The following is a 283,195-nucleotide window of genomic DNA, read 5'->3' on the forward strand; positions in this document are numbered from 1 at the left end:
GAAAGATGCATTTAGATAAAATATTCTTCCTTAAGAGACTAAATATCAAATTAAATAGACCCGATACATATCACTATCAAGTTTTAAAGTTTGTTCACCCAAAAAACGTTCCTAAAAATCAACCACAAGATCAATAAGAACACAAAAGAGAAGGGGGGAATATTGATATTTCAACTTTAATCACATAATTAACAATTCTATGAGCAACATAAGGACTGAGCTCTGCCATCCTCTGAACTAGATACAGTATCTGGTGTTAAGTGGTAATCTGTATCGACGTGGTAACCATGTTCCTACAGCAAAAGCTTTCCTTCTGTGAAAAGTTTAACACACACACAGAATGACCAACTGACGTATTTGGCACCCAGGCCAGTATTTCCGTAGCTTGTTTTCGACACAAGCATCAGACAGACAAATAAGGAGACAAACGGATGAGCAAACAGCGGGGCAGTCATGTGTGCAGGCTGTGGTGCCCGGAAAGTTCAGTCTGAGTTGTACCGTCGCACCTGATGCTGTTAGGAGACAGTATTAATGTCAGAAGGCATTTCTTAGTTTCCTTTTCGCTTAGGATCCTCCTCTTGTTGTGTAAAAAAAACAGAAATAATAGAATGAAGGACGAAGTGCATGAGCAGCTGGACATGTGGGCCCATAGATCTACTCCAACACCACGGTGCCGCCTGCTGCCTCCAGGGCTGCTTTAAGTTTCTCTGCCTCTTCTTTGGATACATTGGCCCGGATTTCCTGTGGAAGAGACTCCACTAGCTTCTTAGCCTGGTTCAGAAAGGACAGAGGTAAAAAAAAAAAATAGATTAGATGTTACCAAATCTGTGTCCTCTATCAGGAGATGGACTGAGACTAACTGCAACACTGATAAAGAAGCGGATCTAAAAAATCCTTTAAACGGAACTATTGTTACTTAGGTAAATACGATCCAGCTCAATTTTTTTCTTATAAACTATGAGACTCTGAACACAGCGAGTGAGCTACCAACACGATCTTAAACTCTTCAAGAAACTACTAAATCTGCTAAAAGCTCCTAAAGTACAGTGCTGCTGAACTATTTAGGAACACAAAAAATAACAGTGACACCATGTTTTAGTACACAGTTTCATACCATCAGTATGCAATGCCGCAATCAGAGCAGATTTAAGTCTAAAAACCATTTAAAATGTATATTTATATTTAAGCAGTATTTTGAAGGTGACACATGACCAGCATTATGCTACCAGTGTGAAAACCTGCATTTGAAATTCAGTATTTCTACTGTGCTGTGTCTCGGTCAAGTGTCACTGTTCAGACATTCCTGTATTAATGGCTTAAGAATGATTCTCATGTTTCAACCTATAAAACAACAGACTATATGACATTAAACACTGTGTGGGAGACCACAAAAGTAAAGCTGTTATAAAGCCTAGAGCTGGGTGGTAGAGTTGAAAAATCTATCATGATTAAATTTAACAACCTTACTTTGAATTTAACCACTTTATCAAGGCCCACAGGTAATATTTTCAATGTTAACTTAAGAATGCAGTCAGGGACGATTCCACCTTCATAACCCTTAGATACGCTAATAATAAAACACTAATGAAACTCCTGAACCTTGCGCCACGTCAAACCTGTCAGCCCACAAGAAAAATGTGGCTGAGGTGAAGGTTGTGGGGGACACAGGGTTGTCTAGTTAGGAGTATGAAACCCAAGCTAAGGAGGCGTTCTTTGACCAAGAAGCCTGCTTCACAATAGTAACTGTCGGTTTACACTGGCCACAGCCTTCATCAGAGAAGGTCTGCCAGCCGCACTTTCCCTTTATATTATGAAGGATATGATGAGCTACCAATGAGCCAGGGAGGGAGCATGTTTGGGGCTCATGTAACCAAAATGTACACTAATGTTCAAAAGTTTGGGGTCACCCAGGCAATTCAATGTTTTCCATGAAAACTCACACTTTTATTCATATGCTAAAATAATTGTACAAGGGTTTTCTAATCATCAATTAGCCTTTCAACATGATTATCTAACACAATGTAGCATTAGAACACAGGAGTGACGGTTGCTGGAAATGTTCCTCTGTACCTCTATGTAGATATTCCATTAAAAATCAGCTGTTTCCAGCTGCAATAGCCATTTACCACATTAACAATGTCTAGACTGTATTTCTGATTAATTTAACCCTTTACGCTTCAGTGCGTAGTAAGTGTACCGCCGGCGGTACACTTACTAATTTGCATAGGAATTTCAAGAATGTCCGACGGCTGCAAACACGATTATACAAACACTATACGCCGATGGAAAGCTTAGATTCTCATGAATCCGCCGGTATAAACCACTTTCAGATGTGATTACCACAGCGGGTGAGAAAAACACATTTGTCCGACAAAAACAAATATTCATCCATCCGTTCTCTATACACGGCTTCAACGTACACAGCGCGACTCACATTTCCGGGTTCATTATTACACACAGAAAAAAAGATTCCACAAAAAACGGCCATAATCCAACCTTTTACATCCAGATGACACAAGCCAGTAAACTATTTTATCCAAAACATGTCCTGAAGTCGGTATAAAATCCCTGAATCGGTCATTTTCAAGGAAATGCACCTCGCGATGCGCGTCCAATATTCCCTGTATTTTTCGTCATTTTTTTTATTTAAAAATAGAATATTAGCGATTTTTTTGTACTGAAAACAGCTGGAATTGACTGAAGCTTAAAGGGTTAATGCTATCTTCCATGAAAAAAAAATCATTTTCTTTCAAAAATAAAAACATTTCTAAGTGACCTCAAACTTTTGAACTGTAGTGTATTTTTTCACTTCATGGCAGTTTGCATTAATGCATGTAAGCAAAATTACCAAACATCTTATCCAACTTTTTTTTTTAAATTGGTACTGATGAACTGTCTATTGCTAGTATACATCACTTGTCTCATCACCCACAAAGACAATGCATAATTTGGAATTTCTACAGAGATTTTAACTAGTTTAAGGGTCTGTACCAGCAGGGGTGCACGAAATATTAAAGGCGCTTCTTTTCTTGATGGATGACCACCACCAAATGTCGCCCTCACCTCCCACCTCATGAAGACCATGGAGAGGCTCCTCCTCCACTACCTCCGCTCAGTGGTGAGCTCCGACCTGGACCCGCTGCAGTTTGCCTACAGGCCCAACATGGGGGTAGAAGACGCTGTCATCTACCTGCTGCAGCGAGCGCTCACTCACCTGGAGAGCGCCGGCAGCGCTGTGAGAGTCATGTTCTTTGACTTCTCCAGCGCCTTCAACACCACCGCTGCTGCGGGGGAAGCTGGTGGACGCGGGAGTTGATGAACATCTCGCTGCCTGGACCACTGACTACCTCACTGACCGTCCACAGTACGTGCGGCTGCGCGGCTGTGAGTCAGAGGTGGTAGTCTGCAGCACGGGGGCGCCCCAGGGCACCGTCCTCTCGCCCTTCCTCTTCACCATCTACACCTCGGACTTCACCTACAACACGGACAGCTGCCATCTCCAGAAGTTCTCCGATGACTCCGCCACTGTGGGCCGTGTGTCCGAGGGGAACGAGCTGGAGTATCGGTCGGTCATCATGGACTTTGTGGACTGGTGTGAGCGCAACCACCTGTGCCTCAACACCAGTAAGACGAAGGAGATGGTGGTCGACTTCAGGAGAAGGACACTCCCACATCCACCAGTGAACATCCAGGGGCAGGACATTGAAACAGTGGACAGTTTCAAGTACCTGGGTGTTCACCTCAACAATAAACTGGACTGGTCCCACAACACTGATGCTCTGTACAAGAAGGGCCAGAGTCGCCTCCACCTTCTGAGGAGGCTGAGGTCTTTCGGAGTGTGCAGACCTCTACTAAGGACTTTTTATGACACTGTGGTAGCCTCTGCTTTCCTCTACGCTGTCGTCTGCTGGGCCCCGGGCAGCACAGAGCGGGACATGAAGAGACTGGACAAGCTAACCAAGAGGGCCAGCTCTGTCCTGGGCTGCCCACTGGACTCTGTGATGGATGTGGGTGAGAGGAGGATGTTGACCAAGCTCTCATCCATCATGGACAGCAGCTCCCACCCACTGCACCGGACTGTAGTGGAGCTGAGCAGCTCCTTTAGCACGAGACTCAGACACCCTCAGTGCAAGAAGGAGCGCCACCGCAGGTCCTTCATCCCCACTGCCATCAGACTATATAACACTACTGTGTAGTTATTATGTGCATTATTTATTATCTTGTTCTTGCACTTTCGTGATTTTTGCACTCCTCTATTTTTTGTTTCCAAGAGCCCTGTAACAGTAAATTTCTCCTTTGTGAGATCAATAAAGTCTATCTTATCTTATCTTATCTTAATCAGCAGATGTGCATGAAGCCAGCAGCCTATAATGTCATAAAAACTTTGACACTGCCGAAGGTCACAAGCTAGAAATGGCACAAATGATGAGACTTACCTGCACCAGATTCAAGCCTTGGATGCAGTTCTTCACTTCCTTTATAAGCTTTACTTTTTCAGCTGCCTTTAATTCTGTTAATTTAACTGTGAAGTGAGTCTTCTCCTTCTTAACCGGTGCCTCCTCCTCTTCTGCAGCCTAATTTTACAAGCAGCAAAAACACAAAACAGCAAATGTAATTTTGCAAAGAGTTCATGGTAGCCAACTTGCAACTCAAAAAGAAAGCTTTGATACAACTTTGATGGGTGTAAGGTAAGACATCTAATAAGATCCTTCTCTAGATTGTCTCAGGACTTCCTTTCAAAAACATCAGTGAATTCTTTTTTCTTTTTTTTTTACCTGAGCAGCAGGTGCGGCTGCTGACATCGCCCCCATTGGCATCATTCCAACATCCTGAATATTCAGAGTTTTCTGTGATCAAGACACCAAAATCAATAAAAAAAAATCACTCATTATGACAACACATGTTGATCACAAAAGTCTTTCTGATGAGGCATATGGTGGTTTAGATTGTGTATTTAAGACTTTTCCACAAACCTTGAGGAGCTCATTGAGGTCTGACACCTCTAACAAGGTGAGGCTGGCTATGTCATTAACAAGCTGTTGGATTTTGGGGGAATATTGTTTGGGTGCTCCGTCTAGTGGAGGGGTGGCGATGGCATCTGAATGGGTGGCTGGACTCGTTTTCAGAAGTCTAAGAGCACATACAGCCGGTGTCTGCCGCTGAAGCTGTTGCCTGAAAAATGAAAACAGTTAGGATAAATGACTGTACGTAGGCTGTAATCTTCAGATAGTGTTGGCATGGCCTGGATCCAGCTACAACTTTGGCATTAAAAAGTGTCTTTATTTACACATTATCAGTCAGATATTCCTCTGCTGCTTTGCTTTGACTTGATCTAGCACTTTATAAAAGAATATACATCTGGTATCTCACTTTGGTTCAGACTTCCAAACCTTGTCTAGCATTTCACACATAAAATAACTTTTAAACCGAGGTTGAATGATTTAGGTGATGGTGAATTGATGTAAGATCTATGCTAATAAACTGTACTTTAATTGTCACAGTGTCACAGATTTAAAACATGCAATGGACCACTACCACATGGGACACTATCAACAGCTGGTGGTCAAGGAGGATGGCAGGAACCGGTAGAACCACTGACAGCAGTTTGAACCCTGGCTCAGACATGCTACACAATGTATGTCCGTAATTTCAGCCTCTTCAATTTGCTAATCTGGACATTTGTTCTGTAGATTGCACACAAACTGTCACCTTAAGTCTTGCAAAAAGCAAATATTACAGGAAGGCCTGCAACAATAAAACTTAAACGAGGTGTTCTAACTGTCCAAATCACCTACTGACCAGTCGAGCCCAATGTTTTGTTGGACACCAGCTTGGGAAGCCACTGCTCTGAATGCTGTGGACAGGAATCAGCTAATATACTATCAGAGTGGCTTCGGCTGCATCTTCTTTGTTTTCTTGACATTTCACCTTGAGGACATATTAGCACCCAAAGGTTTGCTCAGTGTTCAAAAACGCACTGATAAATTAAGAGATGCAGCCTGAGATTATTTGTCCAGCAAATACAGGAACTCCCATTTCTATGAGCATGACCTCTACTGCCCGAAGAAAAGCTGCTTAATGACAGAAAACAGCTGCTGCACTTGGATTTTACACTCAAGCTATAGAAGAGGACAGTATGCGTTTAGTATGGTTAGCAAACGTGCAGAGAGTAAGGGGCTTAGGTTCATGGCCGTAAAGGGACGTTAACCGCCGGTTCCTTGGCGAGCTAAGATTAGCTAACTTACTAAACACGCAGCCGCTAAATGCACTCCTGACTGCAGATAAACTTCATATTCTGTGTTAACACGAGCTAAAGGGAGAACACCGTGTTCACCATCCTCAGTAACCGGCAGCAGTCATCGGCTCTCTGCCCTTGAAGAGGCAGACATTCATCCACAGATGAGGGGTGTCTCGGGTGTTATGTGACTCTCCGGTGGCCGTTACTTACCGGTGCGTGTTGGCTGCGGCCCGCAGCGCGGTCCGGAGGCAGCGTCTGGTGCAGTACATGCTAACGGTGACTGGAGCCGTTTGTCCCGGTATCCCTGTTTAAAAAAAATAAACACTTAGTCTATCACAGCCAGCTAGCTCTCCTTCCAGTCCTTCTGCCTCAAAAGCACATGGCGTCCCCTCTGCCCCTGACCTACCCACAATGCATTGCGTGAACTGTTAGAAAACCTACGGCGGCCCGGAGGGGACATTTACAGTAAATAGGAGGCTGTCGTACACATGGTCATACAGCTAAGCCTAAAAAAATAGTCAGATCCATGCCAACTTTTGATTTATGATAATTTTTATTCCACTGATCGGTTTCGTCTGGCTAGAAAACACCCAAACAAGTGAGAAAAGATGGTAAGACATTGTGTGATGATAGATTTGAACAATTTCTTTCTGTATGTTTATTATTTATTCACATTTCTACTAAAGTGACATGTCAAACTTATTCATGTTCCTTGAAAATGTTGCAAATTTCTGAAAAAATATGCCTACTATACAATTCCAAACAATCCTGGTTTCTAGTCAATACTTCAAGAAACCTTGTCAAAGTAAACAGCATCACAAGAGGACTATATGAATTCTGGAGGAAAACATTAGGCAGTCTGCAGAAGAAAAAGAAACTCGGCCTTGCCATCAGACCTTCATATAAGATAATGATTCAAAGCATACAAACAAAATGGTCAAGAAATGGGTTAAATAAAACAATATTGGCATTTTATGATCTCTAACACAGTGTCTTACTGTCTCTTGTCAATTTTGTGATTTCCAGCCAGAAAGAAGCTTTTTGGTCAAATAAAAATTCATTATAAACCAAATTTTTGGAATGGGTGAAAATAATTTAGGGTTTACTTTATATTACTAGTTTTGACAGCAATCTTGTATAAAAGGCCTTTATATACAGTAAGACACAGTGGCCAGTTCAAATTTTCCTTTAGCTATTTTACATTCACGCATAAGATCAAGTACTTTTAAGAAATAAGATTTGTGTCAGAGCAACACTGAGCTTTACATTTGCCTAAAATTTTTACTTTTAATAAAAAATTCTAATAATTGTTTCCCATAGCTACTTCTAGCATCCTTATACTGCCAAGCTTGTGATGATAAAGATGGTATTCCTCTTCTGTTGACTGCATTACGACCTTTGTATAACAATAGTCACTACATTCACACATTTACTTCATGAACAGATTGCTTTCTGTGTGTATATACCGTGCATGTGTTCTACCTGTACTGTAGCAGTGTTGGCCACAAGGGAGGAGCACAGAGGGAATCCTCTTAACAAGGTAATCTGAGCACCCATCTGCCGTTACAGTCATCCACCACATCTATTCTCCACCAATGTGTCATTTTACCCACTTGTCTCCATCACTCAGCACAAGTGAAGGTAAGAGGGATCCAGTAATAGAGAACATTTTAAAGTATAGGCTGGTAATGACCTTACTTTCCTTCTTCCAGATCATGCTGGTGTCTCCACAGGCAGAGAGGAACTGGGAGGGTCTTTGTTCAGTGCTTGAAGATGTTTTGGAGCCACAGTCCCACAGGCAGTTGTTCGCCTTAGAGCTGGGCTCCGGAACTGGGCAGCATGTCATACGGTTTGCCCAGAAGATGCCTTTTGTCACATGGCAGCCGTCAGACATCAAAGAAGAGTCTCGGGACAGGTAAGTGGTAAGACTCATTCAAAATCCATTAATTCAATAAAAAACAATCACTTAAAAGTAGTGCTGAAGTCACAAGAAGCAAAGGGAATTTTCCAGTGAATACATTGATAGGTCTATGAATTTGAAACAACGTGGGAGATTAAGACTGCACACTTTGTTTGCAGCATCAAGGCATATATTGCTGCAACCCATGCAAAAACTGTGCTGCAGCCTATCCACTTGGATGCCAATGAACCGTGGGAGAAATGGGCAGGCCTTTCTCAAAACTCCTGTGATGTCATTATTGCCATTAACCTACTGCAGTACAGCTCCTTCCAGACTGCACAGGTAAGCCTGGACATCCAAAGAACCATCCATCAGCTAATTTGCTTGAATAACTAAGACGTTGGTATATTTACAAGTAGTCTTATAACACAGAATTTTTAAAATTTCTAAATACCACTCTCTGTCTATGATTTCCCAAGAGTGTTTTCAGTGGAGCAGGTCAGATCATCAAACAAAACGGCCTTTTGATAACATATGGGGTAGGTTCAAGTTTGGTTTTTTCACGCTTTGATAATGTCCTCATCTGAGTGTCCAAATACATGACACAAAAGACTTTAAGAAGTGACACGGTTCAAGATCTTACATTTTCCAGGTGTATGCGAGTAATGGCATTATTACACCAAGTTGTAATGAGCTGCTGGATGAAGAGCTTCGGAAAATGTGAGTGGGGATCAACAGTCTATATTACACACTACTCATGATAATTTCCTGCATTTCTGTTCTATTGTTAAACAATAAAAAATCTTGGTAATGTCTTTACACAAAGGCCAACATGCAAACAGTTTATTTTGCATTGATTAGAAAATATTTGCCATTTCGTGATAGACTGAATTGATTGAGACTTTCCCCAAAATTAAACGAGCCAAACTGCTACATATGCCTTTTCTGGATCTGCTGGTACGTTGTACAGTTGAAAAGAAAATTATTAGCCCACCTATGAATTTTTTTTTAAAAAAAATCCCAGGTGCATTTTTAACAGAGCAGAGGATTTTCAACATAGCATTTCTAAATGTAAAGTTTTCTTCAGAAAGTATACTCATTTTTGCATGCAATTACAGAATAATTTTAGAAAAAATAAAAATTACGAGGGTCAATATTATTAGCCTCCTTCAGAACCGACCTTTTTATTGAACCAAACCAAAAGCCATTGTTGTGCAGTCATGTGCTTTAACTTTGTAATGCTCACAGCTTGTAATCAATCAACCATTTAGATTAAAACTGAGGGTTGTCCTATACTTTACACACAGCATAAAAACTTCATTAAGGACTTGACCTGTCACATGAGAAAGCATAATGCCAAAAACAACATAAATTAGTTTAGACTTGAGAAAAAGAATTGTTGATGCTGACAAAGTAGAAGAAGAGTATACAAAGTTATCAGTGTTCCCAAGTGTCATGAAGTGGTGTGAGAAGTATCATCAGGAAATTCAAAGAGAGCCAGCCACACAGTACAGAACAAGTTTGGCAGAGGAAGGAAGCGAAAGATTTCAATGACTCGCAGGAGATGTGTCTCAAGATGTTAGAACAACCACCAAAACATTAGTTTATGACTTAGCCAAGTCAGGAACTGTGGTGTCACAGAAGGCAGCCACTAGAACCTTGCACAGAAATGGACTGCAAAGACGCACGCCAAGAAAAACTCCACTTCTACAGAAGAGATATCTTCAAGCCAGACTGAAGTATGTTAAGGACAATCTGGAGAAATATGAATACTGGAAGCTTGTCCTTTGGTCAGATGAGACCAAACTAGAGCTCTTTGGCCATAGAGATGTTGCTTATGTTTGGAGAAAGAAGGAAGAGGCATATAACCCAAACAACACCGTCCCTATAGTTAAGCACGGTGGTGGCAGTATCATGCTGTGGGGATGCTTCAGTGCGTCTGGAACTATTAATCTTGTCAAGGTTGAAAGAATCATGAAGAAAGTAGTACATATGAAGATTTGGAAATAAAACCTAAAGCAGTCAGCTGCTAAACTGGGTCTGGTTGTCACTTTGTCTTCCAACAACACAATGACCTGACAAGCCGTGGGATTGGTAACTTTTCTGGAAGTTGCTGAGCCCAGATGCTCTCTCCTCCACAAGCAAAACAAATGTGCGCGCGGTTGCGTAGTACGTAGCTTGCCCACCTCTGCATGGGCTTGCTTGCTGTGCGCGTAACCGTTGATTGACAGCATGACAAAGCTGAAGCTCGAACTTGATTGGTCGGCAGCGACCGGCGCTTTTTGGAATAACATGGGGGTCTATGAGAGGAAGGCGGAGCTCAGGAATAAATTTTCAAATCGCGTTATACTAACTTTATATTATAGTATCGAACTAGACTAACACATTTAAGCTTTGTTAAAAAATGATACATAAATTGAAAACAAACGGAAACTCCGGACAGCAGCTTTAAGTCACTCCTGGTGAAGAATTATCTCCAGAAGACCAAAGTGAACGCTACTGACTTGAATCCCATTGAAAATCTGTGGGGTGAACTGAAGACCAGGGTCCATGCCAGAAGAACATCAACTCTGGAGGAGCTTTAGAGATTTGTCAAAGAAGAATGGGCTGGGATTCCTCATGAGATGTCAGAGACTCATTACAAACAACAATCAAGATGTTCTGAAGTAAAAAGGATACACAACTGACTATTAGTATCAAGGGGGCTAATAATTTTAACTCTGGTAGTTTTTGTTATTTGTTAAATAATTTTGTTTCTGGATGCAAAGCAAAATGATGTCAGCATCCAAAATAAAACTAGGATGTTGGAAAAAGCTGTGTTAAGAGCTCCTTGATCTGTTTAACAGCACTTGAGAATTTTTGGAAAAAAAAGACTGAAATTTTACTAAGGGAGCTAATAATTTTGTCTTTAATTGTATACACATTTGTAATGTTTGATTCTATTGCACAGAAACCCAGAGTGGGGTCTTCCAGACCTTGATGTGCTCAGACAGCTGGCCTACAGCAACGGGATGCGGATGGAGAGAATGGTGAGCCACATACCAGCATTCAAGGTACTGGTAATAAATACCACCAACAACAGTTCTGTCATACCTGTAATTTTTCATTGCAGATTGACATGGAAGAATGCTACAAATGCCTCATCTTCAGAAAACTTTAAAGATGCCAAACTACACAAAGGAGATTAACAACCCCTCCCCTCATATGCATGTATAATTCTAAGCTATGCATTATTCTGCCATATGACTATTTTGTAATGTTTAAGCCTTCACACTTGTAGAAGATACTTTAAACCCCTCTGATTTACACACATGTATTCAGGTACATATATACAATTTTGAAATCATCGCCATTCTTTTAGAAACCATGGAGAGGTTATAAAACACCAGCTAAAGCATGTGGACAATAAGAACCAGATATTTATTAAATATAATTTTAAAATTACTTTAAAGTCAGACAGATCAGTATGGTGGAATAAAGAAGTTCACAGATGGCAACTGAAGAAATGACAGAAATCACTGATTGGGTGTGTGACACATACATGCAGCACGTCATGTTCGCTCTGTAAGCATTTCCACATTTCTGAAGAGTCAAGCACACTTCAGAAAGAGAGCCATCTTGTACTTAATGTGTCGCTATCTATATATGTAACATTTTCAACCAAATGGATGTGAACCAAATGGGACACTTGCAGGCAGTTTGCAGTTAAATGCAGGTTAAGGTCATATGCTTCTGTCAGTCTTGTGATGGTGCTTTATGTTTGGCAACACGGGTTACTTTATTAAAAGGGATGCAGGATGCTAGTAGAATTGCTGAACTGCTTTTAGTATGTATAGTTTACTGTAACTAATGATTTAATCTATGAAAGTATATTCATTGAGCATTGAACAACCACCCAGCTAATTTACTATCACTCCTCCCACAATGCACAATCCCTGCAATGTGTTCCTTCATCATGGAAACTACATTAAAACACTCATTAGTTCAAGCAGCCCACAATAAATGAATGCCAAAACAAGACAACCTGTTTGTGTGCATCTGGGTGCATAAGAAGGGACGATCTGAAAACTACAACTGGAATGTTAAACTGTGAACCTGATGAAGATGCGAGTGCCGTTTATCCCAGGCCTTTGACTGTGCTTTCTCTCTAGATATCACTTTTTCGACACACCTACGACCTCTTAAACAGCACATACAGATGTTCTCAATCACTGCCTAAATGTTACAACAGGCTGCAATAATTCACTTCCATTCCAGAAAATAAATGAAATTTAACATGCAAATTTTGCTTTAGAAAAATATGAGACAAAGGATGGTCGTGTCTTCTAAATTATTATCATATTTTCATTTTAACTTTAATACCACTGACTATTTCTGCGCTTCAGTTATTCATTTAATGAGGAAATACTACATACATATCAGCTGGAAAGAAGAAGGGAGAGGGTGAAGGGTCTGGGGTATGGTGTCCTCCTTTGCGGCTTTACCCCCCCGATCCCCATACTTCAGTGGGGGAGAAGCCAGGAGAGCAACAGTTCTGCAACATCATTACAATATTTCACATTGCCACAACATCACAGCAAGGTGGAAGGTGGGAAGTATGTGTGTGTTTCCAGAGGATATCCTCAGAGTCCAGAGAGGGAGGGGAGAGACCAAAGGAGAAGAGAAGGTGTAGTGTGTTAGACCCGGCAGGACGTGGGCTTCTAGTCGAAGGAGATGAGCTGAGCCTCTGCGCTGCCCGGCACAGCCTGAGGTGCCTGCTGCTGTGCCTGCTGCTGTTGTGGGGGGCCACCAGGGGGAGCAACCTAGCAAGACAAGAATGCACAAGCAAAAATAGATTAGTGGGGATTGAGATTGAAATAACTCAGACGCTTTGACAAGTAAAAATAAACACAACAGTGATGAAAGCACAGAGGACTTTAATGAGTCAGTCTAGAAGGTGTTCTTACTGCTAGCGGGTCAACAAAAACAGTGCATGACTGACCTGCTGGTACATGGGCGGCTGGCCTGGCATGTACGGCTGTTGGGGGGGCATATTGGGGTCCTGTCCTGGCAATGCTGAAATCATGTTCTGCATGTTGTACGGCTGGTAACCCATGTAACCCATGCCATTGGTGGGTGCCGGCTGGGACATGGGGGGCATACTCTGCGCTTGAGAAACCACATTCTGCTAAAAAAAAAAAAAAAGACACAAGTTAGTGCAAATTCTTGTATTTGAATATTTTGGTAGTAGTGATCAGAAAATGAAAAGCAGAGTCAGTCAGACCTGGTAGGCCTGCGTAGGCGTGGGCTGATAGTTGGAGTAAGGTGGACTAGTTGTGGGTGGAGCCTGGCCTTGAGGTGGAGCAGGCTGCCCATTGGTGCCAGCTGCTTGGTACATGTATGCATTAACCATATTAGGATCTGGCAACAAGAGGGAAAAAAAAACACAAAAACAAAGAGTAACCCACTTGAAGTAAAACTTTAAAGCATCATAGAAAAAGTTTCATGACTGACTGTAATGCAATAAGTCAACTAAACATGGTCAACTTTCTACAGGGTGACCCCAAAAAAGTTTACACTCAGCTGATTGCTTGTTTAAAAGCCATTTAAGCATCTCTAACTAGGTTTTCATGTTCCAATGATTCCTTAAAGTCTCTCAATGCAGCTGGTAATCTCCTCTCAAATTCACGTGTTTCTGTTGAAAATGAAGAAAACTTTAGTTGTACCTGAATTGCTGCGTGCCGGTGTGACACCTACTGAGATTGCAGCACAGCACATGGGAATATCCAGATGTGCAGTCTACAAAATTAAAAAGAAGCTGAAAGATACTGTAAAGTATGCCAACACTACAAAACACCCAGCTTCTGTCATGGTTTTTGGCCTCATCTCATCAGATGGAAAGAAGATGCCTCCAGTGTTCATTCCTTCAGGAGTGCGTATCAACATGGACAAATATCTGGATATTATGAACGATAAAGTCAAGCCATGGATCCTTGCTAACTACCCAGATGGGAATTATGTGTTCCAGCAGGAAGGAGCACCAGCACACACCTCCAAAAGGACTCAGGAATGGTTGGATGCCAACTTGCATGCATTCTGGTCCAAGGATATGTGGCCACCCCAGAATCCAGATCTCAATTGGATTATAGCATATGGGCAACTGTGGAGGACAGTGCCTGTAAGAAGCTGCACCCTTCTGTGCCAGCCTTGGAGAGGTCCATTCTTAGATCTTGGGAGAAGATGACGGCATCCTACATAAATTAGACCTGTCAAGCATTCCGCAGGCGCCTGCAGGCTGTTGTGACACTTAAGGGGGGACACATTGAAAAGTAGAATCTACCACACATGCTCTTTACAACGATGTATAATTTGTGAATAAATTCTAATTCTAAGCTGAATAAATATGGTATTAAAGTTGTATTCTGCCAGTGTAAACTTTTTTTTGGGTCACCCTGTAGCGCTGAAAACAAAGATATTGCGGAGCATTGTTTCAATTTTTCATTTTATCTTCTTCTTGTTGACATCCTCACCTGTGGCAGCACTGGGCATGGCCTGATACTGTCCTGGTGCAGTCTGTCCTGGCTGGTTCATATAGATGTTGTGCATAGGTGAACCCTCCACAGAACCAGCAGGGCTGAAGGTGCCTGGGTAGCTGGGTGGAGCGCCGGGCTGGTACACCACACCACCCGCGACATTGGGGGGCAGAGACTGCATCTGCGTAACAGCACATACAGACATTGCTAAATATCAAATATATCAAAAAGGTTAAGATTTAAAAGGGTCGATATTTTTTCAGTTAAATGACAAAATATAATGTACAATCTTCTGCAGCAAGCATTATGGCCTGTGTGTGTACAGTCTATCTAGCCGACCACTCACACTGGGCTATTTTAACAATGTACCACCCAATCAGTCATCATTAATCTCAATTAGGGAAGTGACTGGGATAAAATACTACATTTTTGCATGAGTGGGACCACCGATTCTAGTTTCATAAGTTCGTATGTTTGCTGTTAAGGAAAACAGACGTGGCTGATGGTATGTTGTGTACCTGGGCGTAGGGCAGAGAGAAAGCAGGCATCTGGGCCCTCATCTGGATTGTATGTTTCTGCTGCTCCAAACGCATCTGCCTCTCTTTCTCCTGCTCCTGGAGGCGCTGAATGGCCAGCTGTCTTTGCATCTCCAGGTATTCCTGCAGTTCAAAGAAATACTTGTGAGCACATCAATGGACATAGTAATGACATCTGCACTCTGATTGGAGAGATTCGTTTCATTACCTGTTTCTTCTGCCTCATGATCTCCAGCTTTTGTGCCAGCTGGATCTGCCTCTGTCTCTCTGCTTCCTCTGCAGCACGGCGCAGCTTCTCTCGGTGCTCGTCCCGGAGTGCGTTAAGGGCTGCTCGAGCGTCACGCACCTGAGCCAGCTTGTCCTGCAGCCCCTCGTAGTACACTGGCAAAACACGGATTGTCACAGTCAGACATTGCACACAGAGGGAAAAAAACGCAAAGAAACACTTGCACAAAGCCACCACTCACATCGCTTCTCATCTAGCTGGTTGAGGATGTCCAACAGCTGGGGATGCATGTTGTTGATTGACTGAAAGAGTGAGAGCACGGCACTGTCGTTGGTGATGCTGCGTCCACGCATGTGGTTGCTCTTCATGCGGTTAAGGAATGTAGTGACAGCATTCTGCAGAGCCTTCAGAAACTGCTCATGGTTCTCCTCTGACTCTCCGTTCTGGTACTGCTGCTGAAAGCGGGGATGACAAGCGACACAATGAGCAGGGGGTCATTTGTGTTAGTCCACTCTAGTTCAGCTAAACATCCACATACCTCCACTATGCTGACAGGCTGGACAGGGACATGACTTTCTACAGGCTGAGTGATTGATGGAAGAGGCTCAGCCAATGGCACAGGGGCAGGAGCTGAGGGGGTAGGACTCTTGCGAGCCTCTTCTTGCTTCTTCTCCCAGTACGTTCTGTTCAAGTAACGGGCCAGCTGGAATTTTATGACATTTTCATATTAATATTAAAAGCATGTTGTAGCATTCACATTAATCTACCATCATGCAGATGTTTAGGAAGAGCAATAAGCAACATGTACCTCTGGGTCTACATCTTCCGCTGATGGAGCCGATGAGTTCTGCAATGAGTGTGTTGCATATTAGCCAATGACAAAACAATTTTCTAAATAGTAAGAAAACCTTTAAGCGATTGATAGTCATTAAAAAAATTTTGGTTAGAGAAACAACACATTCTCAAAAGAACTCTTACCACAGGGGAAGTGTAGAGGGTGCTGACTGGTGGTGCTGAGGATGTCACTGGGGTGGGATCAGTTTTGGGATACATTGAGTAGGAGTTCTTTTGTCTCTGGAAGTGAACATACAGCCATGTGTCAATATATCTGTGTTTTGTTTAATATAAACAAACTGCAAAAATCCAAATTAAAATGTCAGCTGTGCAACCCACCATCCGCTCCTTCTCCTCAGCCTCACTTTGGGAAAGTGCGATGGCCAGCTGCAGCTCCTCCTCCTCCTGCAGTGCTGCCTCATCTCTCTTGGGGGGCATCTGGTGGGAGAGATAAGCAGTGGTAAGATTTAAGGAGCAGAAACATTGAAAATGAACCAAAGATGAGTCTTCAATTGGCTGAAGAAAAACATTTCGTACACAGAAGAATGTAAAGACAAGAGAATCTTTAAAATAAACATATATTTTCCTCTTGAAGCGTCCACAACACATTTACTTGCAGTGTCAAGTCAACTCATTTTTCCTACCTACTGACAGCTAAGTAATTACCTGTGACTGTTGGGACAGTGGGCTGGTCAGGTACTCAGGTGGCAGCTCAGCAGAACCTGAGGAAGGGGCTTTTCCTTCAGCTTTCCTAAGTGGAGGAGAGAGGGAGGGGTGGCTGGTGAGGAAAAGGGATCAGGGAAGACAAACAGTCTTGTAAATCAGAGGAGAGCATGCTGATTGAAGCATCAAGAACTGTCCGAAAACGGAACAGTACATGAAAGCTTCTACAGAAATGTTTACATGTTACGAATCTACATTCAGATTTAGATTTGGATCTGCGTCTAAACACACATACCGAGACAATCGTTCTAGAAATGTTCAGTAAAATTTAACTTACAAGTTAGTGAAGCAAAAATGTAAGAACTTGAAGCAAAGTATGACTTTTATAGTACGTTTTATCAATGTCACCAAATGCTACTGGTAGTAAATATAAGCTGCTTGTATTATTGAACTATCTAAACACAGGTGCAGAGATAATTTATCTTTATATATCTTGTTATACTTCATACACCGAGTCTCATTTTCATACTAATCGTGGCATTTCCATGTCTTGGGACTCACTTGTTAAGCAGTTCAAAGCAGGGCTCGCACACGCGCACTTCCTTTTCGATGCCAAACTTCGGAATGGTCGAGTACTTAGACGAACACTTGCCACAGAAAATCTGGCCACAGGCTCGACAATGGTGCTGGAAAAGGATACAGCACAAATTTAGGTCAATTGTTCGCACATGCGCTTTAAGCAAATAATCCACACACACACACACACACACACAGTTTTAACTGACTGAAGGAAACCATAAAACCTCCAAGTGCCCCAGTTTCAAGAGAGCCCAGCCTACCTTTCTGGTCATAACTCCAAACTGAACTCTGCACCGGTGACACTCCTCAGCATCGACCCAGTCTGGAGCCTGGACAGAGCAGATAATGCACATTACTACAGGTATAGTGACACAACAAACCCACGGGAGTTCAATGTATGTATAGTATAACCTCTCTTAAACAGACCAACATTTATTTTTATGTGGCACATTTCCACAAAAAAAAACAGACAACACTCATTTAACAAACCACAGAAATGAGAAAAGCAAAATATCTCACTCTCTCAGCTGCAAACATCGCATCGCTCTCCTTAAACTCGGGGAAAACATGACCTGTTGAGGAAAGTACAAAATAAAGAAACCAAGCAGTCAAGCACACAGTATTCTAATTGTAAAAACTGAAAAGTAGCAAATAATATATAATAACGGCTTTTTATTCTCTGCAGGGCATTGTAAAAAAAATAAATCTGTCAATCAGTTTTTGTCATTACAAATTGTTTGAATTCTAATCACTATATCAACAATAATCTGAATAAATGACAAACATATAAATTGTTGTTCTAAATATAATTGTAGGTTAGGCAAGGATTGGAAATATTTATCTAGGTCAAAACATTTTCAGAGAGTGATAGTTTCAGATGAAAGGGACATTAAAACTAAAAAATGAAAACACTCCTTCCGCACACTTACCTTCCACCTTCATGATCTGGTAAGTGTCTTGAACCACTTTGTATTTAGGTTCGTTGCGGAAAGCGTGAGCCCAGGCCTGGATTAGGTACAGAATCTTGTTTCTGACATTTGGTTCTGTCTGTTTCTGGTGGTAAATTGACAACAACAACAAAACAAAAAAAAAAACAGGAAAAATAAAAAAGGAAAGTTTTTAGACCTTTAAGCTCTTTACAAATATTCACCTCTACATTGTTTTCTGTTGTCAAATAGCCATTAGACACAAACTGAATTAAACAACATTGTGTACGATGATAAGAAGCAAGGTGGGAAGTCCCTTGCTGTTGTCTGAGAAAATACTCCTGTCACAAGACAATGACATCACCAGGAAACTGAGGCCGTGCTGTGGCTGCACAGCCTGTGTCACATGATACACGGAGGATCCAATCAAATATTGCTAGCTCATGCTATAATGCAGTCAGCTGGCCGACAGCAGTGAGCAGTTATTGAGTCAAGAGAGAAGGTAGGAAAGGTGAGAAGGCTTAAAGTCAATATAGGGCCAGACAACTGTGTTAAAGGGTGAAAGGTCATATCCAAACTTTCCACTACATTTTTTCACAATACTTAGATGGAGCAGGATAGAGATCTGTTTCATACATGCACATATATTATCTAATATAGAAAAACAAATGTTTGGTTGCTTCAGCTTCTTAATCATTAAGATAATATGCAGATTTGAAGCTTGACATCATTGTAATCTGAATACATTTAGGTTTCCAGTCATATACAAACATATAATTTGTGGTGAGTTGTGGTGCAGAGCAGCTAAAGGCTCTGGTGTTGAGTCTAAAACTTGGGATTCATAGCAGTGCAACATGAGAAGATTTTAAAGCAAGCTTAAGAGTTTAGGAACGGAGAAGGTCTGAAAGGCACAGCGGAGCCAAAGACTTTACAGATTAATCAAAAGCAACTGTTTCACAGCATCTATGTCAGTGAATTCAGCATCACAATGAAAAAAGCTAAGGTCAAAACTCATGCAAAGTGGAGGTTAAACAGAGGAGGAGTGTAAAATGGAACAACTTCATAAAATGAATGTCACCTTGAGTAGATCCTTCAGTTCCTCCATAGTCTGCTTACTCGCCACCTCATCATGCACCGTCTGACCACAGTTTTTCACCACTGACTCCAGGACCTGAAGAGCGAGGCCACATTATTACGACATATTACCATGTCACTGACTTTACAGCAAAGCTACTTTCACGAATGACAGAAGAACACACCAACGCACAACTAATAAAAAACTTCATAAAGGGGTTCTAGGTATTATATAATATATCCTGTAATTTTTACATGGCAGAAAGTCATTTTGTGTTATTGCATTCTCAATTATCTTCGGTTGCGCATATTCTGCTTGTCTCACCTCAAGTGCATAAAGGGCCACATGTGGATTTTTATCATTCAGCTTCTTCTTAATGGCCCCAATGGCATATTTAGCTCTGCAAGGAAAGAAACGAATACTACAATATAAAATCAGGATGATAAATCCAGAAAGCGAAGTTCACAGTTTTGTTAACATAACACAAAGGAAAATCAGAGCTGAATGAGTTTTTTCCCCCACTTTTAAAGGCTCCGCATATGAACGTAGAGAGAAGGAGGCAGAATCACTTACTGTGTATCTCCTTGTCGAATGAGATCGCAGATCTGCAGAATGGATTCCCAGTCAGTTTCTAGGAGCAGTTGACTGGTGGCTTTATCTGCAGACATTTAATGCATAAACATGGATAATGTCTGGCAAACAGCTAGCACATAATAGCCTTTTCAACAACCTACCATGGAATAATAGATGACCTTTATCTATGGTGACCTCATGCATCCCCTAATTACAGTCCTACATATTGTAGGCTTTATGTAAACATTGTTTACTGGTGTTAACATTCTAAATTGTATGTATCCACAAATCTTGTGTCTCTCTAAATGTAGGTTCTCTGAATGTAACTCAGGTGACACTTTCGATGAGAATAGCTTTTACTGCTGAGGAAGAAGAGCTTCAGCTTTGATCTACTGAATTGTGTGATACTGTAGATATCAGCCAAGACTATTCTTTAATATAATTATGATCCTGCCATATCATAAAAACTATGTAAAATGTTAAGTGACTGTTTTAAAATGTTATCAGTCTATTTATAAATCATATCCGTCTGGCATCACTTATACATTTTTGTTTGTAAGGCACTCATTCTTCTTATGCTCCCTGTTATTGATTCCATCTTAAGTGTGACATTTAATTGTGTCAAAGCAGATAAAAGCTGTCCCAGATCTCAAAACTCGTTTAACTGTCCGGCAATTAGTTTTACGGTAATATGACTAACTGTGCTGACACATCAGCTTTCATGTCTTTCAAGCCTTAAGGTGGGATTTGTTTTCCCAAACCTTAATAACTAAGGAAATATATTGCTTATATGATGAAGCTTTTTAAAACTCTTCGATTTCAAATCTTCACACACCAGCACAAAACAATCTAAATTGTTGCTTTCTAAACCCATTAAGCACGGTGCTAATATATAATTATCAATTCACCTTTGGTGTAGATTTGGTGTAATCTGAGGTGACTGTTGGTTTCACCATGCAGTAGCTGCATGGTATGACACACTTACTTGTTAGGCTAACTGTTAGCCACCTGACGTTAACTTCGTCAGCGTCTTACAAAGGGAACGAATCTAATTCAGTGTAACATTGAGCTATTCAGGGTACACAGATTATGTTTGAAGCTAATTATATCCGCTAATCAACCTGTTGTGATTTGAAAAACTTAACACTGAAAGGCGAAGTCTCTCACAAATGACATTGTTGTGCTTGGCAGCCTGGTTTTCTTAAACAGGACAATGGTTACACAGTAAGCATTAGTACAAGTGGACACCAATTGCTAACGATAATATTGAAATGAAATGAACTCATCTGAAGCAGTCAACAACCTGGTTTAGGTCAAGTAAAACCACGGCAACCACACAATATAAATATAGAAAACCCAGTTCAGATTAGATTTCAGGTAAAAACAGACAAACAAGGCAGCATTAGCTAAATTCCCAGTCGGGTCGCTAAATTTGGGGAGCCTATCTGGGCCTTCGAACAATAGCAGCGAATTTGTTAGCAGGCTAAAACCGAGCTAGCTGGCCCGAGAGCCACAGCCCCAGCTCCTGTCAAAACAATACGCTGGAAAAACATCGCACTTTGACTCACAGTTGGCAAATAAACTATTAACTTGATGCGTGTGCCGTTAACTTACCGAGAAGCCTCTCAAATGTGCCTCCGCCTTTCCCCATATTTGAAGAAAAGTCTCAAAGTGGCTGTCGGAGCGTCTTGTTTGAGGAACGGGTGCTGATATTTTCACCGCTGAGGTTAGCCTGTTAGCTCGCCTCTGTTAGCCACAGAGCACAGCTGTACGGCTCTTCCTACTTCCCACTCCCCCCGGAGAAACAGCGACATAGATGGAATGTCTCCCTCTAGCGACGGATTCGTGGAATGACATGTGCATTTACAGATGAATCAAAAGGCCTGGCGAGCATTTAAATTGCAAAGTAAAAATGTGAAAACTATATTACGATCCTACAAAATATTATATATTGCTATGCTGTAAATCAAACTACTCAAACAGTGTATAAAGTGATTACATTACCTGGACCTTGATTGACATTAAGGAGTAACTTAACATACCTGAAATTCTTGTTCCTCCAGTGGATGAATTTATTACGTTGCTGCAGGAACATATGACTTCACTGTTGGGTGTGGTTACAGGAGCTGTCTACACCATAATCTCTATAAAAGTATATACAGTCTATGATTCACATCCAGTAGGAGAATAGTCTGGCTATACATGACTGACACCTAACCAATGTGATCAAAGGTGAAATAGAAGATAAATTTATCTTAAAAATGTTAAAATGCTTACATATTAATCAGTTACCTGCTGCTTATGATTTACAGGCGATATAAGAGGCTACTTTATGATAAAGCGCATATGGTGTGAAATATACTGTAAAAATAATTAAAACCACTTTAACTGTAATTTTTTTTCAATTTTTCAGTTTATTCCACTGTTGCACTGCTATTGTTCATTTATTTTATTTTTTACAATTTATATTAGAATAATTTCCCCACTTTTGTTAAATTATAGATAACTAACTAACATCACAGAAACTGGTAAATATTGCAGGGCTATCCCGAATGGTAATTCACTCTTTTCTATTATTTGACCATAAAATTCCATCCATCCATCCATTTTCTTCCAGGTCGCAGAGGCAGCAGGCGAAGCAGGTCGTTCCAGACGTCCCTTCCCCCAGCGACGCCTTCCAGCTCTTCCTGGGGGATCCCGAGGCGTTCCTAGGCCAGACGGGATATATAATCCCTCCAGCGAGTTCTGGGTCTACCCCGGGGTCTCCTCCCAGGCGGACGTGCTCAGAAAACCTCCAAAGGAAGTCTCCCTGGAGGCATCCGAATTAGATGGCCAAACCACCTCAACTGGCTCCTTTCGATGCAAAGGAGCAGTGGCTCTACTCCGAGCTCCCTCCGGATGTCTGAGCCCCTCACCCTATGTGCCTGAGTCCAGCCACCCTACGGTGGACGCTCATTTCGGCCGCTTGTATCCGCGATCTTGTTCTTTTGGTCACTACCCAAAGCTCATGACCACAGGTGAGGGTTGGAACGTAGATGGACTGGTAAATCGAGAGCTTCGCCTTGTAGCTCAATCCACCGGTTTCCAGTAGAGAACCATGGCCTCAGACTTGGAGGTGCTGATCCGCATCCCTGCCGCTTCACACTCGGCTGCAAACCGCTCCAGTGTGTGCTGAAGGTCACGGTCTGAGGACGCCTATAAAACCACATCATCTCCAAAAAGCAGAGATGCCATCCTGAGACTCCCAAACCGAAAACCCTCCCAACCACGACTGCACCTTGAAATCCTGTCCATGAAAACCACAAACAGGATTGGAGACAAGGGGCAGTCCTGGCGGAGTCCAACCCCCACCGGAAACGTGTCTGACTTAGTGCCGAGTATGCGGACACAGCTCTCACTTTGGTCGTACAGGGACCGAACGGCTCGTAGCAACGAGCCCGGGACACCATACTCCCGCAGTGCCCCCCACAAAGCCCCCCGAGGGACACAGTCATAGGCCTTCTCCAGATCCACAAAACACATGTAGACTGGCAGGTCATACTCCCATGACCCCCTCAGCAGCTCCGCAAGGGTAAAGAGCTGGTCCGCTGTTCCACGACTGGGACGGAATCCGCATTGCTCCTCCTGAATCCGAGGTTCGACTATCAGTCAGATCCTCCCTTCCAGCACCCTAGAGTAAACTTACCACGGTAGTTGGCACACACACTCCGGTCCCCCTTTTTGAAAATAGGGACCACCACCCCAGTCTGCCACTCCACAGGCACTGTACCCGATGCCCACGCGACATTGTATAGACGTGTCAACCAGGACAGTCCAACAATGTCCAGAGCCTTCAGCATCTCAGGGCGAATCTCGTCCACACCAGGCGCCTTGCCACCGAGGAGCTTCTTAACTACCTCAACGACCTCTGCCACGGATATGGACGAAGATTCCCCCGAGTCTTCAGGCTCTGCCTCCTCCATAGAGGACGTGTTTACCGGGTTCAGGAGTTCCTCAAAGTGCTCTTTCCACCGCTCGACGATATCCCCAGTACGGGCCTACAGTTCTCCACTCCGACTGTACACAGCCTGAGCGAAGCCCTGCCTCCCCTTCCTGAGACGTCGAACGGTTTGCCAGAACTTCCCCGAGGCGGACCGAAAGTCCTTCTCCATGGCCTCCCCGAACTCCTCCCACACCAGAGTTTTAGCTTCCACAACCGCCACAGCTGCCGCCCTTTTGGCCAACCGGTACCTGTCAGCTGCTTCGGGAGACCCCCGAGCCAACCAGGCTCGAAAAGTTTCCTTTTTCAGCCTGACGGCCTCCCTCACCACTGGTATCCACCAGCGGGTCCTTGGATTGCCCCCACGACAGGCACCAGTGACCGTCAGACCACAGCTCCTAGCAGCTGCTTCTGCAATGGAGGTTTTGAACATGGACCACTCAGACTCCATGTCCCCAACCTCCCCCGTGATGCAGGAGAAACTCTTCCGGAGGTGGGAGTTAAAAACCCTACAGACAGTGTCCTTCGCCAGATGTTCCCAGTTCACCCGCACTACACGTTTGGGTTTACCAGGTCTGTCCGGCAGTCTTCCCCGCCATCGGATCCAACTCACCACCAGGTGGTGATCAGTTGACAGCTCTGCACCTGTCTTCACCCGAGTGTCCAAAACATACGGCCACAGGTCTGACGATACGACTATAAAGTCGATCATCGACCTTTGGCCTAAGGTGCTCTGGTACCAAGTACACTTATGAGCAACCTTATGCTCGAACATGGTGTTTGTTATAGCCAAACCATTACTAGCACAAAAGTCCAATAACAAAACACCACTCGGGTTCAGATCAGGCAGGCCGTTCCTCCCAATCACCCCCTTCCAGGTTTCTCCATCATTGCCCACGTGAGCATTGAAGTCTCCCAGGAGAACTATGGAATCCCCGGGCGGTACCTCTTCCAGGACACCACCCAGAGACTCCAAGAAGGCCGAATACTCCGAACTGCTGTTCGGTGCATAAGCACAGACAACAGTCAGAGTTTTCCCCTCCGCAACACAAAGTTGCAGAAAGGCGACCCTGTCGTTCTCCGGGGAGAACTCCAACAAAGCGGCGCTCAGCCGGGGCCTTGTGAGTATCCCCACACCTGCCCGGCACCTCTCACTTTGGGCAACTACGGAGTAGGAGAGAGTCCAACCCCTCTCCAGGATTCTGGTTCCAGAACCCTTGCTGTGTGTGGAGGTGAGCCCAACTATATCCAGCTGGTATCGCTCCACCTCCCGCACCAGCTCAGGTTCCTTCCCCGCCAGTGAGGTGACGTTCCACGTCCCCAGAACCAGTCTACACCACCAGGGGGTAGAACGCCCAGGCGCCCGCTCCTGCCTACTGCCCGATTGACATAGCACCCGACCCTGACTTCCTGCCCTGTCTGTGGTGGGCCTACTGCGCAGTGGCCTCGTGTTACTTCTTTGGGCTGTGCGCGACCGAGCCCCACGGGACCCCAAGGCTCGGCCACCAGACACTCTCTTGCAAGCTCCCCCCCCAGGCCTGGCTCCATGGGAAGACCCCGGTTTCCCTCACCCGGGCAAGGTTGCGGCTTCACCTTTGTCTGTTATCATGAAGGTCTTCTGAATCGCTCTTAGTCTGGTCTCTCACCCAGGACCAGTTTGTCTTGGGAGACCATACCATGGGCTTATGCCCCGGACAACATAGCTCCCAGGACCACTGAGACACTCAAACCCCTCCACCGCGATAAGGTGGCGATTCGACGGGGGACCATAAAATTGCACTTTTTAATTTTTTTTTACAGTTTTAAAATCAAGTTTGTTTTGTTTTTGTTCTTTTTTTAAAAAAAAAAAACATTATTCTTATAGATATCTGCCATCATTGGAAAGAAATGTTATGTATATTCAGGACTGAAATTTGTATATTTTTAACTCTCTTTAAAAAAATTATTTTCCATGTTTTGTTAAATGACTGATAACTAGTAAAATCATTTAAAAATACTAACTTAAAAAACACAGGACAATGATCACACTATAAATATAGATAAAATAGCCTATAAAATAATATGTCTGTAATACAACACACCCAAAATGCATGCAGAATACCCTCTATAAAACAGTTAATTATGTGTATATATATATATATATATATATATATACACACTTGGCAAAATAAGCAGGGAAAAAATTATGTTGTCAAAGTAGTTTCTGGGTTGTTTTTTTTCATATACTGTATACCAAAATCCTGTTAGAGGGTTAGGGTTAGAGTTAGGGTTATTCTTTCTAATATACAGGCTACTGATAGCCTAGCCGCGCTAGACAACCCACGGCAACGAATTTAATTCACTGCCAGGGTAGGTCTAGTTACCCTCCATAAGGCTCGAGGTTGGATGCTCCTAAAACTGGCCGGACGAATCACCATGAAGTGTAGAGTCAGAAGGCGGGCGTAACTAAGTGACGACAGAGGCGCGACGATTCTGACAGAAACAACTGGAAACAACTAGCCTAGCCACGCTAGACAACCCACGGCAACGAATTTAATTCTCTGCCAGGGTCGACAACAAAAACAACAACAGTCGTTGAGCTCCATTAGCACAACTCTGAATAATCTTTCTGTTAACATGTCTGTAATATACTTGAGCTTCACCCATTGACTGTATAAATAAGGCTTCACCGAACTACCGCATCCTCTGATTTCCGGCGCTCTGGGAGCCTATTCGTTGCGCTGATTGGTTGTATACCTACCCAACTGCTGCAGAGGGATTTGATAGACAACCTTTTAGCCCGCCTCCCTCCCTGTCGAGCGTGCCTAGACCCTTGTGTTTTCAGAGCATGGGTCTAGTGAGGCTCGGCTAGGCTACTGATATATCAAGATTGAAATCTGTACAACAACCGTGGTAGGATTATATATATATATATATATATATATATGTGTGTGTGTGTGTGTGTGTGTGTGTGTGTGTGTGTGTGTGTGTGTAAAGAGAGAGAGAGAGAGAGAGAGAGAGATAGTATTATACATTTTCCATATGTTCACCTCTGTTGATTCACGACATTGCATCTTAAGTGGCTATATATTACTCTGAATCCAAATTCTCTCTTAAAGCAATCCCTACAACCCCTTAATTTCACCAGCAAACACTTGTGTTAGCATCATTGCTTCAAGCTGTGTTCTTGCTAGTGGTGTTTAAGATTTTTGATACAAGGTCTAATTTGAGAGCCATATATAAAATAGACCTCAGATGAAGAACTTTTTAGTGCTGTGGTCTCATCACTGGCTTCTATAGTTCCTCCTGTTGATGGTTTACCTCCTTGTGAATTATTTTATGAAACTGTTACTGTGATTTCTAAGAATTGTGTTTGTGTCATATATCTTAAGCCACTTTAAGACACTGCACTGATTATTTCCAACATAAATAGTGCACTTGTCTCACTCTATATTTCTCCCATTACCATTGTACAGTAAAATAGCACTGACTTACAGTATTCACAAAGATGCTATAGGCCTACTTAGGTCATGTATGAGTCACTACCTGGCACTTGGAACACTGGTGGCCATTGTTTTTGTGGTGCTGTAATGCTCTCTAAAGTGGCATTGTGTTGCTCTGTCCTCTGCTGTCACGGACAGAAAGGACAATAACTGATGGAGCAATGCAATGCATCCTCAACTGTGATCAAATTTACAGAAAATCCTACAGATATTTTTGCAGTTGAAGAAACCTAACTTAGAAAAACAAATGCTGTTTCAGAAATTTGGAAGAAAAAACAAACACGAACAGTAACCAAATTCCAAGGCTCTTGAAAACTGAAATCACTAACTCCAGCTTTCATTCTCTGTAAATGGTCACTTAGTTCAAAGTAAAGCAGCACAGTTTGTGAAGGACTTGAACAATGTCTCATGAATAAAGATGCTTCCACTGTTGCTTGTAACGTCCCACATCACATGCACACACAGAGACTCTGATAGATAGGCATGCACACATACTGTACATACTCACACAATCTAAAGGGTTGATCTGGTTTTTGTTTAACTTCCTGTAACTTCCTGTTAGAATATTTCTAAGACTTAATGAGAATAAAACTTTATCCTTATCAGGGAATTCTCTGGTGTGATTCTAATGAGGAGTAGGTGTTTTCACATCAGCTATGGTAATGGTTTAATTTACTAGTTATTTAAATGAAAACCAGAATTTTTATGTTTTGGAAGACAGACAATGTCTTTTTTTTTGTCCCTGGTACAGAGAGGCCATAATGATGAGATGGAAGATAGGACAACACACACAAACACGCTTCTCAACAATATGGCACCACAGGCAAATGTGCACACACCCTCATTGTTCTATTGTTCTTTTCCATTCAGTAGAATCCCCCGTACTGTTTACATAAATGAGTCAAAGATTTTTCATTTAAAACTGCTGTACTCGGTATAGTACTGTACACTTTGCTCAGTAAGAACATACAGCTGAAAGATTTTTCAAAAAACTCTATATCCGTATGTAGTCATAAAAATGTAAACAGACACCATTTCCCTCAGTAGAGGATACAACTTTTATTGTATTTTACTGGCAAACAGAGAAAAGGGTTATTGAAGGATATCAGGTATGAAATATTATAATGAGTTCAATTTTCCCTAAACAGTCTCATGTGGCTTTTCAAAAGAAAAAAAGCAAACTGGAGTAACATTAAATATAAAATAATTACAAAGGAGCAAATTCAATAAGAGGAAAAACAGGTTTGTCATCATTTGGGGTGGATTTGTGGAATTCTTTCAGACATTTTAGGACTTAGACGTAACCTTTGACTTGTGTGGCAGGTGCCCTGCGAGGACTACTTTCTCCACTGCTGAAGGTGGGAGAACCTGGGATGCCAGGGGGACTTGACCCCGCATAGAGCAGAGATCCCCCAATGAGGAGCAGGGCTGCTGCGCCCCAGCCGATGTAAAGGGCAGGGCCAAGCTCACGCTTGTGAGGAGCTGCCACATGTGGATCGTAAAAATCCCTGATGATGGAGTGGGCAGTCCAGCAGACGGGCACAAGGTAAAGGAACCCTGCAATGGCAAAAAGGGCGCCAGAAATGCGAGCGATGCGGGCCTTGACACTGTTTACACCGATGCATTTAGTGCACTTGACTCCTAAGACCCCCAGAGCCAGAGCCAGACCACAGAGGAGAATGGAGAACACTGTGAGGCCGCGGGCAGCCTGCATGTCACTGGGCAGAGCCAGCAAGCTATCATACACCTTACACTGGATCTGACCTGTGCTCTGCACTATGCAATTCATCCAAAGGCCTTCCCAAATGATCTGAGCCGTCACTATGTTGTTACCGATGAAGGCAGTGACTCGCCACAGGGGGATGGCGCAGACTACTAACCCACCTACCCAGCCCACAATGGACATGATCAGGCCCAGCAACTGCATGCCTGTGGTTGCCATGGCGAAGGTGTTGTTTGAATCAGATGGATTTGTCTTTGTTTTATATCAGTCTCTGCTGCACAGGGCCAACGTATAGTCCCACAAAGAGATGCAAACGTTTATGGTGCTAGGAATGTTATGGTCCACCCCTCGATCCTTTATCTGTGATGTTGATGAGGTCAGCTTGGGGAAGATAAGGATGGGTATCCTGAAGTTCAGAAAACACAAAAACATTGCAACCAATTGAATTATTTTCTCTGTCATCAAATAAGCAGTGCAGCAAAAATCACAAACTCATACTAAAAATAATCCAATCTTGGTGTTACTTACAACAGTGAGCTTTACATTAATAAAGAATGAAAAGTCTAATGGAGCAAATATTTATCATAAATATTTGGAATCAGGCTGAGAGGCCCGTGTTTAGTGGATTCCAGTGAGAACCACAGAGAATAGGTTTCTTTGACACAGCTGTGGGTGTCGAGCTACGCCTTGCCGGGTGAGTGGATTATCTCAGAAAACATGAGGAGATTCTGAACACAAGCAGCTTTCATGCAAGCTTGCAGAGTGGGCCAGGAGGACCTGTGTCATCTATTTATCACAGCTCTTAGTATCTATATTTGACCAATTCTGTGAATCAAGCTTAGGATAAACAAAGTTAGTCCAGGGGTTTTCTCATGACACAAAACATCAGAGCAATACCCTTCACCAAGAGACCCCTATTTCATAAGAATATATCCAATAGCTGATAATCTGAAAGATTTTCTATAGATTTGAAGGCAAATTTGATCAATTTATATGAATCCTTGAAACAAGAATAATCATAAAACAACCATTCTTCTATTGTGCATAATGTCATAGAGATACATTATTTCTTATTTTCCTGTTGTCCACTTGGTTGTAGCTGAAGCATTTCCCTTTAACCTGTCTTTAGAAGTTTCTGTCTTATACAAAGGAATAATTGCAAACATTGCAAAGGAACAGGATCAATCCCCAACAGCCTTTACACAGGGATAATAGTGGCATGGCTAAAAGAACCACAGAATAAGTATTAATATTCAAAACTGATCATGGCATGTCACAAAAGTTCACTATTATTAATTTGTCAGAGAATTTTTTAAAAACTTTTTTCAAAATGTCACTAATACACTGGATATTATCAAGGATATTTACCTCAAATGAAGTATGCTCCTCCCTGGAGATGATCCACAGGTTAATGTTTGTGTTTGGGTCCTTTTCTTGTTAGGAGACCTGAACTTGTGAGCCCTGAGAATTCAGTTCAGCCAAAAGAAAAGGCCAGAGGGCAGAGGAGGCTCTATCTCAGAGGTCAGACGAAGTGCAGCAGAGAGGGGTGATCAGCTTCGACACCCAGCACTGGACTGGAGATGAGGCTGCCCTCCGAGATGCCAGCGCGAGTCTGAGTGGCAGTGGGCAGAAGCATGCGCTTGTGTGCACGGCTGTGTCAGTGTGTGAATGCGTGAATGTGTTTGAGTGTATCTCCCAGTGCCTGGTGTTCGGGCACAATGCCCTGCTGTTCGGCTGTGCCCTCCCTCCCCGCTCCTCGTCAACCTCTGTCCCAACCCTGCAGCCCCACACATCCATCCAACTCAGCAATCCCATTTTCCTCCTCTTATTCAACTTTGACTCGCTTGTTCGTTTATGAGAGCCTTCTCTCTTCTACTATCCTGCTTTTTTCTTTTCAGTCTGTTTATGGCTTTCATTGAAGTTTTCGAGTGTAAGGATTCAGTCCTTATGCACCCTCTTGTTCACAGTTCTGACAGGGAAAATGTGGTTCGTTGTAGATTGTGAAATGGATTTTTCAAAATGAATAAATATTTTGGATGGATAAAAAAAGTATAAACATGGCAGTTCTACATTTTGTGGAACTGTATTTTGAGATTCAGATGCTGCAAAAATTAGAACTGATGGTTAAGGGAGATGCATTTTTGCCACCATGCAGGCGACCGGGACTGAAAAAAGGATGAAGCCTGTCAGTGAAGGTATCTGTGAAAGTGTGAATGTGGACTCCAGATTCTGCACAGTAGAAGGACACCCGGCCTTCTGAGTAATCCAGAAACACTCCCACCCTCTTGGGTCGGTGATCTACAACCACTGAGGTGACGGGAGAGGTGTTGGCAATGAACTGGCTTCCAGTCCTCAGGCTTAAAGTCCAAAAACCGTTTGCAGGGCACACAGTGAACTTGCCCTTCCTGTTTATGGACTGCCTGGCAACACCCAGGTGCCATTCAATCTTTTCGCCAACCTCCACCTCCCAGTAGCTCCTCCCACTGCTGAAGCTTTCTTTGGCCAGCACGTTTGCCACACGGTCGAATCTCTTCGGGTGATCCGGTACTTCCTGAAGCTTGTCAACATGCTTCACCTGCTTTCTGTCCTCTGAGACAGACAGGAAGGGGTGAGCTGTTTTTGCACTGAAGTTGACATCCACTAAGAAAAAGGGAGGAAAAAGAGTGAGCAGTAAGTGACAAAGTGCAAACATCTTTGTCAGTGAAGGACTGTAAAAAGATTTTACATTTGCTATATGTCAGCTTTAACAATTGCAGAAAAAAAACAATCTTCTGTAATTGAAAAAATGCAAAAAAAACGCAAAAACTTTTCTAAAATATCTGAAAATATTGCACTAATACAACTTATTCCGCTAATAGCAACAATAGGCAAACCATAAAGAATTTAAGACAGTGTAGTTTCAACGTTACTATTAACAATAATCACTAATGCACTGATCAGATGTAAAATTTGCAATTTCCAAAGTTATGTCAGATGTGACAAAAGACTAAATCTAAATTAAATGAAAATTAAATTCAAACAGAACAGGCGCAATTGTTGTTGGTACAAATAATCTGACAAAAAATAGATCACTGCCACAGAAATATTATCAGTGTCCACTAAGTATAACCCAGAGAGCACACTTGAATCCTCACTTTTGCCAATTTTAATATTTATTTTTATTTTCCCATAAAGAAATGCAAAACTAGGAACTTTGAATGTTTCTCGAAATAACTATTCTCCTTCACAAAACCAAATAAGACCATTCTCCCCTTAACAAAGTGAACACATCCATAACCCTTCTCCTTTTCCTCCATGGAAAAATTTGTATACAGGCCCCAATATTTATTTTCGCATTGACAAAGGCTTACCTGCATATTTCTCAATTCTCCGAAGTTCTGAGGAAGAGCAACAAAAAAGAATTCTTACTGTTATTTCATTTACTATCGTATGCTAATCGATCACCAATGATAAAAGTGACATTACCCACCAGCTTTGGAGAGTCTGTTGACGTCTGCTTTTATTTTTTCCAATACACCTGACAATGCTTTTCTGGTGACCCCAACACAAGGGTCAGTTTCTATGGTAACCTTGGACCAGTCCTTCATCTCAGAGAGCTGTTTAGACAGAATGATCAGCATTATATAAAATTAACACTTTACCATTATCCTCATGTTGTCTGCAGCGGATAAAGATGCTTACCGTGGATATCTGCTTTGTGTCGTCACTTTGATCGCCGTTTACAGAAATCAGAGGATCAGGTCCACTCATTTCCTTCCTCAGCTCCTCGATCTCCTGTTCGATCTCTTTCATCAGTGTTTCCACTCTCTTCTCCTCCTCTCTCTGTTTGTCCTCAATCACAGCAACAACCGCTTTGTGACTCTTCTCCATAGCATTTACGAGGGCAGAGAAGACCTTCTGACTCTCTCGTACCTCTCTGAGGTAGGAACTCTGATCGGACATCATCATTATAGTTTAGTGACACATTTTTACAACTAAGCAAAGATTTTAATTATGTTTTGTTTTATGTATATTATGGAGCTCACCCTCTGAAGCTCAAGAGAGTATTTCAGTCTTTCTATCTTCTGTAGCCTTTCCTGAATCATTTGCTCAACATCTATAACCTGCACATGTGCATCACTGACATTAGCACACACAAATATACTACATTTATGAGTACATGTGGTTTGAATGACTGATGAAAGAAAAAAAAGGTACCATTTCCTCATCTGGTGGTTTCTGCGGTCGGATCTGTCTATAGTTCTCAGAGACATCTGCCAGAATGTGGTTGACACTGAGGTCAGGCTTGTCAGCAAACACTCTCCTACAGTGAGGGCAGTATTTGGACTGGTGTCGTGTCCAGTAGTGGCTGAGGCACGACAAACAGAAGCTGTGTCCGCATGGTATGGTCACTGGGTTGATGAAGATCTCTCGACACAGAGAGCACAAAAAGTGCTTCTCAGGGAGGAGGCCGATGGTAGCAGCCATGCTCTGGAAACGATCATGACATGATATCAGCAAAGTAGCAAACAAACCTTTTTCCTCCTGTTTTTTTTTGTTCAAAGTCATCTTTGGTTAAGTTTGCATGTGCACGAGCATCATGTTAGACCGGTTATTAAGGCAACACCGGAAAAATCTAAACTGTAGCATGAGAATTTGTCCATTTTTTTAAAGAAATCAATGCATTTATGATATAAGAAGGAGCTTTTGGGACTCTCTATTGTGATTTAAAGTAAAAGTGCTGAACTACACTACTAGTCATAATTTTGAAATGAATCAAACTTCCAGTTTTGTATTGAAATTCAGGTAGTTCAAGTCCAGTGAATAGCTTGAAGTGGTACAAAGGTTAGTGGTGAACTGTAGGATTCTCACTTACAAATGTAGGTGGTTAAAAAAAAGGTAGTTACCCCAAACTGAAAAACAATGTACTGTACATTTCAGAATTATACAAAAATGCCTTTTTCAGGGAACAAGAAATAGGTTAACAATTTAAAGCTGTTCTGTAGCAATGGAGGTTGATCAAGCCTTGAAAGTTGATGCTACAAATCCTACAGGTTTCCCAACTTTTCTTGATTACTTCCAACTCCCTCTGTCTGCATTAAAGTAGAGCTGGAACACACCGTGGTATCACACCCTCGAGAGCATTATTTGAACAGTATTGTACTGTAGAAAGCAGTGTGCTGCTGTAAAATGGCGAGGAAAAGGCAATTAACAATAGAAGAGTGACAGATCATCATAAAACTTAAAAACAAAAATCTTCCCTACAGAGAAATTGTGAAGAAAGTCAAGGTGTCAGTGAGTACAGCTTTCTTCCCCATCAACTAGGATCTGTGGGAAACTCTGACAAGAAGAGATCTGGAAGACCCAAAGCCACAACGGAATCAGAGGATAAGTTTCTGAGACTTAGCAGCTTGGTGATAGGCGGCTCATAGGACAACAGATTACATGACAAACAAATGATACATTGCATTACATAAATCATTAAATTACACAAGTTAATTCTGAAGATTATTTTCTTATTGTCATTGTGCCTGGAATGCGAGTTCCTTGAAATCAAGGTCACATAAACTAACAGAACAGTAGAAACTGAGTCAAGAATGTAATGAAAAATATGTGGTCAAACAGGTAGCAGCCACCACTGTATTTCTTGCTAAAATTGACTAGAATCAAACAGTAACGTATCAAAAAATGAAAATACTCTACTCAAGTGTAAGTACCTTGAAACTTTGCTCAAGCACAGTGATAGAATAAATGCATCGGTTACCTTCCTTTATCATATGTTGTTAAATGGTTTTCTTTTGAAGCTACATATTGTAAATTTAACTGAAAGCTGACATTTGAATCCTGAGTCGATTTTGACGAATGTATATTACAATTCATTGAAAAATTCAATCACAAGTACTTGTCATTAACCATGTAAAGACGCAGCATTTACACAGAATTATGAGACAGAAATCTCTTAACCACAGATATGCAGCTTTTCCGGACACCTCAGGAAAAAAGGAACATTGCGTTCTTGAGCAGAATGATTTTACCTTCACAGCATAATGGTACACAATGTGAGTAATGTGACTGTGCTGTACTGTACAAACACTGAACCTCTCCTTCTGATTGTTCCCTTCCACCGTGTCTACCTTTACTGTAACCATTAAGACATTTAAGTTCTTTGTGTTCAAGGTCAGATTGAGAAACAGATAATGGAAGCGGCTATGCAAAGGATGTGATGTAAAATATGTCGTCAGGCAGGTAGCGACCAAATAGTTTTACATCACTGGGGAGACGTAAGTCAATACAAAGCAGAAACCACTAAAATCTTAAGGTTGTTGATTATATAATGCGTAATTTCTTTATTGTCCTCACTTAGGGACCAATCTCAGATGATGCAACATGATCATAAAATGATTTGGAGGACTGACGGTGAATCAGACACTGGAGAGCTTATTTTTTTTTAAAAAGTTAAGCAAAAATGTTAAAAGAAACTTAGTAACTGAAACGTGATCTTACCGAAGTTGATCTTCTCAGACAACACTGTCGTCAGTCTGTGCTGCTTCTTCTTCAGTTTGAGGTAACAATCCGTAAAGACTGCCCTGGGTTACAGTCAGCAGGTGCATTAAGGTATGTGTGCATTGTCGAAGAACAGGGTAGTGCTTCACACAATGGCATGCTCCGTGGAGTCTCCGCCCACAATGTTATCTGAGCTACACTTTAACTAACTCACGGTGCGACACCAGGAAATGCTGAAGGTTGAGTGAACACAAAGAAGCGCAGCTATATCATACCTGCAAAACTGTATTTATTGGTAATGGTTACAGTTTTAATCAGCTATGGGATTTTCTTTAGGTGCCAAAATTGCGTCGTATTATGAAAGGCTCCAAGTATAACATGCAGAGGATATTTGCACAAAAACAGGAAAACAGGAACAAACTTTGCATTTTAGCCTAAAGGTACTCAAACATCCATTTTTATTTTGATATCAGGTAAGCAAGAAAGTTACCTGAGTGAAACTTAAATACAAAAAGCATATGGTGTAAAGTTTTTCTTTTCTTTTTTGGAATATAGTCATTGGTGAAACACAGTGTCATGTCCGAGGAGCTGCAAAGAAGCGATTGATGAAGATGGAGTTGAAGTTGAGTCTGGCAGGTGGAGCCACTCTATTCTCTATGTGGTCTATTGCCACCTGTGCGGTTCCCCCTCCTGATCCACCCACTGCACCCCCAATAAAACCATAAAGAACCATCCCTCCCGGTCCTTCTATAGACCCAACCAGTGCACCCAGAACCGCCCCCACAACGAAACCAGTCCCCAGTCCTCTTGCCAGGGAAGTTCTGACCCAACTGTTGTCGATCTCTGCCTTGGCTCGGATCTCTGCGCTGATATTGGCAGTATAGGCATCCTTCTGGAAAAACAGATCCTCCTCCACGTATTGCTTTTCCATCTCATCCCATGCCTTCTCTATCTCTGCTGCCTTCTGCTTCCTGAGCCGCTTTTCCTCCTTCATCACGCTGTCCTCTGCCTTCTGGAAAGTGGTGCTGGAGAAGCAGGCCCCCGCTAAAGAGGCAACCATCCACTCTATCTTCTGCAGCAGCTCTCTCTCCTGGCTTCGGTCTCTCCAGTTCTTCATGAAGATGTGAAAGCGCCCGCTGTACTTCTCGATGAGTTCTCTCAGATACCAGTCTCTCTTCCGCACTCTGTCTTCAAGGGCAGCTCCCTCCAGATTACCTTCATAGGCCAGTAGAACCATGGAGTGTCGAAGGCACTGCCTCCCAAAGCGTTCCTTCATCAGTCGAGCGGTGTTAAAGTCGTTCAGGGAGATATCCTCCATATCAAAAGCAACCAGAAAGGCATGTGGACCAGGAATGCACAAGCACTTAGACCTTCTCAGCTCCATCTTCCTCTTGGCCTGAGATATATCCTTGTCATAGATGTTTGGTGCATTGATCACCACCACTCGTCTACCAGCCAGCTCTCCAGTGCTCTTCATGCTGCCAGAAATGCTGGTGACATCTTTGGGAAACTCCTGTCTTCCAAGTATGGCATTGGTTAGTAGGAACTGCGAGGGTCCGCTGCTACCGACCACCATGAGCCTCAGTTCTGTAGAAGATGCTGCGAAAATGCATTTAGAGGCACATTTTATTTTCATATTACATATGACTTTTTTTAGGTAGATGCTACTGACAACTGTCAACAATACCAGCTCCATCTGAACTGATTTAAACTACATGGCCGATCAATGGATCCCCGTTGGGTGCTCTTGTGGCATTATGTAACTGTTTGCACAACTGCAACATGGTGTTCCTACCAGTGCAATAAAGTTTTTATGGATGTGTGAGATGCAGATAATGTTTTAGAGAGTCAGGTTTATTATATGGGTCTGCATTTATGACTTATTCAGTATCTTGCTGGGTACTTTTTGTTCAATTACCAATTGATGTTGCACAGAGCTGTTAAAATTTGCATCATTGCCCAAGGCCAATTTACATTTAGAGGCAATAATATATATCTTATTGTATCTTATCTTATCTCATCTTAGTGTCAGCAACAAACTAGAATGCGAAAATTAATGGGCATTTGTTCACACCTATAATGTATACAAAATGTAAGCAAAAAAGTAAGAATGAATTTCATTTTCTCTCTTTTAAGGGACTGGAAGGGGTTCTTTTTTGCTCACTCTTTGTATATATTGTATTTCTGTGCATGCATGTGCACAATTGATGCATCCATTTTTAAAATTCTTCATGCTTTGCATTATTGTGTTATATATGACAAAATATCTTATATCTTTACATAACTAACGCGCTATTATGATATATTGGGGAAGTATTGCAGTTTTTGGCTTTCTTTGTTTGTTTGTTAGATAGACAAATTAGCTTTTTCTTTTCTTTTCTTTGTTTCTTTTTATTTGTGGAAATCTAAAGTTCAATCCCCATTCCTCCACTTCAGTAACTTTCACACAGCTCCATATCTGACAAAGCTTTTTATAGACCACCTTTGTAATGTGAGTAAAGTTCAAGCTGGTAATATTTGCAACACTTAAACAATAAATCTCACAGCTTACCTTTCTTCCTCTTCTCCATTTGGCAGATTTGCAGCACAGATTCACTCGCTTATTGCGAATCGTTGGAGAGTTTGCACCTTCTTAGTCTCCCATAGTCTGAAGCATCTCTACAGCACTGTGTAGCAGTTTCCCAACATGTTTGTATGTATTCAGTGAAAACATCTCCCTATGTGCCTCTCCTCTCTCTCTCTCTGTGCCTCTGCTGATTATATAATTAGATGCCAGAATTAATATTTAGCGGAAAATGTCCTCAGGGACACAAGCTGGCAGTGTGTGTGTTCAAATTTATTGACATCTCCATCTAAATGCTTTATTTATAGCTAAATAAATGACTGTGTGTTGTCTCATTGTGGAAGCAACACATGGAAGAGTGAGAGCAGTTATATACACTCACCAACCACTTTATTAGGTACACCTGTTCAATTGCTTGTAAACACAATCAGCCAATCACATGGCGGCAAATCAATGCATTTAGGCATGTAGACGTGGTCGAGACAACTTGCTGAAGTTCAAACAGAGCATCAGAATGGGGAAGAAAGACGATTTAAGGGACTTTGAACATGGCATGGTTGTTAGTGCCAGACAGGCTGGTCTGAGCATCTCACAAACTGCTGATCTACTGGGATTTTCATTCACAACCATCTCTAGAGTTTACAGAGAATTGTCCCAAAAAGAGAAAATATCCATTGAGCAGCAGCTGTCTGGATGAAAATGACTTGTTGATGTGAGAGATCAAAGGAGAATGGACAGCGTAGTCTGGTTCCAGATGATAGAAAAGCAACAGTAACTTAAATAACCACTCACTACAACCAAGGAATGCAGAATGCCATCTTTGAACCCACAGCACGTCCAACCTTGAAGAACAATGCCTACAGCAGCAGAAGACCAGACCGGGTGAGACTTCTGTCAGCTAAGAACAGGAACCTGAGGCTACAATTTGTACAGGCTCATCAAAATTTTACAATAGAAGAGTGGAAAAAAGTTGCCTGGTCTGATGAGTCTCCATTTCAGCTGTGACATTCTGATGGTCAGAATTTGGCAATAAACAGCATGAAAGCATGGATCCTTCCTGCCTTATATCAGCGGTTTAGGCTAGTGATGGTGTTGTAATGGTGTGGGGGATAATTTCTTGACACACTTTGGGCCCCTTAGTACCAACTGAGCATCATTTAAATGCCACAGCCCACCTGAGTATTGTTGCTGACCATGCCCATCCCTTTATGACCACAGTCTGCCATCTTCTGATGGCTATTCCATCAGGATAATCCACCATGTCACAAAGCTCAAATCATCTCAAACTGGTTTCTTGAACATGACAATGAGTTCGCTGTACTTCAATGGCCTCCACAGTCACCAGATCTCAATCCAATAGAACCTCTGTGATGTGGTGGAATGGGAGATTGGCGTCGTGGATGTGCAGCCGACGAATCTGCAGCAACTGTGTGACGCTATCATGTGAATATGAACCAAAATCTTTGAGGGATGTTTCCAACTCCTTGTTGAAAGTATGCCACCAAGAATTAAGGCAGTTCTGAAGACAAAAGGGAGTCCAACTTTTTACTAACACTTTAGGACGTTGACTGGTCCATTCCTCCACTTACACAAGTTACATCAAATAAGTGATTTTTGTGTCCAACACAGCCACAAACTCTGCAAACAAGATCTGTGTTCACTTTAATATGTCTTAGACTGATGAAAACTTTCAATTACCTGTGAACCAGACCAGTAAATTATTTCATCACCCTATGTATGATATTTGTTTTGCTTCTCTAATGAAAGAAACCCTCGAAAGAGACATTAAATGAATCCTACATGGTCATTTCACTGCATCAGACTCTGTTTTTTCTGCGTTCTGGGGAATCAATACCTCATTAAATTAGTTTGATCCTGTCTGAGTGCAGTGCAAATTTACACCCCAAATATAGATTTGTGTCTTTACGTACTGTCAATGTAACAACATTCAGAAAGACCTGCTGATGTTTGGCTCAGCATGTTAAAGTCAGTATTTAGATGTGCACATATGCTTTATGGTCAAGAATGTTTGTGTAATAGAAATACTAGGGACATAAATTACTTCTTGCATTTATTAAAGTCTAATTTGCTGCTTATATTCTTTCTATAGATATGTATCCTGTATGTGTTTGATATGAATAAATTAAAAATTGCTTTTAATAAATTAATTGTTCAAAAGATTGAAGAAACTGAAAATTAAAGTTCTCTAATTTGGTGCCTAACAAAGAGGTAATTCACTTGAATTTTAAAAAAGACAATATTTCTTGCTTTATTGAAAAGCAGAGTTAAGCCATGTCGAAGAGGTTTGGTTAGATTTGCCACTCAAATGGACACCTTAAGGTGCACCATTTACAAAGTATTTTTTTGTTCTCCTACATAGAATTTGTTTAGTCACGGTCTTATATTTTTAGGTATATCAGTAGAAAGGAAATAATTGTTTAGAATTTTAGTGACTCCAGTGGCTTCTGAAATGTAAACTGTTGCCATGGTTTTCTGATGTTTTTGTTGGAAATACGTGCAAAACTGCAGAAAAGGTTAACTTATCTTTAACTAACTGAGCTAATTACTCTGTCACACCTGCCCTTAGTTTGCAAAACACACTTTTATTGTAGCAAGCCTTGCACAGCAGACATTTGTGGACCTGGAGATCACAGCTTTACTGTGGTAAAACAGCGCTCCTGTGCGGACAAACTGTGAACACACAAAGAGGAAACCGCATTATATACTTCCTGGATTTGGAGTGACATCACAGACACGGGAAACAGTGAAAACAAACGGCATGACGTGACGCTGTTTTTGGCGTTACTTGTTGTAGAAACTGATTAAAATTGCTGCTTCAACGATGGACACAGACGCTGCAGCGCAAGAGTTGAGGTGACGCGTTCTGACAACAAACGTGCGCCAGGACGCACAAACACTCAGAATGTTCAAACTCACATGTCGTGCAGCTGGTCGTGTTCTCTCTCCTGGCCTGCGCTGTTTCTCCAGAGGAGTGACTGAAGATGCATCTGAATGGGCACAATCTCCACATCTCACAGAGCAGGCATCTCTCTATGTACACGTAAGCTGGCTGTGGTCTCTACATTCAGTATTTTTACGCACAAAAAGGCGCATCTGTAAATGAATATCATTCACACATCTACCCAAGTTATACTATCTTTGTCTTTTCTGGAATAATTTTGGGGCATCATTCCTTCATTTTCTGTTAAGATTGTGTGATGTTTTCTCTTAAAACCCTTCCTTCTCTCTCAAACATGCCCCTGCTCTTATATAAATCTGCTGTGTCACTGCTGAAAGCTACTTACACTGCTTTATACTGCTGCAAATGTGTCTCAGCATGGAGACGTAATATACATGCAGCCACACAAACTTTCTGTACTTCAGTTTGAGTTCGTCTCCAAGAGATCAGACTGCTTTTATGCACTTGCCTAACTTCTGATCTTAGATTTGTGCGCTGGCTCTCTGATCTTTATGACACAAGTGCCCAGCCAACAGAATGCCAGCAATCATGTTGGCAAATGAATTGTCACCACCTCCTTGCTGGTGCACTCACTTTTTTTTTTTTTTTTTTTACAGAATCCCTCAGGTTGTCCATTTTATTGTTTTTTGCTCACAGTGTGGCATTACTAAGCTTTTTCATAACATTTTAAATCCAAGCATATTATCATGAATTTTCCAAAAATATGTCTTTACCAGCTACAGTGATTGTACCATTGAAATAAAAATGCTTATTTGAGGTCTTGGTAAAATAAGTAAAGGGATGCTGTAGAACAACCTGTTAGACAGAAAGTGAAGTCCATACACTCACTGGCCACTTTATTATTACACCTTGCTAGTTAAAGATTCATCATGGAATGGAGAGCTGACAAATCTACAGCAACTACACGATGTCATCATGTCGATATGGACCAAAATCTCTGAGGAACGTTTCCAACACCTTGTTAAAACTATGCCACTGCTGCTCACTGGATATTTTCTCTGTTGGGCCCATGCTCTGTAAACCCTAGAGATGGTTGTGGTGAAACTCCCAGTAGATCAGCAGTTTGTGAAATAGTCAGACCAGCCTGTCTGGCACCAACAACCATGCCACGTTCGAAGTCGCTTAAATCCTCTTTCTTCCCCATTCTGATGCTCTGTTTGAACTTCAGCAAGTTGTCTCAACCACGTCTAATTGCCTAAATGAACTGAGTTGTGGCCATGTGATTGGTGATATTTGTGTTTACAAGCAATTAAACAGGTATACCTCATAAAGTGGCTGGTGAATGTACGCTCAACAAAAATATAAAGGCAACACTTTTGTTTTTACTCCCATTTTTTATGAGATGATCTGAAACATACACAATATCACCATTTCTCTCAAATATTGTTCACAAATCTGCCTAAATCTGTGACAGTGAGCACTTCTCCTTTGCTGAGATAATCCATCCCACCTCACAGGTGTGCCATATCAAGATGCTGATTAGACACCATGATTAGTGCACAGGTGTGCCTTATGGGCTCGACACATGGGGAGCGACAGTTGAGGGGGAAATGCGAAAGTCATCGCAACAGGAGATAAATTCAACACACGGTGCGTGGCAGCGGCGACACACGTCGCGCTGTGCAAAAGCACAGGTCAGTGAGCGAAACCCTCGCTGATTGGTTGAAGCTCCAGGCGACAGCGACAAAAGTTGAACGTTTTTCAACTTTCTTGTATCGCGTCGCAAGCCAGCGGGTGCACGTCTACGTGAACGCGTGTGAAATTTCACATGCACAAATGTCGCCGTCGCGTTGTTGGGAGGACACAACAGCCATAGAAAATGAATGGAGCGCGACTGTTGTCGCCTGCCGTTTGTTGAGCCCAAGAATGCCCACAATAAAAGGCCACTCTGAAAGGTGCAGTTTTGTTTTATTTTTTATTGGAGGGGTCCGTATACGCCGATCCAGAGCATCCCAAACATGCTCAATGGGTGACATGTCCGGTGAATATGCTGGCCATGCAAGAACTGGGCCGTTTTCAACTTCCAAGAATTGTGTACAGATCCTATCCTCCTGCAACATGAGGTGATGTTCTTGGATGTATGGCACAACGATGGGCCTCAGGATCTCGTCACGGTATCTCTGTGCATTCAAAATGCCATCAATAAAATGCACCTGTGTTCTTCGTCCATAACAGACGCCTGCCCATACCGTAACCCCACCGCCACCATGGGCCACTCCATCCACAACATTGTCATCAGAAAACCGCTCACCCACATGACGCCACACATGCTGTCTGCCATCTGCCCTGAACAGTGTAAACCGGGATTCATCCGTGAAGAGAACACCTCTCCAACGTGCCAGATGCTGAAAAGAAACCTGGGAATGAGGAAGAAGAGGAAGTTGAAGCAGAAGAGTATGATGAAGAGGATATTGAAGAGGAAAACGACTACATTGACAGTTATTTCGACAATGGCGAAGATTTTGCTGCAGACAGTGATGACAATATGGACGGTGAAGCAACATACTGAGACAATGCGACTCAGCCGTTGAAACTCAAGCGAGCGCGCACTGTGGAATTAAACCACCATTGTGTGTTTTTTTCTGTTGGTTAACTATTGTAGATACATTGGGAGTACTGTTTGAGCATTGTGTGGGCATTTGCCCACTCAAGTCGGTTACGACGACGAACTGGAGTCAGGTCGAGACCCTGATGAGGACGACGAGCATGCAGATGAGCTTCCCTGAGACGGTTTCTGACAGTTTGTGCAGAAATTCTTTGCTTATGCAAACCGATTGTTTCAGCAGCTGTCCGAGTGGCTGGTCTCAGATGATCTTGGAGGTGAACATGCTGGATGTGGAGGTCCTGGGCTGGTGAGGTTACATGTGGTCTGCGGTTGTGAGGCTGGTTGGATGTACTGCCAAATTCTCTGAAACGCCTTTGGAGACGGCTTATGGTAGAGAAATGAACATTCAATACACGAGCAACAGCTCTGGTTGGCATTCCTGCTGTCAGCATGCCAATTACACGCTCCCTCAAATCTTGCCACATCTGTGGCATTGTGCTGTGTGATAAAACTGCACATTTCAGAGTGGCCTTTTATTGTGGACTGTGCACTAATCATGGTGTCTAATCAACATCTTGGTATGGCACACCTGTGAGGTGGGATGGATGATCTCAGCAAAGGAGAAGTGCTCACTATCACAGATTTAGACAGATTTGTGAACAATATTTGAGAGAAATGGTGATATTGTGTATGTGGAAAAAGTTTTAGATCTTTGAGTTCATCTCAAAAAATGGGAGCAAAAACAAAAGTGTTGCATTTATATTTTTGTTGAGTGTATTTATATTGATCAATTATTGATACATTTAAGGCGTTACTGTGATTCTGATGCAGCCACCTCTTTCTGTCGTCACTGTGGTCTCTGAAATGTCTTTCAAGCGGCAAAAACTGAACAAGAAATACAGGATGTTGCCACGAACTGAGAAATGAGCTTCTCTCACAATGGCTAAGGCTACGCTAACAGCTAGTGGCTAAGTTAGAAGGCAGCCATAAATTACTCTGAAACAGAGCCTGGAAAGTGATCATTAATAATGCTATAAGGTATGGACCTTCAGTGGACAATGAAAGTGATACAACAGTGAAAGATTAAGAAAACAGACAGGAATGGCAAGAGAAAAACTGAATTAATCACAGTTGATCTCACATAAATAGAGTAAAGAGTCCTAATTTAATCACTACATATTCAGTTATAGTCACCCTTATTAATGAAGGAGCTTAGTTATGAATGACAGATTCTGTGCTATTGCATGATGTTAAATATTTTATCTTATGTATATCAGTTCCAAATATCGGTCATCGGCCTTTCTTGAGTGTTAGTAATCGGTATTGGTATCAGCCCTAAAATAAAACAAAAACCTATCTGTCGCAAAAAAGCAGCCGAAAGTACAGGACATTTGTGCAGCAAAAGTCATTCAAAATTCCAAATTCTGAACATGAAATGAAGAAATAGTACTGTCAAACTGAAAGACTTGAATAAAGATAGCAAACAAAACCCCTCTGTACTCCTTCTTTCTACAGTGGCCTTATTGTCTCAGGAGGTGCTCCTACTGCAATTTCAACAAGTACATACCCAAAAAGAACAACGACCACATCATGACTAAGTGCCTTCAGTGGGAGACTGACACATTGCTACAGCTCAGCCAAGTAGCTTGGTATATTGATTTTTTTGACCTTCCATTTGAAACCTACTGCTGGAACCAGCAGCCTCCAACTAATTCCCTCCTCGTGCTTTGATTTCATTTGCAGCATCACCTCTGTGTTTTTCGGTGGTGGGACTCCAAGCCTGACTCACCCATCCACCATTGCTGCCATCCTCGAAACTCTTTCCAAGCGAGTGAGACTTTCAGATGAGGCAGAAATCACGCTCGAGGTCAACCCTACTCCTTCGGGGATGTCAAAGCTTGATGATTTCGTCCGAGCTGGGGTGAACCGCTTCTCCATTGGGATTCAGGTAGATACAATCTGTGGAGTCACAGAATATGTGCAATCATTACAGGTTTAGCATCATTTTCATTCTTTTAGTCTTTGCAGGATGAGGATTTGAAAAGTCTGGGAAGGGACCACAGTTCTCAAGAAGCTTTGAAAACTATTGAAGAGGCCAGGAGGCTGTGCCCTGGCAGGGTGTCGGTGGATGTCATGTTCGGACGGCCTAAACAGACAGTTGAATCCTGGGAAAAAGAGTTGTCTGAGCTGTTGAGGGTTTGTGATGACCATGTGTCTCTGTACCAGCTGACTCTGGAGAGAGGCACTCAGCTTTTTAAACAGGTACAATGTGGGGAAGTGACCGTCCCTGCTGAAGACGTGACAGCAGAGATGTACCAGTGTGCTAGGAAGACTCTCCAGCAGCACGGATTTCTGCAGTATGAGGTCTCTAATTTCGCAAGACATGTAAGTTTTTCAGTAGAAAGACATTTCAATGATAATCTAATTTGGAGTTTTTTCCTCCTCACCTGTACGAGCTACTGATTCATTCTCAGAGATTATAGAAAAGGCAAGTTTATTACTTTAATTGAATACTGAAGCATATAATATACAACAATACAAGTTAGAAATTGAACAAATAATCTCAACTGCTGCACTACCCAAGAGCCCTAAACTTAGTAAAAACAAATAGTAACAAACAGAAAAGTATTCAGCTCAGATGTTAGAACTCCTGGAGTTGGTAATAATTCTTAATTTTCTTGAAATTAACCCTTAGGTGCATAAATGGGTGAAGTTGTTTTCTTGCATTATCTCTGTGATGAAAAAATTGTATCTTTTCATTTTCCAGTTATTTATCAAAAAACATCTTTTTAATATCATTGCACTTAAATTTATAAGCTTCCTTTGACACTTTTAAAGAAATTGTATTTTTTGTATTACTACTCCAAGGTCTCGATCACTGATAATATCATACAGCTGGAGGAAAAGAGTGGAAAAATGTCAACAAATTGGATATTGACATTTTGCATTGCTGTTCTGTGCAATATTCTTCTGTCTCAATTATCAAAATATTCAAAATCTATTATATTGTGAAAAATAAACATATTTCAAACTTGAAATCATTCTTGTGTGGACAAAAATATAATACAAACAATAATACAAATGATTATTCTGAACCAAAATGATTTTTTTTTTAAAAAGGCATAAAAACACATTGATTCTTATACAGGTGATTTTTGACCCACTTATGGAAAAGTGTAGGGTCCACTCACTTGTGCATCTAAGGGTTAAAATGTTTTGTTTTGGTATTTGTGGTTCCCACAATAGCCATTATGTGTATTTACATTTAACTATTTCTCTGTGGAGCAGTTTTCTTTGTCAGTAGCATATTGGAGATATAATTGATTGTTCATACACTGTTCAAATAATTCTGAGTGTTAGTTTGGATGGAAAAACATGGTGTGGCTCAAGCTTCTCATTCATGTTAGTTTGAGTAAAAAATTTGGATTCTCTGGACATTTTAAGGTAATGATGGAACGCTAATAGCTTGCCTTGATGGTTTTCAGCTTTTAGTGAAATAGATTTGAAGCATGCAATTATTCAGCCACTAACACTTATAGTCCTGTCAAAGCCCTGCAGATGTAGCCCTCCTCTGCTACTGAGCAGAGAAAATCTAATGAGTGAATGTTTCATATGTATTGTTTGCAAAGTCACGTATTGAAAAAGAAGCAACTACAACCTCTGTGTCAAACACATTAAAAACTAGAAAAGCACTCAGAGAGTGCAGACCTCCGCCAAGGATAGAGAGGAAAACAGGAAACCCATGCAGTAAAGGATCATGAGCTGGAATCAAACCTGCGTCTCTGACACAGTTCTGTTTACAAATCACCTTCTTAACCAGCTGAGCTATCTGAACACCTTGTTCCAATTTGTTGGACGACATACTAACCTATGATGTTTTTGTCATATTTTGGACCACATACTAAAATACTAAAAAATTCAAAGTGATCCAGAATCCAGGATCCTTTCCAGTTTGCCACCAAAATTAAATCAGCTCTTCCTCTTACCATAGTCTACCTCCCCTCCAAATATCATGTGAATCTGCCCAGGTGTTTTTGAGTTATCTTGCTAACAGACAGACAGACGGACAGACAGACACACAAACGCCGGGTATCACATAACCTCCTTGGCGGAGGTAACGAGTCAAATGGTAATGCGCTGTTGAACCTAAAAAAATACTAAAAGTAATTGCAGCTCACCTCCTTTGAAGACTGTAATGTCACTATTTAGTTAATAGTGAGTCAAAATAAAGCTTCATTCCTTCAAAATCCAAATAAATGTACTTTTGAGGCCAGTTATTACTTAACTGCCTAATTACAATAGCTTTTTAGAACCAGTGTGAGTACTTTCCACTCACTTGTATGAAAACAACCGGTTGAAACTAACAGTTCAATCCTAATGTTCACATTGTTTTCTGATGTTTTCACCCTCTTCTCCTGCTATGGTATATTTGTACTAACTGTTCGTCTCGAGACAGTTAACTTCGAATATCATCAGCATTTCATTGAGCATCTGTGGACAATAACATCATGGAACCTGTTGTAAAATCAGCACACCCCTGCCGTGGATGTATTTTGGTTTAAAAGCCAAATAATAATAACGAGGAAATGGAAAAGACAATCAGATTGCTGATTGCTGTTACCTTTGTAGGAATTAGTCATCGACTAAAATGTTGTCATTATGACAGCCCTCCCGCTTCTTTAATTTCGAGTGATGCAGTTGAGCCTTGTGAAGCTTGTTGGCTTTGATTTAGACGTGGGGTCTTCATCAACACTCCGTTAACAAGGCAGATGTCTTCTGTGATTTGCACTGTATTGGCTCATAAGCTCATCCAGAGAAAAATCCCACCAGCACAATGACGCTTTTGTCTGTTCTGTAGAATTCAGTGAGTCACCACAACATGAGCTACTGGAGAGGAAAACAGTACATCGGTGTCGGCCCAGGTAATAACAATAATAGTAATACATTTTATTTATAGGCGCCTTTCAGAGCACCCAAGGACACCATATAGGTAGTATACTCTACTTATTAAAGCTTTAAATCATGTTTGTTGTGTTTGTGGAACTGTATTTTTGTGTGTGGAACAGGAGCACATGGGCGGTTTGTCCCACTCGGGGAGGGTGGAGTTTTTCGGGAAGCCCGGACCCAGACTCTGGAGCCGGACGTGTGGATCCGTGAGGTCCAACAGAGAGGACACGGGACACGGAGGCGGATTCAACTCAGTCATCTTGAACTGTGAGTTGTTGCACTTACACTCAGTGGTGTTGTGTCTTGTAATGGACATATTTAGTAAATCCACAAGAAGACAGCTGCGATTTCCACAAATACTCTGCTCCTGTGAGTGGTGACAATAATGCCTCAGCCAATCCACTGAGTGTAATTTAACACAGTGTTGCTAACAGCGTGGAGATGGTGTTATCTGCTTGTTCTTTCAAACATTCTGTCCTTGTTCAAAGTTATCATTTAGTCCATTTACTCTCCCCGTTCTGTCCTTGAAGTTCATTTATGATACGTGTTTGTTTGACAGATTGCAGGAGGTGCTGGTGATGGGAATGAGAATGACCAGGGGCATTAGTCACAAGGTGAAACACACACGAATAATCAACTCTCATGTCTGTATAACCTTCTCTGTCACTGAACATTATGTCCCAGTATTCAGGTGTTTTTCTTCAATGTAACAATGTTGTTTGGCACCATGTTTTTGTACATGTGCAGCACTGGGAGCTGTTTAGCCCTGAAATGGGCCTCCATGACATCTTTGGTGCATCTATGGATGTCCAAGAGCTGGTGCAGAGTGGACAACTGATTCTTGATGACAGGTGATGTTATTTTCAAGTTGTGGAGTTTTACGTTTAATTGTACTGGCAAAACAAAGAAATTCCGTACGGTCTGGACTAGAAATTACTTTCAGTGTCCATTAATGCTTTCTTTCTTCTGAAAATACCTCTCATAATTTCCCCAAGGTAATTGAAATAACAGTTTAACTTGGCTACTGAGCAAAAATATTAATGCAACACTTTTGTTTTTGCACCCAGTTTTCATGAGTTTAACTCAAAGATCTCAAATATCGTTCACAATATTGTCTAAGTCTCTGTTAGTGAGCACTTTTCCTTTGCTGAAATAATCAATCCACCTCACAGGTGTGGCATATCAAGATGTTGATTAGACAGCATTATTAGTGCACAGGTGTGCCTTAGTCTGGCCACAATAAAAGGCCACTATAAAATGTACAGTTTTATCGCACAGCACAATGCCATAGGCGTCACACGCTTTGAGGGAGTGTACAATTGGCATGCTGGCTGCAGAAATGTCCCCCAGACAATGTTCATTTGTCTACCGTAAGCCGTCTCCAAAGGCATTTCAGAGAATGTGGCAGTACATCCAACCAGCCTCACAACCACAGACCACATGTAACCACACCAGCCCAGGACCTCCACATCAAGCATGTTCACCTCCAAGATGGTCTGAGACCAGCCACTCAGACAGCTGCTAGAACAATCAGTTTGCATGACCAAAGAATTTCTGCAGAAACCGTCCCAGGGAAGCTCATCTGCATGCTTGTTGTCCTCATCGGGGTCTCGACCTGACTCCAGTTCATCATAATAACCAACTTGAGTTGGGAAATGCTCACATTCGATGGTGTCTGGCACGTTGGAGAGGTGTTCTCTTCACGGATGAATCCCGGTTTTCACTGTTCAGGGCAGATGGCAGACAGCGTGTGTGGCGTCGTGTGGATGAGTGGTTTTCTGATGTCAGTGTTGTGGATGGAGTGACCCATGGTGGCGATGGGGTTGTGGTATGTTCAGGCGCTTGCTATGGACATCGAACGCAGGTGCATTTTATTGATGGCATTTTGAATGCACAGAGATACCGTGATGAGATCCTGAGGCCCATTGTTGTGCCATACATCCAAGAACATCATCTCATGTTGCAGCAGGATAATGCACGGCCCCATGTTGCAAGGATCTGTACACAATTCTTGGAAGCTGAAAACGTCTCAGTTCTTGCATGGCCAGCATACTCACCAGTCATGTCACCCATTGAGCATGTTTGGGATGCTGTGGATCAATGTATGTGACAATGTGTTTCAGTTTCTGCCAATATCCAGGAACTTCACAGAGCCATTAAAGAGGAGTGGACCAACATTCCGCAGGCTAGAATCGGCAACCTGATCAACTCTATGGGAAGCAGATGTGTGGCAAATGGTGGTTACTTCAGATACTGTCTAATCAGCATCTTGATATGTTGATATGTGAGGTGGATGGATTGTCTCGGCAAAGGAGAAGTGCTCACTAGTGGAAACTTAGACAAATTTGTGAATAATATTGAGAGAAATAGACCTTTTGTATACATAGAGAAAGTCTAGGATCTTTGAGTTTAGCTCATTAAAAATGGAAACAAAAACAAAAGTGTTGCGATTATATTTTTGTTCAGTGTATAATAAATGATGAACGTCCGCATTTGAGTCACTGGAAACAGGAAAGGTTTGACCCATTTCTGCTCAAATAATTACTAATTTATTAACCAAATAATTGCAGATTCTTTTTGTTGATCAGTTTATCAGTCAATCAAGTAGTTATTTAAACCCTGTGCTTAATCGCATCTTCTGTCCTTTCCAGGGGGCTGTGCTGCTCCTGGGATGGACTGGCCTTACTGGACAGCATACTTCCAACTCTTCTGGTGGAGCTGGAAAGACACTTTCTTCAGAGGCCACACAGAGACCACTCCGTGTTTACTGATGGACAAACAAAGACAACTTCCAGCCCCCAATGACATTAAAGTTATAGCGCAAATACCTTCATAACAAGATTGTTTTTGGGTTTGTATGTGGCTGAAAAAACATGTAAAAGGAGTAAAGACACCACTGCAAATCAGTCTGAAATGTTCTATTTAAATTTAATGTTACACAATTTAGCTTTCGAAATTTTCACTTTTCATTTTAATGCATTTTTCAATACATTGTCTTACCCTTGATTTTGACAGAAGCAAAGCAACACTCCACAGGCTTTTATATTCTAATATTCCAATCTTGTGCGTCACTCTTGAGACCTGGAATATTAGATTTTAATGTATTTTTAAAAGCCTCTGTGTTCTATGTGCAGTGATTGCTAGCACAGAAACATTTCTCGTTAAGCCATTAAACTGTCATCTAAACATGATTATCGCTCTCCCTGTGCACAGGAAATAGTCTGAATTTATGGGGACCTATTCAGTACATCTCTATCGAGAATTCATGTGGTTTTTTTTTTGTTAGTTTTTTCCCCCTGCTTTTAGAAATGCAACCGGAAAAAAAAGCCCTAGGCCTTATTTAAATGGCCACTATGGTCATCACACAAATGACGACAAATGAGGTTTTACCAAGAAAAGATTTGTAGAGCATATTTATTTCAGTCTCAGACGGAGAGTATTATGGCCACAAGCAATAACTGCACGTTTCATCACATATTATTCATAAAATTACCATTTGAATTAATATTAATTTCCTGTCTGACTCTCACTGGAGTCTCTATTCTATTCCAGGAGAAGTCATGGATGTTGGAAGCTTTTATATCTGTAATTTAATAATAATTTTTCCGGAGTTTTCTCAGATCTGTAAAAGAGAGGAAGTAGAGATGATGTGATAATGACAAAGTAATGAAAAAAATCTATATTTAGGTGTTGAAGCTCTAAGGCAGAAACCCCTCCTGGATTTCAGCACTGCTTCTAAACACAAGAAACTAAATTCATATTAGTTCGTTAACGGTCTCAGAGTTATATCATGGGTCATGAAGTACTCCTGTAAGAATAGACTTTAATGATGTAGCATTCAGTGTTACTTGCTGTTATTCAAAGAGGAGTAAAAAGTAGACTCTTCCAATATTTTTATTTATAGTTATTAGCTTAGGAATATTAAAAACTTTTTAAAAATGAACGGTTATTGTGCAGATTTTTACTGTGTTACAGTAATTACAGATAATAGCTAGTAAAGTCACAGAGAAAAGTATTAATTTACATGTTAGCTGTAAAAAAGCAAGCTAGAACTGTAGATAACATCCACACCAAAATCTGCATTTTTAAAAATGGCCAATCATTCTTTTGTCCTGTTTGACTAAACATCTTCTAGCTATTGGTCTTTCTCAACAAGCAGTTGGGTGGTTTGAAAATTATCTTACAAGTGGAACCCGGGCTGTTCAGATAGAGGGCTCTTCCTTGGAGGTATTGCAAGTGAAAAAGGGCGTCCCTCAAGGTTCTCTGCTGGGCCCATTGTTGTTCACTATTTATGTAAATACTCTTGGACAGAATATTCCAAACTTAGCTTTTCATTTCTATGATGATGACACTGAAAGCCTTTCAGTGTTTACAACTTAAGTTTCATAGAGTACAGGAACAACTTTGTCATCTGCAACTTGTTTAAATTCAGACAAAACAGAATGAAAGTTCTTTACTACTTGAAAAACACTGTCTGGAAAAAATGTAACAAGAAATGCTCAACATATTGAGTTGGTTTCTAGATTTAAATGTCTAGGATTTTTAATTGATGACCGTTTTTGGGTTTTTTCGGAGCACTTTCAGTATATGGTAAAAAGACTGAAATTCTTACTAGGATTCTGTTACAGAAACAAGCCTCACTTTTCTTTTTGTGTGAAGCAGATATTGGTAGAAAGAGCCTTTTTTCCTGTTATTGACTATGGAGATATGTTACAGGCTTCTGCCACTTGTCTTACCATGTACCACGGGACACTGAGATTCATTATCACATGCGGCTCCTTACTCACCATTGTGTGCTCTGTTCTGAAGTTAACTGGACATCTTTAGATCCCTAATGTCTCCGTCATTGGTATGTGCTTCTTTACAGAATCATTCTAGGTATTGTTCCTTCCTATTTGTCCTTTTTTCCCCCCAAGGAAACATGGAAGTCACAATCTCTGATCTATGGATACTCTGCAATTTGTCATCCCCAAAGTATAATCTGAACTGGGCAAGAAGGCATTTAGGTTTTTGGCACCTAATACTTGGAATTAATTTCAATCTCAACTTTGGCTTCAAGCCCTTGTTACACTGAATGAACTTAAAGTTCTGGTGAAATCATTATTCTTCTTTGTCTGTGTGCAAATATGAACACATTTTAATGTTGGTAATTTTATCTGTTTATTATTTTTAATGTGATTATTCTGCTGCCATCTTCACCAGGTCTCCCTTGTAAAGGAGATTTCTGATCTCAATGGGACTAACCTGGTTAAATAAATGCTTTAAAAAAAATTACACTTTTTTTTTTTTTACTGTTATTATATCAACAAAGTTATCATTATTTTACAGATATTTGCTGTTATTTGAAAGAAAAAAGTGCATATTCAGGACTGAAAAAATATTTTTTATTAATTGGTACTCTTATTTATTAAAGTGTGATTTCACAGTTTTTTTTCTGTTTTGTTGAATTACAGATATCTAGTAAAATCACAGATGAAGTATTAATTTTCATGTTGATTTGTAATTGTACACAGTTTCCGCCTCAAAGATCTAAATTTCGGCCAATAGCAATTTGTTCTTTTACAGTGTGTGACTGTAATATGACAGTTTTACTGCATTTAAATCAGATTTTAAAACCAATCACTATTTTGCATTTTTTCATCTTTTTCTTTTCAGTATTTCACCATATTTAACATGTTATTTTCAGGGATGCCCTTACTTCCACATTGCCACCGTTATTTATTTATTTATTTGTTCTTTTGTTACAGATAGTTAACTGGTACAATGTGTAAAATTCAAATAGACCTTTCTTTAACACAAATTGCAGCTTTTATTACAAGTACACTCCTCTCTAGTACTTAACCGTTTCTTTACCCTCTCTTGATTCTGGTATCATTTCATTTTCTGTAATTTCAAGTCATCATTATCCACACCGAATATTACAAGTCTTGCCTTTGTTTCTTTTTTAATGCAACCTTTTTTCATCCAAAGATATATAGAGCTATTTATAGATTTGTTACAACCAAGCACTTCTTGGAGCTCTGACAAACAAACTTCCTTAGATGTTTGTCCTTGCATAGCCCTCCTACTCACTCCCACACGATGCTCTCACTACAAGTCATACATGCTATTCTAGTCTATTCTAGTCTTATCTTGTATAATAGAGAACACATATTTGATCTGGTAGTCATCAACCATTATATGATGAGATTATGTATAGTGGTTGTAATTCTGATCACTATCTTATTTGAATAAGAGTATTTAAGTGTTGTACAGATCACATGAGGAAATCTGTCTGACAGGCTGCGGCCTGCTGAGTAAAGAGTTGTAAAAAGTCCATATAGTGTATTGAACTTCATTTCAGTTCAGAGCAAAGAGCCGAGTTTCTAATCAGTGTTCTCTCTCCATGGTGCTGATTTCTCTCCTCTCGCCCTCCTCCTCTCCCTCTTCAAATGATGCTGTGCCTCTGTCTCCTCGGAATAACCATGGTGATACGAGAGTGTGTAGACTGCTGATTTACAGCCATTGTCTCATCTCGGTCCTTGATGCTATTCACAACGTCGTGGGCGCTCTGGGTGAACAATCCCTCAAGTCTAACAGCATTAAAAGACACTTAAGGTCTCTGTTTGAGTCATCATCTTGCGTAGCTGAGCTCCCTCCCACACACTTATGATCGGGTTTTGCATCATCACTTGAGATGAAATGACTGCTTACGTCCATGACACAACAATGTCTCTCTATCTCCTTGTTTCTTAAATGGACTGTGTCTATAATTGACTGACTGATGGAATAGATGACAAGAAAGCATTTATGACAATAAGTAATATTCAACTTTTATTATAGGATGATATAATACACTCATATATATGTGTACAAAACAGAAAAAAGAAATGCACCACGGTCCAGCCAGGTGCTACGGAGTATAACTCCTTACATTTATGATATTGCAGCTTACTGCTACAATTTGTTTATCGAGAAGCCTCACAATTCATTGAATCTGACACTTCTCGGGTTTGTTGTGTTTGGTGCTTGATCCAAGCACCAGCCGCAGGTCGCTGGAGAAGCTCGGTCTGCGCGCCAGAGGGTCCACGGCGGCGCAGGGCGCACCGAGCTCCGGCGTGCGGCTCCCTCTCCTGCCTCGCTGGCGGACGCACAGCGACTGGTAAGTGGGGATGGATATGATCTGGTGTCGAGACGGACTCGTCTCGTCTGGCAGTCCGCCGAGAGAGGCGAGAGCTCTGAATACACTCTCCAGTCCGGTGCCGTTTTTAGCAGAAGTTTCGAAGTACGGGAGGTCCTCGCCGAGGATCGTTCCCACTTCGGACCGTCTCACCACTCTCTGTGCGTCCAGGTCCGATTTGTTGCCACATATCACGGCTGGTACTTTGGCTGGATGTTTTGATTTCAGTAGTTTTGCCTTTGCAGCTTTGATCTCTCTGAGCAGCTCACAGGCTTCATTCAGAGAATCTCTGTCATCCAGACTGAAGACGAGCAGGAAAATGTCTCCTGGAGGGGAAAAAAACATCAGTTTGGTTATTAAATATCCATTTAAGGGCATAATTATAGTATATATTTAACTTTAAACACATAGAAAAAACTAAATATCTCTACAGATTCCTCACCTGTCAGTATGGATAGCCTCCTCTTCGCAGGGAAGTCCTTCTCAGCCGCTGCGTCCAGAAGATCAATCTGATACGTCTCCCCTCTTATGTGGAACAGCTTTCTGTGGAAATCCTCGATTGTGGGTTCATATTGCTCTTGAAATTCTTTCCCCAAGAACCTCTGCAAGATGTTGGTTTTGCCTACTTTGGGCGCCCCAAGCACAACTATCCTGTGACAGTTCCTGGGCTTGGTCAGACCCAACTCCAGCCGATCCACGGACCGTTTTTTGGGGAGTCGATCAGTTGATACTTGCCGGTTCCCAGAACTCGAGGATCTACTCGATCCAACTCTGCCATCCTGTTGCCTCCAGCAGCCTTTGACGGTTTTGATGATGCCCATGCCCGTCTTCGTTATGTTTGAGACTTTGGGGTGCTGCAGGACTGGGGTGAGGGTCTGGTGAGCTGTGTGCGTAATGCGTGATTGGTGATGCTCGGGGAGAGAGTTGAACATTTTGAGGATGCCGTCAACGGGAAGGTGAAACTTCTCGGTTGCGTTCATCTCTATGTTCTTTCAAGCGTCTCCTAGAGGCTCTCAAAAATCTGACCGACCCAGTTGCTTGCCCATGTGTCCACTGTAAGAGCGCACAGCGTCCTCTCTTATAAACCCTCACCAAGCACACTTTCTGCGTCACCGCGGGCTCATCCAGAATACATTCCTTTTATAGAAGCATGAAGCCCCCTCACCCATTGCCTCTGAAAAACATTGCAATTTTCCTTCTCTGTATAAATCTGGGAGTATTACTATCACTTGGTGCACTGCAGCTCTTCAAATATGTCCAAAATTATCCAGCTTCAACTACATTTGGACGTTTGTTTCGGAGAAAAACACACAGAGAAATAAAACATTCTGGACTGTTCAGACCTAACTAGATGTGCTTTTTCTATTTTTGGTAGCTTTTAATGCAGGTGTTACCTGTCTCATTTCGGATAAATGGACAGAGATAATTGTTCAGTAGTCATGGACACTGGAAGTGATGCGTAAACCCGAAATAATTACGTTAATTCTACGTTCATTGTTTGCAAAGCTGTCATGGTGACAGTAATTATTTGCTGGATTTTACATTTTTCAGCTCTCAGTATGTTCACCTACCACTTGAAAATACATCCACACACAGTAGCATAGTTGACATGTCATTATTAATGAGGCCTATATGAAGAGCACTTCCATACAAGCTCCTTATTTTTCAGCAATGATCACGACTTTTTCTCAGTGTTGAAACTCAGGGCACAGCTCAGTCTGTGCTCTATGATTCACTGAGCCTGATGATGATGAGTCCTCTGCAGCATCACCGGCTCCAACTAACCTGATGTTGTTTTCCACTGGATAAAGACACATCCATAGCAGCTGGGAGCCTCTCAGGGGCCATAAATCAAACTTTTACATATATTGAGAATAGCATGAGTGCATTCATTTGAAACAAAATAGTGCAAAGATGAAGGAAGAGAACACAGTGAAAGCTGAAGGAAATGAAACACTTCCCTACTAAACAGCACCAAGTAACTTGTCAGTTTATTGCAGAAACCAGAATATGCTGTAAAGCTGTGGCTTCTCTTTTATAAATGATCCTTTTCAAAAACCAAGGGCACGCTGAATGAACAGCCCACATATTGGTTTCTTCATGGAAAACTGAAGAATTGGCTGGATAAGCAGCAGTACAGAGAAGCCTGGCTGATTGCCATGGATGGAGCGGAATCATTTCAACAAGTGCAGTTAATGCTGCAGCTGAAAGTTATGTTGTGATGGAAAATGCAACAGGAGTAGCTGCATTTTGTAATGTGTTTGAAGCATCTAATGCAATGTTATTTGCAGTAAACACAGAGAATGGGGCAAAATGTTCTCTAAAAAATTAGAAATATGTCTACTGATACACACTGAGATCTAAGAGTTTGAGCCCACTTTGGATACACTGTAAAAAAAAAAAATCCAGCAAATGCAATAAAACTCTAGAATCTATGATGCCAGAAAAAAATATGTTTTCACATTTACAAAATCTCTGTAAATATGTTTAAAATAATGGTATTTTCAGCAAATTTCAATACAGTAAAATAGTGTAAGTTTATTGTCACATGGTGTAAATAGAGAAATTACAGTCTATAAAAATACAGATTTCAGATTTAGGCTTTTCTTTTGCAGTCTACATGAAAATTAATACTTTTTTATCTGCAATTTTACTAGATAATATTTGATAATTTACTATTTATTATTATACATATTTATGTTTCTTTCAAATGACAATAAATATTTGCATAATAGTTGTATATTTGTTCATTTAAATACAGTAAAAAAAACAACAAAAGTGTGATTTTAAAATCAAATGTAGCACAAAAAACATTTTAAAAAATGCAGATTTTGATGTGAACAACACTTACAGTTTTGGGCTGTGATTTTAGAGTTAACATGTACGTTATTTTTATTTTCTGTGTTTTTACTGGTTGTTATCTCTAATTTAATGAAATGAAAAAGCCTTTAAAAATGGTTAAAACTTTCATTTTTACAGTGTACTTCTACTTTGCATTTGTTTTGAATTGTTTAATGAATGACTGTTTTGTTACAGTTACAATACTAGCTTTTAGCAATTTGAATGAAAAGTTAAATCTCTGAAAAATGCACACAAATTTCCCAATCCTCAAGTAGTTGTTGCAGTGGTTTTAAATGTGACTGAGATTGTTATCCTTCTGTGAATCATTCTCCATGAAGATACAAACTAGAGCAGATGGAGCCTGGAGTGCTGCTTGGTCCTGGTGTAGTCCACTGTGAAATGCTGCTATGTCTTGTCCAAACATTGGCCTTATTTCTTATCCTGAAAGTGACTGAGAGACTCTTCAGCTCATCTCCTATATGTGGCAGTATTCTTTTGACAGGACTGTTGTTATTAGTAGTCTTATATTCTCTATCTGTGATGAAGTTCTAAACCTCTCAGTGAAACCAGCACCATGGATTGATTTTCTGATGGTGTGGTAACTTTTATTCTGTTTGGTTGTGCTTTGGATAGCACTGATCCACTTCCTGTAGGTTTTAGAGACCTACAGTCTTACCATGAATTGACACTTTTGATACAATGCTCTGCTTGTAACATAAAGCACGGCAATACACGACTGCTCAGAAGTTTGGGATCACTTAGAAATGTTCTTATTTTTGAAAGAAAAGCAGTTTTTTTTTCAGTGAAGATAACATTAAATGAATCAGAAATACAGTCTAGACATTGTTAATGTGGTAAATGACTATTGTAGCTGGAAATGGCTGATTTTTAATAGAATATCTCCATAGGGGTACAGAGGAACATTTACAGGAATCATCACTCATGTGTTCTAATGCTACATTGTGTTAGCTAATTGTGTAGAAAGACTAACTGATGATTAGAAAACCCATGTGCAATTGTGGTAGCACATAAATAAAAATGTAAGTTTTCATGGAAAACGTGGAATTTTCTGGGTGACCACAAACTTTGGAAGAGTGGTGTATTTATAATGGATACAAAATGGCTGCAAGTTGATTCACCTGAAGAAGCCTTTGATCCACAGATCAGATTCACTTGAGTGTCGCGTAAATGCTGATTTAACCTCTTAAGACCTGCCGTCCACATATGTGGACATGTTTTTGTTTTTTGATTTTTTTTTCCCAACAGGGCATATTGTTAATACTAATAATAATACTAATATTGCTGCTTATACTACTACTACAAATAATAATAATAATAATAATAATAGTAATAACAATGTAAATCTAGTAAAATGTATATATGTAAATGTAATAAACATAATAATCAGATATTAGATATTATCCAGTTATTATATTTATTGGTTACTTCTTATTCCAAGTAAGTAGAAAAAAACTAAAATGCAAACCAAACCAAAGCTTGGATCTGAGGAGGTTAATGGAAGGATACAACATACAACTGCAGAAAACACTTGTTTCTCTTTTTTTTAATCAAAGAGTCAACATGGTCAGTCCCACAGATTTGCTTTATTTGATTGGTGACTTAGAAATAGTGCAGAATCTTTGATATTCCACCTTTATTTTACTCATCTTGCATTTTATCTGTTTCGAAATCAAGGAATAATCCTGTTCGTCCAGGACTTACTTGTGTGTCCTGTAGGGTTTTACTCAGCAATCTTTAATGACATGCTTCAGACTATATCAACTCATTTTAGATGATGTCTTTGCTTAGAAATTAACATCAGAGCAGCGTGAGGATTTATTATTTAAATATCACAATAACCACCATAGCAACAACAACAGCAACAAAGCATTGCCACTAGAGGGCAGTAAATAAAAAAAGATACAATGAAGCTTCTTGATCCTTGAGTCGGGCTGCACAGTGGAGTAGTTGTTAGCAGTTTTGCCTTGCAGCAAGAAGATCCCTGGTTTGAGTCCCGGCCTGGGATCTTTCTGCATGGAGTTTGCATGTTCTCCCTGTGCATGTGTGGGTTTTCTCTGGGTACTCTGGCTTCCTCCCACAGTCCAAAAATATGCTGAAGTTAATTGATGACTCTAAATTGTCAGTAGGTGTGATTGTAGCCCTGTGACAGACTGGCGACCTCTCCAGGGTGTCCTCTTCCTTTGCCCGAGTCAGCTGAGATAGGCTCCAGCACCCCATGTGACCCTAGTGAGGATAAAGCGGTGTATAGAGAATGGATGGATCCTTGAGTGGACAGAAACTGACCACATCAGGTGTCACTTTTAAGGCAACAACCAGTTTGTTAAATTATGGAAAGAAAAAAAAAACTTGATCTATCACAACTGTGTTTCATTTCATTGTGCTTCACTCATTGATACTCATTTCCTTGACAATTATCCCAAACATAATCACGTTTTGTCCATCCCTAAACTTACAAACATATCTGCACTCTTAATTTTAATGGTTTACAGAATGGGGAGTAACTTTTTGTCCTCAAAAGGAGATGTGTCCCTACATTCTGTCTGTATAAACAGATTTATGTTCTTACAACATGAGTAATGCATGTGCTCTTACACACACTCACACACACCCAAATAAAAAGTCAGATTTCCTCTCCTGTGTGATGTCACTGTAGGCCGTCCACTCTCCACCCCCTCTTCTGTTTTCCCAGACCTCGCCTGCATGTCCCCCCTGCACTGACCTCATCACGCCTTTGTTGGGAAACAAAGAAGGTTCAGGCATCTGTTTTCAGGAGAAATAAAGACATAGGGTGCCAAGACATAGGAGGAGGGACAGAGGAGGTATATAAAGTTTAGCTCCACTGACCTGATCAGTGAGAGTCACATGGAAATGAAACAGGGAGCAGCAGCAAGAAAAATGTGAAGTCAATCTACACTACAAATTTCTTTCAGACATTATTAGGAAAAAGTTTTCCGAGCCTTTTTCACTCTGCTTCTTTATGATTTCGTTGTACTTTGCCCTCTTCATGTCTCCAAGAGTGTGTTTGTTGTTTCAAGGTGGAGCTGGTATTTCCTGTATATCCTGCTCACTCTACCATAACTCGACCTACTGTTCTTCCCCTGCTGCTTCTCCCTCAGCCAGTTAGGAAATCACTCCTCGCTCAACATCACAATATGATTTTCCTTGTATGTATATGTAGACAACTCTGCGTTTCTGATTGAATCGGAGCCCAAGTGAACACGCAGAGAAGACTTTGGCCTTATATAATGCATAAAGATGTGACTCTGGACAACATCCCATTAGTGGTGATAAATAAGTAAAGAGCAGAAATGCAAGGATGAGGCTGCTGAAAAGGAAGTGTGGTTCTCTGTAGGCCTCCCTTGAGAAAACATGTTCACTCACCAAGTGTTGTAGCCTTTCTATTATATCTGTGGGAACTTAAAGGGTACCTTATCTCATTCTGTGGTGGCATATTTGCTTTACTTCCCAGAGCAGTATCATTACATTTTATGCCTGTAGGGCGTGTGTTCTGTAATATTTGATGTGATGGGATTTTTTTGGGCACAGATTTCTTGCAATTTAATACAAGATGGTTGTTGTCCTGTGGGATATTAGATACAGGATGTTGTTGGGTTTACCTGAGCAGATGCAAGCTGTTGTTCAGTCAGTGATTTATTTTCCTTTGAGCCTCTAAATACATAGACTCTGTGCGTAATTTCAAAGTAGGTGCGCTTGGATCACCTGCTTCAGTCAGCACGTTTTTCCATGCGGCAGTGAAAGGGTTAAGTCTGACTCTGCATACACCGAGCAGGCCTCCCTCCCTCCCTCTCCATCCATTTTTTACTGTGTGTGTGTGTTTCCAGGGGGGCTGTGCCATCTGCAGGCTCAGTATACGCACACGCACAACTTAGTTTTGATAACAAAACAGCACCGCCGCGCTTCGGATTCCTCCCGAGCACTTCTCTTCGGATCTTGTTCCCCTTCCTTTGTGCTCTAAATACCTCTCCACACTCTGTCCGAAAGCTCCGGGACATGTCGAGAGGCGGAGGCGTCTCTTATTCCGCCCGAAGCCTCCCCAAGTTGGGACCCCGCTGACGCGCTATGACATGAAGGTAAGCAGGGGGGAAAGTGGCAGCGACGGAGCGGCTCGTTGCGGTTTTTTTTACCGTTTCCTTTTTGTTTCGTCGAAGGTTTTAACTTTAAAAACTCGGAAACATGGCTGAGTCACGGTCGCACACTTCAGCTACCCCCCGATCTTCCCACTTGACGCAATAATGGCCCCAGTCGTCCTAGTTTGGGACAGAAAGGACATGTCAGGGAAATAACTCAAACCCGTGTTTTCATACAGCGGTTCCGTGTTTTTCCACATATTTTTTTAGGAGATAGTTAAACATACCTGGCGAGCATGTAGGCCTGATCTGGGAGCAGTTTTAGTTTGCTTCCTATATAAAGAGGAATCGGCAAGACGCCCACAGATTATCCAAATAATCCAAACTATATATGAAGAATTTAGCAAAATATCAAGGTCATAAGTTAAACAATTTGAGAAAAAAAAATTCTGGTGTAAATGTTTTAAGTTTGATAGTTAATAAACCTGTGGGGCCTCTTCCACTTTACTAATATCTTCATTATGGCTGTGACAGTAATGGAGGCATCCGGACTGAGTAAGAAATCCGGCCAGGGGGAGTGTTTAACTGCCCCACAAATTCTTTGATGCCACTGTAAAAGCATTGCTCGCTCTGTCATTATATGTATTAAAACCCCTTTCTCTTCTTAACTGACTTTCATGTACAGGAAAGGCCCATTTACACTCTAGGTATTCCTCACATGGAATCCAGCTGAGCAATCTGAGGAATCTGGGTAGCTAGGCAATAATGGGGCCTGCACTGGTCACCGCTTAAGTTTAACTGGTTGCGATCCTCTGAGCCACAACCATTTTGACTCTCACTACCACTTTGTCTATTTACAGTCTTCTTGCAGCACACAGAAGCCTCTCATGGTATAGCAGATATTTCAGAGTCAGTGCTGTCATCCTATATGTAGGTACACCTGGTGTTTTTTGAGAAAAGTTAACATTTGCACTGTTCACTGAATCACAACAGGAATTTTACACCTGTTTTGCTTTATTTAATATTTCGGTGACTCAATGGGTCGATATGGTGCATTAGAATCTCATGTCTCATCCCTTTCCCCCTTATTAAAGTTTTGAAAATGCTTACTCATGGCACAGGCTATTGATTCCTAAAGGTACAGACTCCTCCTTCGTGTTCATGCATTTCAGTGCTTAGTTAAGTTGAGGAGACGGCTATCAGTTCCACTGACTACTCCCCTAACTATGTAAGACAAAGCAGTCTAATGTCCAGGTCAAAGTGACAGGAAAACATTAAACGACTGGTGACTCTGGTGAGTATTTGTGTAGGAGTTCAGCTGTGAGCCTTGAAATGCTTTAAAGCTCGACTGCTGCTGCTGCTGTGGTGACGTAATGAGGTCATAAAAACAGGAGAGGTGGAGCTCCTCCAGTTTCTGATAACACTCAAAGGTAAAACACAGATTTCAACACCAACAGATTGGAATATTAGTCTCTGCAGTCAGGTCGATTCTGAAACAAATATTTGCTTTAATGGGAAGAAAATTTTATCTTGGAAAATTAAAATCAGGAAATGGTTTTCAAGCTGATTGGTGCTCACGTCGGAACAGCTTACTGTATGCAGAGCTCTTCAGGATGTTTCAGGGAAAACTGAGCCCAGGTGTTTTGTTTCACAGCGCTTGGAGGTGCTGATTTATTCCTCTCTTCTTCCAAACGCAACCAATGAATGAGAAAATGTGGCACAGTTGAGCTGTAGTCACTAATGTCGAGGTAAAGCCACGCAAAAGGAGTAACAGCTGTGAGGATGTGTTGTGTTTGTGGTTTGTTAATATTTTACATAAGAATAATACACCCTGTACCGACTGAAAATATCTTTGTGTCTTTGCAGCAAGAACACACTTGTGGACGTCACTGAAGTTTCCAGGAGGCCTTTTCTTTATTGCATTTTTCTACTGAACCGAACACACCACCTTGCCGAAGGCATCGCAGTGGGCTGGCCTGCTGTTAGACTTCCCTTTGCCGCCTGTGAAACACTACTGCCATCATGCAGACCTCATCGCTCCGTCGCCAGATGAAAAACATGGTCAACAACTACACAGAGGCCGAGATCAAGGTCCGGGAGGCCACCTCCAACGACCACTGGGGACCCCCCAGCTCGCTCATGTCTGAAATTGCAGACCTGACCTTCAACGCTGTGGCTTTCACCGAGGTCATGGGCATGATCTGGAAGAGGCTCAACGATCACGGAAAAAACTGGAGGCACGTTTACAAGGCGCTCACCCTGCTGGACTATTTGATCAAAACGGGATCTGAGCGAGTGGCCCAGGAGTGCCGGGAGAACATATACACCATTCAGACACTGAGAGACTTCCAGTACATAGATCGAGACGGACGTGACCAGGGTGTCAACGTCCGAGAGAAGGCGAAACAATTGGTGGCTCTGTTGAGGGATGAGGAGAAGCTGAAAAAGGAGAGGAGCCAGGCACTGAAGACCAAGACGCGCATGGCGGGGGTCACCAGTAGCTTAGGCCCTGGATCCATGCCTCCTCCGTACCCGGGACGCCACACGGCCAGTTCGGCTGGGATGTACGGGGATGATTTCAGCAGGTGCAGAGGTTCACCAGCCTCTTTCCACTGTGAGTAGCAGGGACTATGCACCCGTTACGAAACAAAAGCACACATACCTGCTCATGTAACATTACTTTGGCTCCTCAAAGCACACAGTGAGCTGACAGATACCTGAATATTTCCTGTGGTATGCGACCTGTCATCTGTCCAGGCTGCACACATGACAAGTCACGAGTTTTGTTGGTGACAAGTCTGTCAGACAAATTCAGATGAACTATTATGAATGACGAAAGTAACAGAATAAAAGAATTCACTGACTTTTCCGTTGGCTAGTCAGCCGAGAATTTCCAGTTGACAGAAATAGGAAAACAAGGCAATTTTTTAACGAACTGCCAATTTTGTGTTAGTACTCTCTGCCCAGCATTTGAGTTTTGTGATGAGCAGATCAGTTAGCTCTCACCTGTGATTTCTCACAGATGTAGATGCTATTTTTATACCGGCAGCGCATTCCGACGTTCGAGCCTTGACAGTGTATTGCTTGTTCCTTGTGTTATAATAGAAAAAAATTTCAGTTTTGCTTTCTGCTCATGGTTGGACATCTGCATTCCTTTCATTCTACTCTTCAGTCACATCAGCTAAACAGGATTTACAAAAGAGAGGAGGCCCTGTTTGTGCTTGTCTCTCTTTAACATAAAACCACAACTGGCAACCATGTTTACTTGTGGTTATACTGTCCATTATGCAACTGGTTTGGTGGCCTGATAACATAAGAACGAAGTGATACCTGAGTGTGTCGGCATCTAACAGCTGATGTCACTGACTTATGACTGGAAAACACAATGTGTAAATGCATCTGGTAGCTGTGTGCATCATTTGTAAGTGTGGTTTGAATAGCGTGTACCATAAACTTTGGCATTTGTGCGGTCTGTGTGGTGTATGGTGTTTATTAAGGGTGTTAGTCAGTAGCAGAGCTGTGGCTTCATAAAGACACGAGTTGCTCTTTCATGTTTGGATGTTTTTGAAGAACACGGAGACGTAGCCACAGATGAGGCAGTATCTAGCGGTTTTATTACCACTAGTCAGCCAAAAGTCCTTTTTATTCAGCATATTTTCCACTTGAAAGACATTACTTGCATACTTTTCTGAGCCACAATGAGTGCCAGTGGAAACATGTGGCCAGTAACCAACGTCAAGTTCTAGGTCTCTGGTTCAGTGATGTTAAATTAGGAGCTCGATTTATTAGACAGAGGCCTGTTTCATGCTAGATAACCATAACAATATCACACCCCAGAAATCCTAACCAATAATTCATCTAGATAGGAATGCCTTTAAAAAAGCTCCCGGATGTCTTTAGAGGTGTGCTGCAGGTGTTTAAATGCTTGTGTGTGTGTGTGTGTGTGTGTGTGTGTGTGTGTGTGTGTGTGTGTGTGTGTGTGTGTGTGTGTGTGCGTGCGTGCGTGTGTCTGTGCACGAATTCAAGTATTTGCACAACAGCACAGTTGGTTTAGATGATTCCTAAGACAAAAAACGAGGATAAGGGTGGTCTCTTGGGGATTTCAAGTCACTGAAGCATGCGGACGGTTGGACAAAATGCTGACGGATGGCATGGGTGGGGGGGTCAGGAGGTTGGCAGCAGCTAATTGCCAACAAGTATTCCAGCTTAGACATTTGATATTGAGGGGCAGCTCAGTGGAAATTATTGGTTTCTGAGACCTGACTTTGCCAACGTGTGGCCTGCTTCCCTCTTTTACCCCAGTGACCCACAACTTGGCACCCAGACTGGTATACTGCCAGCCCCCCCTCCTCCATTACTGCCCCTAAATCTGGTCCTCAGTCCTGCAAAACCTAACCAGAGGATTCGGGGTAATAAGGTGGGCCCCACTCCAATCCGTCCATTCCTCTCCCCCACCGCCAACCTAACTCACACAGCCACATCATTGTTCTCAGTGCAGGCAGAGTTAGGCAGACTGTGGCGAGGCATGCCAGCAAAGGCCCGAAACAACAGGCAGTGGAAAATTAACATGCAAAAACAGTGCCAGCTCTTTCCTGACCCTAAAAATCAGCCTAAAGTGTTTCTTTCTTTGTTTCTCCCCTCCATCTGTTAATGTTCCTTCCTTCATCCATCCCTTTGCTTTCCACTCCTCCCTAAAACACACTCTCTCCTGCTCTTTCTTTACCCCTGCAGCCTCCTCTTCCTCTCCTCCACTTGCCCCAGACCTGGAACAAGCAAGACCAGCGACCAGTGGAGAAGAGGAGTTGCAGCTGCAGCTGGCCCTGGCTATGAGCCGAGAAGAAAGTGAAAAGGTACCTCTAAGTGAAACAACACACTCACACACACAGACACACACACTGAAGACAAACCCGTCATCCTTAAAGCACATGCGTCTGACAGAAAGAGGCTTCTTAGCTGTGCTGCTGCTGACATGTAATGGTGTAGTAAAACATTAAATGGCACACTCACTCACACACACACACACACACACACACACACACACACACACACACACACACACACACACACACACACACACACACACACACACACACACACACACACACACACACACACATGCTCAAACACTGTCTGCCATGGTGGTGAAGCACTGCTTACTCCCTTTGTCTTCTGGGCCACCATTTCCCAGAACTGTTAACAGAAAGTGATATCATCAGATCTGTGATGTAGTCAATAATGGCACTTTGGCCAATCAGTGTGCTGAAGAGTGAGGAAGCTGTGAGTGAAAGAGTGAGAAGCCAGACAGGATGTGCGCATCGATCCTTTCCGAAGCATCCACAGCCTGCCCTAGTCTCAAAGGCAAGGGCAGCCACTGCCCGCTTAGACTTCCGCTCAGCTTCTATGGGATACTGTAGCACACAGCAGCTTCCATTTCTGGAATCAGAGGAATCAACTGTGAATTTGATAAGAAATTGAGATCCATACATTTGTTCTTCTCTTTATAAGAAATAATTGCCTGGAAAATCCAGACTGACTTTATTTCTGTATTAATATAAATACAAATAAAGCCAGTCTGGCATTGTGATGATACGAGACGATTTCAAAAAGGAGGGGCTAACGAATGCAGCTTGAACGAGAAAGAACCAATCAGCGTAACACGGATGTGACGCACAAACAAATCGACCTTGAAGTCCATGTAGTCCAAACAACAATGGCATGCAGCCGAGAAAGCGTCGCGGTGAATGATTACTGCCGTTTTTGTCACAAAAATCTGCGAATACATGGGGTACTCTCAAGTACAACACTTATTTTTGAAAAGGCTACGCAACAAAAGACTCCTTCCGAACGATTAGCGGTGTTAGGAATAACTTTAAATCGGCGCCAAACCAAGTCGGTGTGTATGTGTAAAAGTTGCTTAAATTTACTCACTCGTTTGGAACGGGATTTTCCTCTGTACAAACAATGGCAAGAAGCCGAAAGTAACGAGCCATCCACTGCCTCCTCATCATCGGAAACGTCAAGTGAAAAGAGGCAACGACTAACGCCATCCAAAACGCCAAGAGACCACAAAAAGATTCGCTTTGGCCCCCCTCCTCCTCCTCCGGCATCATCTTTATGGGTAATTCAGGCGCTGAAGATGACGCAGCATTAACTCCCGCCTCCCGTGCTATGATTGGTCGTACCAAACTGTACCGGGAGGGAAACGCGATTCAATCCGCCCAATGCCAAACTGACTCTCCTGTATCTCCTAACATGGAGATAGGAGATTACATGGAGATTCAGTTTGGATTTTCCAAGCTAAAGAAATAATTTAAAATAATTGTTGGATTATTTAAAAGACCTCGTAATGAGTCACTTCAGAAAATTCAAGCATGCTTTGATTAGTCCTCCTCCTAATCCTTCCTGCTTGACCCTAGCCACCTCCCACAGTGGATATTGATGAGCAGACCCAGCTCCAGATCGCTATGAGTCTCAGCAAGGAGGAGGCCCAGAAGGTACAAGTATGGTGGGACAAGGGATGACTCTTCCTATGCATCCTTTGCCCTCTAGCACATCTCCTGTTGCTCTGTCCACTAAAACCAACCTCACAGCTCAGTCATTCTTCCTGTGAGAAACAGCTGCATGTACTACTCATGTTGTCTCCTCCCTCGATTCAACCTGTGACCTCCATCATTCACTCACTTCTAAACAGCAAAAAGGACATGTAACTTTCTGTAGATGTTAAACAATTGTAACGTCATCCTTCTGTTTTACTAACCACTAGATTTCTTCCCTTCAGTCCAGTTGTCTGAGACACACATCTCAGTCACTTCGACCTGGTGCTGACCTTCTGGTGTGGTGTCAGGGAAGGGCAAAGGGACTGACCCCTTTACTATGAGATGGCTGTAGAATTGCATGCCACGTACTGTGATCATGTTGAAGCAGAATTTAGACTTTAATTGATCAAATACTGATTGCAGTTTCCTCCTTGGTTAACAATCTCTCAGCCAGTCCAACATCCACCTGCTGCCACCGTGGACATGGACGAGGAAACCCAGCTCCAGCTAGCCCTGAGCCTGAGCAAGGAGGAACACCAGCAGGTAAACTCACACTGGGGAGGCACTGAACCGCTGTGGAGATACTGAGAAAACCTGGCATTACACTTGTAACAAACTTATAACTTGTGTAGTTGCAGCTGCGGATAGTCTTAATTGGTCAGATCGGTGTGAACTAGTTCAAACAGCCACATTCAGACTTGCCTCAGTTGTCCATTTTAATTATGTAAGGGATATAAATAAATCGTATAACCGCACGCCTGGGAGGGCATTATCCCTCTTATACCATGGTCATTAACAATTATAAATATTAAACAAATTGGCAACACACTAATGCTATTTTTGCTGTTATAATCATTCGTTTTGCTCAAGAAGGACTATTTTTATGTCTTTTGTTGATACACATTGTCAAGGTAACCATTTCTCTTGGTACTAAAGTGCCTAAAGCTGTTTTTCCAATTCTTGCTATGTGCTTCTGAATTAGCGCTCACCTCCCAATGAATGAAGACAGCAAAAGAGGCGGGATTTTGAAGCCTCATGTGCCTTGCTATTTTGATCTACCTCTCGTACCCAACGCGCAGGAAAAACCGCTTCCCGCTTGAGGATGATGTGGATTTTTGTTTCAAAGAATCCAACACAGATAGGCTAGTTTTGTAATTCCATTGTATTCTAATATCTGTATCCTTTATCAAGCAAGATCAAACAAGTAAGGCAACGAACTTTTTAAATATTAAGCAATAAATAATTAAAAAATCAAACCAGCAAAAACAGAAAGGAAACATCTAAATGTGAAGCAAGATATTAAGAATGAGACTATCAAAAAATAAAGGAAACAAACTATAGCGAGCAATAAATTATTAAGAATGAGAATACAAAATAAAGGCAACAAATCATTTAAATATCAAGCAATAAATCATTACGAATGAGACAATAAAAATAAAGGCAACAAATTATTTACATATCAAGCAATAAATTATTAAGAATGAGACAATAAAAATAAAGGCAACAAATTATTTACATATCAAGCAATAAATTATTAAGAATGAGACAATAAAAATAAAGGCAACAAATTATTTACATATCAAGCAATAAATTATTAAGAATGAGACAATGAAAAATAAAGGCAACAAATTATTTAAAATTGAATGAAACATTCCCGTTAATTGTGAAATTGGACATTGATACTGACATGTCCATCGTGGCGTTTGAAGGACGGATTTGCTGAGCGCTGCTTGGGACCATGGTTGGGACGTTGTGCGCAGATAAAATGTTGCACCACTGTCGTCTCTCCTGGATGGATGGAGCTCAGTAAGCCTGCAAGCTACTCTCGCTTCGATGACCCGTAACAGACATAATCTGACGCGTTTCCAACCCAGCATCTGATAGTCTGCCCACAGCCGTGCTCCGGAGGCAATGGTTAGTATAGATCCGCGATAGACCCACCTTAGAAACACAAAATAGCCAAATAAATACACAGCCAGGAAGCAATAATAATAAGCCTAATTATATTAATAATATTATTATAATGCAAGCTACACAGACCTCTTTACTGATGCTTTGTAGCATGTTTCCCAGAGTGTTGACACCCCCTTTCTCCTCCGCTGCATCCCAATCATCAAAATTGTCTAACTCGCCAAGAAGGTTAAATGAAACTTTAAAATCATCCATGTCTTGCCTGTTGTCTGTAGTGGTTTTATTAGTAAATCGATGGTTGTATCTTGCTGTCTCACCGTTATCGTTTAGACGCGTTGCCAAGGTAACCAACATGCGCATAGATTTTTAACAATTAGGCTGTTTGATCGGAACTACTTTCCTAACCGTGCGGAATATACAAAATTAATCAACGCCCAACAGCCAATCAGAATCAAGGATTCACCCAGACCATGGTATAATAGTTTTTAAACACTTGTAACTCGGGCTGCATGATCCAATACAAAATGTGATTTTGTGAATTTTCATCAGATGACATGAATAACAATTTTAAAAGATTTTATAGGGGAGCGTCGAAGAAAATACAAAATAATTCTGAAAACTGAAAAATTACTTTATGATGAAGACTTTCTTTGAATGTGAACTGTTTGGAAGCTTTCTTATAGGGTGTAACACCAAAAATGTTTTTGCTTTGGCTTGCGTTCAGATTTAGCTTTCCACTTGTAATACAGAGCTTTGTGGTGCCAACAGAATGCCTGTTTTTGGTCAACATCATCCTTTCTGTGGCTGAAATATTTCCGCACAGATAATGAGGCCTGCAAAAATGTGGAAAACTGATAATACCAATTATTCTGATCAATATTTAAGTCACAGTTAGCTTATTTATTACAATTATTCACTGATTTTAGAGACAAAAGATGTTTAATGCACTTTTTGTCATATTCCTACTAATGTACTCATCTCTAATAAGAAAAGACTGAAAATAATGTTCTTCTTCTCGTGAATTTAGTGAGTCACCTAGAGGCAAATAGAACTGCACCCAAAACACTTCACTTTGTGTACAGTTGATAAACACTGCAATTTACTCATGTTGCCGAAACACCTTGCATGCAGGCTACAATAGAGAAGCCCCACTAAGCTACACAGTATGTGAGACTGAGAATTACTTGTAAAAGAGCAAAATTAAGGATTCTAAAGTCAGATTTACCTAAGTTGAGACCAAGAGATTGTTTTCTATATAGGCTGTTTCCTAGATGCTGACGGCCTTTTAATGTGCCAGCTTCATAGTAAATCATGTTCATGTATCTGTGAAAAACAATATCATGCACAAGATAAATATTCCATTTAAAGTGCAGCACTACAACTGATGTTGCATTTGTTTTTTGCAACCAAAATTTCCATCAGTATTACGCTCCTTGCTGATGTGGCGCCTGCATGTCTACAAACTCTTTGTCCTGCAAGCAATGTTAAAAAAAAAAGCTCAGTGTGTCTAATGAATAAATAAATAATGTTGTATCATAAAGCATCTATTGTAGATTAGTCGTGGAAAATGAAAACCGTGTGACCTTTCTTTTCTATATCAAGCAGCAAAATAACTTGTAGCATCATGTGTTGCAGTTTAAGATAAGATAAGATAAGATAAGATAAGATAAGATAAGATAGACTTTATTGATCTCACAAAGGAGAAATTTACTGTTACAGGGCTCTTAGGAACAAAAAACAGAGGAGTGCAAAAAGTCCCAAAGGTGCAAATACAAGATAATAAATATTGCACATAATAACAACTACACAGTAGTGTTATATAGTCTGATGGCAGTGGGGATGAAGGACCTGCGGTAGCGCTCCTTCTTGCACTGAGGGTGTCTGAGTCTCGTGCTAAAGGAGCTGCTCAGCTCCACTACAGTCTGGTGCAGCGGGTGGGAGCTGTTGTCCATGATGGATGAGAGCTTGGTCAACATCCTCCTCTCACCCACATCCATCACAGAGTTTAGTTGAATTACATCGTATTTGGCATATGCACGTTGTAGAAGTTACTGCAGAAAAAATGTATTACATTGTTACTTGTAATATTTTAACATAACATCCACATGATTTATGATCCGCAGTTTTGAAATGTTAAATCTGACACACAAAAGTTAGGATTTTAATAATATAGGGTGCTCTCTTTAACCTTATTTCATTGTAGTGTGATTTATCCTCTATTTTTTTTTTGTTGCTTTTTTTGATGATATCTCCTCTCATTTAAAATGTTAAACTTATATTAGGCCTTCTGCTTTTCTAAAAATTCCATAACTATCACTGTCGTGTTATCTCTGCAGCCTTTGTACCCCCCGCTTCCTATCTCCCTCTCTTTGTCTCTTCCCTCCCTTTTTCTCTCTCTCTATGCTAATATACTGTAGCACAATAGAACTGCTCTGTTAGAGAGCACCCTGATGCTCTGCTCTGCTCTCTCCTCTCTTTGACCACAGAATTTTCTAGTGTGTGAGACAAATGCATGCGCACTGTATGTTGCACATGAAAGACACAAGCTTGCTGTTGTTCCTGCGAGTCATAAATATACTATGATGTGACAATATGTGAGTTTTGCCAGAAGCTGTAATGCCTGAAGGCGTCCATGTGTCTGTATATCTGTCGACAGGAGCAACTGAGTCGCCAAGGAGATGAGTCGCTGCTCCAGAAAGCTCTGGAGGAAAGCAAACGAGAAATGGAGTCTAAAGGCGGGGTATGAAATATTGGGGTATGAAATGTCTCAATGGGGGTGATGAAATATAACTGTAGAGGTGGGAACATGTGTTTACTAATTAAGAACCAGCATCAGCCATAGTGATATGACTACCAGCTGCAAAAAATTTCAAACCGGATGAAGTCAAATATCAAGTACTGAAGCAATACGCTGAACTGACACAGATTGTTTTTCTTGTTTATGTGGTCAGACGGCCTTTATGGACCTGGTAGATGTTTTTGCAGTACCCACAGATCCGCCACCTAGTGACCAACGCTGGAATAACGCCCCACACCAGGCTGCTGCTGCTGGTGCTGGGGGCACCGACCCCTGGGACTCCCTGGGTGAGATTTGAGTTAGCTCACCATGACCAAAGCATGTGGTGTTATGATAGAACATTCTAATCAGGAGTCAGCTCAAGGAATTCACTTTATATAATCTTTTTTTTCCCTGAATAACTGTGTATTGTTTGAAATTCCTCCTCAGTCTTCATTTGTACAATATAATTTCAACTGCTCACATGTTAACAAACTTTTCGCCTTTTAAATTCCTGCTGCGTTGTGAAAGAAGGTAGCACCAACATCCCAAGAGCAGATTCTCCCTGGATGGTGCCTCCAACTTCCAACAGCCCTCCTCCACCATGGGAGCCTCCAGCTATCCCTTGGGATGGACAACAAAACAATGTCCCCAACCTCAGCGCTGGAGGCAAAGTGTGGGCTTTTCCTGCAAACACAGGTGAGTGTGTGTGTTTACAGGCCCTCACGTGCCTCACTCAAATTGATAAGTCGTGTAGATAATCAAAATCTGTTGAATTATGTTGCATTTTTGGTGTGTTTGTAGCCTCCACAGGAGTTGATCCATTCTCAGCCCCATCAGAAAGAACAGCACCCAAGGGAGCAGACGGTGAACCTTCTCCCCGAGCTGGAAGCCCCTCAGGTAAACATTGTCTTACTATTCTTTGTCTGCTTTTGTGCATCCCACATGCTTACATTGTCTCTTCTTTTCTGCTGTTAGATGGTGACTTGTTTAATGATGCCATGGATGGCGGTGAGGTTAATGTCAACGGGCGAGGGGGTGGCAGCCCCGAGCTCTTCGACATGTCCCGTCTCGGAGAAAGCCTGGCTGCGCCCAGCCCTCGTACATGCCGGACACCTGAGTCCTTCCTGGGCCCCACAGCAGCTTCTTTGGTGAATTTGGACACCTTGATCCCAGCAAACCCCCCAACAAAGACCAAGAACCCCTTTTTATCAGGTGTGTATTGTGTCATTGACTGCAGATGCAACAGTCATTCTGGGTTCCCACTGAAATAGCAGTGAAGTGGTTGCTTTGATAGCTGCAAGTTTATACTTAAAGTAGATTTAACAAATGAAAATCATGTGACATTTCTGCTATTTGTTTCCTGTTTTACAAACATGTATTGTAGGCTAAATAGATTACCTCTGTATGAAATACAAGCCTACTTCAGTCTAGAATTGCAGCAATGAACTTTTTAGATTTTTTGTACCTCCGTAGTTATTTTCTAATGACACACCTTTTTAAATGCAAGTTTCATTTTGCCAGTACATAAACATAAACAGTGATCGATTCATCAGGTTCTAGGTACAGTCTCAGAAATGGTAAGTCTAATTGGAACATGTGGTTGAAGTAAATCAAATAATCTTCCCTTTCTTGTTTCTTTCCATCTAGGCCTGAGTGCTCCTTCAGCCACTAATCCATTCCAACCCGAGCAGCCAAAACTAAGTCTGAATCAGATGAGCTCCACCTCTGCGGCTCCCCATTCCACTCTTCCATACAGTGCCTCTTTGCCCCTGCCTACAAGCCATCAGGGGGCGTCCCTCCCTTCATCACTCACTCACCCCACCCAGCCTGGTCTGGACCTGCCAGGAAACCTCCCTGAGCCCTTGTTGCCGTTTTCCTCGGGCAGTATTCAGGGCTCACAGTCTGCACAGAGCAGTCAGAACCCTTTCTTATGAGGACCAACTAAACTGGAGAAAAATATTGTAGAAAAAGGGGGGATATCAGTAGGTTATGCTCTTGAAATATCATTCTAACTGCAGACAAAACTGCAGCCCAGAGGACTTGTAATAAAAATCTATTCTTAGTTGTTTTTATATTGCTGTATAGCACAGTAACCCTTAGATTGATGCAAGATGGTTCTGCCCTCCACTGCAACCACATATCCTTCTCCTCTTTTAAATAATGCGATAACAGGGCATAAAAGAAATAACACATTTTTATCAGAGGCTAGTAGTGTCATGTACAACTTCCTTAAGGTCATAACCTGTTGCTTACTGACAAACTACACAAAAAGCACATATTTGTAATGATTTGTTGTCACTGAACTGAGCTGGAAATGCCAGGTAAATGGGTGATGGATTTGACCACTGCATTTTCTGACTCCTTGAAAGACAGATTTCTGAGAGGCGACCTGTCCAGTGAATGCGGCATTCCTGCATCAACACAGTTAACTATGTGGAGCTTCTGTTGGACCAGAACTGATGATAAATATTGGTGTACACATAATTTTTACTGTAGTGACAAAAATTGCTCAATGAAATCATAGTTTGGGAGGGCTGTAAGCACTTTGGAATTCATGGTAAGCAAGGCAGCATTTAAAAATGTATGAATCCGATTTTTATTCATTGCTTGTGAACCACTGACTCATCAAATATAAGGGTATAATTACAACACTGTTTCATTTTTCAGATGGGTTTATTGTTTTGCATTTTCTCATTTCCCTTGCTATCAATACAATGCATATGAAATGATCACAACTCAGACACACACCCAGAACCAGTGTTTGTTGTGCAGTTTGCGCCCCCTGCTGGTAACAAATCACTAGAAACACAGTAACCAATCAGGCAAGCCAAGCATACATCTGTTACATTTTACTAGTTATGAAAAGTTAAAGACCTTAGAGTAGCATTAGGTTTCCTCCACGCAAGTGCTATGATCACACTACAGTAGGATATGTCTAAATACCTTTCAACTTTAAGTAAGGCCGACAGTGGTGTTATTTTGACAAATGTTTAAAAGGCCATCCATACAATCATTTCATCCTGCATTAGTATCACATATCCATCTCCTTCTCCACTCACCTTCTTCAACAATCATCATATTTTTCTGGTCATATGCCTTACCACAGTTTTATACATTTCAACACTGCACACTTCATTAAAGCCTCTAGTGTGCCCTTTCAAACTGAGAATACTGATGTTGTCAGCCAAAAGGCTTGAAGATATTTGTCAGTTTTGTGAGAGTATCATTATCATGTAAGGCGCAAATGTACATCACTTGACAGCGACGGACTCCAGCCACCTCAACACCTCTTGGAGTCCCTGTCCAGAGCGAGCACTGAGTTCTAGTGTTGTGATTGGCTGAGTCGCAGATGCAATAATGTCATCCATCCGGAACAGGGACTTTATTTCAATAAGGCTCATAACGCAAGGCATGTCCCTGGAACAAGTTGGAATGAAAAATACAAATTAGAAAATGCACAATGGTATGAAGAGCTGCAAATTTATGATGTGTGATGTATAGGGATGTGTATGGTGGGACCATCACCTCTTGTTGAAGAGAATAAGCACAGAGGCATTGTGCAGAGGTTCAGCTGAAAGTACTGACAGCAGCTGGATACAGGAAGAGGATACCTGAGCAATGTTGGCAGAATCCACCATGAACTATGTGAAAACAGACAAAGATAGAAATATTCAGTCAAATAACATAACAGTCAATTATTTACCTCTGTCAAATACTGTAAACAAATGCAGTATGTATACAAAGACCATACGATGACAGAGGAGCAGTCTTCGAAGTAACTGGGCCATATGGGGCCCATGCATCCTCCCAGCTCTCTCACTGTCACCTTCTTTCGTTTCAGCGTGAAGTCTGTCAGATTGGTTCCTACCTGTGGAGTTTTACAGAGATGAGAGACAGGGATTAGGTGTCACTTCAAAGTCGAGCCTGAAAACCTATAACACATTACATTTTTCAGTACTTACGGTAGGAAGAGTTGGAGGAGGTGTCCCCAGTTCACCTAAACCATGCAAATTGATCAGTAAACAAAATCTGATAGGAAAAATATCAAAATATAAATTTTGGTATTAGCTTTAAATACAAGCAGATATTGCTTGAAATGTTAGTGTTTTTCTAAGGGGATGAAATTTCAAGAACTGTAATAGCCAATAATATAATAAGATCTTATACTACTAATATGCAAGTTTATCGAGAGTTTACAGTTATGCAACTGTATCTGTACGCAAACCTGTGGAGAATAACACGGGACTGTATTATGGCTAAATGGTGGGGGAAAAAACCTACACAATAACCAGTGTTAGCTTTATTAACCACTTTGCTGCTACTACACTAGCACCTTGGGCTAAGTAAGCTAGCTTGTTAAGCTACCCAGCAGCATTTACTTTCTTCTATTTCCAGCTCGCAACATTCAAATTAGCACAAAGGATATTTTGAAGACGTTTGACTAACAATGTCTTTCCGACACCAGTCGCCCCAAGAAGTAAACACGTTTGTTTGTTGCTCATTTTGGTTTTCCTGCAAAGGCATAGCGAAGATGTGCTAGCTTGGAGACGATGTGGCCTCGCTTGGCACCATGGCGACGCTCACATGATCGTGATCCGTCGTAGCGATAGGATGAAATGCAAATCAATCATTTAGTACTTGTCTCTGATTGGTCATCTTGTAAACTACATAAGTATAGCGGAAGTTAAACAAACTCGTCCCCGAACCGAAGTCCTCGTTGGTTTAAGAGACGGAAAACCTCGAAAACGCCCCCTGAACTTCAGGCACGACATTTGCAATGTGTTTATGGCATTAATCCAACTGTGCTTATATTTGCACGCGTTTTGAGAAGCAACCATGGAAGCTAAGCTAAAGAAAGAGTTGGGGACTAATATGCTAAAATCGACTGGACACTCAGGAGGTGGATGTATCAGCGAGGGCCAGAGTTATGATACTGACTTTGGAAGAGTGTTTGTGAAGATAAATCACAAGAGCGAGGTATTTGTTAATTGCTTCTGTTTTTTATTTCCATTCCAGTAATTTATTTGACTGTAGTAACATTCGGTTAGTTCATCTAAGGCCTTCCATTTGTGCTAATTCATCATCATGAATGAATAGAACATGTTCTAGCAGCTCCTGTCTCTGAATGCTATTTTCAGTGGACTTTGTGCAGACAATGTGGATTAGAGGACAATGAAATTATTTATTTTACCATAATGTGAACACTGAAACGTGTATATCCATGTGCTACTCCATTTCGCACTAACCCAGAATCTTCTTTTGTTTTACTCAGGCCAAATTAATGTTTGATGGAGAGATGGCCAGTTTGGAGGCCATTGTACAGACACAAACTGTAAAAGTCCCCAAGCCCATCAAAGTGATTGAGCTTGACAGAGGAGGCTGTGTATTTGTGATGGAACATCTAGACATGAAAGGTCTTAGCAAGTAAGAACACTCATACATTTTTTTTCTTTATCAGTGTAGGTTATAGTAAAGGTGCAGCCTGTTTTTTTTTTTAATCAAACAATTTATTTTTTAATTCCTTTGTGTAGATACTCAAAGCAACTTGGAGAGCAGCTGGCAGATATGCATCTTCACAACAAGAGACAGTTGGACAAATTAAATAAGGAGCAGCAAACAGTGGGTAATTCACTTTAATTTCACTACACCGGAAAAAGAAATTAACCTTGCTGTTACCTCCCTAAATAACAGTTCTGTCTCAAGTTTAAACAGACCTGCAGATTCATTTTTCTACATATTTGACTGTATGCAGGAAAAGGAGCTGGGCAGTCAGAGGTTGCTGTTGTGGAAAAATTTGGCTTCGATGTAGCTACATGCTGTGGATATATACCTCAGGTAAAAACACACACACATACACACACACCAACATTTTGCACATTTATAAGGCAAAACTGGTGTAAGCCACTGCCTCTTAGATGTAGTAAATACAGTATACAACATAAGTGAGTACACCCTCGTGCAGTATCACGAAATTGTAAATAATTGTATCACCTTCTACACACAGTGGGAATATAATGCAAAAAAGGCAGTATACCTTTCATTACTGAGATAGAAATCTTGAATTTTTCAATACATCATATGTCCATGTCAAAATTTAATGACAGACTGACCTACTCTGAATGAAGATACCAGTGCTGCACAAATGTCTGGAGAGATCCTCTGCCATTCTTTAGACTATTTTTTTAGTTACTTTCTCTTTAGAAAGATCCCAGGGGTGTTCTGTTGGATTCAAGCCAGGCGACACACTTGGCCAGGTCATAGCTTTCATATTTTTCTTCCTTAGAAACTCTTGTTTTATTGTGGCAGTGCGCTTTGGATCATTGTTATGTTGGGGTTTTATTCGGTTCTCACCCGTGTACTCACCCTTGCACCTCTGAGATTCACTGTAGGGGCTGTCATCATTGTGGCTGTCCTGATGTCAAACATGCTGGACCCCATCTCAACCAAACAAGTCTACCTTGGTCTTATCTGACTGGAGAATGTCTCCCAATATTCATCTGGGTGTTTTTTTTTCTCATGTCATTTTTTAAAGTTTAATTGTGCAGTTTTGTACTGAACAGCAAAGTGTTTTTCTTTATTGTTATTCCTAGAAGTTGGCATTATGCAGGCTGTTTTTCACTGTCTGAGCTGTTCCAGAAACTCTGAGTTCCACTGATGGTCCATCTGCTTTTTAAAGCTAGATTGTGTGAATAGTGTACTGTCCACTGTGGCTCTACTATGGCTCATTTCATACCCCCTAAATACGGCTGCAGCTATGCTTACTTACTTTTAGTTGGTCACCAATTGCTCTGTAACCTTTTCCATCCCTGTGAAGTCACACGATCCAATTTCATAGTTTCTCTGGCAATTCTTTGCCATGTGGTGCCATGATGGAGACCTGCAGATAGACAGCCCATAGTTTGAAAGGTGAGAAAGTGCAGGTAGACACAGATCATTTTATAGCCATGTTCATGCATTTAGGCTAACTGGAAATCACAGGTTTACTGAGGTTAGGGTCAGCGATCTCCTTTGGGGCCTTATTTGTTTTTGATTGTTCATAAGGCCAAATACTGTACTTAGTAGTCAACTTTATGATAATGCAGTTATTGAGAGGTAATTTGAAATGTACGTGATATTGTACAGGAGTGTACTGACTTCTGGTGTATACTGTATGTGTAATCTTTAAGTTAGTAAGATTCATCTAAGTGATTTCACTGTAGACTTGTGTTTTTTGTTCCTTCCCCAGGTAAACGAGTGGCAGGATGACTGGGTGGCATTTTACTCCCAGCAGAGGCTGCAGCACCATATTAACTTGGTGGAACAATCGTACGGAGACAGAGAGGCCAGGGAACTATGGGCCAAGCTTCAGGTGCACCTTCCCTTTGACCCCATCAGAAATCAAATATACTTTACACAAGTCCCTATGACTGTTTCAGTAACCTGATGCTGTAATGTACATATTGTGTCTGTTATTTACAGCTAAAGATCCCTCAGTTTTTCTCAGATGTGGAGATTGTCCCTGCTCTCCTCCATGGAGACCTGTGGACAGGAAATGTTGCAGAGTCTGCAGATGGCCCAGTCATCTTTGACCCTGCATCCTTCTACGGCCATTCAGAGTTTGAGCTGGGTATAGCTGGTATGTTTGGTAGCTTCAGCAGGTCTTTTTATTCTGCTTACCATGAAAAGATTCCTCAGGCACCAGGATTTGCGAAGAGGAACCAGCTTTACCAACTCTTCCACTATCTGAATCACTGGAACCACTTTGGTGGTGGCTACAGAGGCTCTTCAGTCAGGGTTATGAAGGACCTGCTGAAATAACTGCACTTAGCACCAGCTTAGTATTATGTATATATTGCTAATTTGACCAAATAGTGTTGCTAAATGTTGAAGAAACTAAACATTCTAGCCTGCTGTGTGGCATGGTAAAAACAGAATCAACATAGCAAATACAGATACACAGTTTTTATTTTTATTGAAGATTGTGACTGCCTCATGAGAGAAGAACGAAGATGACGGAGTTGGTCTTACAATGAGTATTTTGTTACGCTGCAATTCCTTTATTAACATATTAATATTTATAATTGTCTGAATTTTACCCAGACTAAGTTATATTACAGTGCAAAGGATGTCTGATTTTTACAGTGAATGCAGTTCCATTACTTATACATTATAATAGCCTCACTAGTAATATCCTCCAGGCAAAATGTTCCTATATAGTAATGAATCCTTGCAAATCCTTATCGTCCACTGCTCAACTGACAATAAATCCTGAGATGATGCAAAGTCGTCCAACTGCATTTGTTATTTATCTCATATTGAAACAGTAGTGAATTATTCTTCACTGATCAATCACTAATATACATCTGGCAAACAAATACACAGTCTGCATATTTGTTGCTTTTCTTCGTTTTTCCCATTCTCATATCCTCCATTTCATCTTATTTTGTTTTTTGATTTCATTTTTTCTTTTTTATCACTTTGATTATTAGAATTTTTTAAAATTATGCTAGCCTTGATGATTTGGCCATTTTGTTTACCTGATGTTCGTACTAGTAAAGCATACTACATTAAACTGAACTGGATCAAACCATATATCAGCCACTTAAAGGTGCATAATTAAGTAGATGTATATTTTTATTCTGTTGTTGTATTAGAACATATTCACAGATTTCATTTTTCATGCTGTGATGCAGCCATAGATTTGAGATTTTTTTAGGATTTTGCCTTTGTGATTTATTATTTTTTTAAAATAAGCATCTAGTCAATTTTAATTCTCGGGTCTTGACGAAACAGATCACATGTCCTTTTAATTTTACAGGTCTACAATCACAATACTGTATGAACTTTATTTGAGCTTATACAATGGTACCGGCAGCGCTAATAAAGATTAGATTAGATTCAACTTTATTGTCATGGCACATAGTGCAAGGACAAACACAATGAAATGGACTTTATAGTTAACCAGAAGTACAAGAGATGCAGTAAAATCTTTGTGAACTGCAAAATGTTGAATAGCTTAAAGTACAGTCTGAATATGGTAAGATATTTACAGTATGAGCAGTATTAACAGTAGAAGTACTGCAAACAGTGCATCTAAGTATGCAAGATGTACGAATATATGCGATGTACATGCAGTGTATAATGTTATGAGGAAACTACTCAGTGTAATGGAAAACACCTTCCATCCCCTGCAGATCACAGTGTTAGACCAGATCACCTTTAGTAGGGGGGGTCTATAAATACCTTTTTCACAAAAAAACATTTAACTAACAGGTTTAAATAAACCTTTATCTTGTAAAATGAACAAATGTACAACTTTTTTCTGTTTTTACCTTGGCTTCTTACTGCTACTTGAGTTTTATGAAATACTGCATTTTGCATAATTTTAAGACAAAGTCAGTAATTTTCCTCAAAACTGTTCTTGTATTTGTAAATGTCATTATATCTCTATCTGTCTGACCAGTTCACAGCCTGCATCTTCTTGATCTATCACTGCTGATGAGGGGTTTAAGTCTTGTTTTGATCATCTGCCATGAGACTGCATATATGTTTCGTGATACCCAGTGTTCCAGAAGAATAAATACTCTATGTGATCTGCCTGGGTACAAATTTTACATCTGAGATATCAGAATGGGGCTGCACAGTAGAGTAGTGGTTACAACTTTTGACTTGCAGCAAGAAGATCCCTGGTTCAAATCCCAGGGTGGGCCTGAGATCTTTCTGCATGGAGTTTGCATGTTCTCCCTGTACATGTGTGGGTTTTCTCCGAGTACTCCGGCTTCCTCCCACAGTCTAAAAATATGCTGAGGTTAATTGATAACTCTAAATTGTCTGTAGGTGTGAATGTGAGTGTGATTGATTGTCTGTATATGTAGGCCTGTGACAGACTGGTGACCTGTCCAGGGTGTCCCCTGCCTTCGCCCGAGTCAGCTGAGATAGGCTCCAGCACCCCCTGCAACCCTAGTGAGGATAGAGCGGTGTATAGAGAATGGATGGATGGATATCAGAATGTCTAGATGCATTAGCTACTAGTAAGTGTCAGTCACAACATTATCATGCAAGTGAACTATCCGATGAAAACACCCTAAGACGACACTGGTGTGGCGTTCCAAGGATTAAGAGGCCCTAACTGTGAACATTGGTGACTTAGATTGAAGTTTTCTGATATGTTCGCTGAGATTTATGTCATTAACAGAAATGTTTTGGCTCCATACATTTAGTTCATCTGCAGACTTTCTGATATCACCTTGCTGAAAACCTGTCTCTGTATGGGATTAGAAAATAGCCATATCTGCGATATTAACATGTCAGTAGCAGGAAGAAGCCAACTGCAAATTCAAAAAGGTTATGAATTTTGTATCTATTATACATAGGAGAAGGGTTTAAGCTAGTTAGTCAGCATTTCCAGAATTATAGACCCCCCTACCTTTAGTTGTGGCCCTGAGACCACTGAGGAGCAGCACAAAACACAACAGGAGTTCTTTTCTACCACATGCTGTACACCTCCTCCTGTCTCTGCAGTGAGGACAGCTGAAACATTGGGCACTGATAGCCGAACAACAATACCAACATTATTTGCAAAGTTACTTCATCAGTTGAATGTGCAAGATCAGTTTTAGTGGATTGCAAAATTACAATATGCAAAATTTTAGGGTCATGAGCAGATTTTATTATCAAATGCAAATAATAAACTTTCATGAGCAATGTTAATTGTCATCTGTAATATTTTAATATGTGCAATATTGCCAATTTTATTGCTTACTGTTCTAGTCCTTTTCTGGTTACTTAGTTTGATTTTGTTTTAATTTTTTGTAATGCATTATGTGTTTGCACTGCATTTACTTTCATGTTATGGGAATTTGTTAGCACAAGAATCTTTTTTTTTTAAAAGTATGTGCTGAAGGAGTATGCAGAGTATGATACATATTAACACAATGAACAGTGTGGATAGAGTGGTATGGACACACTAAGTGTATGAATACAATAATCCACAGGTGATAGGAGTATTCCAGATAAATAAAAATATGAAGACGGAAATCAGAATATAAAGTTAATAAGAAAACACAATATAAACAGTGTAAACAATAGATATGAGATGCAAGACATATATAGTATAAACACAGTATGAACGGTGAGGTGTTTAGTCCTTACAGAGAGTAAAAATAATCACCAGCCCTGCTAAAAAAATTGCAACTGTACAGCATTGAATACAATAATCTGGTAATAAATTTCGCGTTTTCTGCGACCACGCCTATCACTTGACCTGGGATACAGTCTGTGGATTTATTCGAACCGTCTCGCTTGCCGTACCGGGGCGGGATGTGAGTGTTTCGCATTTAAGCTACAGCACCACACCGATGAGCTAGAGACCGCATCATAGCAGAGTTATTGACTCGTATCTCGGTTTTATGATGTTGAAATAATTTAATTCTGGGCGAAATTATGTTTCAGGTCAATACTTTTTATACCAACAAATTGTCGTAGCTGCATGTTTTTTTAAACATCGGTCTTTCCCTGCCTATTTCCTCAGCTAATATTAGCTAGCTAACAAGTGCACAACTTGGACAAAAGACGGTTTCTCCCTGCAGTAAATACGCATTTTGCGGGTGAAAGTTGAACAGAATGGCCCTTTCGGAGACAGAGAATGGTTGTTCCGGTGGCGAAGGAGGGGAGACGGACGCTATTGTCAATACTTGTGTCCTGGGCGGCTTCAGTGAAAGCGCAGAGACCAGAGCCCTCATCTCCAGCCTCCCGGAGATATACGGGGACATGGGGACGAGCGAGTCCGCCACAGAGAGGTTCTTGGGTGAGACAGACATCCACATGTAAAGTAAACTCTAAATGTACCATTTCCACTTCTGGATAGGTGACTTAAGCTTTCTCGCAGTTCACGACAGTCTGTGCTTTTCCTCCTACAGTGATAATGAACAGATATCAAGAGCAGCCTCATCTTCTGGACCCTCATCTAGGTGAGCAATTTAAAAATGCAATTTGTGCAGAAAGTCTTACAAGCTGTAGATCTAATACAAACCTACATGTTGATTTTGTTTTTTAAAAACTGGCTCCTAGAATGGATTTTGAACCTGATATTGGACTTTGTAAGGAGTGAAGAATCTCCGCCTTCATTGGTTCATTTGGGCTTCAAGTTTCTCTACATCATCTGTAAGGTCAGTCTAACAATGCACTCATGACATTTGTTTGAATTCGAGCAAAGCATGATGCACTTGTTTATCGAGCATATGCAGTAATACTGCTTGGTGATGGAGTGCTCAGGTTGTTTGAATTTATTTATTTGTCTCTGGCTAGGTCAGAGGCTATAAAACCTTCATGCAGCTTTTTCCTCATGAGGTGGCCGATGTCCAGCCGGTTCTGGACCTGTTGTCTAGACAGGATCCCACAGACTCTGAGGTGAGGATGGAAAAATAACAGACTTTTGAATCAATATTTGTAATTAACTCCTGTACGCTTTGTGTTTATTTTATTGGTCAAGCATTCAGCAGTCGTGTATTGTACCATCTACTCACTCCAGACTTGGGAAACTCGCTATATGCTGCTCTTGTGGCTGTCCATGACCTGCCTCATTCCCTTTGACCTTTATCGTCTGGATGGACATCTGGAGGCAGAGGGCGGTAAACCTAGAGAGCCCATCATGGACCGTATTCTTGCTATTGCAAAGGTAAGTGAAGCGCATGTAATTCTGGTATATGTTTTTTTTTTCTTGAAGAAACTGATGTGTGTGTGGATTTTGAATGGCATGACTCTTGTCTGTGGATCTTTAGCAACAAATGATTAAACTGTAAGAATGTTTTGCTGCTGTAATTCTGTGATATTTACAACAAGAGTAATCTGTAGCAATCTATAGCATAGCACGTTCTATTTTACAACTAAAAAAAGAGACAACTCGATACAGATTATGGAAAAGTCACAAATACACAAGTGCTTTTAGGACGCTGCTGGCACGTAGAAGAGTATTATTACATTGAAAATAAAAAAATCCTGCTAAAATATCTTTGTGGTTTAGCGACCTGAAACAATTCATACAATTAGAGAAAATAAAATATACTCTCAGGGGTTCCGGGGACAAATTCTTCTCTGCCTGGGATCCAAATGTTTGAAACATCTCGCTATACTTAAAACTGTACCCACTTAATGACACTCTGCGGTTATCTTGCATCTATATTTGTGTGTGAACCATGTCTGGTTTAGTGCACAGCTTCAGTCTTGGCGAGCCTAGGCATATTTTTTTTTTTTTGTTTGTATTTTTTTTTTAGATGGATTGGCGTCCAACATGTTCTTGGGGGTGGGAGAAAAGTTAAAATACAAATGTGAGCATTGTGATACATCTGTATGTGTATCTGTGTACCATATTGTTGATGCGCAATAAAAAGAAAATGGAAAAAGAGACAACTCAGTGTGTATCTAATTGGAGGTGACTGAAGAGAAACCTGTGAGAGGATCCAGTAGCGTAATCTCAGAACAAAGTTTTGATTAGTCTTGTCATATTTGTGGTTTGGTTTGCAGCTACTCATGCTTTAAGTGTGTAATGATGTCATGTTTTTTACAGTGTGATTTCTTTTTTTCTTTCAGTCTTATCTGGTATTGAGTGGCAGTCCCAGGGATGCTGCATCTGTGCTGGTATCAAAGTAAGTGCAGAAACACCACATACACACGTGGACAAAATTGTTGGTACCCCTCAGTTAAAGAAGGAAAAAAACACAATTCTCACTGAAATCACTTGAAACTCACAAAAGTAACAATAAATAAAAATTTATTGAAATTTAAATAATCAAAATCAGCCATCACTTTTGAATTGTTGATTAACATAATTATTTAAAAAAACAAACTAATGAAATAGGGCTGGACAAAAATGATGGTACCCATAACTTAATATTTTGTTGCACAACCTTTTGAGGCAATCACTGCAATTAAACGATTTCTGTATTTGTCAATGAGTGTTCTGCAGCTGTCAACAGGTATTTTGGCCCACTCCTCATGAGCAAACAGCTCCAGTTGTCTCAGGTTTGATGGGTGTCTTCTCCAAATGGCATGTTTCAGCTCCTTCCACATATGTTCAATGGGATTCAGATCTGGGCTCATAGAAGGCCACTTTAGAATAGTCCAACGCTTTTCTCTCAGCCATTCTTGGGTGTTTTTGGCTGTGTGTTTTGGATCGTTGTCCTGTTGGAAGACCCATGACCTGCGACTGAGACCAAGCTTTCTGACACTAGGCAGCACATTTCTCTCCAGAATGCCTTGATAGTCTTCAGATTTCATCGTACCTTGCACACTTTCAAGACACCCTGTGCCAGATGCAACAAAGCAGCCCCAAAACATTACTGAGCCTCCTCCATGTTTCACCGTAGGGACAGTGTTCTTTTCTTCGTATGCTTGGTTTTTGAGTCTATGAACATAGAGTTGATGTGCCTTACCAAAAAGCTCCAGTTTGGTCTCATCTGTCCAAAGGACATTCTCCCAGAAGCTTTGTGGCTTGTCAACATGCATTTTTGCAAATTCCAGTCTGGCTTTTTTATGAGTTTTTTTCAGCAGTGGTGTCCTCCTTGGTCGTCTCTCATGAAGTCCACTTTGGCTCAAACAACGACGAATGGTGCGATCTGACACTGATGTACCTTGGCCTTGGGGTTCACCTTTAATTTCTTTGGAGGTTGCTCTGGGCTCTTTGGATACATTTCGAACGATCCGTCTCTTCAATTTGTCATCAATTTTCCTCTTGCGGCCACGTCCAGGGAGGTTGGCTACTGTCCCGTGGGTCTTGAACTTCTGAATAATATGAGCCACTGTTGTCACAGGAACTTCAAGCTGTTTAGAGATGGTCTTATAGCCTTTACCTTTAAGATGTTTGTCTATCATTTTTTTTCGGATGTCCTGGGACAATTCTCTCCTTCGCTTTCTGTTGTCCATGTTCAGTGTGGTACACACCTTTTCACCAAACAGCAGGGTGACTACTTGTCTCCCTTTAAATAGGCAGACTGACTGATTATGAGTTTGGAAACACCTGTGATGTCAATTAAATGACACACCTGAGTTAATCATGTCACTCTGGTCAAATAGTTTTCAATCTTTTATAGAGGTACCATCATTTTTGTCCAGGCCTGTTTCATTAGTTTGTTTTTTTAAATAATTATGTTAATCAACAATTCAAAAGTAATGGCTGTTTTTGATTATTTAATTTTCAATAAATTTTTATTTATTGTTACTTTTGTGAGTTTCAAGTGATTTCAGTGAGAATTGTGGGTTTTTCCTTCTTTAACTGAGGGGTACCAACAATTTTGTCCACGTGTGTAGAAGATCAGTTCCGCAGTTGGAAACAATTGAATAAGTTTCATTCTAATATTCACAACTGGACTTGAACTGAACATTATCAGATCTTTTACTACAACACATAATGAAATATAAATAAACCACTAAATTTCCACTGCTGTGATCTGGATGGTGATCTGATGTTAATAAGTTAATATGAATTCATAATCAGTTAATCTTTAGAGCCAGTCACTGCTATCAAAAACTTGATTTCTTTCTAGGGATGCAATGATTGACATAGGGTGTGCATGAAAATGCTGGAAATGAGAAAATAAGAAGTTTGTTGTTGTCTTTAAACGCATATCTTCCATTATGCCTTTGTATTTTAGAGACTTCAGAGGCTGTGAAGATTTGTTCTAAAATTTTATGACATAAAATAATGAGAATCCACTCCATTCGCATAAATAAATATTGGATATTCAAATGTAAGAGCAGTTTTTCAGCTTTGACTGCATTTTTTTTTAATGTTTTTGTTGTATAATATAAAATATATGTTGAGGCACATGTCCACAGGCTGATACCTGCTTTAACATCATGTAACAGCATTCTGGAAGCAAATTAGTTATAACAGTTTCCCACATGTTTGAAAAATACATGTGTCCAGAGTCAGCTAATATGGACAACAGGTTACTACAGATATGTCCAGAAGCGCTGAATCACTTGTTTATTTTTCAGAACAGTCAAAAAAAAGAGATGAGAACCACGATTCAGAGAAAGAAGGGGGTTAGCTCAGTAGATGGGTATGTGTGTGTGTAAAAGGTTGGAGGCTGTGTGCAGATCTCTACATGAATGTTTTAGTGTCCAGGGGAAAATCCAGTGGTGGTGGTTTTGACTGAAATGTCAATATTTCACTGACGGCTTGGACTTGGAATGCAATAATGTTGCGTTGCATGTTAAGAAATCCATCCATCCATTCTGTAAATATTGCTTAATCCTCATTAGGGTTGTGGGGTGCTATCCTAGCTGACAGACAGGGGACACCCTGGACAGGCCACCAGTCTGCCACAGGGCTACAATCCTACAATTTTATTTAGCAGACACTTTCTATCCAAAGCAACATACATCTGAGAGTAGATACAACACAAGCAAGAATCTAATCAAGAGAAAGCAACCTGGATAAGCGCCATAAAAACAAGTTCAAGTGTGATAATAGGACAGATGTCTAAACCTCTCTCCAACACAAGAGATGTTTAGACATCTCTTGTGTTGGAGCCACGATTCATGTCAATCCACTTTGTGCAATAGCTCTCCATGGTGTGAGACTGCTTTTAAACTGCAGACTAAAGAGCAGATTTAATTTGATGCAGGTATTAGTTTTGAAAATGGGAATTTACACGGTGATTCCATAATTTTTTCCTCAGAATTGAGTGATTCCATAATTTTTTTCCCTCTGCTTGATCTAAAAAAGCAATTCTTATTGACTAACACAGTTTTTTTTTTTCTTGATTTCTTTTAGTGTTTCTTAAAGCCAGAAAGTTGCCATTTTAAATGACTGTAGTTTTGCGGCATGTCAGTGATCTGCTTTGTTTCTATAAAATTAAACAACTGAATGAACATCCTCCAAGACTGGTGATTCCATAGTTTTTGCCAGGGGTTGTACATCACACGACTGGAGGGCTTTCTGTGAAGCTGCAGTCATGACAATGTGTGTCACAACTGATATTTCAATCCTGGAGCTCATTTTAAGGGAAATGCTCCTTTTTGACAAAAAAAAGACATTCCATAAACATGTGTACACTCTTATCTTTTTCAAATATTCCTAGCCTGAAGTGTTTACATTTCTTATCACTTTAAAGTAAAGTTGAAAACAGAATTATTATGTTTGTAGTTGCTCACTTTAATGTTTTGCAGTACTGATTGTATTTAATTATCATGAAATATATAATAACTAAAACTGAACAAATCTTGCCTGGAAAATCCAGACTGACTTTATTTCTGTATTAATATAAATACAAATAAAGGCAGTCTGGCATTGTGATGATGGGAAACAATTTCAAAAAGGAGGGGCTGACGAATGCAGCTTGAACGAGAAAGAACCAATCGGCGTAACACGGATGTGACGCACAAACAAATCGACCTTGAAGTCCATGTAGTCCAAACAACAATGGCATGCAGCCGAGAAAGCGTCGCGGTGAATGATTACTGCCATTTTTGTCACAAAAATCTGCGAATACATGGGGTACTCTCAAGTACAACACTTATTTTTGAAAAGGCTACGCAACAAAAGACTCCTTCCGAACGATTAGCGGTGTTAGGAATAACTTTGTCAATGTTTGTGTTTGGTTACGGGAGGTGCGCAGGTGTTTTATGGGTAATCCAGGCGCTGAAGATGACGCAGCATTAACTCCCGCCTCCCGTGCTATGATTGGTCGTACCAAACTTTCCCGGGAGGGAAACGTGATTCAATTCGCCCAATGCCAAACTGATTCTCCTGTATCTCCTAACATGGAGATAGGAGATTACATGGAGATTCAGTTTGGATTTTCCAAGCTAGAACAAATCAGCATCACACCTGTGTGTTTGTATGTAATCACAAATATGACAAAATGTTTTATCTGTCATTCATTTTTTAGCCAATAGAGGGCAAGATTGCTCTTTGAGTGTCTTTGCTGGTGCTTATCCCTATAAAACCTTTTATTACTGTCTTGTTTTATTGAACATGTCTGTGCAGGTTCATGACGCGCCCCGACGTGAAACAGAAACGCCTCGGAGACTTTCTGGACTGGAGTCTCACCACTGTGTCCCAGACCAATGACCGTTCAATAAGCGACATTAAGGTGCTGGACGGTGTTCTGCAGTCTCTGGTAAACAAACACACTCAGCGATTACCACTCAGGCCGGCGGCTTTATGCGCACGCCTGTCTGCGTGTGACTTTGACGATGGTGTAATTTGTGTGCACAGTCGTATTAAATCCTTCAGAGGGTAATTTACAAGAGCTGACATGACTGGTATGTTTCACACAATACTCAGTGTGGCTTTAGCAGGTGTGTAATGCACCTGCTGCGTGTGTGGGATCTGTTGCTTCGAATGACTTATGTCAGTTTAATCCACTGCTTTAAGGTAAACGTTTTTTTCAACAAATGAGAACGATGCTGAGGGGACTTGGTTTTGATGAAATCCACTTTTCCAACCGAAGGCCTCTTACATTACACCCCACTGCAAACATGTATAAATAAGAGAGAGTATTTTCAAATCACTCTGTGTAATCTAATGCACCCCTCAAGCAAGTACATTACTTTCAAATCTTTGGCACATAAACCTGCATAACATGTTCAGAGAGCGTCGTGATCAACTTAATGTCAATGAAATGAACCTTAAGCCTAGGCGTTGCTTAGGGCGTTCAAAACTGGCACTGTGTGTTCAGTCACCAAGGCTTCAGGACCTATTCTTGCATTTTTTTTGCATAAATTGAGGGTAATATGAAAAGAAGGAAAACTGTAAATAATAAGCTACTATGAATAGGGTTTCGGAAAGAATTGTTTGCATTTCCTTTACTTTATATCCCTCCTAAATGCTACTACTGTCAAGTGTTTTTATTTATGTCTCATAGGCAAAACTTTTCAAACACGGGAAACGAGATGATCTTCTACAGTATGGTAGGTTCCCTTTTCTCTGTTTTATTCATCTTTAGTCAATAAAGTAATCAAGTTTTTGATGGTTGATGACGTCCATGCTGAGGTCAAAAAAACAAACAAACTTCCACAACATGAGTTTATGGAGTGTGTAATTATCACTTTTATATCCTTTGTTCAGTTGTGTTTGTATTTGTTCACTAATATTTATCCAAATGTACTTTGCCAGAGGGGAGATATTTCTCTACAGTTTCAGAACCTCCCCATATCTGATTATGATCGATGAATTTCATTGGCACACAATCCAATGCACATTTATGACTAAATATGTCACATCGTGTGTCATTGAAGTTGTAGCTGACCTGTGAATATGGTCTTTTGCAGTGTGGATGTTGCAGTTGTTTTAATTATGTCTTTGTGTGTGGTTTCTCAGCTCCTACAGTTCTGCAGTGTCTGGAGAAGAAGCATCTATCAGAGAGCAGCGAGGCCATGCTGAGGAAGCTCGGCGTCAAACTAATCCAGAGACTCGGCCTCACCTTCCTGAAGCCACGTTTGGCTGCTTGGAGGTGAAAAACGATATGCAGTGACATATAATGTGTGCTTGTGTAAAACTTAACTTTGTTACATCTAAAAACACTGTCTCCTTTTATTTACACTACCAGCCAAAAGGCTCTACACACATTTTCATTCATTTGCTTTTCTCTGTTTTTATGACTGTTTACATTGTAGAATCTCACTGAAGGCATCGAGACTATGAATGAACAAATGGAATCATGTAGTAAACAAAAAGGTGTGAAATAAGTCAAAGCATGTTTTATATTTTAGATTCTTCAAAATAGCCACCCTTTGCTTTGATGACAGCTTTGTACATTCTTGGCATTCTCTCCATGAGCTTCATGAGGTAGTCACCTGAAATGGTTTTCCAACAGTCTTGAAGGAGTTCCCAGAGATGCTGAGCACATGTTGGCTCTTTTGCCTTCTCTCTGTGGTCCATCTCATCCCAAACCACCTCGATTGGGTTTAGGTCAGACGACTGTGGAGGCCAGGTCATCTGACGCAGCACTCCATCACTCTCCTTCTTGGTCAGATAGCCCTTACACAGCCAGGAGGTGTGTTTGGGGTCATTGTCCTGGTGAAAAATAAATGATGGTCCAACTAAAGGCAAACCAGATGGGGTGGCATGTTGCTGCAGGATGCTGTGGTAGCCGTGCTGGTTCAGTGTGCCCTCAGTTTTGAATAACTGTGTCACCAGTAAAGCACCATCACGCCTCCTCCTCCATGCTTCACAGTGGGAACCATTTATGTAGAGATGATCCGTTCACCTTTTCTGCGTCGCACAAAGACAGCAGGTGGAACCAAAGATCTCAGATTTAGACTCATCAGACCAAAGCACAGATTTCCACTGTTCTGATGTCCATTTCTTGTGTTTCTTGGCCCAAACAAATCTCTTCTGCTTATTGTTTTGTCCTTAGTAGTGGTTTCTTAGCAGCTATTTGATCATATAGGCCTCATTCACATAGTCTCCTCTGAACAGTTGATGTAGAGATGTGTCTGCTGCTAGAACTTTGTGTGGCATTTATCTGGGCTTTATTCTGAGATACCGTTAACCTGCAATTTCTGAGACTGGTGACTCGGATGAACTTATCTTCAGCAGCAGAGGTGATTTTTGGCCTTCCTTTAATGGGACGGTCCTCATATGAGCCAGTTTCATCGTGGAGCTTGATGTTTTTGTGACTGCATTTGAGAGTACATTCAAAGTTTTTGGAATTTTCCGGGCTGACTGACCTTCAGTTCTTAAAGCAATGATGGGCTGTCGATTCTGTTTACTGAGCTGACTGGTTCTTGCCATAATATGGATTCCATTAGTTCTCAAATATGGATGTCAACTGTGTACCAGCCTGACTTCTGCACAACACAACTGATGGTCCCAACACCATTAAGAAGGCAAGAAATTCCACAAATTAACCTTGATGAGGCACAAAGCAAAGCAGTAGTCAAAGCAAAGTGTGGCTATTTTGAATAATCTAAAATATAAAACATGTTTTGACTTATTTCACACTTTTTGTTTGCTACATAATTCCATGTGTGTTTATTCATAGTTTTGATGCTTTCAGTGAGAATCTACAATGTAAGTAATCATGACAATAAAGAAAAAACATAAAATGAGAAGGTGTGTCCAAACTTTTGACTAGTAGTGAAAATCAGATGGTTAGTTTAAAAGAAGTGATTCTCTTTCAGTTGAAGAAAATGTGGTATCAGCTTCTGTCCAGCTAGTTTTTCATAACTTGATATTGTCATATAGGTCACAATATATTTTATTGTCCTCAGTGAGACATGGCAGGACAGAAGTGGTTTCAAAAATGTATGTGCATGTCTTTCAGGTACCAGAGAGGCAGCCGTTCCCTGGCAGCAAACCTGTCCATGTCCCAGTCTGCTGCAGCCAGTGCTGCTGTAACTCCTGAAGTGGATACACAAGAACAGGAGGAGGACTATGACATTCCTGAAGAAGTAGAGACTGTTATTGGTTAGTTTCTGCCCCCACTCAGTTTAAAAGACTTTTATAACAATACTGATGTCAAGAAAAATAATCTAATTTGCATGTTATTTTACAGAGCATCTACTTGTGGGACTAAAAGATAAGGAAACAATTGTGCGCTGGTCTGCAGCAAAGGGGTAATGCACTATTAAAGTGACATCTAGCAAACCTGAACTGTTGACAACATTATCCTTGTTGCTACTTGTCTTTGGTATTCTTTATATGGAAATCTGCTTCTCTGAAATGTGTTGCGATAACCTATTCTGTTTAACCCTTCAGCATAGGGAGGGTAACTGGGAGGCTTCCCAAGGAGCTGGCAGATGAGGTGGTTGGATCAGTGCTGGACTGCTTCAGGTAGCTCGAGGCATACTGGTTCTTTTCATGAGTAACAAAAAGTCTTTTATCATTTCTGGTGTGTTATTTTTAAAAAATACAAGTCATACAGGGACAAATCTTTCATGCAGACGATATTCCACGAACATGTTCTGTGTTTTGACCTCTTAAATTGTATTTTCTCTCAAGCTTCCAGGAAACGGACAATGCTTGGCATGGAGGCTGCCTTGCACTGGCAGAACTGGGTAGAAGAGGGCTGCTGCTGCCTTCCAGATTAACAGACGGTATGTTCATGAAATCATCATTAAACAACACACAGACTATTGTGAGAAAGTTATTTTGTTATTTATTTATTCAACATCTTCATGCGTATCTTTATATATATTTACAGTACATCTTCCATACAGTACTGTATATCTTACATTCTAAACTTTTTACGTTACAAATATGTGTTTAAATATGAAAAAAATCCCTTTCCAATTTGCGTTTCATCTCTTCTAATCAAGCTTGAGAACTAGACATATATGCACATACCTGTGAAAAGAGATATTTGCATTTACTGCATTTTTAAAAACACATAATCAAATCTTTCAGTGCTTAATCAAAACAATCAAAAGTCTTTTAACATTGATCGTTACAGTGGTGAAGATTTATTTGTATTCAGTCCTCATCACCAAGTGAGAAACAGTGAGAGTTGAGTTGTTAGCAGCAGCGAGGTCTTCTCCTTACAGCCCGCCCTGCTGCTTTTACTCTTTTGTTTGATTTATGGCATTTGCTTTCAACGTGACTACTGTTTGCTCTTTTCATGCCTGCTGCCTTAGCTCTGGTGGTTTGCTTTATTTTCTTTGGAGAGCGGGGACTTGCAGCATCTGTGGAAGCTTTTGAGGAGCTGTCTGCAGCACTGAAGTCACATGAAGAAACTGCAGAGCTCGCAATGGCCAGCTGACAGAGTGCCAGAGCTGCAGTCTGCCTCTGGTCACAGGGTTCTTCATCCATCTCTTCCGCAGATCTCGGATGAAGATCGTCGGAAGTGCTCGGGGCAGAGATGTGTGCGTCGCTGTCGTGAGAAACTCGAAGACTGAGGTTCAGAGGCAGCTCATTCTCCTTCAAGCTGACTGTGTCCGAGCACCTTAACCCGTGATCAGATTGAGTTTTTTCCTTGTCCTGGTTCCTTGTTGAGAGGTTGAGAGGGGCCAGGTCATCTGTGTCCTCCATGTCATCTTGTTCTGACGCAGTTTCGGGACACGACTCGGATACAGACACAGAAGAGTATTGTCTATTCTCAGCTAATCTGTAAGAGACAGACCAAAACAAAAGTTAAATCCAAAACTCTGCCAAAATTGCAAATACAAAACAGTCATGCTAAATGAAGAAAAGAACTGGGGATATTACGTACCCTCCATCCACATGCTGAGTTCTTAGCTGCAGCAAGGTTTCTGCTGACTCTTCTTGACTTAAGTCATTATTGATGGGTTGCCCGGCTGCAGCTGCGTGTGCCAGTTGGGTGGTGCTGTGTGACTCATCCGTTTTGGTGTATTGGGGAGCCTGTGTGTCTCTTTGGATTATGTGTGCTTGACTGGGTCTGTCAGGGGACCCCATAGCTGAACAGCCCTCTTTAGGGCTCAGCCTCGTTGCCTTGTCTCCACTCTGCTCGTGGTGACTCTCCTCTTGTGTCGACGTGTGTGGACGGTTGTGAATGGAACGTGAATGCATGTATAAGTCATAATCCTTAGTGCCCAGGGGTGGGCCGTACAAATCCAAAGGAAGGTATCTGGGTCCTGTAAGTGACATGGGAAGCTCATGGGGTCTGTAGAGGTTGTAGTGCAGAGGGGGCCCGGGTGGAATAGTATGGCAGTATCTGTAGGGGTAAGGAGGAAATGGGGAAGTGTGAGATGGGGCAATGGCCTGTTGTCCCATAGGCCTCTGGGGATCCAGAAAGTCTTGCTGGAAAGAGGGAGAGTTTGGCTCATTCACATGGTGATTTCCTGGGAGATAATATGGTGGATACAGGGGCCGGTCAGGCAGGAGATAAGGTGAGTATTCAGGAACCATGAGAGGGGGGAATAATTTTATAGGAATGGATGATGACATTGGACCCCATGGGAAGCCGGGGTGGTTGAAAGTGGGAAGAGGAGCTCGTGAATCTTCTGTCTGCTGCACAGATGACTTGAAAGCTTCGGCTCCATCATTTTTGGGCGTGACAGGGGAGAAAGCAGATGGGCGCGGCAGATCTTTAGTCTCATTGCTCTCCCTGTTTTCCGTCTCTGGAGCTGTATTTGATTTTGTCACACTCTGACTGTCCTTGATGACTTCATTGTCACACCCAACATCAATTTCTTCTTTGTCTTCTCCGCTGTCTGCCTTGTGCTCTTCATCTCTCTGTTTCTCAGGACTGTCGTCCTGAACTGCTGGAAGAAAGTTTGTACAATCCTTAGATTTGGCAGGGACCACCCTTGCTACAGCCTTGATCTGCCGAGCCGTTTGCCCATTTTTCTGTGCCATAAGAGAGATTGAGTTTTTACACAAATTGTATTTCATATGGTTAAAGAGATGGGACTTTTCATTGCAGGTGAAGGGACACTGGAAACACTGGTACTTAAATGGCTTCCCTGGTGGTCGGGGAATATAGTGGGGCCTCTTTGGCTTGCGTTCCTGAGCAGTTTCCATCTTGTTCTGAATACACGTTTTCTGAAAGAAGAATGAAGCACATTGCAGTTGAGGAGTTAGTACCTCTTTATGCTGAAGTAAGGATTGTGATGCTAAAGCATACAAAAGCAATCTCTGAATCTTTACACGATTTATACCAGATTTTCATTGAAGTGACTGTCAAGTAGTGGAGCTAAAAGAGTTTTTTAGAGTTGTTGCACTGGTTCAGGTGGAGAATGGTTGTATTTTCTGTCAGAGTGTTCCTTAGCTGCTCTTCCAGAAAAATCTCTCGCGCCACAAAACACTGCACCCTCGGGCTAATGTATTTCTGCAACTGCTACTTCACAGTGAGCTGGACACCAAACAGAGAAATAGTTAAATATGAAAACCCGTTGACTGTATGCAAAAATGTACCTGAATTTTTGCGTAGGTGCAGTCGGGCCTTCGTTTGGTTTTAGTTGATCGGCAGCAGCCTACAAACACTTCAACTTTGTCTGCCTGTTCACCTGTCTGTACGTTTTGATATCACTTGACTCATCTGTTTTATGAAGTTGGCGAGCTGCTAAGGCAAACAGAAGGCAGACTACACACTTACTAGCGCAGACCTGGAGGGCATGCAGAGACTTGCTTTTTCTCTCAGCCTTGCTAAACTCAGTGCTGTCGGCGTGGGAACCACCAGCCACCTGCTTCCCATGACTACACCTGCAGGATGAATTCATCATTTGATGAGCTCACAGGCTCTGGAGATACATGAGTATCGGAAGAAATGGTCTGATAAATTTTCCTTAGTTATGGTGAAACTCTGATGTAGGTTGCATCTGAAACATCACCTTAAGCTGTGAGTTCAGCATTGCTGGGCGTGCTCGGAGGAACCTGCTTGTCATGTACTGTCGCAAGAAGTTGTCACTCAAGTTTCTGCCCAACTGCAGCAGCGCACGAAGCCACTCCCTTCTTAACTCGGACATTAATTTAAAAATCCCTTTTTAACACTGAATATAATGCAGTCAAAACTTTTTTCGGTATTCTTTCTTTAAGAAATACGTTTGTGTCCTATTAGCTCAGGTGACGTTTTGTTGTTTTAGATTTACAGACCACTTTAAATATGCTGCAAAATTCTTAGAAGAAGCCTATGCTATCGATGGAAGCATCTTAAATATGTTTAGAAGGCTTTCTGTATTTAGCTGTGCATCAGTTACTGTGATCTGAGCAGAGGCTAATTGAGAGGCACAGGTAACAGGTGCACACGTAGCTCATACCAACCTATAAATACACACTAGGAACTAGCGATTAGCACCACTGTATATCACTGACAGTCTTACTCAATAACACAGATAGGCTTTGAGTGCTGTAAATAAGTACTTATAACTTAATGATGCTTCCTTATTAGTTGATAGAGGAGAAAAATAGATAAAACATTACCTGCTCTAGTTGAAGCAACAGTGCGTTCTGCTGAGTTGCCGGCCTGCAGAGAGCTGCTCCACAGTTCACGTCGGTATCTGGTCAAGACGCCACTTCAGTGTGTGCTCAGAGCTCGGAGTGCGTTTGTGAATGTGTGTGATGGTGAATATGTGTGATGTTAGTTGTGTGGTGAGTTCCTCTCTCTGAGGTGTTGTCTCAGTAGTGGGTGGGGCTTCAGCCCAAACTGCAGGGCCCTCAGGCAACATTGATGTACCTGATATTAGTCAAGCCGCAAGCAATGATTTACATGAGGGGGGGTAGGGGTGGGAGTACTCGCTGTTTCTTCCTCTTTTTGGCTTCATCTCTCTCTTTTGTGGAAATGGCCACGCAGGCTTTATTTTTACAGTTGCTGAAAAGTTACAAATGAAGTTCAACAGTAAACTGTTAAGATCAGCGTGACATTTGTGTACTAAATTTTAACTAAATTAGCAAATTTTATTGGTGTCAGCTTATCTTCCAAATTCTAACCATTTTAAACCTTGATGCCCTGTATTTATCAGATGTATAAGCGTTGCTTCCTAAATAACTATGATCCAGAGCAGCGATATTACTGATGATGATGTCATTGTGAAAATGCTCGTGGGCAGGTACTAGCTTGCATTCAGTTAGCCCTGAATTTGTCTTAATGGAAAAACACTAATCAGCCATTATGTTGCACATTCTAAGGCGGGGTTTTTCTACTTCAAATTCTACTAAGGTTTCATTTGAATTTTTCTGCTTATTTCGTCAGGGACTGTGGAAGGGTTGGTTTCAATGAATTTAAATCATCACATTAAATAAATATAAATGTTCATCACAATTTGAATTCCCAGTACATGTAAAAGTAAATGGTGATGGAGCAAAAATCATGTATTCTTTTTCATCTTAAAGTGAGCAGTAAAGTTAGCACGCACAACCTTTACTTCACTTAGGATTCTGGGTGGGGTGTGATGCTAACAGAGTGATATTTGAACTCTTGCTACGACAAAAATTGCATGCAATCAATCTATAATTTTTTGACATAACTTGCAATCTTTGGTTTCATCTTATTGTGCTGTCTACTTGCAGTTGTGCCACTCATCATCAAGTCCCTGACCTACGAGGAAAAGAGGGGGGCCTGCAGCGTTGGCTCCAACGTGCGCGACGCTGCCTGCTATGTATGCTGGTCTTTCGCAAGGGCTTACGAACCCAAAGAGCTCGAGCCTTTTGTCACTCAGATTGCCAGGTAATCCCCTTATTTGTTCCATTCCTGTACAAACCATCATGTACATAATTCACTGCTAAACTACATCGAGAGCACATTTGTAACTGTGAAGTTTACTGTTTCAATGACACAAGAGTGAACCTTCTGTTGTAGAGATGAATAGTACCTCTCTCCCGTTTTCTATCTGGAAAATGCAGATGTTAAGATGAGCCACAAAACAGCAGCAGTACCTTTTTTTTTGTCTACTGCTATTGCAGTTAGCTTGCTCTTATAGTTACTAAAACAAACTCAGTATATCCTTCTTGAATAAATATTGAGCATCATTTAACGGCAATTACAGGTCAGATATGAATAAAGCTGCAGCCAAACATGTACACTGGTGTGACTTTTCTCTGTTTTAAGCATGCTACCAACTAATAATATCATACAGTGGGTCTGTGCTGTTTATACATTCTAAATACTGTTGGTAGTTTATTAGGTGTGTCTGTCTGAAAGTAATACACTTTAGTACAACAGAAACGATGGCAACTCTCTATGTAATGCAGTATAGTTCAAATGAAGGCTTTAAATCTACTGGATACAACTAGCAGCTGAATGCATATCACTTAGCTGCATTAAATAAAGAAACAGCTGCAATCAAGAATTGGACACATAATGCACTTTTTAAGCATTCAGTAAGATACTTTGATTGCAGCTCATTGTATTTGACATTTTCATTGGAATTTGCAGCCTTGACGCTGCACAGTTTGCCTTTGAGCTGTTTTTTGCTGCCTCAAACCAGTTTTTCTGTGCGACATCCGTCTTGCATGTTCCCACGTAGCCAGCACACGTCCTCGTGTGCTCTGTGCATACTGACTCAGAGTAGGTTGGGCAGCTGCTTGTGTTTTCTTATCATCATTTTGTCATGAACAGAAATTGCCAATAGATGATCTGATCACCTCAGGCACTGGATGGGAAAGCTAAAATATTTTTCAATCAGATGTCAGTATTCTTATTCATTTACTGTTTTATACGGCGCCTGGATGAAACGATGATTTGAAATCACAGAAATCATAGCAAAACAATAAGTATGCATCACACACACATGCATCTAATGGGACACGAAATAAAAAATGAAAATGTGTTGCCCTTTGTTAGACATGTCATATGTACGATTGCTGGCTTCATCTCTATGTTAAAGTTATGTTTTTTTTTAACATTCTGACACTGTTGCTTTATTGTACTTTATGGCTTCAGTCACACATGATTGGGTATCTACTGAATAGCTGCATGCCTGATATCTGACAGACATGGAGTGAGACATTTTAATCAATCTTACCATTTAGCATCACTAGAAAGCAAATTTTGCGCCCTGTTGACGTGGAGAAGTGTTGAATGATGGGCTTATTGATCTGTTTTGCTCCAGTTGTACCACAAAGGGGAAATGGTTTAAGACTTTTTAGAGGAGAGTCCTCACCAGCTTGAAACTGTCTTTCACTGTTTTCCAGGTTTATCAAAGTTATTTTTATTTTTGTTGTCCCTTTGAGATGAAGTTTGGGAAAATACATTCACTAGATTGACTTTAGAAGCTGTTACTCTTACAAAGCATGCATTATTGTCACACTCTCTGCATGTTTGCCCTTCTGTTGCTGCAGCCTTTGTGCTAAGCTGACGGCATTTAGTCTAGACTTGTGTAGTGTTGCATTTGCTATGGAAATGTTGCTCGGTCCAGCCACTAACATTGCTGTTGAGAATTTTACATCAAAGGGGCTAGGGTGCTTAGGTATGAGACTGATGTTTGGAATTGCTATGAGATTAGCATAAAGGGGCTCATGTTTTATCTTTAGGTCATGAGCATTTTAGGTTTTTTGAAAGCTGTAGCAACTGGACAACAACGGTTGCATTTGGTTTAGACCTGATTCAGGTCAGCAATTAGCGGGGCAGATGTAGCCTTAAAAATAAGGATGAACATGTTAAAATTTGCAGATCTAATCAGCAACCAGTGCAGAGAAATGCACCATCATCCAGTGACGTACGTTCAGTCTTTGTCAGTAGTAACGGTTTGCCTCATCCTTGATCCCTTTTCTCTTGGCTTGCATGTACGGACCTGTGGCCTGTGACTGTGCAGACCAGCTCTGCGGCGTCAGTTTGAACCCCTGCAAATTATCATCAGCAGTCGCAACAACACCCTCCCTTTCCCTAGCCTACAGGATTGCCAGGTTTCGCCTGCTGCTGTAGGTTTCGGTCCCCGCTTGGCAGCAACGCTAGGACAAGCTGGTTCCTGCTCTGTTCATCACAGCTTGATGACATACAGAAATCTCATTTTTGTGACCGTGAGACTAAGTGACTTGGGGGCACACACACACACACACACACACACACACACACACACACACACACACACACACACACACACACACACACAGTTGCATATCTTCTTAGCTGAATAAATAAACTGCACCCTTGTTAATTGTAGCAGTTACAGAATTCAGAATATGGTTTACAGCACGGTGTAGAGTGCAATCAGGGCTGTTTCTGTTTCCAGGCCCTCAGGGTAAGGCCAGTTAGTGAAGCCAAGCTGGAGGCAGTTGGTGAATCTCTGTGACTGGATGTTATTGTTTGGAAGTAGGGTTCATGGGAGGAGAGCAAACAAGGCCAGCAGCAGTTCGTCTCACACTGTCACAGTGATTTTTAAGTAGGTTGGCTCCCCCTTAAATAAATTAATTCTCATATCTATCATTTCTGAGACTTGTAGCGACAGTGTATAGTTGAGGAATGTTGAAGTCAAAACATGAGTTGACACAACCTCCAATATTGCAAGGAGGTCATGGTTAGTCATATTTCGGTTGTATTTTCCTTCTGTTCTAGGAAGTTGTGCTTCACGATGTAATCACATCGTAGACACCATTTTTATCCAAGTCATTGATTTTAAACCGAGTATTAAAATGTTCAAACACCGTTGCTGCTCTATGACGGGGCGGCTACATGCAAGGTTATTATCACAGCAAAGGAAATGCTGAATTGCTAAAAGTTTTGTTTTTTAAAAAAGGCCTTAAAAGTGGATACAGGTGCTAACTTTAGATTTAAAGCTTCTCGTGTCTGTGAAAACACTCTAATGCCCCTTCTCCATTGCATTCAGTGGACAGTTCTACTTTCAAGTTTGTCATCTGATAATTTATACTCTCTGTTCCATCCGTTTTGTCTGTCCCTGCAGTGCTTTGCTGATCACAGCTGTGTTTGATCGAAATGTCAACTGTCGCAGAGCTGCCTCTGTAAGTTGTCAGTTCAACATCTTTTGCTTATTTAACTCAAGAAATAAAGTTACATGACAGAAGTTAATTTTATGCCTCATTTTGTCCCAGGCTGCCTTCCAAGAGAATGTCGGCCGACAGGTTTGTGACAACTTGAACATGATGACTAAGAATTATCATGATTTGAACCGTATTTGTTGCCACATATCTAGGTCTTGCTCAAACTTGCCTTGTTAGTGAAACCTTTTGAAGAAAAGAAATAGCCTCCCAGTATACCTACAGGGCAAATGCTTGATTTGCTACTGAACCTTGAGCCATAACTGTCTTCAAATCAAAGGTCATTTTTGGATTCACAAATTTCTCATCTCAGAATTAAATGCTCACTGTTTTAAAATATAGACAGCTCTGAATTAAGGCACTGAAAACATCCCAGCAGTTTTTTGCTTGCTTCTGTCTCAACAGGGGACATTTCCACATGGTATTGAGATCCTAACGGCAGCAGACTACTATGCTGTTGGAAATCTCAACAACTGCTATCTGAACATTAGGTAAGAAACAATGGATTTGCATTTGCCGTTCTTCTAAAATGCAGCTGCTTCCCAGAAAATGCTTACTACCATTCCACAGCTCAGAATTTACTCTTAGTCTCACTTTCAGTGTCATCAGTAATTATGTGTGTTTCTATTGGCAAAAAATGTCTCAGTTCACAATAAGTGAGAAACAGAAATAAGTTCAGCTTCATGGCAGAGCTTTTGGCTGGAGGTCCATAAGAAAAATGCATTTAGGTCAGAGGAGTGCTGTGTGCTGAAAAAAAAAAAAGCTTGATTTCTTCTTTTTAAAGTAACCAAAAATGGACATGTAAACAATAGAACTAGAGCAATGCTATCAAAATCTGATGTTTTTATACAACCTAATTATGTGCAGTTTGGTTGATTGTTTTTTGAAAATGTGTTGGTTCCAGTTACATTTTTGACCTGAGAAACCTGACCTGCTCACATATGAAACCTCTACATCAAAGTCAACACACAAAAAGCTCCAAACCTTTAAAAGAATTTTCACCTCTGTCAGGAGTGTGTCACCGCTAACGGAGCAAACACTTAAGCAGTGAAAATGGAGAAAGACTCTAGCCTTAGGGTGTGACTGAATGCGGAACTGCACGTAGCACCGAAAATAGAATGATGAATGTAGGAAGTGATTAGAGCTGCCTGAAATATTTTTTTTCCACCTTTGATTGGTTACGGATGAATGTCAAAAAGCTATTACTTATTGTTTGTACAGCTGAAAACTTTGTTGTTGTTCTCAAAGTGTCTATATAGCTGGTTTCCCGGAGTACACCAAATCCATGATAGACCATTTAGTAGCCATGAAGATCAACCACTGGGATAGGTAAGTATTTCTACTGTCCAGTGCTTATAATACCACCAGATATGTAGAACATGATATTGTAGAGTTTGTTTTTATCTCTTGTACACACGTGGACAAAATTGTTGGTACCCCTCAGTTAAAGAAGGAAAAACCCACAATTCTCACTGAAATCACTTGAAACTCACAAAAGTAACAATAAATAAAAATGTATTGAAAATTAAATAATCAAAAACAGCCATTACTTTTGAATTGTTGATTAACATAATTATTTAAAAAAACAAACTAATGAAACAGGCCTGGACAAAAATGATGGTACCTCTCTAAAAGATTGAAAACTATTTGACCAGAGTGACATGATTAACTCAGGTGTGTCATTTAATTGACATCACAGGTGTTTCCAAACTCATAATCAGTCAGTCTGCCTATTTAAAGGGAGACAAGTAGTCACCCTGCTGTTTGGTGAAAAGGTGTGTACCACACTGAACATGGACAACAGAAAGCGAAGGAGAGAATTGTCCCAGGACATCGGAAAAAAAATGATAGACAAACATCTTAAAGGTAAAGGCTATAAGACCATCTCTAAACAGCTTGAAGTTCCTGTGACAACAGTGGCTCATATTATTCAGAAGTTCAAGACCCACGGGACAGTAGCCAACCTCCCTGGACGTGGCCGCAAGAGGAAAATTGATGACAAATTGAAGAGACGGATCGTTCGAAATGTATCCAAAGAGCCCAGAGCAACCTCCAAAGAAATTAAAGGTGAACTCCAAGGCCAAGGTACATCAGTGTCAGATCGCACCATTCGTCGTTGTTTGAGCCAAAGTGGACTTCATGGGAGACGACCAAGGAGGACACCACTGCTGAAAAAAACTCATAAAAAAGCCAGACTGGAATTTGCAAAAATGCATGTTGACAAGCCACAAAGCTTCTGGGAGAATGTCCTTTGGACAGATGAGACCAAACTGGAGCTTTTTGGTAAGGCACATCAACTCTATGTTCATAGACTCAAAAACCAAGCATACGAAGAAAAGAACACTGTCCCTACGGTGAAACATGGAGGAGGCTCAGTAATGTTTTGGGGCTGCTTTGCTGCATCTGGCACAGGGTGTCTTGAAAGTGTGCAAGGTACGATGAAATCTGAAGACTATCAAGGCATTCTGGAGAGAAATGTGCTGCCTAGTGTCAGAAAGCTTGGTCTCAGTCGCAGGTCATGGGTCTTCCAACAGGACAACGATCCAAAACACACAGCCAAAAACACCCAAGAATGGCTGAGAGAAAAGCGTTGGACTATTCTAAAGTGGCCTTCTATGAGCCCAGATCTGAATCCCATTGAACATATGTGGAAGGAGCTGAAACATGCCATTTGGAGAAGACACCCATCAAACCTGAGACAACTGGAGCTGTTTGCTCATGAGGAGTGGGCCAAAATACCTGTTGACAGCTGCAGAACGCTCATTGACAAATACAGAAATCGTTTAATTGCAGTGATTACCTCAAAAGGTTGTGCAACAAAATATTAAGTTATGGGTACCATCATTTTTGTCCAGCCCTATTTCATTAGTTTGTTTTTTTAAATAATTATGTTAATCAACAATTCAAAAGTGATGGCTGATTTTGATTATTTAAATTTCAATAAATTTTTATTTATTGTTACTTTTGTGAGTTTCAAGTGATTTCAGTGAGAATTGTGGGTTTTTCCTTCTTTAACTGAGGGGTACCAACAATTTTGTCCACGTGTGTACATACCATACAACTTTACATGTCTTTCAGTGTAATCCGAGAGCTTGCAACTAAAGCGCTCCACAACCTGACGCCTCAAGCGCCTGATTATATGGCAACAACAGGTAAACAATGTCACTTTACCTGTTCCCCAACCAATGCTGAACTTTCAAATGGAGTACATTTCTCATGAAAAGTTCCTTTTTGTATATGTCAGGGTAGAGACTGCGATTTGGTAGAGTTGGAGTTTCTACCAGTAGAGATTGCGATCGCAACCTCTACCAGTAGAATTGGAGTTTCTACCAGTAGAGACTGCGATCGCAACCTCTACCAGTAGAATTGGAGTTTCTACCAGTAGAGACTGCGATCGCAATCTCTACCAGTAGACACTCCAATCCTACCAGTAGAGATTTGTCAGGGCTAAGGTTAGACTTTTAAGGTTAGGGTCAGGGGTCAGGGCAGGGGTTAGATTTAAAGTTCCATCTCTACTGGTAGAAACTCCAATTCTACTGGTAGAGACTCCAATCGCAATCTCTACTGGTAGAAACTCCAACTCTACCAAATCACAGTCTCTACCCTGACATATACAGAAATATAGGTCATGAGTCTATATATCATGATCTGTCTTCTTTTTTTGGTTGCAGTTTTGCCTCAGCTGTTGACCATGGCAGTGGGTATGGACCTCCACAGCCGCCATGGAGCCATCCTGGCATGTGGAGAGGTCACACATGCTCTGTACAAAGTGGGCCTTAAAACCAACAGGTAGACTCGTAGTACAGTCTAGGTAGCATGACCTAGAACTAGTCTGGACTCATATGTGACTCATGTTACATATTTTAGATCGCATTCTGGGAAGTAGACCTGCAAATTAAAATGTCACATGCCTCTTTGGAGCTTTTTATGTGGCTCAAACAACCAAAGCAAAGTCTGCAAATCAGAGAAAAGAAGTTTGAAACCACGAAAACAATTGAAGTGGAGATCGCCATTAGTTAATGAATCATTTTATTTTCTGCTCTGTTGTGTGAATTATTGCTTTAATGGTGCACGATTTGTCCATCAGTGCTGTGGTGGACATCATTTCCCCAGAATGTGTGGATGCATTAAAGAACATTCACCAAATGGTAAGTTGACCTTATAATGTGCCAGCAAAAATTGTTGCCCCAGATTGAATCAATCACAATGTCTTCTTTTGCTGATTTGCGTTTGTTGACACACTTTCAGCTCCAGGAAAGAAAGCAGTACAGGTAGGGAGACACCGTCACTTTCACATTGTGTTGGTGGTATATAAAAACAACAAGATATTATTAATTCTCAAATTATGTTGCTTGTTTTTGCTTAGGGGTTTTGGTGGATGGCTGATGAGACCTGCAGGTAAGTCAGAAAACAAACAGAAAATCGACCTCATGTTTTTTAAATAAATTGTTCCAAGAAACCTGAAAACTATTAAGGGCGTTACTGCTTTCCTTTTCTGCAGTACATAATGATTCATTTTTGTTGTTTCACAGTTTGTGGCCTTATAGAAAAGCTATCCCTGTCCAAATTGCCTTTTAAGAATGACCCTGTCATTGGTAAGTGCATTTTTTTGAACATTTGATAGGATGCCCTTCTTTTCATTCAGCATCAGAGATAAAAGTGGTGAATGTGTTTCAGCTGGCTGGCAGTGGGTTATCGACGACACCATTCAAACTCTTCATCTTGCTTCTAGCGCGGCAAAGGACGGCATTATGGCAAGTTAAATATTTTTCATAAGACTGAGGTATAACAAAAAGAATGCAAACTTTCCTATTTACATGCCAGTTAAGACAGAGTTCAGTGTTACATACCTATTAGGAAATACAAGTGTTAGTTAAGCAAAGCTGATGCTCTTTAAAAACATTCCAATTAGCAGATGCTAAGATGAAGCGTATGATAATTTGGCACTTGAAAATATCCGTTTATAATATAAAAGACTAATTGTTGTTTACTGTTAATTGATCTTGCTCCTCCCGTGCCAGCAGGTTGCAATAGTATCGGCCTTGTCTGCCATGTGTAACGAGTACTACCAGGCCCAGACAGGCCAGGCTGACTCACAAATGCAAGGTAGGTTGAATATGGTTGCCTAGTTTCAGTAGCTACTCCGTATGCTTCATATATTATATTTGATGGTCTTCATTGCATGGTTTATGTCTCTTGTCTTCGTCTATTTGTGCTTACATGTTTAGATGTTCTGGTATCTCAGTACATAGAAGGGCTGAAAAGTGCACAGATGCTCACTCGTTGTGGATCCGCCCTTGTCCTCGGCTGTCTGCCAAGATTTATGATCCATAGCAAACTGAAACAGGTGTGTTTGAAGTTTGTGTGCATTTTCAGGCTATTTTACATTTCACTGTCTAAGTATTTAGCTATAAAATGCGCTATGTCTGTGTGTGTTTATATGTCTGTTAGATCTTTGAAGGTCTCCAGCAGATGTGCACTGTGAGCCAGAAGGAGGGAAATTTCACAGAAGCAAGGAGAGATGCAGTCAGATCAATTGCTCAGTGTGTATCCAGATGCATCTCTACTGACTTCTCATCTTCAGTTTTTTGTTGTCTTATTGATGTCTAATGGTGCAGACTTATAGCCTAGCCATGCTACACCCATGTTTCTAACGGCACAAGGGTCTAGGAAAGCTCGACAGGGAGGGAGGCGGGCTAAAAGGTTGTCTATCAAATCCCTCTGCAGCAATTCGGTAGGTATACAACCAATCAACGCAACGAATAGGCTGACGTAGTTCCGAGAGCGCCGGCGGATTGTGGCTAAGTCCCATTAGCTTCCCAACCAGCGGAGCCGCGGAGCCAACTGGTATATTAAGGATTTGCCATATCCCGTCGGCATAAGTCCAAATACGTCTTTCTTCTCAATGAAACACTTCAGTGCCGTCCTTTGTTTATCTTTCAAGTTGAATTTTAGCTTCAAATCTTGAAGGGCTGTGGCCAAAGCCGAGTCGAAAGATAACTGTTTATTGTGCGCCGGTTGTTTCTGTCAGAATCGTCACGCCTCTGTCGTCACTTCGTTACGCCCGCCTTCTGACTCTACACTTCATGGTGATTGGTCCGGCCAGTTTTAGGAGAATCTCGCCTCGAGCCTTATGGAGGGTAACTAGACCCACCCTGGCAGAGAATTAAATTCGTTGCCGTGGGTTGTCTAGCGCGGCTAGGCTAGCAGACTTATGTTTCAAAGGTGACTCTGTGTCTCCCATCTCCTGCCTATTGAGTTGGCTGGCTGCTAATTTAAACATGTAGCTGTGTCTGCAGTAACGCTAAAGTAAACAGTTGACAGACTATACCTGCAGGACCTGAATTGCACGTCCGTCCATTTCTCTGATTGCATTTTGCATCCATCCTGCAAATTCTACTGTAGTCTCACTGCCTCAGTTCACACATCTTCCTTTTTGTCTCTTCAAGTAATGTTTTACTTTGTGAAATTTCTCATTTTCTTCCTTTATCAGAGTGTGCACGAAGGCAGGTGTTTGTGCCCACGGCTCCCCAGACTCTGTTGTGTGCTCGGAGAATGTAGCTGAGGTTTATGGCGTTCTGCTCAGCAGTATGAGTGACTATACAACAGACAGCAGAGGGGATGTAGGGGCCTGGTGAGTGAGCATGCTCATCAACACACACAGAAATGCACACATGCCCTTTTAATTTGCCTGAGGGATTAGGAATGCTCCCTTGCCTGATGCCTCTGGTGCTTTCTGTCCCTCCACATAGGGACATGTCACACATGCCTGTCTCACGAGTAGCTCCAGGCCATGCTTACCGACTCGCCTGGAATGCCACCAGTCTTGTCACTTGTCCTCACAGCATGGGATGGGCTGCTTCTTTTTTTCACACTGTGTAGCGATTGTTTTCCATTTCCTTCAGTCTTTGTCTTGAATCTGTTTTTGCCTGTGTTTCCATATGGTCTCTCTCTTGCTGCTGTTTTTGTAGCAGATTTAAATTTTCAAGCCCATACCTACACAGGAACACAATTCTGTCTCTTTCTTTCCTTACAGAAATTTGCAGGATTTCAATGTACATTTATTTTTGCCTACAATGATTGCTAGTAAGTCATTAATCAACAGTTCCATGAGTTGCCTGTACACTTGTCAGAGTGTGACTTTTGATTGATTGCCCTGGTCAGCATTTCACAAAACTATATTGCACCCTGCAGCCATGAAGGTAATTTGCCTATACCTCTCTTTCAATTCCAGTGACAGGAAACGGTCTTCACATGGCTGTGTCCTTGCATCAGCACATGTGTGTATTTCTAAGTGTGCATCATTTGTCATGTAAAGATCAGCTTAAAATGAATTCAGTTTTTATACTCTGAAACCCTAAACACAGCAAATGCATGTTATCATTTAAAGTCCCCAAATTACTCCAGTTATCAGACTTAGAAAACTGAGAGAATTAACTTCGTGAAGCTTGTGTGAGTCATCTGTGACGCAACATTCTGTTGGAAAAATTATCAAAATCTAAGCGTAAAATTACGTTGTTTCATTTAAAATCGATTTATTCTTCATGTCTCATCCTTAAGAGAAATATTACTATACATTCAGAAGTGCACGTGTGCCCAACTAAAGCCTACAGTCAACTAAAGTTAAAAACAAAAGGTTACTGGTAAACTAGATCATAAATCTGCAACATCTATAGCTATTCTTCACATTTAAAAGCCTTGCATAACAGAAAATAAATGGTCTGATAAAACAAGTCTGCAATAGATATGACCTGGGTCAAAATGAATTAGAAAAAACTACCGAATTAGATCACTGAAACTACCCTAAAGAAAGCAGCATTCCCTCATTTCAAAATGTCCAGACAATGCATTGGATTGATGATCCATTTTAGGATTTTCACAATGAGTTTTGTTAATAGAATCACAGCAAAGCAAGCCCCATAAACTGAAGAGGGAATAACGTTAATAAAGGCAGCAAAGGCTGAAAAACCAGGGCTCAGTTGTTGTTGCCTTTTTCCTCTTAACAGGTGTCAGAGGGATCGGGACAATTCGAGTTGCAAATCTTATCGATGCACAATGTGAACGGAGAGTTGCTGAGCGGCATGTGTTGTGATGGCACACGGAACACCGCGGATAGAAAATGCACATGGGACGAGTGCGATACGTTTTTTAAAGTTTGCCTTTCTATTATAGTTTTGATGGCTTCAGTATTAATCTACAATGTATAAAATTATTAAATAAAAACCATTGAATGAGAAGGTTTGTCCAAACTTTTGGCTGTTGAGGTTCACAAGTTTAATAGATTATCAACACCTCAGTTACCCCGGCCAGTGGCTGGATCAAGCCGATGTCACTGCAAATATGAAGTCTCTATTTTCATTGTGACTTTTTCCAGGGTGAGAGAGGCAGCGATGACTAGTCTAATGGATCTGACTATGTTGGTGTCCAGCAGCGCTCCAGAGATCCTTTCACCAGATCTGTGAGTGTGACTCTGCAAACTCTTTACACCTCACCTCGTATCCCCTTGACTTCCCTTACAACTTTATTCTGACTGTTGATTTGATCCTAATCAATATGTAAAACTAAGACTTGAATCATCGTAAAGATGTATTCCAAATGTGTCTTGGTGCTTTTTACAGTGTTATATTAATTATTTCATCTTTGTCTCCAGAATACTTCTTGATAAGCGCACAAGAATCAATTTAAGAACTCAGCCTGATTTGGCGATTTAGTAAGAACTCAGTGAGATTTAGTGACGTGACACAGTGCATAGACCTGTGAGTATGTGGAGCAGATGATAGCACTTCATTCCCTTTTCTCTGCATGCAGGGTGAAGAGTATGATGTGCTGCTTGGCCCAGCAGGCAGCAGAGAAGATTGACCGCTACAGAGCCCACGCTGGCAACATCTTCCTGCGCCTCCTTCACAGCGCAGAGCCTGCAGTACCTCACATACCCCACCAAGAGGAGCTGTTGACAATTTTACCTGTGTGAGTTACTTCTGCCCTCAAAAGTAGAATTATATTACAGCTATAATATTGCACTGATTTTAGTCACCCTTATATGCAGGGACATGTACATTAAATTTGCAAGTTTGAACACTTCTAATATGTGCAAAAACTAATAATATTTGTTTACATTGGCCTCTGTTTGCTGTGTTTTTCAGCGAGACCACCACAAGTCTGAACTGGAACGCCCCATCCCAAGCTTTCCGGTATATCGCCCAGCTGCTCGGATTGCCTGAGTATCAGTACCACACCCTGCTGGGGCTCACTGTGTCTGTGGGAGGGATCACTGAGTCCACAGTAAGCACAGACATTTGAATATTGTTAGATCATAGAAGAATGAAAACATAAGAAAAGAGAAAAAATCATATGCAGACATTAGATACAGGGTACAAGGAATCATTGAATGCTCTGATGAGTGTGAATCATACAATATAGCCGTCATAGATCTCCTCCATATCTTCACTGCCATCATTGAAACAGTAAATGATTCAACTAGGACTAAAGCTAGCCATGGAGCTCCTGGTGGCCTCTTTATGTTATTTTGACAGTTATTTGAATTTTGTAAAACGTTGCTCACTTTCATGTACAGAAGTAACTATTGTATTAGGGATATCCAGTATTGGCTTTTTTTTGCCGATAATCGATATGCCGATATTGTCCAACTCTCAATTTCTGATGTGATATCAACCGATGTATGTGAGCTTGGAAATAATTCCAAACCACAGACATGCTGCTGCCACACTGTTAACGATTCACGACGCAGTTTAATGATGTGACCGTTTGAGTGGCCGTAAATGCCGGCGAACTCAAGGCATTATTTTATTGGTTTTCATGATAGGCAAAAAACCGATAACGATATTGACTGATACTACATTTTTATGCCAATATCGGGACATCCTGATATTGTATATAATTGTAGCCACTTGTTTCTTTTTTTGTTTCTTTTTGATGTTTTATGAGTGTTATGGAATACAAAGTGCTGAAAAATGCACATAAAGGTGTGTCTGTACTATGCATCAGCGAGCAGCACTGGTAAATTCCCTTTTATAGAGATTCACTTTTCGTCTTTCAGCATCACGCAATAAGACCAGACTGTTCATTGCGCAAGGAATATGTTGCTCTAATAATATTTGGATGTTGGTAAATCGTGCTGCAAGTAAAGCAAAGTGTGTTTTTATTTAGGAGGAATCCAAGCCAGCAGGGGGAGCCATGAGTCTAATGTCATCTGCACTGTAATCGCTTTCTGTCTGTAGTACACCTGCCTTTCAGTCACTTCACACAGATATCCGACTTCGTAACTCACCTCCACCCTATTACTGCTTTTTGCCGAATCAACGGAGCTTGACGCTTTGATCCAGACTTATCCGTGGATCCCTTTCAATACTGGCAGATTTGAATTTTTGAGTCATTCTAGCTTAAAAGTATACCTGCTCCCTGCCTTTCCTCGCTCTTTACTCAGCGTCATTTGGGAGGCTCAGCTGGGCCTCACAACTGGAGCTGATCAAGTTCTCCCTCCTCCTCCAGTACGACCAATCTTGTTAAAACCAATCAGTCAGAAAAGGCCATTTCCCCCAATATTTGATCTGGGTATGTTATTTTTAACTTTTAGTGTTTGTGGACTTAATAAAGAAAAAAAGTTTAAAGCCTGTAATAGTAGCAGTGAGGCTAGTAAAGCTGAACTCATCTGCCCGTGGAGGCCTTAAACATATTCCCTCATGGAAGATTTAGCTCTCGTTCTGCTTGTATCTCCTGCTCTTCCAAACTTTCTTTGCTACAGATACGTCCTCAGAGACGAGAAGGACCGATATGTTTGCACAGGGTTGCATTTAGTAAGCCGAGCCAAGACTGCATCGATTCATGGGCCAAGATTACCATTCTCACACCACAGGCACATATTCACACAGGCCAGAGAGAGATGGAGTATCCACTAACTTTCCAAGAATCGTCCTGACATGGATCGACCATATCACCATGCAGAAGCCAAACAGCAGAAACTGTCCCAAAAAAGAGATTAACTGAGGTTTAACAGTCATTTAAAGTGTTTTGTAGTCTTTAAGTTTCTAATTTGTGGTTGAGTTTTCACCACTGAAACACAAATAAAAGCTAACTACGCAAATGTAGACAAGGAAATCATACACTGCTTTATCTGTAGCATGTGGCATTGCTATGTTGTGTTGCGATGTTGCAAATATCAGGATTTGAGACCTTCTATGCGCCTGTTTGATGATATCATCAGTTTCGTTGTTGGTTTCAGGGTTTCTCAGGTTCATACTCATTCAGTATTAAGTACAGAACTATTTTGTTATTGCAGTCAAGTTGTCATTTTTTTTATCAGTTATTTTCTTTTAAATGATCTTTTGCTTTTAGTTTTATTCTGTTTTTACCGTCTTTACCACGTGCATTTGTGTTTCTTTGCCTGCTATTCCAGCTTCAAATGGACTGCTGTTCTCTTCTGCTTCCATCAGGTACATTTTTCTTCCCAGTCACTGTTTGACTATTTGAAAGGGATTCAGGAGAACACCGTTGCTCTGGAACAGTTTGGAGATACGTTGCTGAGAATCTTGAGAGACAATCTTCGCAATGACAGGTACACACACAGACTCACAGTTATTTTCACTTATTTTCAATTCAGAGACTACAGCAAAAATATCTTAGCTTTTAAAATAACTTTAAACTGCACCTTTTAAGGGATATTTGTTTCCTCTTTACCTGTTTCTGTGTGTTGCAGTATTTATTGTTTGGCTGTCGTGTTTTGATCATTTTTATTATTTGCATTGATGGAAATGTTTAGTTTTAGCTACTTTTTGTTATTAGGACATTTTTAGTATGAGCTTTGCCAACTTCGAAGCCACTAGAGAGATAATTTAATATACTAATACACTATATATTTTCTCTTTTCTCTCCCTACTTTTAGGGTGTGTGTTCCTTTTCTGAAGATGCTCAATCAGATGCTCACTAACGGCTGCTTCGAAATCTTCACCACACAAGAGAAGTGAGTGTTTAGAGAGATTGTGATGGCTGTGTTTAAAGAAAAATGGATATCTGTGAGAGCTAAACCTTTTTCTGTCTGTGTTTTCTAAGTCACCAGTTCTGTGTGGACCTTTTGGGTCTTTGCAAAGAGTTCAAAAGATCCAAAGACATTTCCAAGCTTTCTGCCTGCGTTGCTGTGTAAGTCTCCTCCTCACTGATAAATGTATTACTTGCAGATATACAGCACTGACGCAAACTGAGCCATCTGTATTGACTGTGCTGGCTTTTGTTTCCTAGTTTCTGTGGGCTGATCCAGTTCCAGGGTGAGGTGAGGAAGAAGGTTTTGTCCCAGCTGTTGCTGCTGCTCTGCCATTCATTCCCTGTGGTAAGTTCATCAGACAGGAGTGCACACCTATCCTTAGCAGACGTCTAAAAACACTAAAAATCAGTTACAGTCCTTAAATGGAAATGGAATTTGTCTTTGCAGCTGCTAAGTTTGGCTGTAATATTAAGATGTTTTATGCCATACTGCAGTGTTTGACAGTCCACCGCTTTGACCCAGATGGAAGTATTTCAGCAACTATTACAGGGACTGCTATTAGTAGTTTTGCGTGGAATGGCTTGACAACTGCTAGATTTTATTGAACTTTTTATTACAATGGAATTTACTTTATTTGTTTACTTTTTGCAGGAGGCCTGACCAGAAAGGCAGATACACAAAACAAAATCCAGTTTAGACTTCAGAAGGCTAAGAAACATGAAGTACCCAGTGATATGTACTGGACATTAAGTTGAATATAAAACGTAGAAGCTCTGATACACAGAGTAGAGACGGCAGCAGAAATAATATCTGTATGGTTGAGAACACTTAAGAGAGATTGGACGGTTTAATCTGACGCCTGTGTTTGACATCGTCGCCTCCTCAGGACCAAGTATAGTAACTTTTGTGGGTTTTGGTTCATCACCACTCCCAGGTCAGAGTGTTTTGCTTCAGAGCTGCGAAACTAGTCACATTCCCATCAGTCTTTGCTGCACTTTCTGTTTAAAGTGACGATTTCCAAGATTGTGATTAAATAAATGCCTGTTAAGGCAAAGTCTATTTCCAAACTTGGTGATTGAGCCTGACTTACTGATGGCATTAAATCAAAGTTCTTATATTTACAGCATTACTAAGTGGCTGTCTGTTCTGCTGTTCCCGTGCAAAACCTGTGCACAGTTGCTGATATGTGCATCATCACCCAGAAGCTTTTTATCTACGCCACACACTCATTCTTCAGCTCACCCGTATGTGAAGCTGCATACTGCTGTTGCTCATCTCAGAGGGCATCATTACCTTCTCCTTTTCATGTGTGGTGACCTTAAATTGTTTTGGAGATGTGGCCCAGGTGCAACCGCTGAGACGTCACACAGGTGACACTGTTTGGATCTTTGAGAAGTGGGGTTCAAAAACACACCTGCAATTACCATTTATCTCCACGAGTGCCATCTGAGAGAAAGAAACTAAGATCTTTGAGATGCCATTTTAATTTGGATTTGTTAGCATGCTGAGCTAAGATGATGTAAGATGATGTACCCCTGTATGTCAATCTGTTGTCATGCTGATGGTTGTCTTATTTGTCTTTTTGCATGACTTTGTGCATAACAGCTACAACTGAAAATAACTACTTGTTTCTTGCTTTCCCCTGTAGATAAGAAAGACCACGGCCAGCCAGATGTACGAGATGCTGCTGACCTACGATGATGTCGTTGATCCAGAGGTGTTGGATGATGCCATGACTTTGCTCAGCGACACCAACTGGTTAGTGGTGAAAGTTGATTTAGTTACTAAATATATTATGTAGATAGTTAAATTGGTTCATGATGTGAGATGTTGAAATGCTCCATGTCTGTTCCAGGGAGAGCGATCTCAACACTGTAAGGACACACAGGAATCAGCTTTGTGATTGGTTGGGAGTAACCAGGCCAAAGGTGGTTGCCAAGGTAATCTTTTAACGATTAGTCAAGTGTTACATTGGATTCTGTAGACTGGCATGCAAAGCAAACACATTGTGCTATATCACCTTGTTGAGTTAGCCCTAATTACTGTCTTTAATCAGCAGGACCCCGCCCAGGTTTCCTGATCTCTGGAAAAACCAGCAGGAAGTCACAAAAGCAGATAACATCCTGTAAAAATTAAGAATGGACTGTGAGTGCTTCTGAAGATGTCTAAATTCAGGTAGTTTGCCTAAAAACAGCTGCAATACATCAGTTCAAAAGACAGTAAATGGGCAAAAAGCAACAGTTATTTTACTTGTTTTGTCATTATTACAAAGTTCTTGACAAGCACGTTAAATAAAACCATTATTATCTGGGTTTTTTTTTTTGTTGTCGTTGTTGCAACTTCTTGGCACTATGCAACCTTAAGTTTCCTTCACATAACATCTTTCTTACCTTTCCTATTCAGGTCAGAGTCTCGTGACACTTTGCTTTGGGAGTGCTTTCAATAGAGCTGTTTACTTGTAACCTGTACCTGGAACAACACAGACAGATGAAACCTAAACTATACTTTGCGTACACTCCAGGGGAATGGTTGCCATTAAGCCGTTTTGGCACACTCCGTGGAATGTCACTGAGGCCCTGCTTCCCCTTGGGTCCCATGCAGACCTACTTTTTCTGCATCGGTGGAGGTGCCAGGGGCTGGAGGAGTCTCAGGCCTGATAGTGGAGCTTTTCCCCGGTTGCTTGCGGAACAGAGCCTGTTGTGTCGCCTGTTGGTCCTGGCTTTCTCATTAGAGGCTGATAGTGGTCGCATTGTCTCTCCTCCGACAAAGATACAATTGTTGCATTACTTCAGAATTAGGTGGTTCTCATTGCTTGTCGTACACTGCAGAAACTCCCTTAGCTAGTAATCAGTATATCGCATTACATTTTTGTGCAGCGTATAATATGATTAATTTAACTTGATTTGTCTGTTCCCATGGAAATGTATTTTGATTGAATTGGGTTGAAAAAAAAAGCAGGTTTTTATCCAAAGTTTTGGCTTTGTGTATTTTAGCAGGATTTTGTGGGTGTTCTGCAAAATCATTAATGCCATCACCAACACATTTTATTCATTTTTTTTATCATTTTCTTCTTTAACAGTTGATAAAGGTGAAGTCATTCGCTTCATTCCAAATAGTTCGCCATGATCCAAAACGGTAAATAAATGGACAATGTCTTGTGTGAGCAGAAGTTTCGTATAAAATGAATATGTTTGTGATCTGTTGAGACTAGCGTGTGAAGATTACTAAATTTCCATCACCACAGTGTACATATGGATTAATCCACCATTACATTACTTATCTGATCACTGTCTTGCCTTATAATCACTGAGTTGGTGTTCCAGACAAGCGGCCGAGCCCCTCACCACGCTCATTAACAAGGCCCCATTCACTCCTACCCTCCATGGGTGTTGTTGAATTTGTCTGGATAGTTCAATATTGCTGCAGCCCATAATTCGACTTTAATTAATTCCCAGCCAGATGGAAATTCCTGTAGTTACTAATGAAAGAAATGGTGTGTTTCTCTCAAGGCGGATTGATGGTAAAGCGAGCAGCTTTGCTACAGTGCTCAGAGTAGAGAGGAATGCTAATAATTCTAAAAGGCTTACAGTTCGCCGGCAGTATCCATGGCAATTCTTCACATACAATGGTGGCCTTTTTTAGAGGAGTGGAGAGGGGAGGGGGCCCGCTGCCTCATTGACTCAGTTTGGTGTGATATTAGGAAAGACCTCCTTGCACTTTCCACTGTTCTGGTTATTATGAGATTAAGTGGTACCCAAAGCAGTTTGCCCAAGTTAATGATGATGGAGTGGACGGGGTTTTTAGAACAGTCAGATGTGTGCCCGTTTGTCTGCGTATGAATGTTGTTTTATGACTGCAAAACCAATCTTCCTTCTGAACATAAACATGTATAAATAATAAACAAACTGACAGAGTCGTTACTGGTTGTGTAAACTGTGGGCACATTATCTCTCGCAGATCATTGCAGGATTTCCACCAACACACAGCAGATTATAGAACTTGCAGGGCGAATGATTTTGATTATAGTTCATCTGCGTTTTGTGCGTCATGCCACTCGGCCTGCAGGAGGACGGTGTGAGGGCTTGTGCAGTTTCGCCCTAAATAAAGCCAGGCTGCGTTAGAAGACTTGTTGCTCCGAGAAAACAGTGTGCTTCTAATTTCCCTCATGATCCAGCGATTCTTATCAACATCACAACCGTCTGTAATAGAAATCTCTTCCTGTTTCACAATCAATGACCTAACTGTGGTGAGCGCAGAGGCAAATGTTCCACTAATTGCCCTCCCCCTTTATTCATTCATTCTCTCTGTCCACGGGATACTTTCCTGGGTTTGGGGGAAGCTGACGTTCATCCAACTGGGATGCAAAACAGTCACTGCTTTTAGTATTTGTGGACACTGTGGGTCAAATCTAATACCATCGTAAATCAAGGTACTTTGACTCATTTGCTGAAAGAAATCCTGTAAATCCAATAAAAGTCATGAAGCTGTTTTTGCTTACTGATTTGTAACACTGCTTTCAGTAGTCTAATATGACCAGTGTGCTGCAGCTACCGATTAATCTGGAAGTTACTGGCAGTAGTTTTTTTTGCACGCACAAGAGCAGACATTATTGTGTTGTTTCCAGCATTGTGTCTAATTGTGGTTAAACTTTAGCTTCATTACCATTTGTTTTATTCATGTAGCTTTTGCGATATTTTTGGTGGGTCCCAACCCCGAGGTGGAGCTATTATTGATCCCAGGTGTTACTCCTGCTGGGACTTCCTGTGTAGGGCCTCAACACCTGGTGTAGGAACAACAACCCTCCTTTCTGCTTGTTAGTCAGCTTCATTAGTGGAGCTCAAGGCCTTAATTGCTCTAAATTTATGGAGTGGAGGCACTGTGGAGCAGCTGTTCCAACTAGATTGGCTTCGGGTTCAAGACTTCTTGCAGCCCTCCAGATGGACACATTCTAAACAGTTTTTCAGGTTCAGCTGGCATAATTCTGAGTGATTTATTTAATTTCCTCGTGATTAGAAAAGGGAAACCATACACTAAAAAGCACCAACATTTCCTCGATTATTGCTGTCTCTTCTCAGCAAATGCTATGATTCTGTTAAGACGGCAGCATACGCTTTATGTACTATGTCTCCACAGTTTTAGTGATGAGTTAAGCGCACAAAGCGAAAGCATACACTGAAAGTGATTGGGGGAATAAAACAACACCGCGCACTACACCCCGATTGTAGCTCTAGAACTTTAAGAAAAAGTTCAGAAACAAAGTTTTAGGTAGAAATGGCTGCAGATGATAATTACATGACTGATAGAAATAGCAGAGATATGATAATTACATGATTGATAGAAATAGCAGAAATGCTATAATTATGAATATGACAGCTGATGCGGTCTCTGTCCAGGAAACCACAGTCTTCATAAGTTTCCAAAAAGCCATAATCAGCAGCACACGAGGCATGCGCTCTCTGCCGAGGAAATTACCACGTTGTTTGGAATTATAGTCATTTGGACATGAAGGCAGCTGGGTAAGTTTGGGAATGTGGGTTAATTGCTAAGCCTGTGTCCTTTTAGAGACCACAGGTTAATGGGCGGTGTGTTTTTATATCAACAGCGTGCGCATATGCTTATAAATAATTTGGCTAATTGAACGGAAAAATCTCATTTTACATTTCCTCAGGGTTAGAAGGCTACAGTTATTGTTTGCTAAAGTGTGTGGCAAAGGACAGCTGGAGCAGCCCTGAGCATTTCTAGTAATCTTCAAAAATGATTGTAACTTACAGTGTTAAAAAATGCTGTAAAAATCTGGTACCATTGGAGCTAGAAAAATCCATTTAAAAATAATATGGAATACTGTGATGTTACAAAAAAATGTAGAAAGGGAAAATAAAAGCAAATATCTGTACCTTTGATATTTTTAGCTGAATTAAATACAGCAAAGCAGTAGTTTTACATTATGCTAAGGTTTACACTGTTTTTATTTGAATAACACTTCTATGCCGTGACATTACTAGATATCTGGGATTCAACAAAACAAGAAAAATCTGTGAAATGACTGTACAAAAATGATTTTCTATTTTTCAGTCCTTATTGAAGCTATTTTTCAAATAATGGCAAATATGTATTTCTAAAATAATATCGTTATCTGCATATATATATAAATTAATACTTTCTGTAATTTTATTACTGTTTTATCTGCAATTTAAGAAAAGTAAAAATTTGTGAAATAAGCAAAAAATAAGGACTTACCCTTTTTTAATCCTTATTTTGCATAATTTCTCTCCACAGTAATTGTATCTCTTTAAATGCTATTTTTTAGCTGCTTTGAATGCAGTAAAACTATAATTTTACAGTCGAATATTGTAAAAGAAAAAATTAATATTTGCAGAAATACGGATTTTTGATGTGGACATTAAGTTTACTCTTTTGGCCTGTTTTTCTTTCTTATTTTTAGGGTAAATTGCAAACTAATTTACATACACTTTTCTTGGGAATGTTTGTATTTTCGCTAATCAGAAAACCTGTGAAATAACAGCAAAAAAATGTGCAGAAAAATTCCAGTTGAACACTAATAACATACATTTTTCTACATTGTATGCAGGCCTGTTAAACAGTTCCTTGGCTTTCTTTTTCTGAAGAGTGACTGCTCTTGTTAGAGAGCATGCAGCGTCCAATTGACCTTCCTGCCTTATCGCTGTTGCAGTGGAGGAGTCTGACAGCCGTTATCAGCTCCAGCACCTCCCAGATTCCACATTCATTTACAGTGTTTGTGTGTGCAAACATGCCCACTGTGTGTTCAATACCTGTCTGACCTGTGAGTAGTGAAGGGCAGATGCACTTCTGTCATTGTTGTATGACGGAGCAGAAAAGGAGGCTGTCAGCCAGCTGGACTGTTTACGTTAAAGTGATATCAAGATGCCTGCTGAGAGCTCCCCATTGCCTTCTGGGCAATGTCCTCCTTTGCACTGTGTGCTTGATGAAAGCCGGTCAGAGCTGTTTACTTAGCATCACTTAGGATTGTCAAGGTTTTTCTAGTAGATAAGATTTGTTATGTTTTCACGGTAGCTTGGTTATGGGTCTGATAAGACTAAACTTAGCCTTGAAGACATGTTTCATTTCATGCATGCCCTGTAGCTTTTTATTTTATCAAATTTTTTTCACTTTTTTTTTTTCTTTTGCCAATCCATCTTTCACACTGATGCCATCCTTCTACATTTTTGGGGTTGAAGTCAGCAGTTTCAGTCCAGATGTACCTCCTCTTCCTGTCATCACTCTGGCCTTGGCTGAACCTCAGAAATTCTCAAGACTGTGTTTATGAGTCTGTCTGCAGAGGTTGTGCTGCTGCTGCTGCTTCTGGTCCGTGCGAATCTGGCCTTGGAGAGTGACTTCATGAAGACAGCTCAGACGTCACGGTTCTGGCTCGCCTCTAGTTTGGATGTTGGCCAGAATGAGCTCATCCGCGACAGTTCGGCCAGCTGCTCAGTTGTAGTAGTGCTGTTCTTTCTTGACCTCTTCACCCGGCCCTGAATACATGAAGTGGCGGGTGTGCGGATGGGGGTTAGTGCGAGTGTGACACTCTTCCCAGAAGCTGCGCCAGGGACTGACCACTGGCAGCCTGCCGCCCCCTCGGCGCCTGCTAAGCAGCGCGGCCTCAGGCCTCTGCTGTTCCCTACGGAGAGGCCCAGTTTGTTCTGGACACACGCCAGCGCTGAGCGGTAGGGGGCATGGCCAGGTCAGCTCTCGGGGGTGGTCTTGCAGTCCATGCGTGTGAATGTATGTGTGATGTGTTTGGAGCCGTGATGATTAGCTCGTGTTTTGTTTTTGTGTGATTCTGTTATTTTTGCTGTAGGGTTAAGCCTTCAGGCTGTAAGAGCTCTGGGTCTTTGTCGAGCCCGCTGTGTGTCCTGGGAATACAGAGGAGGACAGCACACAAAAGATTAAGATTCTAACTCATTCAGCTATTTCTATGAAGATAAATGCTGAAGGCGTTCTGGACCTGAAGAAAGTTTCTTGTTCGCCATGGGACAGAGAGTTGCAAGCCTCAGCACACTCATGCTACAGTACCATTTGGAGTGGACGGGCACTGCTCTATCAGTAACATCAGCATGAGTTAAAGATCTCTGGAGCATATAAGGTATCAACAGCCCCGAAAGATAGCCCCTGGGGAGGGATAGCTCCACTGGGCTGTGTGCTGGGCTCTGTCACTCAGTCTTCTCCTGGGCCAACAGAGTCAATCTGGTCTCAATCTGTGGCAAAGCACACAAGCATGGGGGCAGCCAAAGGTCAGAACCTGAGAAGGCGTCATATCTCTTGCTCCCCCTCCTCCTCCTCCTCTTCCTGATCTTGTGCTCTAACTGTGGCCACCTCCTCCAATGCTTCACCCGCTCCTGCCTGAGCTCGCCATTTGGAATCCATTATCCAAACCAGGCGAAGGTTTCTGATAATTAAAAGGAGACGTTCTCCACGTTCCCTCTCAGATTAACGGCTGTTCTCTGGGATCAGCCGGTGGGAGGGCAAACGCAGCGGGGAGTTGGGTGCTCTGGAGACTAAAAAGCCTGGTATAGGTATACAGTGGTGGGTGAAGTCCAGGAGTTGTCTTGTTTGGAGCTGGGATTTGGGATTCAGGGAGGATCTTTAGGGGGATTTTGTGTTCGTCTGGGTTACGACTTGGAGTAGGTTTTGCCTGTGGTTTGTGAAAGAAAGCTATCAAAAACATCTGTCACATAGTGGAGATCTTATTTTGATCTTGTGGGTCAACTCTAGACCCAGTGGAATCTGTTGCGAAGTTTGGCAGCGGGTGCTTTGACTGCTTGACACAGAGTCCAGAAACACTTGTGGATTGTAGCTCATTGCTCCACTCTCATCAAACCATCCCTCCCAAAGTACACCTGGTCAGACTGAGTTCATCCCACATCTCTGAAATGATGTTTGACAGTGTTGACTTTTTTATTATTAGGCCTTGGCTTAAATGGATATTTGCTTTTCATTTCTCTTTTCCCAGTTGATGAAAATTTTAGCCGTTATTCCACTGTCTGTGTTATACGAGAATAAAAAATCTCTGATGGCAGCCAGTGTTAACAACAAAATTCTGTCCAAATGCATTTCAGCCGTTAAATGAATTCATAAAAAATGTCAAACAAAGTGGAAAAAATTGTGCTACGCAATCCTACGGATATATGCAGCCCTGCAGTAGTGATGATGATCTTTTAACTAGTTAAAAGACATCAGATAACATCAGTTCAGGGGAACTGCATCACTCATAAGTTTCAGGTGATATGAGTCATTTTCCACGCAAACATCCTCCTTATCTGCATGTACATCTGCTGGACTCGGCCATGTGGGCTCAGATTACTATTTTCTGCAAGACAGAGTTTGTGCTAATTTTTCCTGGCAAACCTAAAGGTTACCAATTAGCAGCGTGAACTGGGTCATAGGCAGTCACTTGTTTGCCGTCGGAGCATGTGATCAAGCTGCAGCACTGAGCATATCTGATGACAAAGCAGCCAACGGCGATCTCTCCAGGCTAGTGCACTAACCACGACTGGTCTTGAACTTGTGACATGCAACTAGACCGACACTTCACAGCTGCCGGGCCAAAAGATCATCACAGGACCCTCAAATCAGATGATATGGTGACTGATAGAGTCCTTTGTATTGCACTGACAGCTTTTTCACATTTATCTCCTGCCATGTGATGCAAGACGCAGCGAGGTCCCGTATTTCTTTCGGGCTATAATTTTTCAACATGTGCTCCGTTTTACTCACAGCTGCGTCTTGTGATCATCCTATAAGTAAGAGGTTATGGTGTGTATTTGCTTTGGTGGCTTTGTAGTTGTCTTCAGCAGAGGTCAAGTCTTTCAAGAATCACTAAAATATTTTTGGTGGCTTGCAAGACGTATTACTCATACAGATGGACTTCAGGGGCAGATCCAAGCCACTTCAAAAAGGAATCGCTTTTGTGGTTAGATGGATCTGCTGCACTGTACCATTAGAGGTAGCATCAAAACTCAGATTAGACTCAGTAGTTAACGCCTGTAATGATCTGGAGTCTACATCTATTGATCTGATGAGATTTTTGATATGTTTTCAACACCTTCCCTCACTTCAGTCCCATTTGGTTGCTTATGAAACAAGCGTTTTACTTAATAAATGTGGTTGCAGCTGCTGTTTTGTCTTGTGTGGTTAACCTCAGTAAGTCCGACTGCTGAAAAGCTGCCCATCTCTCTGTTTGTTAACAGCTTCCACTATCAACAATGCCAGAGCAATAGATCTTTGTCAGTTTTTTTAGAATAGTTTTGGCTGTTTCTGCTGCAGCAATCACTACGTCTTTCTGCAGCAGTCCAAATTACAGGGCTGGATATTCCACTTTTCAGGTGGTTGGAGTATACATACTCACAACCCTCTGCTTCCTTTGAAATGTTTCAGCTGTTCATGCCTCATTTCCTACTAGCCTCTAGTGAGCACAATGACCAGAGCAGTTACAGTATGCCAGACGTGTGTGAGTTATTAACATGATAAATATCACAGGAGTTACGACGCTGAAGTTGTGAATAGAGAGCTTAAACACATGTTTAATATAAACCAGTGCTACAAAGTAGATGTTTAGAGAAACTGAACCTGCCAAAACACGACTCTCGCAGCTTTCTGCCATTGAAATCTATGCGTGATCTGAGTAGTTTGCAAGCACAGTGTTTACATCCCAGTGTAAGGAATGTCTTTGAAATGAAGAAATTCACTGAAAAACCACAGGCTGGCAAAGCAACAGAACAAAGAGAGTTTTAGCAGAGGGAAAGAGGCCTGAGTCAGCGATGCCATGCCCCTCTCCCCCACATGGTAGGCCTGCTGGAGTCACGGTGCTGACATCAGCCTAATAAGTTGCCTCTCTGCTCCAATCAGAGGAATTCAGACGTACGCCCAGGCCAGCCGCCCTCCTCTCCTCTCTATTCCGCTATTTTAAGAGCCAGACCGAGGGGGGGGGGGGGGGGGGGTGAAATTACTCTCCAATATACTTAATCATTTCCATCAGTGATGTGGGATATCGAGCAGCAGGGACTGAACTCTTCTGCTGCTCCGGGGCTGTTTCCATGAGGCACATTCGCTGTCCACATTAACATTCTCAAACAGTTTCGGGGAGATCACTGCACAGCTACTATTTGTACGAAATCCTTTGAAACTGTCCTTTGTGTGCGTCACTCTTGCTTTGACCTGGCACAGGCTAATTCTAGTGCTGAGGAAGAGGGAGATTTGGGATGAGGAGACGCAGAAAGAAAGGACAGTGGATGCGGTTGCAGCGGTCTACCAGCAGCTGTCATCCTAAATGAGTGACTAAACTCTAGGAAGTGGCTTTTGACATACAGCCTGGAGTAAAGGAAGTGTGCACATTGCTCCAGACTGATTAACTGTTTATCAGCTTGTCGACTTTTATTCTTCATGTTGAACTGCGTGTGCCAGGTGTCAAAGTAGCAGTGTTTTGTCTTTTGTATTCCTTTTTTTTTCTTGACCCCCTTCGGTGATGTTATCATTTTTCCGAGGTTCCTCACAGAGACAAGAAGATAAAATTGCAGGATGTGGGATTCCCCCTCGATGAAATAATCACCCCTCTTCCTGCTTGTCCTCTCATCTGTGTGGTTAAAAGAGGGGGGCAGAGTAGGAAAAAGCGTGTGCCGGAGCGCAGGCGAGCTTGAACAGTGTTGGGAAGATCACAAAGACTTTGGCGGGAGGTTGGCTGTGATGTGGCAGCACACATGGGCAGTATTCTGTCCCTGGGTGGCAACAGTGGAGTACTGCTCTAAAGAAATCCCCAAACCAGAAAAACAGAGGTGACACAACACAGTCTCATGTTAGAAGATACAGTACAATTTAAATTCCTTGGTCTAAATTTGAATGTTGTTAAAACATGTGTTAGCAAAACGAGAAGACACAGGACATGCATATATTAGTGAGTCGCAAATCAAACTCTTACCAATCACTGAGGTCATACTTGTTATACAGGTGCATCACATGCTGTTGTGTTTTTCATGTCTCATCACTGTCAGTCGGCTTAACCCCTCTTAGCAACGTACGCACTGACACACTCTGCGTCAGTTGAGGTGGAGAGGCAAGTCTGTGCATGTGGATGGAACAATAGCCACATGATGGCAAGAAATCCATGAGGATAAAAGTACACAAGCACTTGTTGCACTGTGTGCTTCTTCCTTCGTTTTTATTTTAACTTTTTATGCTCACCTACAGTATCTTGTAGAAACTCCGACATCCAAGTTTGAGCAGTCATTTCATGAGCGTGGGTGTACTGGTGCAAGAGTTGCATGCAATTTGTATGAACTGATGGGAAACAACTCCAACGGATACTTAAAGTGAGTAAGTGTGAAAATCAGCACTGGGCATAGACAATATGAAGTGCTATATGAAAGGTAGGAGGGACTTTTTATTGTTATTTTTGAACTGTAATAAATGAGACTAAGTCAGATGTAATCCCTGTCTTGGCAAAGCTTTTCTTCATGAAGAAACACTATCTTTGTGGTTACATGTGGCTTTAAGCAACCTTTGTTCAATAAAACCAACTCTAGACACGTTTGTATTATAGACACTTGAACATAATGCAATATAATAACCACAGAGTCAAATCCACTTCTTTGACAACCACAACTAAGCTATATAGGGTTTCTTTTTTAATTTTAAATCTATTCTTGTATTGGATTGCACAAGTTTACCATATGTTTTAAGGGCATAACATCAAATAGAAATATAGGAAAACATGTAGTGGATATATTTGTAGTTTCCAGTGGCATTTTTAGGCTAAAAATGGACATTGTGTTGCTCAGTAACTGAAGCACCACAGATGATACTGCTGTAGTTTTGCGTTTCATTTCCTGCAGTGACCTTGCTCTAGCCGTCATCATCTTGGCAGTATTTCACTCCTTCCAACTCCTGGCTAATCCAAAAATGAGCTAAGAGGTGGAGTGGGCCTAGGACAGGCCATGCAACCATCTCTGAGTCACCAACTGTCCTGTGAAAGCATCCACCTGTCAACCAAAGTGTCCACTCCCTAATATTAAGTGTTAAAGAAATTTAAATGCATGAGTCATGATAAAAATTCACCTCCTGTACAGTTGAGATAAATAGGGAAATTAGCTCTAGAGACCAAAATCTGTTTTGTTTTTGACTGTAAGCTTTTTAATTTTTGCTGTAAAATTGGGCATTTTAACATGGGGGTCTCTGGGGATTGACTCGCTTTTGGAGCCAATCTCAAGTGGCCATTTAAGAAACTGCACTTTCAGGTACTTTTGTTGACTTGATTTTCCAGCTCCAGAGGTTACTTCTTGGTTACACAACAAAACCCAGCTGGAAAGTAGGGACTGGTCTGTCACAGGGCTCAGGAAAACAGGATTTGAAATTAACATTATGCTCATCTTACTTGTCACAACAGCTATAATCTTTTGGATGCAATGAGCTGACAGTACAGTATGCTCCAGCAGTAGTGGATGAAGTACAACACATTTGTTATTCGGATTTTTTGTCTCATCATTTCTCTGTTTTGAAGTGCAAGATTACAGATAAAAATTGGAGCCAACCACAAATAAAACCCATTTTAGCACCATGTCGAATTAAACAGACACAAAGGCCTCAATACACAGCAGAGATCTCTAAATGCTGGAGCTGATGAGGCCGTGCAAACAAATGACATTTAAGAAACTTCACAGGAAGAAGATAAGCTATAACTAACTAACTGATTATTTTATATATTTATCTATTGTATATTTGATAGATCTAATATGGCAAGGCTGAAAATAACAGATAAATGGTTGAAATATCCAGCTCATGCCACTGCGTTTTAGAGGTATGCCGAGATGTAATCAAATTTGCAAAATCAACTGTATGAAAAAGTAAAAACAATACATTTGACCACGATACATTATCGAGACATCTATAGAGGCGCATGTGAGCTTCAAGAACACAAATTTCAGCTTCTCAGCCACTCCACCAGAGTCATTGAACTTCGCTATTTAAACTGCTTGCTCTTGAAACTTGGCCGTGCAGTTGAGGACCACTTAATATAGTGAGCCATCTGTAGTCGGTCATTCCACAGGACAATAGTGTTTAGATAGTCAGCAGCATTTCGGCTGAATGGGTGAGTCATTAACAAGGAGTTATGAGTGGAGTCCAGGTTTTTGTATCCCCTGAGAAGCAGTAGCTGCATTATGGCAGCTCAGCTCTGCTGTTTACAGTCTGTGATGGCCTTTGACTCCTCCTCTCCTTTGCTGACCCCCTCCCCAGCAAATCCTGTATTTATTAAACAACCCCACCACCTGTCTGTGCAAGAGGAATGTGTTCACTGCGAGGGCCTAACAACCACCGCTGCTGCTGCCAGTTTCTGCCTCCATTTTGCAGGAGACAGGAGAGGGAGAGGCAGCGAAAGGTTAACCGCTGGACTGCTGTGGTTTTAGGCCTGCCTTACTGGACCATGCAGCCTGCTGGTTCTCTCATTAGCCTCCCTCTTTTTCCTTCCAAAATCTCTCTTTCCCCCTCATTGCGTTGCGATGTGCCAGTGGGTTTTTGGAATACTGAAATAGCCTGTGTCTTGTTTTATTTGTCAGGCATTCAGTGAGAATTCCCCCTCCAACCCACAGCTGGCTCAGGAATGTCCTTCAGCTCCAGTCTCCGCTCACTTCATCACCTCCTTAGCCCCCACTCGCTCTTTATTTTTCCTCTTCTCCCGCACTGTCTGTTCGATCTCCTCCTCTCCCCGCGTCGCTCCGCATTTTATCTCCTTCCCTCATCATGTCCTTCCATCTCTCTGTTCTTTTCAGGGGATGGTTGTTAGGAAGGGGCTAACATGGGGAGACGAGTCGGCTGCTGCCAAAGCTCACAAACTGCTCACTGCAAACACAAAGAGTTGCTGTGGAGATAGGATCACATATGGCTAAATTGGATTTGCTCACTTTGTGTCTTTGCTCACTTTTATTATTTCTCTCTCTCTCTGCCTCTTGCTCCTCTTAATGTAGCTTTTTTTCCACTCTGCCCTGCTGTGCATTTCGTTTATCATCTGGCATTTTAATCTCTCAGGTGTTTCAAAAATGAATTACAAACACCTGCAACATGTTAGAAGACTGCTCACATAAAATATCCAACAGAAGCAGAAGTGGCACACAAAGAAGGCATTTATATGTGAAGGTGTTAACACAATTTGTCATCCACCTCTCATCAGATGGGATGTGTCAGTGCTGGGAATCTTCCACAGCTTTTTAATGCCTCCTGAAACAGTGGATAAAACAATGGGAATGCATATTTACTGAAAATGTCGCTTTAAAGTAATTACAGCAAATTGTCGGCAACCCAGACGATTAATAAAAAATGGAGAGGAGTAGAAAATTAAAGAAGAAAAAGAATCACTTCAATGAAATATTGTGTTTTTGGACAGAAATTGGGCTAAATAACTGTGTAAAATGACATTTTGTACACAATGGAGGAAAATAATGTGTACAGGCACATTTAAATGTGTGGATATATGGATGTTTAAGTTATACATCAGTACACATCTTTGGTCATATAAATGTACGTGTTTTATCGGCACCACAGCATAAAAAAACACTCTTACCTTCCCTGTCTTTCTATTATTTTGTGTTAAGATTAGAGTCTGACTTGATTAGAGTTTGCAGCACACCTACAAATAAAAAAAAAACATTCACCTGTTGGTTGTGTTAGTTATTAACGTAATTAATGTATTTTACTCTGAGCAACATCACCATTCATTTTATTTTGCTTTCAGCTGCAATCTCAAGCCACCCAGTAAATGCAAGTCCAACATTCACACATCTTTGATTTTTACTGCTAAAAGCATCACTGCTAACTATTTTCCTCTTAGTCACTGACCTTGTGCAAGGCAGGGAGTGTAAAATGCCTTTGTGAAGCCTTTTTTTTTTTTTTTTTTGCCAGAATAGCTACCTGCTGCGGCCAAAAACAACGCTATTAAAGCAGTGTGACTCAACCAAAACTGTAAAGTTGCGCTCCAGAAAATGAAAAAATGAGCTTAAGTGATGCTATAAAGCGTTGTGTAACTGCAATTGGCTGATAATTCTGTAGGGTTAACACAACAAGTGAAATCTTTCACATATAGGTGGGCCTTTGATTGATTGTTAATGTTAAATTCATTATAACTGCTTTATGGACAATTAGGATTTTTTTTTAAATAAAGGTGAGTGTTCATTTGGAGGAAAAATAATGTATTTTTGAAGATGTAAAGACTTTTTCCACACATAACAGCCCCAAGCACAGTTTTCCCTTAACCGCTTGGCCACTGGAATGTATCGGGAGATGTATGGCATGCCTGGTTTTCTATGAATCCTCCACAGTGAAGCATTTTGTGTGTTCAAATAAATACTTCACAGGGGTGAGCATGTGCTCCCTGCTAGGCTGCCTGCATTCAGCTGGGCAGAAAGCAGCAGCTATAGCCTCCAAGATATTGCTCTTGGGGCTGATACTCAGTGGGCATAGTTGTTACAAAGTACAACCAAAACCTGTGACCTCGTCTGTTTCAAATGATTTTCAGCACAGGACCACGGTCTCCTTCATTTTCCACTCTTCACAGGGGGAACAAAGGGAGCGTTGTTCAGGACATGGAGACCGTAGTGGAAGCACGTTTATAGATGGGGTTAGGTCAACGTTAAGGTGGTATTGAATGTATTTTTTTCTTCTTAACATACACATCGGCTCTGTAAGGTTTGTCGGTAGCGAGATCGAAACCCATTTTTGATGTTGAAAGATTAATATCCAACACATCATTGCCTCTGGAAGATTTCTTTCCACCACATGGTGCATTAAAACTTTTACCATGCTGCGGTATCTTGCACAGCTGAACCCACTGATTCCAAATCTTTCCCATCAGCCCTCTGTTCCACCTCCTGCCTAAAAAACATTTGAGGCAGGAGGTAGAGTTGGCAGTCTTTTTTTTTTAAAATATGTGAAGCTATTCCCCAGAATGATTAACAGGACTCCTCTACACAAGATGATTTAATACAATTATGAATGGACTTGTCTGGTGAATAAAGGCTGCTTGTGGGCTTTTGTGGACTATTCTAATCTTCCACTGGTATGCTATGAATCTATTGTCTCTCAAACAAAACAGCGGGGTGGACCATCATGAATAATACGGCATCTAATGCCTCATGAAATATACATTAGTTGCTATGCTTTCAGAGCGATCTGCGGAGCTTTGTAGCACATCATTCTTCATGATTCATACGTGCTCGGTGTGTGTGAGAGAGAGAAAGAGAGGGAAAGCATGCAGCAGCAGCAGCAGCACTGTGGTGGTGGAAGCACTTGTTGATGCTGAAGCTAAAATGAACCAGATGTACTGGATGGGACATGCTGCGTTGCTCTGCGCTGAGGTAATTCTTGGGTTCTGTTTTGTGATGGTATATAATTTGCACGCTCGCATTGGTGTAAACCTTGAAGACAAACGAGGAAGTGCTTTGTCCAGGTGTTGAAGAAATTGCCCTCTCAGTGTTTGGATCACCCTAAAGGAGCAAAAATAGTAAAATGGGAGAATATGGCGGGAAAAAAATAAAAGCACATTGGAAACAGTGGTGCTCCTGTATAGTTTTTTTTTTGGGAGAGTTACTGGCACATTCTAGGCAGAGGCATAAAAAGCAGGTTTGGGTTCCACATCCTGAGGAATAATTCATGGTAACAAGTGAATACAGTGCTCCAAGCCAAAGCTTTCCTTTTGCTAAATCTGCCAGTCGCAAATACCACACAGCACCACCAGTTTACTAAATGGGAGGGAATATGAATAGAATATTTATAAATCAGAAATGCAACATAAAACCTGATAATTGTGCATGTGATAATGAAATAATTTATCAGCTGAATTTCCCTTTTTCCTACTTTGGTGGACTTGAAATAGAGTCTGTGTAAAACCTTTATTATTTGGAAGCACGAGTGATGGAGTTGGAGCTTTCCTTGGAAAATAAGAGGCTGTAAAGGTCAGATCATCACAAAATCCCTCACTTGTTGGATAGACGAGTTCTCATATGCCCTTGTGCTCAAATGGTCCCAGACACAGATAGGACCTGATGGTTTTTTTTCCCTTTTTTATTCACTCATATTCTCCAGGAGGAAAAGCAGATGCACAAGACCTTGAGTTTAGAGCAAGACATCCAGCAGAGGTTGAGCTGTCCTAACTTGTCTAACACATACATATCACTGAATGTAAACATGCAGAACACATATACACACACAACACAGACTGGAATGTCAAGATAAACAGTAGGCCATGCTTGCGACTCAAGGTTCCTCCTTTTTTGTATGTGAATGCTGTATAAGGTGAGCTTTGTTTTTTTTTTTTAAATATTTTCAAATGTACACACACAGATTTTGGGATATAATTCAGCGCCAGGTAGACATTATTCTAAAAAGAGCATCATGATTAGGGGTTTTGATGCCAACCAAAATAAGCAGTGAAAATCATCTGTGTTGGTCCCTGTCCAAGAATGAAAATTACTTACACATATACATCTGTCAATGCCTTTTATTCTCCTGGCTACTGGTTATTTTATATTTTGCTGATATGGGTTTATGAGTTTTGGCTAGACTGAGAAGGAGACTGAATCTCTCATTTTACCTTTGTAAAAGCTTCCTTCCTTAGACAATTTTGCCTCACACTGTTTGCCTAATCGCAGATAGCCAGACCAGTCCACAGCGCTGTGTCAGTCCTGCAGAATGCTCCGACTGCACCCATTATCATACTATTATAAGAGCTTCGAGTTATCTGGATTAAAAAAACAAACAAACGGTTGCAATCATCTCAAGCAGTGCTCAGCCAAGGATGCGGTGACGGTATCCATACAAAAATAGTGCTACAGTTAAACCTGTTTTGGTGTTAAAAAAAAAAAAAAAAAAGTAAATAAATAATTGAGCACTGTTTTTAGAAAGGCAAAATCATTAAAAGAACCATGCAGGTCTGCTATATTGCATAATCCAGACTTTTTCAGCATATAGGTTGATGCTTGGAGATTGTTGCTGTTGTTTTCCATAGTGAAGGGGGTTTTCAAATGGTATTGTTCCGATGACGGAAGGGAAAGAGAATGCCGTCTGAAATGTTTGCTGGAAATGGTAGGCGCATACCCACAGTCTACATCTGGTGAGTCAGAATACCCTTAGCCTAATATTTCAAAATGTTGTGATAAATGGAACAACATCTCTAAACAAAAGATACAAAACAGTCAGAATTTCATATACTGTATTCTTACTTCACCCTTAATGTATATATACACTACCATTCGAAAGTTTGGGGTCACTCAGGCCATTTAATATTTGCCATGAAAACTCACATTTTTATTCATGTGCTAGCATAATTGTACAAGGGTTTTCTAATCATCAGTTAGCCTTTCAACACCACTAGCTAACACAATGTAGCATTAGAACACAGGAGCGATGGTTGCTGGAAATGTTCCTCTGACCCCTATGGAGATATTCCATCAAAAATCAGCCGTTTCCAGCTAGAATAGTCATTTACCCCATTAACAATTTCTAGACTGTATTTCTGATTTATGTAATATTATCATCATTGAAAAAAATGATTTTCTTTAAAAAGTAAGGACATTTCTAAGTGACCCCAAACTTTTAAACAGTAGTGTATACCAATTATTTTCACAATAGTCTCCATATATTGTGCTTGTTACAGTTGAAATTTCCATCGTCATAGCATCAGCATAAAGAAAATTCCAATTGCTCACTATTTGAATATAGCTAATTTTTTTAAAAAAATGATAATGAAAAAACAGAATTTTGAAATGTACTTTTATTTGGTGGGAAATAATTAAAAGAATTGTATCTGTTAGCCCTAAAAACTTTGTCTAAATTTCCTTTTGCAATTTTTCTCAACCCTTTGAACCCAATAATCTGTGTACAGTCCCAAACCACTTTTGATCTTTGCTGTCCAACTTTTTATCTCTTAAATACAGCTTGACTGAAGTCAGGTTTGGTTGTATTCACCAACATTTCTAATAATTTTACATCCTGCCTTCATTTCTTTCTCCATCCTCCACCTCATTCCCAGTTCTTTGGTTCTCTGCCGGGAATCTTGTAACACTAAGTCAGCTACATCCTTGCTCACTCTTGACTCCACTAATGGGAATCTAAGCCGTTTTGTGCTGCAAAACCTGATTTTTTTTGTGAGGCAGAAGTTACAAACAGGTCCCCTCAGTGTATCAACACTTCATATATTTAGGTCATAATTTATGTTTACGTTAGGACAGATTTCATAACCATATTTGATGTCAGGGAGTAAGTTCTTCATGCTGCACCTTCTCTCATCTGATCTTTCACATGTCAGGTTCAGTGGAGACAACGTGCATGTCCACTCTTACATACACACAGAAGTTGCAAAGTGGGGCCCTGCTGACCTGGTCCATTGTCGTGAGGCCGCAGGCGTGCTTGGACACATCAGCCGAGGATCAGATTGCTTTTGTTGGGCCGGTCCCAGGTCCACGCTGCTCCTCATGACATCAAAGGGGCATGTCAGTGTGTGTTAGCAAAGATGAGAAGCGGTGCAAGCACAACTGAGCCGAGTGTGATCAGCAGGGGCCACAGTGCACCCTCAGGACGACACTGTGTTATCTTAGCAGGCAGGGTAGTCATGCAGCACTGACAAAGCGTCCACACACAGCAGCTGAGGTGTGCTGAAGAGCCAGAAAGTAAAGGTGTTCAGGGCAAGAAACCAGCATGGAGGAAGAGATAGATGGAGAGTCTGCAAGCAGAGAACACTATATGTCTACATTTAGGCTAATGGGAAAGATACTGTACATGGGAGGTCAAATGACTCCCTAAACAGTCATCAGAACAAAGGCAAACTGCTCTGATGTGAGACGGAGCCAGTGTTATCTGCTCTACCTGCTGTTGCACTGAATGTATTCGCAACATTTGGGTATTTGATAAGAGCGACAATAGCAGAGAGATGAAGCAGGTTGGAAGAGGATGGTGGGGGTCAGGAGTCACCACACAGGAGGCAAAACATCCTCTGCAATGCTCCCAAAAATCACATCCCCCCCAGTGAAGTTTCAGCCAGACCTGTACATCCTCTCCACAGTCCAAACACAGCAACACTCTTCCCCATACACCTCGCCTGTAACTAACAACATGGCTTGAAAAATTCAGCTGTAAAAGTGTTTGGATTGTTTTGTCTGAAGTGGGGACGCCTGTTATCTTTTAGGCTATTTACACATTGTATGCATGAAAACTGGAGGGAGAAATGGAGGAAGATATGTTTGCATGATATTTTTGTATGCTGCCGTTGTTGTGGCGGGTGTAAAGCCATTTAGCCGCTTGATGATTTTCATATTTTAACTTCAACGGAAAGATTACAAAGTCCCATGTTAATTGAAGAATACTACGCTACTGTTCAAATGTTTGGGGTCACCCAGACAATTTCATGTTTTGCATGAAAACTCACACTTTCATTCCTGTGCTAGCATAACTGCACAAGAGTTTTCTTATCAGTTAGCCTTTCAACACCATTAGCTAACACAATGTAGCATTAAAACACAGGAGGGATGGTTGCTGGAAATGCAGATTTTCCATTAAAAACCAGCCATTTCCAGCTAGAATAGTCATTTACCAGATTAACAATGTCTGAACTGTATTTCTGACTCATTTAAAAAAACAGCTTTTCTTTCAAAAACAAGGACATTTTTAAGTGACCTCACACTTTTGAACAGTAGTCTATATGTGTGTGTTCAGGCAGCAAGGCTTAAAAAACCAAATATTTTTACTTATTTTGCTAAAATAAAGGGATGTTTGAGGTTTTTCTACACACAGTGACAGCAAACCAATGTAGCATAATAAACATAACAGAATTATGTGACATTTCTGTGTACAGACGGCAGATATTACCTGCCAGGTTGATGCTGCCGTGAGGGTTTGTGTGACCAAAAAAAAAAAAAAGATATTTTATCGGCAGGTGTGACTCTTGACCCTTCCTCTGTCTGTTTCTGTCAACACATCTAGACCCAGTGTCTCAGCTCGGGCATGGAGAGACATGCAGCACCACCACAGGCTTTGTCTACTCACCTGCTCACATGGATACAATATCCAGTCTGTTGAAAAGCAACAGTGTGCACTTGTGACTGCCCTTGGCTGTCTTGCTCCGAGTCTTTTCTTTGACAAGTGAAAGGCAAAGACAAAATAGACTGACTCAACGTAAAGTGTGTATTCTCTGACAGGAGATATTCAGTTTTCTTCTCAGCGCGGTCGATATGGCACAGCCACATAGTGGACCGCCCTTCTATGAGTAATGAGGAGGAGACTGATCGTAAACTACTTGTTGATGTTCAGCAGCAATTTGTTCACTGGAGATGATGTCAAACCTCAAACATCCATTGGCAATTCACCAGTGAGTTTCCTTAATTTATTTTCTGGACAGCAAGGTTAATCTTTACACAATGATAACATTCCTGGCAAGCCTCCTGGAAGACACACACACACACACACACACACAGACATACACGTGCACACTTTCATTCAACTGGCAGATGATTCCAGATGTTTCCTAAACGGATGAAAGGCAGGGAAGCTCCTCGCAGATCTGCATTAGACTCAACTCAGAGTTGGAAGCCGACCAGCTGGAACCACCCAGTCCTCCATACGGTTTCCTTCTCGATGGCTCCTCCCAGCAGAAGCCCCATAGTTTTGATTTATATACTTAGGAAATGTCAGGCTCATGAGGAGGACGAAGGGGCTGACGTGCCTTTCATTAAATATAAAGCCCCATGATAAGATAAAGTGGAGGGAAAGAATAAAATAAATGAACAAAACTCAAAAGAGAAACACAATCTCAGAGAGCAGAGATGTATCCTTTTCGGCATGATTATTTATGCATCATTAGACCAGCCTGCTCTTTGGCACTATCATCCAAGTGGAAAAATAATTTTTCATTTGAGGCTTCAGATTGGCAGCATGGAATTAATAAACGTCTCCAACAGACTGGTCTTTCATCACAGATCACTGATCCACCTCATGGAAATATCAGGATGTTATTAAATCTGTCACTCCAGTTTTGTAGAGTTCGTGGTTGAGACTCGGGCTTACACAGGCACATGTGAAAATACTAACAGAAGCTTAGTACGAGTCCAGCCGCAGCCCGGTGTGAGCGAGCCACCCACGTTTTTCTTCATTGTATCTGATTAATGCAACATCACTCAAAGCCACAAACCCCTCAGAATGTCACTGAGAGTCAAAAGTGGGTGTGCCTTTCACCTGAATGGGAAGATTGTAACAATTATGGTGTTACCTCAGCTCGTACAATGGGACCATTGTGTGGCGTATAACTCCCCGGGCTGCTGGTGGATCTGAGGCTTGGCAAGATGAGAGTGGGACAGGGTTAGGTGTGGAGCGAGCCCACTGATGAATCGCTGGCTTTGTTTGCAGACATATCCTGGGATATTGATCATATGGTTGGAATGGATGGAGCTCTGCTTGTAGTCTGGGCTGCACACAGCAGACCAGACACATGTAAAAGCATGGTAAATCTCACTATTAACAATGTGGATATCTTCTCACTTTAGAAAACCATCGGGATTCCATTTCAGACACAAAAAAGTTTATTCAGTGAAACTCCAGTGTCTTAGTTTCAGTGAAAGCTACAACAGGGCTACTGACGTCCCTTCATACATGCACTCCTTTCTACTAATCTCACACCATCTGAATATGTCTGCATCACTTACACGAAAAAGTTGTGAGAAGGATGGGTCACTAACTGGACTTGAAACAACACCGTATGCCAACCACATGTACAAGAGATGGCACTTCAAGTTGTGTGAACTGGTTATGAAAAGGCGTTTTATTAGCATTTCAGCATCAGTATTGATTAAAAAAATCACAGTGAATACAAAATACTTGAGAATTTGCCTATGAAACTTACAATATGCCCTTTTCATCCACTTAGTCTAGAATTTTACATCAATTAGGCTTCAAACTGAAATTTAGATAAAACTAGAATTTAACATTGATGAAGACAGACTAGCATTTTAGATTAATGACACTCACCAATAATAAATGTATTATCTGCGTTACATTTTTTGCTAATGCTCTAACAGGAGCGGAAGTTCAGCTTGTTGCTTCCAGCTGTTTGTAAGAGTCTTTCCACTAAGTTTATTAAAATTCTGCAGTATCAGACAGCATATGAGTGTATGAGCGTCTTTAAAGCGAAAGAGTTGCGCACATTTACGCACGTGAAACAACAACTTTGTTAAATACTTTAAATTATGCATTATCCCTGAAATGGAGACAGGATTAAATAATTTATTATACAGCTGAATCTTCAGCTCTATCACAGCTGGATATTACTGTACTGTAAAAGTCTGATTTGTTTGTTAAAATCTAAAAAACCTTCTGCCATTTAAAGTTTTTTCTGAGTTTTTTTTTTTTTAACTTTATTGTGTGGATGAGGGCATCATCCAGTTGGAACACTCTAATCAGTAACTACCATAATATGGCCAGAGAAACCCAGTAACACTGAAAACACATGTCACTGTTACCATAATTGGCTTTAGTGAGATAAAATAACGCACGTGGACATAATTTTCAGAAATGATTAATAAACTATAATTGTTTAGCCTATGAGTGAACTTCCTGTCAGATACACTGCAGCATCTCTTCTAGTCAACTCTTTTGAACAGTGGCTACTCTAGTGACTGAAAGGCTAACTGTATTACCTGTATTAGTGCATGCACATCAGATAACCAGTCACATTATCTGTAAAGTAAGGAACCAAAGTGTTCATGTGTGTGACTTCTAGACTCTCATACTGGCATCTAGAATTACTAGGCCACTACAACGGCATGACAGGATTCCTGAAATTCTGTTATGACGTCTGTTTTTTTGTAGATTTTCAGTGGTCCTATCCCTATACCCTGATGAAAAATTTCTATAGGAGGCTGTGATTTAGAATTCACAATATATCATATAAGTTGTGTAAACTGAGGATGATGACTGGTTAAATTGAGACCTTTCTTTGTGTTTCGAAGTTTTGTGTTGAACACACTGCAGTACATTCTGCACTCTCCCCAGGCTTCCTTTGTGAGGGAATGTGTTTGTATGTGTGTGTTAATGCTTGCGGTTGTGTCACCTGCTGCTTTCAGCTGGTCGTGATTCACCTGCATAGATGCATGTCTCGTCATGACAGAGTGTCTCATTTGTCAACAGACGTCTGCCAACACAATAACATGAACTCCTTCACACGAGTGCATATTTAACAGAGGAATACTCATTCAGAAATTTGTTTTCAGTTTAAAAGACCACATTGTAAGGCTGTGGATTATCTTTTTCTTTATTTAACATGAATAGAAATTATTTTCAGAGATCTACTACCAGACATTTAACAGGTGATATGTTCTCTGGCACCGGAAAATGCAGACAACTGTTTGAACTTTTACGATCCTTTTATTCCTCACATTGTGGCCTTTCTGTCCTGTGTTGCGAGCATATCTGATGTGTTTCCACATGACATTTGACCTGCTGAAGCGTGTCTGCGTACTGGAGCATGTGACCATGGGACGTGTGTGTGGAGTGTGCCAGCCATGAGTGTGTGCGTGTCTACGTGTGATGCACAAACCGGCCAAACAACTTGCTGATTCAGCCCTGCAGTGCTAAAGGCGTATGTTTGTGTGTATGTGTCAGACGCTAAGGCACTTAGCAGGGCTAAGCCGGGCGGGCGAAGACTGGAGTAGAATGCAGACTACCACAGAGCACAATAATAAGATCACAAAGCACAGCCTCCACGCTCAGCTCCCATGATCCCTCAGCTGATCCTGCAGCTGATCTGGCAGCGGCGGCCTCCTTGTTCCACTCAGTCAGCACATCAGCCACTTTCAACTTCATCCAGGTTACTAAAGACAGAGAGATTAATACTCTCTCTACTTCAGCGCCACCTGCTTAGACCCAAAAATAATGATGTAGACGGAGCCTTTCTTCAAAGTCTTAGTAAAATTGAAGGTGATCGTAATGATCCCGGCAGGTGATTTTATCCAAGACGGGCTGTAACCTGCAGAAGCTTTTTAAAGTTTTTAATAAACCATTATGTGTCGAGAGGGGACTGTTTAGTGACGAGAAGTTAGTGGTTTACTAGAAGGTCATTTCCACCAGTACTCTCTGGTTACCAGCTCAGTTCAGAATGATTCTTCATTTCACCACAGGCTCTGTTGGCACCCTGCCTGACATGACCTCAGGATGAAGGTAACATACAGACCTAACAGGTTATTTGTGGTCCATGCTCTTTATTAATGCCTTGCTTCGTGTCTTGGCATGCCAGCGTTGTTTTTTGTCACACGGCATGGAAAAACAAAAGAGAGAATTTTGCAATGATTTGGACTATTGCTTAACCAAAGAGCAGTGTGTTTTTATTTTCATACAGAAAGGTGATCCCTTAACGGCGCACAGAGGAACAACACGATGGTGAAACGTGCTCATTTTACACCCTGAGACGACCAGCGTGCTCGCTACCAGAAAGATAAAAAAAAAATACATATACACGTCTGCTCAGTGTGTTACTTTTTCACTGTCTTAACATTAGTAAAGGGCATTTCCTCTAAAACACCTCTGAGTTTCAGTTTTGCAGAGTTGAGGTAGTGATGAAACCTCTAAGCCACAACTCAGGAAGAACAAATTTAATGAAGAACTGAAACCTAATCTAATATTCTCCATATTTAGTTTGCTCAGAACTGATGAATTACCATTTTAGGTGAAGAAACAACATACTTTATGAGACCTTACAGGAAGAGGAAACAGCTCTGACAGCTTGGTATATTTTTAGTTTGTTGAAATGCAATCTTATCAAACATTAGAGATAAAGATTAATCATGTCTGAAATAGTCTCATCTATGAGACAGTGTTGGATCACAACAAAATAAGCTGTAAAATAGCTAATCTGAATGTAATAGATAGTGGCATATCTGCATATAGCATCGTAAAAGACTTAAAAATCACACAACAGTAAAAAAGGAACATGTTTAAAAGAAGAACTAGTCATAACTGATGCTATAGCTAGTTGGATGATATACATCTGCCACTCATATGTACAAGATGGAAATCCTCAAGAAGCAGAACTATTTGCTTTCACTTTGATATTTATGTGGTTTTTAGTTCTGCGTTTTCTGATCCTTACCTTTCCACAAAGTCAACCACCTGTCACCAGCTGGAGAATCCACAAATGAGGCGAGTATCACCTTCGGAGCAGACCACATTAGTGTCGGAACTCCGGGCTTCCGAAATCCAGCTCTCGTTTCATGCAAAATGAGATCCATTCAGAAGGGTGCCAGCGGATCCTACAGACCCCACTGCTCCAAGAACCAGACCACTGGGTCGGAATTTCCATAAAGAGCTTCGTTTATACCCAGATTTGACTGATTGTTTTGTTCTGAATAGTCTGATGGCCATTTCTCCAGGCAAACCATGTGCATATAAAAAAAACAGCTTTGCGTGTGGATAAACACAATAGGCCAACTGTTCTCCTCTCCTGCATTTCCTCTTCTTGTTCTTTCTCCAGATATAAACTCAGGAGCTTGTTAATGCGAGCTGAAATAGCCTGTTGGGTGGCTATGTCAGCTGCACAGTGGCGCAAGAAATATTCAGATTCTTTAATGGAGGGAAAGTATCAACAACACAGTGCAAATGGTCTCAAAAACTTAAGTAAATGTACAGATGTGTTGTCAGCAAGAGTCGATTTATTATCTATGGGGTTATTATGCACTATCATGTTACATAATTTCAATGTTATGGGTGGTAAAAACTATTTCTTAACCACTTAAAATGAGGATATAGGTTGTACATAATACTACTACTAATACTACTACTAATAATAATAATATTAAAACCATCCCTGTAAGTCTTTAAGTAATGAGTGATGACATTATACTTTTCAAATAAGGGTTAACAGTTCTAATGAAAACACAAAATAAGAGCTCATTGCACCAGAGCAAAGTCGTACCATTTTCATTAAATTAGCCGACTTCTGTTAAAACTAATGGTGATATTCTCCTCACTCTTGCAGGCCTTTCCACATTTTTAAAGCCTTCCAGAACTCAACAGTAGTTCAAAGCGGCATTAAAATTACAATATGCAGTGAGTGCAATAGAAAAAAGCAATCTAACTAAAGCTGTTTGATGAATGTACGGCAGTAGAAAGTATATTATGTCTCTCTCAAATGTTGCAAAATGGTGTCCAGTGCTTCAGTAAATGTTCTTTATTATTGACTCATTGTTATTATTTCCACCACTGTAGCTGTGACCGTCTTTCTTTTCTTTGTCTTTGTTGTCTGTAGTGTCTGGTTAAGTTTTCTTCACTTCACTTTTCACCCAGAACCACATGGGAAAACCAGGAGGCATCTCCTCAAGCATTTCCTCCTCAAAGTATAAAGAAGCAGAGACCAAACACATAACCTCAACCATCAATTGCAAATGCCCATGTAGCCTGACTGAGCCTCACATGCCCCGTCAGATCACTGCATTTCTGATTGAACACAGGCGACGTCCCCTGCAATGTTAATAAAAATATGCCTTGCTTTGTTTTTTTGTCAGAGGAATTTAAAACTCAGCTTATAAAAAGAGCAGCTGGCATGGATGAAATCAATATTATTTGAGTAATCAAATGTTTAAATGTCCTGCTGAAACGTCCAGGAGACAGAAGTATTGCACAGGAATGATGCCAGAGTCTGTGAGGAGACAGAGGGAGCCGATCTCCTTGTGTGAGCCAAAGAACTTAGGAATTAACAAAGGAAGCCGCTCCTGCTTCTTCCCTCCCACCCCCACAGTCTCTGAGTCTATCATGGCTGTCACCCGGCATCAGCAGGCCTAATAGCTGAAGCTTTTTGTGTACAGCATCCTGGACTGATCGAGCAAATCGAAGAATGAGCTTACCCCTCAAGGAAACTCTCATGTCACAGCGCCATGAAGAAGAAGAAGGGACATGGGCCAGAGGAAGCCATGAGAATCAGATCACCGAGGCTAATCTGCTGAGCGGAAGTCGTCCTGTCTGTGGTGGAAAGAAAGGTGCTTAAAACATACACAACTGCTTTTACTTGAGAGTGAGTCAGATTCTAACTACAATACCAGTTTCTGTGTTTTTATTCCCAAGATATGTTCTTCATGTTTGGTTGCTGATAATCCTCAAGCTTCAGAAGAACCTGGACCTGCAGGCCTAATTCATACCTGATTTCTGTGAAATCCAAAGACAGAGCAAAGTTAAATTCACCTTTATTGTGCTGTTGCTTTTACAAGAGCTGCCCAAGTGCTATGGCAAGTGTCCTGTCAGAACGAGTTGTGACCCCAAAATTTTCTCCAGAGCCCTCAACGCTGTGGTTCCTCAGGTTTCTGTGCATTGGCGAGGGAGGGATATAAGGGCACTGATAGCACAGTGATGGGAACAACTTGGAGGCATGAATGGCTAATTCGGCATGAATTCGACAGTGTCACTGTGTTGAGGCCTTGGCAACATCTAATCTCCTCTACCACCCGTCACGAAGAATGCAGCTATGACATTTCCTGGCTTTCTCCATTTGGGCCCGTTGTCTCTCTCTCTGTGTTTCTTGGCATGTTTTGTCTCTCTCCCCACGAGCACATGAGCTATACATCACCATCGGGGCTGGAACAAAAGACAGGCTTTGTCTTTCCATGCTTGCAAAAACTTCAGGGAATTTTGAGTGCGATGCTCCAGTTGCTGCATACTTCAAATGTGTCACTTTCCTCCCACATATTTTCACACTGACTGGATGCATGGACTTTACTACCAGCAGAACAACCGCTGACCAGAGCCGATGATTGAGACCCAGGAGCTGGGATGAACACAGTGTTCTTCACCATTAAGCAAAAGAAGAAAACAACTGACAGAGGTGTTGGAAGAGATACAAACACCATGTCTGTCCTCAGATACGACACTTGAAAATGACAGGGCTCTTGTTTACTGGCAGGAATGCAATGCAGGTTTGAGCTCAGCTGCATTTCTGACTGTCTGGAAAGGAGCCAGTGAGGGATGTTGACAGGCAGACGGCCTCTTGATGGTATCAGCGCCTTCCAATCTGCCCGTGCATACCACAAGATATCGGACATGCTTGTGTGACTTGCAGTTTACGGTTTATCCGCCTGAGATAGTGGTTTAACACAACAGGTTGAGACTAGCTCTGAAAAAGAGCTGCGGTTTATTCATCAAACTGGTTCTCTGAGCAGGAGGTCTAATGCTGAGTGGAACGTTGTTGAAAATTAACTCCAGCCAAATGGATAAATAAACCCAGAGTAGAAAAACCCTCGATGAACAATAGGTTTGTTCACCGTCAACTGTGCTGCAAAAACAGTTCTGTTAACTGATTAATGACAGACAAGCCTGGTTTCTTACTGTACTGCAAACAATTAAGGAAAAAAAAGTTGAGGAAAAAAAAGGACAAATGGCACACACACACATGTAAACACATAAAAATCACGTCCTCTCAGCAGCCTAATCTACTTTATAGCTGCTTTTTCACCTGGAGGGTAGCTCTGAGCATAAAAGTGAGTCTCACTCAGCAAGAGTTTGGGACAACAGGCCTGACAGTTAAAAAAAAAAAACAGTCCTACCCTCCCCCAAACTTTCAGCTGCCTTCCCCTCTCTGCCTCCCTAAACTCCCCTATCCCAGGCTATATAACACATATTTACTAAACGCACCTAATCCTCAGTTTTAAAACTGCACATCAATGCCTCTCTGTTGAACTCCAGCATTCCTCTGCCAAGTTTCAATCTAAAACCAACAGTAAGAGCGCACCGTATGATTAACTGTCAGCTCTCCAGCCTCCTGCAATGCGTCAATTGATTTGTGGCCCCTCCAACCCCTCTGCCATCAGTGTGACTTCTGACAGGTGAAGAGTGAGAGCTAAACCTCCTTCCTCTGAGCTGTGATCAGAGGGAAAATAACGAACACTAGCGGCAAGTGATCAAGCAACTGCAATAACAAGACGAGGGCAAATGCACAGGTTTCAGTTTTTGAAAAAAAAAAGGGGGGAGACATCCTATTTGTACAGCATCTAGTCATTCTAAGCAGGCTGCGAGGGAGAATTGGGTGCAACTGCATGTATTTTTTTGCAGAATAATGGGTTGATCACATATGTTGGTCAATAGTTTAACCTGTTATCAATCCAAATTGTGAAAACGCTCAACATAATTCCCTCAGGCTAATGGTAGCATTTGGAAATAGCTTGTTTTGTGAGGGAAATCAGCAAATCTTCCCATTTCTTAAGCATACACCAGCATATATGTAGCGTTCTTATTTGATCATTTGCATCCCTGCTGATTATGTAATCCTCTGAATCCTTAGAATATCGTAAATAAGCTCTGACGTGCATAGGTTTGGAGTAGTACTGCAGGTGTCATTGTGACAGATCCCCACATATCCTGCCTGGACATGTTTTGTGTTTCTGTTACCTCATCAAGAAGAAGAACTTCCCAGACAACCTGCCATATGGAAAAGAAGTACACAAAGAACAGAACATACAGTACACTCACCAGGCAAACTTCCAATCCAGACGACACAAGCAATACTCAAAAAGTTGCTCAATGTCTGAAAAAGATGGTAGAAGGTTTGTGCAACTTTATTACAGGAGGGAAACTTTACAGTCAACTCAAATTAAAAGCCTATCTGCACATCCATCTGAGGTTTGTGGGGCCTTTCACTGGCACGTGGCCCAAGCCGGGGCATGTACGTCGGGTCGGTAATGCCGACACGACAATCACCGACGAGCTGCAACTGATTTCCTAAGAAACCAGAGAGGAAAAGTAGCAGTTACAAACTGCACTGGTTTTCCTCGTCAGACGGGTTTCTTTCCCATGCCATCCACAGAGAAAACAATCTTGCTCGTAAGGAATCGTTGCCCAGAATCCTTCACTTGAGTGATGAGTAGTTTGTGTTTACAGATGATACAGTAGTAACGGTCCACACCGCTCTGCAAGTCCCAGCAGCTCTTGTTGGAATCGGAAGCTACTTGTAATGAAGTTGAAATGGGTTTTCTTGTAACTGTGGCTGAGATTTGTGTGTTAATTTATAGAGCAACTGCCAAAAGAATTTAATGACATTAATCAACAATGATTTCCACTGAATATTCTAAGGTAACTGGTTGTAAAAGACCTTTCAATCTTGGAGCTCCTGACAGCATTCAAAGACATTGTGCACAGAATCATCAACATGTTAGTCTTTAGTGACTTTATTTCATTTATTCCTTCATGAGGCCGATATTTTGGGAGAGAACAGAGAATTTTACACCATCACTGCCCATTTCAGCCCTTAAATCTTATAATATTGGAAAACTATGCTGAAAACTACTAAACTGTACAGCAAACTTTAGTACAGTTTAACTATGATACACTGTAAAAAGTACGCAAAAGTGTTTAGAATAAATATCATTTAATTTTCTGCTTTGATGATGGCAGTTCACTTTTGTGGATTCTATCACTTTGAATTTTACATCTTGCCCCTTTAAACTATTACTGTAATTTCAGAGAAACTGCAAAAAAAAAAAAAAGCTTAACGTAAGCTGAACTGAACTTTAGCACTGTCGGCCTGATGTCACAACAAGCATGTTTCTCATAGTTTTCTTCTGCAAATCACCCACGTTTTCATCATGTCAGGACACAAAGTAAAGAAAGAAGAGAGCAGTAAGGCTAATGACAAAATCCTGGTTTACTTTTTATGATTAAGAGAAATTGAATGATTTATGTACATCTGACTTAAACCAGTTTCGTTTATATTGTTTGTTAACTTTATTTGGACAAACTTATATCAGTTGTAACCAATTGATTTGTTTAAGTTGATCCAAAAAATCTATTTTTGTCAGTGTAATACTGCTGCAGTTAATCTAAATGTAACTTTGTAGGGAGTGCTGATTAATTATGTTCAACCTGTTGTTTCAAAGCTGTAACCCACATTTTTGTGGTGGTGGTAGTTTTTTAAATCAGATGACTGCATTTTTCATGTATAAACAGCAGGCATAACATAATGATCGCAGCTTTGTTTCAACAACATGCCAGCATTTGAAAACTGCTTTAAGCTAATCGTGTTTATGCACCTTTCCTTTAAAAGAGCATTGTTTTCCTCCTTCCTTCAGCATGATTACTGCATTCTGTAAAATCCAGATTTGAATTTCAAATCCCCTCCTCACACACAAAGCCCTTAATGACCCAGCTCCATTGTGTCTTTAAGACCTTATTGTGCCATATTATCCCAACAGAGCACTTCACTCTAAGAGAGCAGGTTTATTTGTACTTCCTTGAATTTCCAAAAGCAGGATGGGAGGCAGAGAGTAGAGCTGCTTTGCTGTGGGATCAGCTCTTAGTTTGGGTTTGGGAGGCAGACAACCTCTGTACTTTCAAGACTAAGCTTAAAACTTTCTCTTTTGATAAAGCTGATAGTTAGAGCTGCTTTAGATGACCCTGAACCATGTCTTAGTTATACTCCAGAGCTGTGTGTTTCTAATCAGTGGTTACTTGGCTAAAGGTGCTGTTTGTCTGTTTTCTGTCTGATTTCCTTTCTATCTCCTCTTTACCCTCACCCTGACCAATCAAGGCAGATAACCACCCTGACTGACCTATGCCTGGTGTTGTTAGAGGTTTTTCCATGTTAAAGGGTATTTTTTTCTTCCCACTGCCACTAAAGAGGTGCTCAAAGGAAATAAATTGAATTTGTTATGTTTTCTCTCTATAATTCAGCTTACCATGAGATGACATATGATGAGATTTGGTCTGATATAAAGAAAATTGAAATTAATTGTATTTAAGGATTAAATCTTGTTGTGGCAACAACAAAATTTGTGCAGAGGTTTTGTAGGCAAGCCTAGCTTTTCAAAGTAAGAAGTTTGTCCTGTTAACCTATGTAGGAAATATTAATTGAAGTTTTACTGCTAAATGTAAACATTCTCCTTCAAGATGAAGGATGGAAATGCAGGGCTGCTGTTGTCTTTTCCATGCAACTTCTATGCTGCCTTCAAGTACTGTCAGAACATTTCAAGTACTGTCAGAACATTTAACTCATTTCAGATGAGTTGAGCAAGTGGAAGGTGGAGATTTCCTGACATTACCCTTGAAAATCAAGGAGTCGATGGCTTCCAGTGTCGTAGAACTTCATTACAGCTATCAGCATATTAAAATGTGAACCAAAAATTTAGTAGAAACTGTGCAGATGATCATGATAAAGGAATAAATTTGATTATAATGGACAAATACATAGTTATTGACACTTTGTTTCGGTGTGCTAGGTGAGCTGTAGTGTAATGGTTGAATAAACAAAACAAAATATAAAAAGAAAAAAAATAGGGAAATCCTCTGTTCATTCCACATTGGGTAAATTTGCAGTGTTACAGTAGCAATGGGGGTTGTGCAAAAAAGATCAGTAGGAAAAAACAAAAATAAAGAAATATACACTACCGCTCAAAAGTTTGGGGTCACCCAGACCATTTCATGTTTTCCATTAAAGCTTACACTTTTATTCATGTGCTAACATAATTGTACAAGGGTTTTCTAATCATCACTTAGCATTTCAACACCATTAGCTAACACAATGTAGCATTAGAACACATCAGTGATGGTTGCTGGAAATGTTCCTCTGTACCTCCATGTAGATATTCCATTAAAAATCAGCTGTTTTCAGCTACAATAGTCATTTACCACATTAACATTGTCTAGACTGTATTTCTGATTCATTTAATGGTGTCATCATTGGGAAAAAATGCTTTTGTTTCAAAAACAAGGACATTTCTAAGTGACCTCAAACTTTTGAACGGTAGCGTATATGTGTGTGTTCAAAAAATACATGGCGGCAGTGTACTGTCCAAATGTCGATATTTGGATCTTGCACAGATTTCTTGGAAAATATCATGATTGCACAGGGTTAGTACAAAGGTTCAGAGTTTGGGACTCAGGATTTGGAGTTGCAGTTGTTGAGAGTGATTTATGCATTTGAGTATTGTTTCAAACAATGCGTCTTTACTGCCAACTACATAACACGGCAGCTCACTGATGCTTTAGGGATGTTTTTCTACAACAAAATCACTCCGATGCTGCACTTTCTGCTGTGAAACTCGCAGGTCGGATCCTGAAGCGGAACACGTGAACGCAGCATACGTGATAAACTGCTGTGGATGGGGTGTGACGTGGAGAGCAATCAGGGCTGCCGAAGTGGAGTCAGAGCTGAACTCACTCCACATTTTACGCACGGCTGTCAACACCGAGCGCCACGGCGGAGTGCGTAAAGAAAGAAAGGAGGAGAAGAAGAAGAAGAAGAAGCGCCTTTATTCATTCGGAACCTCTCGAGACTTAAAAAAAACATCATAAAAGAGAGACCCCGGGGAGCACACGGAGCGGATCGGGGCTCATGGAAACGCGATGTGGCTGGAAAGACAGCGGTGGACTTGATCATAGTTTCACTCGAGAGGAGGCAAAGTGAGGCGAGATAAACATGCTCACCCCGATGCTGGCCTCCGCGCTGCTTCTCCTGCTCCTCTGTCGGATTTCTTTCTGCCAATATTCAAGCGATCAGTGCAGCTGGAAGGGCAGGTGAGGCTTCCTGACTCATTTATTTTCATAAAGCAAAGTTCTAAAGTTGAATAAAATGGCTGTAATGTAATGAAAGTGAGTTAGTTGCTGGCAGCGACCTGAAATGACTGTGACCGAAACTCAGCGGTGAAGGAGAAGCAAATTCTAAGGAAACTGGCCACATACGTAGAATAACACGTTTTCTGCTTAAGATCGGAAGCTATTTTCATTTGTAAAAGTATTTTAGAGACACGTGGGTTTGAGTTTGTGCTGTATCTATTAACGACTGACCAAATGAAATGATCAACATGGCAATAAAAAACGTCTTTACTGTTATTTATAATAATGAGCTTGAATTAAAGTCTATCCTATTCCATATACAAATGTTGTCTTTAAATATCAGCTTATGTTTTAATAATCCTGGAAATGTTACATCAGTTCTTCCTTTATTCTGTGATGCAGAATTTTACTCGTGTAGCCCTTCTGAATCAGTAGTGTGTGTAGAATTTCCAAGATTTTTTGACCTGAAAAATCTTTCAAATAAAACCCATAGGTGGGTATGAACATGCCTACAAACATATGGTGCCATGTATCTACTGCAGTGAGTGGTAATGACAATAAATATGTAAGATTCAGTCTCAAAAATATTCATTCATTCACAAAAAATATTTGCATAATTATATGTATACAGCTCACAGTCCTAAATGCAGCCTTGGTGTGTGTCTATAAAAAGATTTTCATCAGATTCTTCATCCTTTAAGCAGCACATATTGGAAAGTTTCACCTCCCATCAAACATCTGCTGAAATCTGTTTTGCACTTGAGAGCTGCGCCTCAAATAGTGTGGTTTTGTTTTTCATCCTCCAGGAGGGGTAGGCGATACTTTGAGCTTCCAACCAATAATCTGTTGTTCATTAGGGAGGCTCTTGACTAATCGCCTTTAATTGCATGCAGAAGTGATGAAGTTAGAAAAGGACTTAATTAGAGGCGTGCTGAGGAGAGCCTGGTTATGGGGCTTTCAGCTGCATATGCTCCGCATGTGCCATGACTTACTTTTAGATCTCTGGCTGAATTTGAATTTCAGCATCTCATTTTCAGGAAACTGGGCGTTTCTCCTTCAGAGTCAAACCACTAGCTTGGCATGCGCACGCTGGTAGACTGCTGATGGCTTCCTGCCTCTGGCTTTGCCACAGAATGACTGACAGACTGGAGTTTTCAAACCCTGACCAGGCATTAAGTTCTGGAGGGAGTCATTTGGTCATGCTGGCGCCAGAGTCCGAAGTGCTGCCCGGACAAGTCTCTTCCAGTCTCTTTGGTGGCTTGAAAGCAAGGGGAGGTTCGGTGCGTGACCTGCATTTGCACTTGCATGCAGCAAGCCCAGCTACTGTTGCTGCTGTTGTCTGCCCAGAAGCCCCTGTGTCCCTCCATTCATCCATTTCTGCCTCCAAACTCTTCCCAAAGGCAGCCTGCCAGTGGTGCGTTTTGCCAAAGCTCTGGGCGGAACAATGTGGTATGAGGAGTGTGTGTTGGAGCTGAGGTCATTTTGGCTGCTCCGGCTCGTGACTGGTCATGCAGCCAGTCTTGCGCACGGCCTTAATGCTTCAGAAGGAATGTGGTCTAATGTCCTCACAGTCTGCCAGGGGTCTCCACCTTGGTCAGTTAACTCAGGCTATAAATGACCAGAAAATCATTTTCAGAGTGGCGAATAAATCTCTTTATGTCATGTGACAGGGGAAATAAAGGTTCTCTAGGAGTCTGAAAAACAGTTCTTCACAGAAAAAGAGATTTTCACACATTTTAAAACAATCTTTTCATTGTGGCGTAGTTGGTGTGTGCTGACTTCTTATCCTTTCTTGCTCCCCAGTGGTTTGACCCATGAAAACCACACCAGGGATGTGGAGCAGGTGTATCTGCGTTGTTCCCAAGGTTCTCTGGATTGGCTCTACCCGACAGGTGCCATTATCGTCAACCTCCGACCCAACACAGTCTCCCCCGCCGCCGCTCGGCTCTCCGTCTGCATCAAACCTTCCACAGACTCAAGCGGAACCAACATCTACCTGGACCGTAATGGCATGCTGCGTTTGCTGCTGCGCGAACAGGACCAGGCTCAGGGCAAAGTGCACTGCTTCAGCATCCAAGAGGGGGCGCTTTTCATCGAGGCCGTCCCACACATGGACATCAGCCGGCGGATTACAGCATTTCAGTATGAGCTGGTCAGCGACCGGCTGGGAACAGAGGCACACTCATTTGGTGGTAAGAAATGTCTTTGTTATGGTGCTTCTGTATTGGATAAACCTGCAGATAATTGCTGGTTTAAAGATCTGCAGGCTTACTTTTGATTGATTCCCTCTAGAACTGAGTGGCTTTGTCTCCATGGTGTGTGCTGTGCACTAAATGCAGCCATCTACTGGTGGAAACTTTTATTAAGTTGGACTCTAATAGTAGGAAACTCAACTTTTGCTCCAGCACACTGCTAATATGAAAGCCAAAGTCTATTTTTCTTGTCGAATTGTCTGTACATTTTGGTTTTGGAAAAATATATTTCTTGTCAAACTCTCATTCTGAGTATTAAAACATCAAAATCTGAATCCGAAGTCTTTAGGCAGCTTTTGTTTTTTAGAATAAAATTTCAATATCGGTTCACTCCACAACTATTCAGGCTTGATTTGCCTTTAGAGTACTATGCTGTAGGCTTTAATTATTTTTCTTTCTTTCTTTTTTTTTGGTTTGAGTTGTGTGTGGAGGGGCACAGCCAAACAGAGGGCCTCCGATGAAAAACAGCCGTCTATTTTCACACTGCGTACCTGCCAAACCTGCACATTTTCAAGCTCCGCAACTGTGCAAGCAACTGTGTTTTTTTCCACCTAAAGCAAAATATGAGCGGTATCAGGCCCACATCTGTTTTTACGGCTCTCTGGGTTCACATATCCACATCCTGCGTCATTATCTGGCACAGCAGAGAGAGAGAGAGAGGGAGAGAGAGGGAGAGGGTTAAATGCAGAGGAGCCAGCGTGAAGTTGTTTTGACCACATTAGTGTGCTCGGCTCGGCTCTGTAGTATAATCTGGTGCTGTAATGTGGCCTGAGATAGCACTGGGATGATTCACAAAGACAGTGGTCTCGTGTCATCTGAAGCCTCGACTGCTGGATTGATTGCTCCTTCGCCTCTTCTCATCTTCTTTTCTTTTTCCCCTCCCTGTTTCTTCCTTCTTTCCTCTCCCTTCCTCTTCTCTCTGACCCGCTGTGCTGGGATTGAGTTGCTCACCATCAAGCTGGAATGTATCTCCAACCAGATGTTGGGAGGAACTTGTACGAGCATATAGGCTTATTCCCCCCCTCCACTCCCTTCTTTTCTCGCTGTCACTCCCTCAGCCTCCCTTTCAACTCACTTAAGTTATTCTCCTTTTTTTTTTTTTTTTGGCCTATCAGTCTCACTATTTCCTACCTCTTAATTTCCTTCTTGTGTATTAATCATTCCACTATTTTCTTTTTCATTCCTCTCCCCTTCATATATCTTCCATTTCTCTTCCTGGTTTTTTGAAGTGGTCGCCGTCTGTGCCGAGCCACATTAGCGAGATGTGCTCCATTACAGCGGAATGCATCTGGGCCCAGATGTTGCAAGGACACTGCAACGTGCCCCGCCACCCTTCCTTCCCCACTCCTCCCATCCCTCAACCCTCTCTGCCCCTGTGAAGTGGTTCGCGATCAGAGTGGCGCTGCATGTGCACGGGCCAGAAAGAGATGCTGACTCGGCTCTCAGCCCATTCCTGTGGTTCTGTTTCATGTTTGACATGTGAGCCCCGCTCAGCTCTGCTTTGGAGGGAAGAATAAACACTCCCGGCTTTAGCCTGGGCTCGCTGCTCTGCCTAATGCTATGGCAGTACGCGGGCTCACTTCAAAGTGAGCTTTGCCCTCTGCTCTGGGCTCCGGGTCGAGGGAAGGCCTCTCTGAAGTCTCCCGGCTCTCCAGCTGTTCCTAAGCCATCTAGGCTTGTGGCTGTTTGACCCCTGACCGCTGCGGTGATGTAGCAGCACCTTGTGTTACTGCACTAGCTGACCCTAAACATGCTTATCCCTCACCCCCGTACCCACGACCTCAGACAAGCCAGCTAAATATAAACTCAGGCTCTTAAAGATGACAGAGGGCCGACATCTCCTCTTCAGCGTTTGACTTTCCAAGTAGCGGTCTGCAAATTTTTCTTCAAAATCTTAACTTTGTGCTCAGATTTATGACCAGTCATGTGAAGTAGTGCGGTTTCCAGCACACTGGATCCACCTGAGTTAACACTCTTAATCATTCTGTTTTACTTTCTGGACACACAACCACTCATGCCTCCACCCTTAGCCCACTGCTGACTAGACACCCCTCCATATGCACCCCCCTCCACCTGCTCCTGTGTGCCACTCTACCCCTAAGGAAATCCACAGCAGGTCTCGGGCTAATAAAGGCATTTTGGTTCAGCCACCCACAGGACCAGCTGAGTCAACTAATCATTGACTTTACTGGTCTCGCCTAGAGCCCTTTCTCCTGCTGTAAAGCAGTCTGGAGGTTGGCAGGCTGAGTTGCTGCTCTAAAACCACCAGTCAAAGATAAAGTGGGACAGATTTGAATACTTGATCAAGGCTATTGCCATTAATTTACCTAATTATTATGAGACTGCCCTCTCTGTGTTGTGATGTCTTTTAAACAGGAACACTTGGTCCTTGTCTGCTTGTGTCAGTATCACTTTCAAGGCCGGTAGGAAATCTGCGTGATGTTATAGTTGAGTTGCAGTCCCAGCAGGAATGCTGAGTGCTACCAGAGCTCGGGTCAGAGATGTAGCCTCTCCTTGTCTTACTGCTCTGCTTATCCTTTTCATCTGGTCTTTGTTTGTCATGGGGTGTCAAGGGGCTCCTGTGGTGGCGGAGGAGCTGAACTGCCCCCATGAGCATTAGACACACACCAACATACACTCATCAACACTTTCTGGTGTAGAACTGCTAAATCTTAATCTGCCATTTGTAAATATATAATCATGTTTGCTTAAAAATCACAGTGACCCTAATTGACTATGTGAGTGTAAGCAACACATTCTCCAACATGGCCGACCCAGCCACAGTTGTGTGTTTGTGTAAGCAGTACTTAGCTGGAAAGTTGTGGACCTGTCAACAAGATTTTTATCACGCTGCGTAACAAGTCGTGCCAAAAGAAATCATGTGCTTTTTCTGTTTCGCTTTGCTCAACCAAATTTTTTCTCTAAAGTTGTTCTCTCTCTTTTTTTTTTTTTTTAGCGCCCTGTCAGCCCTGCAGCGATGCTGAGATGCTTCTAGCAGTCTGCACCAATGACTTTGGTAAGTCACAGCAGAGAATTATAGGCTTCTTCCTGCTGCTGGATGGTGGGCAGAAATGTCCAATGAAAGCAATCTGCTGTTTAGCATGAAATATAACCGTTTCCAGTTTCTTAATTTTGTTTTCCTGCTTTTTTTTCTCCAGTGGCAAGAGGCAGCATTACGAAGGTGGACCAAGAAGAGGAGCAATCATCAGTTACAGTGGAGATCAGTCGCCTCTACAGACAGAAAACCCAGGTTTTTGTATCTGGGGGTGTGAGGGTCCGGAGATGGAATGGACGTATCAAGATGCCCCGTCAGTGTGGGGTACGGTCTGGTGAGGGTGAGTTCCTCTTCACTGGGACAGTGAGGTTTGGGGAGGCCTGGATGGGCTGCGCCCCACGCTACAAAGACTTCCTGCGGCTGTATCATGAGGCGCAGCAGCAGGGGAACAACCCCTGTCACATGGACACTGACTGACCGGGATACCTTTTGGAAATAAAATCTTCACTGAATGGTGAGGAGAGCTGAATCAAGTATTCAGGCTGAGGAGAGACTGACAGACTGGCCCGATGGCAGAGCCTCTCTCCTCTCCTGCTGTCTTTTGACAATGGACGGAGCTCCTGAATGTTGCCAAGCAGCATACTAGTTGTACTCAAAGTTTGAACATGATGCAACGTGGAATGTGTTCGGACTGCCTTTCTCGCACACAAGGAACTGCAAGGTTTTAAATGTAGCAGACCCCATTTGTTTTTTTTTAAAATGTGTATAAAATGTGAATGAATATTGTACATTTTTGAAGCTCTTTGTGCTTTGTAAAAAGCTTGATGTACAGTTATGAATTTATTTCTTACGACACAAATGTATAAAGTGAAAGCGTCTTATTTTGTTTAAAAAAGGATTTGCAATTTTCTGCCTGGATTTAGTGTTTTTTTTTTTTTTTTTTCAGGCTGTACAATTGTAATAAAAAAGAAACCAAAAAAAACAAACAAACCTTTTTTTGGTCTTGAGAATAAAAGCTTTTATTTCCTTGCACAATGCTGACGTCTGTGATGTTTACCTGTAAATAAACAACACACATTTTAACTTTAGCAGGCTCTTAGTGCTTTGATTTTTGACCCAATGTGGAGAACAGACGGGCATTCTGAAAAAAAACTAACCATTCTATTAAGTGCATAATTAATTTTAAACTTTTTTTTTAATTATTTGGGTATCAGATTGCTGGTTGGACTAAACATAAAATTTGAAAACCTCATCTTAGGTGTTTTTTTATGTTTTTGTGACATTTTAGTAGCTGAATGATTGTTTAACATATAATTAATGCAAATGATCATTGGTTGAAGCCTTAATTCTATTAAACCTAATTTATTTAGGCACTGTGCTGCTCAGGTGTAATTTTTTGAAGGGATGTAGCGGCTAGTTTCAGGTTGGATAATACAAAATTCCCATTGGCACTAAGAGGCTCTTTTTCTATATTCTCTATTGGAAGAAAAACACCATCATATGATGTGCTTTAGCCTCCTCACCTCAGCCTTGAGCCGGGACCGTCTGCCAGGGGTACAGAGAGATTGATATCAGAGAGTTGGGGTGGATTCCTCCAAGTTGGTTCCTGTGGTGATGGGGTGGCTGTGTGTCAAGGTCAATGTGAAAGGCCTCTTTGTTCCAACGCAGCAGCCTAGTATAAGAGCGAGGACTGAAGACAGACCTGAATACAGCCCAGTGACCAGGCATGCAGCAGAAAGCAGCACCCTCCAGCCACACGAATTTTGATTGACATTTACAATTCTGCTCAAACCCCCCCCCCCCCCCCCCCCCTGTTTAAATGACCGCTTTTCATTTTCATCATCCCGAATAAAACATGAGGAACTGATGAGAATATTGGAGCTTTTCGCTGACCTACACCCGGTGATGCAGCCTGCGAGCCCGGCCTGTTAAGATGACATCCAGTTCATGGCCAAAAGCTCTTTTTGTCTGCCTTTTCACTTAAACGGAAATGCACCTTGAATGAATGAAGAATAAGTTGCCCCACATAGACAATTGCTTTTCCAGACAGCACTGTGCATTGAATTGAGTGTCTGAATTCCAGCTGAAAGCCAGAGGTCCTGGAATTGCTCACTGGGAAATGCAAACAGAGTTTCTATGGTAACTATGTCTCACTATGAACCTTTTCGCTCTGGCTTTAACACCAGGAGCCTCGGAGGTGGAGGAGTGGGAGGAAGAGGAGGGTCAACGGGCTTTGCTTGGCTGCCGGGTGCGTCACTGGACCAGCTGTCCTGGTCGTCAGAGTTTCCTCAGCCTTGAGCCGAAACTGTCTGCAGGGCTACAAAGAGACTGATATCAGAAAGTTGGAGTGGATTGGTCTGCTGTTCAGCCTTCTGGTAGCAAAATCTGTTTCCAAAATTCCACGGCACACATAATTATTACCTGCATCACTCTCCAAAGTGTTGTTGATGTATTCTGTCCTCCATAGTTTCCATTGCACATAAGCTCTTTCCATCCAAGCTGAAGACATGGCATCTTTTAAGAGGATACTCTCAGTAGCAGCAATTTGTTCTCTGTGACTGTGGATTCATTTTCACTAGAGCTGTAACAATTAATCTATCAAATGATTAATTAACTGAAAAACTTAGTCAGCAGTTGCTTTGATGAATTCTTATTTTAAGTCATTTAATTCTTTAACCAAAAATGCTTGTTTCCAGCTTCCTAAAAGGAAACAGCCATGCACACTTTTCATTGTTTTTTAAGATGTTTTTCAGGCCAAACATCAGTAGCTGAAATGAGAAAATAAATTGCAGATGCAATGAAAGTATTTGTTGATAGAACATTGATTTCACACAGGACCATCATAATACACAGTTTCTTTTTTAGTGAAGTCCTAAAAATGAATCATTAGCAGACACCTCAAAAGCAGCAGACAAGCTCATAATCACAATGTAAACTTTTGCTACTTGTTGGTAGCATAAATCATTCAAAATAAGCCAAACAATAAATCTCCCTTAAAAAGAAACAGCAGCTTTTCAATGACAATATTTATTTCTGCATCTGCGTGTAACAATAGTCTACAGATAATTTGACTAGCTGGTCATTGTCTCTGATACTGCATGTTTTATAAATTATATATCAGCAAGATTGTGCAAAGCCCTTCAGTGGGATTTGGTGTGCATTCAGTTAATGACTTAGACACATGCAATCGGTTGAAACTCCATGGGCGAGGTCAGATTTTGCCGTATTACCAGTTGAGAAGGATCAGTCTAAACCAGACGTAAATACGTGGAGCCTTTGTGCTGCCTGTGTGATTCAGCCAGAAGGCACTGCATGGTCATCTTGTGGGTGGAATTAAAAAAGAGAGGAAGAACAAACCGTCTGTTGAAAACTGCAGCCGCGGCAAAGTGCATAGTCACTTGGCAGCAAAAAAAGGACAGTCGAGTTTAAGAGCAGGAGGACCCCAAGCAGTGTGAAGAGGCCTCAGAGCTTAGTGTAGTGGCTAATATTTTATGCCTCTTTGGGAAGTGCTGGAATGTGGGGAATGTGTTGACTTCACACACATGCGTGTGCAGCTCACCCCCCTCACGCCGACGCCTTGATTAGCCGGAATCAATAGAGTCTCTGTGGTTTTTCTGTGTGTGTGTGTTAGTGTGTATGGCTGCACTGTGCGCGTGGCCCTAACCCCAGCACACATAAACACACCGCCCCAGCAGCCAGATCGCCGCCACCCACGCTGAGCCACAGCTCACTCTGCAGCTGCAGTCCCAACGCCTCTAATCTGACACAATGCTGACATTTCTGGAGCACAGTCCGTACATGTTGAAGGTACTTTGTAACATTTTAAATCTGATTTTTCTTTCTCGTCATCTCAAACAATTCTTCGTTTAGAGTTCATCCATCTGTTGTCATTTTCAGCCTCGTATAATACGAGCACTGTCCCGGTGGGCCGCTGTCTAGTGGGGCTGGTCAACAGGTTCCCCCGGACCTGTAATCAGTAAATTGTCATGACATTTTAAATGCCACGGGTCACTTCTATTATCCTGGTGCAGCTTTTCTTGTGTGTTCCTGTGTAGACAGAAAGACAAATAACACGACACCATGCCCCCATCTGTTATCTGATTGGCCACCCCGTGTGCCCCCTCAAAATTATCGTTGGAAATTTACATTATTGGTTTTCCGATTTCCGATGCTCTGAACGCAACTTCGTTGTCCGACTGCTCCTGAATGCACCAATGACGTTAGTTTGATCTTTTGACTGTATTTCATTTGGATTTGAAGAAGCTTTGAAGACGTTTCCTTATGCCTGAGGAAAAGAGAGCAGCTTTGTACCTTTGCGGTAAGAAGACTGTGGCTGTTTCTCAGTACGTAACTGTCCGTACTTGGTTCTCACTTACTCGTGAAATGTCATCATTGAGACTGCATTGGATCAGACTAGCATAGTGAGTATAGATATGAATCAGTAGATAGATACATATGTATGGCTGTAGCTCGCAGTGTACAGGAGGACTATATTAGAGGAAGTCAGACACAGTCACACAGAGAAAAATTAGGGCTCACTCTGAAACGGAGCTACAGCTCTGTGTCTTGTAGAAGATTTATTCTCAAAGCTACATGTGTGATGGTAATAATGAGTGCCAGAGCAGACCTCATTAGCACTTCCGCTAGGTCGGCTAACTTCCGGTCACTCCAGGGATGCTGTTGTTGGCAATGTAGCCAGAATATGGATTAATTTTTTGTTTGGGCTTGATAAAGGTGAGAACAAGAATATTCAGAGCAAGTGGAGCAGCTAGCTAACGCTTATTACAGTTTGTTTACATTTTCAAAGTTCAGTCACATTTTATAAATTTTATATATATAAATATATATAATGCAGATGGACTATATGTATTTCACTATGCAGACAGTTTTTATTGATGTCCAGTATATTTTATAGACATAAAAATATTTGATAGAAATATTCTAAATGGATTTCTGTTTCCTTATAATAATTGAGTTATTGCCATTAAATGTTCATCAGTGATTCATCTTTAGTGTGAAACTTTTACTTTGCAGCTGTATTTTTTTTTAAATGTTGCTCATTAAAGGATGGTTTTCTTAGGTAAATTAATTGACTGAAATCTTTCACTCAGTGTTGTGTTTCTTTCAATTTGAAATATCTCGATTAGTTAATACAACTCAGTCAGTTGCATTTTATATTATTACGAATTTTTATTCAGTTTAACACTGGAAGACATATGAGTTCATTGAGTATTTCAGAGACGATTTTTTTCTTTTCAGTTATCTGTATTTCAAGTGATATTATTAAAATAGAATTGCAATGAAACAGCAACAACATAAGAAACGACCAAATATACAAAAGAAGTGCAGCTAAAGTTAAGTTAGCGAAACTATGGATAAGCAATGTTTCCTTTCATTTCCAGAAAAATAAAAGCCTCATATTTGCTATTTATTAAAAAAATCACTTAAAGCAACACTTCTAGTTTGTTTTAGTTTGTTGGTATTTATCGGTGGAGCAGCAGCACATTTTCCACAGACAGTTTTACTGTCCGTTGTCTTGTTTTATCAGTTTTCAGTTCAGTAATTCAGTCCTTTGGCTAACTGGATCAACAGACACTGAAGGACTCTGACAGCTGGTCGGTAATAAATGATAATTTACTGCCGGTTTTAATGAACTTTATGTTCAGCTTCAGTGGGCCTGGGATCTTTCTGCATGGAGTTTGCATGTTCTCCCTGTGCATGTGTGGGTTCTCTCCGGGTACTCCGGCTTCCTCCCACAGTCCAAAAATATGCTGAGGTTAATCGGTTACTCTAAATTGTCTGTAGGTGTGAATGCAAGCGTGATTGTTTGTCTGTATATGTAGCCCTGCGACAGACTGGCGACCTGTCCAGGGTGTCCCTTCGTCCGAGTCAGCTGGAATAGGCTCCAGCACCCCCTGCGACCCTAGTGAGGATAGAGCGGTGTATAGAGAATGGATGGATGGATGGACAATCCAAGGACTGATATCTTCAAAGTTCCTGAGTAGATCACTGTTAGTTTGAGCCTTTAGACAGTCTGAGGGCTGAAGTTTTAAAAGTTTCTCAGTACTTTTCTGTTAGTTTGAACTTGCTGGTTAACAGAAGCCTTTCACATTTAGACCATCCATCTCAGTTCTTCACCTGTGGGTTCTTTAGAAATCCTGAACAAACTTTCTCTTCACTGAACAGTAAAGTTTGTGGAGATCAGACGGTAACATTAGTTTAATAATCAGTGCCTTCAACTACTAGTAGACTATCTGGAAAGCAATTTTCTGAAATGAAATGAGCTCTTAGTAAATGTTACCGCAATCAAACCAAGAACACAGAAAGAGGAAATGTTTGAAGAAACAACTTGATGTTTTCATTCACTTTAGAAAGCGCTTTAAGACCTTTATCTGGTTTTGCTCTTTTTGATCGATTTATTGTCTCTTCTGTTTAATTTGATCTTCTAAAGTCTAACTGGTGTCTTTTCAAATGTTTTGTCTTTAGTTTGATTCTTCTTAAATGTTTAGTTTTGCTCTTTTCTTGCCTTTTATTCTTTTCTAATGTCTGATTTGATTTTGAAATGTTTTGTCTTTTAAATGTTTTTTTCAAATTGACTTGTTTGAAAAATTTCCTTTTCTTTCCCAGTGTTTAATTTTTCAATTAAGTCTTTAAGGTTTTTCTATTTAAATGTTTTACCATCTTTTAATGTTTAATTTTCTTTTTAAATGCTTCATTGTATTTTCTGTGTAATTCCTGTTTAAAGTCTTGTCTTTAAGATTTAATTTTCAAATTAAACATTTAATTTTGTAATGAAATGTTTTCTTTTCCAATGTTTAAAAATGCAATTAAATGTTTTTTTAAATGTTCACTATTTTTGTTTAATGGTATTTTTTAAAATGTTTATCTAAAAAATTCATCTTTAATGTTTCATGTGCATTTCAAAATTTTGTTTAATTTCATAATTAAATGTTTTGTATCTTCTGTTTAATTATATCAAATAAAATATTTGGTCTGTTTAATATAATTTAATTGTATTTAATGTTTAATTTTCTTTTTATAAGTTTTATTGTAGTAAATGTTTTTTGCCTTTGATTTAATTGTTTTTTTTAATGTCATTCATTTCTTTAATCTTTTTTTCTGTCAAGATTTTAACCCCAACCTTAAAAATGAAACAAACCCTTAAATCACAATAAAAATACTTCATCAATTATTCAGTTTATCAATTCAACTTTATTTGTTCAGCACCTTTCACAGAAATGACAAAACTAAACAGAGAGAATAAACTATGATTGAAACTCAAAAACATTTATATATATATATAAAAATTATGTTGTGTCCAGGGGATGGAGGGAGTTTATTGAAGTCTTCTTGGGCTCACAGTAAATCATAAAATAGAATCTTGATTTTCAGTCTAAGGAAACTGGAATCTTCAGAGCAACAGAAGAACCAACAATACCTCCCATTTTCTCCTTTAATGAGTCGACTCCTCTCGTGCTTTCTGACCAAAGAACTACAGACTCTTCACAACCTGCTCAAACTCTTGGTACAGGACCTCACCACAAGTGTCAAGAAGGTTTCCTTCTCATTTCTACTCTGAAGCTCACCTTCTCCTGCTCAAACTGCTGACAAATGTTTCTGCTGCTCTAAAGTCTGGTCTCCAGAACTTCATAAAAACTCTCAAAGTCTCTTCTGCTGCAGGTTGCATTGTAGAACTGTTCCAGAAAACCTCACTAAACCACATGGAGGGGCCTCAAGATAGTAGTCCAAATGAAACCGTACAAAAACCAAACTAGCACGACCCAAACGCTAAAGTCTCCTGCAGCCTACCAGAGAACCTCTTTAAACAGAGAATCAGGACAGAAATTCTTACCTTCTGGACAACCAACGTTGGTTCACAAACAAGAATACAGAATGTGTCTGAGCAAAAACCTCTAAAGACTCACTACAGCCAAGATAAAGACACAACTCAGCTGCACCAAATCCACTAATCACTGCATATATTAGCACCATGTGCTACCTGTGGCTAAAGAACCACATTTACCAAGACAACTATCCAGTACAAAGCCCTAAAACACAGCAAGAAACACATTAAAGACGATTTTACTGCTGGAAGCTGCAAGCTAACGCCTAAAGAACAAACTAAAGCAACAGTTTAGTGAAGAGAAGCAGAGGAAATGTTTGACTGCAACCAAATAAACAGGAAGACACTGAGCTGCTCAGGTGTTCCTGATAACACCAAGCAGCCACCTGGACAGCCAATAGGAACACAGCTTACTGGAAGTCCAGAGGGCTGGCTTAGTGAAATAAATTTAGTTTGAAGTTGAAGCAGAAAGTTCACAAAGAAAGTTGAAAACCACCTTTTGATACCTGAAATCTCTGAGTTTTCACACATAGAACGCCTGAACATGTCAAACTGGTTTCATAGTAGAACCTTCACTGTAAAAACGTCAGAGTATGGTGTGTTGCTCAAAAAACATTACGACCAGCTTTCTAGGGTCACCGAGGAGCAACACAAAAAGAGGACAAGCAATGGTCTCCAGGGGGTGAGGAGGCTATTTATTTGAAAGAGTAAGTTTACAACAACACAACATGTGAGCAAAAAAATCACAAAGTCTGTCTTTTGTTCAGCTGAAAATATTAGTTTTTATCTTTTTTATTGACCAAACTTTTCAGGAAGTAGATGAAGAATAATTAAAGCTCTCATGTAGAAGTCCAACTTATTTTGGATCCTTGTGGAGACTTTAATCTTCGAGTTTGTAAAGCTGTTGAGTTTTTAGAGTCACATGGATTGTTTTGACATATAATAACCGAGTCCTGAAATAAAATTCCAGTTGTGGATTTCTGTCATTTAGTCTGGACTAAACAAATAACAGCAGCATGAATCTCAAACGTCTTTATGAGGAGTCTGGATTGAGGTTTCTCACTTGATAATGATCAAAACATGAAATTTAGGTTGGCTTAAAGGAATATTCCACCTTAAATCTTAGAATGTTGACCTAAAAGGTTGGTTTCAGGAAGTATTTCACCTACAAGGTCCTCACACATCCACCTTAAAGGAACATTCCACCAAAAATCCCTGGACATGCACCTAAAATGTTTGTTTAACCGAGTATTCCATCCGAAATCCTCAAAGAGAACTGAGGGGCTGGCTACAAGGAATATTCCACCTAAAACCTGAACTGGGGCAGTATGTGTAGCAGCGACAACCGAAAGAGGTCCTCTCTGGGTGGAAGAACAGTGTCCAAGTGGCAACTCCCTTTCTGCTCTTTACTCACTAAACTCAAATGCCTTGGAGGACTAGAGTAGTTGACGTTTCCTGCTGCAGACTTCTCTTTTTCAGCTTTCTTCCATGTCCGATCACTCCCGACCCGGTTTTTGTTGACATTTTTGACCCTTTTTCTGAGCTTTGACCAATCCGAGAACATGAAGTACATCATCGGCAGCGTAACCGATGGAGGAAAAACCACCCTCACCAACCGTCCAATCAAGAACCTGCCCAACTGCTGCATGGTCCATCAGGATGACTTCTTCAAGCCCCAAGATCAGATTGAAGTTGGTGAAGATGGCTTTAAGGAGTACGATGTCATCACTGCTCTGGACATGGATGCCATGATGAGTGCGATCTACGCATGGCTGGAGAACCCGGTGAAATTTGGAAAGTCTCATGGCGTTAATAACACCCTGGACACAGAGATCATCCTGAAGTCCGACCACAAGGAGGAGGAGGAGACTCACATCCTCATTGTGGAGGGCTTCCTGCTTTACACCTGCAGGCCTTTGATGGATGTGCTAAACCAACGTTACTTTATTTCCATCCCATATGAAGAATGCAAAAAGAAACGTATAGCTATACAGACATATAGCTGTGGCACTAATTCAGATTTGACATTATGATGTTCCAGACATTTGCTTAAATACATTTTCTCAGACTGGACCAGATTGAATTTTATTTGAATACCCCTACTCTACTGGACTGCAATTGTTTTTTTTCCCCAACTTGTCAACAAGTTTGTATAGGTCTCTAGGGATGTTTTTGAATTTTTGTTCTGAAAATCCAACCTCTCTGCCAGTTTTTTGTCATTCAAAAATTAGTGCTTGATTCAGTCAACCGATAATACTGTGGGCCGGTCTGGGCCAAAAATGCCAGAGTTGATTTTTTGCCCCAGTCCACCCCTGCTCGTATTGATTAGTTAAATTATACTACCAGGCAAGCAATGTGATCTGAAAAGTTGTGTAATAATATTTCATTTGTGAATTCTATATTTTAAGTTTTTAATAATTAGCATAGTTGTCTCTAATTTTGTTGACAGATTCGATCCTCCATGGCATGGATGATGCCAGTCTATCACAAGTCTGCGGTGAGACGTTCTGCCATTTGTCACAGATGATTCTTTTCAGCTGCTATTTGCTGGAGGGGTTTTGTTTCGCTACTTTCCATTTTTAAATATCTCTGTGATGTTCAATAGTATTCCGGTTAGAGCACGGAAGTGACCCTGTCACTCACTTTTTCAAATCTTTTTTTAAAAACTAAATCTTGTGTTATTGTTGCAGTGGGGGACCACAGAGGGAAAAATCCACTACTATGTATCAGTGTTTCATGGCCAACACTATAAAGTCACTGCTGTAGTCTTGGCCACGTCCACACCAAACATGCTGGACCCCATCTGATCCAAACTATTTTATTTTGGTTTCATCTGACCAAAGAATGTGCTGCCAGTATTCATCAGGCTTCTTTTCATCCTTTTGGGCAAAGTTTATTCTTTGCCATTCTGTGTGCAATGGCTTTCATCCCGGACAACATCCATAAGAAGTTGATTTCATGCCATGCCCTTTACTCTGCCTGAGCAGTCACTGAAAGATGAATTATGTGTTAAATCAGATGTTGTTTTTCAGTGCAAGGAATAGGCATGGCATAATTTTTTTTTTGTAGACAGCAACTGGGCTTTCTCATATTGGCAGTAATGTAGCTTTTCTTAACATTGCCTCACCAGTGATTTGGCTGATGTTTAGTAGTTGTATTGGACACAACTGAGGAGAAAACTAAGAAAACAGTGATGTTTGTGGGTTTCTTTACAATAAATACCAAAAAGTTATTTTACCTTTTGATGAAGTTAGCGTTACACCTCAGTGTGTCCTCCCCTTTGATGCAGTAATCACAGTTAAACTGACTGAAGATGCTGCTTTTGACCTACATTTTAATGTGGTCTATTTAACCTGTAGTTTATTGATTGTACATACAATCAAATAACTCAGTTTGCACTTCTTTCATATATGTGACTTTATTTCCAATTCAAGACATATAGAACACGTCAGAGACTGAGTGTCAACAAGCCACTAAAATGCCTCCCAGAATGCTCATTAACTCCCAGTAAGTTTCATGAAATGCCTTCCAGCCGCCTCCTTCGCCCCGCCTCCCCCAACAAAGCTGCATGGTAGAATTAGGGACTGGGGTGTTGGGTGTCTCTCGCAAAATGATTTCGTGGGGTCACAGCATAGGCCTGCATGTCTCAATATCAGGTATCAAAGAGGATTTGGGAATTGTGCGCTCCAGCTGAGTAAATGGGCAGTGTGCATGAAGTAAACCAGACACTGTCTTTATCAGATGGTTTGGAGATCAGAGTTGGTTAGTTTTGGCTGACAGTAGCCTGTCAAGACAATGTTTCACTCTATCCTAAAGTTGGCAGAGACTTTTGGGATCACATCCAGTAAAAAATATACAGTAGCACAAGCCAAAGTCTGTTGATGAAAATAGAGTTCATGCATGTGGCAGAAACACCGCAGTGCTAAGCTTTATCATGTAGATTCCTCTGTCTTGGCTGATGTCTGTATTATGACTAATTATTTCTGTTTGTGAATGGTGATTTGGTGCTGCAGTCTGCTCCTACAAGGCTGACTCCTTCTTCCTTTTGTCCCGCCTCGTCCTTTTTCTCAATGAGTGAATGTGTGCGGCTGCTGCCGGCTCACATGGCTCACAGAGGCAGCACCAGGGCACCCTATTCGTTCAGCAAACACACCAGTGTCCGCCAGAGTGGGGGGTCCTGGAGCCATCGAGGAACCCCCAAATGCTCAGCAGCCCAATAACGGAGCAGAATTTGGCTCACAGGACGTCAAGCAAACATGCAGCAAATGGCACTTTTATTTACTTGCCTTCACGTCCCCTCCCCCAGCAACCTTCATTTACTGAGATCCGCAGGGCCATTTCCAGCAGCCCCATGGCAACAGCAGGCCTTGTCAACAGGGGTACAACTTTCTCATGATGTCACCATGCCATGGCGATTGGCTGTCTGTAGAAAGTTGATGAAGCTCTCTTTGAGATATCAGGATCCCAAAGGAACTGCTATTTTCTTACAGAAAAATCCACAGAACTGTGGATTTCAGCCTGAACCTTGAACTGGTTGGAACAATCACATACAACATTGCGGACAGACCAATATGGAAATGTTCACAAATCTCAATAACAAAAGCTCATCCTGTCACTACACCTATCTTGACTTGATCTCAGCGTTGAATGAGTGCGTTGTTGTGTGCTCTATGCAACCTGTCATTCATCAACGCTTGCTTCTTGTCTGATTGTGATAATGCAATCTGCACGGGCCTCATTGCTCTCAGACCTGTCAGACGCATGGTCCGAAAGGCAGATCTGCTGTTTGCACAGTCCAATAAGAATCCAGCGGCTTTGCCTTGTTGGGGGATTCCTCCTTGGCAACTGGAACAGCCCCCTCTGAACTCTGACCTCAGTTGTGCCCTTTGGATGAGAGTAGGGAGAAAAATGGTTCCTGTCTAAATTCAGCCATTATAATGTGGAGTAGATGGGGTTCATGCCCTCTAGCCTCGAAGGGAAACACACATATTTGGGCATTGAGGGGTGACAAAGATCATCAGGCAACGGCGGGACAAGTGCAGAGCGTGATAGATTGTGTAATTGAACATGTGACGCTTGATGGATGTCTAAATGAGGAGCATAATAGGTTGCGTGACGGATAGGTAGGAAGTGAACACTTACATTTTCACACAGGAGCGGATGTGAGCAGTTTGCTTTTAGGACAGAGAATGATGGATCGATTCTGGAAGGGGGAGGACTGAGCATAAAGAGGGCATAGACGCATCCTTATTCTGTTCAGTGTGCAAACATTGGTGTTTTTCTAGTCAGCCAGACAGTTTCTGAGAAAAACAGTTCAATCAAATTTCCACCAGCAAGCCAAATATGCCCCATTAAATAAACCTGAATCAATGTCAGAAAATATCTGAGCAAAAAATAAATAAATTAAAAAGGCGCATTTGGGTCTACAAAAAAAGTACTTAATTCACTCGTTAAATATGTTACATTTCTTACATTTTTGTACAAAAAAGTATAAAATAGATGTCAAATTTATGAATAGAGTGGATGTCAAATAACTAGAGTTCATATTTACTTAGTGGGTAAACTTTACCAAAAAAAACCCTGAAAAATTAAAATAATAATATATGATTTTTTAAAAAATCATTAAAAGGGGTTAGGTAATGCTGGAAATCCAGCTTCTCTTTTTAAATAATCTTTTAATAGTTAGCTTACACTTTATTCATTCGTTCATTTTTTTCTTAAATGTATCTATATACCTCTGACTCGATGCACTGTTTTGCACTTGAATAGGTTTGTGTACCATTTTGTTGTACACATACAATGACAAATAAAGATATTCTACATGCTCCAGTGTCAAACACATTGTATGTGACACTGGCCTTCAAAAATGACTTGAACATGTTTCTTTGTGTTTCTTTAAAGACAACAAATTGCAAAGTCAATCCACTTTGTCAGCGAGAGGAAGACAGTTTAGGATTTAGCTTATTTCTTAACAGACCGTAAACAGCAGCACTGACATCTGAAATCCTTCTTAATCTTGCACACTTTGTTGCATAAAATAAACTTACTTGTCTGCATATAACCTCAAAAAAAGATTCTCTGGGGGACTATTAATTCTTTGTTACACGTCAAACAGGGGTAGAGGGATTTCATTAAAATCATTACTGGTTGTAAAACAGCGTGCTGAGTGCTGAGCTACGGCAACAGTTATCAAGCAGACAAGTGCTGCCAACAGCTGAATGGTCAGCTGGGACAAGAATGGCTGAGGCAAGGGAAAGTAGAGCTGCAGCGGGTCACGCACTACATGTGGGCATGCAAGTAGCTGCTTCACATAGTAGCTCAGCACAGGTGACATCCAGTGACCCTAAATCAGAGCTGAGGAACCTGTTATGTTGTTAGCGACCTGCTTGTGCTGCAGCAGGTTAAAGGCCAACATAACTGATTAACAGTATACGGCTTAAAATGAACGTCTTTGATTCTAAACATGTGAGAGCAGAATGAGACAGAATGAGACCACAAACATGACAAACTATATTTATGTCGTCCCCTCGAAGTCGCAGTCTGCTCAAAATCCCTGCTCCACTTCTTCTGTTTCTTTTTTCAGTCTCATTCTAAAGCAGCTTCTTGAGAAACCTTTAATGATGCACAAGTGGCACCGCAGTCACGTCAACTTTACCCAGTGGCGGGCTGAAGAGACAAGTGCTCATTGGTATGACATAATTTTGAGAGGATTAGCGCCGGTCCACTGTGGAATGCACAACATGTCCAAATGGAGAAATCAAGAGAAAAGGTGGCGGAGAAGAGAACAGGAGCCTCACAGTGTGAAGGCACTGAAATTTTGCTTCACCTTGCTAGAAATGTGAAGCTGGCTGTAAAACGTTTCCTGTTTTCACACCTACTTAGTTAGTCCAGCCAGGCTTAAATGTTCACATTAATGTGATATTATACATCTGATATGCATCAGAATTACTAGATATTTATCACTTGTCAGTATTTGGCAGATGGTGATACATAATTTTGGGTAATTGCTTTTTTTGCATCACCTTTTAGATATACGACTGTTAAATGATAAGGAATGTTGACAAAACTCTTACTTTTCTAGTTAACTGGCTCTTTAAGTTCATACCTGGTATGTGTTTGCAACATTTAGCCAAGAAGCTGAGAATCATGCACACTGAATGGCATCTTACAGACAAGTAAAGTTCTAAAATGTCTAATTTTTCTGCTTGTCCAGCTTGTTTCTATTCATTTATATACAATCTAATGACCAGTTAGTATTCTCTTGAAATCTGCTTTTGTCAGTTTCGTATGATCACGGCATAAAAACACCATCATGTGAGACTGATTTTAAAAGATTCTGGTGTGTTACATTACATAAATAATGGGACCGAGAAGAATTACGAACTTTATGTCCACTGTGTTAAGTTACATGCAGCGTTGTGTGCTAACTGACTGGTTTGCAAATGAACAGTTTTGATGTAATATAGAGTGTATTTGTTTGAATGGATGAGTTGGAAACAATAATAATAATAATACATCGAATTTATATAGCGCTTTTTTGGTCACTCAAAGACGCTTTACAAGATAAACAGACAGAAAGATTAAGAGAAGGGAAAAAAATTAAGCAAAAGTCAGATTTGTCTTTTCACAGATAGACAGTAAAGCCCACTTTTTATTGCTCTCTCAGATAAATACTGCCCCCTGCAGGAGGAAAGTGTCACATCGCAGAAGTTTGTTGTGTTGTTCAACAACTAGACACTGAACCCTGAGACAATGACAATGTTGAGGCTGGGATGCATTCCTTAACTTATCAGCATTAGGTCTGCACCCATGGACAAAGCTATGTACAGTATTAACCCACAAACCAAAGCCATAATAACAGTGCAATGAGAGCATGGAAAGCAGGTTTTATGTTTAAGGTCTCTCTCAATCCCAGAGAGACCGCTCATATTTCCAGCTGTGGTGAAACGTAGATTTATGCTGTAGTCATAACAAAGCCAGAACAAGACTGACACAGCACAATAAAACGGCTGGACGGTCATTTGTTCTGCCGACATGCTGTCCGCGTACTGACAGATGACTCGAATCTGCCTAATTTAACATTCTGCGATATGTATCGACGCAACAAGGCGGAAGTCCAAGTGTGTGTGAAGCTGCACCTAGCTACACACACGCGCAAATATACAAAGAGGAGAAGGCTTGTGCCCTGCTGATGCAGAAAACTGGCAAGTTACTGAGAGCTCCCAAAGACAACACTGACCCCACAAAGAAAGGAAACCATACTCTGCTTTCTGCTGAGATTGATTTGGCCGAGTATGTACTTAAAAAGTCATCAGTGTATCCACAAGGGCTGGATTTTCAGTGAGTGTTGGAGGATATTTCATACCAAATTTAGAAAGAAAACAAGGTCCAACAGATCAAGTTGAGTTCATGACGCCTTGGGAAGAAATCCAGTAATAAAATAACAGTTGTTTGCCTGTGTGGGATCCGCGGGGTTGTTTACAATGGGCCTGTGAACACTGGTGACCTTCAACATGTTTTACTGATCACACCATTGCACCATGTTTTCAGAACTCACTTTGAAGATTCATTTAGGTCTAATTAAGAAGAAAGAAAACAAATCATCGGTTTTTTTTTTGTTTTTTTTTTGACTCCATCCAGACAGTGGATCCAGACAAAAAACAAAGCATTTCCATTTCATAAACTCCTGAATGGTCAAAAAGACTAGACTTTTATACACATACTGTACAGGTTTTCTGCAGTGGAAGATACAGCACATAGAATATGGATAGTGTGCCACATTTTTACAAGTCAGCTATGGGTTTGTGTGGCCAGTATGGGTGCTTCTCTTTGTCCAGTTTCGTTTCTGGGAATGTGTCATTCAGGTCTTCAATGGTCATCTGGTCAAATGGAATCATGTTTCTGAATTTGTCCAGCTGGAGAAAAAAAGAAAAGAGGATCAAGGATTTGGAAAAACTCAACCAGACGTCAGGTAGAAAAGTCTTCTCAGGTCTTCTCCATGTGGATTAGTCAGTTACACCAAACTCTGCTGTGAGCATCCGCAATTACAAGCCTCTCCACATCGCCACACCTTCATGAGGTTCTGCAAACCATCTTACATTTTCTATAACTCCTTCACAATCAAGTATCCTGTCAGTTTGGAAAAGAGAAGCTGCTACCGAGCAGGATCGGACCATGAACGGTCTCCACACACAAAACGATTAAAGACAGAGTATGGAGGGTAAACCCACATTAACTCAAGGCAATGAAATACAGGGCTCCGCTATCACAGATGAAGAAACAATCGCTCAGAAATATTCATGAAGTCAGATGATGAATTTGCCCTGCGGTTTAGCCTTTCCTTATTTCACTGTTATTCAGTACAACAAGCTCAGTTGTGTTACTTTCAGGCAAATATTAAAGGTAGGCACTTTTTAAAATCAAATTCTGTGAATGTTTTCTCAGAAAAAATGTACTCCTATACAGTCCTGGCTCTGTAAATGGGGAGCAAACAAAAGTGCCTTGGACAATTTAACAAATCACTATTCCTATCCATGCTCATACTTACGCACAGGACAGATGGAGATGTTGGTGTGAGAGTGACGGTAAATCTTGCACATTCTATCTAAATGTGCTAAATATCAACATATATCAATCATTATATCATTTTTCAGAATCACACACTCCACCTTTAAAACATGTATTTTCCTCAGTGGTTGTTGCTGATGATACTGAGAAAACTTGGCAAAAGAATGAAGATGATGATGCTCTCATTATTTAATGTGGGGTGCAGACAAAGCACAAATCTGTACATTACTATTATTATCGTTAGAAAAATTGGATGAGTCCCCATGCTATATATAAAGATAAAACTGCTTCACATTTACAGCAGAATCAGATAAAGAATTAGTGCTTAGGGATACCAGATTTGTGTTTTGTTTCTCTATTGTAATACCTGCTGTGGTGGTATTTTCTATTGCAACTTTCTGAAGTGTCTGTTGTTTACGAAAAAACAAAACAAAACAGCATCTCTCACCTCTTTTTCATACTGGGCTATGCGAGCCTTGGACGCTTCAATGTAGGCGGTGGCTGTTTTGTTCTGGAGGGGATTAAAAGGAGTTTTGGCACATTACAAAAATCTAACACAGCAAAATTAAACAACAAAGAGTAATTCTTACAAAAAGGAAAATAAACGGCCAATTTTGGATTTATTGAAATGACCGAGATGTTGTTAAATGTCATTTATTCTACTCTTTTATTCATTCTCTGTGGTTGCTGGTGTTTCTCTTTCATTTCTCATTCATTTCAAGAGAAAAAGGTCATGTAGCAAAATGTGGTAGATTTTATTCATTCAGTGTTTTCGTTGGGAGTAGAACAAACAGAAACATAACATATATCCACAATGTAAACACAGTGCCACTCACCGCTTCTGCCTCCTGAGCATTGATAAGCGCTGTCTGAGTGTCTACAGGCTCAGGGACTTTCAGGGCGCTGAACTGAGGAGACACAGACAGTTACAGCTTTGTATGATAATAAAACAAAACAAAATACTCAACATGCTGTCAATACAATCTCAAAACCACTAGAATATCAAAAGGGAATTAGTAAAAAAAAAAAAACACCCTGCTTTCAGTTTTCAGTATCAACAAGAAGTAAGATTTATCGGTAGCGTTTTTGATTTATTTACCTTCTTTTCAAACTCATCCACCATGCCTGCTTTAGCCACAGCAGATCTGTAGTAGGCCCAGTCAATGGCAGCAGGTTTCTCAGGCAGAGAAGTGAGTCTGTGAACACAGATTTTTTTTAAAAAGTGAGCTTACTGATAAAAATGGTCTGTCTCAAATTCTTAGCTATGAGCTATAGCTAAGCTATTTGTGTGTGTGTGTGTGTGTGTGTGTGTGTGTGTGTGTGTGTGTGTATATATATATATATACACACGTGGACAAAATTGTCGGTACCCCTCAGTTAAAGAAGGAAAAACCCACAATTCTCACTGAAATCACTTGAAACTCACAAAAGTAACAATAAATAAAAATGTATTGAAAATTAAATAATCAAAAACAGCCATTACTTTTGAATTGTTGATTAACATAATTATTTAAAAAAACAAACTAATGAAACAGGCCTGGACAAAAATGATGGTACCTCTATAAAAGATTGAAAACTATTTGACCAGAGTGACATGATTAACTCAGGTGTGTCATTTAATTGACATCACAGGTGTTTCCAAACTCATAATCAGTCAGTCTGCCTATTTAAAGGGAGACAAGTAGTCACCCTGCTGTTTGGTGAAAAGGTGTGTACCACACTGAACATGGACAACAGAAAGCGAAGGAGAGAATTGTCCCAGGACATCCGAAAAAAAATGATAGACAAACATCTTAAAGGTAAAGGCTATAAGACCATCTCTAAACAGCTTGAAGTTCCTGTGACAACAGTGGCTCATATTATTCAGAAGTTCAAGACCCACGGGACAGTAGCCAACCTCCCTGGACGTGGCCGCAAGAGGAAAATTGATGACAAATTGAAGAGACGGATCGTTGGAATTGTATCCAAAGAGCCCAGAGCAACCTCCAAAGAAATTAAAGGTGAACTCCAAGGCCAAGGTACATCAGTGTCAGATCGCACCATTCGTCGTTGTTTGAGCCAAAGTGGACTTCATGAGAGACGACCAAGGAGGACACCACTGCTGAAAAAAACTCATAAAAAAGCCAGACTGGAATTTGCAAAAATGCATGTTGACAAGCCACAAAGCTTCTGGGAGAATGTCCTTTGGACAGATGAGACCAAACTGGAGCTTTTTGGTAAGGCACATCAACTCTATGTTCATAGACTCAAAAACCAAGCATACGAAGAAAAGAACACTGTCCCTACGGTGAAACATGGAGGAGGCTCAGTAATGTTTTGGGGCTGCTTTGCTGCATCTGGCACAGGGTGTCTTGAAAGTGTGCAAGGTAAGATGAAATCTGAAGACTATCAAGGCATTCTGGAGAGAAATGTGCTGCCTAGTGTCAGAAAGCTTGGTCTCAGTCGCAGGTCATGGGTCTTCCAACAGGACAACGATCCAAAACACACAGCCAAAAACACCCAAGAATGGCTGAGAGAAAAGCGTTGGACTATTCTAAAGTGGCCTTCTGTGAGCCCAGATCTGAATCCCATTGAACATATGTGGAAGGAGCTGAAACATGCCATTTGGAGAAGACACCCATCAAACCTGAGACAACTGGAGCTGTTTGCTCATGAGGAGTGGGCCAAAATACCTGTTGACAGCTGCAGAACGCTCATTGACAAATACAGAAATTGTTTAATTGCAGTGATTGCCTCAAAAGGTTGTGCAACAAAATATTAAGTTATGGGTACCATCATTTTTGTCCAGCCCTATTTCATTAGTTTGTTTTTTTAAATAATTATGTTAATCAACAATTCAAAAGTGATGGCTGATTTTGATTATTTAATTTTCAATAAATTTTTATTTATTGTTACTTTTGTGAGTTTCAAGTGATTTCAGTGAGAATTGTGGGTTTTTCCTTCTTTAACTGAGGGGTACCAACAATTTTGTCCATGTGTGTATATATATATATATATATATATATATATATCCCTATTTGTTTATTTATGTTATCTCTAATTGCTTACATCATTGTTGCATTGCCTGCTCTATGTGCCTTTTCTAATTGTCCCCTGGGGACAAATAAAGTTTTCTGAATCTGAATAGATTAGCTTTACTTGTGAGAGGTACGGTGCATACTGGACAGGTTGCCAGTCCATCACTGGGCTAACATGAGGAACCATTCACACTCACATCTACATCTACAGTCATTTAGACATATCAGTTAAACTAACATGCCTGTCTCTGAAATATGGAAGGATAACAATGGACCTGAAAGAAATCCATGCCTGACAAAGTGGCCTGAAATCCTCACAACACTTGGCTGACATCACAGACGCAGTCCTGAAGTGTGTGAGTTCTTAAGGGTTCCAGATGTTAGAAAAAAGGAGGAATGGGACACAGATATGACAGCATTTGCCTGGAAACAACACGTTTAAAACATGGACTTGTGTTTAATTTTCAGTTTGTGACATTGAAGTGTTTACACTTCAGCAAATTAGTAAAAATCAGGAACGTCATGAAGGCGTGGATGTGGCTTTTTGACTGCAATAACTCTACAAGCGTGCAATAAATGGCTACAACAGGAAGCAACCCGATGCAGTGGCTTACTGACAAACTTCCCAGCGGATTTCATTCCACCATCACTGCCGAGTTTGTGTACATTTTGTGTGGAACAGGACAACCACGTATATACATCACCAATTTTACAACGAACTATGTGCAAGTTACTAAGGACGGTCTGCAGACATGTGAAGTAGAGTGGATAATTTTACTGAAAAGTCTCTAACAGAGTCCTCACGCTTTAACAGTGGGACAGCCCTACACCCTCATGCACTGAGCAAGAACACGTCTCAAAGACCAAACTAGTAGTATTGTGCCAATGAAAACATTTAAACCCAGAACCTTCTTGCTGTGACAACAACTGCACATCCTTGCCACCACTGGTCATGTACTGCTAATTTTAAATATACTCACTAATTTATTATGTATATCTACTTATAACATCCAGACTCATTCAGACCTGTAGCCTACACTACACTCGAATAGACACATTGCCCCAATGAACAAAGCCTGCATGTGATAGGAATGTGGGAGAAAATATCGCAAGCGACAAGCAGGCAGACGGTTTGAACCCAGGGGCTCATTGCTTTGAGAACGCATCACGACTTCACTGCCATCCACTGCATCAGAATGCTTCAAGAGCGTGCCACAGAAACCTTGAAAATATAATGTCTGCTCTCTGTGCCTGTAAGAATATAATTCCATGTGCCACAACATAACTCTTAAGCTGCCAAATATGAATTATAGAGGTATGGACACAGAACCTCAGGGAAAGTGCAGAAGTGTTTGGCAAAGAGATGTGGGATAGTTCTAGTGCACCCTATAGATGCTTGACTGGATTGGGATCTAATGGGTCTGGGGGGTTGGGTCACCACTTTAAAGCCATTTTTGCAGTGTTGTAGAGGTCTCTTTCATGTTGTGGGATGTCGCTGGAGCCATTGGAAGGGATGTGCTTGGTTTAAAACAACGTTTAGGCACAGAGTCATGTCAAACTAACATCCACATGAATGCCACAACTAAAGGTTTCCCCACAGAATGTTGCATTTAAACAGAAGGATTATTTATTTCATCCATCATCAGTGGTTTTAATGTTGTGGCTGAGCGGTAGTGATATATTTTTTTAAATATATCACTCTTGGTGCACCAACACAGAGGGTGTTTCAGTTCCTAAAATGCATCTTGAGGAGAAAAGATCAAGAATTTGACGAGTGGGAATGCACAGTTGTATGAACAATGTAGCCTTGATTAAATCTTTACTGCTAATGCCAGAGAAGACTGTTAGGTTGCAACAAAACAACAGATAGGTAAATAAGGTGTGCCACACACCATGTTAAATCATCTCTTAAAAACCAGAAATCACAGGTGAGGATGTTTCATTTCATTAAATGTCTGTTGCTTCAACTCTGCTTTCCTCGTGTCTTTTTAACAAACAAGTGTTGAAGAAACGAATTGAGGATGAGATGAGAGGGTTTAGACTCAATAATAAATTTAAAGAGAAAAATAGTAGCACATGAGAAGAGTATATTGGTAAGGCTGTGTCAAACATTAGAAAAGGTAGGAATTTACTTTGCAGAAATAGCATCACTTCTTGTCTTCAGGTTGTTGAACATGGTTCTCTGGTTGGGAGGCACCCTCTCTGCAAAAGCCAACCAGTCAATGGCCTTCAGTGCAGCTCGTCGGCCAGCCATGCTTCAAGATGTGTTGACTGGAGGGACAACAGAAAGACCCAATACTTATTACATTAGTTTACCAGGGAAAATGAATCACTGTTGATCAGTCTTTTCTCACAAATGTCGGCATTTATGCTCTTGAGGCTGAACTTTCCTTGTACAAATAGCAAAGAGCCAGTTAGTTTACTGTCCTCTGTGTCTTTCCCCACATTGTTATTATGTAAGTGGATGTCATTTAGATTCAGACAGGTTAGCTTACGTGGCTAACATTAGCAACGTAAAAACACCCAGAACAAACAGGAAATAAAACAGCAGTTTCGAATTTACAGTCATTTTCTAATATTTTGCTGTTGTATTGTGTATCTTCTCTAATAAGTCAATGACAAACACTTGAAAAGGTCTTTAATAAAGATGAACATTTGAGCAACGTACCGTCAATAAGACAAACTCCTCCGAAGTAACGAAAGGAAACGGAAATGACTTAAGAGCTTAACAGCCAATGTGGGGCAAAGTCGCCATCTGCCGGTGGGAGTTTAAACGCACAAACCAAATTTTATCGACAACAGCCATGGCCATAAGTTTGGACACAAGTACCATGACGCTTGTGAATCTTAGAAAATACCACAAAATTGTCACTTACAATACAGTACACAACTCCTGAGAACTATATTAAGTTTCATATAAAAAAAAAAAACATCAAAAGAGTTTGGTGTCATTTTGTTATTCTTACCAAATTCGGTTGTGAAAGTACTGCATTTTTTTTATTTTCTTCTAATATTATGTTTTGGGAACAAAGTTGTTCCAATTGTTGGAATTTATTGATAATATTATATCCCTTGTTGATTTGTTGACTAATTAAACTGGTGCTGTCAAAAAATATTCGTTATGTTCTGTAATAGACATCAAAACAGACATAGTAACTCATGCTGTGTCCAAACTTATGGCCATGGCTGTAGACAGATGGATGCGGATTGATGTACTACTATATGGAGATAGTAACATGCTCACAGTGTTATTACCATGCTGATGTTGTGCAGATAATAGATTAATTTGGCTTTTTATTATCTCATTTTAGCTCTAAGTGTTTGAAATTTGGTCTTAAACAAAACTAGTGGACAAATGTTGACCTAGTGGTGGTGTAAGAGGAAAAATCAGTTATAATTCAAGCAGAGAAAAACACGAATGCCTCAACCAGATAAAATGAAAATGTTTTTGCTAGTTGTTGTGTTATTTCTTCAAAAACACAATGAATGTCTGCATCCTTTTTTATTTTGTCTTTGACCTTTCTGTTGTGTTGAGACAAGGAAAACATGGTGGGTGTTGGATTTAAGCATTGTCCCTGATCCTGTTTGTGATATGCATGGGCAGGATGTCAAGGCACAGCCGGGATGAGAAAGGTGTCCCATTTGGAACATCAGAGTGGCATTTCTGTGTTTTTGCAGATGACGTTGTTTTGTATGTTTCATCAGGAATGATGGACAGACAGTGTCAACCGCAATGTGACCATCATGGTAAAGAGGGAGCTGAGTCTGAAAGCAAAGCTCTCTTTTTACCAGCTGATCTGGTTTCTAACGCTTACCTATGGTCACGACTTTGAAGTACTGACTGAAAGAACAAGATTGTGAATACAAGTAGTTAATGAGTTTCTTCCATTGGGTGAAGACCTCAGACACGCAGAGGAAGCTCAGAGTAGAGTCGCTTCTCTTTTGCTTTGGCAGAAGACACAGTCTGTTTTGTTCATTCCTGCCAAAATAGCCATGATTACGCATGATTTATTGTTGAAAAGCAATAAAAGGAGAAAACTTCCAAGGTGGGGAAGTGTTTTTATAGCCACTTAATGCCTTTTTATTGCCTACTTTGTAGATACAGGATGCACCCTTGTTGGTTGCTTAAAGTTCAAATGTGATGCAGTAAAACTGTTTCACTTGGTGTTGCAGGTTGCACATTCTCGGTCACACTCACACAGTCACACTCAGTCAGTGAGGACGAGTGAAAGTTAAAGATTACCAATACTGTTGCGAAGTCTGACCATGTTAAGTAGGACATTTGTTGACAAGACCCACTATTTCCTATCCAGACACGTTTTGACTGTGTTAACATCCAAGTAAAACAGATTTACTGTGGGATATTTGAGAAGATGTCAGCACTAATTTCGTCCTGCGTTTCTTATCTCAGAGGCATGAATGTTCTCAAACACAGCATGAAATGGAAGTTAAGCAGCACATGTTTGCTCCAGTGGTGTCGGTAAGTTTCAGCTTTGCTAATTTAAAGTTCAAGCAGCAGAATTTTTGTCTCCCGCAAATCTATTATGGGTGTTTGTGGTGTTTTTGCTTAAAAATGCAGCAGTAGGGACACAACTTATCTTTTGTCGCTGCTACTGACTGAGCATATTGGAAACTTTGAGACAGTGCACTTTCAACAGAAAAAAGTAATATGAGAAAAACAAGGAGGATTTCTAGCTTGCAGTAAATACAAAGAACAAGAATATTTGCTTGGTCATATTTGGTGGCCTTCATGCATTCTGTCACTCAATAATATGAGCTCAGTTTTGTTCCATATCACTATTTAGCTTAAAGATTAGTTCGGTGCGTTGAAACAATGGCACTGTAAAACTATTATTTTGCTTTCATTAGCCAGCTCATGCTCGGATTTTTCTTGGCCATTAAGATCATCTTGACATAGTGTATGTTTTGTTGTTTACTGCTGAAACAGCCACATGTTTCCCATGGCATAGAAGAAGTGTGAATAATCAGTAGGAATTCTCTTCTAAATCTTTAAAACTGGAAGTAAGTAAACTTTATTTCTTTTACTTTATAGGTCTTTAACAGGCAAGATTCACAAAGTCCTTCACAACAGAATGAAAAATAACAATAATATAAAACAACACATAAATACACATGACAACATGACAGTAAAATACAGTCACCGACCATTCAGTCAACCAAAAGCTTGCCTAAATAGCAGTGTTATAAGTTGACTTTTAAAAGAGTCGACTGAATCAGCGAGATGAAAAGACCGAGGTAATGCATTCCTCAACCAACAAATGCTAAATCACCTCGAGTTTTGTAGCGAGTCTTACGTACCGTCAAAAAATGTCATTAAGAACATCTAAGAGACCGACTAGAAGTGTATGGAATTATAAGATCACTGCAGTAAAGGAGAGTGCTCAAATCACAATATTTGACCCCTGTGAATTTTGTTGAACCCTGTTTTCTGTGGCAGCTCTCTCCATGTGGACAGTCCTCCTCACAAACCCTCACTGACCAGCAGCTATGTCCATGGCACGTCATCTGTCTCACTACTCCCCCTGACTGTGAGCCAATGCCTGGACACCACAGTCCAACGCTGGCCTGAACGTGAAGCTGTGGTATTTCTGCATGATGGCATCCGGAAAACCTTTGCCCAACTGCAGCACGATGTGTGTCTTAAATACTATTCATGTTACTGTACTGGCATTTTCTGATATTCAATTGATATTTTTGAGTTTGATTGTCCTTTAGTTACTCAGTCTCTGTAGTGAAAAAGATCTATGAAGCTCTAATGCTGACACAAAAATAAGAAAGATAAAAGAGGCTCATTCTCACCTCCCCGATGACCTTTGGTGGACCATATAACACTGTTGAAAATTTACACTCTACACTTGTTCATGTGATGTCTATTTATTGTGCAGGTTGACAAAGCTGCTTCAGGTCTTCTTGCTTTGGGCCTGAAGCGAGGAGATCGACTGGCAGTTTGGGGACCGAACACCTATGAGTGGATCCTTTTCCACTTTGCCACAGCCAAGGCTGGAATTATACTGGTCTGTCTCAGAGATGCTCATTTAGTTTTAAAATGACATTTACACTGGGGTAGCAATTAATATGCTGTCCGATGCTAGTTAAAAGGATGTGTACCTCTCCAGAGGAACAGTTGTGCAACTGTTCGGTTTCTGTAAGTCTCATGGAAAACATGATGTAATAAAGCTATACAGTCATAGTAAAAGTACTTTATATTGTGGTTATTGTAAATCCCTGATAACAATTTGACTTTATACTGTTGTAAATATTGTAGGTGTCTTTGAACCCAGCCTATGAAGCGAAGGAAGTGGAGTTTACTCTTCAGAAGGTAGGACATATGCACATATAGCCTGTATTGGATCACATTGTCCAAACCTGTAAGGTGCATATATAACAAACAGAGTTGCTGTCTGTAGGTCTGCTGTAATGCAGTGGTGTGTCCTAGCCAATTTAAAAGCCAGAAGTTTTGTGAGATACTGAGACAGATCTGCCCAGAGATCGACACAGCGCCAGTAGGCATGATCAAAAGCTCCAGGTTTGACTCCAAATGTCATATTGAATACACGTCCTTCCTTTGTTGACATTTTGGGACCACAAATTCGTTCAAAAATTCACACTTAATAACTTATGCTGTTCTACATAAAACACAGAGATTCTTTCTTGGACCCGGCAGGTTGCCAGGCTTACGAATGATAATTGTGACCGATAGCAGACAGCCAGGGATGCTCCATCTAGAGGATGTGATGCAAGCGGGGGAGGCTCGGCACCACAAAGAGCTGTTGGATCTGCAGAGCAAACTGTCCTTCGATGATCCCATCAACATTCAGTTCACATCTGTAAACTGCACTTTTTACAGCGACACACATCTATTGTATTGACTTAGACTAACATTATGAGAGCGCATAGATTTACCAGTGATTCAGATGACGTAATTTACTTGATTTTTTGTGTCAGGGTACTACTGGGAGTCCAAAAGGAGCCACTCTTTCTCACCACAACATTGTAAATAATGCATACTTTCTTGGTCTCCGAACTGGTTTTGACTGTAGAGTAAGTCCATCTTTGCATCTTTGATTTGAAGACAACACGAACCCTGAATTATGGATAACCTTCTTTTCAATATTCCCCATCAGCCTCAGGTTCGAGTGTGTGTGTCTGTACCCATGTATCACTGCTTTGGCTCTGTAATTGGAGTGATGAGCATGGCAATTTATGGGATCACACTGGTCTTCCCTTCTCCAAGCTTCAACAGCCGTGCCAGTTTAGAGGCCATTCAGAGAGAAAGGTACGGTGCTCATCCCTTACAGTGAATTGTCAGCAGCTATATAGTAATGTACACTTTCATTGATTGCCATTCATATCTTTCTTTCATTGAAGGTGTAATTTTGTTTATGGCACTCCCACCATGTACACTGACATGCTCAACCAGCAACACATACACAAATATGATTTGTCATCACTTGAGGCTGGTAAGAGATTTAAGCACATGATGAATCTGTTGTGTTGAATTTGGCCAGTGTTGAGGCATCTTTTCTTATTTGCTCCTGCGTTTTAGGACTCATTGGAGCTTCTCCGTGTCCTGCTGAGCTCATGAGAAAATTGAAAACAGACATGAATATGAAAGAAATAATGGTGAGAGGACACATTCCTGTACCTCTTCAAATAATGCTGTACTAACATTTACAAGAGGAGTCTCATGTTTTAATAGGCCGTCTATGGAACCACAGAAAACAGCCCTCTGACATTTTTGGGATTCCCACTAGACAACGAGGAGCTGAAGATAAATACTGTTGGTTGTATCATGAGTCACACTGAGGTATGCTTTCTTTTCCCACAAACCTTTCTGCCAACATCACCACAATACCTTGATATACTGTATATTTGTGTATCTTAACTATAGGCTAAAGTGGTGAACCCTGATACTGGGGAGATTGTCCCTCTCGGGGTCACAGGTGAGCTGATGATCAGAGGCAGTTGTGTGATGCACGGGTACTGGAACGACCCTGAGAAAACCAAAGAGGCTATCTCCACAGACCGCTGGTACAAGACTGGGTAAGACAGAGTTTGACTCTAGATATCTATAATGTGTACAGTGTAAACTGAATGTAAAGGAGGAAATACAATGGTGCACTCATGCAGCAGAGGTGACAGTGTTAAATGTTGGAAATGCTGTGTTGACAATTTTCATCGACACAGTGACATAGCCAGCCTGAACAGTCTGGGTTACTGCCGCATTGAAGGACGCATAAAGGACATGATCATCCGTGGTGGAGAGAACATCTACCCTGCTGAGATAGAGCAATTTCTCTTCAAACATCCCAAAGTCCAGGAGGTGCAGGTGAGATTTGAAACCACTGGAGGGCAGCAAAGATTTATTAAGTAGTTGTCTCTATGCTTGAGCAATTTTCTTTTTTGTTCCTGTTGTAAACGATAACAAGTGAATGGAAACATATTTTACATAAACTTAATTCAGGTGTTATAATAGCTATCTGTTGAGGTTGATTTAAATTCTGCTTCTCTTCTTCCCAGGTGGTTGGAGTGAAAGATGAGAGGCTGGGGGAGCAGGTGTGTGCTTGCATCAGACTGAAGGTGGGCCAAACCTCCAGTGCAGAGGAGATAAGAGCATTCTGTAAAGGCCAGGTAAGAGGAGATGATAGATAAAATGACCAGGAGAATGGGGATAATCTTTACAGATTTGTGCACTGATGTTTTGGGATTTTTTTCTGTCGAGATTTCCCGCTTCAAGATCCCACAATATGTGATGTTTGTGGACAGCTACCCTATGACTGCCTCTGGAAAGGTAGGAAATGTCTTCTTGAATGTTAACACACCTATAAACAACTGTCATACAGTATATATATGTGATTACTATGAACTGAAACTGATGTGTTTGTCCAGGTCAAGAAGAACAAATTGAAGGAGGCGATGGAGGAGAAATTAGGTCTTTAACTTTGTGGACCGAGCACCAAAAACTCCACAATACTACATACCTAAACAGCTGCTGGAGTGTAATCTATTTTATTCTTGAATTTGATAACTAAGAAACCTGAATATTTACAGTTTAAACATTGTCCATTAGTAATAGCAGAGTGGAAACTGAGTAAATCCTACTAATAAAGGCCACAAGATTTGACTGAGGACTTAAGAGAATGATGAATCCTTTTGCAGTATGATGAAAAGGTATCTTCTTCAGTTACAGTATACAATCCAAACTACACAACATATTTATCTTCTCAATATTGTGACCTGCCAAGTGACTGTAGATGGAAATTAGCTTAAAGCTAACTCTGGTGCAATACATCAAGTGGAAACATTTTTGTTTAATATTGTACATGGTCCCTTTTTAAATATATTGATAAAAAAAGTTTTTATTGAAACAATTCTCACACACAGTTTGAGATCATCACCCAATGTCTTCAACCACTGTACAATAGTAGAACTCATTATCTGAACACATGCTGTACAGAATCTGAAATAAACAGGACCTTACGTACAGGCTTTGAACAATCAACATTCACGTCAGTCATTCTTGTAAATATGAGGTCCACCCATACTTCTCCAACCCCATATTACATATGCACACATGGAAAAAAAAAAGCAAATCGGAAAATTACATTTTTAAAGCATACTGTGAGATAAATGAGCAAATATGAACATATCCTTTTTAAATATAATACATTCTAAATAGATATAAGTTTAACTGTACAATTTAAGTGAACATGCAAAAATATAAATAAAGAGAAGCTGTGGTCTGTTGGGGGCCTTTTGTCAGGGATAGTATTTTTCTTATGAAACATAGCTGACATCTGGAGAGCAACACATTGCAGTGACATTCAGTATAATGTCTGCTCTCTTTGACTGTAAGAATATACATCCATGTACAGAATATTCTCATTTTTGCTGTGCAGTGCGGAAACTGATCTTGGTGAACCATCACAAAATGCATCTCAGTTCCTAAAATGCACCTTGAGGAGAGAAGATTGATCATTTTACGAGTGTGAATGCATAGTTAAATCTTTTCTGCACTAGTGCCATAAAAGATGTGTGCCCCTCGGTCGCATTAAAAGGAGGATTGTCAAATGTGTGTACACAATATATATCACTGAAATATATACTATTCTTCCTTATGATAAGTTCCTTCGGGAGCACTCTTTTGTGTGCCACAACCCTTGTACTTCATTGCACTTGTGTTAAATGAATAAAAATGTATGACATCTGCACTTTCATGTCACGTTCTGTCTCGTTGTAAATTGACTTTTAAGTAAACATATCCTGCAAGCTGTCATGATCATGGTTCTGCTCGTGTGACACAGTGGTAGGTTGTAACAAAACAACAGATCTCATGTTTTTAGAACAGAGAGGTGTCAAAATGGCAGTACGAGAGAGGAGTATTTTGGTAAGGTTGTGTCAAATATTAGAAAAGGTTGGTATTTACTCAACATTAGTTTTCCAGGGAAAATGAATCAATGTTGATCAGTCTTTTCTTCCAAATGTTGGCATTTATGCTCTTGAGGCTGAATTTTCCTCATACAAATAGCAAAGAGCCAGTTAGTTTACTGTCCTCTGTATCTTTCCCCACATTGTTATTATGTAAGTGGATGCCATTTAGATTCAGACTAGTTAGCTTACATGGCTAACATTAGCAATGTAAAAAGACAGAAAATAAACAGGAAATTAAACAGCAGTTTCGAATTTACAATCATTTTCTAACATTTTGTTGTTGTGTTGTGTATCTTCTCTAACATGTTTATGACACACCCTTTAAAATATCTTTGATAAAGCTAAACATTTGAGCAACGTATCCTCAGTAAGACACAAACCCCTCTGCAGATGACAGGAAACGGAAATTAGCTAATTTGTGGGACAAAATCAGCATCTTCTGGTGGGAATTTAAACACATAAACCAAGTTTTATCAGATGAAATCCAACATTTTTCAACTGTAAAAGACAAGTGAAGACCCTGATCTCCTTTTGTATGATAAACGTCAGTCACATTTTTCCACTGAAATCATGCAACTCCCACAAGGTAAGTGTCCATCAACCTGATTGGTTGATCCAAATCCAATGAAGGGACTGCTTTGGACAGAGCTAAATAAATGGATGCTGATTGATGGACTAGTATATGGAGATACTAACATGCTCACAGTGTTTTTACCATGCTATGTTGTACAGATAGCAGATTAGACTGGCTTTTAATTTTCTCAGTTTAGCTCTAAGCACTTGACATTTAGCCATTAACAAAGTAGTGGACAAATGTTGACCTGATGATGGTGTTATAATTCAAACAGAGAAAAACATGAATGCATCAACCAAATATAATGAAAATACTTCTGATACTTGTTGAATTATTTCTCTGAGAACACAATGAATGTCTGCACTCTTTTTTATTTTGTCTTGACATTTCTGTTGTCGCGTTTAGACAAGGAAAACATGTTGGGTGCTGGATTTCGGTGTTGTCCCTGATCCTGTTTGTGATATGCATGGGCAGGATGTCAAGGCACAGCCAGGATAAGGAAGTGTCCCATTTGGAACATCAGAGTGGCATTTTTGTGTTTTTGAAGATGACATGGTTTTGTATGTTTCATCAGGAATGATGGACAGATAAGATTGGTGCAGTGTCACAACAGTAATGCGACCATCGACCATTGTGGTGAAGAGGGAGCTGAGTCTGAAGGCAAAGCTTTCAATTTAGGAGTCGATCTTTTTCTAACTCTCACCTATGGTCACGACTTTGAAGTACTGACTGAAAGAATAAGATTGTGTATACAAGTAGCTAATGAGTTTCTTCCATTGGGTGAAGACCTCAGACATGCAGAGGAAGCTCAGAGCAGAGTCGCTTCTCTTTTGCTTTGGCAGGAGCCAACTGCGATGTTTGGGCATCTGTCTAGGATTCCTCTAAAGTGATTTCTGTTGAAAGCTTTTCTGGACACATCCAAACGGAAGGCGACCGCAAGCCTTCAGGTATGCCTACCGCAGGGAATATACACCACCAGCGGTCAGACTTTCTGTAGTCTACTCATCCATTTGCTTTCCCTTATCCAGGGTCGAGTCACGGTGGCAGCAGGATCAGCAGGGCATTTCAGACATACCTCCTCCCAGTTCCAACTGGCAGATGCCAAGGCATTCCTAGACCAGACGAGACATGTAATCCCTCCAGGGAGGTTTCGTCCTCGTAGAAGGGATTACATATCTCGTCTGGTCCTGGGAATCCTGGATAAGGGAAAGCAAATGGATGATTAGACGATGACAGAAACTTTGACCTGCTGGTGGTGAATATTCCCTGTGGTAAGCACACCTTAAGGTTTCTGATTGATCTATGATGTAACCAAGTCCTCTATATGCAGTAAATATGCTTCTTTGGACTCCCAAAGTCTGTACAACCTGTTCAGCTTCTTTGTACAAGAGTGGGAGATAACAGACTAGCATGTAGAATGTTCAGAATCTGCAACCAGATAAGAGTGCAAAGTAGGGCACATCAAGGCAAAACAAAACAGGAAGCTATAACAGAGCTGGACAGAAAGGAACAAGGAACCAGTAGACCAGAACAAAATGGTAAAATAGAACCACAGAAAAAAGGATAGAACAGCCTAAAGCGCAGCAGAAGAGAATAATAAAATCAGTACCACAGACAACGTAGAACAGAGTAACAACTGAACAGGAGAAGAAAAAAGGGCAAAATACGTGCATACGTGCAATGCAATGAAACTCATTCAGAGGAATCATGGATATCTTGGTGTCCTCCCTCACTAGTCTTTTCTTTATATTACAGTCACTTGAGACGCATTCACTACACTCAGACGATCTCTATTTCATAAATTGTGAAACTTCGAGCACCAGCTTCCTGCACCTGTGTTATTTTAAGTGAAGTGTGTGAAACATTTCATATTTGCAATTACTTAATCTTACTTTGGAGAAATCTGTGATCACTTGGATATGAAAAAGTCTGTTTTTGTTCATTCCTGTCAGAACAGCCATGATTAAGCATGATTTGTTGTTGAAAAGCGATAAAAGGGGGACATTTATAAGGTGGGGAAGTATTTTTTTCACCACTCAATGCCTTTTCATTGCCTACTTTGTCGATACAGGATGTTCCCATGTTGACTGATTAAATTTTAAATATGATGCAGTAAAAATGTTTCACTTGGTGTTGCAGGTTACACATTGTACTCAGTGAGGATGAGTGAAAGTTAAAGATTACAAATACAGATGCAAAGTCTGACCATGTCAATCCAGGTCATTTGTTGACAAAACGAACAATTTTGTACCCAGACATGGGTTAAGATCCAAGCAAAACTGATTCACTGTGGGACATCTGAGAACATGTCAGCACTAATTTCGTCCTGCGTTTCTTATCTCAGAGACATGAATGGACTCAAACACAGCATGAAATGGAAGTCAAGCAGCACATGTTTGCTCCAGTGGTGTCGGTAAGTTTCAGCTTTGCTAATTTAAAGTTCAAGCAGCAACATTTTTGTCTCCTGCAAATCTATGATGGGTGTTTGTGGTGTTTTGCTTTAAAAAAAACTGCAGTATGAACACTACTTTTCTTTTTCGCTGTTATTTACTGACTATATTGGAAAGTCTGAGAAATTGCACTTTTAACAGAAAAAATATGGATAAGAAAGACAAGGAGGATTTTTAGTTGGCAGCAATTGCAAAATACAAGAATATTTGTTTGGTCTTTGTTTATTGCTCAATAATATGAGCTCAGTTTTGTTCCATATGACTGTTTGGCTTAACGATTAGTTCGGTGCATCGAAACAATGGGCTTGTAAAATTATTATTTTGCTTTCATTAGCCATCTCATGCTTGGATTTTTCTTGGCTGTGAAGACTAGGATCATCTTGACATAGTGTATATTTTTCCTGTTTACTGTTTAAACAGCCACATGTTTTCCATGGCATAGAAGTGTGAATAATCAGTTGGAATTCTTTTCTAAATCTTTGAAACTGCAGTAAAGGAGAGTGCTCAAATCACAATATTTGACCTGCATGCATTTTGTTGAACCCTGTTTTCTGTGGCAGCTCTCTCCATGTGGACAGTCCTCCTCACAAACCCTCACTGACCAGCAGCTATGTCCATGGCACGTCATCTGTCTCACTACTTCCCCTGACTGTGAGCCAATGCCTGGACACCACAGTCCAACGCTGGCCTGAACGTGAAGCTGTGGTCTTTCTGCATGATGGCATCCGGAAAACCTTTGCCCAACTGCAGCACGATGTGTGTCTTGAATACTATTCATGCTATAGTATTGACAATTTTTGATATTCAGTTGATTATTTGGAGTTTGATTGTCCTTTAGTTCCTCCGTCTGTATGCAATGAAAAAGATCTATAAAGCTTTAATGCTAACACAAAAATAAGACGGACAAAAGAGGCTCATTCTCACCTCCCGATAATGTTTGGTCGACCATATAACATTGTGGATAATTTACACTCTACATTTGTTCATGTGATGTCTATTTTTTGTGCAGGTTGACAAAGCTGCTTCAGGTCTTCTTGCTTTGGGCCTGAAGCGAGGAGATCGACTGGGAGTTTGGGGACCGAACACCTATGAGTGGATCCTTTTCCAGTTTGCCACAGCCAAGGCTGGAATTATACTGGTCTGTCTCAGAGATATTCATTTAGTTTTAAAATGATGCTCTAGAGGAGCAGTTGTGCAACTGTTTGGTTTCTATAAGTTTCATAGAAAGCATGATGTAATAAAGCTATACAGCCAAGGCTGGAATTATACTGGTCCGTCTCAGAGATGTTCATTTAGTTTTAAAATGACATTCACAGGAGGGTAGCCCTGCGGTAGCAATTAATATACTGTCAGGTGCCAGTTAGAAGGATGTGTATCTTCTCTAGAGGAGCAATTGTGTAACTATTCGGTTTCTATAAGTCTCATAGAAAACATGACGTAATAAAGCTATACAGTCATAGTAAAAGTACTTTATATTGTGGTTATTGTAAATTTGACTTTATACTGTTGTAACTATTGTAGGTGTCTTTGAACCCAGCCTATGAAGCAAAGGAAGTGGAGTTTACTCTTCAGAAGGTAGGACATATGCACATATAGCCTGTATTGGATCACATTGTCCAAACTTGTAAGGTCCATATATAACAAACAGAGTTGCTGTCTGTAGGTCCGCTGTAATGCAGTGGTGTGTCCAAGCCAATTTAAAAGCCAGAAGTTTTGTGATATACTGAGACAGATCTGCCCAGAGATCGACACAGCGCCAGTAGGCTTCAGGTTTGACTCAGCCAAACAGCCAAATGTCATATTGAATACACGTCCTTCCTTTGTTGACTTTTTGGGACCACAAATTCGTTCAAAAATTTACAGTTTATAACTTATGCTGTTCTTCATAAAACACAGAGATTCTTTCTTGGGTCCAGCAGGTTGCCAGACTTGCGTATGATAATTGTGACCGATAGCAGACAGCCAGGGATGCTCCATCTAGAGGATGTGATGCAAGCGGGGGAGGCTCGGCACCACAAAGAGCTGATGGATCTGCAGAGCAAACTGTCCTTCGATGATCCCATCAACATTCAGTTCACATCTGTAAACTGCACCTTTTACAGCGACACACATCTATTGTATTGACTTAGATTAACATTATAAGACCACAAAGATTTACCAGTGATTCAGATGATGTAATTTTACTTGATTTTTTGTGTCAGGGTACTACTGGGAGTCCAAAAGGAGCCACTCTTTCTCACCACAACATTGTAAATAATGCATACTTCTTCGGTCTCCGAACTGGTTTTGACTGTAGAGTAAGTCCATCTTTGCATCTTTGATTTGAAGACAACACGAACCCTGAATTATGGATAACCTTCTTTTCAATATTCCCCATCAGCCTCAGGTTCGAGTGTGTGTGTCTGTACCCATGTATCACTGCTTTGGCTCTGTAATTGGAGGGATGAGCATGGCAATTTATGGGATCACACTGGTCTTCCCTTCTCCAAGCTTCAACAGCCGTGCCAGTTTAGAGGCCATTCAGAGAGAAAGGTACGGTGCTCATCCCTTACAGTGAATTGTCACCAGCTATACAGTAATGTACACTTTCATTGATTGCCATTCATATCTTTCTTTCATTGAAGGTGTAATTTTGTTTATGGCACTCCCACCATGTACACTGACATGCTCAACCAGCAACACATACACAAATATGATTTGTCATCACTTGAGGCTGGTAAGAGATTTAAACACATGACGAATCTTTTGTGTTGAATTTGGCCAGTGTTGAGGCATCTTTTCTTATTTGCTCCTGCATTTTAGGACTCATTGGAGCTTCTCCGTGTCCTGTGGAGATTGTGAGAAAATTGAAAACAGACATGAATATGAAAGAAATAATGGTGAGCGGACACATTCCTGTACCTCTTCAAATAATGCTGTACTAACATTTACAAGAGGAGTCTCATGTTTTAACAGACAGGTTATGGAACCACAGAAAACAGCCCTCTGACATTTTTGGGATTCCCACTAGACAACGAGGAGCTGAAGATAAATACTGATGGTTGTATCATGAGTCACACTGAGGTATGCTTTATTTTCCACACAAACCTTTCTGCCAACATCACCATAATACCTTGATATACTGTATATTTGTGTATCTTAACTATAGGCTAAAGTGGTGAACCCTGATACTGGGGAGATTGTCCCTCTCGGGGCCACAGGTGAGCTGATGATCAGAGGCAGTTGTGTGATGCACGGGTACTGGAACGACCCTGAGAAAACCAAAGAGGCTATCTCCACAGACCGCTGGTACAAGACTGGGTAAGACAGAGTTTGACTCTAGATATCTATAATGTGTACAGTGTAAACTGAATGTAAAGGAGGAAATACAATGGTGCGCTAATGCAGCAGGGGCAGCAGGACAAGCTGAGATCTGCAACATAGTAGATCGCAGTTACTGTAGTTGGTAAGTGTTTTTGGAACTTTGGTCTTTGAGTTTGATTAGGACTTCTTGTCAGGTAGTTGTCAGACTTTGTTTGAGCAGATCATCAGGTGAATGGTTCCCTCTATTGTTACCTGTCTGAAAATCTGAAAGGGGTGGTTTCAGTCATAATACTTTGTGGTGTTTAAACACACATGCTATGCTGGAGCATCAGCCTCTTGTGTCAGCCCTCACTGCGCGAATGATCAAATTGGGCAAAGACCTGCTAATCTATCTGTGCGAGTCCACTGAGGAACGACACTGACTGGGTAGTCTTTTCCCACTATTTGTAACCTGCCTCACCCACCATGCTACAATACCATCCGTGTCTTCCAAGGCTTATCTCCTTCAACCTTGGACAATTAAATTGCCAGTTGGCTGTAAATAAAACAGAATTAATCCAAACACTGGTTAATTCTTCAGATATTCAGGTACAAGCCCTGACTTAAACCTCGGTCTGTCCAGAAAACACTGCCACACCAGCTGCTCTTTCTGCTAACTCCATCTGTTCCCACACACCCCATGCTGTTGGATGGGGAAGTGCTGGAGTCCTCACTTCTGAAAAATAGAAGTTCACTATGTTCTCTCTGCCAAACAATAGCTCCGCATTCGAACACCATGCAATCAGTGTCACTGCACTGGTTAAGCTATTTCTTGTTATCATAAACTGCCTTCCATGGTGTCAATGAGGCCATTTTGTAGTCGAACTGGACATGCTGCTCTCAGCCATTCAGGACTTTGACACGTCACTCGTTTTCATGGGAAACATTAACAGTCACACAGATAAAGCCCAAAGAACTGACTTTCTGTTACTTATGACATCATTTCAAGCAAGTGTCCACCCGTCCCACACTCAAAGCAGGAAACATACTTGACTTAATTTTCTGCCAAAACTGCTCCACAACAAATCTGAGTGTCACTCCACTTCCTCTGTCAGATCACTATTTTATTCAATTCACTCTCTTATTATCGCAAGATTTTCCTGTTCTTCTGCAAATGGTCTCTTTTCGCCGCAATCTTCTGTCCCTCACACCAACCTGGTTTTCTTTCTTCTTCTTAAAATATAATTTTTGAGTCTTTTTTTGACAGGTTAATGTAGACAGGCAAACAGGAAAGTAGGGAGAAGACCTGCAGCACAGGGCCTTGAGCTAGAATCAAACCCAGGGCACTGCATTAGGGACTATAGCTCCTGTTTGTGGGTCCCCCACTCAAGCAGTTGAGCCACCTGGGCTCCTCTGACCAAGTTTTCTTCATGAGGTCTTGGCCTCCATGCCTCCTCATAACATATTATCCTCACTCCCAGTTGATGAGGCCACAGACACTGTGTTACTCACTAGCCTCCTCTTTGAACAATTTCGCCCCCTCCCCAACATTGTTCTCCTCAAGTTTAAAAACTGCTTAGTCCAGGTTCTATCAGAACAATTTTTCACTCTCTCCTCCCCCCACCTCCCCTACCCTCCACTCTGCTCACTGCAAACATGCTCACCTCATTCTTCATGGACAAAGTCCCTGCAATCAGTAACCAGTTCTCTGAGCCTGACCAACTCATTGCAGCTCTTTACTGGCAGGCCTCCCCGTGTGCATGGTCAAACCTCTGCAGATGATCCAGAATGCAGCAGCATGTCTGGTTTTCAGTCAGCCAAAAACAGCACATCACCCCACTGTTCAGATCGCTTCATTGGTTTCCAGTTAAAATTTAAAATTCTGACACTTGTATTCAAAATTACAATGAAAACACTTCCGTCCTACCTGAATTCTCGCATTCAGGTCTACACACCCTCGTGCTCACTAAGTTCGGCCAACAAAAGGTGCCTGATACAACCACCACAACAGGGCCGGTCAATAGTTACACTCTTCTCTGCTGTGGTTCCCTGGTGGAGTTACCAAACTCTGATCTGCAGAGTCGCTCTCAGGCCTTGTCCACACCTAGCTGGGTAAATCATAAAACGCATACATTTTTCTACGATTCGGCCTGTCATCCACACATAAACGCAGCTTTCTGATTTTAAAAACGGAGGTTTGGAAAACTCCGGCCAAAGTGGAGATTTGGGAAAAACCCCGGGTATGCGTATACGTGTGGACAGAAATAAACGGAGTTTTAGGAGCGCAGGAGCGCAGACACAAGAGACGCCGCTGCTGCTGGGTGAAAGCTTATTCAGATTGGATAAGCTTGATATATATTTACATTTGATATATATTTACATTTATTTGGTTACATGTAGATGGAGATTTTTGTAGAAAACGGGGACGTATGGCCGCAGATTTTTTCCTAAATGGAGGGGGGCAGATATTCGGTTTTAAAAATACCTGGCTACGTGTGGACATGGCCTCAGTCTTTAAGAAAAGACTAAAAACCCAGCTTTACAGTAAACACCTTTTGCACTTGACAGATTGAAAAAATAAAAGTTCGATCATGTCTGAACTGCCTGTAAACACACCGCGGTCCTATTGTCACACTTGAACTTGTTTTATGGCTCTTATCCAGGTTGTTTTCTCTTGACTACATCCTTGCTTGTGTTGTATCTTCTCTCACATGTAAGTCGCTTTGGATTAAAGTGTCTGCTAAATGAAACTGCAGAATTGTACAGTCACAGTGTTCGTTGTGGGGAATGCTGTGTTGACAATTTTCATCGACACAGTGACATAGCCAGCCTGAACAGTCTGGGTTACTGTCGCATTGAAGGACGCATAAAGGACATGATCATCCGTGGTGGAGAGAACATCTACCCTGCTGAGATAGAGCAATTTCTCTATAAGCATCCCAAAGTCCAGGAGGTGCAGGTGAGATTTGAAACCACTGGAGGGCAGCAAAGATTTATTAAGTGGCTGTCTCGATGTGGGAGCAATTTTCTTTTTTGTTCCTGTTGTAAACGATAACAAGTGAATGGAAACACATTTCAAATTAACTTAATTCAGATGTTATAATAGCTATCTGTTGATGTTGATTTAAATTCTGCTTCTCTTCTTCCCAGGTGGTTGGAGTGAAAGATGAGAGGCTGGGGGAGCAGGTGTGTGCTTGCATCAGACTGAAGGTGGGCCAAACCTCCAGTGCAGAGGAGATAAGAGCATTCTGTAAAGGCCAGGTAAGAGGAGATGATAGATAAAATGACCAGGAGAATGGGGATAATCTTTACAGTTTGCGCACTGATGTTTTGGGATTTTTTTCTGTCTAGATTTCCCGCTTCAAGATCCCACAATATGTGATGTTTGTGGACAGCTACCCTATGACTGCCTCTGGAAAGGTAGGAAATGTCTTCTTGAATGTTAACACACCTATAAACAACTGTCATACAGTATATGTATGTGATTACTATGAACTGAAACTGATGTGTTTGTCCAGGTCAAGAAGAACAAATTGAAGGAGGCGATGGAGGAGAAATTAGGTCTTTAACTTTGTGGACCGAGCACCAAAAACTCCACAATACTACATACCTAAACAGCTGCTGGAGTGTAATCTATTTTATTCTTGAATTTGATAACTAAGAAACCTGAATATTTACAGTTTAAACATTGTCCATTAGTAATAGCAGAGTGGAAACTGAGTAAATCCTACTAATAAAGGCCACAAGATTTGACTGAGGACTTTAGAGAATGGTGATTCCTTGTGTTGCATGATCAAAGAGTATCTTCTTCAGTTACAGTATTACAATCAAAACCACACAACATATTCATCATCTCAGTCTTTATTGAAACAATTCTCACAAACAGTTTGATATCATCGTCCAATGGCTTTAACCACTGTATAATAGTAAAACTCATTATCTGAACACATGCTGTACAGAATCTGAAATAAATAAGACCTTAGTGCCAAATGTCAATATGTACAACGTCATAGGTAAAATTACCTTCTATACAACCTACATACACTGACTGTAGAACATACTTTCGTAACAGGCTCCTACAGTGCCCAAAGTGACATCGCATTTTATTAAATAACAGTGAAGCCTTTGGATTATACTCCAAGCTGTCAAGATGGTAACACTGAGGAATAAACAAAGATATGTGAGGATGAAGGAAATTAGGGGGAAATGTATTCAGAGTCAATATCAAACCTGCTAAAAGTCAAGAGTCACACCAAATTAACATTATACAAAAGCAGATAAAGACCAAATGTGCTGCAAGGCCACAATGCACCATAAATTCAGATACATCTGGTAAAATTAACGGACAGTCCTTGAGTCACTTTAAACCATTTTGCTTTGAGTGTCTCACTGTGTGGTTGGGGAATTCTATGAAGCCAAATTCACATATCAATATTCAACAGTTGGTAATTTCAAACAAATCACAATGAGGTAAGTAAGCGTTCAACAAGATACAAAAAAAAAAAAAAATCCATACGTGAAACATTTAAAAAAAAAAAAAAAGGCAAAACGGTTCTGGTGAAAAAGTCACTGGATGTCCACAGAAGAATAAACCTCACTGCAGCAAAAACCCGTCAGGACCAGTTTGTATATGTGCAGCTTTAAACCAGAGGAGAGAACAAGAGGAACGACTGCACTGTGGCTACATGGCTTTGAACAATCAACATTCACTTCGGTCATTCTTGTAAATATGAGGTCCACCCATACTTCTCCAATCCCATATTACATATGCACACATGCAAAAAAAAGGCAAATAGGAAAATTGCATTTTAAAGCATACTGTGAGATAAATTAGCAAATATGAACATATCCCTTTTTAAATATAACACATTCTAAATAGAAATGAGCTTAACTGTGCAATTTAAGTGAACATACAAGAGGAAAACAAGGATTAAAAAAAAGAAGCTGTGGTCTGTTAGGGACCTTTTGTCAGGGAAAGTAGTTTTCAGATGAACCATAGTTGACATCTGGAGAGCAACGCATTGCAGTGACATTCATACAAGCAGAATACAGCACAGCTTTAGGCACATGCAAGGATGTGGTAGGGAGATTATGCACAAACAAGTGTGCACCTACTCACAGATGCACTGAGAGCTGCAAACTGGAGGCAGGTTTATTGTATAGTCAAGCCTCTCTTTCTCACAAGGCCGAAAATGCACACTCCCAAACAGTCAAACACACATCACTCTTCCTTTCTGACTCTCATTCTAACACACACACACACACACAAAAGTAGCACAAGCGTCATCTCTGTTCGAGTTTCGGTCGAGGTTTGTGTATGCTGGGAACTCCTCACACACTCAAAGGCAGCATGCCTGGTGGAGACACGGCTCTGGATGTCGCCATGGAGGTCAAGGAGCTGGGGTCTAATCCATTAACAGTGCTGCCACATGGACATGACCAATATTAGCAAACATGGACACACATACAGGGCAAACACTAATATGCACAAAACCACTTAAAGTAAAGTTATTATTTTCTGCACAGTTCAGTTGAGCTTATCAAACAAAATCACTGAAAAATAAGTAGTAAGGCAAGGAACAAAACATCGGGTAAAAGACTTACGTTTTGTCAAAGTAAGTGGTATGTAGAGAGTGGGAGAACTTGGTGGCATTGCTGTTGATGAGTGTGCTGGTGTCTGTGGAGTAATGTTTTCTTGCCGCCTGGTCCTTGGCAAAGTTCCTACATGCAGCGAGTTTGGACTCCAAAGCCTAGTGAAAAAGGAGGAAATGCAACCTGTATTTAGCCTGTTTGCAAGCATCTTTCTAAGTGCTCTGTGACCTCTATCATCTTAGAAATTCCTCTCTGCTTCTTGATTTAACACCTAAACACTCCTCTAAAAACACCAAAACTGTCACCACAACTGTTTTCACCAGATGGTGATGTTTATGTTTATTGAAGTAAGCCTTAAAATGCAGAGAAATGACATCACCTCTACATACAGACAGAAGAGAAAAGGGCTATTTATTTTGAAGGAAAAATACTTACCCCAACTTTTCTCAGGAGGTCACCAACAATGTTAAGAGCTGAGATTCTAGCAGAAGGAGTCAAGGAAGAGGTGCCACAGCCGTTGGTTATTGCTAGAGCATAAACGGCCAAATTTAGAACACATATTGCACAATCGTACATCTATTTGAATACATTATGTAGATGTAAGAGTGGAATCAGTCCAAACCTTTTGTGGTTATAAAGGGGTGCTCTATATTCTTTCCTACTGGGGTTGCTGGGAGGGATAACGACGCCTGTACTGCAGAATCCATTTTGTCGATGTCTAATGTAGGTGAGCTGGGTGCTGACATCCTGTCTGTAGTCCGCTCTCGTACTGCCAGCTCTTGTCTCAGGTCTGCAGAAGTCAGAGTGAAACTCATGAGACATTCCTCCACTGATGGCTAAATGCCTGAAAAAGGGCAGAATGGATTCTTCCTTTGCTTTGTCCTTACCTCGTGCTTCATCTTTCAGCCGCTGGACAGACACCAGGAGAGACTCCTTCTCATCCAGCTCACTCTCCAGAAAGGCATTTCTCTCAATGGCTTGGTTTAAACGGCCTTCAAAGTCTTCAAGAGACACTATTGTTGCCCTGTACATACAGAGTGATTATGTTTTATGAGTGATGCAGAAGGTACAATTGCTAGAAAATCTGAACACAGGTAGAGTTCATCATTTACTCATTATATTGCACATTACATGTCCTATTGACCTCTTGGCTCTCTCCAGGTCATCATTGGCCTGTTCAAGTTCTCGGACGTATTTGTGGAGCTGCTCCTTGATGCTGCGTGTCTGGCCCAAGTCATCCTCTAGCACTGAAATCTGTTTATAACTCTGGGCATACTGCTGCTCCAGCTTTTCCTGATAGAGATGGATAGAGTGACAAAGAGAAAAAAAAAACTTGCGAGTGAGTCTATGTATTCAAACAAGGACAACAAAGATACAAGTTTGCCAAGGCAGGTAGTATGAACATGTCACTATGCAAATCATAGTAAAACACAACAGTAGTGGAAATGTGATGAATTATAAGGCAGTCAATATGTTCCTACACAATATTTCACTTTCAAAGGGCCTCTTTGTTCCCTGAGGAGGCCTGATGGTTCATTCGCCCTGAGACGCTTTACAGTACAATTACAGGCGGTGCCGCGTGCCTCTATTGTGGCCTCTGAGGCACAAAGACAGGAAAGCATCACTCATGGCATCTCACTGGTTGATTTTACACACCAGTTTTAGTTATGGATGCAGCAAGCAGATTCAAGTGAAAAATCACAATACTTATATGGTAAAATCCTCAATGTATGATCCAGCAACAAGTACAGTCAGCACTGTATATGATCTGCAAAGGGCCACAGTGCGCACACAATCCCCTGCTGTGATTAGGAACCAGACCTGCCCTTGTAGCTCTCTATTTTCTTCCTCTTTATCCTGACATCCTATTAAGGAATGCTGTAGGATTACCCAAGACCAAGCTGTATTAACCCCTACCATGCAAATAAGACACCAGACCTTGTGATCTGGATCCAACAGAGATCACGTAACCTCTTAGGTAACCGCAATTAACTTTAGTGGTGTCGTACTCCATCAACAATGAAAGCAAAATTCATTCTAAAATAAGCTACATGGCGAGTGACCAGGTCCATTTACCTTCAGGTTGGACACTTCGTTCTTCAGTCTCTCGTTTTCAGTTTGTAGGTCTCGAAGCCGGTGCTCAGCCTGGCCAAGCTGTGCCTCCAACTCAGCCTCCAGTTCCCGGCTTCCTTCCTGGAACTCTTGCAGCTCCTCTTGGGCTTCATGGCAACTGGATGATACAGACACAGATGAAAAACATGAACAGTCGTGAACAGTGTTGCATACCAGCTACCCTGTTCCCCATCCACTATTGTATTCTGTAGAGCTGACTGGTTCAATGACTGTGGATAGGAGCTCTAGAAGAGTGACAGCTTTTGTCCTGTAAGATGAGCCAAGCTCGGGCACGTTCTGGTAGCTGCTTTTCCCCCCCAACGGCCAGAAATAAACTCGCATGAAAAGCCAGTCAGATATTTGTAGATTTTTAACCTTCATTCCCTGCCTCTGTCAAACGGGAAATACTGAGCTCAGCACTGTCGAGTTAAGCATTCTAAATATACAGCTCTGAGGAGACAGCTGAACTGTGACAGTAGGTGGTTAGAAAGTAGCTCAGAAAAACAGGCAAGCTGTCATGTGTCCTCAGCTGTGAAAGAGGTTAAGGGTCAGGAGTAAGCGAAAATGAGAGGGCAAAGAAACAGGATAACAGGATGTTTGTACACACTGGACTGACCCCATACAGCGACTGTAAAAACACACAAAATAAGTCTGACGTGTGTATATTTATTTTAGCTTACATTTCAAGGTGGAACATGAGAGAAAAAAAACCCATTTAATTATCTTAAAGAGTTTATAGCAGCTAAATACACCCTATTTTTTTTCTCCTGTCAAGACTATGCTTTGGTTAACACTGGGATACTGGCCTCTCAGTGGCTCCACAGAGCACTGGTATTCATGAATCAGTTGTTGTGCGGAGTCGTTCCACACATACCAGCGTCACAGAGGCTGCTTGATCAGCATGCCAGGCTCTACAGCTTCTCTTTTTAAACAGTCAGTTGTACATGTTTTGTACGAACTTGGTCAATAAAGTTGATTTTGATTCTAATGATTTTGATTGTAATGTAAAAGTAGCCTTGTGACGAGAAAATGTGCAAAAGGCAAGTTAAAAATGTCACTTTGGATAGGTAACTTTTCATAAGGTAATTGATAAACACTGCATGCCATGATTATCACTGATTTCCTGAAAAGTGCTCCTGATAGGACGTGCGCTCCAAAACACATGAAAAGCCACAGTGAACTCTCTGCTTCAAGTTATTTTTTTCCCAAGGGCTGATGTTTTTCCCCTATGTACCCACAGAAGGAATTTCTCCGAAAACCACCCGGACTTTAACCCCTTTTGTGCAGATTCACACTTCCTCTGAAAGTGTGCTGGCCCCCATCTCCACAAATAGAAAAGAGGGACAAAACATATTCAGCGAAAATTTATACAACACTCACAAATACGACTGGTTTCTATCCCAACATAGGCTGTGGTCTCCGTTTAAGAAGCCAAAGATGCAGTCATTTCCTCATGAGTAAACCAGCCTGTTTGTGGGTGCTGATTCCATAAAGCTCGTCTGGTCATTTGCCTTATATGGACTAAACACAGCCTTTCTGTGCTAAATCTTTTAACAGAGGCGTATCCACAACATTTTCAAAACATTTGGTCGACGCATATGAGAAAATGATTGTGTAGTCATCTTTCCTAACTACAGGCAAAACCACATATTCAGCAAATAATGATCTGGTATTATATAAGCATCAAATTATCTAAGAAAAAAAAAGGGTCTTTTTTATTTTTTGGGGGGCAAATTGCTGCCGTCTAGTGTTCAATTTTCTTGCAAGACAGACCAGGAAAAATACTAGGACTAGGGATGGGAATTTCGACTAATTTCCTAACCGACTAGTCTGAAAATTTTTTTGCGACTAGTCGACTAGTCTATAAAGCCACATAATGACAGTGAAGAAACATTTTCATTTATATTCCGCTCCGTAAGTCTGGATGGGATCTGTAGTGACTTGGTATGCGCGATTCATCTGCCGTCTGGCCGCGGAGTGATGTTGGTCTCCCCTACTCAGACACTGGGACTGCTGAGGGGGAGGAGGAGCAATTATCTCCCTGGCTGCTCAGCCTGTTTACAGAGAAGCCGAGGCAGACGCACGAAGAACAAGGTGCATGATGCTTAATGCAGCCTTTAACCGACTAGTAAAATACTAAACGTTTAATAAATGAGTAGGCAGTTAAACGATTAAACGACAAGTCGCGCACATCCCTAAATAGGACACGCTATTACATAACCCAATTTGCAATAATAAGCTTAGTAAGCAAACAATAATACTCTCCATACACAAAACGCTGCGACCACAGCAGAACATCTGCCCGATACTCATTTGTACAATAAGCCATGACTGATCTTAACAAGATGTGAAACATGGATAAAGAGGTTATGCTATACATGTCAGCTCAAAAAGCAAATCAATTCAGACATGCAATGTTATCACATGAGAAATAAATGTTGCCTACCTCTTCTTATATTTGAGGGCTTGGGACTTCCAGTAGTCAACCTCCTCATCCTTTGACGAAAATTTGGGAATCATCTCTGTGTCCATGTCAGTCAGGGCACCCTGAGGATTTAGAGACATTTGCATTAGCTTTGTGTTTATATAAATAACTAAACTAGTCCCACACATGGTATGACATTTTCATTACTTTCATCCTCTGGCATGCACAATCAGGCACGGCACGTTCCTTTCTTATCTCTGAGGTGAGCAATCAATGAAATCAAGATTAAAGATCGCTTTCATTCCTCACTGGAGACGAAAACAGACAAAATCAGACCGGTCTAGCTATGCCATCATGGCATTCTGAGGTCATCCTCTCATAAATCAGTGTATAAAAATACGTCCTCTGATTTAAAAAACAAACAAAACAACAACAGCAAACAAAAAACAAACCAACAACCTTGAGCTAAATTTGATTTTGCTGTTGTTGTTATTTCTATTTACCAAAGTAATTTTATCTCTCCTTAATGGCCAGCATTCCAAGCAATTTTATGACCGAGAACAGCCTCAATGATATGTGCCAAGTGGTGTGTAAAAGGAGGCTTCATTAAATCCTCTGACTTTAACCTTCTAACAGTTCAACACATGTGATGTCAACATATCACTAATCTAGGCTGTGTGTGGCTAATGCCAAATAGATGAAAGTTGTCTGATGTAGATCACTTTTTACTCTAGTGCTATAAGTTTTTCCATCTTCCATCCTGTTTGCCAAATTAGCACTTTAATAGACATTTGTTCCTTTTTGTCTTGTGAGGTATTAAACTCTTCCTAACTCTGTGATCTACGTAGACAGACATGGCTGCCCAGGAAATTATTAAACACATCTGGAAAGAGCTACTGTGTGTGTGTGTGTGTGTGTGTGTGTGTGTGTGTGTGTGTGTGTGTGTGTGTGTGTGTGTGTGTGTGTGTGTGTGTGTGTGTGTGTGTGTGTGTGTGTGGGATACAGCTGCTGCTGCCAGAACTACCACTGCTGTAGCTACATTTGTATTTATAATCTGACTTGAGCTTATAAGGATTTCCTACTGATAGGTCCGGCAGCCAGTTGGCATAACACAGGAAACCCTCAGCTGAACTGAAAGTCAAACTAAACATATGCAACATTTTAAGGTAGTTATTTATAAGGAATGCGGAATTTGATGTGTTTGTTTAAACTGTATGTGTATGTGCAAAAAGCAGTGACATAAATAGGAAAGGCTAGCGGATACAGTAACTGTAACAATTATTGTTGTATGTTGACTTGACTAGCCTGGAAGATGTGTTATGAGGAGGACGGTCTAGACTCAGAGGGTTAGCGACTCTGAAGCAAGACTGCCTGCTCTTTTTTTCTGCACATTTCTCTGAGATGGCGTCACGGACAGTTTTGGACACAGGACAACTCACGTGTCTGAGCGCTACTCCTGAGGTTGCAAAGGAAACTGGAGACCAAAACACCATGAGGGTGGAGAGAGAAATTTTCCCAAGCCGCTACTTACACAACATGTTTGCTGTATCTTATGAACAAGGGGAACCTTCACAGCCCCGCAGGGAAGTACCAAAAATGTTTCTTTTGATCATAAACAGAAACCAAACACAGCAGATCTCTATTTGTTATGATGCTGACAGAGCTGAATGGGATACGCTGCTTTCTATTGATCTCTGCAGGTCTCCAAAGACATGAGTGACAGGAAACGGTGTCCATGGTGATAGAGATCAAAGCACTGTACAGGACAAACCCCAGAAGGGACATGATTTTTACTAGGTTACTGACCAATTACAGAATTAAATGTGGCTTTAGAGATGTACTCTACCCAAAGCCACAGTACTGGACGTATTTAGGACAGATGACGACAGCGGTACTGTACAGGTAACATAAAAGACCACTTAAAATAACAAGGACATTGCTGAAACTCTGTCACAAAACATGACAGTTCCTGTTGTGTTTCATATCAGCATCTTTGAGGTGATGTCAGATTGACCCCTGGATCTATTTGTATGCTGTAACAATACCAGGACAGGAAGGGCCTGGAAATTACAGACAGGGGAAGGAACGTAAGTGAAGACAGAGTGCCCCTTTCCCACATTCTTGTCTCTACATCCTCTTTTGATGCAGATGACTAAGTGCTTACTAAGTTAACTGCTGATGAAGTCACATTTTTACACCCAGGCCCTAAGAGAGGGGTGAGGAGTCTTGGGGTCTTGTTGGTTTGCTCTAATGTGAATAATAATCAAACCCACAACTTTGCAGGGTGTGGTAGTAGTTCCTCCCTGACCTGGAGTCATATTTTGCTCCCTGTTTTATATGTTTACCCACAGAAACACATTCAACCCTTCCAAGAAAAAGCTAGAAAACTATCATACAGTTTAGCATTGTGATCAAAATGAACATCAAAAACCGACACGAGGAGCCTTATACTGTACAAAAAAAGCCCCACAAAAACTGACACCTTAAATAGATTATAAAGCTTATAACAGCGACAGGTTGTCATTCAGCTGTGTCGCTAATTTAGCCGTTAATGTGTCGATACACGATACTCGGTGGTGTGACAGTAAAGAAGCTTATGGTAAATTATAGGCTGTACCGATTTAAAATAAAACAGCATACAAAAAAGGGGAAAATGGAGGACGTAAGAAAGAAAAATTAGTCGACACCTCTCGACGTTTCAACCGAAAACGAGCTGTCGTCTTCGCACCGTTACACACCGGAGAGCAAAGACTGAAAGAGCTGAATATTGTAAGCGTTCGTTCGGTACCTGCTCATGTCAAATCGGTGTTCCGTTTCAGCAAGTCACCCTCCAGCCGGTGTAAAACCCAGCGACACACACCTTCTCCTCGCCGGGCCTCGGACAACACTGAGCAGAGCGGTGTTTAGGAAATTGCCAACGCGTCTCCCGGAACCAACGTAAATCTCGACATGGACGTACGTGATGACGCAATTCATTTGTACGTCAGGACTGGGAAGAGCCGCTACGTACGTCACTACTAGAAACAGCCACACCTTTTCTTTCTTTTTTTTCCCTTTTTTTTTTTTTTTAAACTGTAGATTTCTAGCAGCACCGTAATGTTCAGTCACCACCAGGTGGCATATGATTGCCAGAAAATTAATAGCCACACAACAGCAAAAATCTATGATTCTGTTTAAAATTATTTTAAAGGTTATTATAAATTTTCAATTATTGTTCACTCCTATATTTTGTTGTTGTTGTTGGTTTCACAACCAACTGAGTTTGTAGATTGTTTTCTTTTAGTTGTTAGAAAGTTAGAGACTTTATTTATCCTTTGTAGGAAATTACTTTGTTGGAGCAGTTACAGTAACAGTCACGAATCCTCATCTAACACTGAGCAGAAAATAATTCTGGCACAAAAATTATTCACAGAAGTACCAAACCATACAAAGGACTTAGGGTGAAGTTATAAAAATAGAATGTGCAAAATATACTGTATAGAAAATAACTTGCAGACTTACTTAGTTGTAGTTGAAACGGTGGAAACTGCTATGTGTCTTTATGTTAAATTAAGTATATGTCTTCAGAGATAGCTTCACCTAGTAACTGAGGCTACATTCTAAAAGAAGAAGAAGGAACTGTGTAATCCCAGAAAGCAAGTTTTGCACTTTTACAACTCAAACGGTCAGTTTGAACCTATTTATCCACCAAACTGCTGTTCACACGTTTTGAAGGGGAATTTCAGTTTAAGATGTCATACAACATGAAATGCGAACGAACACATGCACTTGAACTGCAGCAGGACAAGAAAACCAATCCGTCAAGTCACTGCAGCCTCAGGTGGCAGGCCCTGTTTTACAAGACGTCGCTCTCGCCTCCACCCACAGTGATACGCCAAGAAAGTTATGTGTCGAGGAAAAAAAGAAGTCGGAGAGAACTTTAGTCTCCAATTATCTGGAGTCCACTTTTAAAAACTTTCAATTTTGCAAAATTATACATGGCACTTTACAAAGAAGACAGTCAGGAGGACGCACTGGAATGCCCTGTGTGCTATGAGAGTCTCTCTGGCACTGAGCGCACTTTGAGCTGCGGACATGTATTCTGCCACGACTGCTTGGTCAAAACGCTGGTCAGCATCAACAGCGATGGAAACATCCGAGACACGATCGTTTGCCCCATCTGCAGACATCTTACATTCATCAAGAGACAAAAGGAAGCGCTGGTGTCGCTCACAGCGGACAAGGATCCGCATGAAGGGCAAACCCTGGAAGTACCTCTTCCTCTGCCACTGGGGCAGCTCCAGAGCGCACGGCGCGCCTCCATGGAGAGCGCACTGAGTGGAGTAAACTGGGTTGCTCGCTGCTGCAGGGGCATCTCTCAGCGAGTCCGCCGACAAAGGTTAATCAGCCCCAGCCATAATGCATCTCAGATCTTCATCATAAGCGCTCAGGGGCGACCTATGGCTGAAGAAGAGGCGCTCAGTGTTGTGATGACTGTGGTTCAGCCCCAGCGCAGGCGAAGACGCAGGATTTGTACAACAGCACGATGCTTGCTCGTCTTGCTCTCGGCATTTACTGTCTTGGCACTGGTGGCAGCGACTTTGCCGTGGATTTTGTTGGCGTAGCACCTTGATAAATATGTCTGAATTTAAGTGCCAGTAAGGACATGATCAAGTGACATTTAAAGACAGAGAGAAGTCCGCGTAATGTTACCCATCAGCTAAGGAAATGTGTTTGTTAGTCTGACTGAAAAATAACAAGGAGTGTGTAATCATTCCAATGAAAATGTAAAATTCAGTAAATACATGAAGATCTGCTTTAGTTTTTAAAGATGATCAGGTGTAATTTCTTTCCCTGATTTTGTGGCAAAGTGAGGGAGTTTATATGCATGTCTTGTCCTTTTATGAGTATTACCAAGCAACAGTGTAAAGCAAAGGTTAGGAAAGCCTTGACAGCACTCTTTTGTTTTGCATTCCTGTCTTTGACATGTTCGACCTGTTTTATGAGAAGCACAGGTGAAAAAAATTAACCAATTTCAACATATACAAAGGTTGTTGAATACAATGGAGGTGCGACTTATATAGTTATAACTTAACAACTACAAGTTTTTGTTAGGAATTCAATAAAAACTGTCTAATCTAACTTAACTGCTGTTTAAGCATTTCAGTTTATTATTGTGTTTCTCTGTTGCTTAATGCCTTGTTTCCAAGCAGCAGACACAGAGCTACACCCTTTATCCCACTTTCAGGTTTGTTTAGTGTGTCTGCATTTGTCCCTAACAGACAGTAAAGGTGCTACATTTGGCAGGAGCTTGGCTTAAACAGTCAAAGTAAGTTGTCAGACTTGATTTTCTCCTACGCTGCATTCAGCCCTACATCTAAACAATTCTTACACATTTTTAAAATTTCACCCCATGCGTGTCAAGTGGTTTACTATAGAAAGTTGGAGAGACTTAGTGGTTGTATTAAGCCCACTTTCCTATACAGCATGCGACTTCTCCTCCTGTTGTAGGTATAGAGACAGTGTAAAAAGAGCCTCCTTTAAAACTTTCAGTAAGAAATAATTAATGCACCCATGGCAGTCTGGAAGGAGATAGAGCAGATGACGATGAGCTGTGCCTGGCTGACTGCTGTAAGGAGAGACACTGCCGGACAGAAGCATTTGATCCCCACTGACTCCTTACAAATACAGTTTGAGAAGGGACTGAGAGAAATGAGCTCATTCTGGTAGATCTGAGAAAACAACAGAACTTGTATATATATTAAGAAAAGATAAATTAACTAATATGCCAAAAATATTTCTGAAAGAGGTGTAACATTAGTGACTCATTGAGTTAAAGCACTGTTTTAACATACTTAACAGCATTGCAGCAATGACACAGCTTGGGGTGGAGGTTCATGACAAATTTAAGACTTGAGCTTCCTTAGTATCGTCACAATCCTGTCCTAGTTTCCTCCTGTGACAATCCTTCAGCTGTCTTGCTGGGCTGGTCCTGCAGGTTACTCAGCTGATATAGGTCAACATGTTGAGAATAATTTGTCAACACATGTTAGTACAGTTATAATGATTTATACTTTTTAGATGGCCTTTCAGATCATACTTCTGTTGGTGGCTTGCATGTAAACAGAAGAACCCACAATAACCATAGTGTCAGAAATGTGAAAAAGTCACCACTTCAAAGGCAACAGGATAATAGTGACAAATAATAACAGTATCAAGAGTCAAAAAAATAAAATAAAAAAAGCTCAGTAAACAAGGCGTTCAAGTTTTTAGGACTGTATGTATATGGTAATTATCTGACGTCAAAGGTACTCAGACTATAAGACTCAATTATCTGTTTTTGACAGTTTTAGAGAGAGCAGATTTGATGTTGCGAGAATTGTTAACAAGAAAAGCACTCAGAGAGCGCAATCTGCAGCGGTGGATTTGTAGTAGGATCACAATCATGTGATCATCAGCAGGCAGTTGACGCAATGTTCACTTGTAGTCATAGTTATAGTGACACTATCTCGCAATGGGTCGTCTGTACACGCCCGTATTACGACCCAGTGTTACGTTTTGACTATGCGACCTCTGGCGGTTGAGTAAATATCGACACTCTGGAGTCGCAGGTGAAACGTCATCATGAACAAACTTTTATCTAACACTATCCCTGTCCCTATCCCTAACCCTAACCTTAACCATAACCCTAAAAACGTGTTGGGAAAGTGAGAAAAAAGCCGTTTTGCGACGGAAAAGCCGTTTCGCGAATTAAATCCCGTAATGCGTTCGTTTTCCCCGTAGGGGCGCAAACGTTCATACGACCGCATAGGTCGTATTCCGGTGCACGGTGCAAACGACCGATGCGGTCGTATGAATTGGAGGACAGGTTGGAGCATAGCAAAGCCCTGGATTCAGACTATAAGCGGCATCACTACCAAAATCTAATCAGGTGGGCCTTGCATCATTTCTGACCTTCCCTGAAAATTTCATCCAAATCCGTTTGTCCGTTTTTGAGTAATGTTGCGCACTGACAGACATATGTACGCCGATCGTTACATATCCGTTCCTTGGCGGAGTAATAATAATAGAGTGGACCCCAAACAAGTCAGAAGCACATGCTAGATTAAAGTAGTGCAGTAAAACAATATTCAGCTCAAAACTGTAACATAATATGGAGATACTTGAAGTATGAGGGCTTTAAAATTGAATTCAAGGGAAATGCTTGAATAAATGTGTGAAAAAAAAAGTGAGTCCATTTTTTTTCTGCAATGACTGAAATAAAACCCACATTAACCAAATGAGGTTATTAAAAATGTAGAGTTTAATATATATATATATTTATTTCTGACATTCTGATAAGGATTGCAGGTAGGCTTCACAGTACACACTGTGTTCCACTTGATATGCTAAGCAGAGGAGGAAGGGGTGGGCATGGTGGGCTTGACAAGCGGCAGGTTTCGTTTGTACATTAGTAGTGAAAGCAGAAGGAGGCAGTACATCCACAGGCAACTTCCGCTCCTCCACCGTATTGCTCAAAGGACCATTTACTGTGATCCACATTCTCTAGCATCCATCTATACATTTTGTTCATCACCCCTCTTACAATCCCTAAAAAGACAGTGGTTGACACAAAACATGGATTATCAAAAGACTATCTAATTGCATGCATGACACTTTTTCTGATTTTTTCTCATTTAAGCGCCGCCTCCCCACACACAAAATGTAAACAAACTGGGCATTACTTTTAGGCCAACATACTTGGTGATGAGCTGAGTTAGGAAACATGGGCCGACTGTAATTTGAATGCTTGATAAAACTATGCAAAAGTGTACCATTTGGTGCAAAAAGTTGCTTCTACATGTGCTTGGAAACTGATATGGAAGTCATTTTCTGGCTAGAAATTAGATATGAGATGAAATTATGACTCGTGTTTCAGGGGAAGGTACAGATGTTTCGATTTTTTTCTTATTTTAGCAGCATAATAATCACACACCTATAATGAATATGAATGCATGCTTCTAGGTGGCTGTAAGTTCCAGTTATGATGCACAAAAGCATTATAGTAATACTGCCTTGTACTGGTAATAATACATGCCAACAGGCCCTAATCAACCCTCAATCAAAAACTAACTTTCTTTTCCCCTGTTAGTTATTATAAAATCAGGTAGCCTACCATTTGAGTCAGTCACATTCAGAGATACCCCTGCCTCCTCGGATAGATTTATGGATTCAGCACAGAAAATAAATCCTCTAGTACACATTAATTATGCCTATAGTTCCAAAAATAACAACCAGAGTGAGGGCACTTGCAACTGTTGTCATAAAATTACCACAACTATCAATATAATTAACATCACCAAAAGTCTTCATAAACATAGTCCATTGAGAACACACACTGATGCATACCATAGATCACTTTTGGAGAGAGATTAATCAAGAATTCCTTTTGTCAGAGGTTAATTCACACATAAAAACAAACTTTAAAAGTTGCTTTGCAATGAAAATAATGGCTTTTTTCTGTAGGTTTAGGAGGGGTGACTTTGACCACTTTTTGGATTGAGGTCGATCAGTAAACACTATAATTGCACTTTAATTGACAAAATTATTGTCCTAAGACAAATTGCAGGAAATTAAAAAAGTGACACTGCAGCATCTGTTATCTGGTGAATTTTAATTATATCTAATTAACTGTCTGGGATTAGACAACAAAGTCAACATTTTCAAATTTAGATGTGTGCCAAATTCGACTTTGCTTTCGAACTAATCGTATAAACAGTCCAGTAATAGAGGCTCGGGACTACATTTGTCTTCATTATGAATTAATAAATGGTCAGAGTGGGTTCAAAGGAGTCTAACTATTTACACAGAATCTCTTAAGTAAACGATTTAAAAGAAAAGAGAAGATAGGGCATTGGTGTGTAACTCATTAGAGCTCTAGCACGTCTGAAGTCAAAGCTCAGGAGGCAGAATTAGAAAGACCACATTTGATTATAGCAGAAATAATTTTCTGCATTTCTGCTGCAGCATTGTAGTTACCTGGTGTTAAAGTGAAAAAAATTATGAATCTACAGTAAACCTGTTCATTGTGTGCAGGGACAAAAATAACATCAATTTTTTTTAATCATTACATTTCTACACGATAAATATCAGCACATATATTATTATATACTCAAGATATGCATTTTACATATACTTTTCCTCTCAGCTTTATATACATCACTTTATATACAGTCTTTATATTTACACTTGGGGTCAAAGGTCACTGAACCTGAAGCACTTGAAACAAAGTTAAGAGAGAGACTCATACGAACCTAAAGGCAGTGTCATCATCCATCCATTATCATTAAACTGCACAGCACAGGGGTGGTTTTTTAAATTTACTGTCCATAGTGAAAAACAACAGCAACACTCACACAAAGTAAAGCACTGCCATTCTCAGGCCCTTGATCCATAGCAGGTTGATCATATTGGCTTATCATGCAAACACGTCATGGTGCTTTCTTCCTAACTGAATAACAGATGCAAGTACAAAAACTTGAATTACAATAACATTCTTCTCATACTGTGCTGGTATAAAGTGAGTTAAAGTGAGTTTACCTATACAAAGGTAACTGTTGGACAAAGAACTACAGTTGTAATTTGTGATAGAAGAGGTTAAGGGAAGAAGGGAGGGAAAAGGGAAGGGGTGACACTAACAATAATAAAACTGCATCAAATGTTTCATCTTGCATGCAAAGCCTGTCTCTAGGGCTCAGCATGTTCCTAATGTGCACGAAGCTTGAATACCCTGTGAGCAATGTAACCAGACCACGCTCTCACTCTGTCTCTGTTTCACCCTGAGGATTGGGCTTTGCTCCTAACCATGTCAGGCTCTGAGTTTCCCTTACCAAAAGTTGTTCAACTTGTGAGTATCATATTGCAATTTGATTGCATGTTTCTAATAAGGCAAAGAAAGAAACTTAAAAAACACACACACGCAGAAATACAGATCACTGCATTAAACAACAAAGATGAACAAAGCAAAGCAGAAAAAAACTATTAAAAAATCTTTTAAAATAATACTCATCTATATTCCAGTCTTTCCTCCTAAAGGCAACTGTTCCTCCACTATGGCATTTTGGTGTTTTTTTTTTTTTTTGTAGTCACACTAATGTACTAGCGAGCAATTGTAAAAGACGAGTTTCTTTGCAGCCTGTAGCAGATGTGAGGGAGGGTTCATGTTCTGGTTTCAGGTGGGCATTGGTGAGGCCAGTTGGTGTTTCCATCAGGCCTTGGCGGCGACAGTTAAAAGTATGTACAGCCATAGGGGTGCTGGTAAATGATGCCTTAGGGTCATAGGTCATAGAGTGGTGCTCTGGGGCTCCTCCTCAGGCACAGCGTCCCCCTCTGGAGAGTCTGTCACTGCCAGGGACCTCCTGCAGGGGGCACCGCTGAACTCATCGATGAGGCTGTCCAGATTGACATTGATGGAGGGGATTTCATAATTGAAGATATCTAATGGTGAGCGTGATGGGAGAGGTGAGTATGATGAGCAGAATAGTGGAAATGGTAATGGTGAGCAGTAGGAGGAGGAGAAGAGGGCATATGATGATGATAATGAGGTGTAAAAATGGAAGAGAGCAGAAATAATATTAATCGTTTTGAGTCTGAACTCATGGTAAGTGGCATATGATGTCTGCCCTGACTGAAGGAATCAGTAGATTACATGTGCTTCACATTCTACACAGGGATGTTTTCAGTGTGGTGCTAGTCACGCCGGCAAACTTGGTAGCAGCTAGTGTGGTATGTCACAGCTTTTTGTGTCTTTAGAGTCAACAACAGCAGATGTTTTTGTCAGGTAAAATACAATAACAGGTCAAAATGACTGCACAACAACACATTACACGTTTACAACAACTGCCAGGTAAACCAACACAGAGGCAACAAGATGTGTGTGGAACTCTGTTGGAGAAAATGGCACTAAGACACCAAGTGGGCTTAAAGTAACAATGAAAAATCTCATGAAGACTGGATATAGTATTTTGCTGGAAATCTAGGCATTCTAATGTGCTGCTCCATTTACTGGATGCAGCACATCCAAAACAGAGACTGATGACTACTCCTGTGTAGGAATGAGATGGAGCGTGGCAGTGTAGTAAGAGGAAGCAGAGGTTATAAAAAGCAATGAACCTGCCAAAGGAAGAGTGGAGGTTACCTGTGGCCCCCTGCTACTAGTGGCAGGGGCATTAGAGGGGGATGTCTGCCAGCGTAGGGCTGGGAATGGGGAAAAAAGAAGGGGGAGGGCTTAAGATGGACCTTTGTAAGCAATGGCATCTGCAATGTGAGCGCAGTGTGGTGCACTCTGGGAAGTCCTTAAGCCATGCATTATTGGTTAAACTACAACAGCGCAGAGAGACAATACTGCCAACCTGCTAAGACAGAACAGGTAAAATATTCTGCTTGAGTGCTACAGGTAGGTACGTTTGAGGCAGGCTGCAGGAGACCCCAGAGGCATCCACAGTACGAGGCCAGGCAGTGAGATGGAGTGCATGGGGCGGGGGCGGTCTGGCTTACCCTAAAAGTCCCCCTCACACTTAGCCCACACTGAATCCCTGGCCTCACACAGCTGCAAGGTACACAATAGTAGCAGGGGGAACAAGAGAATGATAAATATAACAAAGTGACAGAATGACTGGTTCATATTGACAGAACACCTCATCATCAGAACATCATACTGTGGATAAAATGTGGGGTTTCTCTGGCTAGGTTTCCACACCTGCTACATGGTAGGAGACACTTGACTGGTGTAAACTGTGTAAGCCTCTGACCTACCTCTGCCGAGTGGGGGTCTGGGTAACACAGATAAACAGAGAGCACATGATGAATCTAATGGCAACTTCCATACAAGCAGGACGAGCTATGCTTCTCTGATGTTTCCATACATTACCCGGAAACATCATCACATAACACAAGCAATGAATACATAGGTCAGGAGGTTTGCTCACTACAGTAGCACAAAAATGCTAATATTTACATTGTACCATTCTCAGGCATCTGTGTCTAAAAGGCAACTTTTATTTATTCAGACATTTGTTTGGGAACAGTCAATAAAGGGGACTTTTTTATGTCTACAGTGACAAGTTCTACAGAGTCCTACACTCGTCCACCGTCTCCATTGGACAGAGCCACAGCGAGTCTGAGAGAAGGCCGCTGCAGCCCCACCTGTGGTGGCGGTGGGGGTGTTGTTGCCAAGGGCTGATGTTTACCTGTAGACATGCTCTCTCCAGGAGACAGTCCATCCAGGAGGCCCTGCTCCAGGGGCTGGGGAACTGGGGCCATGGCCGAGCCAGTGAACCCAGGTGGAGCCGTGGGTGGCTGAGGAGGGGGCAGACTGGGTCTCTGCCTGGGCTTTGGGGCAGGCCGCGATTTGGTGAGTGTTCCGGTCAGGGAGGGTGGGGACGAAAGAGAGTGGGGTGTCCCCAATGGTGTCTGCCCAGGGGAGGAAGGGGGTACTTGCCCTGGAGGACAGGCCAGTCCATAAGGGGAAGGCGTGCTAGGCGGTGTAGGGGACAGGCTGACCGGTGACGGCTGACCTGTGGACTGGTCAGACATCCCTCCAGACGGGACATAAGGGACCTTGGGAGGCACAGGGGCCAACTTCTTGGAACCTGAGAACACAGAACACCGTCCTATTAGAGCTTCCTGTGACAATATGAAATAAAAGATCCTCTTCAACTTTGGAAAGTCGGTGTGAGATCAGATTGAGAGAGGTACTGACCTTTGCGCAGGGTGTGTGGACTGTGCTCTGTTGAGTGTGGAGACTGGCTGCTGCTCTGAGGACTACTGCTGGGGGGAACTGTTGGACCTGCCACCTGGATGGCTTTGTGTCCAATTACAGGGGAAAGCTCTTTACTCTTCAATGAACTGAAAGAGACAGGCAGACATTACCATGTGCACAGTACCAGACACCGTATGTTTGTGAACAGTGAGTGATTTGGATGGTTTGTATACAACACATACATTACCTCAGTCCTACTACAGCCACTACCATCATCATCATCACCATCACTCATTAGTGTGTTTAATTGCGGTGAATTCATGACAGTTACATCAAGCAAGGCTACATCAGGGTAAGCAAGTCACATGTCTTACACCAGTATTTCCACACCAAACAATATCCTATCGTTTGAACGCCTCTTGTTTAGTCGTTTTAAACAAAAGTGGTATGCACGATTCCCTGAAGCTGCAAACCTTCACAAATGATGTGCATTTGTAAAGATGCTTTTTATTTCCTTTACATAAACAGCACTAACAAATCATTGACAGTATGTGAAATATGTAGATATATTTGACAGAAATAATGACATTAGATGGAATCATTAAACAGAAAGGTAGTGCCTGACAAATCCAATCAGAAGAAGCTCAGAAAGAGTGGAAACAAAAATAGTTTTAGTTTTAAAATAACAAAAAAGAGGCCAAAAAGCTTCAAAACAGAACAACATTGGCTAAATTCATCATAGCTTAATGTTTTATTCTGTGGTGAGTATAGAAAATCACAACTTAAAACTTTCCTTTAGCACATACAGGAGTGACAGATCTAAAACATTTTTTTTGATGCTGAGAAACTTAATTACAGTCCATCTGGCATGCAAACTCACAAGATTTCGACTTGATTACTGATTAAAATGCAACTGGGCTTGTAGAATTTTTCCCAGCTTTAGCAAACAGCAGTGTGAGTGAACTCATAAATTAACTTTTCTTAGGGTTAGTTTTAATTCTGATACAACACAAACAACAGTGAAAATACACTGAAAATTGATGAAAGAGCCTGCATGCAACTAGATATGACTGACAAACATTTTTGGATAAACTGCATGAACAGCCAATACGCATAAATTATTACAATGGTTATTCAGTACTGCTGATTTTATTCTTTACTGATGTGTTAAGGTGCCAGAATGCCTACATATGTAACAAACTTTGCATTTGTCAGATAACTGCCAGGGTTATCTGTAATTAAAGTTTGCGATTAGGAGAATAGAATATCAATAGCACAGATACTGATACGCACTAATGAACTATAGAAATGAAGTCTGTTGTCATTCTGATTATGATAGCTGCATCTGAACTTACACCCACAAAGAACGCCCATTTCACAGTACAGTAGTCACATTTAAGATTATGTAACATCAAATTAACTGCAATCTCCTGCAGTTTCTTTGAGTTTTGTGCCTTCAACATGTAAGCCATCTAAATGGCAAGTCATGGAGTTTTCAAATCACAGGGAGGAGCGTTATCAAGTGACCCATTTCTGACTGCTGACAAAGATTTATTGTAATGATTCACAGTGTCCTGTGTGGTTGTAACACCAAAGCCTTATGAGTCAGGAAAGTGCCAAAGTCAATCTATACAAACTCAGCACTTTGGGTCTCGCTGGAAGATGCTTATGCTATATGAAGACATTCTATACTGTACTGTACTGCTTACCAGGCCATAATTGCAAAGAGGGTACTATATTATTAAACATAAAAATCTTCCTAAAAACGAGAGTTTTCATGTCGGTTAGCAAAAAAAAAAAAAAAAAAGGATAATGCTCCAAACCTTTGAATAAATATGCTCATATACTCTAAGCCATATTCCACATTGTCCATTAATCATCTACTCAATACCAGCATCAAACAAAGCACATATAAGCCAATAACATATTTGGTTGCTAGGCAACCCCCATGCCAAGCATCCCCAGACAACCTGAATGTCACAGTATCTGAGGTATGTAATTTGAAGGGAGAGGGGAAAAAAGCAAAAAGAACATATAAGCCAGCGAGCTAGAGGAGAAATACAGCTGCCACTCTGTGATGCATCCATAGTGGCCATGGGTGTGTTGTATTTACCTAGTCAGCCTGGGGGGTCCTCTCTCTCGGACACATGGACAGGCAGCCCACGGCGGGGGTGGGGGCGCGGACGAAGGGAGGCTAGGGGGGTTGCCAAGGCTCTGGTCATGGCGGGTTAGTACCAAGGGGGTTTTGATGTAGAGTGGTGAAGCATTAGTGTCTGGCAGGGGGGCATGCGACATGTCACCAGGTGGGCTGTGCTTGGGGAAGTGCAGACAACTCGGTTTGGGGTTCGAATTGATGTCAAGTGAGGAGGAAGAGGAGGAGGAAGAGGAGGAAGGGGGCGGGGCTGGAGGGGTGAAGCCAGACCAGCGCAGCAGAGGTGGCGGTGAGCCAGGGGGCTGGGACTCAGGGCCCGGTGCCACGGGGCGAGCGCAGGGTGGGGGTTTGGGATAGAAGTGGTGGGGAAGAGTGTGGCACGAGGAGGTGGGATAAGGGGGGGGTGGCCGATCCTCCCCTGGGGGTGGGTGGGCATGAGAGGTGTCCGGCCGATTGGGCGACACGTTGTCTGAGCTGTAGATATTAAGAGAATAGACAGCACAAAAGAAACAGCTCTAGTGATTGAACAGGGAAACGCATTGGAGCGATATAGGATAAGCTGTTTTGATGATTAGGGTGTGTTAGTGTGGTAGTTGGTCCGTAGCCAAAAACAGGAGGGAAAAAAAAAAGGAAAAAAAGACTGTATTTTAGGGTGGGCGGTGGGCACCAAGCTTAGCACACAGTCAGCTTAGTGCAAATACAAAGACAAGCACAAAGAAACAGCAAAGAAAATAAAGTTTTATTGCCAAAGGAAAAGAATACAGTGTGTAGGATTCCCTCTGTGATCACCTTGTGTCTGCACACTGCATAGAGCTGTGAGGATCTTTCTCTGGAGCCAAAGTGCCGGTCTGCAGCTTACAATATCATGAAGCTGAACTGATGGCTGAATCTCTGCTCTCTGCTGGGTATGGAAACCTGTCTGCCCTAATCCTATGACTTGTTTGCATTGCAGGTCCTGCAGTCAGCCCAGGGCAGTGTGAAACAGACACAAAACCCTTTCAATGGCTGAAAGAGCCACAGCAGATGAGGGGAAAAGCCAGCCAAGCCAGAAGTCATATTATCTCTCGTCTGCCACACGGGCAGTCAGTGACCATGAGGTGATTATTCATGTGTTAACTAAGATAATGGTGAAATCAGTCTGAGTGTCAAAAGAAAAGTAAATAATTCACGATCAAAGCTGAGAAAGCCAAGCCACAACAATGAGAGATTGAATATATCAGCATGCTCGCAAGGACTTGCAGATTGAAGCTTAGTGTCATGTAGAGAAGCAAAGCTTCCATACAGTATTTGGAATAAAACCCTTCAGAGTTAAAAAAAAAAATCTCATTATTCTTTTGAAAATTTTACCCACAGTGACATCAACCTGACAAAGGGAAAGGCAAATTCAAGACATGACGACAGTGTAGTAAAACAGAATAAGGCATGAATCTGTTGACAGAGAAACACTTAAAAGAACATGGAGGCATTGCAGATTAATGGAAGTGTAATCAAGCTTAACTCTTGATTACACAGAGCTGAGAACACTGATGATGGTGATGATGATGGCAATGACGATAAAAATGAACAGGAGTGGATGCGTGAGGAAGACGGTATGGGGAGGCAGCGTCACCATGGCGACTTACCAAATCCTTTCTCCAGGTGGGGGTGTGGCTGACGGAGAGGTGGCGAGTTCTCCAGGCTGCTCTGGGATCAGTGTATCTGCAGGAGAGCCAGGACCTTGCATGCCTGGAGGAGTGGAGGAGGCCTTGCGAGCCAGCGTGGACGAACCCTTACGAGAAACCCAGGAGGTGTCCATAACCCGGACGCCCATACTGGAGACAAACACATGCATAGAGTTATGTATGAGGAGAAGAGAAGCAACAATTGGACTGAGAGGGGGGCGTAAGGAAAGCAGTGGGAAAAAGGAATGATACGGTACCTTTGTATCTTCCTAATGCTGCGTTAGTAGGGGAGAAGAGAGGCAAAAGGGATATGAGGTCATAAGTAATGCAGACATGGTTCACAATACAAGGGCGCTCAGTGTGTGTGATGGGGAGACGAGATCCACAGTAGCATGGAGGAACACTAGGGATGTTCCAGGTGTGAGAGGATGTCAGGCTACATAACCAGCGTGCACTTATCTCCTGAATCCTCATTAAAGGCTTTCTTTCTCTAATTAAACCTGTTTAGTCTTAGAAAAGCGCAAACACAACAGACAGGACAGATGGTTTTCACTGAGCTGTTCATTACCTGAAACAGATAAAAGCTATTTTCTACCTCCCCACACTGAGTAGATGCCGATTATGTGACACACAAATTTAGATCAATGCCTATAATACTACAGGCTATTTCTTGATTTGATGGGGATATTTAGTTGAAGGCATCAGTTCTAATTCCTCCAGTGATTTTCCACCGGGTGGATGGATGACTCAGGCCAGGTGACGTGCTAGCCAGACTGTGAAGGAGGAGCTGGGTGTGGGAGGATGGGAAGATAGCATTGGAGAAATATTTCCTGAGAAAAAAAAGGTAACCAGCAGCTCTCCATCAGAGACCTGTTGCCATAGAGACAATGCCACTCAAGGCAATGCAGTCCCATGCACTCAAATGAGACTGCTTTTCAGCCTCTTCTTGATAAATCCTGATAATAAGCGGGGTAGTTGTATGCACTGGAGTTATTGGCAGGTGAGATATATACTAAGATGCTCACCTCTCCATTGCCTTCAGATTCACTGAAGCGCAAACTTTAGATTACAGAATGCCCAAATACTCCACTAAAGTAATGGCTTTTTAATGTGCTAATGTTGCCCTCCTCAAATGTAAGAATTCAGTATCGGCTGCCCGCGAAGAGGCGTGGGTGGGAGGAGAGAGAAAGAGATGGAGGGAGACTGAGAAGTGGGCAGCAGGAGAGTGCTCTTGGAATCTTACCCGTCTTTCTTGTAGAACTCCAGCATCATGTTGTCTGTGGCGACACTCAGTGGGCGTCGGCTCTGGTCGTGCTGCTGCTTGCGATCGGATTGGTCCATGTCAGGCGAGGGCATGGAGCTGTAGTTGGAGTTGTGGTTGGTGTGGATCGGGCTGCCATAGCTGCCTGTCAAGTTGAACTCAATCTCTAAGGCAGGAGAAGACACACCGTCAGTGTATACTTAATTGGATTTACAGCAGTGTTTGAGTGTGGGTGTTTTGTGCACATGGAACTGTAGAAACTTATCTGCAAGTTTTAAAAATTGGAGAGAAAGTACTATTGTGTCAGTTTGCTATATGGCAGCCAGTGTTAAGATAGTAATACTGAATGCTAATTTTAGAAACAATAACATTCTGATTTGTTAATTTTTTATACATACAGCAATTTATAAGTTTTGTAATTAGACATAGTGTGTTGTCTTCAAGTTTATTGTTGTGTTGTGGCATACTAGGTGAATGGCTGTGTGTCTTTTAACATAAGTGTTGTTGATGTGTTGCTTGTGTGAACTAACAATTGGCAAAGATAAAAATAAGATCATAAAGTATTACACTCAACAAAAATATAAACGCAACACTTTTGTTTTTGCTCCCATTTTTTAAGAGATGAACTCAAAGATCTAAAACTTTTTCCACATACACAATATCACCATTTCTCTCAAATATTGTTCACAAATCTGTCTAAATTTGTGATAGTGAGCACTTCTCCTTTGCTGAGATAATCCATCCCACCTCACAGGTGTGCCATATCAAGATTCTGATTAGACACCATGACTAGTGCACAGGTGTGCTTTAGACTGCCCACAATAAAAGGACACTCTGAAAGGTGTACTTTTGTTTTACTGAGGGAGGGGGGGTGCACTCCTGTTCAATGGCTGGGCAAAGTTGCTGGACTGGTACACGCTGTCGTATACGCCAATCCAGAGCCGGTGAGTATGCTGGCCATGCAAGAACTGGGACGTTTTCAGCTTCCAAGAATTGTGTACAGATCCTTGCAACATGGGGTCGTGCATTATCCTGCTGCAACATGAGGTGATGTTCTTGGATGTATGGCACAACAATGGGGCTCAGGATCTCGTCACGGTGTCTCTGTGCATTCTAAATGCCATCAATAAAATGCACCTGTGTTCTTTGTCCATAACAGATGCCTGCCCATACCATAACCCCACCATGGGCCACTCCATCCACAACACTGACATCAGAAAACCGCTCACCCACACGACACCACACACGCTGTCTGCCATCTGCCCTGAACAGTGTAAACCAGGATTCATCCATGAAGAGAACACCTCTCCAACGTGCCAGATGCCATCGAATGTGAGCATTTGCCCACTCAAGTCGGTTACGACGACGAACTGGAGTCAGGTCGAGACCCCGATGAGGACGACGAGCATGCAGATGAGCTTCTCTGAGATGGTTTCTGACAGTTTGTGCAGAAATTCTTTGCTTATGCAAACCGATTGTTTCAGCAGCTGTCTGAGTGGCTGGTCTCAGATGATCTTAGAGGTGAACATGCTGGATGTGGAGGTCCTGGGCTGCGGTTGTGAGGCTGATTGGATGTACTGCCAAATTCTCTGAAACGCCTTTGGAGACGGCTTATGGTAGAGAAATGAACTTTCAATACACCAGCAACAGCTCTGGTTGACATTCCTGCTGTCAGCATGCCAATTGCACGCTCCCTCAAATCTTGCCACATCTGTGGCATTGTGCTGTGTGATAAAACTGCACATTTCAGAGTGGCCTTTTATTGTGGGCAGTCTAAGGCACACCTGTGCACTAATCATGGTGTCTAATCAGCATGTTGATATGGCACACCTGTGAGGTGGGATGGATTATCTCAGCAAAGGAGAAGTGCTCACTATCACAGATTTAGACAGATTTGTGAACAATATTTGAGAAATGGTGATATTGTGTATGTGGAAAAAGTTTTACATCTTTGAGTTCATCTCATAAAAAATGGGAACAAAAACAGAAGTGCTGCGTTTATATTTTTGTTGAGTGTATTATGTTCATATGGGGCTGAGCAAAAAGAAGCAGAAAAATTATCCGGTATTTATATGGGATGCAAAGTCTTGTCCATTTGAAACAAAACTCATCAAATTGTAGGTCATTATCATATTTTTTCTTCAAAGCATCCCATAATATAGTTACAATTATTGAAGATCAATGAAAATATATATGGCGCCCTAGCACAGTTGCTTTATTACATACATAGTATGTAATCCCCACCTCCAGGGAAGAACCAGTCAGCATGCTGGATAATGGGCTCAATGATGCCAACAATCTGTAGGGACACGGTGGTCATCATCTCTGTCATGTTCCTGGAGACGAAAGGAAAACTGAGCTACGCTACAATCATTATGACAAATGAATCTGTGTAAAATTAAAAAGGCATTGCTTAACGAATACGTACGGTTCAGTGTGCGTCCACAGCAAGTTAGGTCCGAGAACAATGGCCATGTTACCAGGAGTCATCTTGTTAGCATCTTGATACTCACTCAGCTTGGCTAAGAATTTGATTAGATATCTGCAGGATTGAATACAAGAGTGCATTTTAAAAGTGATTTATGACCTACTTGTTAGTTGGCATACATTGTAAATAATTTACTAAGTTATTCACTTTCAGCATATTGCAGATACTCCATAAGGTGGAGCTGCTTGATTATAGTTCTTCACATCTCAACCTTTGCAGTCTGTTTCAGTAAGTAAAGTAACAGCAGCAGCAGGAACGAGCCAGCTGCAGGCAGTAAAAGGTACAGCAGGAAAAGTCACTGCCTGCAGGTGGCAAGTGTCAATACTGCAGAATCAATTAATTTCCTCAGCTGTAGGCATGATATTACTGCTGATTATGTTACTTTTCTTTCCTCACAGATTGAGTTGAAATGTTCAGGAGTGGAAGAATGTCACAAGGGGTTTTCAGGTGCGTGAAATTGTCCAGGGTTGACTTTTGAGTAATTTCTGTCAGCTTATTTCTCTGATTTGCATCTTACATGACTTGTCTTTCCTTATGCTACACTGAAGCATGAGCAATTGCACAAATTAATGGAAAGAAATTCAGGGAAAGCAACTGACCTGAAATTGTTCAAGTTGTCTGTGGGGAGTTTTTCACACGCTGCCATTAACGCTTGTAACCTCTTGTCCATGTCTTGAACGCTAAGCGAAATAAAAACAAATCATTATGCTTTCTTGTTGCTCTACTTCCTAATAAATGCCACCATTTTTCATGTTGGCAGTTAAAGGCCTCTGTATAAAGACTTTGTATTTTTCATCATCCCCGATGGCAAAATTCAAGAAAATACTTTTAATAAGAAAATGGCAACTCACTTGGAGGCCTGAATCCATTCATCATAAAGTTCAATAGTCATCAATGGCTCAGGGAGCTCACGGAGGTATGATTTCAGGGCCCCTGTGGGTAGAAAAAAAAATATGAGGAGTGAGTGAAAACTAGCTGACTCTGAGGAAAATGGAGGACTAGTTTACTGGTGAGGCCATGCCCCACATCTCAACTCCCCTCTAGCACTCCCTTGCAGCTAGTGCAGCTGCCAGATTCGGACTGTTCAACGGAGATTTCATGCTAATATGTGAAATGGATGGTGATATCTGAAGAGAAAGCCTTCGGGGAAAAAAGCACCAAGGACAGAGTTAAGGGCTGCTGTTCTCCCAAACAGTCGCATTTTCCAACCAAAATCAATCCAAGAAAAACATTTGCATCGTGCAAAAGAACTCTCCACAGCTTAAGAAAACATGGAGTAAAACTCGTTGCCTTTTACATCGAAATATTTACTGTTTCCCTCCTGGCTAACAATGACAGAGTGTAGGGGTTGTTGTTATGGAAATGGGCTTTGAACAAGGCATTTGTGTGGGTGTAGTTCACCTGCGATGGCGTGTGGGTCGGAGGAATACTCCTGCACATCAAGAACTCCACAGTCCAGGGAGGCTTTCAGCTTCTTCAGCTTGGAGGCCGATGGAGCCACTCTGAAGAGGCCCTACAGCCCCCACACAGGAAACACATAATCGTGTGTAATTATCACATCAAACATGAGCTGCGCATCTGACACTTGCAGATGATGAAATGCCCAAAAGCATCAACATATTGCTGATTTTGCATATATTTACTCAGGCACATATATGGACCTTCCTGCATGCATCACAAAGCTAAATTATGCACATTTAAAATGTGTGAGTGATGTATGTATGTGTTTGTCTCTGCTACCTCCTCTTGCATGCCACACTCTAACAGCATGGTGACACAGGCTTCGATGGGGAAGGCAATCTCTCTCCCACTAATATTCAGGTGTTCCTCTAGGGACTTGCCAAACGACGGTTTCTCCACCCACGCCTCTGCAACACAAAACAACAGCTAGAATCACACAGCCTTGCGAAGACGCCTACGCAATAAAGCTACCATCTTCCCCTGAATGATTTCGGACCAGTGGTTGTATATAAAGGTTGAACATTATTTGGTGTTTGTTAGCAAAATGCAACACTAAAGCCTTCTGTTTGAGTTGACAATTACAAAGTAATCATGCTTTAAAAAATAAGGTGTTGCTTAATGAGGTTGTTGTCACATCACAGCTGTTATTTTCTCTGTGACTTATCATGTTGGTATCGCTTCAGGTGCAGGAATGAAGCTGATCTGTGCACACACACCTCTACACACAGCGGATGACTCACCTTGGTGAGCTTTAATCTGAGGCAGGACACTATGAAGAATCTCTAATGACTTCCTGTGATATTCCGCCTGTGTTTCTATCAGCTGCAGAAGGACATGGTAAAAGGCCACGTTATTAGATCATCTACAATGTTGACTGTGACTTGTGCTAAAATGGAAAGAAACGCTCCCACTGGGATTGCAATTCAGATGATGCAATTTACTTACTGTCTGGAAGTAGTTTGCATAGTCTATTTCTTTGGCCACAAAATTGTACATATCTGCCGACAACTGATCCTGAAAAAGAAAGCAGAGAAAAAAAAACCTGTTTTAAGTGATGATCTAAATACAGCGCTATGTATAACTGTAATGTCATCCTGGCAACATGGTCCACTTGTGTCTGAAACATGCAAGAAGGTAATAAATCAAAAAGAGAGCAAAAGAAGCTCAGGGAGGGCAAAACATACGAATTACTCTGATTGGTGACTCACTCTGCAAATTTCCATCCGATTGGCTGACTCCTCCATCTCTTCTCTTAGGGACTCGGACTTGGCGCCAGGCTGAAGAGTGCTTGGGTGACTGGATGACTTGGATGACTGCTGGAATCTAAGGGGAAAAAAGCGGCGACATCATTGGATAAGTGCATAGTTCCTGCTTTAAACATGAGTGTTGCAGTGTTGGAGCCTGGTTCGGTAATTTGAACCTTCTTCACCTTGTTCGTGCAGAGTCCATGTCCAAGACAAGCTTAGCCAAGTGCTTTCTCTGTTTCTGGATGTTGGGAATGTCCACCTACAAAATAAAATTGGGTGGATGTGTGCAGTCAGTCCAGAGAATTAAAGTGAAGACTTCATTGTGCTTTTATTTTGCTCATAACACTGGATTAAAAAAAAAAAAAAAAAAGCGAGAGTGCAGCTCTGCAGTTCTGTCATATCAGGAAGGTGTTATATCTTAATTGGTGCTTTAGATAATAACAGCGCCAGCTCACCTCAGCAAGCACATAGAGAGGCTCCACCACATCTCTCTCTATCTGGAACTCAAACTGAATGAGCTCCTGAGCCAACTTCTCCTCCGTCTCTCCACACAGCTTTAGCATCTTTCTGTTTGGTGGCAGCCAAACACAAAGTCACAAGCAATCAAACACAATTAAAATGCGGACAAGGGTAATGAGGACAGAGAAGAATTCGATATACCAAATCAATATTTAAAGACGACTGTCTTTGTGTGTGTGTGTGCGTGCATGCATGCAGGGGGAGTTTGTGAGCACATAGGCATGTTAGTAAGTAGTTAGTTACCCCAAGAGAGAGTCGTCCCCCAACACTGCAGCCCCTTCTTCCATGCACTGTGCCAGGATCATGAGCGGTAGTTTTTTCTGGCGGCAGAGAGACTTAATGTCATTCAGGTTTCGGTAACAGTTGCAAAATATTCACACATCATCGTCACACGTCATATCAGTTTCCGTCAGTTGCCAGGTACTCACAGAAGGTGACTTGACAGACCTCTTCTCCATATCAGTCCCCTGCTGACCCTGCAGGCAGGCAGTCAGCTTCTTGTGAGTGCTGTGTGTCACCTGCTTGACCAGATCCAGACGCTTCTCCACCTGGATGAACACACATGCACTTGAAAAACTGCCTGGAATACCCCTACATACTGTATATGCATGTAATACCAAAAGCCCTATCCTGTAATGTATGCGTGTATCCCCTGTCAATCAGTACCTGCTACTATTTTCATGGTAAAGATTGGCAGTACATAATGTTATCTGCATATAAAAGCAACTTAACAAAATGTCGTTTTGTATCTGTTGTTATAATTTTGAATAACTAGAATCAGTATTAAAACAGCACTTTTTTTTTTTTACAATTTTATACAAAATAACACAAATGAAGTAATTTTCAATTATTTTAGGCTTCCTTCTGTTTGACGTCTGATAAATCTATCTGATTCATAATGAATAGGAATAAGAATTTTCTACAATTGTTTCAATGAAACAACATTAAGAATTCATCCATGACTGAGCTGGGTACAGATATAATCCATGAGAGTGCTTCAAAAAACACTTGTCTCCATCACAGTCCTACAGACTCATGAAAATCATATTATTTTATTCATTTTATTAATACTATTCACGTGATTCTTCCACACACACTAACGCAAAACAGCTAAACAGCTCACCTGCAGAAGGTCCTCACTCAACACCTCTGTTTTTTCTGCCCTGTAAAGATAGAAGTGTGAAACAGTTAGGGTATTCAAGGATGGAGACTACATAAATATTGGCTGATGCAGGCATTTTTAAAGTTCACTCTAGGACCGCTGCACACGCCTGTTTCTGCTTCTATTGGATACAACTTCTGAGGTACATTTAGCTCCGAGCATTGATGCTGTCAGGAAAAAACGCATTTCTTTTATGTTACAGACAATACATTTATCATATGTAATCTATTTAGAGATAAAGATCACTTTTGAATTCTTCACTATTTCCCATCTAGACATCAATAATCTGGTGATTAAGTATCCACATTCTATCAAACACATCTTTTACACATGAAACGATATCAAACATAGGCTACTACTACCCACTGACATGCTGATTTCAGACAATTCATGAGTCTTAGTAGCAACGCAAGACTCATTCACTGATCTTTTCCTACATCATAAATGTGGCAACGCTCTACAATAGGTGAGCCACATCCACACACCTGTCCCTTTGGAGTATGTGTGTGTGTTTGTGTGGCTCTCTTTCTGAGTCATGATTTTAGACAATACATAAGCATGTTAACACCAATGATTCAAACATGCCAGGTTTCACTGAGGAACAATACATCTCGCTGTGATTCCAGCAGACGGGGACTAAGCAGAAGTCTGAAGCGAAAGGAAAAGCGGCAGTGCCGATGAAGCAGATGAATTTACTCATCCGCAGCAGCAAATGAGCCATATGCCCAGAAAAGAGCAAACCACTGGATATCACAAATATATGGTGTCAGCTCTGTTCAGACAGCTTATATTTTAAGACTTTAGTCCTTTTTCAGCAAGAACACTTCCAACTTGAGCTCAACATGCATTTTATAAACCTTCACGAAAAGATAAAATATGGCAATTGTCTCCTAAGAATAACATATATCGATTTGAGTACAAACTTGGATTCTTACAATACACAGCAACTGAGATATAACAAGAATATGTAGTCACAGAGGAGGATAATGTGTACTTAACACTCAGAAAAAGGGCTTTATGTGATGAGCGAGGCATAGCAGCCAGTCTGACATCCTAAAATGAGACAAACCCCACCTGCAGCCACCCACCATACTATCGGCATTTCCCCTTCCTGTCTACACTGCCTCTTCCTGCGATTGTGCCCAAATCGTGCCAATGCCAATTGCAAATAATGAATCTGAATTTATCTCGACCAAGAAAACAGAAAAGACCTCGGTTTGTGCTCTATTATTCATCAGCCAGACAAAAATAAATCAGTAGCACATAACTAAAGTGCTCTTTTCACGTATGGTGCTTTGCTATCAAGCCTTTCAAATGCACAGTATGGTGGCTCTGTACGGCTACAGTAAAAACAAATGTCAGAAAAGAAAATGGCTTTTTAATGTTAATGTGCAGATGTTAATGAATATTCCATACATTGTCACCAATGACGCAAAGTTTTAATGATGTCAGCTATTAGCATCCGCAGCCTCAGTGCCAAGATGTGAGCGCGGAGCCATGGGAACTGGGTCAAACCCTGTACCAGTTGATCTAATCACAGCCAGTCTCCTGGAAAACTGCTCTACACACTGCGCTAGGAGGAAAAATACAGGAAATGTGTGCGTGCATGCCTTAGAGTGAGAGAGAGAGCGAATGAAAGATAGCAAAGCGAGAGATTTCTGGCATGATTTGTTAGGGTAAGTGTGATCGCAGATTGCTGATTACATGACAAAGGCGGACAAAAATAACTCAAGCAGCGCACTAAGGTTTGGCACTGTTTGCTGAAACACTCCACCAACCTAAAAAATCAGTAAAACCCCCTGTTTTATTAGACACCGTCCCGCGGATTGTTAAATTTATTAGATGTTGAGTGCATCCACTGGAGGTCTGCAATGCAACTGTGAGCTTGTCACTGTCTATTTGGCCTGGATGTGTGAGCTGAGGGACCAGCAGCATGGGTGGCTCAAGAGCTCCTGCAGTGAGAAGGATGTGGAGAAGTTACATGTTTGGCACAGGTAGATGTGTAACCTGTGAGGCTGATTGCCTGCGTCAGGAGATCCACCAATAAGTTCAACTTTTCTCAACAACTTGACAGCTGCATATTGTTACGACCCCTCCCTTTCTGCTCATGCAGGTGATCAGCTCCTGCAGGAGCTGGCAGAAAGGGAGGGTCGTCAGACTAATATGTGGCACCTGGTAGAGCTTTAGGTGGCTACAAAAGCTCACCTGGGCTGAATCCCAAACCGCCCCCTACACACTCCCCCTCCACTACCGAGTGTCACTCCAAAAGAAGTCACACTCGCAGCTGTGGAGGGCACCTATTATTGAAGGGGGAGGGTATAAATACGATCGTCAGGAATGGGACGCCCTGTCGCCTCACCGGAAAACGGAAGACGTCATCGCCATGGTAACACAAAGACGCCTACTGTGCATGGCTGTAGCGCTGTGGCACAGATTGCAACTAACAAGGATCGCTGCTGCTTCCAGAAGACGAAAGCATCCCGCTTTTTTTCACTCACATGTTTTCCAATCCTATTATCTGGCATTTCAAATCCAACAAATGAATAAATGAATAAATGAATTCTGTCAGTTGTGTTCAAATTTTAAGGTGTCAGGGGGTGCACAATTAAATCAAACGTCAGCAGAGAAGAAGATTTGTTTCTTTTGATTTATCTTTTTACACCACTCTTTTTGTGATGTTCTGTCAGAGTGAAAAAGGTGTGGGAGACATAAAGGATGCATGTGGAACTCACATCAATATGTTGTTTCCTCCTCCATTTCGACGTTGCACTTCCTGAAAAAGTTGTCCAGAGTGAGCATCGATACAGACTCGCTATTTAAGGGCTGAACAGTACACTCTCCCTCCGCACTACGCGGTTTGGGACGGCCCTTAATATGGAGGACCCTCCGCAGGAACGCGCAAACGGAGGGGTAGTGTGTAGGGATAGTGTGTAGGGGGTGGTTTGGGATTCAGCCCTGGTCTCCCTTACTCTCTCTCTCTCCTAGGCTCCACAGCTTGGTTTGGTTTTGGTTCGGCTGGTGATTCCTTTTGCACTCAATACCAACACACACATCTTCACTCACTCATGCACTCCACTCATTACTGATGTAAACATTTGTCACACCTCATTCCTTTTGTCTTTAATTACTTATGATATATTAAAATATTGTGCTTGTATTTGAAAACCTGACTAGTCTCCCTCCCTTTGTCACATTCACTGAGCCGGTTTGTGACAACATGCTGTGGCAGGTATTAACCATGAGGAATAATGCTCATTTTATTATTCTTCTTATTTGTCTCCAGTGGCTAAGTGAGCATAGATGCAATACATAGCAAAAAGGTGAGATAAAAACACACACACAATTAGTTTGTTGCACTTGATGTTTAAAACACGGCAATAAAATCTTAAAAATCTAGCGTTCTCACTGACTACTACTGTACTGATGTGGCCATTATGACCGAGACATCAAACATCAAACAGATTGCAGCCTATCTTCAAAGGCAGCACTGTCTTGTTCTATGAGCTTGTTTGTTTTCAGACGGTGGCATTTCCTCTTAGGAAAGCTCTATCATATGTAATCTGTCTGTAAAGACACACAAAAAAATGAAAAAACACAACAGCATTGCTGAGGCTGGAAAACTAGTGAGTATTGGCGCTGCTTGACCTGATAGAACCTGATGTAAAGCGAGCCGGAGGGACAGTTTGGAGGTGAAGAGAGATATTCCTCTAAGCAAATAGTGTGCAGATTGAGTCCTAGAAGGAAAGTAAACACGTGGGAGAGTTGGCAGCCATGTGGGCGGTGTGCTCATGGAGGGGGGAGGAAGAAATTGCCAGGTTTGTGCCAACCATCTGCCACATTGCAGACATTCCTTTACCTGAAGTTGCTGATGACTTAATACAAAAAGACACACATACACACAAACACCTGCACTGACACCAGTAAATATAATCAACTAAAGTCAAAATGCAGAAATGTATCATAACACACAAAAGTCCTGCAAAACTGATCAAATTTTGCTGTGATACACTGATGAAAAGGGCTTCAAGTCTGTGCAATGCAAACATGAATGACTCAAGAGACGGGAGGAAGATGAATTAGTTGAGACAATATTTACGCAGACTGCCACACTTTGAGTAACTCCCTCTAAACCTCTGCTGACAACATTAACAAAAGGCTCACAGCAAGCAAAGTCTGAATCTGTTAGAAACATCTGGGTGTTTACAGCTGCCAAAAAAGAAGTGTAATTTTACTGCGCTTGCATATCATCCCAGGGACTTTAAATATTTCAAGTCATTGCGGTTCCAATAAGTCGGAGGTAAAACGTGTATAAAATACCCCGCTGACCATTTCAGCTGCACATTCCGTCTATCTTATATAATAAATATTTCTATCTCGAGATATGTTAATGTGGACAGCTGCATCCTCAGCCCCCCAGCGCTGTACACGGCTTATGAAAGCATGAATAATCCATGTCGACACAATCAAAATGTGAATAAAATAACATCCGCGGTCTTGATTGTATTTTGTGGGCCGTTGCTGACTTTCTGGGTCCTGAGATTCGTCCGAGCAAGAAGAAAAAAAAGCTGTCATGATCTGGTTTGCTCACATTGCTAAAATAAACGGCGCTCGCTCTGAGACCTGGAGGAGCTATGCTAGATGCTAGGTCCTCAACTGCTTGGGGAGGGTAGCAGAGCAGAATGGTGGCCCTGGGCCTCAGCAGGGCTCCACACAGCCTGGAGCTCTGGCATGAGATCCACAGTCAGCCGCACAAGCACACACACTCAAAAACACACAGCAGCGTTCGTGCTTGGGATGCTCTCTGAATATTTCTCCATTGAATGCTTTTTGTTTTCTCCAGACTGCAGCCGTGTGCATCTCAAGGCCCACTCAGTTTCCTCCCAAATGACATGGCATGGGGGCTGATGGGATGCAAGGCTACGAAAACAGAGAAACCCACTTACTGTAGCTGTCCAGCAAACTAGGTCACAGTTCTGTCAAGTATGCAAGAATAACTGTGAGAGGAGTGAACGCACACATGGACACACACACACACACACACACACACACACACACAGACACAGACACACACACACACACACACACACACACACATATGTCCAGAGAGGGAGTGAATGAGAGAGAGAGAGAGAGAGAGAGAGAGAGAGCGAGAGAGAGAGAGAGAGAGAGAGAGAGAGAGAGAGAGAGAGAGAGAGCCTGCAGCGTTTCACTGGAATCACAAGCAGTGACTTATCTCTAATAACTTTATTCATGGTGAATTATTTCCACAAAAGGCATGCTGCACTGTGACTTAACAATGTTTTTACACCTGTCATCTGCCCAAGTACACACACACAATGCACCGAAGTGATGTCAAACGTCCAGCAGAGAGCATCAAGTCAACACTGAGCAAACGAAGCAACAAAGATCAATGCAGAATTCTACCCAGGCTACGAATTAAACCAGTATCACAAGTCTGTGTTAAGGCTATAAATGTCTTCGCCATTTCTGTGCAACATGCGAGCTAGGGAAGCCAAACAAATGTGACACAACAGATAATACCAAATGAGCGTTTCTAGGCAACCAAAGCAAATGAAATATTTTGCATTTACTGTAAAGACAAATGGGATGGAGTGGCAGCCTCTGCAATTTAAGAGCAAATAAAATGAAAAATAAGAATCTCTGGTAACAGCAATGAGAAGTAAACAAAACAAGAAATTGTTATTAGTGGATTAGTGCTTCCTTTTTGGAGCCAATTGGCATTTCTGAATGGAAGGAAGTGGGCATGTAGACAGGGAGTCACCCGTCTCCTTAGGAGTTATTTCTAACAACAATGCCACTGAAGTCTAAAACTGTCATTTCCAGTGTTTTTGTTCCTTCGAATCATACAAAGCAGAAAAATTTCTGAACAATTTCACAGCACTAAGTTTGCAAAATGCTGATTTTATCTAGATTTTCTTTTTCTTTTTATGAGAAACAAAGATGACTATGAAATGACTTTATATTATTACTCCAGTTAATTGCAAAGATGGCTCAGTTCAATCATCATAAGTTTAACAAGACAATAACCAAAAATGTTTGAGCTTAAGGATATGACAATACTTTGGAACATTTTCAAAATTATTTGTCAGAAATAAGTCTGCAGGACTTTTGATAGAGTCCTCTATCTCTGTGTTGTTTCTGTCTCACAGCTTGAATTCGATCTAATGCATCTGTTCAATCTCAGTTAGGCACCCATGTTCTCTTCCTGATCAGGATGACGGATCATGAGCAACAGACTGGGTCAACGCTGACACCTGTATGATCAAGCCCACTTTAATAAGAATTGGATTATACAGAAAATCAAAAATGAAATCAAAGTAAAAATGAGAACCTGAGTCTGCCATACCTAAAGCTTTTTGTATGCACTTTTTAAATACGGCAGTGCTGAGGGTGTAGTAGTCTGCCAGTATAGGGGCTCTTTAAGAGGTTAGTCTTTTGAGTGAATCAGCGACATGGAAAGGGAGAAACGGCGCTTCTGTCTGATATTACATCATCTCTCTTTTGATGGCCAAAATGGCCCCTTGACAAAGGCTCTTTATCACTAACATACCCTGTAGTATGCTGTCTCTGAAAGGCACTGATGGGGTTATGGGAGGGTTATCAACACGGACCTTGTATGCTAGCACTGAATGACATGATACAATCGCAGCAGCTCTTGGAATGAATAAAGATACATGCTCTAGTACACAAAAAATTACTCATTTCTGATTGCTGATGACTAAATACTGCATTATTATGTGGAAGGGAATGTATTTGTTAAAATTATGTGCTTTGAAGTCAAGATTTAACAATGTGATGTGCTGGAAACTCTAAAGAAAGAGAATCCAGAATCAACTATGAAGACAGATTTCCATTGTGCTGTCCTCGTCTGCCAACCCAGAGAATCCAGGCAACGAGGTGGAGGAGGAAGAGAGAGAGAGAGAGAGAGAGTGTGGGGAGCAGAGGGGGGTTGCTGCATTGGCATGCAACAGGTTGCTTCTACACCTCGTGTTACCTGTCAGCTACCTTATGCTGTTATATTTGCCAGGAGTTGTGTTAATGCTGTGCTGAATGTAAAAACAGGCACAGGCAGTTATTTTTGTATGCTAACATAAATTTGTTCACAAGGTTAATATGCTAAGGGACACATTCATGCAAAATCTAGAAAGATGCAGTAAAAGTGCACACAGATAATAACAGATAATGTTCCTTGTGCTCATCTCCTTTTCTCCATATGCCTCTCCTTTAAATTTCCTGGATGGATACTTTGGTCCCTCTAAACCTACGAGAGCTTGCAAACTCATCAGTCTTATATTTACCTACTGCGTCAGAACAGAAGCAGAGTTAGGAGTGAGACAATGCAGAAGAGAGAAAGCATCTACAACTCAACTGCCAGCCCACAAATGGCTGCCATTTTCTGATAATTGCATTGCGGAGTGGCGAGACAGAAAGCAGGAAGAAAGTGTTTACCATAGTGGTATTGCAAAAACATCGTAGAGTGTGAAGACGGGAGGGGGTGACAGTAAACTTGTAATGATGTTCGGGCTAGAGAAAGTGGTCATGGGGAATCATATATTACATTTCTGTTTCTTTTTTCTTCCATGTGTGATATTTGACCGTACAGGACAGGATATTATTACATGACTTGTATCATGGAATCTTTTACCAGGCTGTCCTAGACCTAGATAGGGCAGTGAGTTGGGAATAGAGAAATAGGTCAAGAGAAATGGAGGGTGGGAGCCGGCTGAACCAATGTAATCTTTTCCTGGCTTCTTCTGTGTGTATGAGGGCATAAAAAATTACAAAGGCTTTTTTTTAGACCAATGCAAACACTTAAGCGAAGGTCACTCGTCTTTTAAATGAATTTTAACATCACCAAAGGACTTCTGAAAAACACTGAGGCCTCAATTAAAGCCCCTAAAATAATGCTTGTGTCGAAACAAAAAAATGAAAAGAAACACAAAATTCTTCCACTTTACAGACACTCAGTTGTGTCTCCCATCCAACCACTACAGGCTTCTTTTAGCTATACAGCATGAATAGCTGCACAGTCTCCAGTACAAAGTCTTGATCCATAGTGCTAATTGGTCAAGCTGATGATCACATGACATGGATCTCACCCAGGCAGGCGGCGGCAGCAGCAGCAGCAGCAGCCGTGGAGAGCCAGAGGGATGCTGACACAGCACACCTGAACGCCAACCCCCCACTGAAAGAAGACCTTCATTATCCACCACATAAAAGAAAAAAAAGACTGTCAATGCAGAAAGACCTGCCATTACAGAGACGCTAATCCATGCCATAAACAGATGAGTGGATTAAAAGTCTGCAGATGTACCAGCTTAATCATTATATCATGCTAATATATACACCAACCCACTCTAACATTATTAGTATTAAATCATACAATTTCGTTCCCTTGCTCTTCATGGAGCTGGTTTGAAGAGACTGAGGACTGGTCACTGGAATTATTAACTCCACTGAGACTGCTGAGGTTTGGGAAGGTCAGAGGCCCAAACCAACAGCTCTACTCTAAAGATGGTGGAAGCTTGAGTCAGCAGAACAGCCAATCTGAAGCCTCTATGGGTGGTTAAATCATCGATTGACAGAGTTTTTTTGGGGTTTTGGTCGTTCATGTAGGATCCTTGTATTGTCAATGGAAATAACATGTAAAAAAACAGCTTAAGTTCAGACCCAAAGCATCAACGTAGCCCAATATATCCTCCTGGCACAAAGGGAGCTCAAGTGCAGTGGGAAGTAAAAACGGGAGGACAGCAGAATTGTAGAATGATGTGAACGTTTGTTGTGTGATGCCTCATTAAACTGCACATGCACACATTTGTCCACCCACTGATCCTGCACTAACACACCAAGGCATGTGGGCGCGAGGACACGTGGATGCAAACATGCATGCATACAAAGCATCAAGCACACTGCCACTTCATAATTCACATCCACTTTGTGAGCGGTAATATCAAGGGACACCTTTACCCATCTATGCCTCAGCACAACACCTCTGAACTCCTTCAAATTATCACTGAGGGACAGGGTGACAGTCCTCGAATATGTGCAAAATAGAATGTCATTGAAAAAAAGCAGCATTCTGACATTAGGGAGCACATAAGAGCACAAAAACACTTTTGATGGACATTTCTACCCAAAGCACTTGAATGAACAAGATCCTGAATTACTGTTCCTGTCAATGATGAGAAAACTCTGCCCGGCCTTGCTTCATTGTTATTAAATGAGCTGCCTCAGGTTGTTAGACACAGTAAAGGTTAGAGTCTTCCTATCTTTCAATCCATCACCATATGCCAATGTTTGACACAGCTCAAGGTCAACAAGGTATTAGGGCTCTTACTTTTAGTTCTGATCCAAAGCTCAAATCAAATGAGGGGTCACTGAAGCTCACCTTGATAAGAAGTAACACTGAATTCCTGATTGTGGTTTAATTGAAGGGGTTGAGAGTGCAGGCCCTGCTAGGTACCATTAGTAGGAGTGCAAGGAGAGTTCTTTTGCTTATCATTCACTTGCTTATTTATTCTTTAGTGCAGAAAGACTAACTTATGTTGCTCTGAGGCACCTTCAGGAAACAACAAATCGTGAGAAGAATGTAATGCTCACAGCTTACACCAGCATGCACCATATGCAAGGAATGCATTCAAATATGACTACCAGTGCACATCAGAGTGGTGCAGAGGTTAGCACTAAAACAGGTTTTGGGTGTGAACTTGCTGAGGCCTTTCAATGTGGAGTTTGCACATGAGATTTCTCCAGCTGAAAGACACGCATGAAGGTAATTCGAAGGTGTGATCTTTCATCGTGGTCTGTGTTAGCCCTGAGATGTACTGGCAACCTGTCCAGGATGTACCCCGCCTCTCATCCAGTATCAGCCGGGTTAGAGCTCAATGCAAAGCCCAGATAAAATAGAGTACGTGTAGCTAACGGATAAATGGATGCAATGAAGAACTGTCATGTCTTCTCTGGCTCTGTTAAGGCCTGCAACCCAACTGCCCACACACACATCCAGAATCACACCCACACACGCACTCTCTAATGAGTCACAGAAAAATGATTCTAAAAAGACTGCAGCTAGAAAAAGGCAGCCTGAACCAAAGGGGTAAATGATGGCACAGACAGATCCTACAAGGTGTGTCTCCTCCTGCCTCTGTAGCTTGCCTCTCACACAGGCTTCTAACAGCCTATGACCCACGCCTCCTGGTCCTAATCCCCCAGAGCTGAGCAGAAGAACACCTTCTGGCCCAGCACTGCTTGACAAGCTGCTCTCCCCTGAACACAGAGGGTGGGGGAAGACTGATAAGCCCATTGGAGCAATATGTAAAAGGTCACAAAGCATCCATTCCTGAAGATGGCAGGAGATTTCAGAACCACCCAGATGCGGGTAAGTGCATGACAGAGGAGAGGGAGGGGGAATCCTTCCACGGCAGGCTCTCATTTAGTGAGATTCTTGATGTTTAGGAACTATAACGGAATGATAAAGGCGTTTCTTTAAATGCGTAAAAACCAATCATGCCAATAAAGCGCATTTTACATTAATGCCAGATGATTACAACTAATGGACTCGATAACCCACGCCTAAGAGGTGCTTCCCTCCTCACAGCTGATGTTACTGCGTAATGAAAACATTGCGCCTTTTTTTCTTTCCCATTTTTTTCCCTCACGTCGCAGCCCACACCGCATCCGTCTGCATCACGTTCACCTATTGACAGGTTTGGTGACAGGAGGTAAATTTAATCACGACATGATTTTTTGAGGAAAAAAAAATCCCTCTCCAGAGTTGCTACCGTGTTATATGTTTTTAAAATTGGGGATATTCTCTGCGCCCTGCGATTGTCTATATTTAATGAATTTCCGTGGGCAGGTTGTGGCTGCTGGGGCAATGCGCCTACACGCTGCCTATGCGGTAGCTTATTCCAATGGCTATTACGCATAGGAACATGGGGTGTTCTTTTGCCCCTCTGTGCTGCTACGGTTGCACGGATCATTCTGCGACCCCTGTAATGATCCTAATAGCAAATTAAATGATCTGCATTTGCATGGATATGACTCACATCCTATTGGGGCCATACTAGAGGGCTTTCTCTTTCCCTTTGACTTGGCCCGGCGAGAATAGCGCACTGAAAGGGGTTCGCTTACCTTCCAACCGTCTGGTTGGCGAGCTGTCGCATCCGATTGAATTGCTTCTTCATCTTGTATTTTCTGTGTTAACACCTATGGGGGGGAAATATTCCGCATTATTTCTCTCAGTATATCGCTCCGTCCTCCACAGAGGGGCAACGCAAAATCCAATCTGCCATATTCTCCTTCCCTCATCGCAAAGCTGCCGACGCCGAGAACTTTTGAAGCGGTTACATATTTTCAAATCATGTATATCTTTTTTTTTCTTCTTTACATCTATATCTGCCCCATTGCCTGCGCAGGGATGCTGGATCAATTCACCGCGGGCACTCACAGGCAGAGAGCGACAGCAGTGACAAGTAGCGGCTGCGCAGCAATGCAGTGTGGGAAATGTAGTGCGTTTAAATTAAGGCTGATTCAAGAATTCAGTCAGCTCCCACAGATCAAGGCTTGATCAAACGGTCCTTTAATGGGTACATTTCTTGCATTTGTCGACAAGAATTTTGCGTTTCCATTTACAAATGAAGATTGGCGGTGGAAACGCAAAAAAACTGGAGAGTTGCATTATCATAAATGCATATGTAGATATCTGTATATATAGACCTATACATATATTGTATATACACATAACACAAATAATAATGCTTAATATTTTATTATGATATCATATTATACCCTCCTACAATGAAAAAAAACACCCTACGCCTAAAAGTGGTGGTAAATGTTCTCAAAAACCTTCACTGCTGTACCTTAGCCTGGCTAACATCTCCATCTAGTGTCTTCAACATATCAGTGCAACTACATGTTTAAAGGGACAAGTCCTAATTAAAGGGGGAAAAAGTTCATGAACTAATTAAGTACAAGCTGCTGCACTGTGGTTAAAGTTATTCAGCTCATAATGGAATAATAATTAGAAACTATCTGCATTTTCTTTCCTAAAATTCTTTTCGTGCATGTACAGTGGTACGAAAAAGTTTGGGCACCCCTGATAATTTTCAAGATTTTCTTTTATAAATCACTGGTTGTTCGGATCAGGAATTTCAGTTCAATATATCATATAGCAGACAAACACAGTGATATGAGAAGCAAAATGAAGTTTATAGGATTTACAGAAAGTGTGCAACAATTATTTAAACAAAAGTAGGCAGGTGCATAAATTTGGGCCCCCAAACAGAAAAATTACATCAATATTTAGTAAATCCTCCTTTTGCAGAAATTACAGCCTCTAAACGCTTCCTATAGCTTCCAATGAGGGTTTGGATTCTGGTTGAAGGTATTTTTGACCATTCTTCTTGACAAAACATCTCCATTTCAGTCAGGTTTGATGGTTTCCGAGCATGGGCAGCCCGCTTTAAATCACACCACAGATTTTCAGTAATATTCAGGTCTGGGGACTGAGATGGCCATTCCAGAACGTTGTACTTGTTCCTCTGCATGAATATCTTAATAGAATTTGAGCAGTGTTTAGGGTCGTTGTCTTGTTGAAGTATCCAGCATCGGTGGTACTTCAACTTTGTCACTGATTCGTGAACACTGTTGGCAAGAATCTGCTGATACTGACTGGAGTCCATGCGACCTTTAACTTTACAAGATTGCCAAAGTATCTGCATTGGGCACACAGCCCCACAGCATGATGGAACCACCACCAAATGTTACTGTGAGCAGCAAGTGTTTGTCTTGGAATGCTGTGTTCTTCATCCGCCATGCATACCGCCCCTTGTTGTGTTCAAATAACTCAATTTTATTTTCATCAGCCCACAGCACCTTATCCCTGGCTTGTCCAAATGTGCTTTAGCAAACCTCAAGCAACTCTGTTTGTGGCATGTGCCCAGAAAAGGCTTCTTCCGCATTACTCCCCCATACAGCATCCCCTTGTGCAAAGTGCACTGAATAGTTGAACGATGCACAGTGACACCATCTGCAGCAAGATCATGTTGTAGGTCTTTGGAGCTGGTCTGTGGGTTGAGTTTGACTGCTCTCACCATCCTTCGCCTCTGCTTATCTGAGATTTTTCTTGGCCTGCCACTCCCGGCCTGAACTAGAACTGTGCCTGTGGTCTTCCATTTCCTCACTATGTTCCTCACAGTGGAAACTGACAGCTGAAATCTGAGCTAGCTTTTTGTATTCTTCCCCTAAACCATGGTGTCGAACAGTCTTTGCTTTCAGCTCATTTGACAGTTGTTTTGAGGCTCCCACGTTGCCACTCTTCAGGGAAGATGCAAAAAGGAGAACAATGGCCACCTTAAATATCCTTTCTCATGATTGGCTCCACCTGTGTATGTAGGTCAAGGGTCAATGAGTTTACCAAACAAATTTTGAGTTCCAATAATTAGTGCTAAAATTATTCAAATCAATAAAACAACAAGGGTGGCCAAATTTATGCACTTGCCTATTTTTGTTTAAATAATTATTGCACATTTTCTGTAAATCCTATAAACTTCATTTCACTTCTCATATATCACTATGTTCGTCTGCTATATGATATATTGAACTGAAATTCCTGATCCGAACAACCAGTGATTTACAAAGGAAAATCTTGAAAATTATCAGGAGTGCCCAAACTTTTTCATACCACTGTATATGACTGAAAGCATGAAATATCAAAAAGTTGTTTAGGGCTGCTGTGGTTTGCACTGTCACCTCACAGACAGACGATCCCAGCCTGGGCCTGGGATCTTTCAGCATGGAATTTGCATGCTTTCCCTGTACATGCATGGGTTTTCCCTGGGTATTCCGGCTTCTTCCCACAGTCCAAAAGCATGCTGAGGTTAACTGTTGATTCAAAATTGTCCGTAGATGTGAATGCGAGTGTGATTATTTGTCTAGATATGTAACCATGTGATGGACTGGTGACCTGTCCAGGGTGTCCTCTGCCTTCATCCTAAGTCAGCTGGGATAGACTACAGCCCCCTGTCTTTATGTTTTTTATCTTTCTCAAAGCTAAGCACTCCCTGAATCATGAAAATAAACTTTTTTTTTTTTTAAATGTTGGCATGTCGATAAGGTGGTTGATTTTGTTTGTTTGGTTTTGATGATCTTGAGGAAAGTAAGCAATTAACACCATGACTGAGCAATTCTACACTGAAACTGCAGTTTATTAATGACAGTCTCAAAATCACAGATTCCAGAGCATCATATATAACGAATCAAAGGAACCAATGTTGTCAATTTGCAAGGTAGAGCTTTCTGTGTCATTCTTCTTTTTCCAATTTCCAGTTTGAACATCTAGGGCTGAAATTATCCAGTATTCTAACTTTCCGTTTTGTAGCTTTACTGCTCAAGCTGCAGCAAGAACAGAGAAGATGTAGACAATTGTTGACTTCATCAGTTCTGAACTTCTAAATTAGGCAACGATGTAGGGAAAAAAAATCAAGCCATTTTAAAGCAGGAGGGGATTATTTACATGGAAGGAAAACTTCTAAATGTGAGTTTTTATGGGTTTAATCAATACCTGCAGAAGGACTTTAGAAGTGATGGTAAGCACTGAATGTGCGGTGACTTATTTTTGGATTCTGTGATGCTTTTTGTTGCGTGTCCAGAAGGGAGCAGTCTTGTCTTATGAAGCACTTGAGCTCTTCAGCACCATAGTCTGAAGCAGCAATATCAGCATCATAATTTGGCTGTTAACTCAGGATATCTGTTCCCACGTAATATGTTCAAACAACAAACACGATGCCCTTTAAAATGTCAGGATTGGCCAGATATGTCTTGGTGTAAGTTTATCTGAGCTCATCAAGTATTTTCAGCAACTGTAAATTTAAAAGAAATCACATTGGTCATATAGCTAAGGTCACAGGTGTTTCTAAATCACCTTAAGAAAAGCATTATTGCTCAATTTTTGATATCTGAATATATTTTGCATAACCTTGTGTAGATAAAATACTGATAAAAATGGTGACTATAACTTTCTATCTGTTTTGCCAAGGTGGACTCACGAAGCTTTTGGGAGGAGCTATGATAACACAATGCGCCCCTGTGAACAGGACAAAGTAGTTACATCCTCCCATCAGGAGTGCCCTCTGGCTCAGTGTCATAAGGCATTAATGGGCCAACAGGTGGGTCTGCACATCACTGCCACAGGGTCCACAGGCCTCGGGGAGTAAACGATACAGAGAAATGACTGTTTTCTGCCCTCATTAATCTCCAAAGTTGAAAATTGAGTGGGGCGGGGGATCCCTCAGCCTTGATCTCGACCTTTTGACCTTGCCAGATCATTTGTTTTCATTAGTCCCCACTCAGATGAACTGGCAAGTCCCTGATCCAGACACCCACACTGGTCCCCCTCCAAAACCAGGGAGAATTTCTGAAAGCATATCCAGGGGTGTCGTCATGACTCCAAACCCAGCCCCCTCCCCAAACTTACTGCTTCAGAGTGTCTCTGGACACTTCTAAATCAGCAAGGGTGATTCTTTACATCCGCTGGCCTGTCTGAGAAACTCTCTCACCGGTAATCCCTGCACAATGAACAGGATGATCTTGTGTAGAGAAGCAAGAAGGGCAAACATAAAATTAAATTACAAGTGGATTTTGGGGTGCATTCAACACTCAGATATCATTTAAAAAAAGCCTCTTAAGTGTCTAATCTGTTTGTGGCATGTATCTCATCAGAGCACAACAGAAATGAAAAAATAAAAGAACAACAATTCTTCATCTGCTCTCCTGCTGTTCCTGTCACTGAGTGGGATGACTTAGTGTTCTTCCTCGAACTCTAATGCTCCTCTGCTGGGCAGCTGGGGACTAATTGGCTCCCGGTTCTCCTAATGAAGCCTTCCCTCAGGTCATGACCTTTCCACCTGATGACCCATTGCTGCGACTGATATGTGGGCTGCTCTTTGACAGTGACCTGGTCAGACGGATGGCCCGTGGTTCCTTCACTGAGGCGTGGCGTTGCAGTCGCTCCCGCAGAGCAACAAGGCCTTTGCCGGCAGCCGTTGGATGGGTTAGGTCTTGCTTGAAATGAAACGCCGGCGTGTGTGTGCATGTGGTGTGTGTTCGCTTTGCTCAAAACAAACAAGGGCAGGGTTTTTAGGAAGGATCTAATGCCACGTTATGAGCTCAGGTTAAAAGCTGCCCAGTCAACAGAGAGAAGATTTGTGGAGTTGTTGTGCACATCATGCTTGTGTTTTATCTTCAGACACGTAGCATCATATTACTCAGATCAATCAGTCTTGGTGTGAGGGGTGCGCTGCTACAAGGCTTTGGTCTGTCATTAAAGAAAAGTGTGGCATATTCATCAAGGAGGTGTGTGCAAGTCAATCAGCAAACACAGCAAGTCCTGCTCACTCTGGCTATGACTCAGTCCTCTTTAAAGTAGAGACAAATTCACTTTCTTGATTGTCCCACCTCAGATATATTCCCATTGATTACTGGTGTTTGGATTTGAATCAATCATCTTGCAAAAAGCAGAGTGGTACGCCTTTCTTTGTTGTTAATATAGTTCTTGTCTCTCAAAGACTGGGTGTGGAAAGACAAAGTTCACCATAGGCATTAACATCAGCCTTTCAGGTAAGCCTGAGCGCCGAGGCCAGTCTTTGTGGTGTGTCTTTAAAGTGTTATCTTGGGACATAATGAGCCCCAGCAAGCCTAGCGCCGAGCCTAATGAAAATGCTGTGACATCTGAGGGGGAAAGGTATTACAGGTCTAAACTATGGGGGCTGTTTTGACATGCATCAATTGACAGAAAATGATGGTTATCCCAAACACCTCTCAGACACTCTAAATGGCAGGTCTGCTGGCCTGGAGTTGAGAGACACAAGCTGTGTCCTAAATACTGACACTGTGTTGGACACACCAGTAGCTGGATTAAAAAACAAACAGACAAAAAACCCAAACATAATACTTTTTGTTCTGGACGAAGCAGAGGATGACAGTGACTGTTTCTCTGTAGCAGGAAATCTCATGGGTTCTATTTATACAGCAAGGTGCGGACATAAAATGGAGAGGATGTTGCTGTCAGATCAGCTGTCAGGGTGTTATCTTTCACAGCACATCACACAGTTCTTTGAGGATGCAACCATACCGTAATAGTTGATAATTGTACCTGAGAGCTATGAAGAAAGTGTCACGGTTCCGCTCCTCTGTCCTGTCTGTTTGGTTGTCTCCCATCCTCTCCTCTGCCCTGTCTCTGTCTGGTTGTCTCCCGTCCGCTCCTCTGTCCTGTCTGTCTGTTTGTCTGGTTGTCTCCCATCCTCTCCTCTGCCCTGTTTGTCTGGTTGTCTCCCATCCGCTCCTCTGCCCTGTCTCTCCCCTACAGCTCGGTGCCTGAGTGGAGTCTAGCTCCTCAAGCTGACTCCACTCAGGTAATCAACTACCTGCACAGCTCCCGGACAGCTGATGATCATTCACTAACGACTCACCTCTGCAATAAAGACCGGCTCAGCCTTCCACTCCCTGCCAGAGCGTTAAACAAGAACCACGCAGTTTGGTTTGCTCTCTAGCCCCCTTCACGATCTGTGTTTGAGTTTCTGCCAACTTCTGACCTTGTTTTCTCCTGCCTCCCCGAGTTCAGCTGTCCGGGATCCCACGCCATCCTCCTACCCCTCCGGCTCTCCCCGACAAACCTTCACCAGTTTCTCCTGCCTGGACCCCCACTCCTGCCTGGACCCCCACTCTTGCCTGGACCCCCACTCCTGCCTGGAACCCCCCCCGCTCACCAGTTTCTCCTGCCTGCACCCCCACTCTTGCCTGGACCCCCACTCCTGCCTGGAACCCCCCGCTCCTACACCCTGGTTTTCCCCCACCTAGCCACCATTTTCACCCCCTACAATAAACCACTTGCATTCAGCCAGCCCTGGTAGTGTGGTTTTCTGCTCGGGTCCCCCTGCTCAGTTCGTGACAGAACGCTCTGGCCACAAACGGACCCGGAAAGCACTACCAGGGTTTGGACCAACCTTCTCCTCTCACAGTCGCTGCCAACCCTGCAACCGGATTCCTTCTGCTCTGCCCCTCACCTCATCTCCGGATCCTACAGTTCCCATGGCAGGTTATGACACATCCTCTCCCTTCTGGGGAACCCGTTGGGCAATAAAACTGCCTTCCAAGAGGCACCATGGTTCCCGGGGTTCTGCCTCAGCGAGACCGCACTCCGGCCCTCCGTCTCCAGTCCACACGGGAGCCATCTTTTTGACCTCTGCTCCCCAGACCCGGACCTCTGCTCCCCAGACCCGGACCTCTGCTCCCCAGACCCGGACCCGGACCTCTGCTCCCCAGACCCGGACCCGGACCTCTGCTCCCCAGACCCGGACCCGGACCTCTGCTCCCCAGACCCGGACCCGGACCTCTGCTCCCCAGAACCGGACCCCGACCCAGACCCCAGTTCCACCAACTGAGGACCCTGACTCCCTGCCCTGGACCCAGGGCTCCTCCCTTGTAGTTCTCTTCTCCTGTTTGGAGAACAGCATATACTTTTATGCATTACGTGATCTACATGATGAGTGGAGGAAAGATCCCAGGGAGGAGACTGTGGCCCAGGGCCTTCGACTGGCGGTTCAGCGACCTGGTCTGATTAATTTTCTACCCGACTACATTCAGCAGTTCCTGGACAGCCCCGTCACACTTCCCCATGGCAGCCACTCGCCTCCAGTTCCCGCGGCGGTCGACGCACCGCCTCCAGTTCCCGCGGCGGTCGACGCACCGCCTCCAGTTCCCGCGGCGGTCGACGCACCGCCTCCAGTTCCCGCGGCGGTCGACGCACCGCCTCCAGTTCCCGCGGCGGTCGACGCACCGCCTCCAGTTCCCGCGGCGGTCGACGCACCGCCTCCGGCCCCCAGGGCTTCGGCTGCCTGCAAAAGGCTTAAGGACCCACCGGACCCGGCTCCTCTGCCCTGTCCGGCCCCCGGGCCGTCCGCCGGAGCGGCCCCTCTGCCCTGTCCGGCCCCCGGGCCGTCCGCCGGAGCGGCCCCTCTGCCCTGTCCGGCCCCCGGGCCGTCCGCCGGAGCGGCCCCTCTGCCCTGTCCGGCCCCCGGGCCGTCCGCCGGAGCGGTCCCGCCTGTCTGTCAATCCCCAGGACCGTCCTCTGGAGCAGTCTATACTGGCTTTACCGCCCCCGGGCCGTTCCCCTGGACGATCCACCCTGTCTGTCAAGTCCTGGCCCGTCCGGCCTCCAGGCCACCCTCTGAAGCGGGCCCTCCGCCCGGTCCGGTCTCGGCCTGTCCCGCCTTCGGGCCGTCCCCCGGAGCGGTCCCTCCGGCCCACTCATCCCCAGCCAGTCCGACCTACGGTCCGCCCGCCGGAACGGACCCTCCGCCTACCGGAACGGACTCACCGGCCCACTCATCCCCAGCCAGTCCGACCTACGGTCCGCCCGCCGGAACGGACCCTCCGCCTACCGGAACGGACTCACCGGCCCACTAATCCCCAGCCAGTCCGACCTACGGTCCGCCCGCCGGAACGGACCCTCCGCCTACCGGAACGGACTCACCGGCCCACTCATCCCCAGCCAGTCCGACCTACGGTCCGCCCGCCGGAACGGACCCTCCGCCTACCGGAACGGACTCACCGGCCCACTCATCCCCAGCCAGTCCGACCTACGGTCCGCCCGCCGGAACGGACCCTCCGCCTACCGGAACGGACTCACCGGCCCACTCATCCCCAGCCAGTCCAGCCTACGGTCCGTCCTCCGGAGCGGACCCTCCGCCCTGTCCATCCCCGGCCTGTCCAGCCTACGGTCCGTCCTCCGGAGCGGACCCTCCGCCCTGTCCATCCCCGGCCTGTCCAGCCTACGGTCCGTCCTCCGGAGCGGACCCTCCGCCCTGTCCAGCCTACGGTCCGTCCTCCGGAGCGGACCCTCCGCCCTGTCCAGCCTACGGTCCGTCCTCCGGAGCGGACCCTCCGCCCTGTCCAGCCTACGGTCCGTCCTCCGGAGCGGACCCTCCGCCCTATCCAGTCCCCGTCCTGCCCTGCTCTCAGTTCAGTCCGGTCCGGTCCAGTCCCCGTCCTGCCCTGCTCTCAGTTCAGTCCGGTCCGGTCCAGTCCCCGTCCTGCCCTGCTCTCAGTTCAGTCCGGTCCGGTCCAGTCCCCGTCCTGCCCTGCTCTCAGTTCAGTCCGGTCCAGTCCCCGTCCTGCCCTGCTCTCAGTTCAGTCCGGTCCAGTCCCCGTCCTGCCCTGCTCTCAGTTCAGTCCGGTCCAGTCCCCGTCCTGCCCTGTTCTCAGTTCAGTCCGGTCCAGTCCTCAGCTTCGCTCAGCTCAGTCTCAGTCCAGTCCTCAGCTTCGCTCAGCTCAGTCTCAGTCCAGTCCTCAGCTTCGCTCAGCTCAGTCTCAGTCCAGTCCTCAGCTTCGCTCAGCTCAGTCTCAGTCCAGTCCTCAGCTTCGCTCAGCTCAGTCTCAGTCCAGTCCTCAGCTTCGCTCAGCTCAGTCTCAGTCCAGTCCAGTCCTTTCCTTCGCTCAGCCCAGTCTCAGTCCAGTCCTCAGCTTCGCTCAGCTCAGTCTCAGTCCAGTCCAGTCCTTTCCTTCGCTCAGTCCAGTCCAGTCCTTTCCTTCGCTCAGTCCAGTCCAGTCCTTTCCTTCGCTCAGTCCAGTCCAGTCCTTTCCTTCGCTCAGTCCAGTCCAGTCCTTTCCTTCGCTCAGCTCAGTCTCAGTCCAGTCCAGTCCTTTCCTTCGCTCAGTCCAGCCCTGCCCTCAGCTCCGCTCAGTCCAGTCCGGTCTTAGTTCAGTCCCTCCCGTCCTTCCCTCCTGTCTGTTCCCCTTGTTTTCTGCCCTTCCTGTCCTTTTGGTTCCATCTGGTCCCTGTGTCTGTGTGCGTGTCTCTGTCTGCTCCTTGGTTGCCCCGGTAGGTTTGGTTGGGTCCATGGGGCGCCGGGAGGCGCCCGTTGAGGGGGGGGTACTGTCACGGTTCCGCTCCTCTGTCCTGTCTGTTTGGTTGTCTCCCATCCTCTCCTCTGCCCTGTTTGTCTGGTTGTCTCCCATCCGCTCCTCTGCCCTGTCTCTCCCCTACAGCTCGGTGCCTGAGTGGAGTCTAGCTCCTCAAGCTGACTCCACTCAGGTAATCAACTACCTGCACAGCTCCCGGACAGCTGATGATCATTCACTAACGACTCACCTCTGCAATAAAGACCGGCTCAGCCTTCCACTCCCTGCCAGAGCGTTAAACAAGAACCACGCAGTTCGGTTTGCTCTCTAGCCCCCTTCACGATCTGTGTTTGAGTTTCTGCCAACTTCTGACCTTGTTTTCTCCTGCCTCCCCGAGTTCAGCTGTCCGGGATCCCACGCCATCCTCCTACCCCTCCGGCTCTCCCCGACAAACCTTCACCAGTTTCTCCTGCCTGGACCCCCACTCCTGCCTGGACCCCCACTCCTGCCTGGAACCTCCTGCTCCTACACCCTGGTTTTCCCCCACCTAGCCACCATTTTCACCCCCTACAATAAACCACTTGCATTCAGCCAGCCCTGGTAGTGTGGTTTTCTGCTCGGGTCCCCCTGCTCAGTTCGTGACAGAAAGAGATGAAAACATGCATTACCTTTAATATAGCATGGAGACAAGACTCTGGTGGAATTATGTATATTCTTCTAATCTTTTTCAGAAAAAATGTGAAAACATGCACAAAAATCAATCTGAACACCGTTACAAGAAGAAATGCGAAAAGGAAGTAAAACATGGAGCATCAACAGTAATAAGGTGCTCAAAGCATTGAAATAACATGACAAGCAAACCTGAGAAGTATTGCAATCTTTTTTATGTTTATGTTGATCTGGATGAAGCCATTCTTCCCTATGAGTTAACCTTCAGGATGTATTCTCACTGAGCCTGTCATATGAGAGTTTCATGACCTGAGCACCAGTTCAACTACTGCACATTACGTAAATTGTCGTCATTATTGTTTTATCATCCTTTAACATTTAACGGAAAGCAGTTCACAAAAGTGACAGGTATTCACCTGTGGCAAGCTTACTGACATGTTAAGTCTTGCATTAACACTATCTTCCTGGCATGCTACCCTTTGTCACTCTGTTTTTATTTTTTCATGAATGCCAACTCAATAACTGCGTGCCGAGGTGTGGTGAGATCCAGCTGCAGTGTATTGTGAATGTGTTTGGAGAGAGTGCATGCATATACATGCAAGCACACGCAATAAATGCCAGGTTTTGCTTGAAAGAGAGTCTGAATATGGAGGAGATGCCTTTGAGAAGAGATACGTTTTTTACTGTTTGTCGGATCAATGTGTGGAACTTTTTAACCCACATAACTTTGGAAATGGATCATTTTCAAGTCAAGTTGAAGTGCTACTCATGAATAATCCGCTGCTTGTCCTTGGGTTTTATGTTTTACTGTATCTGTGTACTACTTGTAATTAAAGATAAGACCACAGAAAATGGCAAATTACAGGTCAGTAATGAGAAATGCAATGCAAAGATTAACACCTTAATGTAGACGTCCCCCCTTGCGGAAGTTTTAATGTTTTCATTCTTCACTGACTGACAGAGTCAGCTTTTTATGGACTTGTTTTTCCTACTGATTTATATTTTGCACTTGAGCTCCACTTTCTCTGTCAGGAATGCACTTACTGTCTTTTTAGATTCAGTCCCAAGATTGTGTCTTTTGTGAACATGTCATCAAATGGAAAATTTCTAGTTGCCTTGCACATCATTCTGAATAAATCTCACACATTCAACATGACATAAAAAGGATCTTTGAAAACTTGGGGATCTGTAATAGAATTTCAAACTGTGTTTTGTTTTTATTTATTTATTTTTACTTTTGTTTTGAGTGTTTGAACAAGATTTGGATGGACAGCATAAGATTGTAATTACCAACCCACTGGTGGAACACTGTTTGTTACTAGTTCAAATGTCAATGCATCACTGTCACATTAATTATTGCTGCTCTAACATTGAAAAGTGGCAGAATCTCACAATTTTTCTTCAGTGAAATTTACTGATATATTTTTGAGCCGCACTATTGCTGTTAGCTCCTCATCACGAGGGTGTTGCAGGTGGAGATGGAACATCACTTGTACTGAAATGCATCCTAATAGCTCAATCACACATGCACACCCACACACATTCAGGACATTTGATATGAGACTAATACTGGGAAACCAAGGCCTTGAGGCAGCCTTGGCATTTCATGGATCTGAGAGACAGATTGAGCTCAGATGGTTCAGGATTTATGATGCGAGGCGAGCAACCTGAGGGACAAGCCAGCTCCTCCCTGAGCTGGCAGCCACTAGTGATGGAGAGATTTACAGTCAGGATATTAAAGGTGATTGCTCATAAACCATGGGAAAAGAAAAATGTACATATAAATGCCATATTCTTGTAGACAACTGAATTAAAATGTAGGAACTCCTAGATTGTGTTCTATCTTGAAATTTCAGAGAAAACAAAACATATGTGAACAATGACCATAAGTCAAATGTTAACAGAGCTATGAATCCCTAACTAAAGACCTGTGTGGTGTATAGTTGGCAAATCATGATCAAGACCTATAGAAAGTATGTATAACAAAGGTGGTTTGTGTGGTCTATGGTGTTTGCCCACTCTTAGTGCCATTGTATGTACAGTAAATCTGGAAGAGGTTGTCTTTTCAACAAACTGTCAAACCCCTATGAAATATGCATACGCTGCACAGGTCTGCAGCGCAGTGCTGTGTTTATCCAATGCTAATGAGCGTGGTTAGCCCTGCAGAAAGAGTTCATGATTGTCAATACAGTGTTTGTACTGGCTCCATGCACCTTCTCCATGCTTTGTTAATGTGGGATCAGTATATTATCATTAAAATGACTGTTTTTGTGGACGTATAGTCCAATAAAGTCAGATTTGCGTGCTTGTCTTCTCAGGATTTGTTTTCAAAAGGTTGTACTCACTGTACTAATCAGCCTTTTTTCCTGTTGATAGTGCTGTTCAGGAATGCAGGAAAACATCAGTGTAAGAGCTTAGGTGACAGACTGACCTTGTTCCTTTCAACCCTGAGCTGAACTCCATTAAGGGCTGCATGCACTCTGTAATTTTACAGACAGCCTCTTATCATGTTTGTCTTGTCTCTTCCTCAGGGGGTTGACTACTTGCCCACAGACCAGCTTTACTTCATTTCAGCTGGCTCTCCATGGAGAATACAATCAACAGATATGGCAACTGCGTGACTGAGTGAAAATTCGACTGGAAGACTAAAACTGACTTTGTACATTTCTAATGAGTGCAGCTGAGAGATAAATAACATGTGTGCTTGAGCTATTTCTGATTTATTTAAGTGGTTTGTCTGGAAATGGCTTGACTACGTTACTCACTCAATCAGGGCAGTGATTGCAAGCATACTAAACTTCAGAATTATGAGTTTTGCAACCCTAAAACAACAGGGATCATTTGCTGTTCAGAAGGAATCACTCAGCTTTAGTACAGCCATACAGACAAATCAACTATTCAAATCAAAGGGTGCACTTTTGTTAAATATTAGGGAGTATTTTGACAGCACTTGGCTTTTCATACTTATACCCTTCAGCGGTTATTCTTGTAACATTTGCTTGCTGCTGTGGCTAAAACAAGAAAGTACAAAATGTTCATGAATACACATTTGATTACCGTGAAATGTGTTTTGCAGTCCTACAAAAATTCCTCTCAGCTTGGTAGCCGCAGTCATACAGGTGACCTGGAGATCATGCACATGTTCCCTCAGCCCTCCCATGAGTGACCTTGTCATATTGTGCCTGTGGTGACAGAGAAGGCCTGGGGCACTGGGATCACACAGCCTTGTCATTTCGGTCCAGATCAAAGGGACTCTGCTCTGGTCTGACAGGAGCCAAGGACCTCGATGAAGGCTGAGGCAAGCAGGGAGTTGGAGAGCAGAGATTGGTCAATGCCAAGAAGTGCTGGCTGGCAAGAAGCTGTATCAGTTACTCTGCGTGAGGAAACTTTGGTCTCTGTCCTGGTCTTCTAGATTTGATCAAGAGATGCTCAAAAATATCTAAGCAAGAAAGCGAGACACATATGTACTTCTAATCTGGAGAAGTGATGTCGAGGAATGAGAGACAAAACATGCCAGGAATGCTGAAAAAAAGCATGGGGAAGAAGTAGTGGGGTGGAAATGTGGAGCATAATGTGTCTTTAGAGGACCTCCTCCACCCAGATGCAGCTTCAGTGAGAAACTTTTGTTGGCTGTTGCTCTGCTTTTTTGTTACCTCAGAGTTTTACTGACATGCAGTGTTTCTCTATTGAAAAATAAATACATTCTGAGAATAAAGATCTAATAATTGAGATGCAAAATTGAAGTAAGTGGTTTATGAAATCAGTTTTCTTGGAAATAGGGGCGGCATGGCTCGGTGGGTAGAGTGGCTGTCTTGTAACTGGAAGGTTGCCAGTTTAATCCTCAGCCCGTTGAGCTCATGTTGAGGTCTCCCTGAGCAAGACACCTAACCCCTAATTGCTCCTGGTGGGTTGTGGTTAGCGCCTTGCATGGCAGCTTCCACCATCAGTGTGTGAATGGGTGAATGTGACGTATCATGTAAAGCGCTTTGGATAGAAGCGCTATATAAATACAGCCATTCACCAAATTCATTTTGTGCTACAATGAGGCATTATTTATCTATATCGCTTGCAGGAGGTTAAATGATCGCATGTGTTATGTGTTTATGTGTCATTTTAAGATATATAATAATTACAGTAATGAATGCAATTCATCACACACGACAGAATCAAAACATTTTTTTTAAGATCTCCCAATTTTTATATGCATGTCCAGTAAACCTGCTGTAAACTGGTTAAGAAAACTCTTCTGCTTCATGTAGAAGAAGCCATGCCTGTTTTTCCTCCTTTATTCTGCAACTGGCTTCACTAGTTTGACTCACAACCCTGGCATCTGATCTGCTTTGCTTTCAAAAGGCCACATCGTGAATTCCTAGACCTTGATATTTTCTCTCATTTCCCACAGGACCATAATGATGCAGGGTTCTTTGTTGAAAGCACCTGTTCTCAGCTCGAATAATGGGCTACATTTTCATCCAGGATATATCCCCTAAGGGACACCCGGCTTGCAAGGCTTCAACTTGAGGGTATCTAGTTGCTGCTGTTGCCAATGTGTGTTCACTGCAACCTTTTGAAGAACTACTAGACAGTTGTGCTCATCGACTGGTAGGATCTGTTTTTGGAAATGGTCACAGGGCAAGGCTGTGGTGTCTTTTGAACTTTTTCATCTGTGTATGCTATTAAAAAGCAGCGGTGGAGGTCAGAATAAATTCACTGAATGGTGCCACATCAATTTCAAATCACCTTGGCTCCATGGTTTGTCACTTATGACACTTGCTGTTTCTTTAAAGGTCTGCAAGTCAGACACCCCCATAAAAACAAACTTCACTCAAAGTTTCTTCATATTCAAGTATCACAGATCTGTATTCCAAGACAGCTGATTAGCTAACTTGTAGTTAGTTTTCCATTAATTATACACTTCTTACAATGAGCTACCTTGACAACGAATAAGCAACATGTTTTAGGGAACATCTTAAATGGACATCACGCACCTAAAAAAGCATTTTAAGCGACATACTCCTACCACTGGAATAACGGCATGGCTACAAGATTTTTAATTAGCACAAAATCCAAATAGACTTGAAAATGAGGTGTCAGAGTTATATAGCAGGTAGTGCAACATTAGCAAAAAAAAAAAACAACAACAACAACTTGTGAACCATCTGGATTATGTGAAAAAAAGATCCAAATAACATATATAATTAGATGAACACACTGTCTTGATACCCATGAAAGAACTTCTGAGACATCTTAAATACCCCTTCAAACCTTTTCTTTGTTACAACTTGCCAGTGTGTGTTTTTTGGGTGAATACTCTATTGAAAACAAGTGCAGCAAAACGTTATGGCCTGTGGAAATGTGATAGAAGAAAAACAAAACAAATAGGCCATGTCAGAGCCACACAGTAATATGGCTACATGGGTTTCGAGAGCATTCACCCATTGAAGTGGACGAAACTTTATTAAATGAGCTCATCAGGATTGTCCTGAAACAGAGTCTGTATCCAGGTGTAACTCCAGTTTCATTATTGCTCATTCAAAAAGTATGAAAGTATGAATGTCACTGATTCTTTATTTCCCTTTATGCATTATAGCTAGGCTCACCTATAATAAAAGAGCTAACAGCATAAAAAGGATTTTTTCTTTAGCCTGTGCATGGCTTGTCAGAACCAGAAAATCTAAGCCTGCTTGAGCTTTCCAACCTGCCACAGGGCTGCCTCCATGTCCAGGAGGACATCAGCGAGGGATAAGACCTTCTCCACAGGATCAAGCGAGGAAATCCGCCCAGGCTACGGCTGTTCCTTAAGAGAAGATAAGATGGTTACTGGCGTGGCTCGGAAGAATTTATAGACTTTTTAAATGGCCTTAGTTGGAGCTGAAGACCTTGAAGGAAGACTAATGAAGTCAGAGCAGTGTCTTGATCTGCCTTTCAGCTCACCTAATAACCCTGTCATTAGATTGAAGGCTTTGCGTGTGGAAGACTTTGCTCGCTCCTACTGTTGTTTGCGTTTGTTTGTTCTTTCTGGGATGAGATCATCCTTCCTTCCATTTTACCCTCTAATTGGCTCTGGAACTCTGACATCTGGAGCTCACTCCAATAGCGCACCGTGCTTGTGTGTTTTTGTGCCTTCTGACTATATGAATACCGCCATACATTTGAAGTATGCACACACAAAAGACCACAGATGGCTTACACCTCTCCACCTGTTTGCTTATTTATTCACACAACTGCTGGAATGCTGAAGAGTGGATTTCGAAAACGTGTTGACAGGACAAGGTGATGAGCAAGCACAGGTTGTAAGCAGCATCATTAAAGCTATATTGTGGAGGCAGTTGTGTGGGACAGTGCATGTGTTTAGAAGTTACACTCAACAAAAATATAAATGCAACACTTTTGTTTTTGCTCCCATTTTTTATGAGATGAACTCAAAGATCTAAAACTTTTTCCACATACACAATATCACCATTTCTCTCAAATATTGTTCACAAATCTGTCTAAATCTGTGATAGTGAGCACTTCTCCTTTGCTGAGATCAACCATCCCACCTCACAGGTGTGCCATATCAAAATGCTGATTAGACACCATGATTAGTGCACAGGTGTGCCTTAGACTGCCCACAATAAAAGGCCACTCTGAAAGGTGCAGTTTTGTTTTACTGGGGGGGGGGGGGGTCCACTCCTCTTCAATGGCTGTGCCAAGTTGCTGGATATTGGTGGAAACTGGTACACGCTGTCGTATACGCCGATCCAGAGCATCCCGAAAATGCTCAATGGGTGACATGTCCGGTGAGTATGCTGGCCATGCAAGAACTGGAACGTTTTCAGCTTCCAACAATTGTGTATAGATCCTTGTAACATGGGGCCGTGCATTATCCTGCTGCAACATGAGGTGATGTTCTTGGATGTATGTCACAACAATGGGTCACGGTATCTCTGTGCATTCAAAATGCCATCAATAAAATGCACCTGTGTTCTTCATCCATAACAGATGCCTGCCCATACCATAACCCCACCGCCACCATGGGCCACTCCATCCACAACATTGACATCAGAAAACCGCTCACCCACATGACGCCACGCACGCTGTCTGCCATCTGCCCTGAACAGTGTAAACCGGGATTCATCCGTGAAGAGAACAGCTCTTCAATGTGCCAGACGCCATCGAATGTGGGCTTTTGCCCACTCAAGTCAGTTACGACGACGAACTGGAGTCAGGTTGAGACCCCGATGAGGACGATGAGCATGCAGATGAGCTTCCCTGAGACGGTTTCTGACAGTTTGTGCAGAAATTCTTTGCTTATGCAAACCGATTGTTTCAGCAGCTGTCCGAGTGGCTGGTCTCAGACCATCTTGTAGGTGAACATGCTGGATGTGGAGCTCCTGGGCTGCGGTTGTGAGACTGGTTGGATGTACTGCCAAATTCTCTGAAACGCCTTTGGAGATGGCTTATGGTAGAGAAATGAACATTCAGTACATCAGAAACAGCTCTGGTTGACATTCCTGCTGTCAGCATGCCAATTGCACGCTCCCTCAAATCTTGCCACATCTGTGGCATTGTGCTGTGTGATAAAACTGCACATTTCAGAGTGGCCTTTCATTGTGGGCAGTCTAAGGCACACCTGTGCACTAATCATGGTGTCTAATCAGCATTTTGATATGGCACACCTGTGAGGTGGGATGGATTATCTCAGCAAAGGAGAAGTGCTCACTATCACAGATTTAGACAGATTTGTGAACAATATTTGAGAGAAACGGTGATATTGTGTATGTGGAAAAAGTTTCAGATCTTTAAGTTCATCTCATAAAAAATGGGAGCAAAAACAAAAGTGTTGCGTTTATATTTTTGTTGAGTGTAGAAAGACAAAGCTTTAGGCTTTTTTCTCCAGGCAATTAAGCAGCAGCAGCCTTTCTGTAATGGGAACACTCAGGATGTTAAACTATTCAAACTTTGTTTTTTATTGTTGCCAAAGTAGAAAATGGCACCATAATGGCAAACTGGCAACCCAAATACACAAAGGTTAGATAGAGATGTTTATACTGGAGCTACACAGCGCAGCAGACAACACACTGACATCCATGAATGCAGAATCCTGATGCAGGACTTCATTCGACTGTCTGGCTTTTATGTATGAGCCGGCTGCTGTTTATATCATCTGTTTAGGCTGTTAGCATGGTTGAGTTAGTGTAGGATGTGTAGAACAAGTCAAGCACTCATTTTAGTGTGTCCGGTTTATGTCTCCTCAGTCTTTGTATGATGACACAGAGTGCGTATAACTGTATTGTCTCTTCATGTGGCATTACACATGGAATGAATTAGCAGAAACACTGGAACTGGAACCCTGGAAAAAAACTGTGTGCCCTGTGTGCTTGTGTGTCATTGTGTATCCTCCCTCAGGTGTCTTTCGTTCTAAGTTTCATCCTTCCATGATTGCTCTCCACTTTGAAGTCTGTCAGTCGCCTCAGTGCAGACAAAAAAACGAAGCCTCTGAAAAAAAATAACAATAGCTCCCATTTCCCCTTTGTGTGTTATGGTGTAGTGTGGCAGTCATAAATAAACACAAAAATCATGTCACATTACCAGCATGACAATTTGCTTTCATAATTCCTTCAGTGAATTACTACTCGTGATTTGACAATGAGTTGTATGTTTATTTATTTATTGTGAATGTTAAATTTGGCAATATTTCTGAGGTTTAAATAAGGAGGTAGCTATACTATGTCTCCACACATTTTATTAATGTTGGACATAATAATAATTTCTTGTTTTCAGAAAAAGAATGCATAGCCCTCTCTTCAATCCTTGCCCAATGTGCTAATTACTCAGCGAATATTGGAGTCGGTTCATTTGTCAGGTGGGCAGAAATATGACTCCAGTGGGATGATAATATTACTGTGTGTGTGCTTTAAGCTGTCGAAATCCTAGATGTGCAAAAAAGCCACTTGTTCAGCTCGTTTTTACTTGATAAGGATAACTGCAGTTCAGCATAGGTCCAACACAGCGCGTGAAACTGTTGTGTTGCACAGAGAGTTTATGGCTACAATAATGCTGATTTTTGACTCTTGCCCCTTCTTGGGCTTTTACATACACTATAAAAATATAAAGTTTTCAGTCTCATAAAACCAGAATGCACTACAGACATGGAAGTGTGGTAAAATACATGACTGTAATGCATAAAGAAAAAAGAAAAAACACCTGCAATTAGCTATAAATAGCTACAGCTGATGTTTATTTTAAACTATTAACTGTGAAGGATTCTATGTCTGTAATTATTACGATTTAAGTAATGTGTTATAGAGAGAGCTGATTGTCCAAATTTAGGTCTACGGTGTGGTATTTTACAGCTGCTATCCACTGTGATCCGAGTTACTTGTTACTGTCCTTTCTATGGATATTTGTGTGAAAAAGGCTCTGGGGCTAAATTTGAAGCATTTGAAGACTAATTTAAGAAAACAAAAATGAATGAAGCTCTCAGAGCGAAGTAGTTTGTATCTCACAATAAAATGGTGATGGCACTACAGAGGATGATTACTCTCAGGCATTTCTGATAAATTGAAACTTAATTCAACTTTTCCTTTTCATACTCTGCACAGTAACTCTGGAAAGATATTTCACCATGCTGAAAGTATCTTCCAAAAACTTTCCGCTGACTTTTTCCACTGCATGCTGTTTTTGAGCCTTGCTGCAGGTATTTTATTGATCGAGTCTGTTTAGTTTTCATCAAAATCTCTCTAAATTGCCTCCATACTTCTCTGCTCTGTGTGCGCACAGGCTGCAGTTCAGGCGAAAAGAGTATTGGTCACGATTCCTGTTTGCAGCTACTTGTTAAATTGTACTTGTTTTCTTTGTTTGTTGTACTATTACAGGGTGGGGAAGCAAAAATGTTCTATTGACAAATTTGAATGTCCTGCCCAAACGATGAGGGCAATCAAAACAATAATTAAAATCAAAGTCTCTTACCTTTAACCAATCTTTTTAGTATTTGTCAGACCTTGGTGCATTGTGAAGTGAGCAAGCAACAAGCAAAATGCAACAGGGTTTGTGGTCTCCTGGATGCCCAAATCCCTCAGAAGGACATTGCCAAGATTGTTAGCATCAGTGAGAGGACCATTCACCGCATCCATTGTGCCAGACAATCCAGTTTGGGCACCAAGAGATCTCCAGATGGTCCTGGGAGTCTTGGGCTCAGATGACAATAAGATGCCCCCCTACTTCTTCAAGCCAGATCAGGAAATTGGGGCTGATGTGTACTACAAAGTTCTGAGATACACCGTTTTGCCCTGGCTCAAGGCCACCTACCCTGACAACAACTATGTGTGGCAGCAAGATGGGGCTCTTGCTCACACATCAATCAAGGTCCAAAAGTTCTGTGAGTAGAATATGGTGAACTTCTGGCCCAAAGACATTTGGCCCCCGAGCTCACCTGATCTAAACCCCCTGGATTTTTCTGATGGGGCGCCATTGAGTTGAGGACTAATGCCACCCCTCATGCCAAATTGGATTTACTTAAGGCTGCATTCTCCAGGGAATGGGAGGCCTACCCCAAGGAGGATATCAGGAGGGCCTGTGCCTCTTTCAGAGGCTGTATCGAGGCCTTCATCATGGCAGATGGAGGACATATTGAATCAACATGTTCTGAAAGCTTTAAATTTGTGTTCTTCAAGAAATCAGTTCAAAATTCCAAAGAATAAAAAAGTTACACCCATTTATAGTTGTTTTTACCTGACAGTGCTTCCCCACCCTGTACAGGATGTGGAGCACAAGGTTTATTTTTGGCATATTTTTATACGAGACATGTAGAGTAAAGTGATTCAGATAAAAAAAAAATCATAATTTAAAACTGATATTTAGTTTATTTTTAAGACAGACAAGATGTCACATATGACTGGTTCCCTTAGTAAGCTGAAAATCCAACAAGTCTTTATGTTTTTACAGTTGCTTTCTCTGATAAATGGTGTAATTTAGGTAATTTATTAAAGCTAACACACCTTTTAAACCCACTGGCGGGTGAAAGTTCTTATGTCAGTTGCAAAGTTTTCAGACATAATATTGTTTAATACTTTAAAGATGCATTACATCACAACACTTGTTTGTTCATCTGGCTGCGCTCCAGAAGGGCGTTCCACTGTATTTACATTGGGAAAAAATGTAAACACATTTGGCTGAATTTGTCAGAACAAATTTGTGCTGTGACTAATACTCTGTCATAAAAAGGACAAGTTAGATGAACACATTGCAACTGCAGATGTGTAATAACTTTCTCGGTTATATTTGTGAACATCCATCCATTCTCTATATACCGCTTTATCCTCACTGGGGTCGCAGGGGGTGCTGGAGCCTATCTCAGCTGACTCGGGCGAAGGCAGGGGACACCCCGGACAGGTCGCCAGTCTGTCACAGGGCTACATATACAGACAAACAAGCACACTCACATTCACATCGATGGGCAATTTAGAGTAACCAATTAACCTCAGCATATTTTTGGACTGTGGGAGGAAGCCGGAGTGCCTGGGGAAAACCCATGCATGCACAGGGAGAACATGCAAACTCCATGCAGAACGATCCCAGGCCCACCCCGGGATTTGAACCGGGGATCTTCTTGCTGCAAGGTGAAAGTACTAACCAGTACACCACTGTGCAGCCCTATTTGTGAACAGTTTTCTTATATTTTAGGCTCTGCTGTAGGTATGGAATAACCCGTAATCACCTGTAAATGGCTGTATCCTCTTCAATTTGCACAACACATGAAAAACATTTCTGAACTTAACTATACAAGTAATACGTTTATGCTTGAACTCAACAATTCAACTTCCACCCAGAGAGTTTGAAGTCCACAGAGCAAAGACAAACATGATCTGTATACTGAGCGGAAAGGGCAAACATGGCTGTTGTCGGGCGAACCAAACCCCTTGACGCACACATTTTCCTAACCAGGTTATCTTGTGCTCACGCTCTGTGGAAATGCAACTGTTAGGATTAGAAAATGCACACACACATTGGCACCACACATATATCATATATAGCAGTGCCTGAGAGATGAGATAAGGGGCTTAGAAGAAGGGGGCAGGGTTGTCTCTGGTGAAACTCTGACTGACATGGCAGCTCTGGGGTAATCCTGCTAATCCTCTGCTAGCTCAGGGGTGCAGTGGGACTGAAGGCCTTTGACCCTCCATCAAAAGGAAGTGCTAATTCAAACACACGCACCAAACTTTTGGTGGCATTTCAAAATTCATGTTCACACATCTTCATCATTAGTGAAACTTACAGCAGCTGCATCTCTATGCTCATGCAGAGTGAGTTATTATCGTTAATGATCCTTAAAATACACTGATATCATTAGTTTGTGTTTTTTCTTTTGGAATTACAAGTGTAATTAGGAATCACACCAATCAAACAACTGTTCTTCCCACAATAGCAGGACGAGGGTGAGGTTGTTAACAAACAGCTGATCTGTGACACATATTTCCAATGTGCCACTTGACTGCCTACTGGTGTCAGGAGTTTATACATTTACAGTGAACCTTGTGTTTTGATGTGTCTGTCTTCACAGAAACAAATGTGCAACAATGTGCAAACAAAAGCTATTTAAGAATCGTACTCAAAATTACTGCTGACGGTAGAGTTTTCCATTGTTTGTGTGGCACAGTCCTCCTGATTTTACACTGCAAATCATTTCAAGTTCGTTCATCTTAGAAAACTAAGTTCCCCTGCTGCCTGAAAAACGTGAATTAATTGAGTTTGGTTCAAATTCATTTTATGAGTTGCGAAAGTGTAAAACTAGCTGAGTGAAATTAAATGAATGTTAGAAAACAAGTTCAATAATCCTGAGATAGTAAGTTCAATGAACTAGTACATGCACTACCGGTGCAAAAAAAAACACCCCAGTTTTTCGATTTTTTATTGGAAATTATACATGTTGATGTCTCGGTGCACTTTGAAATGAAAGGACAGAACAAATAAACAAATGAAGCTTAAAAAAAATCCATTTAGAAACCAAAATATATTCTAAATTTCTGACTCATCACAGTAGCCACTTTTGACAGATACAACAGCTGAACACACTTGTGGCATTCTTTCCACAATGGACATCAAATATTCTTTAGAAAGTTCTTCCCAACTCTGTTCCAGAAGTTCTCATAAATGTGTGGCACTTGCAGGTTGCTTTGCTTTCACTCTCCTGTCCAGTTAATCCCAAACGAGCTCCATGGGGTTAAAGTCCGGAGACTGTGCTGCCACTCCATGTTTTCGGCTTACCATCTTGTTCTTTTTGCCTAAGGTAGTTCTGGCATAGCTTGGACTTATGCTTTGGGTCATTATCTTGCTGTAGGATGAACCCCTGACCAACTAGGAACATACCAGACAGTACTGCATGGTGCTGCAGAATGCTGTGGTAGCTGTTTTGGTTCAGGGTACCTCTTACCAGCAAAACACCCCCAGACCATCACGCTTCCTCCATGTTTGACAGTTGATGTCACACACCGAGGAACCATCCTTTGGCATATTCAACGGCATAGAAAAATCCTGCGTGATGAACCAAAGATTTCAACTTTTGATTCATCAGTCCATGTTACCTTCTTCCAGTCTTCTGTAGTCCGTTGTTGGTGTTTCATGGCCCATGCAAGTTTTTTTTTTTATTCTAATGTCTTTGCAATGGCTTTCTTGCTGTAACTCGACCTGTCAAACCTGCAACTCCAAGTCTTCTTTTCAGAGTTGAAACTGAGATTTGCTTATTACGACCACTATTAGGTTGTGCTTGAAGCTGCTGTCTTGTGAGCTCCTATCACCAAGCTGTTGACTCTCAGAAACTCATCCTCTGATTCTGTTGTGGCTTTGGGTCTTCCAGACCTCTTCCTGTCAGAGTTTCCCTCAGTTTCTGAGCCTTTTTATGGTGAAGAAAACTGTACTCATTGACACCTTGTCTTTTTCTTTTCTTTTCTTTTCTTTTTTTTTTTTTTACAATTACTCTGTAGGTAAGACCCACATTTTTAAGTGTTATGATGGTCTGTCTCTCATTTATTGATAACTGCCTTTTCCTCACCATTTTTATAGCAACACACTATTTTCTGCAGTACCTTACTGTTCAAATAATTCTCCCCAGAGTGTGGTGCTACAGTGTGTTCCAACACTACTTTTATGCAGACAGAGAGAGTTATAAGTAATCAAGAAAAGTTGGGACATCTGTAGGATTTGGTAGCACAAACTTTTCAAGGCTTGATCAACCTTCATTGCTGCAGAACAACAGTAAGTTGTTAACCCATTTCTGCCTTTTTGTATATTTCTGAAATGTATGTTAATTTCCAGTTTTGGGTATAACCACATCTTTTGTTTTAACCTCTAGCAGTTGGAGACTGAGCAGTTCACCACTTATCTTTGCATCATTTCAAGCTATTCACTGAGCTTGCACTGGTTGAACTTCAATAAAAAAATTAAAAAATCGGGGCATTCTAAAATTTTTGGCCGGTAGTACACTTGTTTTGATTGCTATGGAAGCAAAAAACAAACCTAAGTTTGTTTGACAAACAGCAAATTTTCATAATGTCTGTTTTCTCTACACGAGAAAGAAAACAAACAAACAAACAAAATTAGCTTCTGGGGAATTTTAATTCTCAAAAAATGAATCCTGGGAAATTTGCTCATGTGCTAGTTATGTTTCTTAAAAGGTCAATTTAATGGGTTTAAGTTCTCAAGTGAAAGGGGTCTGAAAAAAAATACACACATTAAATTCACTTAACTAGAAATGACCAAAGGTTATATATTTCATGAAATGAATTTGAAAAACAAAAACAGAAACTAGAAAATATGAGTTGCTGTGACTAAACTGGTTTATGATGTCTAGCAGTTTAGGTCCTAGTTGTTTGGAGTGAAAGCTCTGTTCTCTGTTTATCTACTTGTTTTTAAAACAGAGTTTGTGATCCAAACTCCAACCAAAATTCACGAGATAAGAATACATCCACCTGTCAAGTCTAAACCACTTGGCACACATTTTAACACAGAGGAACTAACTGGGGCATTAAATGAGGATTAATTTAATCTAAATAAACTGAGCAATAATTGAAATAAAATTAGATAATTTATAAGATACTGGTTGAATGATTGTGTTTTTTCAGGTACTTAAATTTCAAACATCTGTACTGTAATCAGACACAATGTCTTTTCTTGACTTTTCATTCCATCATAATAGGAAAGAAAAACAAACCACATTTATACCTTTTGACAAGTAATGCTATCCAGCGTTTGGCATTACAGGCTGAAGTCTGTTCATGTTGCAGGGAGCGTTCACCTCCTCTGGCGATTATTGGAAGACTCTGTGTCAAGGTTGACGAGGTGGGAGAGAACCACACCAGAATTTGAACCTTCAAAATAAAAGTAAAGTAGCCCCCCCCCCCACCCATTTGTTTACTACTACTACTACTACTACTACTACTACTACTACTATTATCTTTAATAATAAGAAGAATAATATTAACAGTAATTATAATTATTATTACTATGATTATACATTTGAATAATTGATACATTTTTGTAACTACATTGGGAAAAATCCTGTTCAGCATTTTAAAATCCCAAAGAGAAAAATTTATGAAGATACATAGGGTTGTCATGATTTTACAGTTATATTGGAGGGATATTGGAGCATGTTTTTGACAGTAATTAATATGTTTAAAATATGCTGCTCAATTTATTTAACATGAACCCTTTTTTAAACGTCATTTGTATTATAATGCTTATTACTGCTGCATGCTTTCAGTTATGATATAGTCTAAAATCTATAAAAACAAGAGTCACATCATGAGCGTGTACAAATAAGAAAAGCATAAAGGAAAAAACAGAAAACCAAAATTCTGCACAAACATCACGTACACAATGTGTATGTTTTTTTTTATATTTTGAGAAGGTTTAAATAGGATTTTTTAAATTACCAGTCAACAATGCTCAACAACCGGTTTACTTTGACTGGCCATAGAGGAAATGAGTCTCTCTTTTTGGTGTAGCTTGACGCTGTTGCCTGTTGATAAGAACTTGTGCTCCTGAGTGAGCGCCCACACACGAGAGCCAGTGATGGGAGGCAAACTCCGTGCCTGACGCGCGTACGGCTCAACTGGTGATATTTTAGTTGGCTCTTTTGTTCCACATTTTTCTTTCTGTTGTCAGTTAATATATATATCCAATCATTCAAGCAGAGTTGAAGCAGGGGGTGAACGTAGGCTATGTCATTTCTATTTCACTTTCCATTTTGGGTCTGATTTGTGATTTGGGAAATTACGCACGGACTCTCCGGGATTTGCGCAATGGCAGAGGAGTGAGGCAGCTGTGCCAACATGCCTGTTAACTGGAATATAACTTTTCCACGGCGGTCCTATGGAATATAGTCCGATTCTACACAGTCTACATGTTGTGCCATCATCCCACGTGAAAAACAAACTCTTCGTATTCTGCATAATGCTGTCCCTTTGGGTGTATATGATATATTGCTGTGTTGGCTACTGCTCGACTGTGCCAAACCTGACGTACGGTGCCGTGAACAGACACGAAAACGATGCAGAAGTTGACAATCAGGAGTCCTCCTTAGGGGCATCCAGAGACTTGCTGAATAACGAAAACGAGTTGGACAGCAGAGGAGACGAGTGGGATGAAATTAGAGGCGAGGCGAAGGCGTTGGATGATAATGCCATGTCAGGTTTCCTCAATGAGTCGGAAACTAAAAAGTTGCCTCAAGCGATCATCATCGGGGTGAAGAAAGGAGGGACCCGGGCGCTGCTGGAGTTTCTGCGCCTGCATCCAGACATCAGAGCGGTGGGAGCTGAGCCGCACTTCTTCGACCGCAACTACGACAAGGGTCTGGACTGGTACAGGTACATCCCACTCATGATGTGATGTTAAAAGACATGAAAAAACACACACATACACACAAAATCTACGAAAATCGGCTCAATTTCCCTAATTTTAAGCATTTTGGCATTTACGCATACAGGCAAGAGCATCGTTGTGGAGACTGTTCGTTAAATATTTCGTGGCTGTGATTGACTCTGATTCACAAACACGTTCCTCATCTAAAATTATCACTGACACCTTATCAGTTTGTACAACCTTTGTTTACTTTGCAAGCTGTGAACAGATTAACCATCCAGAAAAATGAAGAATCCAAAATAAAGAAAAAGAAACTCCTGGGATTTCGAGCTTGTTATAATAAGAGAAAAGACTAGTAAATAAGTCATAGCTGCTGTATCACATCTGCCTGTGACCATAAAAGCCAACATTTAGATTTTAAATATAGCATTTCCTCCCCTTTAGGTCTATCCTAATTAACCTTTCTGCTAAATAACACTCTGTCTTGTGCACATCGGCTGTGATAACCAAGTGATATTTCAATGTGAGGAGTGATAAAAACTAAACAGAGGAGAAAGTAACATAGTGATTCTGTGCAGTGCTACTTAAGGAAGCTACCTTTGCTATCAAGAGCAAACAACATTTTCCTGCTGTGAGATTTTCACCTTTTGAGGATTAAAACATATTAAACTGAACAGTATAATAAGACTGTGTGGTGATTTTTTTTTATTGATTTTCTTCACTTTTTAAAGGACTGTAAACTAAAAGTGACCTTAGGTTATAAATTGTAATCACTTCAGTCCTTACTTTAATAAATAAATGATTCAGGTCTCAGGTCACAGTGCAATATGTGATATTGTTGCTGAGAAGAATGAAACTGTAACTCACTCTTTGGTTTAATCACGCAATAAAAAAACTGCCGATAACATGCTACGTGTGACCTCCGGTGATGGTATTATCTAGAATATTTTACAAACTGTTGATTTAAAAGGAATGCAACACACCTTGCACTTTTACCAACTGCAGGTGCAATCAAACCACTGCTATAATGCAAGTCATAGTTGTCATGTGTCTATCAACATCTCAGTAAAGTCTAAAATTTTCTATTTGTACTGACATTTGAGGCAGCTCTTGCCAGTCATGTTCATTTACTAAGCACAATTGATTTTGTGCTTGTTTGCGCGACCTTCACTGAGAGTTCCTGGAATGTTTCTACATCTGTCCTTGGACCTTGACTTTCATTGGCTCTCAGTGAAGAGAGCACAGGGAGAAAAAAAACAACGACAGAGCTTCCGTTCAGATTCGCAATTCAAAGAAACTGATCAACTGACCTGAAGACAGAGTCAGGATTTCAAGAAGATCTATTCTTTTGATTCAGTTGCAACAATTTGTTTCGATCTTCAGTCCACGCAAACATTAATGTCAAAGGCCTACATCAGTGACCTGCGGTTGCGTACACCTTTATATTATGTAACATTTTTTACGGTAAACAGTGTCATGGCAACATTTCAGTTTGTTTGCTCCTGAGTCAGCTGCACATCTGCACAACTTGCTGCTCTTCATGGAAAAAAATCACAAATACAATATATTCTTGGAAAGTATTGACATTTTACCCACCCAAAATGTTCGTAGAAATGGTTTATGCCTTGCATCAGAGCAACAACATGGCTAATAAGAGATAATAGGAGATACTGATGCTCCAGGTGTCCATTGGACTGAGCTGAGGGATTAACAGGCAATGTCAAAGGATCTAGACACTGTTTCAAAGCTGGCTCCATCAAGCTACAATAGGGGAAGTGAAGCATTGTTCAAAGGACTTCTTGCTTAAGCTCCTTTAACAATTTCCGGACAGGTTTAGGACATTTTTGGATGATCGGTCTGTGAAGAAGGTCTTTTGTCAGTTTCTACAGACTGAGCATCAAGAAGAAATTGAAATCGTCCTATGCTTGAAGACTTTTTAATCATTGCGTTGAGTGCTTGTTTTTACAATCCAGAAATGATGCACTAGCAGGCAGCACATGTGAAGAATGAGTTATGTCTAAAAAGACGGAGATCTCATCATTAATAATGAATGCAACTGAATGTTATGTAAGTAATAGTTCGAGACGGATTTGTATATAATTGAGACACTCCAGTTTCTTGTTCACAGTGGCAGGTACACATGAAACACACAGCTAGTGCATGTGGGAAACCGTTTGATCTTGAGTACTTATGCTGCATAATGAAGATCTCTTCTCCCGGAGAAGCGATCTTACTAATTAAAACAACTTGGCTTGAGTTGTCACAGTCAGATCGCTGTGCCACAACCTGACCCCATGCAGCAGAACAACATGACATCAAGTCAACCCTTAATGATCATTTAGCGATGCTCAGAAAACCCCTGGCTGACTTTAAGGAGGAGCATTCTGTTGCTGGATGAATCGTTTTTTTCCCCACACACAACACTGCGTATTAATAGATTAGACGTTTTGAGCCCTATTAAAGCCTTTCATCATGCAAATCCACATCCGTTTAGATCAGACATAAGTTTGAAACCAAGCAGAGGTGTCCGGTGATTTGTTTACCCATATGTTTCACTTCATTGCCCGCAGACTAATGGTGAGCAGTAACACGGGGAGAAGGGCAGTGTGCTGGGTGGGCTTAGCAGCTCCTGTGGTGGCTTTGAGCTGTGGCCACATCATTTATCTGCTATGATTGGTGTGTCCATCCTGCTGGAGGTCTGCTGCGTCCATCCCTCTGGAGCCCCACATTGAGGAGAGGCCCTCGCACAGCAGGACACCGACCACAATATAGCATGTTTTCACCCACGGGCAGAAAAAGAGAAGCAGACAGACAATTGTGCACGCTTACTCACGCAGAGCGCAGGAGGCAACTCCCAAAAGTCGTGGGAACAGCTTCCTCATCAGCCCCTCCTTTCTTCAGTTTCAGCATAATTCTAACTTCCTCCTATATGTCTTTTTCTGACAGGTTAACTACTCATCTGCTGAATGCGGTCTCAAATCAAGTTTTTCTGAGTTCTATACAGTAGATGGGACTTAATCGCTGTAATCGTGTTTTTTTCTTGAGGTTCCATATGTGGAACAATGAAGAGCTTTCTCACTAACTCACTGAAGGTGTCAGAGAAGACAGCCTAATCCTCCTCAGTGCCCCAGGGGAGCTTATTGCAGGCCAGTGGCAGATAGAGGGCAGTAAATTTAAAGTGAGTCTTTTCTTACTGTTGCGCTATGGAGCTCAATGAAAGGGGATGCTGAAGAACCCCTGAGGACTGCATTAACCCTGACAATAAAAGAACAGACAATTAGTGTGAAACATGTTTTCTCTGCCTTCACTTTGTATGCAAATGTGCTCAGAAGGGTGAAAGTGCCCTTTGACGAAGCCCAGCAGGAGTTCATCAGAAAGAGCATTCATTGGAACCTGCCCAAGAAAAGACTCAAACACTGTGCTTAAGCTTTTTAGCCTAAAAGTTGACTTTCAGAGATCTCTGTGTGAAAAGTTCCGTTTCCCAAGAGTCGGTTCAATCGAGTCCACCGGTGGCTTTTTGCTTACTCGACACTTTCAGCTGTAAGGACACAGGAGAATTGGTGTAAGAGAGGGAGCTTTCAATAAAGGCATCTCCCATCTGAATGTAATGTGTCAGCACACTGACAGGAAAAGACGAGAGAAGTGCATTGATAATGAGATGCTTCAAAGAAGTTCACATATGCTAGCTGTTGCTTCAAACGTAACATTTTTTTTTCTGCACGAACCATGAAACCTTGCACTTTAAAAAAACCCAAAACTTCATGTTCAACACAAAGCAAACCAGATTTTGCTATGTGATAGATGCAATTTTCTCAAGCTTTCCTTGAATAAGTCCTTTAGATTGTCGGTACTGGTAATGTGCACCTCCCCTCCTTATTCTAGAGTTTGGAGATTTAATTTGCTGCAACAACCCCCTGGGCTTTTGCTTGAGGCAATTTGTCAAACTGCAGCACTTATTACAGCACTTTGGAAACTGAAACAAAACAAGTTCTCTCCATTATATCCCCTTGAGTTGTTGACTTCCTCATCTCTCCTTTTTGTAGTATCTTCAGAGAGAATTTGTTGTTTCCTGCCTCTGTCTTTCTCACTACTGCAGAGACTCCCTGACAGAAAGTCAGAGAAAGTAAAAAAAACAAACAAAACAAAAACAACTATCTGCTTCAGCCATCTTTGTTTTGCTTCTTTGAAGTCGTGTTTGCTTTTGCTGATTCTCTCAGACCAGCATGGATCTGTGGGGACTTTACCTAATTGTTTCAACTACTGCATAATTCAGAAATGTACACCGCATGCAAAGAATGGTTTTCTTATTTCATTGCATGGAAATGCCAACATCATACCTGTGGATGTTTTGAAAATTTATATAATTCCGTTATGCACTGAAGAGAAAAGGTTTCAAATAATCCCAGCATTAGCTAAACACTGGCTTTTCTAGCTTACAGTCCAGTATAAACTGCTTTTTAATGTTCCAAAGCTTACCAGTAGTCATTAAAATGCTACATTGTGACAATTCCATTACTATTTTTTTCACAGTGAACACATTTTTAAAGACATACCTGACAGATTGCACTTGGCAGTGTTGACCGCTTGTTTTTGCTCTTTGCCAATATGTTAACTCGGTTTTGTTGCCCTGATTATGTGAGATTATAGAAAAAATATCAACACATTAATCATACATACAATGCTGTTTTGCAATGTAAAAGTACTGGTTACAACAAGCTATAGACAACTTTTTTCCTTGTTTGTCATGGATTGTTTTCCCTGAGGGCAGCTTTTGTTTCTTTGTGCATGCAGAATTCCTCCACAACTTCTTTCCAAGAAACTGCACTGAAGCTTGATTGTGTTAGATAGTGTTGTTGGCTTTGTCAATGCCAGTATTTGATATCACAGCAGTTACAGCAGGTACAGCAGTTGCTTTGCTGTTGGTTGGTCTCTTTGGTTTCAGTTGGTTGTGCTAGTTCCCATAGGCTACCTATAGTCACATGCAGAAATGAGGAGCAAGAGGAGCATTGTACACATGCAGTAGTACTTCAAGACCTGCACACAGAATTTGGCGTGTGACACTGATTCTCTATTACGTTTTACAATGCTAGTGGTTTGCCTTTTGCTAACTTTTTATGTCTTCTTGCAAGTACAGGAACAAAGCAATACTGAGAGCTCATGTTTCATTTGCTTGGGCAGAATGCATCTGACCAATCACATCTGTTTATGTAATACAGGAGCGTGTTTTTTTGTACTGAATGTGCAGAGGACAGCTGTTGATGTACTGCAGCGCTATGTCACACATTTCACTGCTCTAACTGGTTGCACTGTAGATCTATCTAGGGCCATTTTGGATCTATGCATATTATTAATACCCCTTGAAAATGAAAAATAAGCTGTGAGGTTCAAAACTAATTAGTATTTGTGCATTTGTCTGAAGATTTCATGCCATCTCTTGGTCTGTGCATCATGTTCTAGCTCATGCAAATGACCAACATTTCTGACAGTCCCTCTAAGCTATATTTCCGCTGAAACTCACTTTATTGCCTAGGATCACATTGTTGACTCCTGATGTGAAGACAGCTTCAGCAACAGATAACCCTTGCAGATAACAACAGCAGTTTTTATGACTTCCGCAAGGATTGCAAAAACATCCTGATTAAAAGTGCTTGCTGGCTCTATAAACAGCTGACTGTCAGAACAGATATGTGTTAATAGGAGGCTGACAGTTGCATGAGGGAAGCCACACTGCTCCTCCTGCTTCTCCTCCTCCAATCTTCCGAATGGGCCTGCTTCCACCAGACTGCCAGGTGGCCTTGAGTTCTGCGTACTGACAGTAATAGTGGAGGATGGGAAACAGCCATTCTCTGCGCTATCATTGTTGTTCAGGAATGCAGTTGGGAGAGAATGCTGTTCAGCGTTGTATAAGAAGGTCATTTGTGAAAAGTGAGATGATGATGACTTTCACTTGCGTGATAAGATTGGCTGCAGTGGCCAAAGAACACCTTCCCCGAAGATGCTTTCCTCTTTGATTTCTGCCTGGATCTTGTCTCACAGTAAATTGGTTTGATTATTCCAAGTGGCTGCATACCACCACCTCTCAGCCTCTCTTTGAGAGGAGGAAGATTCCCACAGCCCATTTTAGAGCTTCAGGGTAAGATTAGAACTCATCATGACATTAGATAATGTGGGTGAGAGTTTTTTTTGGGAGCTGTACCTTGTCACAGGGGCCTGGAAAGCTGAAATATAGATGCCAATTAGAGTCAGTCAAGCAGAATACTGCAGGATACTTGCAGGACTTCGCTGCATCGTGCTTGTTCCTTACTTTGGTGAACTCATTATGGAGGGCAGCATGCAGCAGCTGAGCACGAAGCAGAACATTGTAAATTCCCACCTTTGAGCCTGCTTCCTGATAGCAATGAATGTAAACAAGGCAGCAGCTTTCAAACTCTGCAGCCACAGCAGCTGATTTAATGGACACACCTGACTGCCCGGCAGACAAAACACAGGCAAATAACACAACACGGCGCTCCGTTCATGGATTAATATCTGTCTGTAGGTTTGTGCTAGGCATGATTTATCTTCTGCTAATGGGGCAGGAAAACACAGACATATGGCATCTGAAGTGCCAGCTGACGACTTAGGGTTCAGAGTCGGGGGGGTCAACCTATCCATCCTCTAAGAGTGCACCTGATTCCATCTGATCCCTTCTCTACTCCTTCCTCTCTCACTTTACTTCCCTGCCTTCCTCTGTTATCTTCCCGGTCCTGCTTTTCTCCTGTGAATTTAGGTTATAGGGCAAAGGATGTGTAAGCATCAGTATAGATTTATTTTTAGCGCACCAATTATAGGTAGAAACTCTTCAAAGCTTCAACTCCCTACTTTCTGACTTTGAAAATACAATTGAATAACACTTGGTTGTCACAGTTTTCAGGGTAAAGTAGTGTATATTTGGCTTTATGAAGTCAAATAGAAACATACAAAATTCATGAAGGGGTAAAAGTCAAAACACTGTGACTCAGTTTAAGACAATGGACTTTTTTTGTCTTGAAGCTGAACACCAATGCCTTTGCATGGCTGATTGATAGATGAGGATGCACTGAAACCTATTGGTTCCAGGCGACATTGTTTATTAAGCAGAACAAATTGTGAAAGCTTGCTGCATCTGACCCCCTAAGGCAACTCTCTCACTCCTCACTCAGACAGAGATGTTCTCCCGTGCTCTATCTGTGCTAAAATGAATAATGCATGTACTCCTCACACAGATTGTTTTCCTCATAGACTAAGTGGAAAGTTTGATTGGTAGTAAGTTTTTTCGTGCCCCTTGAGGCCCCAAGAAAGGCCTACAGTGCTCTACTTGTGTGCATCCCAGAGATGCAGAAGATAATTGCACAGGGGGTTCTGATAGAGTTGTTTACGTCTCTCATACCTATTACCTTGATTAGGTTTGTGGTTTTTCAACCACAAACAATGGCAGCTAAGGCTTTCAGGGAGAGAAAAGTGCAATAAATGTGTAAGATGTAAGGCCTCCATAGAATGGAAGAAAAGCTTCAACTTGGTGACATAAAGTGATGAAATTGCTTGTGTGTTTGCATGGCACCAATAAAGGTATAGGTAAGCCTGCACAGTCACTGAAGCTTTCCCTCTTCTCCCAGAGCTCTGCACAGCAAAACTGTTTTTTTGCTCGTTTCTGCCACATACATTTGTAAGACGAAAGCTGCTTGGTTTGGAGAGGGATATGGAAGCTCCTAGTGTGCATAACAACAGATGGTTAGAAGTTATGGTAATCACTTTTTCTCATTGTTTGGTTTAAATCAACCACTCACTATCCAACTTTGAAAATATTACCAAAAGCTGTAATAATCGAAGATTTACATTTTGAATTACATAAACCCACTTGAGGTATGTTGGGAGCTGATGCGCGTCAACACAATCGACATTACATAATAACTTTTATTTACTTGTAACACGTAGCATAAAAGACATATCTGCATGCTGCTTTATTTCAGACATTTATCAAATCAGTATGAGGTTTCATGAATGAAGGGCCGCAGGGACAGAAATGTTAATGTAATGTAGTGAGGCTAATAAAACATACAAGTCATGTAATGATGTCTGTTCTCAAAAAAATGTTCATAGCTACTGAAGAGTGTATTATTTTATTTAGCAGGAACATTTGAGGTTGAATGTGACAAATGCTATCATTGTGAGGTTAAAAATTATCAAGTTTTGCGACCTTGTTGCGTCAACTCTCACAATCTGTAGCCTGTGGTGTTGTTTAAGTAGATTAAATTGTACATTCTTACATTGTTGGGGTGGATAAGGACCAGACTTGAATGAGCAACTCTTAGCTGTACTCAGCTGTATGTATCACCATGTGCATCTGGTTTTCTTCAGTGTTTCTTCTTGGATTAAATACTTATCATTGACTCTCATCGTATCTGTCTCCCCCCCACCCCTCTCTCCAGACACAAGCCAGCCACCCAGTTAGCTAACAAGGCAGTCAACCAGACTCTAATGCTCTAGCGTGTTTGGCTTAGTCCTAATCCCCCTTGGCTCACTTTAGCCATTATCCAGTCAGGGCTGCAGTTAACAGGCTATATTATGATCAACCAGAGCCATGCAGGGTCAGGAAGAATATGCAGCTATGGGAATAGACAGCTCCCAAGCAATTTCTTTTCCGAAGGAATGCAAAGCTTCAACAAATCTTCACATTTCTGCACAAAATGAGGAGAAAGGTGCATGACATTTAAAAAGCATAATTCTTCCCTTTCATCATTAAACCATCATTTGTGCTTCTGTAATGAATGTGAGGAATATTTCAATGTGGGGACTGTGAGCGTTTGAAAGAGGATTTAGGTTTTAAGATAGATTAAATGCAGCAATAAGAGATGACTGTCTTCCTTTAGGGTTTGCACTTAGAACATGTCATGAACTGTGTATTGTGTTCACACACATTTGCTGATGATTGATAGGACTCCTGCTCTACCTAGCAGTCCCTGTCACTTTAGGTACATTCACAGACTCGGTTAATGCAGCTCATGATGTCTACAATTGTCTTCTTGATGATGATTGACTTGCTCCTGTCTGACAGTGTTTTTATACCTGCCACGGAAAGACTGTGTCAGTGTTAATCTTATCTTCCTTCATGGCCATTTTTGTAAATTGTCGGCTTTAAAAAGTGGCGCCATTACAAAGAAAAACGAATACACAGTGGTATAAAGTTGCATTTTTTTTGCCATATACAGTGCAAATGTAAATCATTGTGCTTGTGTCCTTCACAGGGAGTTAATGCCAAAGTCATCAGAGGGCCAGTTGACCATGGAGAAGACCCCCAGCTACTATGTCACCAAGGAGGTCCCCGCTCGAATATACACCATGTCGAAAGACACAAAGCTGATTGTAGTGGTCCGGGATCCTGTCACACGAGCCATCTCAGACTACACCCAGACACGCTCCAAGAAGCCGGACATCCCCTCTTTTGAGAGCCTGACTTTTAAGAACATGTCAGCGGGTCTGATTGACACCACATGGAGCGCTGTTCAAATTGGCATGTATGCCAAGCACCTTGAGCGTTGGCTCCAGTACTTCCCCATGGAGCAGCTGCTGTTTGTTAGCGGAGAGCGTCTCATTACCGACCCTGCAGGTGAGATGGCTCGAGTCCAGGATTTTCTTGGACTCAGGAGGGTGGTAACAGAGAAGCATTTCCACTTTAACCCAGCAAAAGGCTTCCCCTGCCTTAAGAGACCTGAGGGAAACAGCAAGCCCCACTGTTTGGGCAAAACCAAAGGCAGGACCCACCCTAATATCAACCTGGAAGTGGTGCAGAGGCTAAGGGACTTTTATAAACCCTTTAATAGCAAGTTTTACCACATGATTGGTCATGACTTTGGCTGGGACTAAGAGGGAAATGATGACAGAGTCATGCTGGTCCCTTGTCTGTGTTTTTATAATTTTATCATTCTGAAGATATTGTTATACAGTGTCTGTACAGTATTTGGTGGTGTATAAAAAGCTCAGAAGTCTATTTTATGATAATTTATTATGATATTAACTCACTTAGCTGCCTAACAAGGTTTATCCATGGTTTTAATGTTCACATCATAAATAAAAGTTTTTCTAAAAGCACAGTGTTTTTACAGGTATTATGAGCAGGGTCGGGAAAGGACATTATTTTTTATTTTTTGGCTTTTGCTTCACCTTTAGCTGATTGAGATCCAACTCAACAAACAACTGGTAATATCCCCTTAACATTTGCCTGACCCTCAGAGGTCTGTGGACCCACTTAGCCAGGTCGATACAGGCCTCAGCTGATCCAGTGCAACTCGCCAGGTGGATCAATACAGTAATAGCTTCTCATCATGTCAATTAGACCTGAGTGATGGCACTGCCTGGATCTCTCGAGAATCTCAATAAAACGCTGATCCATTAATGGTAGTAAGTTTATGGTTGACCCTTGAGCCAAATTCAAGTTAATAGAGGAATATAAATTTCCCTTGCAATGTTCTTACTGAGCCACTATTTATATTGTTTCTACAAAGGAATGTTGATGAGGATCCAATAGAGAACCTTGTCACTATACTTGTTTGGTGTTGTTTTCTCTGCTGCCTAAGCTTTATAATGCCTAAAAAAAAAGTCATATAACTCAGTCACATTTATTGATCTGTATCAAAATTGCTCCCATTGATCACTCTGTGAGGCTGTTTCACTGCAGGGTTTCTAGACGCGTTAATTGTGCCCTTTCCCACGGTGCATCAGCTGCTGGAGTGAAAAACAGCACCTGAAAAGAATTAAAACCAACTTAGCCTCTCTCTCTCAAAAAAAACCAAAAAGTTTCATTTATGGTTGAGTTTTATTCAGCCTGTATAAACATTCATTTGTCATCATTCAGTGTCATTCTGTAATGATGAACTACAACCCTGCTGTAGTAGAGGCACTATTTGGCTGTATGCTTTGCTTTCCAAACACAGAGTTGAAGCAGGTTTAACTGAGATGTTTATTAAAAGATTAAACCATGGCATTTTTAGGAAGTAAAAATAAATCTGTTTTACCAAAATTAAATAATGCAGTGTCTGTCATGTTTGGATTTAATATAGATTTTTGTTGTACTTGTGTTACTAATGGCGCTTCCCCCACATGAGCTGCGTAGTATCCTGGATCCCTGCAGACTAGGGTGCACTGCTGTGTCTGAATTACCATCTTGCACATTATTGCGTTAACAGGCTAATTAGCACAGCGCCGTTAACTACTTTTAGCTGTTTCAGCCTTTCACTGCAGCCATAGAGGATTCTGTTGCCATGACCCCCACAAGCACATAACAAAGTGTCAGGTTTCTCATCTGGAGGGAAGTGACATATTATGAAAAACACTTTTATGTCCAGGTGTGAAACTTAACTCCATAAAACATGTTTGCAGAGCTGATGTTACTGCTGATGATACAATATTCAGTCGCAGAATAACAGAATCACCGTTGCACATATTTCTTCTTGCACAAGAAATATCGAACATCTTCTGTCAATATGTGCTGTCATATTTTATGGATGCACCCTGGCTCGTGTGTGAACTTGCCTCAAGCAACTTGTCCCATCCATCATGCAGCACAGCTAACTGCAGAGCAAAGGTTATGATTCAGGAGAGATATGAATCATCTCACTCTATTAACAAACAACCTTTGTTTAACTCTCCAGCAAAACACCCTCATTTACCTGAGGCTGCCAAAGGTGATGAAGCCAGTCTCCCTGGTGGCAGACAGGAGTCTGATCACCCAGGAAGAAGCTCCCTTTGCAATTAAAGGGATAGAGGAGGGGTGCAGTAATTGCTATGCTCCCAACTGGGGAATTGCTGTTAGCACACATCCCTCCAGGCTGTTGTAAGGGAGGCTGCTGTTGTTTGAAGGTTGGGAAGACAAGCAAAATAGGCACCTGGCAACCCTGAGAATTAAGTGACTTCAAACATCCACTTGGCAGCCACCACTGGGGAATAAAATCAGAGCCGCTGATACAAGTGAAAGAAAATAAAACATCACACAACAGCCAGACTGTTTGGTTTAGACAACAGATGTACAGAAATTTGAAGTTTGGATGGATGCAGCAGGGGAAACTGTAGCCTCATTAGGATATTAATGAAAAGTCTTCATATTTTGCCAACATGTCGGTCATGCAAGACTTGACTAACATGTTTGGTCTGCGCCAGAAGAAATGATTACAAATCATTCATTCGCTGTATGTTTCACTCAACTGTGGGCCGAGTCTCTCCTTTAAAGACAATGATTTTAGAGATGAGGTTCACAATTAGCCTGTATGTGACATTTGCAATAGCTGAGAGAAAGAGCGAGGAGGGGGATGACATGAGCAGAGGTGCAAGGTTGCGTTTAAACCAAAAATAAGTCAGGTACGAGGTGTATGCCTCAGCCTTTAGAGATATCCACCCATTAGCTCTCCCTCCTTATCCTTCAGAGGGTCATGGAGGGGCTGACGTCTATCCTGGCTGACATTGGAGAGGAGGCAAGACACACCGTGGACAGGCTGCCAGTCAGATTCACACTCACATCGACTCTTGTGGGAGATTTAGGGCTGCCAATTAACCTAACCTGCATATCGTTGGACTGTGGGAGGCAGCCTGTAAAGCAAACTCCACACAGAGAGGCCCAGGCTTGGTTTGAAGAGAGGTGACAGTGCTAATCACCAACCCACTGTATCACCAGCACAGAAACACATCAGGTTAAAAAAAGCAAGCTATACTAGCCAACATTGAAAGTTAGGGGAATTTTATCATGTCTTGTGGTCCATCTGTCCATTTTTAGACAAAAAAAAAGATAAATGGATTTATTGGCACAACTTAAGTGACTGAGAGTTGAAGTTTGTTAAATTATGAAATTAGTCATGTTAGTTTCCTAATGCACATTGCATTTTTAACTTTTTATATTTAGTTCGCTGACCTTTTCAGTCTTACATGGAATGAACGAGGCCTCACACAAAATTAAGCAGCATGTGACAACCAAACAAGAGTCCATTTTAAACCATCAGCCTGTACTTTTAGTTTTGAATATGTCCTGAAAAAACCTTTCATCATCATCTTGACATCATCTGAAGAGACAGCATGGACGTTGAAAGCAGTTGATTGCATCACTGTGCTACCTACTATATAGTAAAAATGTCCTTAAATACTGAATCTCCAGCCACTTAAAAAATGATCTCTGGGACAAAAGTGACAAGTCTGTAATCTACAGAGCTCCAGAATCAGAATGAAAAGAACAAGGAGATAATCATTCTAGGGCAAACTTTGTTTCAAGGCTTAATAAGACAATTGCCTTCCTCTCTGGTCCTTAATCTTTATTGTGCATTGTCCAAACCCTAATCCTAATCCAATAGGAAGGGCAAGCATTAATCTGAGACAGTAGACTTGGAGTTGACATATATGTGCTGACATAGCTAATCCAAACCTAATCCCCCTTCCAAAAGGACTTGCTAGCTTTGTGTGCAACCAACTTGATTTACGTAACTTCAAATACAAGAGAGAATTTATATTAGAAGATGAGGCAGATGTTTCTTTAAATGGCTGATTTGTGCATAACACTCTCACACCTTGGGCTTGTCAGGCCAAATCTAATTACTGTATTTGCTGCTGCCAGATTCTGATGTGTTGCTACTGTACACGAGCTCCTCAGTGGCAGGATCTAGACTTGTGAATGCTCTATTGCCTCTGAAAGCAAGCTGTCATAACACATGGCATAACTAAGCATTTCTCAGCATGTCGCTCTTAAAATAGTACCGCAGATTCCTCATTTAATTTGTTAAAACTCAGCCGAGATATCCAAGACTGAAAAAATCTAATTAAATCAATTTAACCTGATGTTTTATTAGCACAGTTTTTGGACTCACTCTATAGAAAACATTATAAAACAGCAACCCAGACCCATAATATGTTGATTATGCCTAAACTGTCTAAAAAACATCTGTGAAAACGAAGACGCAACAAAGGATTCAAACACGATAGTGGCTTTAAGTAGTGTGAGTAAAACAGCATTTTGGAGATGCATTAGTACTGATTTTAAATGCTAAAATAAATTCAAACTGTGTTGTTTTTTTTTTGTTTTGAAACCTTGCCCTTTAACATTACAGCTGTGGATGCAATCAAGTCTTCTACATGTTTTCATGCTGCTCATGTTCACAGTGTTCTTGATCTATGGCTTATTTTTGGCTCATCGAGGGCTAAAACAGATGTATAAAAACTCGTCAGACCTCTTTTTAATCACATTTTTTCATTTAGTAATTGCTTTGACTCTAATTAGCCTCAAGAATTAGCATCGCTTTACTTCATGTGCTTGTCAGTGTTTTTTTTTTTTTTTAAAGTTGGTTTAATGCCACATGAAAGTGTTCTCATCTTGTCCCCGGTGGATGTTGTTTACTCTGGCTTCTTCTGGTGCAACACTGAGAAAATGAAACCTTTTCTTCTTTTCTTTAAACCCTATATTGATGATTTCACCATTGCTCTCAAGAGACAATATCCAATGAGATTATTAGACTTCACATATGACACTACATGGCCATCAAGCTTTGAAGTCGATCAGATTTTTCTTTAATCATCATGCCAATCATCTCATGTACTTAATTTCAATGATATTTTGCTATCAGAGAGCAAAAAGCTTATCAGTGGATGTTGTTGAAAGGGCAAACAGATACTGTGATGCTGTGAAGACTGGAAGTTGCATCACTGTCAGTGAAATCCACTTGTTGTAACCAGAGATTCCCTGGAGGAAAGGTATGAAGGCAGAAGTGCCCTCTAACCAATACAGGCAGTTCCATCGTTAATGCTCATTCTGTGGTCTCCCAGCACTATTTGTTGCAGTCGCCCGCCTGCCTGGTACCACTTTGGACCCTCCATTAGACCAGACCACTCCAAATCCCAGTGGCATGCCGCTGTAATGACTTTATCACTCAGTGCAGCCACTCAGTGAGTCACTGATCACAACTGCAGCACAGATTTTGGGGAATTGTAGCAGATTTCCTAAAATAAATCACACTGTCAAAGCACATTCAAACGCATGTATGACTTAACACAGTCTTAACGATGTTATTCAGTCACATGGGACCAGTGAGAGAAAATCAGCATTAGTTGCTTAGGCTCTGCCACCTGTGACCCCACCCAGCTCAGACATGCCCGTGCTTTTCCAGTCTTATCCTGCTTTCTCTGTAATGAGGTGTGTAGAGCCCTCTATTCTCAATGCACCCTTGTCACCTTCATAATCCAAGATTCGGGCAAGACCCTGAGTGGGATTATCAATTGTACTGTCTGTCGTCTGTCTGTAACCTCAAGAAAGGATGAGCAGGAGCTGACAATCTGGAGTCTAAGGTACAGTGCTGTCTAGCTTCACATCGCATAACGAGTTGTATTTCTCTGTACAGTATTTGTCATGGATGATGATGTTTTAAAGCGGTGTTTTTGAATACAGTAGACTTTCCTATGGCTAAACTGGAGACAAGCCCATGAGGCATTATATTTAATACATTTATACTGTGGAACATATTTATGTATGACTGTGGGCAAGGATAACTATGGTGGGAAGT

At 41.5% G+C, this 283,195-nt stretch overlaps 21 protein-coding genes and 1 long non-coding RNA gene across 44 annotated transcripts; 11 read left to right on the plus strand and 11 right to left on the minus strand.

The window, feature by feature from the left end:
* Positions 1-157: 157 nt before the first annotated feature.
* mrpl12 (mitochondrial ribosomal protein L12) lies at positions 158-6,658 on the minus strand. Its single transcript, XM_022215053.2, has 5 exons — positions 6,449-6,658; positions 4,974-5,172; positions 4,776-4,847; positions 4,437-4,574; positions 158-771 (listed from the first exon to the last, which is right to left on the minus strand). Exons 1-5 carry the CDS (start codon positions 6,505-6,507, stop codon positions 655-657), a joined length of 585 nt encoding a protein of 194 aa, XP_022070745.1. The 5' UTR covers positions 6,508-6,658; the 3' UTR covers positions 158-654.
* Positions 6,659-7,953: 1,295 nt separating this feature from the next.
* On the plus strand, positions 7,954-11,298 carry zgc:103625 (methyltransferase-like 26 B). Its single transcript, XM_051941505.1, has 6 exons — positions 7,954-8,153; positions 8,318-8,480; positions 8,618-8,677; positions 8,791-8,858; positions 11,089-11,167; positions 11,251-11,298. Exons 1-6 carry the CDS (start codon positions 7,954-7,956, stop codon positions 11,296-11,298), a joined length of 618 nt encoding a protein of 205 aa, XP_051797465.1.
* Positions 11,299-11,539: 241 nt separating this feature from the next.
* Positions 11,540-21,865, minus strand: hgs (hepatocyte growth factor-regulated tyrosine kinase substrate). Of its 8 annotated transcripts, none has more exons than XM_022215051.2 (20): positions 21,677-21,865; positions 20,063-20,147; positions 19,814-19,889; positions 19,493-19,585; positions 18,418-18,541; positions 18,008-18,060; positions 17,749-17,817; positions 17,471-17,595; positions 16,913-16,997; positions 16,586-16,684; positions 16,391-16,486; positions 16,221-16,259; positions 15,951-16,115; positions 15,654-15,864; positions 15,395-15,567; positions 15,169-15,309; positions 14,648-14,831; positions 13,402-13,538; positions 13,120-13,302; positions 11,540-12,940 (listed from the first exon to the last, which is right to left on the minus strand). In XM_022215051.2, the coding sequence occupies exons 1-20, from the start codon at positions 21,711-21,713 to the stop codon at positions 12,839-12,841; spliced, it is 2,277 nt and encodes a 758-aa protein (XP_022070743.1). In that variant the 5' UTR covers positions 21,714-21,865; the 3' UTR covers positions 11,540-12,838. The 8 variants fall into 8 exon arrangements, with proteins under 8 accessions (XP_022070743.1, XP_022070741.1, XP_022070742.1 ...); XM_022215049.2 differs by having other exon boundaries at positions 13,120-13,305; positions 21,677-21,864; XM_022215050.2 differs by having other exon boundaries at positions 15,654-15,867; positions 21,677-21,864.
* A 6,692-nt stretch (positions 21,866-28,557) lies between these two features.
* On the minus strand, positions 28,558-29,465 carry cldnk (claudin k). The gene has a single exon (XM_022215066.2). The coding sequence runs from the start codon at positions 29,463-29,465 to the stop codon at positions 28,818-28,820; it is 648 nt and encodes a 215-aa protein (XP_022070758.1). The 3' UTR covers positions 28,558-28,817.
* Positions 29,466-31,047: 1,582 nt separating this feature from the next.
* Positions 31,048-35,904, minus strand: btr02 (bloodthirsty-related gene family, member 2). 2 transcript variants are annotated; one of them, XM_022215065.2, is made up of 7 exons: positions 35,730-35,904; positions 33,444-33,716; positions 33,272-33,349; positions 32,928-33,176; positions 32,716-32,842; positions 32,597-32,623; positions 31,048-31,886 (listed from the first exon to the last, which is right to left on the minus strand). In XM_022215065.2, exons 2-7 carry the CDS (start codon positions 33,711-33,713, stop codon positions 31,342-31,344), a joined length of 1,296 nt encoding a protein of 431 aa, XP_022070757.1. In that variant the 5' UTR covers positions 33,714-33,716; positions 35,730-35,904; the 3' UTR covers positions 31,048-31,341. The 2 variants fall into 2 exon arrangements, with proteins under 2 accessions (XP_022070757.1, XP_022070756.1); XM_022215064.2 differs by lacking the exon at positions 35,730-35,904 and having other exon boundaries at positions 33,444-35,717.
* A 266-nt stretch (positions 35,905-36,170) lies between these two features.
* On the minus strand, positions 36,171-41,354 carry LOC110965877 (GTPase IMAP family member 4). 2 transcript variants are annotated; one of them, XM_022215067.2, is made up of 3 exons: positions 41,230-41,354; positions 38,281-40,983; positions 36,171-37,328 (listed from the first exon to the last, which is right to left on the minus strand). In XM_022215067.2, exons 2-3 carry the CDS (start codon positions 38,297-38,299, stop codon positions 36,304-36,306), a joined length of 1,044 nt encoding a protein of 347 aa, XP_022070759.1. In that variant the 5' UTR covers positions 38,300-40,983; positions 41,230-41,354; the 3' UTR covers positions 36,171-36,303. The 2 variants fall into 2 exon arrangements, with proteins under 2 accessions (XP_022070759.1, XP_051797504.1); XM_051941544.1 differs by having other exon boundaries at positions 36,171-40,983.
* Positions 41,010-55,080, plus strand: rsad1 (radical S-adenosyl methionine domain containing 1). Of its 3 annotated transcripts, none has more exons than XM_022215057.2 (9): positions 41,010-41,353; positions 45,333-45,466; positions 45,561-45,765; positions 45,846-46,202; positions 48,676-48,739; positions 48,884-49,031; positions 49,324-49,378; positions 49,512-49,615; positions 51,416-55,080. In XM_022215057.2, the coding sequence occupies exons 1-9, from the start codon at positions 41,216-41,218 to the stop codon at positions 51,567-51,569; spliced, it is 1,359 nt and encodes a 452-aa protein (XP_022070749.2). In that variant the 5' UTR covers positions 41,010-41,215; the 3' UTR covers positions 51,570-55,080. The 3 variants fall into 3 exon arrangements, with proteins under 3 accessions (XP_022070749.2, XP_022070748.2, XP_022070750.2); XM_022215056.2 differs by having other exon boundaries at positions 41,012-41,353; positions 45,837-46,202; XM_022215058.2 differs by lacking the exon at positions 45,333-45,466 and having other exon boundaries at positions 41,234-41,353; positions 45,837-46,202.
* A 470-nt stretch (positions 55,081-55,550) lies between these two features.
* On the minus strand, positions 55,551-56,993 carry rasd2a (RASD family member 2a). The gene is made up of 2 exons (XM_022215059.2): positions 56,366-56,993; positions 55,551-56,249 (listed from the first exon to the last, which is right to left on the minus strand). Exons 1-2 carry the CDS (start codon positions 56,901-56,903, stop codon positions 55,732-55,734), a joined length of 1,056 nt encoding a protein of 351 aa, XP_022070751.2. The 5' UTR covers positions 56,904-56,993; the 3' UTR covers positions 55,551-55,731.
* Positions 56,994-62,592: 5,599 nt separating this feature from the next.
* On the plus strand, positions 62,593-76,748 carry epn3a (epsin 3a). Of its 3 annotated transcripts, none has more exons than XM_051940895.1 (11): positions 62,593-62,876; positions 64,740-65,487; positions 67,605-67,723; positions 69,290-69,367; positions 69,860-69,952; positions 73,977-74,060; positions 74,272-74,404; positions 74,628-74,795; positions 74,901-74,996; positions 75,075-75,311; positions 75,747-76,748. In XM_051940895.1, exons 2-11 carry the CDS (start codon positions 64,896-64,898, stop codon positions 76,031-76,033), a joined length of 1,887 nt encoding a protein of 628 aa, XP_051796855.1. In that variant the 5' UTR covers positions 62,593-62,876; positions 64,740-64,895; the 3' UTR covers positions 76,034-76,748. The 3 variants fall into 3 exon arrangements, with proteins under 3 accessions (XP_051796855.1, XP_051796857.1, XP_051796856.1); XM_051940896.1 differs by having other exon boundaries at positions 62,594-62,876; positions 74,631-74,795; XM_051940897.1 differs by lacking the exon at positions 69,290-69,367.
* A 5-nt stretch (positions 76,749-76,753) lies between these two features.
* On the minus strand, positions 76,754-78,705 carry arl16 (ADP-ribosylation factor-like 16). 4 transcript variants are annotated; one of them, XM_022187271.2, is made up of 5 exons: positions 78,526-78,705; positions 78,062-78,117; positions 77,926-77,967; positions 77,625-77,740; positions 76,754-77,516 (listed from the first exon to the last, which is right to left on the minus strand). In XM_022187271.2, the coding sequence occupies exons 1-5, from the start codon at positions 78,599-78,601 to the stop codon at positions 77,351-77,353; spliced, it is 456 nt and encodes a 151-aa protein (XP_022042963.1). In that variant the 5' UTR covers positions 78,602-78,705; the 3' UTR covers positions 76,754-77,350. The 4 variants fall into 4 exon arrangements, with proteins under 4 accessions (XP_022042963.1, XP_022042962.1, XP_051796858.1 ...); XM_022187270.2 differs by having other exon boundaries at positions 77,851-77,967; positions 78,526-78,698; XM_051940898.1 differs by having other exon boundaries at positions 78,062-78,096; positions 78,546-78,669.
* Positions 78,706-78,787: 82 nt separating this feature from the next.
* Positions 78,788-82,364, plus strand: fn3krp (fructosamine 3 kinase related protein). Its single transcript, XM_022187255.2, has 6 exons — positions 78,788-79,076; positions 79,372-79,523; positions 79,631-79,722; positions 79,852-79,934; positions 81,325-81,447; positions 81,558-82,364. Exons 1-6 carry the CDS (start codon positions 78,936-78,938, stop codon positions 81,894-81,896), a joined length of 930 nt encoding a protein of 309 aa, XP_022042947.2. The 5' UTR covers positions 78,788-78,935; the 3' UTR covers positions 81,897-82,364.
* A 3,006-nt stretch (positions 82,365-85,370) lies between these two features.
* tbcd (tubulin folding cofactor D) lies at positions 85,371-118,719 on the plus strand. 4 transcript variants are annotated; one of them, XM_051940893.1, is made up of 39 exons: positions 85,371-85,884; positions 85,997-86,047; positions 86,148-86,245; positions 86,385-86,486; positions 86,569-86,754; positions 87,666-87,721; positions 92,068-92,200; positions 92,948-92,993; positions 93,403-93,535; positions 95,351-95,493; positions 95,582-95,642; positions 95,785-95,859; positions 96,028-96,122; positions 100,990-101,146; positions 104,319-104,376; positions 104,467-104,496; positions 104,818-104,903; positions 105,661-105,741; positions 107,491-107,564; positions 108,084-108,201; positions 108,500-108,560; positions 108,661-108,683; positions 108,779-108,810; positions 108,945-109,007; positions 109,090-109,166; positions 109,437-109,518; positions 109,641-109,759; positions 109,864-109,955; positions 110,906-111,046; positions 112,787-112,870; positions 113,221-113,379; positions 113,556-113,694; positions 115,863-115,984; positions 116,312-116,389; positions 116,479-116,565; positions 116,665-116,752; positions 118,056-118,165; positions 118,263-118,347; positions 118,464-118,719. In XM_051940893.1, the coding sequence occupies exons 1-39, from the start codon at positions 85,701-85,703 to the stop codon at positions 118,485-118,487; spliced, it is 3,633 nt and encodes a 1,210-aa protein (XP_051796853.1). In that variant the 5' UTR covers positions 85,371-85,700; the 3' UTR covers positions 118,488-118,719. The 4 variants fall into 4 exon arrangements, with proteins under 4 accessions (XP_051796853.1, XP_051796854.1, XP_022053838.1 ...); XM_051940894.1 differs by having other exon boundaries at positions 85,372-85,884; positions 118,467-118,719; XM_022198146.2 differs by having other exon boundaries at positions 85,372-85,884; positions 86,608-86,754.
* Positions 96,228-100,167, minus strand: znf750 (zinc finger protein 750). Its single transcript, XM_022198148.2, has 3 exons — positions 99,904-100,167; positions 97,235-98,526; positions 96,228-97,129 (listed from the first exon to the last, which is right to left on the minus strand). Exons 2-3 carry the CDS (start codon positions 98,503-98,505, stop codon positions 96,541-96,543), a joined length of 1,860 nt encoding a protein of 619 aa, XP_022053840.1. The 5' UTR covers positions 98,506-98,526; positions 99,904-100,167; the 3' UTR covers positions 96,228-96,540.
* Positions 118,720-151,537: 32,818 nt separating the features above from the next.
* On the plus strand, positions 151,538-158,322 carry metrnla (meteorin like, glial cell differentiation regulator a). Its single transcript, XM_022198149.2, has 4 exons — positions 151,538-151,948; positions 153,791-154,179; positions 157,196-157,255; positions 157,398-158,322. Exons 1-4 carry the CDS (start codon positions 151,851-151,853, stop codon positions 157,709-157,711), a joined length of 861 nt encoding a protein of 286 aa, XP_022053841.1. The 5' UTR covers positions 151,538-151,850; the 3' UTR covers positions 157,712-158,322.
* A 14,370-nt stretch (positions 158,323-172,692) lies between these two features.
* Positions 172,693-180,409, minus strand: atp5pd (ATP synthase peripheral stalk subunit d). The gene is made up of 6 exons (XM_022198151.2): positions 180,330-180,409; positions 179,794-179,932; positions 175,744-175,840; positions 175,481-175,552; positions 175,093-175,155; positions 172,693-173,992 (listed from the first exon to the last, which is right to left on the minus strand). Exons 2-6 carry the CDS (start codon positions 179,913-179,915, stop codon positions 173,861-173,863), a joined length of 486 nt encoding a protein of 161 aa, XP_022053843.2. The 5' UTR covers positions 179,916-179,932; positions 180,330-180,409; the 3' UTR covers positions 172,693-173,860.
* Positions 180,410-181,981: 1,572 nt separating this feature from the next.
* LOC127531629 (medium-chain acyl-CoA ligase ACSF2, mitochondrial-like) lies at positions 181,982-186,811 on the plus strand. Its single transcript, XM_051941330.1, has 16 exons — positions 181,982-182,141; positions 183,120-183,315; positions 183,568-183,696; positions 183,948-184,001; positions 184,090-184,208; positions 184,347-184,509; positions 184,628-184,723; positions 184,807-184,958; positions 185,051-185,142; positions 185,229-185,305; positions 185,382-185,489; positions 185,574-185,725; positions 185,870-186,011; positions 186,203-186,313; positions 186,405-186,473; positions 186,572-186,811. The coding sequence occupies exons 1-16, from the start codon at positions 182,035-182,037 to the stop codon at positions 186,620-186,622; spliced, it is 1,818 nt and encodes a 605-aa protein (XP_051797290.1). The 5' UTR covers positions 181,982-182,034; the 3' UTR covers positions 186,623-186,811.
* Positions 186,812-194,339: 7,528 nt separating this feature from the next.
* On the plus strand, positions 194,340-198,177 carry LOC110953938 (medium-chain acyl-CoA ligase ACSF2, mitochondrial-like). Its single transcript, XM_051941332.1, has 4 exons — positions 194,340-197,378; positions 197,570-197,680; positions 197,771-197,839; positions 197,938-198,177. The coding sequence occupies exons 1-4, from the start codon at positions 197,295-197,297 to the stop codon at positions 197,986-197,988; spliced, it is 315 nt and encodes a 104-aa protein (XP_051797292.1). The 5' UTR covers positions 194,340-197,294; the 3' UTR covers positions 197,989-198,177.
* Positions 198,178-198,264: 87 nt separating this feature from the next.
* On the minus strand, positions 198,265-207,484 carry ndel1b (nudE neurodevelopment protein 1-like 1b). Its single transcript, XM_022198152.2, has 9 exons — positions 207,337-207,484; positions 204,570-204,670; positions 202,088-202,241; positions 201,156-201,304; positions 200,899-201,035; positions 200,634-200,801; positions 200,447-200,538; positions 200,024-200,169; positions 198,265-199,841 (listed from the first exon to the last, which is right to left on the minus strand). The coding sequence occupies exons 2-9, from the start codon at positions 204,653-204,655 to the stop codon at positions 199,751-199,753; spliced, it is 1,023 nt and encodes a 340-aa protein (XP_022053844.2). The 5' UTR covers positions 204,656-204,670; positions 207,337-207,484; the 3' UTR covers positions 198,265-199,750.
* A 211-nt stretch (positions 207,485-207,695) lies between these two features.
* On the plus strand, positions 207,696-209,654 carry LOC110953918 (RING finger protein 222). The gene has a single exon (XM_022198136.2). The coding sequence runs from the start codon at positions 208,526-208,528 to the stop codon at positions 209,150-209,152; it is 627 nt and encodes a 208-aa protein (XP_022053828.1). The 5' UTR covers positions 207,696-208,525; the 3' UTR covers positions 209,153-209,654.
* Positions 209,655-211,807: 2,153 nt separating this feature from the next.
* On the minus strand, positions 211,808-240,723 carry arhgap44a (Rho GTPase activating protein 44a). 4 transcript variants are annotated; one of them, XM_051941037.1, is made up of 23 exons: positions 240,372-240,723; positions 229,179-229,218; positions 228,484-228,603; positions 228,299-228,375; positions 227,992-228,103; positions 227,719-227,795; positions 227,498-227,612; positions 227,235-227,303; positions 227,030-227,111; positions 226,569-226,696; positions 226,230-226,341; positions 225,680-225,761; positions 225,428-225,508; positions 224,769-224,882; positions 224,585-224,676; positions 222,323-222,506; positions 221,337-221,354; positions 221,041-221,229; positions 219,380-219,892; positions 217,267-217,412; positions 216,755-217,156; positions 216,063-216,114; positions 214,879-215,003 (listed from the first exon to the last, which is right to left on the minus strand). In XM_051941037.1, exons 1-22 carry the CDS (start codon positions 240,422-240,424, stop codon positions 216,107-216,109), a joined length of 2,814 nt encoding a protein of 937 aa, XP_051796997.1. In that variant the 5' UTR covers positions 240,425-240,723; the 3' UTR covers positions 214,879-215,003; positions 216,063-216,106. The 4 variants fall into 4 exon arrangements, with proteins under 4 accessions (XP_022053845.2, XP_051796996.1, XP_051796998.1 ...); XM_022198153.2 differs by lacking the exon at positions 216,063-216,114 and having other exon boundaries at positions 211,808-215,003; XM_051941036.1 differs by lacking the exons at positions 216,063-216,114; positions 221,337-221,354 and having other exon boundaries at positions 211,808-215,003.
* A 9,287-nt stretch (positions 240,724-250,010) lies between these two features.
* LOC127531518 (uncharacterized) lies at positions 250,011-253,113 on the plus strand. Its single transcript, XR_007938634.1, has 2 exons — positions 250,011-250,452; positions 250,537-253,113. It is a non-coding gene; the product is annotated as an uncharacterized LOC127531518 (long non-coding RNA).
* A 13,721-nt stretch (positions 253,114-266,834) lies between these two features.
* On the plus strand, positions 266,835-277,757 carry hs3st3b1a (heparan sulfate (glucosamine) 3-O-sulfotransferase 3B1a). Its single transcript, XM_022198154.2, has 2 exons — positions 266,835-267,655; positions 276,914-277,757. The coding sequence occupies exons 1-2, from the start codon at positions 267,162-267,164 to the stop codon at positions 277,530-277,532; spliced, it is 1,113 nt and encodes a 370-aa protein (XP_022053846.1). The 5' UTR covers positions 266,835-267,161; the 3' UTR covers positions 277,533-277,757.
* Positions 277,758-283,195: the final 5,438 nt, after the last annotated feature.

Source organism: Acanthochromis polyacanthus, chromosome 21, assembly GCF_021347895.1.
Source record: "Acanthochromis polyacanthus isolate Apoly-LR-REF ecotype Palm Island chromosome 21, KAUST_Apoly_ChrSc, whole genome shotgun sequence".
NCBI classification, from domain to species: Eukaryota; Metazoa; Chordata; class Actinopteri; family Pomacentridae; genus Acanthochromis; species Acanthochromis polyacanthus.

Excerpts from the sequence above, each read along its gene's own strand:
- LOC110953938 (XM_051941332.1), top strand. The coding sequence starts at position 197,295 with ATGATCATCCGTGGTGGAGAGAACATCTACCCTGCTGAGATAGAGCAA. Across the intron at positions 197,681-197,770 it reads GAGCATTCTGTAAAGGCCAG|ATTTCCCGCTTCAAGATCCC; the intron begins GTAAGAGGAGAT and ends TTTTCTGTCTAG. Across the intron at positions 197,840-197,937 it reads CTATGACTGCCTCTGGAAAG|GTCAAGAAGAACAAATTGAA; the intron begins GTAGGAAATGTC and ends GTGTTTGTCCAG.
- rsad1 (XM_022215056.2), top strand. The coding sequence starts at position 41,216 with ATGTTCAAACTCACATGTCGTGCAGCTGGTCGTGTTCTCTCTCCTGGC. Across the intron at positions 49,032-49,323 it reads CAACTCAGTCATCTTGAACT|ATTGCAGGAGGTGCTGGTGA; the intron begins GTGAGTTGTTGC and ends TTTGTTTGACAG. Across the intron at positions 49,616-51,415 it reads CAACTGATTCTTGATGACAG|GGGGCTGTGCTGCTCCTGGG; the intron begins GTGATGTTATTT and ends TGTCCTTTCCAG.
- mrpl12 (XM_022215053.2), bottom strand. The coding sequence starts at position 6,507 with ATGTACTGCACCAGACGCTGCCTCCGGACCGCGCTGCGGGCCGCAGCC. Across the intron at positions 4,848-4,973 it reads ACCTCAATGAGCTCCTCAAG|AAAACTCTGAATATTCAGGA; the intron begins GTTTGTGGAAAA and ends TCTTGATCACAG. Across the intron at positions 4,575-4,775 it reads CAGCCGCACCTGCTGCTCAG|GCTGCAGAAGAGGAGGAGGC; the intron begins GTAAAAAAAAAA and ends TTGTAAAATTAG.
- btr02 (XM_022215064.2), bottom strand. The coding sequence starts at position 33,794 with ATGACTTTGAACAAAAAAAAACAGGAGGAAAAAGGTTTGTTTGCTACT. Across the intron at positions 32,843-32,927 it reads ACACAAAGCAGATATCCACG|CTCTCTGAGATGAAGGACTG; the intron begins GTAAGCATCTTT and ends CTGTCTAAACAG. Across the intron at positions 31,887-32,596 it reads GAGAATTGAGAAATATGCAG|TGGATGTCAACTTCAGTGCA; the intron begins GTAAGCCTTTGT and ends CCTTTTTCTTAG.
- znf750 (XM_022198148.2), bottom strand. The coding sequence starts at position 98,505 with ATGGAAACTGCTCAGGAACGCAAGCCAAAGAGGCCCCACTATATTCCC. Across the intron at positions 97,130-97,234 it reads ACTCAGCATGTGGATGGAGG|ATTAGCTGAGAATAGACAAT; the intron begins GTACGTAATATC and ends TGTCTCTTACAG.
- arhgap44a (XM_022198153.2), bottom strand. The coding sequence starts at position 240,424 with ATGAAGAAGCAATTCAATCGGATGCGACAGCTCGCCAACCAGACGGTT. Across the intron at positions 227,613-227,718 it reads ATGGACTCTGCACGAACAAG|ATTCCAGCAGTCATCCAAGT; the intron begins GTGAAGAAGGTT and ends TTTTCCCCTTAG. Across the intron at positions 226,697-227,029 it reads TCAGATTAAAGCTCACCAAG|AGGCGTGGGTGGAGAAACCG; the intron begins GTGAGTCATCCG and ends TTTGTGTTGCAG.
- atp5pd (XM_022198151.2), bottom strand. The coding sequence starts at position 179,915 with ATGGCTGGCCGACGAGCTGCACTGAAGGCCATTGACTGGTTGGCTTTT. Across the intron at positions 175,841-179,793 it reads AGTGATGCTATTTCTGCAAA|ACTCACTTCTCTGCCTGAGA; the intron begins GTAAATTCCTAC and ends CTGTGTTCACAG. Across the intron at positions 175,553-175,743 it reads TGGATGAGTTTGAAAAGAAG|TTCAGCGCCCTGAAAGTCCC; the intron begins GTAAATAAATCA and ends GTGTCTCCTCAG.
- fn3krp (XM_022187255.2), top strand. The coding sequence starts at position 78,936 with ATGGAAGCTAAGCTAAAGAAAGAGTTGGGGACTAATATGCTAAAATCG. Across the intron at positions 79,077-79,371 it reads AGATAAATCACAAGAGCGAG|GCCAAATTAATGTTTGATGG; the intron begins GTATTTGTTAAT and ends TGTTTTACTCAG. Across the intron at positions 79,524-79,630 it reads GACATGAAAGGTCTTAGCAA|ATACTCAAAGCAACTTGGAG; the intron begins GTAAGAACACTC and ends TCCTTTGTGTAG.
- LOC127531629 (XM_051941330.1), top strand. The coding sequence starts at position 182,035 with ATGTCAGCACTAATTTCGTCCTGCGTTTCTTATCTCAGAGGCATGAAT. Across the intron at positions 184,209-184,346 it reads GGCATGATCAAAAGCTCCAG|GTTGCCAGGCTTACGAATGA; the intron begins GTTTGACTCCAA and ends TGGACCCGGCAG. Across the intron at positions 185,726-185,869 it reads GACCGCTGGTACAAGACTGG|TGACATAGCCAGCCTGAACA; the intron begins GTAAGACAGAGT and ends TCATCGACACAG.
- rasd2a (XM_022215059.2), bottom strand. The coding sequence starts at position 56,903 with ATGAACGCAACCGAGAAGTTTCACCTTCCCGTTGACGGCATCCTCAAA. Across the intron at positions 56,250-56,365 it reads GAGGCTATCCATACTGACAG|GAGACATTTTCCTGCTCGTC; the intron begins GTGAGGAATCTG and ends TTTCCCCTCCAG.
- hs3st3b1a (XM_022198154.2), top strand. The coding sequence starts at position 267,162 with ATGGAATATAGTCCGATTCTACACAGTCTACATGTTGTGCCATCATCC. Across the intron at positions 267,656-276,913 it reads AAGGGTCTGGACTGGTACAG|GGAGTTAATGCCAAAGTCAT; the intron begins GTACATCCCACT and ends TGTCCTTCACAG.
- LOC110965877 (XM_051941544.1), bottom strand. The coding sequence starts at position 37,425 with ATGGAGCTGGTATTGTTGACAGTTGTCAGTAGCATCTACCTAAAAAAA.
- LOC110953918 (XM_022198136.2), top strand. The coding sequence starts at position 208,526 with ATGGCACTTTACAAAGAAGACAGTCAGGAGGACGCACTGGAATGCCCT.
- ndel1b (XM_022198152.2), bottom strand. The coding sequence starts at position 204,655 with ATGGACACAGAGATGATTCCCAAATTTTCGTCAAAGGATGAGGAGGTT. Across the intron at positions 201,305-202,087 it reads ACGAAGTGTCCAACCTGAAG|GAAAAGCTGGAGCAGCAGTA; the intron begins GTAAATGGACCT and ends CATCTCTATCAG. Across the intron at positions 201,036-201,155 it reads GACCTGGAGAGAGCCAAGAG|GGCAACAATAGTGTCTCTTG; the intron begins GTCAATAGGACA and ends CTGTATGTACAG.
- metrnla (XM_022198149.2), top strand. The coding sequence starts at position 151,851 with ATGCTCACCCCGATGCTGGCCTCCGCGCTGCTTCTCCTGCTCCTCTGT. Across the intron at positions 151,949-153,790 it reads CAGTGCAGCTGGAAGGGCAG|TGGTTTGACCCATGAAAACC; the intron begins GTGAGGCTTCCT and ends CTTGCTCCCCAG. Across the intron at positions 154,180-157,195 it reads AGAGGCACACTCATTTGGTG|CGCCCTGTCAGCCCTGCAGC; the intron begins GTAAGAAATGTC and ends TTTTTTTTTTAG.
- tbcd (XM_051940893.1), top strand. The coding sequence starts at position 85,701 with ATGGCCCTTTCGGAGACAGAGAATGGTTGTTCCGGTGGCGAAGGAGGG. Across the intron at positions 104,497-104,817 it reads AAGAGAATGTCGGCCGACAG|GGGACATTTCCACATGGTAT; the intron begins GTTTGTGACAAC and ends CTGTCTCAACAG. Across the intron at positions 105,742-107,490 it reads AAGATCAACCACTGGGATAG|TGTAATCCGAGAGCTTGCAA; the intron begins GTAAGTATTTCT and ends CATGTCTTTCAG.
- zgc:103625 (XM_051941505.1), top strand. The coding sequence starts at position 7,954 with ATGCTGGTGTCTCCACAGGCAGAGAGGAACTGGGAGGGTCTTTGTTCA. Across the intron at positions 8,678-8,790 it reads GCCTTTTGATAACATATGGG|GTGTATGCGAGTAATGGCAT; the intron begins GTAGGTTCAAGT and ends TACATTTTCCAG. Across the intron at positions 11,168-11,250 it reads GGATGCGGATGGAGAGAATG|ATTGACATGGAAGAATGCTA; the intron begins GTGAGCCACATA and ends TTTTCATTGCAG.
- epn3a (XM_051940895.1), top strand. The coding sequence starts at position 64,896 with ATGCAGACCTCATCGCTCCGTCGCCAGATGAAAAACATGGTCAACAAC. Across the intron at positions 67,724-69,289 it reads GCCGAGAAGAAAGTGAAAAG|CCACCTCCCACAGTGGATAT; the intron begins GTACCTCTAAGT and ends GCTTGACCCTAG. Across the intron at positions 74,061-74,271 it reads AAATGGAGTCTAAAGGCGGG|ACGGCCTTTATGGACCTGGT; the intron begins GTATGAAATATT and ends TTATGTGGTCAG.
- cldnk (XM_022215066.2), bottom strand. The coding sequence starts at position 29,465 with ATGGCAACCACAGGCATGCAGTTGCTGGGCCTGATCATGTCCATTGTG.
- arl16 (XM_022187270.2), bottom strand. The coding sequence starts at position 78,601 with ATGAGCAACAAACAAACGTGTTTACTTCTTGGGGCGACTGGTGTCGGA. Across the intron at positions 78,118-78,525 it reads GTTAGTCAAACGTCTTCAAA|TGATCAATTTGCATGGTTTA; the intron begins ATATCCTTTGTG and ends GATTTTGTTTAC. Across the intron at positions 77,517-77,624 it reads CTTATTCTCTTCAACAAGAG|GGACATGCCTTGCGTTATGA; the intron begins GTGATGGTCCCA and ends AACTTGTTCCAG.
- hgs (XM_022215044.2), bottom strand. The coding sequence starts at position 21,713 with ATGGGGAAAGGCGGAGGCACATTTGAGAGGCTTCTCG. Across the intron at positions 16,487-16,585 it reads CTGAGGAGAAGGAGCGGATG|AGACAAAAGAACTCCTACTC; the intron begins GTGGGTTGCACA and ends GTTCACTTCCAG. Across the intron at positions 13,539-14,647 it reads CATGCCCAGTGCTGCCACAG|ATCCTAATATGGTTAATGCA; the intron begins GTGAGGATGTCA and ends TCTTGTTGCCAG.